Source organism: Hemiscyllium ocellatum, chromosome 5 (genome assembly GCF_020745735.1).
Source record: "Hemiscyllium ocellatum isolate sHemOce1 chromosome 5, sHemOce1.pat.X.cur, whole genome shotgun sequence".
In the NCBI taxonomy this organism is placed as follows: domain Eukaryota; kingdom Metazoa; phylum Chordata; class Chondrichthyes; order Orectolobiformes; family Hemiscylliidae; genus Hemiscyllium; species Hemiscyllium ocellatum.
Genome location: NC_083405.1, coordinates 103,968,058 through 104,256,415, shown reverse-complemented (window position 1 = coordinate 104,256,415; position 288,358 = coordinate 103,968,058). Strand labels below are relative to the sequence as shown.

The following is a 288,358-nucleotide window of genomic DNA, read 5'->3' as shown; positions in this document are numbered from 1 at the left end:
GTTATGGGGAGAACTACCAGCCGATTGCTAGTCGAATAACTCTCTGAAAGGTACCTGTCCGTAAGAAAAGTTGTGCAATAGAAGACAGGTGAAAATCTACAACAGAGAATCGACAAAGCTGGCTGGTTTTGAAATGTAATTATTTTTCAGTAAAGATTAATTTTTTTATTGGACCAGTATTGTAGAGGGGGAGGTAAAAAATAGATTTAAGGGAAAGGAGTTGGAAATAAATGTTGTTTTAATGTTCTCTGTTGGATTTTAAAAATAAAACTATTAATTTTTACTTTAAATAGTGACATCTAGGATAGTTTTCTGCTCTCGAAATTTAACAGCTTACAGCACAAGGTAGCCTCTCTGTGTTGGGTTTACATTAGCAAAGGGGTTTATCTCTGCCATAACAGTATGAGTGCCTCAGGAATAATGCCTCTTCTTCTGATGTGTTTCAACACATTTAGCATGTGGACTTGGGAGTACCTCTCCCGAGTTACCCTTGTGTCCTTAATGTATTTGTAAAAATCCTTTGGATTCTCCTTAACTCTATTTGTCAAAGCTATCTCATGTCCCCTTTTTTGCCCTCCTGATTTCCCTCTTAAGTATACTCCAACTGCCTTTATACTCTTCTAAGGATTCACTCGATCTATCCTGTCTATACCTGACATACGCTTCCTTCTTTTTCTTAACCAAACCTTCAATTTCTCCAGTTAATCAGCATTCCCTCTTCCTACCAGCCTTTCCTTTCACCCTAACAGGAATATACTGTCTCTGGACTCCTGTTACCTCATTTCTGAAGGCTTCCCATTTTTCAGCCGTCCTTTTACCTGCAAACATCTGCCCCAATAAGCTTTTGAGATTTTTTTGCCTGATACCGTCAAAATTACCCTTCCTCCAATTCAGAACTTCAACTTTTAGATCTGGTCTATCCTTTTCCATCACTATTTTAAATTTGGAGATGCCGGTGTTAGACTAGGGTGTACAAAATTAAAAATCACACAACACCAGGTTATAGTCCAACAGGTTTAATTGGAAGCACACTAGCTTTCGGAGCGTTGCTCCTTCATCAGGACAACCACCAGATGAAGGAGCGATGCTCCAAAAGCTAGTGTGCTTCCAATTAAACCTGTTGGATTGTAACCTGGTGTTGTGTGATTTTTATCTTAAATTTAATAGTATTATGGTTTCAGGCAGAATCTTTCATCAGGTTACCTAAGAGTACAATGGGATCTTGATCAACTGGGCCACTGGGCTGAGGAATAGCAGATGGAGTTTAATTTAGATCAATGTTGTCTTTTGGTAAGGCAAACCAGGCCAGGACTTAAACAGTTAATGGTTGGGCCCGGGGGAGTGATGTCGAACAGAGAGGCCGAGGGGGCGCAAGTACATAGTTCCTTGAAAGTGGTGTCGCACACACCATAGGTAGACAGGGTGTGAAGAAGATGTATAGCACCCTTGCCATAATTGGTCAGAACATCCAGTACAGGAGTTGGGACATTATATTGCAGCTGTACAGGACATTAGTGAGGCCACATTTGGAATACTGCATACAATTCTGGTAACTCTGCTAGAGGAAGGATGTTCCTGATCTGGAAAGACTGCAAAGAAGATTTACCAAAAAGTTACCAACACTGGAATGTTTGATTATAAGGAGAGGTTGCATAGGCTGGGGTCTTTTTTCCCTAGAATGTAGGAGGCTGTGAGGTGACCTTATAAAGATTTATAACAATCATGAGTGGCATTGATAAGGTGAATAGCCAAGGTCTTTTTCCAGGGGTGGGGGAGTCCAAAACTAGAGGGCATAGGTTTAAGGTGAGAGGGGAGAGTTTTAAAAGGGACCCGAGGGGCAACTTTTTCACACAGTGGGTGGTGCATGTATGGAATGAGCTGCCAGATGAAATGGTAGAGGCAGATACAATTACAACATTTAACCGACATTTGGACAGGTACATCGATAGGAAAGGTTTAGAGGGATATAGGCCAAACTCAAGCGAATGGGTCTAATTCAGCTTAAAAATACCTGGTTGGCATGGCTGAGTTAGGCTGAAGGGTTTGTTTCCATGCTGTATGATTCTATGACTCCAACTGCACACCAGAATATAACTACTCGCAGTTATATTTTACCAAATTGCTTTTGCAAAGGTTTGTGGTTCTTATTTGCACAGGAATTAGCAAGGCCAGTAGAGGATTACCACAGGGTGACCTTTTACTTTAGCTAGACTGTTTGCCCACAAACTAAATGATAAATTTGTAATTAGGTTTGAGATGTGCAGAATGTTCAGTGTATGAGAAAAATGGAAAGTGACTTTCCATTTAGGCTCCTGAACTGGTGCCCTAACACTGAACCTGAGCACAGCAGGCCCCCAGAGCCCCAAACCCATCTATTGGGATATGGTGGACACCACTATCCCCATGTTATGGACGAGGCCAGACCACTCAAAACATTCTTGAGCAGGCAACCTTGACCATAACTTCGCAATTTGTTTCAGTAACCGTACAGTGAAAATTACCCGGAGCAAGTTAGCTAGATTGACTACTAGTTTTTAAAACAGAAACTTATTCACAAAATTATACAATGAAACACAAAAAACAGAATAAAGAACCCCTACAAATTCAGTCTATCCAAACTAGAGTTAATTATGCTATTCTGAATATACACAACAGTCTCAATAAGCAAGCCCCCTTTAAAGAGCAGTAAAAATGGAGCAATGTTTACAGATTGAAGTTAGAAGGACAGAAGGGGGGGGATCCAAGATGGCGGCAACCCAGCAAGTCTGAGTCTATAGTGCTCTTCCCAAGACTTGGGTAAAGTGGGTCACCCACCTCCACCACACTCACCAAATCATTCATAATAGCTGTTAACTTTAAATAGTTGCTTAGTATTACATTTAAATAGTCTAATATTTAGTAACAATGACCAAAGGGAAGGGAGCCCGCAGCTCTCAACAAGCAGGACCCCCTCCCCCACCGTCTCCCTCTTCAGCTGCAGCAGAGGCGTCCACAGCCGCCCCGGGGGCCTTACCGACGGTAACAAGCCTTGTGGAGATGATCACCAAGCTGGACGCGAAGATTGATGCCTTTACCGAGGAGTCCCGAAATCGCTGGGAATCACTCTCGGCCGCGCTGCAGAAGCACGGCCGAGATATCCAGGAACTCGAGCGCCGAGTCGGAGGGGCGGAGTTAAAGGCCGCGACCTCCGAGACTGCAGTTCAATCGGCCACGGATCAGGTCCGGACTCTCGAACAGCAAGTCTGGACCTTAGAAAATCATATTGACGACCTCGATAATCGAGGTCGTCGAAAAAATATTCGTTTGCTGGGCCTTCCCGAACGGGAAGAGGAAGGCCAGCTTACAGCATTCCTGGAGCAGTGGCTGCCACAGCTTTTAAATCTGCATGCTGGATCAGGCCAGGTAAGGGTGGAATGGGCCTACCGGGTCGCAATACGTGGGCCCGGCTCAAACCAGCGCCCACGCCCAGTCCTGTTCCAGCTGCAGAGCTATAGGGAGAGGCAGATGCTCCTAGAAGCCTCAAGAAATCTTGGAAAAGATCCCCAAGCCATGATCTATAAAGGATCTAAGATCATGCTATTCCAGGACTTTTCCCCAGCTCTGGTCCGAAAGAGGAAGGCATTCGATGAGGTGAAGAAGCGTTTAAGGGACTTAAATACTCAGTACTCCTTACGCTATCCAGCGACGCTACGCTTTAACCACGAAGGATCCATATATAACTTCGGATCACCAGAGAAGGCTAAGGAATTCTTGGACTCTCTTAGATAAACTGTAAGAGATTGTAGATGTTGGTTTGCCTTTCCCCCCACTTTGCCCCCTTTTTTTATCTTTTTTTTACCTTATTGTTTAATATTATCATGGGGTGTGGGGAGAGGGATTTGATTTTCTCGCCCCCCCCGCTTGGGTTTGTTTTCTTTTATTACTTTATGTATATATGTGGGTATGTATGTATGTATATATATGTTGGGGCATTTGGTTAATGTTGGTGGGGGGAGGTGGTTACCTTATTTTATTTTACCTCTGTCTTTAGGAGCGGGGTTGTTTTTTGCCGGTTATTTTGTATTATTATATTTAATTATTACTTGTTGAGATTGTAATTTTATATTTATATATTTATACATGGTATTAACATTCCCAAATATATCCAGGTGTTGGTGTGGGCGGGGGTAAGATGCTCACTGTTAACGCTAGCTTTGTATTATATTCGAATTCTCCTCATTTTATTGAGGAGCACCTGGGTCAAGGGTGGGGCATTGGTTGGGAGAGGATAAGATGGACTTTTGGAGAGGAAGTGACACTCCCTGGGAACAAGAGGGGAAATCTCCATTTAGGTACGTTTTATATTTTTTTAATTTAGAAATAGTTTTTTATTATACTGTTGTGAGTGTATTAGAGAGCCTTTTTTTTTGTAAATTTTATATGCTCCATGCTCGGGATGTTCCAGATAGGGTTTTCCCTCCCGAGGGGTCTCGGATCTGCCCAGATGATTATGGCTGATCAGTCGATTAAGTGGTGCACCTGGAATGTCAAGGGGAGTAATTCGCCAGTCAAAAGGAAGAAAATATTATCAAATCTTAAGAAAGAAAGAGTTGATATAGCTCTCCTACAGGAGACACACCTGTCAGATAAAGAACACTTAAAACTACGACAGGGTGGATTTGATCAGGCCTTTTTTTCTTCTTTTAGCTCAAAAAGCAGGGGAGTTGTTATTCTTGTTCGGAAGAATTTCCCTTTCAAAATCCTAAATCAGATAAAAGACGAATCTGGACAATATATTTTGATTAAAGCCTTCGTAAATGGAGAGGAATATGGGATTTTAAATTTGTACTGCCCCCTGGCACACCTCTTTAAATTTATAACGGAAGCTTTTTCAAAATTGATGGCCTTTGGTGCCCGTCATACAATTATAGGGGGAGACTTTAACTGTATTATGGATCCGGAAATAGATAGGATTCCCAAGAGTGCTGACGGAGTATCTCCCAGATCTTATTCAGATCTGGCGGATCTGAATAAAGAATTAGGATTGGTAGATGTATGGAGATGTCTTCATCCACAGGGTAGAGATTTTTCTTTCTACTCTAATCCACATAAATGTCATACAAGAATTGATATGTTTTTTGCCCCATCGATTTTTTTAAATTCCATATCATCCTGTAAAATAGGTACTATAGCAATTTCCGACCACGCCGCTGTATATATGGAAACTAAGGCGAGGAACAATGGGACATCCGCTCGGCATTGGCGTATGGACCCCTTCCTGATAAAAGATAGTAAATTTGTAAAGTACTTCTCCCAAGAATTTAAAACTTTTTTAGAAATTAATTCAGGTACGGCTAGTAACCCATCAATGATGTGGGAGACCATCAAAGCTTATACACGAGGTTTGATCATCTCCTACTCAGCGAACCAGAAAAAACTGAAGGGAGAACAACAGCGTCTGCTCGAAGCTCGCTTAAAAGCAGCTGAAACAGCATACGCTGATAGACCTTCTATTATAAAATTGCAAAGGATTACGGCTCTTAGGACAGATCTAAACACTACGCTTACTCAAACGGCTAAGAGAGAAATATTATTTGCAAAACAAAGGTTATATGAATATGGTGACAAACCGGGTAGATACTTAGCATTTCTTGCAAAGAAAAAGAAGGCCCCTCAGACTATTACAACTATTAAGGAAAGTACAGGTACTTTGACTCAGGATCATAAAAAGATTAATGCGATCTTTAGAGAATTTTATTCTGAGTTATATAAATCGCAGGATTGTGAAGATAGGACTAGGAGGATGCAGTCATTTTTTAAAAATGCGACCTTTCCAGGCTTGACTCCAGAACAGGTATCGGTCCTAAATGCTCTTCTAACAGTTCAAGAAATACTTGATGCAATTAGGCAACTCCAGAGCGGAAAGGCACCGGGCCCAGATGGTTTTCAAGCTGAATTCTATAAAGAATTTACAGAAATATTGGCTGATCCACTTATGGACATGTATAACTATGCATATAGTCAGGGCTGTCTCCCGCCTTCGCTGAAAGAGGCAAATATCTCTCTTATCCTTAAAAAAGGAAAAGATCCAGAAGACTGTACATCATATAGACCAATATCCTTGCTAAATGTAGATTTTAAAATCCTCTCTAAAATGTTAGCATTGAGACTAGAAAGGGTACTGCCATATATTATAAAGGAGGATCAGACGGGATTTATTAAGGGCCGTAGATCATCCAATAATATTAGAAGGGTTTTGAATATGATCCAAGACTGTCATCAGGAAAAGATACCAGGAGTAGTAGTTTCATTAGACGCGGAAAAGGCATTCGATAGGGTTGAATGGTCATATTTGTTTTATACGTTGGAATTGGACAGGTGTTCACCAAATGGGTCTCAACATTGTATAGTGATCCCAAAGCAGTTGTGGTTACCAATGGATTAGGTTCAGATAGCTTCAGTGTGGGTAGGGGCTGCCGTCAAGGATGTCCTCTCTCGCCATCGTTATTTACGCTAATAATTGAGCCACTAGCAGAAGCTATACGAACTGATCCTAATATAACGGCCCCGAGGATTGGTACAGGTAAACACAAAATTACCCTTTATGCAGATGATGTTCTTTTATTCCTCAGTAATCCTCTGATGTCCGTACCTCGTCTAATTCAAGTTATTAATACATTTAGTGCATTCTCAGGCTATAAAATTAATTTTTTAAAATCGGAGGCTATGCCAAATGGGTGGCCTGGTTATGACATCCCACTTAGTGGACGGATCCCTTTTTCTCTTTCGTTGGTCCCTGGAGGACTTCTTATATTTAGGTGTTTTTATTACTCCAGTATTTGGTCAGTTGTATAAGGCTAATTTTGTGCAATTACTGGAAAGGATAAGGCAGGACCTCCAGCGATGGGGAGACTTCCAATTTCCTAGTTGGGTAGAATAGCACTAATTAAAATGAATGTTCTGCCTCGTCTCCTATATCCTATGAGAATGCTCCCGGTGATGCTGCCAAGGATGGCCCTACGTAAATTATATGGCTGGCTGGGTTCCTTTATCTGGAATCATAGACGGCCCCTCACTAAGCTGAAGAAGCTACAGCTTCCAAGGCAAGGGGAGGACTGGACTTCCCAGACTTAAGGAAATATCAGTTAAGTTCCCTATTAAGTTACATAGCTGAGTGGGTCTTGTCTGACCCACAATCAATCTGGCTGGACATCGAGGCCTCTCAAGTAAAATACCCACTTATTAACCTCTTATTTTCAGACAAGAGGAAAATCATCACAGATCACTGTAAAAACCCCATAATACTAAACACAATTAAGGCCTGGAATATAATGCGGCAAAATGAGGGTAATTTACATAAAACATCCCCCTATGCACCGATAGTAGGGGCATGGGGATTCCAACCGGGGTTTACAGATGCCACTTTTAAACTCTGGAAATCCAGGGGTATCTCATGTTTAGGGGACCTATTTAAAGATGAGGTCCTGATGTCTTTTGAACAGCTGCGTCAGAAATTCGGATTACCTAATGGAGACCTCTTTCGATACTTCCAAATTCGAGATTATATACAGAAGAAGACTACGTGAATAGATAGTCTTTATAAATCAGATAGAGAATGTAATGTCCTACGACCAGTGGGGGTATCCTCTGTCAGTACTATTTATCATTTACTACATGATGAAGTATCGGGAGATATGGACAATCTGCTTAAAACATGGGATCAGGATTTGGGACTAGAAATTTCTATAGAAATGTGGAATGATATTTGGGAAAATGCTAGAAGAATTACTATCTGTAACAGAACCCAGGCTATCCAGCTGAAGATACTTCATAGGGCCCATATAGCACCGGCTCGATTGGCAAAATTTAAGGCAGGAGCATCTCCAATGTGTCCCAAATGCAAAATAGAGGTAGGCACTCTTGTACATTGCCTATGGACTTGTCATAAGATCCGTAGATATTGGACTAAAGCAGCAAGTACCCTGACAGAAATTTTAGGAACGGAAATTAGAGTGGACCCTATATCTCTCCTTTTGGGCTTTTCGAACTTTTCCTCCCTGGAAATGCACGGGAAGAGACTATTTTCTATTCTCTCTTTCTGTGCAAGGAAAAATGTTTTGGTGAACTGGGTGGCTGAGGGCCCCCCTGGACTTTCAAATTGGCATAGATTAATGATGGAATGTATTCCCCTTGACTTCCTCACAAATATGGTGCACCGAAAGACTGAATTATTTTATAAAATATGGCAGCCCTTCTTGAATTACATAAATGCAGATATTTCGGCCATCCTAACAAGGGCTTTTATTTAATGAAGATTACAAACCTGGCTGCTCCGGGGCCCCTTAGGAGAGGAATCCCGCACGAATACGGGTTTTATTACATTTGATGTTAATACATTCCGAGCATGTAAGAGACTTAAGTATACACTCTGGTTAGTTATAGGTTAGATTAGTAGAAAGTTGAGTTTTTTTTTTATTTTTGTATTTTTTTTTCCTTTGTTAAATTTTGACTATTGTATATTTGATTTAATTGTACATCAATGTTTGTATTTGAGAGTTTTGTTTATTTTTGTAAACTTGTAAAGATGTTAAATTTCTAATAAAAATATCTTTAAAAAAAAGGACAGAAGGAGAGACAGTGTTTCGCAACTTGTTTCCACACAGTCGAATTTGTAACTAATTCTAGACTGAACTGCCCAGCTAGAGAGCTGGCCCTTTCATTATATAGGTCACCTCTAAAACATGACCACTTTGGCCTGAAGTCTTATCTTCAGGCCATAAAAACAAAAAGCCTCTCAATACCCTTTAATCTCTAAACCAGTCTAATCAGAACCGGGAGCGTTTACTGCCCCTCTGAAAAAAAACAAGAACACAGTATCTTTGAGAAAAGGAACAACTTTTAGAAAAAAGGGACCAGCTTTGTGACACCTCCCCCTTAAAAAATGAACCATCAATACCAAAAGATGGTTTCATTTATAAAATCCTTCAAAAACAAACTGGTTAGTAGTCTAAAACAGACACATACAACTACTAACTATATACATGCAAACATGCACAATTTACATGCAAATTTAGGCTGTGACACGCCTGCCACCGAACACCTCCATTTCTCATTCAAGTCTCAATAACGCATCCACAATCACGTTCTCGCGGCCTATTACATACACAATTGTCAATTGAACGGCTGTAACAACAAGCTTTGAGCTTTGGCAAATTCACTTTTATTAAGGTTTACTACCAAGCCTGTCTTCTAAAGTTGATTGAACAAGTCCAGTAAATGCTGTAAATTTTCCTTCCATGACTGGTTAAAAACCACCAGGTCATCAATGTAAACAACACAATTGGGTAAGCCGACAATAACCTAATTAGTCAGTCTCTAAAGTGTGGCTGGAGCATTTTTCATACCAAATGGCATGCCTTTGAACTGATATAGTCTATTTGGCATTACGAAAGCCGAAATTGCCTTTGCTCTCTCTGACAGAAGTACTTGCCAGTAGCTTCTGAGCAAGTCCAACTTAGGAATGTAAGTTGCTTTTCTGACTTTTTTCAACACAGTCTTCCAGCTTTGGAATTGGATATGCATCAGTCTTTGTAACAGCGTTAACTTTCCGATAATCACACATAATTGTTGGGGACCATCTGGCTTTGGTACCATGACTATAGGTGAGCTCCAGTTACTGTAACTAACTTCGATTATGCCATCTTGGAGCATGCACTCTACCTCCTTCTGAACCTGTGCCAACTTTAGAGGGTTATGCCTATTAGGATGTTGCTTAGTCAGAACAGCATCTCCTATATCTACATCGTGCACAATTAGGTTGGTACTTCCCAGTTTATTTCTGCATATCTCCCCACGTGATAGTAATAACTCTTTCAGTCCATTTCAATTTTATTGTGTAAGGTAACTCAATAATTTATCCCAATTTTTGACAACTTCCTCATTGTCCAATTTGATTTGAGGAATGTCCAATTCAGAATCCTCTGAGCTTGGTTCTTCCTTCTGTGCTGTAATCGTTAACACCTTCTTCTATTGCTTTCCTTCCCTATCAAAATACCGTTTGAGCAGATCTTGGTAATCCAAAATGGAGGACGGAAAAATTTCTGGCTGTAAGAGCTGCTCCGTTTTTGAAGTATTTTAGGAGCTGGAGGTGATTTCCTCAAATTCCTGGAGCAGCAATTACTGTTTTATATGCTGTTGTATTGTTTTGGAATTTTGGGAAAAAAAATCAAAACAACAGCAGTTTTAAAAGGGAGAAGGACAGACAAAGGAATCACATGGTGAAGACAGTGCAGGAAAGAGAGAGAGAGAGAAACTAACATTGCCTTTGCTGTTCGAAATCATATCACTGGACATCGGAGTGCATATGGGAAAATTAACAAACAGTGAAATTCACAACTGATCTTGGAGGAAACTGAGTGAAGTTCACAGCACAGAATCAGATAAGTAAATTGTTGTGGCCTACAGAAAGTCTGTAGTAGTGAGTAGAGTGGGTTCTTTCGTGATTATATATTTATAGAGATACGTTTCTTCATTAAATTTAAAATATAAGCCATAACAATTAATTTAACCTGGGGCAGGTTAGAGAAATAAGATGGTGTTACTTTCAGGTCCGTAGATTGTGAAGGAGCAAAAATGGCCTTTAGTAGAGTGATATGTGCTTCTTGTCAGATGTGGGAGTTTAAAGAGAGTTTAAGGGTTACTGCGGATTATATCTGCCATAAATGCCGTTGATTGTGAATCTTATCAGATCAAATGGATCGGTTGGAGAGACAGTTAGAAGCAATAAGGAATTCGCAACAGCAACAGTAGGTGATGGATGGCAGTTATAGGAAGAGGGGAAAGGCTCAAATACAGTAACAAAGACAGGTTAACTCCAGGAAAGGTAAGAGAGGCAGGCACCTAGTGCAGGAGCATTCTGTGGCTATACCCATTTCAAACAGGTATGCTGTTTTGGAAAATGTAGGGGGTGATGGATTCTCAGGGGAATGTAGCACGAACAACCAAGTTTCTGGTACTGAGACTGGCTCTAATGCAATGAGGGGTACCTCGGGTTCCAAGAGATCAATTGTATTTGGGGATTCTGTAATCCGAAGTACAAACAGACGTTTCTGTGGCCAGCAGCGAAAAATCAGAATGGTGTGTTGCTTCCCTGGTGCCGGGATCAAGGGTATCTCAGAGAGGATGCAGCAAGAAGGGAGAGGGGCCAGCAAGAGGTCATTGTCCACTTAGGAACCAATGACATAGGAAGGGTAAAGGTTGAGATTCTGAAGGGAGATTACAGAGAGTTAGGCAGGAATTTAAAAAGGAGGTCCTCAAGAGTAGTAATATCTGGATTACTCTCGGTGCTACGAGCTAGTGAGGGTAGGAATAGGAGGATAGAACAGGTGAATGCATGGCTGAGGAGCTGGAGTATGGAAGAAGGATTCACATTTTTGGATCATTGGAATCTCTTTTGAGGTAGAAGTGACCTGTACAAGAAGAATGGATTGCACTTAAATTGGAAGAGCACTAATATACTGGCAGGGAGATTTGCTAGAGCTGCTCGGGATGATTTAAACTATTACGGTGGGGGTGGTGGACCCAGGGAGATAGTGAGGAAAGAGGTCAATCTGAAACTGGTACAGTTGAGAACAGAAGTGAATCAAACAGTCAGGGCAGGCAGGGACAAGGTAGGACTAATAAATTAAACTGCATTTATTTCAATGCAAAAGGTCTAATAGGGAAGGCAGATGAATTCAGGGCATGGTTAGGAACATGGATCTGAGATATCATTGTAATTACAGAAACATGGCTCAGGGATGTGTAGGACTTGCAGCTTAATATTCCAGGATACAAATGCTACAGGAAGGATAGAAAGGGAGGCAAGAGAGGAGGGAGAGTGAATTTTTTGATAAGGGATAGCATTCCAGCTGTCCTGAGGGAGGATATTCCTGGAAATACATCCAGGGAAGTTATTTGGGTGAACTGAGAAATAAGAAAGGGATGTTCACCTTATTGAGATTGTATTACAGACCTCCTAATAGTCAGAGGGAAATTGAGAAACATACTTGTAAGGAGATCTCAGCTATCTGTAAGAATAATAGGGTGGTTATGGTAGGGGATTTTAACTTTCCAAACATAGACTGGGACTGCCATAGTGTTAAGGGTTTAAATGGAGAGGAATTTGTTAAGTGTGTACAAGAACCTTTTCTGATTCAGTATGTGGATGTACCTACTAGAGAAGGTGCAAAACTTGACCTACTCTTGGAAAATAAGGCAGGACAGGTGACTGAGGTGTCAGTGGGGGAACACTTTAGGGCCAGCAACCATAATTCTATTCGTTTTAAAATAGCAATGGAAAAGGATAGACCACATCTAAAAGTTGAAGTTCTAAACTGGAGTAAGGCCAATTTTGATGGTATTAGGCAAGAACTTTCGAAAGCTGATTGGGGCAGATGTTCGCAGGTAAAGGGACGGCTGGAAAATGGGAAGCCTTCAGAAATGAGATAACAAGAATCCAGAGAAAGTATATTCCTGTTAGGGTGAAAGGAAAGGCTGGTAGGTATAGGGAATGCTGGATGACTAAAGAAATTGATGGTTTGGTTAAGAAAAAGAAGGAAGCATATGTAATGTATGGACAGGATAGATCGAGTGAATCCTTAGAAGAGTATAAAGGCAGTAGGAGCATTCTTAAGAGGGAAATTAGGAGGGCAAAAAGGGGACATGAGATTGCTTTGGCAAATAGAATTAAAGAGAATCCGAAGGATTTTTACATATACATTAAGGACACAAGGGTAAATAGGAAGAGAACAGGGCCGCTCAAAGATCAGCAAGATGGCCTTTGTGTGGAGCCGCAGAAAATGGGGGAGATACTAAACAAGAATTTTGCATCAGTATTTACTGTAGAAAAGGATATGGAAGATATAGCCTGTGACTGTAAAGGGAAATAAATGGTGATACCTTGCAAAATGTTCATATTACAGAGGAGGAAGTGCTGGATATCTTGAAATGCATAAAGGTGGATAAATCCCCAGGACCTCTGTGGGAAGCAAGAGAAGTGATTGCTAGGCCTTTTGCTGAGATATTTGTATCATCAATAGTCACAGGTGAGGTGCTGAAAGACTGGACGTTGGCTAACGTGGTGCCACTGTTTAAGAAGGGCGGTAAGGACAGGCCAGGGAACTATAGACCAGTGAGACTGACGTCGGTAGTGGGCAAGTTGTTGGAGGGAATCCTGATGGACTGAATGTACATGTATTTGGAAAAGCAAGGACTGATTAGGGATAGTCAACATGGATTTGTGCATGGGAAATCATGCTTTACAAACTTGATTGAGTTTTTTGAAGAAGTAACAAAGAGGATTGATGAAGGCAGAGCAGTAGATGTGATCTATATGGACTTCAGTAAGGCATTCGACGAGGTCCCATGGGAGACTGATTAGCAAGGTTAGATCTCACAGAATAAAGGGAGAACTAGCCATTTGGATACAGAACTGGCTCAAAGGTAGAAGATAGAGGGTGGTGGTGGAGGGTTGTTTTTCAGACTGGAGGCCTGTGACCAGTGGAGTGCCACAAGGATCGGTGCTGGGTCATCTATTTTTTGACATTTACATAAATGGTTTGGATGTGAGTATAAGAGGTACAGTTACTAAGTTCGCAGATGACACCAAAATTGGAGATGTAGTGGAGGGTTACTTCAGATTACAACAGGATTAGATTAGATTACTGACAGTGTGGAAACAGGCCCTTCGGCCCAACAAGTCCACACCGACCCGACAAAGCATAACCCACCCATACCCCTACATATACCCCTTACCTAACACTACGGGCAATTTAGCATGGCCAATTCACCTGACCCGCACATCTTTGGACTGTGGGAGGAAACCGGAGCACCCGGAGGAAACCCACGCAGACACGGGGAGAACGTGCAAACTCCACACAGTCAGTCGCCTGAGGCAGGAATTGAACCCAGGTCCCTGGCGCTGTGAGGCAGCAGTGGACCAGATCTGGACCAGATTGTCTAATGAGCTGAGAAGTGGCAGATGGAGTTTAATTCAGATAAATGCAAGGTTCTGCGTTTTGGGAAAGCAAATCTTAGCAGGACTTATACAATAAATGGCAAGGTCCTCGGGAGTGTTGCTGAACAAAACGACCTTGGAGTGCGGATTCATAGCTCCTTGAAAGTGGAGTTGAAAGTAGATAGGATAGTAAAGAAGGCATTTGGTATGCTTTCTATTATTGGTCAGAGTATTGAGTGCAGGAGTTGGGAGGTCATGTTGTGGCTGTACAGGATATTGGTTAGGCCACTGTTGGAATATTGCATGCAATTCTGATCTCCTTCCTATTGGAAAGATGTTATGAAACTTGAAAGGGTTCAGAAAAGGTTTACAAGGATGTTGCCAGGGTTGGAGGATTTGAGCTATAGGGAGAGACTGAACAGGCTGGAGCTGTTTTCCCTGGAGTGTCAGAGGCTGAGAGGTGACCTTATAGAGGTTTACAAAATTATGAGGGACATAGATAGGATAAATAGACAAAGACTTTTCCCTGAGATCGGGGAGTCCAGAACGAGAGTGTATAGGTGTAGGGTGAGAGGGGAAAGATATAAAAGAGACCTAAGGGGAACTTTTTCACACAAAGGGTGGTGCGTTTATGGAATGAGCTACCAGAGGAAGTGGTGGAGGCTGGTACAATTGCAACATTTAAAAGGCATTTGGATGGGTGTATGAATAGAAATGGTTTGGAGGGATATGGGCCAGGTGCTGGCAGGTGGGACTAGATTGGGTTGGGATATCTGGTCAGCATGGATGGGTTGGACCGAAGGGTCTGTTTCCATGCTGTACATCTCTGTGACTCTGTGACATACTCTGTGAGATTTCTTCGTGTCTGTAGTTCACCTCACTTAACTTCCTCTCGATTTGATAAGGTCCACTAAACATTGCTTTTAAAGGCTCACCTGTCACTGGAAGTAACACCAATACCTTATTACCAATTGCAAAATTGTGAATTTGTGATTCCTTATCCACTTCCCGTTTCATTGCATGCTGTGATACTTTTAAATGATGTCTAGCCAACTCTCCAGCTCTATTTAATCATTCTCTAAAATTTGACACATAATCAAAATGGGTGATCTCTGAATTCTGACTTATTAATTTCTCCTTAATCGATTTTAATGCTCCTCTTACTTCATGCCCAAAAATTAATTCAAATGGACTGATTTTGGCTGATTCATTCGGCGCATTTCTGATTGCAAAAATTACAAACAGAACTGCCTTATCCCAATCATCTGGATAATCCTGACCATATGCCCTCAACATGGTCTTTAGTGTTTAATATTATCCGTTGTGGTTCTGTTCGCCGAGCTGGGAGTTTTTGTTGCAAACATTTCATCCCCTTTCTAGGTGACATCCTCAGTGCTTGGGAGCCTCCTGTGAAGCGCTTCTGTGCTGATTCCTCCAGCATTTATAGTGGTTTGTCTCTGCCACTCCTTAGTAGCCACACACTCAGATGACTAACAACATGAATTCGATTGGGACAACACCACTATTATAGGGCAACCCAAACAGAGAACAGCCAGGGAATTCCTAGAGGCATGGCACTTATCCACAAATTCTATCAACAAACACATCGACCTAGACCCAATATACCGGCCACTGCAGCGGACAGCAACTGATAACCGGGAGTGGCAGAGACAAACCACTATAAATGCCGGAGAAATCAGCACAGAAGCGCTTCACAGGAGACTCCCAAGCACTGAGGATATCACCTAGAAAGGGGACGAAAAGTTTGCAACAAAAACTTCCAGCTTGGCGAACAGAACCACAACAATGAGCACCCGAGCTACAAATCTTCTCACAAACTTTAATATTATCTCTCTAGCGCTCCCTGTGATTCTGGATGATACGCAACAGATTTGAATTGCTTTATTCCCAAGTTATCCATAACCTCCTTGAATAATTTGGATGTAAAGTTTGATCCCTGCTCTGACTGGATCTCTATTGTTAATCGATATCTAGTTAAAAAAACATTAATTCCTTTACAATCCTTTTAGTTGAGATGTTGCTTAATGGGATTGCCTCTGTTGACTTATCCAATATCGTTAATAAATTCCCACTTTTTGTTTTAGGTAAGGGGGCCTACACAATCAGGCAAAAGTGAGGACTGTAGATGCTGGAGACTAGAGTCAAGATTTGAGTGGTGCTGGAAAAGCACAGCAGGTCAGGCAGCATCTGAGGAGCAGGAAAATCGAAGTTTCAGGCAAAAACTCTTTGTCAGGAATTCCTGACGAAGGGCTTTTGCCTGAAACGTCAATTTTCCTGCTCTTCAGATGCTGCCTGACTTGCTGTGCGTTTCCAGCACCACTTGAATCCTGACTTGCACAATCAATCAAGACTCTTGTGAAAGGTTCCTCAAATGCTAGAATAGGTATTAAAGGTGCAGGTTTTATTACTGCCTGTGGTTTTCCAATTAGCTGACATGGATGACATGTCTGGCAAAAAATCAACTACATCCTTGTGTAGTCCAGACCAGTAAAAATGTCTTTGTGTTTTAGCCTGTGTTTTCGTTACCCCTAAATGACCTCCAAATGGTAGCTTATGTGCCAGTCGCAGCACCTCCTTTCTATACCCTATTGGCAAAACAATTTGATGAATCTCTGCCAATTTCTCATCTGCTTGACTGTGTGATGGTCTCCATTTCCTCATTAAGACATCATTTGTTAAGCAATAAGACACAGGGATGCATTCACTCTCCTCTGTAAATGCCTTTGGTATAACTGTTTTAATTTAACTCTTTCTGCTGTAATTCGATAAGCTTAGTAGGGGTAAAGATACTTGCATGTTTGTCTAATTGCTCCTGCTCTGTCCCATTTATCCGATCAAAAAGGTCCCAATGAAGCCACGTCAGCTTCCTTATCTGTGCTTCTTGATCTCTCCTGGTTCAACTTGTGCATCTGTGATCTGGGAAAATTGCTGGATAAACATCCTTCATTCCTCCAGTTGCTTGTATCTCCACTGGCTTTTCAACTAGAGTAGCAGCATGCCTTCTAGTGAATCAGCTTTGTCATTCACAAAGATAAATTGTACTCTTGGAGCTGAGAGTTTGTCTGGTACTTCTACCACAAATTCTCCACTCTTTTCTGGACTCTCTAACCTCAATTTACATAATTGAGCACTTTTTATCTCACCATGAATTTCTGTTACCAGTATCTTTTCTGACAATAGTCCCTCAGCATTACTTATCTCTTCATCCTTCAGCATTACAGGCTGAGAGGATCCTGTGTGCCTAAATATTGTAACCCCTTTATCTGCTACTCCTGGCCTATATGATTAAACTTTACCCTTATGTGTATATTTTTTAAGCAGATCTGGCACTTCTTCCTTAATCAACCTCTGATCATCTTGAGGCAGTTGTCTAACTTCCCTTACCAAGGACACATTATCCTTGAGAAAAAGAACAGCTTTTAGAAATAAAGGGACCAGCCTGACACCAGGCCCAGGCTACCAGTCAATCAGATGCCAACAGCAACATGTCATCACCAGTGCCAGGTGGGTACTGGTTGTTGGTGACATTACACCAACCAAAAACCCAGGTTCATTGTGGGACCTAAAGTGAAGGTGATTGAGGGCAAGATAGGTGTCATGGGGAGGCTATCAGAGGAGGGGATGTGATAAGGATTTGGAGGGTTTATTTTCAGCAGCCCTTTCTTCCTAATGCTGAGTCTCCACTCCCACTCCCATGACAGGGCCTGTCAGTCCTGCAGGTCAAGGCCAACCAATCTGAGGATTGCCAGTGCGTCAGTCAGGGAGCTGTAGTCATATCAGTCAGGAGGTTGGGCTATTGTCAGTCAGAGCTGTTCTCACAAGTCAATCTAGGGGCTTGGTCATGGTCTGGCCCTGAGGATTGGGCGGTTAACGTCAAGGGGAACCTTCCATGCTGTGTTGGGGGAAGTTGGGAATTGAATTGTGGGATTAAAGCCAGTTGCTGAGACATGGAGGGGTAATGAAGGGGAGGTAACTTCATATATGAATGGGATTTGATGTAGAAAAAAGGGAGCATGGGGTACTGCAGGAGGAGCTTTATTCAAGTGACCACCTCTTCAATGGGTTGGGACAGTGGTTCATGATAGCATGGCAGAATTGTAGGTCAGGGGCTGTGGGGGTGGGGGAGGGGGGGGAGGGGGGTGGGGGGTGGGGAAATAAGGATATTAAGTGTCAAATTAAAGGGTAGGATGGGTATTCCCCATTTGGGATTATGTAGTATTCCCTGTCTAGAATTATATAGTATTCCCATCTGGAATTGTGCAATGATTTTACGAAACCAAGTTGGTCTTTCCTTGGTCAACCACAAACGTATTTACAAGGCTATTATTTAGATTACTTACAGTGTGGAAACAGGCCCTTCGGCCCAACAAGTCCACACTGACCCGCCGAAGCGCAACCCACCCATACCCCTACCCCTACATTTACCCGTTACCTAACACTACAGGCAATTTAACATGGCCAATTCACCTGACCCGCACATCTTTGGACTGTGGGAGGAAACCGGAGCACCTGGAGGAAACCCATGCAGACACGGGGAGAACGTGCAAACTCCACACAGTCAGTCGCCTGAGATTTTATATATATAGTCTGTTCTGATATAACATGATAGTTCCGTTCCTGTGCGATCCGTGCTATTAGAAAATTGCATAATAGCAACATCATTTAAACCAATGGGACTGGAATCCAATGCAGGTAAGGAAAGTTTGCGTTCGACAAATAATGGTCGAAATTCTTCAATCGCTTTATAGCCAATTCGTGTTGAAGAAACACGCAATATAGCAGAACTGCAAATTATTGTCCTCTTCACCTGTTTACAAACTTTAGTATTTCACAAACGTCACAAATGCAGGAAGCACTTCTTCTTCATGGTAAATTCCAAAGCTGTACATTGATTAGCTGCTATTTTAGAAGTAAACTCTGATTTAAACCTAATCATTCCAGCATTCATAACAGCTCATGAAATGGGAACAGTCATAGGCCATTCAGCCCCTCGAGCATATTCCACTTGATAAGATGATCTGTCTCTGTTTCAAATTCCACATTCCCTGCCTAACAAGTATCTAACTCCACCTGAAAATATTCAATAACACCGGCTTCACCACTTTCTAAGACGGCAAATTTCATCATCATACAGCTGTCTGGCAGAAAACAATTCTCCTCATCTTGGTTCTAAAAGGATGGTCCATGATTTTTCAACAGTGGCCCCCAGCTCTAGACTCATCCACAAGAAGAAACATCCTCTCCACATTCACCCTGTCAAGATCGTTCAAGGTCTGACACACCTCAATCAACGTCTGTGCCACCTCTGCTAATGTAGTATTCTCAGTATTTAATGTCAAGGAGAAATAGCGGTTCAAAACAAGTTGTTCAAAGTCTGTCTCCTCATATTTTATATGATAGCCTGACAAATGTGGAAATGAGAAAAAAGCACATTTGAATTCTGAGTCTATCTTTCACAAAAGCCATTTCGGCTCAGTTTTTGTTTCTAAGAAACAATTTGGTGTTGAATGCAGCCACTGACTGACATAGTTACATGGACACAATGAGTTGCAATGGTAACCCAGGTAACACCAACCAATCCACTGTAAATTTAAATGTCTCTAGCTACTCTAAATTATAGCATTTTAATAGCATCACTGACAGTATCTCAGTGTCACTATTTTACAATTCTACACAATGCAGGCTAATATAGTTCAAAGAATTATGGAATTGACCTGACAATATTTGAGGAGCTAAATGTAAATCACTGTCAAGTTAAGATTTCTCCTTTCTCCTTTGATTTTAGACCAAGTGATGATCATGACATCAAGAAGATCCTATGACATCCTGCCCTGTTCCTAGCAGAGTCCATGAAAATCTCATGGAGCTCAGTGTGGAGTGTACAGCCACCATACTTCAAGGCTTCAGATGGAATTCCATTGACTCTGGAAGTTTTGTTGCTCTTCATCTGGTTGAAGGTGGTCACAGTTTTCTTCAGAGTTGAAACCACATCCAGGTCTTCCTTGACAGCTCATTGGTTATTGCCATTGATAGCAGTATTGTGTGCACTTTTAGCTGACACATGTTTCAAAGTTCTCTGAATATCAATCCAGCAGTCCTCAGGGGCTTTTGTGGTTTGATAAGTTGGTCCACTGACAGATTTTGGTGCTTCATAGGAACTTACTATGTTGCTTTGTTGAGTTGTTTTCCACAAGTATGATCCAACAGTTATATTGGATGCTCCCCAATTTGTATTGTAGGTTGCTATGTACTGGACAATAGATTGTCTTTTTCCCTTATCTGGCTTGTTGAGCCAGGAGAGCCTGAGAAGGACTGATCTTTTTATTGCGAACAAGACATGGATTTCTTTGTCATTTTTGTCAAACCAGACTGTATTCTTCTTCTTGGGGGGATGCTGATCTTGTTGGAAGTATCCAGTGCTGCGGCTTTGACGTGTTCCCAGAATTCTTCCATAATGGAATCAACTGTAAGATCAAGGGGTTCGAGTTTGGTTTGTAAGATTCTTAGATTGTTATCTCTGCAAGATTGCTGCCTTGAAATTCCTTTGATGAGTTATCTCTAAGTCTGCTTTTGCGCCTTGGCTTGAAGTGGAAGTTCAGCTTCATCCCACTCATACACACATACTCAACCTTTATTCTTTCACCCATTCACTGACATTCACATTGGCTTTACATAGAACATAGAACATAGAAAGATACAGCGCAGTACAGGCCCTTCGGCCCTCAATGTTGCGCCGACCGAATCCTACCTAACCTACACTAGCCCAATAACTTCCAAATGCCTATCCAATGCCCGCTTAAATGACCATAAAGAAGGAGAGTTCACCACTGCTACTGGCAGGGCATTCCATGAACTCACAACCCGCTGTGTAAAGAATCTACCCCTAACATCTGTCCTATACCTACCACCCCTTAATTTAAAGCTGTGTCCCCTAGTAACACCTGACTCCATTAGCGGTAAAAGGTTCTCAGTGTCGACCCTATCTAAACCCCTAATCATCTTATACACCTCTATCAAATCTCCCCTAAACCTCCTTTTCTCCAATGAGAACAGGCCCAAGTGCCTCAGCCTTTCCTCATAAGATTTTCCTACCATTCCAGGCAACATCCTGGTAAACCTCCTCTGCACTCGTTCCAATGCCTCCACATCCTTCCTATAGTATGGCGACCAAAACTGCACACAATACTCCAGATGAGGCCGCACCAGAGTCTTATACAGTTGCAACATGACCTCAGGACTCCGGAACTCAATTCCTCTACCAATAAAGTCCAGTACACCATATGCCTTCCTCACAGCACTATTTACCTGGGTGGCAACTTTCAGAGATCTGTGTACATGGACACCAAGATCCCTCTGCTCATCCACACTACCAAGTAGCCTACCATTAGCCCAGTAATCCATCATCTTGTTACTCCTACCAAAGTGAATGACTTCACACTTAGCTACATTGAATTCCATTTGCCACCTTTCTGCCCAGCTCTGCAACTTATCTATATCCCGCTGTAACCTACCACTTCCTTCCTCACTATCCACAACTCCACCGACTTTTGTGTCATCCGCAAACTTGCTTACCCAGCTTTCAAGCCCTTCCTCTAGATCATTTATAAAGATAACAAAAAGCAATGGTCCCAAAACAGATCCTTGTGGTACACCGCTAGTAACTGCACTCCAAGATGAACTTAGTCCATCAACTACTACCCTCTGTCTCCTTCCAGCCAGCCAATTCCTAATCCAAACCTCTAATGTATCCTCAATGCCATACCTCCGTAGTTTTAGCATTAGCCTACCATGGGGAACCTTATCGAACGCCTTACTAAAATCCATATACACAACATCTACTGCTTTACCCTCATCCACTTCCTTAGTCACCTTCTCAAAGAACTCAATAAGGTTTGTGAGGCACGACCTGCCCTTCACAAAACCATGCTGGCTATCCTTGATCACGTTATTCCTATCCAGATGTTCATAAATCTTTTCCCTTACCATTCTCTCTAAGACTTTGCCCACCAGTGAAGTCAGACTCACTGGCCTATAGTTACTAGGGCTATCCCTACTCCCTTTCTTGAACAAGGGGACCACATTCGCTATCCTCCAGTCCTCTGGTACTATTCCCGTTGACAATGACGACATAAAAATCCAGGCCAATGGCTCTGCTATCTCCTCCCTAGCTTCCCATAGGATCCTAGGGTAAATGCCATCAGGCCCAGGAGACTTATCTATTTTCATCCTCTCCAATATTCCCAGAACCTCTTCCCTGCATATTTCCAGGCCATCCATTCTAATCATTTGTGACTCCATATTCACGTCAGCAACAGTGTCCTGTTCCTGAGTGAATACTGATGAAAAGTATTGATTTAGTGTCTCTCCAATCTCCTCCGCCTCCACACACAACTTCCCACTACTATCCTTGACTGGACCGATACCTACCCTAGTCATCCTTTTATTCCTGACATACCTATAGAAAGCCTTTGGGTTTTCCCTAATCCTACCAGCTAAAGACTTTTCATGTCCCCTTCTCGCTTCTCTTAGCTCTCTCTTTAGATTCTTCCTGGCTACCTTATAACTCTCTATCGCCCCAACTGAACCTTCACGCCTCATCTTTACATATGCCGCCTTCTTCCCTTTCACAAGGGATTCCAATTCTTTACTAAACCACGGCTGCCTCACAAGGCCCTTTACACCATGCCTGACTGGTACATACTTATCGAGGACACGTAGTAGCTGCTCCTTGAACAATCCCCACATCTCATTAGTGTTCTTCTCTTGAAGCCTGTTTTTCCAATCCACACATCCTAAGTCATGCCTCACTGCATCATAATTTCCCTGCCCCCAGCTATAACTCTTGCCCTGCGGCGCACACTTATCCCTCTCCATCACTAAAGTAAAAGTCACCGAGTTGTGGTCACTGTCCCCGAAGTGCTCACCTACCTCCAAGTCTAACACCTGGCCTGGTTCATTACCTAGAACCAAATCCAGTATAGCCTCACCTCTTGTTGGCCTGTCTACATATTGTGTCAGGAAACCCTCCTGCACACATTGGACAAACACCGACCCATCTAATGAACTCAAGCTATAGCTCTCCCAGTCAATATCTGGGAAGTTAAAGTCCCCCACAACAACCACCCTGCTACCTTCACTCTTTTCCTGAATCATCCTCGCAATATTATCCTCTACTTCTCTAGGACTATTAGGAGGCCTGTAGAAAACACCTAACAGGGTGACCTCACCTTTCCTATTTCTAACCTCAGCCCAAACTACCTCAGATGGCAAGTCCTCTTCCATCGTCCATTCCACTGCTGTAATACTATCTTTGACAAGTAATGCCACACCTCCCCCTTTTTTACCCCCATGTCTGATCCTACTAAAACATTTAAACCCTGGAACCTGCAACAGCCATTCTTGTCCCTGTTCTACCCACGTCTCTGTAATGGCCACAACATCGAAGTCCCAGGTACCAACCCAAATTTAAACTTACTTTGCCCCAGTGAGTGCTGTAAAAACGGAATTGTGCTTATCTTCTCTTAACAGTCCAGCGTTACTAATTAAAGATTTCCTCTGCATTTCTGAAGAGGCCAGGATTAGAGAGTCTGACCAGAAATGCAGAGGGGGATGGGAAAATAGGACCAGAACACATTGAGACAGTGACTGCCACACGGAAGATGTAAACACTTCCTTTCTAACATAGAGTGAGACAAAGGTCAGATTTTGCCATCAGCAGCAAAACAGTGATGCTCAGTGCTCATTCTGCTAAGAGTTGTCCAGACATTTTGTGAGCAGCAAATTATCAAAATTGGACATATTCTCCACACGTTATCCTCTACAAGAGAACCAGGATCTCTGAGAATAGGATCAATAACCCGACAGTCACCCTTAAAGCAAACTCCAGACCAAACTCCAAACTCCACTAACACTAACTCATCTTTAACTCAGATTTATCACTGGTAGGAAAGATTGTAAATGCAGGGCAGGGCTTTATCTCCTTTAAAAAATAATCATGAAGTCAGGATCATTTCTGTGTCCTGACCCCACACTCATTGTCAGCACCAGCACTTACAGAAGGCTGAATTGTCTGCCAAATAAAGAAAGCAGCTAGGTTCCAGCAGCCTTAGTAGATTGTTGTGCTTGATTTCACCTCATATCAGGCAAATCAGCTGCTGAATCAATGCCCTCATGTCCCAATAGGATGCTCTAGGGAGTAGTGATCATAACATAGTAGAATTTCAAATTCAGTTTGAGGGAGAGCAATTCAGGTCCCAAACCAATGTCCTCAATTTAAATAAGTGCAACTATACAGGAATGAAGAAAGATTTTGTCTAAGGCAGACCAGGAAAACAGACTTTCCTCTTAGTCCTGCCTGCAAAGTTGCCTTGGCACACTTGTGCAACTGTGCAGTGAGTATCCCAATCAGCTCTCTAGAGGTCACATATAAACCAAAATCAATTACTACATCTTTGACAAAGGCAGTGCCTGTAGAAATTTAATAACTTAAATTACAAAACTAACAAACGATTATTCCATGAAAATCTTCCTTCAATGTAGTGTGCAACAGAATTGTTCATTTTCACACAAAACACTCATATAAATGCAATATGATTTGATATCTATAACAAAGACATGTTCACAAGGTTTCTAGGACTGAGAACTCAGTATGCAAGGAAATTCAATGCTCAGAGAAATAGGCAAAAAAGCAAAGGAGGTGGGTAGCATTGTTAATAAAGGAAGGTGTGATATAGGTATAATAAATCACAATGTCGAATCAGTTTGTGTGGAAATAAGGAATAACAAGGGAAAAAGTTAAGGGTTGGAGTTGTCTGTAAGCCATTGAAGAATTGCCTCATGATAGGATAAAGTATAAATTGTGAAATAGTGGACGTTTGTAAGAAAGACATTGCAATTATCAACGGTGACTTCAATCTACATGTTGACTGGACAAATCAGATGATCAAGGATAACATGAAAGACAAATTTGTACAAGTCATCAGGGATTATTTCTTAGAACAGTACTGGGAATAGGTTATTTTAGATCTAATATGTCTACTGAGGCACTTGGTTAATAAAAGATCTCATGGCTAAGGATACTCTAGGGTATAGCAAACATAGCAAAGTAGAATTTCAAATTCAGTTTGAGGGAGAGAAACTTAGGTCCCAAACCAGTGTCCACAATTTAAAATAAGGGCAACTATGCAGCAATGAAGAAGGAGATGTGTAAAGGAAGCCTGGGAAAATAGACTAAGAGGAAGATTATTAAATGAGCAAAGATAGACTTTTAAACAAAGATTTCAGAACACTCAACAAAAATTTATCCAGTCAAAAAGAAGGATTTGATGAGAAGGATTAACCATCCATTGTTAACAAAGACCGTCAAGGGGAGTACCCAATCAAAAAATAAAGCCTGCATAGCAACAAAAAATAATGGTAGGCCAGAGTTTTGGGAAACATTCAAGAACCAACTGCAACTGATTAAAGAGACAGTAAAACAGGAGAAAATTGATTATTAAAGTAACTTATAGGAACACATTGATATAGGATGGATGTGTTAGCACTAGAGAGGAGGCTGAGGAGATTTACCAGTATGCTGCCTGGATTGAAATCTTCTCTGTGAGGAAGGATTGGAAAGGCTGGGATTGTTTACCTTAGCGTAGTGATGGTTAAGAGAGGAACTGAAAGAATCATAGAAGATTGTAAGAGGCATTGATAGGTTGGAAATGAAGGTATTTTTTTCATTCGTAAATGGGTCAATAACAAGAGGGCATAGATTTCCGGTAAGAGATAGAAGACTTAGAGGAAGGTTGAGAAGAAGTTTTTTTCGCCCAGAGGATGGTGGGAGTCTGGAATTTACTGCCCAATAAGAAGTGGTTGAGTCAGAAACTCTCATAATATTTAGGCAGAATTTAGCTATTCACTTGCACTGCCATAACCTTTAGGCTATGGGCCAAGAGCTGGAAAATGGGTTTCAAATAGTCAGATCTTTGTGATCACTGTGGATATGATAGGCTCAATGGCCTCTGTCCATGCTGTAAATGTTTATGAGTCCATAATTTTGAGAAAATAAATGGGCAATAATATAGGCAAAAAAGTGCAGAACAATAATATGAATGGTTTAAAATGGCGTCCAGAAGAGTGACGAACAATATATTTACTAAAGGCACATGGATGATAGAAAAATGTAAAGTACGTAGGTAAGTTTGATCTTAGATAGGATAAAAGATTGGCACAACATTGACGACCAAAGGGCCTGTACTGTGCTGCACTGTTCTATGTTCTATGTAAAAGGAGAGGAGCAAATTAAACACAAATGAGTCGCCATGGATAATTAATATCAAAAGGGAACAATTTCTGATTAAGAATGGGGCAATGTATATTAAATATGTAATATCTATCAGAGGATGCATGATAATAGGGAACGCAAAAAGGTAAGGACAACTGCAAAATAAAATTTCAGAAGAGAAAGAGGAACTATGAAATTAAATTATTAAGGAACAGAAAACAAAACAGTTAAATATTTTACAGGTACATCAAAAGGGAGGTTGGGTAAGCATTATGCCATTGAGAAACAAATAGTGTGATACAATGGGTAACAATTTCAGAAATATTAAGTATTTTGCTTCAGTATTTATCAGGGACATGACAGTAGATAGTGGGAACAGTAATGAGATGAGGGCATTTAAAATTAATAAAGGGGATGTATTGAATAAACAAATTAAACTCGGAGATGATAAAACTTTTGGGCCAAATGCAGTGCAACTTTGTATTTTTAAAGAATCTGGGGAAGAGATAACTGAGGCATTAATTCACGTATGTAATAATTAATTAGGAAAAGGTGTAATGTCAGCAGTCTGGTGACTAATGTAACTCCTAGATTTAAGTAGGGGAGGGAATAGGACATGCTCAGGGAAGTAAAAAAAAGTCAACTTAATATCAGGTGAGTAAATCAATGGAATCCTATTTAAAGGAAAGAATAGAATAACATCTGGAACAAAAAAGAATGAATAGTCAGCCTGGATTTCAAAAGGAAATATCTTATTTGGCCAACTACACAATGTTTTGCGGAGCTAACAGACAATGGTAATGTGGTAGATGTAGTTTATCTGGATTTTCAAAAGCCTTTCATAAGGTGCCCCATTATGGCTAAATTCTTCAATAACTAAAATTAGAGAATATGGGATCAGCTGATGAGTAGCAGGATGTAGAATGAGTAGCTGGCTTCAAGACAAAACCATTGTAAAAGGAGTAGAGGGTAGTTACTCAGAGCGACGGACAGTAGGAAGTGGTGAGTCACAAGCATCAGTACTGGGACCACTGCTATTTACAACTTACGTGAATGATTTTGAATTTAAAATTAAAAACACAAATTGAGGGAAGTACAGTTGTAGGCGATTGTTGGTTATTAAGTTTCCCTATCTCTGAATTCATGCATTCTGGTAAGATCAGTGCCTGCGCTCATATCTGAAGAATCCCATTTAGTCAGGGTATCTATAAGACCTTATTCATCAAGACATTAAACCTTCAGGAAAGGCAGAACCTTCTGATAAAATAATTATATTCAAAATAATTGCAAATTATATAATACACTCAATTCAATTTATATTCAATTTATTGTGCCTACTGAACATTGGTTTAGGATTCAGCTGATTCAGTCGAGCTTTTCAAACATGGACTTGGTTTGAAATAAACCAGTTTCATTTTGAAGTAAAATAGCACAGTTTAAGTACATAGCAAAAAGCTATTGTTGAAGTAAAATCAATAATTTTGGTACAAATTAGGTGGAAATCCCAGAAAAGATAAAAGTGCTCAACACTACAGGTAGATGGATAGTAATTACTGCTATGTGCTCAGTCTGAGAGGAAAATGCTGAGCCACTGGTAACTATTATAGCAGTCACTTGACACAGGAGGTCCGTGTATTCATAAAGGGAGATAGAAAAGACAACGGCAATTATAACCCCATTAGTCTCGCTTTCATTCTCTCTAAGATAATGGAATTGATTAACAGGAATACCTGTATAATAATGACCTACTTAAATTTTAAAAATAGCCAATACGAATTCAGAAGAAAATTATTTCAACCTCCCTGACCTTTTTGAGGAAGCAACATCCCAAGGGGACAGTGGAAAGCTTTATGACATGTGTCGAGATTTCCACAAACACATTTCACACAGTCCCACAGGAAAGGCTGTTAGTCCACCTCAAAGCTGTGGAGATTCAGCATGGCAAACTTTCAAGACAGACAAGAAACTGGTTAAAGGATGGGAAAACATGATAAACAGTAAGGACGTGTTAGAGGGGTTATGTCAGGTCATGGAAAACACAGTAATCTGATGTCCCACAACGATGGAGCCATTCACTGTTTGGATAGCATCAACAAAATTGATCTCCAACGTGAGAGTTAAGAGGATAAACTGGAGAAATTCTCATTCTTCAGTCTGGAAAGGAGGTATCTTGGGAGGCAAACTCATGGAAGTATGTAAGACAGTTCAAGATATGAGGGGTCAATACATATATTACTTGAAAATAAATAGAATATATTGTAACAGACCATACTTTTAAATTAAAACAATTTTGACTAGTATCAGACACCCAAATGGAGAACTTTAGAAATAATTAAAGAAATAGGAGAGTGAATGGATGAATTAGAACAATTGCATGTCCCTCCTCATTCGTGAATATCTTGAGATACTGTAAATCAGAAGTCAACCCAAAAAAATGATTTGCACACTATCATATTTTCAGTGACAACATTGCAATAGTCAATTCAATTTGGGTCGGAAGGGCTAGTGCCACAGCGGTGTATGTATATTTTCAAAAACTCATCTCGTTCTCAATCTTATATAAAATTGTATTCATGCCAATGTAAGAAATGTTGACACTTAACCCAAAATCTCAATAGCTGTTTTGTTGCACATCAATGCAATTGTTGAATTTTACAAAGGAGGAGGCCATTCAACACACCATGATAGTGGCAGTTCTCTGAAAGTGTTTCAAGGGAGTCCCATTCCTCTACCCTTTCCCCACAGCCCTGCAAATATTTCATTGTCAAGAATGTATCCTGTTCCTTTTGAAATGTTCTACTTCCAGTACCCTTTAAGAGAGAGTAGAGTGTAGCAACTAGCTGCACATAAATAATTCACCATATCTCTCTTCTGGTTCATTTGCCAATTGACATCCTCTGGTTACAAGCTGACCTGCCAGTGGAATCTATTTCTCCTTATTTCCTCTTTCAAAAACCCTCGTAAAATTGAATGCCTTTATTAAATCTTTGCTCAAGGGAGAACAATTCCAGAGTCTCTGGTGTCTTCACATAATTGAAGTTCCTTAACCCTGATATAATTCTGGTAAACTTCTCTGCATTCTCTCCAAGGCTTTGACACTTTTCCTAAATTGTGGTGCCTACAGAATTTAGGTTCCTGGAAAGTGTATTAGATTATGAAACATGTGTTACCTATTGGTACTGCAATACATTCTCTCCTTTTTTGGTCACAGCAATCACTAGGGGCATGCTCATGAAACATCAGTCCCTACTCCAACTGTATCCTCCTGCAACTGTTTTTTGGCCTAATATACAACTTATTGAAAAAAACTAAAAAAAAGGCATCATTTTTGAAAGAAGTGTTTTAAGTCTGCTTCATACAGCCCTTTCTCCCTTATTAACCAAAAGGTTTTATCTTGTTTCTTTGCACAGACCATTTTAAATTTGGATGAACAAGTTGCTTGAACCTAAATAACAATGTTGATCATGTAGACAGTCTTCAGACATTCTGGAAATGAAAGAATGATGAACGGATATTCTAGGATCATTAGTTTGTAAGTGTCCTTTGTGTTGTGCATAACAGACTAATGGTGTTCAGTCGGGACTATACAGAAACTGTCAGGTAAAATGCCTAAAAGTGCATTGATGTAAAACATGCCTTCTGTTTTGTAGCAAATTAAGAAACATATTCACCATGAAGTTTCATCTTATGTAAAGAAGCAACTTTTCAAAAAACATTAACAAAAATGTATGACAGGATGAAATGAGTTATATATCTTGCTATGTATATAATATTAATTAATGATTGTTCTGTAAGAACAAATTCACTACCTTCACTAAAACACAGAGGCGGACTCTAAATTTTTATCATATCCACTGAGCGTTGAAGTTGTGAAAATATTTTCTGATTCCAGTGGTGAATAACTGGTTAAAAACCTGTCCCATTCCTAGTTTAGAGGGAAAAGTGAAAAATGGTGGGAAATTTGACTCAATATAGATATGGGAAAAGAGGTGGCCAGACATGTAATTTCACTCTTAAAACTACTGTCACTAATAACTCTCTCTTCCTCTCTATTTCTCACACACACACACACTTTGTGCGTGTATATATACATATAATTTGGTTGAGTTAATTAAGAGGCCGGTCAAGACCATTAAGCAGAGGCAGACATTTCCTCTCAGCCCATATCTCTCCTACCCATCATGGCATGGGATGCTCATGACTGCCTGGAAGCACTCCCCAAAGCAACAGACTGGGATCAGAGGGAGGGAGGAACAATACTCCAGGATCCCTTTCTTTCCCTCTCAGTGACAATCAGGGAGCTGCTTCCACAACAATGGCCTATCAACTGTGGCCATTTATCTAGTCAAATCTTTTAAAAGTGCTGAAAGCGTGCCTCAAAATGGAAGTGCTGTCTCTCTCTCTCTCTCTCTGTGTCTCTCTCGCTTCTCTCTCTTCCCCCATCTCTCTTGCTTCCACTCTCCCCCCCACCTCAACGCCCCCCTCCTCTCAAACGCACCCTCTGATCTCCATCTGGCTAATCAGGAACGATCAGTGTCAGAGGGTGCTTCCAACACAGACCATCTCTCAAACTATTTGACTCCAATGTCGGGGTGTCGACCCAAGACACACAATTCTGTCCAAAGTTTAAACTGGACACAAAAAAGTAAATGATGTTAGTCAGTGGATGGTATTCAAAATCTCTGCTTTACAATTTCTTCAGCTGTGTAAAACAATATATACACTTTCTAGCCTGTTTTTTAGGATGGAAAATTTCCTCCCCAGTACAGAACTTGAGCATGACTGAAAAAAGACATTTTATCTGTCTTGGACTAAATAGAATAGATGCAAAAAATGCCAAAGCTCAAAGGAAACTTGTGTTTAATACTAAAATGATGCAACATCCAGACATGATTCTTTTTCCTGCAGAGGACAGTTTGCTGCATTTGAATAAATGCAGCATCTATCAAGCATACATTGCGAGCCCAACAGATAATCTTAAATTGGTTATTATTGTTACTCCTAATACAGAGTCAAAAAGTATGTGTTGGAAAAGCACAGCCAGTCAGGCAGCATCCAAGGAGCAGGAGAGTCGACATTTCGTGCACAAGCTCTTCATCAGGAAGCATATGCTTGAAACATCGACTCTTGCTCCTTGTATGCTCCCTGACCAGCTGTGCTTTTCCAGCACCACATTTTTGTCTCTGATCTCCAGCATCTGCAGTCCTCACTTTCTCCTTATTCCTAATACACTCAGGATTGTTCAACAAATGTTATCCAATCTTGGAATTATGTCTTGCGTTAGACATTATGTTTTAGGTTTTACAAGCACAGGGTGGCTGTGTATGGTCAATACTCTGCTCATTGTGAACAGCCAAAGGAATTTGCTGTTGAGCACATGCACCAGTCATTGGAGCACAAGATCTGTTTGGTACTGCACCAGCACTGAAATTTAATGATCAGATTAATCCATTAGATGGTAGGCAGAACATCTTTTTTTGGCTTGACAGCAGCATCTTGTTAGTGGAAATCATGAAACAGTCAGCTTTACCTATTCTTCCAATGTTTTTGAGCTATCTTGCCTTCCAGGGAACTTTGAAGTAGACTGGTCACTTTCAGTTCCAAGGATTGTGGCATCAGTCCCATTTGTAAGCATGTATAACATGCAGCAAACAATGATCTGCTCAGGATTGCTTTGATATGCCCTATTTTGACATCAGTTTTGCATAGTGAGTAAATGGCATGAGTCATATTGACAAGGTTGTTGATCATAGAGTCATAGAATCTCTATGATTCCAGCATCTGCAGTTTTTGTCTCTTAGAAATATGTTTTTTTTATTCTTCTTACCAAAGTAAGGGATCTCACCCTTCCCCACATTATACTCTGCCTGCAAGATTTTTGCCCACTCGCTCAACCTACCTATACAGGTCTGCAACCTCCTTATGTTCCTTTCACAGCATATTCCCCCACCTATCGTTGTGACACCTGCAAATTTAGCCACCAGGCCTTTACTTCCCTCATTTAAGGCATTGATATAAACTGTACACACCACATCCAGACAATCAAGAAAAGGCCGATATATGCATATCTCTGTTTTCTGGTAAGTAGCCAGTCCAAGATCCATTCAAGTATGACACTCCCTACAACATGTGTTTCTATGTTACACAATAATTTTTTTGGTGGTACCTGGTCAATGTCTTTAGGAAGTTCAAGTACAGGACATCAATTGCTGCCCTTTATCCATAGCACATCTTACTCCTTCAAACAACTCCAATTTTAAGTTAAATATATACTGACTCTTCCTTATTATACTTGAGTTTTTCCAAGTGTAAAGCTGAAACCTGCCTAAAGATCAATTCTAACACCTTTCCCATTACAGACATCAAGTCAACTGGCGTATAGTTTTATTTCTGCCTCCCTGCTTTCTTGAATAGAGGGGTTTTATTTGCTCCTTTCCAGTCTGATCGAACCTTTCCTAGTATAATTAACACCCACACCTCATGAGCCACCTCTTTTAAGACTCTAGCTTGGTGCATCAGGACCTGAAAACCTTTCAGCCTGCTAATGGCTTCAACATATATCACGAAAAGGGGGAATTCCAGCTTTGAATTGAATACATAAGGGCGGCACAGTGATTCAGTTATTAAGACTGCTGCCTCACGACACCAGAGACCTGGGATCAATTCCAGCTTTGGGTAACCCATGTCTACATGGTTTCCCTCTGGGTACCCTGGTTTTCTCCTATAGTCCAAAAATATTCAGGTTAGGTGGATTGCCCATGGGAAATTGCCTATAGTGTCCATAGATGTGCAGGCTAGGTGAATTAGTTATGGTAAATGCAGGCTTACGGGGCTAGGGTAAGAGAGTGGGTCTTTGTGGGATGCTCTTCAGAGGATTGGTATGGACTCAAAGGGCCAAATGGCCTTCCTCCACACTGCAGGGATTCTATGGTTCTATGAGCTGTGGGCAGGAATTTGCCCCATAGTTACATAGTTTCAGAAACTACAAACAGATGTCAACTGCAAACAAGCCAGTAGCTAAAACCAGCAAGGTACACTTTTGGCAGAACCATAGTTAGCTTGTGAGGCCATCAAATGAAGTGTGCAGATTATTTCATCTAACTTCAGCAAAGCTCTGAGTGTGCATTCCCAATACCCTGTCACAGATGGAAGGATGCCAAACAGCAAGGATTAAAGTTCTTGTCATGAAACTCTGGTTGCAAATTCAAGGCAATGTTACATTAGAAAATGTTGCAGTTTATTGCACAATGCAAATGGCAGTGTGATGAACAAGGTGATAACCCATTGGGTTTCCCAATTGCCACAATTTTAAACTGACAATTAGTGTTCAATTAATATGCCAATTTCCTAGTATTTCACAAGAAAAATCATGACACAAGCAAGGTTGGAGGAGTTCACTGTCTTTATCTAGTCCCATTGCTTCATTAGGAGAAAGTGAGGACTGCAGATGCTGGAGATCAGAGCTGAAAAACGTGTTGCTGGAAAAGCACAGCAGGTCAGGCTGCATCCAAGGAGCAGGAGAATCGACATTTCAGGCATAAGCTCTTCCTGAAGAAGGGCTTATGCCTGAAACGTCGATTTTCCTACTCCTTGGATGCTGCCTGACCTGCTGCGCTTTTCCAGCAACACATGTTTCAGCCCGTTTGCTTCATTAGTCACAATACCCAGAAGCTGATACAGTCAGTGACATACTCTATCTATATAAGATTCAGATTTTTTAAAAAATCCATTGAACAGGAATGTTTACGATATATTTATTGATTTATTGTAAAAATAAGGATTATTCAATAAAGATGGAAGGTTTTTTAACACAGTTGAGAATATTTACCCTTCTAAGTAACCCAATACCTGTGCACACACATCGGAAAAAAGAAAAATAAAAGAAACTTTCCAGAGATTAACTTTGAGAAGAAACGATTTTGCCCACATACTTGTTAATTCTTATGGAATAAAAGGATACACGACTAATCTTCCAGGTGGTTTTCAATCTGGCACATGGTACACATAGGCATGTGTTATTAGTCATAGACATTTGCCATGAGGTACATGCTTTGGGATCTTTTCAGCTGTAGGTTGTGCAGGAAGTCAAGGGGAAGTCTCATAAAAGCCTTTCAGGAAGAAAAACTGTTTCGCTTTTTCAGTTGTCACATGAGATTCTTAAGCAGGTTTCTCAGCGAGATAGTAAATGGGGCTGTGTCTCTTCACACCCCAACTCAACTCCAAACTAGATCCACATAGCCACATTCTGGCAGCCATAAACTCAGACATGTGACTTCCAGTAACCCTAGCAGTTAGCTGAAGAGACTGATTTCCAGTGAACAATGTCAAGCTGTTAGCTTAAGCCATATCACTTCCAGTAAGTGACTTTTATTTTAAAAAAGGTGTTCCTTCTGTGAAAAAAAATCTCCATGTATATTTTCAAGACCTCAAGTTAACCAATTTTCACAGTCCTTTAGATTTGAGTCCTCATAAAAATCAAAAATGGAAACACCTTCATAACGATTGCAGGATCAGAAATTGTCACTGTAATCAATCAACTGAGTTTGTTGGAACGAATCAGATGGCACTATAGAAAGTTGGTTCCAGTATTTGGAAGGTTGGGCTTCAGCTGGTCACCACTAATCACCTCAGAGTAAGCTTTAACTCAGTTCAAATACACCTTTTTGCTAATATAGGGGCTGGTTAGCTCAGTTGGTTGGACAGTTGGTTTACACTACAGGGTGATTCCAACATTGTGACTCAATTCCGATGCTGGACGAGAGTTACAGTTGAAGTTCATGCCTTCTCAACCTTGCCCTTTACCTGAGGAACAGTGACTCTGCAATTAAACTACCAATAGCCTTCTCTCTTTAATGAAAGAGTAGTGACTTTTACCTTTATGCTAACATACAAGCATCTGTTTACTCTTGTTAGCAGCAGTTACTTCTTCTAAAGTTTTAAAAACAGAAAATGTTGAAGGTTGAAATTGTAAAGAGGAAATGATTGGGGTCCAAAGATTTTGCACCTGTTCTGCTCTACTCCTGCCTTATATTTAAGGCTGCATCTGTGGCCAGCACTAGGCAGAGTACAGGGTGCACATGCACAAAATAAGAGCATTGCTTTCAGCTCACATGCATGGCAAATGATAAATGACTGTGAATAAGGCCATCACAGCCACAGGTACCTTTGGGAGGAATAGTTCAGGGAGAAAGGGCTTCTGACCCATCTTGCTGCCAAAATCAGTTATGACAAAAATCTCCCTCCATGTATTTGCAACCTAATTGTGCAGAACATTCTGAAAATATACATGCAACTTAACCAAAATTTGGAGTCACAATATATTTTAATTTAAGGTAGTTCAAAATAAACACTGTAGATCTGGAAAACTGCTGCATGTTTGATTTGAATGAGCTTTCAATTACTACAATGATGGTTTCAAATAACAGCAAGTGGATTTACACTCATGGCATGGCATCATGGATGCAACTGTGCAAGTGAACACGGATCACGATGCCCATGATTAACGGTGGTGCCCTATTTCCTGTGTTAGGAACACAAATGTATATTTTATTGGAGTTTGCAAAGTGACCAAGAATTAGACTCGGGCCTGGAGGCGTTGACTCCCGTACATAGAATCTTGCTTCCAACCTTCAATTCCATTCAATTTAACTTTGCCCAAGGAATCCTGTGTCTGTTTCAATTGTGGCAGCTGACAATAAGGGAGGGACATATCCATGCTAGGATTTCCCAAGATCTTGATCCCCAAAGAGACATTTCTGAGAGCAATAATAAGGCCACTCCTGAAAAGGACATTTTTGGCTAGAAAGCAATTTAAGACATTCAGAGATTGTGAAAATTAATAAATACTAGTTCTTCTTTCATTTTGAATGAGAATACTAGATGGAAGCATAGCACAGGAGAGACCAGGAGGTGGGGGCATGAGGGAGGGATATTTTACATCATAAAAGGGAATGCAAGTAGACCAAGGGAGGAGGCTGATGGAAAGCACATTTGAGCCCTTGTGTCATAAAAGTAGCTACTGGTATTTTTTAGGCTCCATCCTCTACAAAACTACCAAAGTCTAACTGCTCCAGTGCTCTGAAGTCTCTTTTCCAGTCCTGTTGAAGTTCAAGAACCCACACTCCCCAACCCAAACAATCATTCCCATTTTCAGAACCTGGGAGTTTTCTCCTAATGCCTTGACCTCTAGATCTTTCTCTTCACTGACACTATTTGATCAGAGCGTTGCTATCAATATTTTAAAAATTTGACACCATCTCACTTAAAACTCCCAAAGTACAGGATCCCTCCTCCATGATCCCAGATGCCAGGAGATGCCTGATTTGTTGAAGGAGTTCACCTACCAATATTGTTGAAAGCATTCTGGATGATTGACCAGCCCAGAACATCCACACTAAAGTCTAAGGTGAAGAATTTGCAACCACCTTCATCTAGAAGAAACAACTGGATGATCCAACTTGATCTTCCAGAAGGCCCCAGCATCAGTCAGCAATTACTTTAATTTATTCCATTCAATATCAAGAAGTGACTGAATGCACCAGATACTGAGAATGCTACACACCTAACAACATTCTTCTAATATTACTGGAGATGTCTGTTCAAGAACTAGCAGCACCCTCTAGCCAAGCTGTTCCAGTTATGCTAGAACACCAATGATATGGAATATTGCCCAGAGGCCCTCAGAATAAATCCAATCCAATGAATTATAGATTCATTGGTCTACTCTCAATCAAATACAAAGTGAAAGAAGGGGTCATCAACACTGCTAAAAGTGGGCAACATAGTGGCTCAGTGGTTAGCACTGCTGTCTCATAGCACCAGAGACCCAGGTTCAATTCCAGCCTTGAGTGACTGTTTGCACATTCTCCCCAATGTCTGCATGGGTTTCCTCCAAGTGCTCTGATTTCCTCCCATAGTCCACAGATGTGCAAATTAGGTGGATTGGCCGTGCTAAATTGCCCAAAATGTCCAGGAACGTTAAGGTTAGGTGGATTAGGTGGGAAATGCAGGGTTACACGGGAGTGGGTCTGGGTGGGATGCTCTTCAGAGGGTTGGTGTGGACTCAATGGGCTGAATGGGCTGAATGGCCTGCTCCCACACTGCAGGGATTCTATAAGCACACTTTGCTCAGCAGTAATCTGTCCACTAACCTGAGTTTGGGATCTGCCAGGGCCATTCAGCTCCTGACCTCATAAAAATCAAGATCCAAACATGAGCAAAAGAGCTGAATGCAACAGTGAGGTGAGAGTGACTGCTCTCCTCAAGGCAGCATTTGACCCAATATGGCATCAAGGCATCCTATTAAAACTGAAAATACAAACAAAATACAGTGGATGCTGTAAATATGAAATGGAGGTTGGTGGAGAAACTCAGCAGGTCTAGCAACATCTATGGGAATCGGGCAAAACCTCTCCATTAATTGGAGTCAAACCTAGCACAAAGATCCTAGCGTTGGTGGATGTTAATCATTTCATTCCCAGAATATCTCCACACAAGTGTCTCAGGTTAGTTTCCTTGGCCCAGCCGCCTCCTCTTTACCACAGATGTGCAATCCCTTTACATGTCTATCCCCCATCAGGAAGATCTCTAGGCTCTCTGCTTCTTCCTGGAAGAAAGGCCTGAACCTCCCCTATCTACCACCAAACCTCTCTGCCTGGCCAAGGTCATCCTCAACTTGAACAACGTTAGTTTAACTCCTCTCATTTTTTTCCAGATCAAAGGTATGGCCATGAGCTCCAGTCATGCTTGTCACTTTGCATGTGGAATATTTCTTGTTCCAGCTCCCACCCACAACTCTTTCTCCAATACATCAATGATATCATCGATGCTGCTTCCCTCTCCCTCTGCTGTGATGATGCTGCTCCATTAACAAGGTTAGGTTGTTCTTTTTTTCAGGAAGTTGTAAAGACACAGGGTCCAAAATGTCTGGGGTTGATCTACTTGAGGAAGCTTTTAAGTTTAAAAAAACACTTGTACAATTAAAGGGAGTGGCCAGTTCTCCCAGCTCAGGTTTGGGCTCAGAGCTGCTAGTCAGTTTTGAGACTGCTGGTCCAAGAAACAGCAACATGGAAGAAGGTGTTTCATGCTCAATCTCTCTGCCATCTCTCTCTCTCTGTCTCTCTCTCTCTCTCTCTCCTGTAAAGCTTTGTGTTTGATTTTACCTTCTTTTGCCAAGGGGTTTTTATGGGGATTGTTGCAGGCATTTGGAACAGCATCACTAAGTTGGGATAGTCTTTTGGGTTTTCGGATAGGGTTTGTTATTCTATATTCTGTTCTCTTTTGTTTGTGTTTCATTCGGTAACCTTGCAAATAAATTCTGTTCGATTTAAAACTAAGTGGTTGGGCCAGCTGCATCTCTCCTGGAATATCCACTTTACACCTGCTCAAAACAACTAGCAAAATTATGGTCCAGGCTACTTTCTTGAAATGTTTTGAGGGGGTCTGACCTGGTCCATAACACGCTCAACTGGAAAGTTTTATCAATTTTGCTTCCAATTTTCACCCTGCTCTCATCCTCACCCAGTTCATCTCTGACTCCTCCATTCCCTTCCTTGACACCTCTATTTCCATTTCTGGGGTAGGCTGGCCACTGATATCCACTACAAACCATAGATACTTTGACTATACATCCTCACACCATGTTTCCTGTAAACTCTCTAATCTATTCTCGGAATTTCTCCATCTCTGTCGCATCTGTTCTGATGATGTCACCTTTCACAGGAGGGCCTCAGAAATGTCCACCTTTTTCCTCAAATAAGGATTCCCCTGCACTGTGGTTGACAGGGCCCTCAGGTGTCTAACCCATCTTCTGCACTATGGCCCTCACCCCATATTTTCTCTCCCACAACAGCAATAGGGGCCCCCTGTTCCTCACCTATCACCCCACCTGCCTCCACATCCAAAGGAACATTAACTGCCATTCTGTCATCTCCAGTGGGATGCCACCACCAGGCACATATTCCACTCCCCACTCCTTGTCAGCATTCCACAGTGACTTATGTCTGGGATACCCCTCTTAAACTTCCACATATCTTACGGTACCATCCCATGCAATTGCAGAAGATGTAACTCCAGCCTGTTTACTTCCTCCTTCCTCACTAGTCAAGACCCCAGACAAACTGTCCAAGTGAAGCAGTGATTTACCTACGCATCACTCAATCTAGTCAACTGTATTTGCTACTCACAAAGTGGTCTTCTCTATATGGAAAGGAAAAACACAGACCAGGTGACCACTTTGCAGAATACACGCTTTGTCGACAAAAATGACCCTGCACTTTCCATTGCCTGCAGCTTCAACACACCAGCATGTTCCAGTGACAACATCCCTGAATAGGGCTTGCTGTAGTGTTTCTGTGAACCTCAGTACAAGCTGGAAGAACAGCATCTCATTTTCAGATTGGGAAGCTTGCAGCCTTTGGGACTTACTATCAAGGTCAACAATTTTAGGGCCTGAGCAGCTCCTTCCATACCCTTTACACAGCCCTAGACCACAGGCCTTGTCATCAGTGCTTTTGTCACAGCCAACCAAATTTCACCCACTAATGGTCCCCAAAAGCAGCTTTCCTTTCTCTTTGGCTCACTATTAGCCATTCCTTTGTCTGCCTAAATAGTGTTCTATCTCTTTGGGCTCCATCTACAAATTGTTTAATCCTTCTACAAATTGTTTACACCTTCCACACGCTTCCCCACCCCCCCCCCCAAAACTATCACCGAACCCGAAGGGTTGACTTCACTTTCTCTCCACAGATGCTGAATTTCTCCAGCAAATTTTGTTTTTATTGCAGATTAATGATATCTTCAGTGCTTTTTATTTTATTTTGCTAGGCTCAAGCATCATCAGCTGCTCCATCAATGACTTCTCTCCATCATAAAGTCAGAAGTAAGGACGTTCACTGACAACTACACAATCCTCAGTACTATTTGTGATTTTTTCAACACTGAAACATTTCATGTTCACATGCAGCAAGATCTGGACAACGTTCAGACTTGGGCTGATACGTGCAAAGTTATACTCACAGCACACAAATGCCAGGTAATGACTATCTCTAACAAGAAACAATGTAACAAACTTCCCTTGACATTTAAAGGTACTACAGTTGCAAAATCCCCACTATCATAGACAAGCAGAAGGCTGGAAGAACACAGCAAGCCAGGCAACATAACGAGGTAGAGAAGTCGTCATTTCGGGTGTAACCCTGCTTCAGGACTGGGCGCGGGTGTAGGAGGAATTGCATATCAAGGTTGTGGATGTGGGGTAGAGTTCTAGATGAGAAGGGGGCGGTATTGTGAGGTAATGATGGATGAACACAGGTAGAGGGTACAGCCTGCATGGTCGATGGTAGATATGAATCCATTTGGTAGCTGGAAGGGAGGGTTGGTCAGATGAAAGGAAGGAAGGGCCTGGGAACGGAAGTTATTTAAATTGGAGAACTCAATGTTGAGTTGTCCAGGCTGTAGGCTGCTCAGGAGGAAGATGAGATGTTGTTCCTCCAATTTACAGTCTGATTTCCTGTGGTAATGGAGGAGGCCGAGGATAACCATGTTGGAGAGGGAACGGGAGGGGGAATTGAAATAGGCAGTGACTGGGAGGTCAGGTTGGCCCCTGCTGGCCTATCTGAAATGCTCGGCAAAACATGCTCTTACTGGTCTATGTTTGGTCTCACTGATGTAGAGAAGACCTCCTCAATTGCCACAGTGAGTCAAACCACAAATTGGAGGAACAACACCTCATCTTCTACGTGGGCAGCCTACATTGAGTTCTCCAATTTCAAATAACCTCCCTTCCCATCTCCCTGACTTCCTTTCCAGCCCCTCATCCTCCCTTCCATGTCTCTGACTGACCCTTCTGTCCAGCTACCAATTGGATTCATTCCTCCCATCGACCAACCAGGCCGTACCCTTTACCTGCGTTCACCTATCACTACGTCAACATTCTGCCCCTCTCCCTACCCAAAACGCTTTCCTACTTCCCCTTTAACTGTAGCTTCCCTTACACCCACCCCAGTCCTGAAGAAGGATTACACCCAAAGTATTCTCTCCCCCACATCCTGATGCTGCCTGGCTTGTTATGTTCTTCCAGCTTCCTGCTTATCTATCTCGGATTCCAGCATCTGCAGTTTTTTTTTGTCTCTAACTAAATCGCCACTAATCGACATCTTGCTTAACATCGATTAGAAACAGAGCTTTTTTCTAATTCATGCATGGCATGTGATTGCACTTGTTGGGCCAGTATTTATTGCCCCTCCCTACTTTGCTTGGGAAGGTGATGTGAGCTGCCTTCTTAAAACACAGCAGCTTATTTGATTAGATACACATACACAGTGCTGGGATGGAGGGAATTGCAGGAGTTTGGCTGAGTGACACTGATGGAAAGGCTATATATTTCCAAGTCAGAATGGTGAAAGACTAGGAGGTGAACTTATTGGTGGTGCTGTTCCCATGTATCTGCTGCCCTTGACCTTCAGGATGGTAACAGTAATGGGTTTGGAAGGTGATGTCCAAGGAGCCTTGGTGCATTTCTCAGTACATGATGCTGCTACTGAGCGACAGTCGGCAGGAAGTGAATGTTTGTGGTGCCAGTCAAGGTCACTTTGTTCTGAATGACTTTAAGCTTCCCGAGTGTTGTTGAAACTGTACCCATTCAGGCAAGTGAGGAATGCACCATTGCACTTACACTTTGTAAATGAGAACATGCTTTGGGTAAACAGGAGGTGTGTTAGTCATAGCAAGATAGCTAGCCTCTGACCTGCTCTTGTAGCTACTCTACTTACATGGCTAGTCTAGTCCAGCCTCTGGTCAATGGTTAAGCTTCAGAATGCTGATATTGGGGATTCAGCGATGGTAATGTGATTGAATGTGAAGGAGCAATGGTTAAATTGTCTGTTGTTGGAGATAGTCATTCCCTGGCATTTGTGTGGCATGAATGTCACCTGCCACTTGTCAACCCAATACTCTCCTCCGCCTCACTGAGCTAGTCCTCACCCTTAATAAGTTTTCCTTTAACTCCCCCCTTTTCTATCAAATCCAGGGGGTGGCCACGGGTACTCGGATAGGCCCCAGCTACACCTGCCTCTTTGTCAGCTACAGTATACAGTCCCTCTTCAATCCTACACAGGCACTGTGCCATAACTCTTCCACTTCAACATCAATGATTACATCAGCGCAGCATCCTGCACCTTGGCTGAACTGGAGCAGTTCACCAACTTTACTCACAAATTCCACCTCACCTTCAAATTCACATGATCTGTCTTGGACACCTCCCTCCCATTTCTTGACCTCCGGCGTCAGTCTGCTGACGAATGTTTACTACAAACCCACAGACTCCCATAACTACCTGGACTACACTTCCTCCCACCCAGTAACCTGCAAGAACTCCATCCCATTCTCCCAATTCCTCCACCTCCGCCGCATTTGCTCGGATGAGGACATATTCCACTCCCAAGTATCCCAGGTGTCCACCTATTTTGAACGACATGTTTCTCCTCCCTCTGTCATCCAATGCACCTCCTCCATTCCCCATTCCACTGCTCGAAGCCCCCACCCACAAACACAATAAATAGAGTCCCCCTTGTCCTGACCAACCACCCCAACAGTGTCCGCATCCAATGCATCAATCTTAAACACATCTGCCAACTCCAACTATATCCCCACTAAGAACATCTTCCCCTCCCCACCCCTCTCTGCCTTCAAAAGGACCGTTCCCTTTGCCAATCCTTGGTTCACGCCATTCTCCCCACCAAACCCCTGAACCCCTAGGTACCTTCCCTTGCAATCGGAAAAGATGCAAAACCTGCTGGCATACCACCCCCCCTCACCTCCATTCAGGTGAGATAAAGGTTCACCTGCCTCTCCTGGTTCACTGCACCTGGTGCTCCTGATGTGGTCTTCTCTACATCAGAGAGACCAAACGTAAACTAAGGGAACATTTCATCAAGCAACTCAGCTGGGCCTGCAGAGGCCAAACTGGCCTCCACATCACTGCCCATTTTAATTTCCCTTCCCACTTCCTCTCCAACATGACCATCCTAGGCCTCCTCCATTGCCACAATGAATCAGGCCGCACATTGGAGGAACAACATCTCATCTTCCACCTGGGCAGTCTACAGCCTGGAGGACTCAACATAGAGTTTTCCAATTAAAAATAACTTCCCTTCCCATCGGCACACCCTTCCCCTTCCAGCCCTTTCCCCTCCCTTCCATTCCTCTCATCAACCCTTCCTTCTCAGCACCAACCAGTATCATTCCTCCCATCCATCATTCAGGTCATACCCTCTACCTGTGTTCACCTATCCCCACCTCAGCACCCTGCCCTTGCCTTCTGCAGCTCTCCTTACACCGATCTGCAGTCCTGAAGAAGAGTTACAGCTGAAACATTGACTTCTCCACCTCCCGATGCTGCCTGGCTTGCTGTGTTCTTCCAGCCTCCTGCTCGCCTTACTTGTCAAAGCGGAAAATGTGTTGCTGGAAAAGCGCAGCAGGTCAGGCAGCATCCAAGGAGCAGGAGAATCGATGTTTCGGGCATGGTCCCTTCTTCAAATGTCGATCCTCCAGCTTCTTGGATGCTGCCTGACCTGCTGCGCTTTTCCAGCAACACATTTTCAGCTCTGATCTCCAGCATCTGCAGTCCTCACTTTCTCCTGCCTTACTTGTCAACCCAAGCCTGGATATTGTCCCCATTTTATTGTATTTTGATATAGAATGCTTCAGTATCTGAGAGGTTGCAACAACAGTCAAGCTGCACAGCAGCATTCAGGTCAAAACACCCTGCTTAACTGGCATCCTACCTAACACCTTCAACATCCTTTCTGTCCACCAATACATTGCAGAATTCATCATGATTTCTTTGATAGCATCTTCTAAACGGGGTAGCACAGTGGCTCAGTGGATAGCAAAGCTGCCTGACAGCACAGTGGCTCAGGTTCGATTCTCAGCCTTGGGTGACTGGCTGCGTGGAGTTTGCACATTCTCCCCGTGTCTGCATGGGTTTTGTCCGGGAGGTCTGGTTTCCTCCCACAGTCCAAAGATGTGCAGGTTAGGTGAATTAGCCATGGTAAATTGCCCATAGTGCTAGCTGCATTAGTGAGAGGGAAATGGGTCAAGGTAGGTTACTCTTCGGAGGGTCGGTGTGGACTTGTTGGGCCGAAGGGCCTGTTCCTGGACTGTAGGGAATCTAATCTAAAACCTATAACTTCTACCACCCAGGGCAACAGTTTGAGAACACCATCATCTGCAAACTTCTGTATAAGCTGCATACCATCCAACATTGAAAAAACTCTGCTCATTCACCTTGCTGGGTCAAAATCTTGGTACTCCTGAACAGCACTGTAACCATTAAAACTGAAAGAACTGTAGATAGTGTAAATCAGAAACAAAAACAAAATTTGTTATAAAAGCTCAGCAGGTCTGGCAGCATGTGGGGTGGCATGGTGACTCAGTGATTAGCACTGCTGCCTCACAGCGCCAGAGACCTGAATTCAATTCCCACCTCAGGCAACTGTGTGTGTGGAATTTGCACATTCTCCCAGTGTCTGCGTGGGTTTCCTCCTCGTGCTCCAGCTTTCTCCCACAGTCCAAAGATGTGCAGGTTAGGTGAACTGGCTATGCTAAATTGCCCGTAGTGTTAGGTGAAGGGGTAAATGTAGGAGTATGGGTCTGGGTGGATTACTCTTCGGAAGGGCGGTGTGGACTTGTTGGGCCGAAGGGGCCTGGTTCCACACTGTAAGTAATCTAATCTTAACATTTTGGGTGCAGTGACCCTTCCTTAGAACTGATGGCAGCTAAGAAAATGTCAGTTTTTATGCAGAAGATAGGGTGGGGGGGGGGAGGGGTAAGGAGTAAACAATAGGTGGGGATACAGCCAAAAGAGACAGAATAGTTGGACAGAAAAAGGAGTGGATAACAATCTGGCTAGGAGGGTGAATAGCTGTTTATGGAGACTGTTAGTGGCTAACAATGGGTTGTGTATAACAGCAGGCAAAAGTGGGTACTGCAGATGCTAGAGATTAGAGTCAAGATTAGAGCAGTGCTTGAAAACCACAGCAGATCAGGCAGCATCCGCGGACCATGAAAATTGACATTCTGGGCAAAAGCCCTTCATCAGGAATGTGTGTAACAGCAGACTGTGTGACAACAAGAGTCTAGATTAGAGTGGCGCCGGAAAAGCACAGCAGGTCAGGCAGCATCTGAGGAGCAGGAAAAATCGACGTTTCGGGCAAAAGCCCTTCATCGGGGGGGCTCCTCAGATGCTGCCTGACCTGCTGTGCTTTTCCAGCACCACTCTAATCTAGACTCTGGTTTCCAGCACCTGCAGTTCTTGTTTTTTACCCTGTGTGGTAACAAGGCCTGGTGTGTGGGGGTGGGGGCTAGGACATAGGAAAGTTCATACCCTAAAGTTATTAAACTCGATCTTGAATCCAGATGGCTGCAGGGCCCCCAAATGGAAAATCAGGTGCTGTTCTTCCAGGTTCCCTGCAGCCTTGTGTACTCAATATCGAGTTCAATAACTTTAGGGCTTGACCTTTCTCCTATGTATTAGCTCCCACACCTACACATCAGGCTTTGTTATCATATAGTCTACTATTATACACAACCCATTGTTAGCCACTAACAATCTCCATAAACAGCTATTCACCCTCCTAGCCAGATTGTTATCCACTCCTTTTTCTGTCCAACTATTTTCTCTCTTTGGGCCCTAGCCCCACCTATCATTTATTCCTTACTTGCTCCACCCACCCTATATTCTGCATAAAAACTGACATTTTCCTAGCTACCATCAGTTCTTAGGAAGTGTCATTGCCCCTGAAACGTTAATGCTCATTTCAAGCAATTTCTGTTTTTATTTGAGCACTGTGACTGTATCTACTCCAGATGGACAGCAACGCTTCAAGAAAGCAGTTTACCACCATCCACTCCCGAGAAATTAGGGATGGGCAATAAATAATGTGTTAGACAGTGATACCATATTGCATAAATGAATTTTATTTTTTAAAAAGGGACTCCAGCCCCTCTCTAGTGCTACTGTGGTCTGAGTCTACCACTCATCCATCTCCATGCTTACATTAGGAGAATATATACCAGTAAACTAGACCATCTTCTCAGTCCAGATAAAGGGCTTTTGCCCAAAATGTCAACTTTCCTGCTCCTTGATGCTGCCTGACCTGCTGTGCTTTTCCAGCACTACACTCTCGTCATCTTCTCGGTAAGTCCAGGTCCAGGATTCCTTTGAATGCAATCCTGAATAAACCACTTGACACAATACCCCTCACCTTTAACAATTGGGTGGATAAGCAGGGTTGAACTTTGATTTATTAACACTGTCTGCATGAAACAATTTGTTTACTGTATACATCTAGTACTTTACTGTTAAATTAAACCTTTCAATTTGTTTTTTAAAAAGAGTTTGCAGGCATTTTAACATTTTATTCATGGTCTCAGTTGGGTGAGGCCTATACAATAGGGGAACCTATATTTATACTGATATAACAGCAGTATGTCATTTTATTTAACAATCTGGGCTCACTTTCAGAACACACTATGTATTAACTATTTGCAAGAACTTGAAAGATCATCTCCAAAAGCCTGGTTTTCAAGCTTAATATCTCATCTCCTGATCGATTTTAACCAAAATAAATAATCTTGAAATGCAGATTTTATTTACATTCTAGAAGGCATTAAAGCACATGACGAGAAAAAAATGCAGCCCAAAGATGGTACTTTTCAATCGCCAACTACTCACAAATATCTATATAATGCTCTCTCACAAAAAAAACATACTCTCTTCATTGCCTGAACATTCATTCCACACAGTCGCCACCCTCTTTGTAACGTAGTTCAATCCAAACTGTTCACCCTGCCGGTTAGCCTTTTTTTTGCCGTAAAGATAAATTAAAAACAAGCTTAAAAGAGCGACACGTGCCTCTTGCAAAACACAACAAAAGAAACGTTACATGATATTTCTAAACTAAAATACTTTAAAAAAAATTCCTGTGAATATTATTGCATCATAAAAATCGACTGATCTGGGGAGGGTGTGGCTAAAGAAATGATTAAGACAAAAGCAGTATCGTACCAGCAGGAGATTTTATAAGAAGATACAGTGCGATCGAAAGGATAGCATTCTCTATGAAAGCTGGATTATTGGCGGATATTTGTTCCAAAAACCTCAACTTCTGCCATTGAAAGTGAGCTCAGCAGCCATGAGCTCTCTACAGGTGATTGGTGACACTCGCCATCCAATCACACTGCGCCTATTAGCCATTGCAAAGTTGTTAACCCCAAGTCTTCTGTGGTTGTGTTTAAATCTTGGTGATAACACACGGCTGATTTCCAACCACCAACTCCCCCCCCCTCCTTACCCTACCACCTCCTCTGATCAGAAAGCTCTGCTGTCAGGTGGGAAGGGCAACGGAACGTTTGCAAACAGCGATCGTCTGGGCTGTTTGATATTATAAAATAGACTGGCTCTGTTGTTTGTAAAACACAAGTAACATCAGATCTTCTGATAATCGCTTCGGACAGGGCTTGTCAACATCGTCCCTAGATTTAGATTGGTGAGTTTTTATTTTAAAAAAAAGAAAAAGAACGCATGTATGAAATTCTCATCTTCGTTAAATTTGAAGAATTCGAGCTATTTAAAATCTTGCTTCACTGCAACTTAATTTAGATTTTATTTTGTCTTATGTGCTGTAAATTAACAGCAGCGTGGGGAAAGATGACGAGTCTATTCCCTTTTGCTTTGGGATGGATTCCGCCCATGCTGTCGCGTCAACCGTAGCTAAAAGATACTGATAATTGCCAGCAATTTTTAAAGAGAATGGTGTGGGGAGAGAACATCCAACATTATTTTTGTTTCAAACCTTTTTCACACAATATAGCCGCACAAGAATAATATCATCGATAGTTTCCAAAATAACTTTATTGGACCGAGTCGGGACTTTTTTTTCTTCACCCCCCCCCTCCCCATTTCCAAATAGGGGTACGAGACAAAATGAGAGATCTGTATCTGCGAAGCGAAATTCCGACGTTGTAAGATACTTTTTGCAACCAGAAGGGACAAAAAGAAACAATGTAACATTGATTAATTTTCTATGTTGAATTCCAAGATGATTAATGTAACTCTTTGGTAATGATGATTGGGGAGGGGGTTTGAAGTGTTAAGGCACTGTTGGCTGCCCTTGGCTTTGAGAGAGGTACTGGGTGACATCTTTAGCTGGCTTTATATTAAGTTATGGCTGGACTAATGGTCGCTGCTTTTCTCTCTCTCTCTCTCTTGCAAATTCATGTTCCGTGTTCCGCGCCATTGGTGCGAGGTCTGAAGAGCTGTCGCTCCCACCACCCCCGCCCCGCAACAAATTTATTTTCTTTTGGCGTGGTATTTTCACTCCGCTTTGATTTGGATGTTGAAGACATTTGTTTTTAAAAAAAAGTTGGGTGCATTTTCGGATGCATTCCTGCTTTGTATTTATTTTCTCTCCCTTTTTTTTGCACACGGTGAAAGATTTACCGACGCTGGGATTGTTTGCATTGACTGACTGTTGTTGGTGGCGCTGTTCAGTGCTTCTGAGGGACTTTGGATTTAATGTCGATTTGACCAAATTGAACGAAAGGTGGTGGGGTGGAGAGAAAGGAAAAAAAGAGGGGGCGGGCATTAAAAATCAATATAACATATTCTTGTTTTTTATGTTTTTGGAGTGTGAATGAGGGATCGGATTGGGGTTACTGACTAAAGAAAGAAAGAGGAGGAAAAAGGCTCCTAACCTTCCATTTTTGCCTTGGGATTATTGATTTTTTTTCTCTCTAAATGATCTTCCGCTCATCCTCGGTGGGGCCCCTGTTTAAAATGTATTGCCCTGCTCCTTTATAGGGGCGGAGATTGGATAAATTGTGTCAAAGCAGAAACACTTTCTTTTTTATTGACAATCCGATGGATCTCCCAATATGTCCCCTGTTTCTACTCTTTGCAAATCTTCAAACGGTTCCATGTAACTTGCTCCAACCTTTCTACTGAGTTTTTTTTAAAAAAAGGAATGTGCATGTAACGTTACTGAATCGGGGAGATGTATTGCTGCAGAAATCAGGTGCCATTTTTTTCTTAAGTTTTTTTTGTATTCTGAAGAGTGACGTTGTTAATAATGGTCAAGATAAAATAAAAGATTGCAGTTTAAAAATATGCCACATGTTAGTGATTTTTCTCTTTTAAAACAAAAAATAAACGCCCACGGGTTGATTTTCTGCTTTTTGTTTAAGATGAGTAGGTAGACATTCCTAAAATTATTACATGAGGTAATGCATCTTGGATTTAAAAGTCCAGGCCTTAAGTTGGAGTTAAAGCTCTGGTGATTTAATTTGCAGTATAGTAGATGACAGAGTTGAAGGTGGATGTGTTTCACGAAATAAAACCCCATATTGTTAAATCCCTTGCGCGCACAAAATTATCACCCAGAGCGCTGTGCTCTGGAACCATCCTACAATGGCATTTGGATAGGATGGTGCAGGATGTGTGTGTAGCCATTGTATTATCACATTTGCAAAAAGCAGTAATTATTTATAGTCACAGTTACCTTTTTATTATTTCTGTACCATCTATCCAGCGAGAGACTAGTTCCAGTAGTTTTGAGTTAGTTATCTAGCACTGTGTCAGGGTAACCCACCATGTCTGAGCAGTTTTTGAATCCCTAGAGAATGCTGGATACTGATCTTTCTCTGCAGAAGAAATAGATTTTTTTCCCTCAAATATTACTGAGAACAGTAGTCTTCATTTTCATCATATAGACTAAATCTTCTAAATCAACTAATTCAGACTAAATCAAGAAATAGCTGAAATATTTCATGATGTCAGTAGAGGCTCAAATCATGGGCCCCTCTGTTACTCAAGTGTTGTGTGATCATACATCTCAGTGAATGTTTATACATGTTGATGTTTGTTAATTTGTGTTCAAAGATAAATTCGGATTTGATTTGGAACCATTCAGAAGAAAACTACTGTTTGTTCGGCTTGCCTTGGCAAATAAGGTTTCCCCCTCTCATATATCATGGCACAATTATAAAAATAATCCACCTGCTTCATTCTTGGTGACCAATGTTGAACATACGCTGCTAGTGATGGATCCCACCATGTAAATAGTGATTGCAGTCAGTGAAGTGAGGAACACCGATTGAAATAGTGAATTCAGATTTACACTCTGGATCAATTTGTACAGCTGCTATGTCTGAGTCAATTGTAAGGGTGTGTCTTTATTCACTGTGTCCAGTTTGCATGAAAACTCCCATTCTGGAATTAAATTTAGTATGCATTAATTGTTGCTTCTACTTTTAAAAGTGAAAGGTGAATATTTTCAATACAAACTACAACCTCAGTGTAATATGATAATTTTAAGGGCTGTATTTTGCACACTCTCCCTTCCAGTGCTTACATTCGTAAGCACAGAACATACATGCTTGAACCAGCTCCATCATTGCAGTGAAATCATTACTGCATCCTACCTCCATCTCACTTATTAGCCTTCCATAACAATGATGTAACAGGCTCAGGATGGAAAGCCTCCATTTTCTTACCATTCGCTGTCTTTTGTGGAGAGAGTTGCAGATTTATTTATTTTGTATGAAAATATTATTCTTAATTTTGTTTGAGTAGCTGGTTCTCATTTAAAGAATGCGTTTTCTTCGTGAAATTATTTCTTAATATTTACCTTCTCAATATTTTGAATACTTTAAACACCTCAAACAACTTATCCTTCAAAATTATGTACCAACAGTGAAGTATATTTGTGTTTGTATGTTAATGAAATCCATTCCAGACTGATTAATTGAAAATCTTCCATCAACCAGTTATATGGATTCTTAACCTGGTATTTAGTTCACAAAAACTTGTACTCTTGCACTTTATCCAATTATGGATGAAACACTGGCAATATCGGTCACACAGGCATAAAAATAGATAGTGTGGAAAATGCCACATTACTGGAGTTGCTGTTCCTCTGAGATTGGAAGTAGAGGCACTTTGGTGTGAAGTAACAACATGTTTGCTCTGAATTTTACAACTGGTGTTTTAGAATTTTAGATGACTGATTCTCAAAAGGAGAACTGTTTAATTTTTTTTAATGCCACCATATCTTCGCTTTTAAGGATTACAGAAAAAGAATGCATGTTAAGTCTGGTATCCACCATTTTGGTTCCCCTATACTGCCTTAGAATTGCTCTGATTGAGGTCACAAGGCTCGACAAAATAGACTGGAAATTGGTACTTAAGACGGAAAAGAAGTGCATGCTGAATTTCAGGATTTTAAATGCATTTTCTTTACTTTAAAAGTCTAATTATGATTGAGTGCTCCTCTGCACTTTAATTTTAAAATCGTTTCAAGCTTCAAGAATGCCATCCAACATGCTATTTTGCTTTTCTGTGCCCTCACTATAAATCTAAACTCCATGCAGTCACATTCATACTCATTCTTTTCCTAGGACTATGGAACAAATGAACCCTTCTGGTTTATCTTTCTGACTCTTCTACTTCTCCCATTTTTAGATTTCTGAGGCTTCATATTGGTATAACTAATTCATCTTGGCGTTTACTCTGTATTTTAGCCCTTTAGCTTTTACTTTCTCAAATTTTGGAAATTAATTAAAATAAGATCTGCATGTCTTTCAGATAAACAGAACCATCAAAGATAGGAAGCGGTTAAATGGAAGCTTTTTATTTCTGTTGCTATAGTTGTTCTCAATGACCTTCAATTAACTTTGTCCAGTGTAACACACAAGGAGACCGCTTAGCTCCTCTACTGTATGGATAATGTGAAGAGCTTGAAGATATGTTGAACTGTTTGGACATTTTGTGGAATGAACAGGACTTCTATCAAGATAGAAAGGAACTCATGGTAGACAAAGAAGTCAGCGGCTTAATGTGGGTTGTGATCCATCAGATAAATAGAAAGTCAAGTGACTTGGATAAACAGCCATGCAAAGCTTTTGGGGAGATGAAGAGTTTTATTACTCCTAATTTTTGTAAAACCTGGCTTTGGAAGAGGCAATGGGGCCTCTGTGTGATGGTTGTCCAGCATTCTTTCTGGACTTTAGTTTCTGTTTTACAACTGTAAAGTTATCCAGATAGAAGTAAATGTCTGAAGTTTGCAGTAAAACTGCAAGATTCTTTGACTTAATGGTAAGATCCTGGGGAGTGTTGCTGAACAAAGAGATCTTGGAGTGCAGGTTTATAGTTCCTTCAAAGTATAGACGTAGGTAGATAGGATAGTGAAGAAGGCATTTGGAATGCTTTCCTTTACTGGTCAGAGCATTGAATATAGGAGTTGGGAGATCATGTTGCGGCTGTACAGGACATTGATTAGGCCACTTTTGGAATATTGTGTGCAATTCTGGACTCCCTCCTACAGGAAGGTTGTTGTGAAACTTGAAAGGGTTCAGAAAATATTTACAAGGATGTTGCCAGGGTTGGAGGGTTTGAGCTATTTGGAGAGGCTGAGTAGGCTGAGACTGCTCTCCCAGGAGAGTCAAAGGCTGAAGGGTGACCTTTATAAGAGGTTTATAAAATCATGAGAGGCATGGATAAGGTAAATAGACAAGGCCTTTTCCCTGGTTTGGGGGACTCGAGAACTAGAGGGCATAGAAGAGACAAAGATCAAGGAACAAAGACCATTTACAGCCCAGGAACAGGCCCTTCTGCCCTCCAAGCCTAAGCCAATCCAAATGTTCTCTAAAAATGTTGGTCAATTCCTAAGCATCTGTATCCATCTGCTCCCCACCTACTCATACATCTGTCCAGACGCATCTTAAGTGAATTTACCGTGCCTGCCTCTACCACCTCTGCTGGCAATGCATTCCAGATGCCCACCATCCTCTGTGTGAAGTACTTGCCATGTGGACCGCCCCCCCCCAAAAAAAACATGCCACCTCTCCATGTGACCCCTCGCTATGGAATCCTTCACCCTGGGAATAAGCTGGTCTCTATCCACTCTGTCTATACCCTTCATGATTTTGTAAACCTCAATTAGGTCCCCCCTCAATCTCCTTTTCTCTAATGAAAATAAACCTAACCTACTCAACTCTCTTCATAGCTAGCACATTCCATACCAGGCAACATTCTAAAATCTTCTCTGCACCCTCTCCAAAGCGTCCACATCCTTTTGGTAATGTGGCGACCTGACCTGTACACAGTATTCCAAATGTGGCCAAACCAACATCCTTTCCAATTTTAACATGACTTGCCAGCTCTTATACTCAACACCCTGTCCAATGAAGGCAAGCATACTATATGCCTTGACCACTCTATCCACCTATGCAGCAACCTTCAGGGTACAATGGACCTGCACTCCCAGATCTTCTGCCCATCAACTTTTCCCAAACCTCTTCCGTTCATTGTATAATTCACTCTAGAATTAGACTTGCCTAAATGCATCATCTCACATTTGTCTGGTTTGAAAACCATCTGCCACTTTTCCACCAACTCTCCAGTCTATCTATATCCTCCTGTATTCTCTGACAGTCCCCTATGATTTCTGCTCCTCCACCAATCTTCGTGTAATCTGCAAACTGCAAACAGTGCCCTCTTCTAGATCATTTATGTATATTATAAACAACAATGGCCCCAATACTGACCCCCTGTGGAACACCACTGGTCACCTTTCTCCATTTCGAGAAACTCTCTTCAACTGCTACTCTGTCTCCTGTTGCTCAACCAGTTCTTTATCCACTTAGCTAGAACACCCTGCACACCATGTGACTTCACTTTCTCCATTAGTCTACCATGGGGAACCTTATCAAACGCCTTAATAAAGTCCATGTATAAGACATCAACAGCCCTTCCTTCATCTATCCTCAAAGAACTCTATTAAGTTGGTAAGGTATGATCTCCCCTGCACAAAACCATGTTGCCTATCACGGATAAGCCCATTCTTTTCTAAATATAAATAGATCCTATCCCTCAGTACCCTCTCCAGCAACTTTCCCACTACCGACATCAGGCTCACTGATCTGTAGTTTCCTGGAATATCCCTACTATCCTTCTTGTACAGGGGGACAACATGAGCAACCTTCCAGTCCTCCAGCACCTCATCTGTATTTAAGGATGCCACAAAGATATCTGTCAGGGCCCCAGCTATTTCCATTCTCGCCTACCTCAGCAACCTGGGATAGATTCCATCCGGTCCTGGGGATTTATCCACCTTAACCTCTAACCCACCCAACACATCTTCCCTAATAATGCCAATGTGATCCAGACTACTCAATAGGCTGAATATGAGGAGAAGGATTTAAAAGGGACCTGAGGGGCAATTGTTTCATGCCGAGGGTGTTGCGTGTATGGAATGAACTGCCAGAGGAAGTGGTGGAGGCTGGTACAAATTACAACATTTTAAAAGGCATCTGGATGAGTATATGAAGAGGAAGGGTTTCGAGGGATATCGGCCAAGTGCTGGCAAATGGGACTAGATTAATTTAGGATATCTGGTCAACATGGATAAGTTGGACCGAAGAGTCTGTTTCTGTACTGTACATGTCAATGACTCTGTGACTTTCCCACCCTCCCTCAATTGAAGTAATTGGGAAGTTGACATTTCCATGTGTCAGTGTTTTGAATGTTTTAGAAACCATGGGAAGCTAAACTGTGATAACTTCTCAAAGATGGGAACGAGTTTGATTTCCATTCATGTTGAAGCTTGTTTCGAAGGTTGATGTATAACTCAGTAATTCTGTTCTGTTTACAAGAAATCTGGTGGACTGTGAGGATTCATCAAATACTATTCTTTGTTTTTCCAGACCATTGACCAGTAAGAGTGTTTACCCTTTGTCCTTTTTAAATATCATCTCTGCAGAGCCTTTGTTGTCTTTATTTCTGTTGGGATTAAAAAGGGGGAATAGTTCTAATTCCAGATTATATTTTAGATGTTAACCAAGTTTTTAGCACTTGTTTTTACAAATGTTATTTTAGAATAAACAGATTATCTTTAAGCCCATTAAAGAAACCTGGTGACAGTCTCATTCAAGACAGCAGTACGAAAGGGAAACAGTTTTCCATTTTGTATTTAAATCGAAGCATTTTTCCTAATGGTGAGACTGGTGGAGTAGTGGGGCTTAATTACCAGCACATTCCTTCTGAACCATTCAAAACACTATATCCTTTGTATCCAATTCATTGTAGAAAGTCATCCCTTCATTTTCTTTGGACATCCTATTTATGCAGTTCCTTGCAGGCCATTACTTGCTGCATGTTTTAAAAAGAAAATCTCCTGTCTGGTTCATTTATCAAATATTTGAAGTTTGTATTCTTTGGATATCAAACTACCTTCTAATAGCAAGTGTCCCCTTATTTACTCCATCAAAGTTGTTACAATTTAGAAATACTTTGTTGGGTATCACCATAACCTCCTTTAGTTCTCAGGGAAAAAAATCCTAGCAGTTCCAAATTCTGCACATAACTGGAATCTCTCACTCGTGGTACCACTGTGGTAGATCTCCTGTGTCTTTGTACATTCCAAGTAATGGAGAGGGGGAGCAGTTAGATTTCATCTATCTTAATATTTTATGACACCTGCTGAAATGTGCAACAGTGTTGATGTCAGGCAAGGACAACGGGCCGCTTACTTGCGGAACGCTTCAGAGCTCCTCTACATTGGGGAGATGGGCCGCTTACTTGCGGAACGCTTCAGAGAACACCTCAGGGACGCCCGGACCAACCAACCCAATCACCCCGTGACTCAACACTTTAACTCTCCCTCCCACTCCACCGAGGACATGCAGGTCCTTGGACTCCTCCACCGGCAAAACATAACAACACGACGGTTGGAGGAAGAACGCCTCATCTTCCGCCTGGGAACCCTCCAACCACAAGGGATGAACTCAGATTTCTCCAGTTTCCTCATTTCCCCCCCCCACCTTGTCTCAGTCGGTTCCCTCAACTCAGCACTGCCCTCCTAACCTTGCAATCTTCTTCCTAACCTCTCCGCCCCCACCCCACCCTGGCCTATCACCCTCACCTTGACCACCTTCCACCTATCACATCTCCATCGCCCCTCCCCCAAGTCCCTCCTCCCTACCTTTTATCTTAGCCTGCCTGGCACCCTCTCCTCATTCCTGATGAAGGGCTTATGCCCGAAACGTCGAATTTCCTATTCCTTGGATGCTGCCTGACCTGCTGTGCTTTAACCAGCAACACATTTTCAACAAGGACAAGTCCAAGCTCAGCTACAATATTCTTTCATTCAGTGACTAGCTAACACGTGTTGCGTAGATTCACACATGAAGGATAATCATTTGGTCAAGATGTCAGAGGTACTATCTGGGTGTGTGTGGAATCGTACTCCCAACATGGAGGCCTTAGCTCTCCAAACCTATGTGGAACCTTTTTGCGTCTAAAGTGCTATCAGAGCTAAAGTGAAGTGAAGTGTGTGTGTGTGTAGGTAGAGCTGGTGTCAGGGTGGAGGGAGGGTGCATAGGGCGGAGGATGTTCATAATTCAGATTAAGTGATTGGAATGTGAAAAGGTCAGAATAATGGTGTATCCAACTGCCAGACTGGAAAGAATATAGTCTCACAGGGGTGGGGGAAGGGGAGAGAAGATGACAAAGAATGTAACCAGCAAAGCCAAAAGAAAGGGAAGGAATGGATTCACAATTTGAAGGTGCTGAACTCTATATTGAGTCAGAAGATTAGAAACGGTTGAGTTTGAAGATGAGATATTGCTCTTCCAGTTTGTGCTGTGATTCACTGGAGTATTGCAGCATGTTGAGGACAGACAAGTGGGTAGAGACACAAAAATTTGCAGATGCTGGAATCCAAAATAAACAGGGAGGAGGCTGGAAGAACACTGCAAGCCATGCATCATGAGGAGGTGGAGAAGTCAACATTTCAGTGTAACCCTCAAGGACAGACAAATGGGTGTGTGAGCAAGATGCTATGTTAAAATTATCAGCTGTGGGAAGGTCGGGGTCATGCTTTGCATTGACTGGAGGTGTTTTGCAAAGTGGTCACCTAGTCTGCATTTAGTTTCTGCAGTGTAGAATAGGCCACGTTGGGTACAATGAAAACAATGCATGAGATTGGAGGAGGTACGGGTGAAATGCTGCTTCACCTGGGAAGCTACCTGAAGAAGGAGTAGAACTCTGAAAACTAGTACTTGCAAATAAACCTGTTGGGCTATAACTTTGGTCTTGTATGATTTCCAACTTTGTTCACCTGGAAACACTGTTTAGGCCGTTGGATGGTGAAGGGGCGGGTGTTGCATCTTCTGAAATTATATGGGAAGGTGCTGTGGGAAATGGGAGATGTCCTGGAACCAGAATAATCCATATGTGGTACAGAGTAGCAATTCATGTGGTGCTGGAGAAACACAGCAGGCCATGCAGCATCCAAGGAGCAGGAGAATCGACGTTTCGGGCATAAGCCCTTCTTCAGGAATTTCTAAGGGCTTATGCGCGAAATGTCGATTCTCCTGTTCCTCAGATGCTGCCCGGCCTGCTGTGTTTTTCCAGCACCACATTTTTCAACTTTGGTACTCCAGCATCTGCAGTCCTCACTTTCTCCAAGTAGCAATTAAGAATGGTTGTAGAAGAGAATTGTTTGGAGGGAATACTATTTGCAAAACTATTTAGTGTTCAATGTTTTTGTGTTTAACATTTTATTCTTTGTGTAAAACCAAAGTTACTTACTTTATTCTTATTCATATGTACATTTTATAGCTCAAATGACTACTAATAATTGACGATAGAAGGCATGTGGGTTTTGTTTGGACTTTTGATTGTCCAATCCAGTAGATATTGTACTCCCAATGTGTTCACAAACAAAGTTTCCAGTCAAACATTGCCCTATTAATAGAATTAATTATTTAGTTTGATCAAAGTTATAATTTGGTAAGTCTTCAAGTCTACATGCAATCTGCCTCTGTAGACATTAATTAGAAATTCTTGAAATTCACCATATCTGTATGACTGTCAACATCTGTTAATTACAAATTAATGTTTATGGTCCAACCCTTCATCAGAACTAAAAAAATTGAGCAAGCGTTCTAGTAAAATTTGGGAAGAGAGAAAAGGGGGAAACTTCGACTATAATTAGTTAGTTGGGTGGAATTGCTGTGTTATTGCTAATGATACAGTAGATGTTGGAGTTGAAAGTATAATTATTGTTCATGCTGGTCAGTGACAGTAGCTTTCCTTTATTGCATTTGAGATGACTGATCATTTTTGATAAAGAAGCCTGTAGCAATTTTCCAAGCTCTGTTTCCTTGTTACTCAATGATCTTAAAGAGCAAAGAAAGTTTACAGCCCAGGAACAGGTCTTTTGGCCCTCCAAGCCTGTGCCAATCATTCCGATCAAAATTCCTTTTGCATAATTAAGTCTATATTATCTGTTCCATAATGCAGATCACTGTTTTGATGTGAAATGATACTCTTTCTGCTGAAACAATTATCAGAAGGAAAAAGAACAAATACATTTCTTCCTTTGCTCTTCCTTACTTTTAAAAGGTTAAGAACTGTTAATAATTTTGCCAAGTTAGTGTAAGTAATGATCTTGGCAAGAAAATCTGCACTAAAGCTGTGTAACATGCAACTAAAGTTTTTCTACCATGTCAGAAGCAAAATTTATGCCAATTTAAAGCTCCTTTGGTATGGAAAATGGCAATATATATTTGACATCCAGTGTGGGGTTACCCATCAATATGGAATCAGGGACGTGCTCTGTTTCATTTAGTGTCAAAATAATAAGCTTGCAAGGATGTGAGATTGTCACTTGGTGTCAACCTACATCATCGAGATATTAATTGGGAGCTGCTTGATTCTGATCAGATTAATTTTACCTGGAATCTGAGCCTGCATTTCTGGGTTATCATTGACTTAACTATTTCCAGCATAATTTTTTTCGTTTTTGTGTTGCAGGAATTTTACAAAATTGTTATCTGACTGAGAGTGCAGCGGTGTATTTTTCTGGGTTTTGCCTGCAGATACAGAGATAAAATTGTAAGGCGAGATATCCAAATTCTGTCTGATTTCTCCACATTAATATTGGAAGCTCACATAGGAACAGCTGTGACTACCATTCCTCCATTTTAATGTTTGTGCTTGAAATATATACAGTCACTGGACTGTTCAAAAAATTCTTTTTGTTCACATCACTGATTTTGTAGTCAGGTTGCTTTGTGAAGGTCATAAGGAAGCTCCTGTGACATCGTTAAAGTTATTGTCCCAAAGGTCTATTGGAGAGTAAAATATGATCTGATTGCTGCATTTTTCTGTAGCTACACCACCACCAAGTACTTTACCTCTTGACTTTGTTGTTCAGAACAGATATTAACTGGAATAGAAGTAAATGGACTGCTCTCAGCCATAACCTTTAGACTTTCATGTACACAGTGCAGAAATGTGAGTTCTCTTCACCAGATGCTTTGACTCAAAAAAAAATTGAAATATTACTGTTGCCCAGTAAAAAGAGCCAGCAAATCTGTAATGGATATGATCGTAAGAGTTGAAAACGATTTGTTTCATAACTTTTGGCTTTTTCTTTTGATGAGTGTAAGACGAGAGACCGTAATTAAAATGAATTTAAGGTGAAGATGAAATTCAGTGACATGTTCCATTCAAAATGGTGATCTGAGAGCTTTGAATACTCAGGCATTTCACTATATGTGTATGAACTGTTTCCCTTTCAGATATGCACAGAAATGGTGGAGTGTTTTGCAAATTGTTGTGAAGACTTTATTTTCTTCAACATAATAAGTAATGATATGGCTGCCTGTTCCCTTTGGTTCAATTTTCTTATCTCTTGTTTATAAAACAGAATTCAGGTTTTTCTTCCCCTGCTCATCTCCTGTGTGCTATAAATCACTTCTTGACTGGGTGCAAACATGTTTCCTGCTCCCAAGCTCTTCAAGCAGCCATAAGGAAGTATGCATCAGTGATTGAGAATTCATTGTTTGAAGATTTGTGTGTGTAAATCCTTATTTAGCCACTTTTAAAGTTGCAGAATTAATATATTATGCCATTGCTTGAATTCCATTCTGCCCGAAATAAAATAATTGTGACTTTAGATCAATTTTAAATTACTTAGATTAGATTACTGACAGTGTGGAAACAGGCCCTTTCGGCCCAACAAGTCCACATTCACCCGCCGAAGCGCAACCCTCCCATACCCCTACATTTACCCCTTACCTAACACTACGGGCAATTTAGCATGGCCAATTCACCTGACCAGCACATCTTTGGACTGTGGGAGGAAACTGGAGCACCCGGAGGAAACCCACGCAGACACGGGGAGAATGTACAAGCTCTACACAGTCAGTCGCCTGAGGCGGGAATTGAACCCGGGTCTCTGGCGCTGTGAGGCAGCAGTGCTAATCTCTGTGCCACCGTGCTGCCCCAAATCTTTTTGATACTTTGATGCATTTGTTTGTTAGTTTTACATATAAAATATTCACTGTCTCCATGATGCATCTGTTAAATAAAATGCTTTCTGTGAAAGTCTTCCCATGCACTTATGATCCATCAGAAAATGGAGGTGGTGGGACAATGTAACTACTAAATTCGTTTCTATATTTTGATTCAATTAATTGACTTAATTCAATCAAAGACTTAATTGATTTTGATTTGAAAAAGACCCGCCATGGATTGAAATCTTTCAATTTCCTTGAACACTAACGAAATCCTTTTAAATAGTTTACTGTAAATAGACTGGCTGTGATGGCTTCTGGAAAGCTTCAGTAAGCATTGTGTGTGTGTGTGTGTTTTATAGATAGTAAGGAATTGTTGTCACTCTAGAAGTTGTTTTATGATCTCATCCATTGTAACCTCATTAGAGGCGACATTTTCATATAGAGGGTGGTGAGTATATGGAACAAGTTGCCAGAAGAAGAGGTAGAGGTGGGTGCAATCACAACATTTAAAAGATATTTGGACAGGAACATGAATGGGAAAGATTTAGAGGGATGTGGACCGAATGCAGGCAAATGGCACTGGTTCAGTGTAGGAAACCTGGTTGGTATGGACAAATTGGGCCAAAGGGTTTGTTTCTGTGCTGTACAATTCTGACTCTGATTTTTAATTCATTTAATTGTTACTGGAAAAGGGCAGGGATTATAACCAATCAGCTAGTCAAGAAGATGGACTGACTCAATAGAAGGAGGCATAAGCAATGCTTCAGGTATACAATACTCTGGTTAGACCACACCTGGAGTAGGCAGCATGTTATAAGAGAAACCTCATGGCTTTGGAGGTAGTGAAATGTTTGTTTGCCAGAATGTAATCTGTACTACAAGGGTTAAATTACAAAGAGATTGCACAAATTAGTATTGTATCCCCTGGAATTAAAATAGTGAGTGACGTGATTGAAGGTTCTGAGATAATAGGGAGAACAGATATGATAGCTTCTCTCAATTTCCACTGTTTGGGGAGTTTAGAAATGGGGGAAAGAATCTAAAAACAATTGGGCTTTTCGGGAGTCAGGAAATGAAACATATCTTCACATGACATCATACAGTCATAGAGATGTACAGCACAGAAACAAACCCTTCAGTCCAATTCATCCATGCCAACCAGATATCCTAAATTAATTTAGTTCCATTTTCCAGCACTTGGCCCATATCCCTCGAAAGCCTTCTTATTTATATACCCATCCAAATGCCTTTATCAATGTTGTTGTTGTTGTACCAGTCTCCTCCACTTCCTCTGGCAGCTCATTCCGTACATGCACTACCCTTTGTGTGAAAACATTGCCCCTTAGGTCCCTTTTTATATCTTTCCCCTCTCACCCTAAACCTATGCCTTCTACTTCTGGACTCCCCACCCAGGGAAAAGACCGTGTCTATTTACCCTATCCATGCCCATTGTGATTTTATAAACCTCTATAAGGTCACCACTCAGCCTCTGATGCTCCAGGGGAAAACAGCCCCTGCCTATTCAGCCTCTCCCTATATTTCAAACCTTCCAATCCTGGCAACATCCTTAAATCTTTTCTGTACCCTTTCAAGAGGAGGGAGAAGTTCCAAACTTTTGCAAATGTGAATTTATGCCAGATCAGTTGTTAATTTTCAAATTAGAGGATAGATTTTAGTTAACCAAATGTTTTAAGGTATAAGGTGCACACACAAATATGTGGAGTTTGGTCATAGATCAGCCATGACCTTATTTAATGGTGGAATTACTTAGTTTTACAGTATGGAAACAGACCCTTCGGACCAGCTAGTCCATGCCGACCAGTTATCCTAAACTGATCTAATTCCATTTGCCAGCATTGAGCATCCCTTTAAAACCCTTACTATTCATGTACTCATCCAAATCCCTTTTAAACTTTGTAATGGTATCCATCTCCACTATTTCCTCTGGTGTTTTTTTAAAAAAGTTACTCCTCAGGTCCTTTATGAACCTTTTCCCTCTCACCTTAACATATGCCTTCTAGTTTTGGACTCACCTGTCCTGGGGGGGGGGCGGGGGAAGAAACCTTAGCTATTCATCCTACCCATGCCGCTCATGATTGTATAAACCTCTATAAGGTCATGTCCCAGAAGCTCTGGGGATCAAAAAGCCCCAGCTTATTCAGCCTCTCCTTATAGCGTCAATCCCAACAATGCTTTCTGAACACTTTCAAGTTTCACAACATTTTTCCAGTAGCAGGAAGATGAGAACTGAATACAGCATTCCAAAAGTGGCACCACCAATGTCCTGGACAGCCACAACATCCCAATCCTATACACACTGTACTGACCAGTGAAGGCAAGTGTGCCAAATATTGTCTTCACAAACCTGTCTATCTGTGACTTCACTTTCAAGGAACTATGCACCTGAACGTTTAGATCACTCTGTTTGACAACATTCCCAGGACCTTATACAATTAATGGTAAGTCCTGCCCTGATTTGCTTTACCAAAATGTAACCCCTCACATTTATCTAACTTAAACTCTATCTGCCACCCCTTGATCCATTGGCCTACATGATCAAGTTCCTTTGTACACTGAGATAACCACTTTCACTGTCCACTACACCTCCAATTTTTGGTGTCATCTGCTAACTTAAGAACCATATCTTCTATGTTCACACCCAAATTATTGATGAAAGGCAGCACACCCAAACACTGATCCTGGTGGCACACAACTGGTCATAGGCTTCTAGACTGAAAAAAACCCTCCCATCACCACCCCCTGTCTCCTACCTTCAAGCCAATTTTGTGTCCAGTTGGTTAGCTTCCCCCTGGATTCCAAGTGATCCAATCTTGGTGACCAGTCTATCACGTGGAACCTTTGTAGAACGACTTGTAATCCATATAGACAGTATTGCTCTGTGTTCATCAATCTTCTTTGTCATGTCTTCAAACAAAAATCAGGTTAGTGGGACACAATTTCCCACACACAACTTGAGGGGATAAATGATTGATTACTGTTCTGATGTCATCTGTTCTTATTTTTATAGTAAATAAATTATCCAAGTAGTCACACTTTTTTTTTAAAAATAACTGATCGATTGCCACCTCATGAAATTAGTTTCATTAAATGTCAGAGCTAGATTTTAACATTCACAGGAGAAATGCATCTTTCCCTTTGGATCAGCAGAGACGAAAACGTGATTTACCCACCTGCCAGTAGGCTTAACATGGGTGCTCCTCCAGAGAAATAAAAAGGAAGGGGAAAGAAGTTGGTTGTAAGTACCTTGTACCTTCAAACAAAAGTGGTGGCAGCCCAAAATACTCAAGTATGGATCCTTGATATAGATGTGCCCATAAGACCAAACTTAGTATTTTAAGAATGTTCAACCAAGGAACACCGGTACAATTCAACCAATGGAGTCATTTGAAAGATCCAACAGTGGCTGAGTCATTTCTAACAGGAAGACTTCATCATTTTCAGAGACTAATTATTGCAATGCCAGGAGGTCGCTCCAGGAGCTCCTTTAGTCGGTGCTTCATCAATGATCTCTCCTTTGTCAAGTGGTCTGTGGTGAGGCATATTGGCATATTTGTTTTAGTGTGCACCTTCATGTTCAACTTCTCCAATAACAAAACCGTCCAGTCAAAACTGTTGCAGGATGTGGACAAAATCATGGTTTGGGCTGACAAGATGATGAGTAATTCTGGATCTGTGTAAATGTCAGGGACTTATGATTGCAAATGAGAGAGAGCCCAGATTTCCCTTCACCTTCAGTGGCACTACTATACCAAAGTGCCTAACAACCAATATTGTATAAATCATCATCAATCAAAAGCGCAACTAGGTCAACCAGTCCATCAGTGTGGCTACAAGCATATTGAAGCTGTATACTCCTATCTCCTGAATATTGAAAGCTTTTCTGAGCCTTGGATCATAGGAAACAAAATAATGTAACTCCCCAATCCCATTCACTATTAATCAATTCACGGCTAACTCAACTCCCATTTGTTTATGTTTGATCCCTAAACAAGATTTCCTTCCCTAATAAGATTCTATCAGTTTTAGTTGTGAAAATTTTAATTGAAAACATCCACAACTTTGAGGGGAGATTTTGAGATTTCCACAAACTTATGTGAGAAGAATTTTGTTTAATTTGATTGAGATCCAAACAGTCCATTATATTTGCACCCAATACAGCTAGACTACTTCAGGCACTGTAGCTGCAGTATGTACTATTTACATTACAGTCATTCACCAAGGTAACTGTCCACATCTCCTAGCTTCATAATCTCTTATTACTGAGAAGGATTAAGGCAGCAATATTGTGAAATTACTCAGTAAGACTGACAGCATCTGTGGAAATAGAAAGAGTTTCAGACCATTGATCCTTTAACAGACCATTGATCCTTTAACAAACTACCTTTGTTTAAATACAATGAATATATTGTTGTTGCAAATTTTAGAATGCACTGTCTATCACCCTATAGACTTCAGGGGATTTAAGAATAGGCAATAAGGATGGATATGTCAGTGTTGCCCATGGCTTTGAAATATTGCTTCAAACGCTTTTAATGGGTATTTTCTCTGAAAACTGATAAAGGCCAATTTTATAAGATGTTTAAATTTTAAATTATCTCTAATTAAAGAAAAACATAAGTGATAAAGAGATTCATGTAAAATAAGACCATAAGACTAATAAGTAGAAGTAGGTCATTTGGTTAATTGGGTTTGCTCCACCTTTCAGTGAGGTCATGGTTTATCTGATAATCCTCAACTACACTTTGCCTTATCCATAACGTTTGATTCCCTTACTGATTAAAAATCTATCTATCTCTCAGCCTTGAATGTACTTAACAACCCAACTTCGACAGCCTTCTGCAGTAAAGAATTCAGATTCTCCACCCTCTTAAGAGAAGAAATTCCTCTTCAACTGTGTCTTAAATGGGTGACCCCTTACTCAGAGGTTATGTTCACTGGTCCTAGACTCTTCCCCAAGTGGAAACAACCCCTCCACATCAATCCTGTCAATAATCTGCTATGTTTCAATAAGGTCACCTCCTTTCTCTAATCTCCACATGAGTGCAGGTCCTATCTCCTTTTAAAAACAATTCCTTCATACCCGAGGTCAACTTGGAAACTCCACTGGACTGTCTCCAATGTAAGACAATTTCTCTTTCTATAAGCGAATCAAACTGTTCACTGTTTCTCAGCTGTGGTCTAATATGTGCCACCTTTAATTTTTTCCTATCTTTGTACTCCATTCCCTTCGAGATAATGGCCAGCATTCCTTTTGTCTGCCCTACTTTTCTGCTAAACTTGTATAAATCACAAAAAGTTAACATGTAAGGACCCCCAAATCCACCTGTACTGCAGTCTTCCTTGTTTTAAATAATATTGTGCTCTTCTGTTCTTCCTGCTAAACTGCATAACCTAACAGTTTGACCACTCATTTAATCTGCTATATCCTCCTGTAGATTCTATTAGTCTCCTCATTTGCCTTTCCAGCTGTTTTTGTATCATCTGTAAACTTGGCGATTGTGCATTCACTTTCCTCATCCAGCTGATTGTTGTACATGTTAAATAATATTGGCTTCTGCAGTGATCCCTGTGCAGTTCAAGTCATTACAGGTTACTAATCTGAAAATGCCCCTTTATCCTAATGCTCTGTCTTCTATTTGTCTCCCAATCCTCTAACCTTGGTATTATATTACCCCAATACAATGGACTCTTATCATGAACAGTACCTTTATTGAATGACTTTTGGAAATTTAAATGTTACATCATCTGGTTCCCCACTATCTATCTATCTTACCACCTCAAAGAATTCTAATAAATTTGTCAGGCATGATTCCCTCGTCATGAAGCCATGCTAACACAGCTTAATTGCATGATATGTTTCTAAATGCTCAACTACTTAGTCTTTATAATAAATTCAAATTTTCTAACATAGGTATATTAATTTGAAAAATTCAGTATGTCAGGCAGCGAGCACACCAATGCCTTTTCAAATTTACTCTTCACAACTAATTTTGGAGAAACTGTTAGGCAAAGTTCACAGCACAGAATCAGTTAAGTTAATTGTAGTTTTAAGTTTGTCCAAGAGAGAGGCTGCAGTAGTGAGTGTAGTGGATTCTTTCTTGATTATGTTTTTGGAGATAAGTCTCTTGATTAAACTTAAAATATAAACCATAGCTATTAATTTAACCTGGGGCAGTGTTTTATAGAGGAATAAGATTGTGTTATTTTCTGGGTCTGTAGATTGTGAAGGAGCAAAAATGGCCTTTGCAGTGATATGTAGTTCTTGTCAGATGTGGGAGTTTAAAGAGAGTTTAAGGGTTACTGCGGATTATATCTGTCATAAATGCTGTTGGATGCGAATCTTATCAGACCGAGTGGATCGGTTGGAGAGACAGATAGAAGCAATGAGGAATTTGCAACAACAACAGTATGTGATGGATGGTAGTTATAGGAAGGGGGGGAGGGGGAGGGAGTCTCAGATTCAGTCACATAGATGGGTTAACTCCAGGAAGGGTAAGAGAGGTAGGCAACTAGTGCAGGAGTCTTTTATGGATATACCCATTTCAAACAGGTATGCTGTCTTGGAAAATGTAGGGGGTGATGGATTGTCAGGGGAACGTAGCATACACAGCTGAGTTTCTAGTATTGAGACTGGCTCTAATGCAACGAGGGGTACGTCAGCTTCCAAGAGATTAATTGTTTTGGGGATTCTGTAGTCGGAGGTACAGACTTTGTTTCTGTGGCCAGAGAAAAAGCAGAATGGTATGTTGTTTCCCTGGTGCCAGGATCAAGGATGTCTCAGAGGGTGCAGAATGTTCTTACGGGGTGGGGGGGGGGGAAAGGGGCCAGCAAGAGGTCATTGTCCACATTGGAACCAATGATCTAGGAAGGGAAAAGGTTAAGACTCTGAAGGGAGATTAGAGAGTTAGGCAGAAGTTTAAAAAGGAGGTCCTCAAGGGTAGTAATATCTGGATTACTCCCAGTGCTGCAAACTGGTGAGGGCAGGAATAGGAGGATAGAGCAGATGAATGCATGACTCAGGAGCTGGTGTATGGGAGAAGGATTCACATTTTTGGATCATTGGAATCTCTTGGGGTAGAAGTGACCTGTACAAGGACGGATTGCACCTAAATTGGAAGGGTACTAATATACTGGCAGGGAAATTTGCTAGAACTGCAAAGGAGGATATAAACTAGTAAGGTGAGGGGTGGGACCCAGGGAAATAGTGAGGAAAGAGATTGATCGGAGTCGGGTACAGCTGAGAACAGAAGTGAGTCAAACAGTCAGGGCAGGCAGGGACAAAGTAGGACTAATAAATTGAACTGCATTTATTTGTATGCAAGGGGCCTAATAGGGAAGGCAGACGAACTCTGGGCATGATTCGGAACATGGGACTGGGATATCGTAGCAATTACGGAAACATGGCTCAGGGATGGGCAGGACTGGCAGCTTAATGTTCCAGGATACAAATGCTACAGGAAGGATAGAAAGGGAGGCAAGAGAGGAGGGAAAGTGACATTATTTGATAAGGGATAGTATTACAGCTGTGCTGAGGGAGGATATTCCTGGAAATACGTCCAGGGAAGTTATTTGGGTGGAACTGAGAAATAAGAAAGGGATAATCACCTTATTGGGATTGTATTATAGACCCCCACAATAGTCAGAGGGAATTTGAGAAACAAACTTGTAAGGAGATCTCCGCTACCTGTAAGAATAATAGGGTAGTTATGGTAGGGGATTTTAACTTTCCAAACATCGACTGGGACTGCCATAGTGTTAAAAGTTTAGATGGAGAGGAATTTAAGTGTGTCTAAGACAATTTTCTGATTCAGTATGTGGATGTACCTACTAGAGAAGGTGCAAAACTTGACCTACTCTTGGGAATAAGGCAGGACAGGTGACTGAGGTGTCAGTGGGGGAGCACTTTGGAGCCAGCGTCCATAATTCTGTTTGTTTTAAAATAGTGATGGAAAAGGATAGACCACATCAAAACGTTGAAGTTCTAAATTGGAGAAAGGCCAATTTTGACGGTATTAGGCAAGAACTTTCGAAAGCTAATTGGAGGCAGAGGTTTGCAGGTAAAGGGATGGCTGGAAAATGGGAAGCCTTTAGAAATAAGATAACAAGAATCCAGAGAAAGTATATTCCTGTCAGGGTGAAAGGGAAGGCTGGTAGGTATAGGGAGTGATGGTTGACTAAAGAAATTGAGGTTTTGGTTAAGAAAAAGAAGGAAGCATATGTCAGGTATAGACAGGATAGATCGAGTGAATCCTTAGAGTATAAAGAAAGTAGGAGTATACTTAAGAGGGAAATCAAGAGGGCAAAACGGGGACATGAGATAGCTTTGGCAAATACAATTAAGGAGAATCCAGAGGGCTTTTACAAATATATTAAGGATAAAAGGTTAACTAAGGAGAGAATAGGGCCCCTCAAAGATCAGCAAGGCGGCCTTTGTGTGGAGCCACAGAAAATGGGGGAGATACAAAGTGAATATTTTGCATCAGTATTTACTGTGGAAAAGGATATGGAAGATATAGACTGTAGGGAAATAGATAGTGACATCTTGCAAAATGTTCAGATTACAGAGGAGGAAGTGCTGGATATCTTGAAACGGTTAAAGGTGAATAAATCCCCAGGACCTGATCAGATGTACCCGAGAACTCTGTGGGAAGCAAGAGAAGTGATTGCTGGGCCTCTTGCTGAGATATTTGTATCATCGATAGTCAGAGGTGAGGTGCTGAAAGACTGGAGGTTGGCAAATGTGGTGCCACTGTTTAAGAAGGGCGGTAAAGACAAGCCAGGGAACTATAGACTGGTGAGCCTGACCTCCGTGGTGGGCAGCTTGTTGGAGGGAATCCTGAGGGACAGGATGTACATGTATTTGGAAAGGCAAGGACTGGTTTGGGATAGTCAACATGGCTTTGTGCGTGGGAAATCATGTCTCACAAACTTGATTGAGTTTTTTGATGAAGTAACAAAGAAGATTGATGAGGGCAGAGCAGTAGATGTTGAATGCCTTACTGAAGTCCATATAGATCACGAGGTTCCCCATGGGAGACTGATTAGCAAGGTTAGATCTCATGGAATACAGGGAGAACTAGCCATTTGGATACAGAACTGGCTCAAAGGTAGAAGACAGAGGGTGGTGGTGGAGGGTTGTTTTTCAGATTGGAAGCCTGTGACCAGTGGAGTGCCACAAGGATCAGTGCTGGGTCCTCTACTTTTTGTCATTTACGTAAATGATTTGGATGCGAGCATAATAGGTTAGTAAGTTTGCAGATGACCCCAAAATTGAAGGTGTAGTGGACAGCGAAGAGGGTTACATCAGATTACAACAGGATCTGGATCAGATGGGCCAATGGGTTGAGAAGTGGCAAATGGAGTTTAATTCAGATAAATGCGAGGTGCTGCATTTTAGGAAAACAAATCTTAGCAGCACTTATACACTTAATGGTAAGGTCCTAGGGAGTGTTGCTGAACAGAGAGACCTTGGAGTGCAGGTTCATAGTTCCTTGAAAGTGGAATCACAGGTAGATAGGCTAGTGAAGAAGGCATTTGGTATGCTTTCTTTTACTGGTCAGAGTATTGAGTACAAGAGTTGGGAGGTCATGTTGCGGCTGTACAGGACATTGTTTCGGCCACTGTTGGATTATTGCGTGCAATTCTGGTCTCCTTCCTATCAGAAAGATGTTGTGAAACTTGAAAGAGTTCAGAAAAGATTTACAAGGAGGTTGCCAGGGTTGGAGGACCTGAGCTACAGGGAGAGGCTGAACAGGCTGGGGCTGTTTTCCCTGGTGCGTCGGAGGCTGAGGGGTGACCTTATAGAGATTTACAAAATTATGAAGGGCATGGATAGGATAAATAGGCAAAGTCTTTTCCCTGGGCTCGGGGAGTCCAGAGCTAGAGGGCATAGGTTTAGGGTGAGAGGGGAAAGATGTAGAAGAGATCTAAGGGGCAACTTTTTCAGGCAGAGGGTGGTACTTGTATGGAATGAGCTGCCAGACGAAGTGGTGGGGGCTAGTACAATTGCAACATTAAAGAGGCATTTGGATGGATATATGAATAGGAAGGGTTTGGAGGGATATGGGCCGGGTGCTGGCAGGTGGGACTAGATTGGGTTGGGATATCTGGTCGGCATGGACGGGTTGGAACGAAGGGTCTGTTTTCATGCTGTACATCTCTATGACTCTGACTCTAAGCAGGAATTTAAGAACTCAAAGATTTGACCTGACATGGCCAGGGAAAGGACTCCTTTGGAGGTGAGTGGTGCTGCTGAATATTGGTATGGGATTTCGCTGATGGCCAAAGGGCTATTTTTGACAGTTCCTGAACATTACAACTCTGAAGTGGGAAGAAGTGATACCTTTGGAAATTTAGACTTTGCTTGCTGTCGAAAATGTGCTGGCAAGTATGTTTGGTGGCTTGAGGCTGTTGGTTGTATTGAGAAATTGGTAAGAACTTTTTTTTTCTGTAGTTTTTAGTGCTTCTTGGTTGCCTTTTTAAGTGAGATGTTGCTTTTTCATGTATAACTGCAAGTCTTTGAAACTTTGAAGTCATATGTTTCCTTTTGAGTTGGTCATTTGGCATTTGAAAAGGTATTGCTTTCTGCAGAGATTTTGGCAACTTATTAATTATCTCGCTTAACTTGAACAACTGCAATTGAAATGTTTACTATTTAGCATTTTGTACATAAAGGAAAAGCCCAGGTCTCTGCACAAGGCCATCATTTAATGACCATTCTTCATCACCCTGAAAGGTAGAGGTGGGCCACCTACCTGCTTGATTATAGTCTGTTATTACACGCAGCAGTTTGACCTGACTGAGTGACTTGCTAGGCTTCAGAGAGCAACTAAGAGACTATGTTGAAAAGGGTATCTCGTTGGACAAACAAGGTCAGAGGCAATGAACTGTTTTGTTTTTACAACGTTCCCATCGGTTTTATAATAAGTTTAACTGAGGCCCGTATTTCCAGATTTTGTTTTAAACGTGAATTCAAATTCTCAAGCTGCCATTGTAAGATTTGACTTTGAATTATCTAGGTTGTTAGTGCAGTACTGTAGGCTATTGGTCAACTAACATAGGCATGAGATTGTATTAATTTTCCAAGTGTTGACAGTAATGAAGTATAATCTGTCTTGCGAAGTTCCTATACAGCTGAGCTTGCCTCTGTGTTGAGAATGCCAGAAATCTTATTTAATTTCCTACAACTAGGTCAAAATGGAAGAAAAAAAAAACCATAAGACAAACTATATTTATTTAACAATGGAACCTTTTTTAGGAGCTGGGTATAAAACTGATTAGAAATGGTCTCTAGCAATGAAAACTATGGTAGATCTAATGATTGGTTGACAGTTAAATTGGTTTTATGCTAGAAGCATTTATTCAGAACCTCTCAGGAGACTGTGTGTGTATGCAATCATGCTGTGAGAATGATTGGCTTCGTATCTGGACTGCAAAGTTTTTAGCTCTGTAACAATATTGGTTTAGGCACGAGAGGAACCTGGCATTCAAAGAAGATGCTGCAGGGATCACCCAGTCAAGTTCTAGCACAACCTCCATGGGTGATAAAATTAAGGAGGGAATAGTGCAAGTCCATGTGGCAGAAGGATGCAGCAAGAGCTGATCGTTACACCAGTCAGCATTAAATGTTAATTTGAAGCCTGGCCTGCCAATCTAGGCATTGCAGATCCTACAGCTCCAGTTTCCTTGGGATAGAGCCATAAAAGTAGCATTGCATACATTTTCACCTGCTCATTACGGATGATCGTCTTGGATAAATTCCTGAACAGTTTCATACTAACTTTTATCTAATGTAATACTTTTAAGGACATATATACTGTACTTAACTACTTAACCTTGTGTTTGTTTTATTTACATTTCTTTTGTGGGTGCATTTTGTGTGGTTTAGTTTTCCTGCAGAAATGGCACTGGAAGGCTGCTGACCTTCATTTAGAGGAGACTGTAATACCTTGCCGGGTGCCACCTCATAGCTCCTGGATGAGTTTCTGGCTTCAGACTGCACCTCTTCAACATGGATGGCAGCAATCAACTTTATTAACATAAACAATAAAAGCTTGTTCTTGCCTGTTGTAGTGGCTGACCTGGTGGGATTTTGTGTATCTGAGGTATAGAAGAGGGAGGCTGATAGGATCAGGTACCTTCTGCTCTCCTATCACCTGCAAGTTGTATCCTATGCAAGGCTGTCATCTTGAGATATCTAGGGAGGGACACCCTTGCATCCTCTCACTTCCACAGTATTTCTCGTCATCACCTCAGTGAAGGCCACTTCAACTATTTCCAGCACTTTCCTCTACATTGGGCTAAAGACAGGAAGTGTCTGCCCGTTCTAGTTTTTGTTTTATTTCAGTTTACCTCTGCTGTGTGCCATCAAAAAGTAACTGTGATGATGTGCATTTAACTGAAGTGGTTGTCATGGTGGAATAATTGGTCGTAAATGGTGGCTGCCAGATATGGGTGAAATAGAGCATGTGAAGGTTAAAGATGAGTCTGACCTGACTGGTAGAGATTGTTTGACCACGGGAGTCTGGTATGTTGAGCAGTGACTGAGGTTGAGCAGAAGGCATTTGAAGATGCATTCACTGACTCGGAAATTAATAAACATTTTTCCAGCAGTGTAGCTGAGTCCTTGGACCAGAATTTACATGTTTAATTTCCATTGCACTGATTCTCAGTCAGATCAAAGTGCACGTCTCGAGGCTTTCCTGGTTCAATGTAGGAAAATTAGCTTGTTTCATTCAGCTTCTGTCATTTGAGATCCCTTGGCTATGTTGGACAATTTCGGAACCCTTTTTTTGGCCTGCATGCCCATTGTACCTCTTTCTTTCTTCTGACAAACACTTACACACACACACACACATTCTGTCCCTGCAGCAGTAAGAATGCACACTCCTTTAATGAGGCTTGAGAAACAAGCTTTTAACTCGTGTTAGTCTTGTACGATTGTGGGTCCCCTCTGTGTGTGTGTGTGTGTGTAACCAGTCAGCAATACATTTAGAGTTGGGTTGTGCTTCAACATGGAGATCAGCAAGCAGTATGAAGATTGCATGCTTCTTATTTCACACCAATCTGGTGTAGGATAATTTACATATCCTATTTTCCCACTCACAAATGGTTATGTTCAGCTTTTAACCCACTGTATCTAATGCACAAATCAGCTTGTTCAGAAGCTATAATCCAGATATGACTCTCAGCTTTTCTTAAATAAATAAAGAACTGATTCACTTTTGATGATCAGGATAAATTTAATGATGTAAAGGTTTTATAATTGAAGTTGTGTACGGTTCTGTTATGAACAATGTCTTATTATTCTCTTGCATAAATTTGCATTTTCCTTAAAGTTGTATTTGCTTACGTAGTCATTCAGTTTAATTATTGCTTGGTCAGTGAACTTTGCAAGTTAGAATATTCCCAGTGGTTTCAGATTGCATTTTACTAATCTCAATATCCTGAGGCTGCTAATGTTGAAATTTAGATATTATGTACTTTTTCAATATGTTGTTTATCTCGATTTCCTTTATATCTGCTCATAAAAGTCAAACTGCTCATGATTAACCAGTGCATACTGCACAGGAGCATTACTCTACTTGAAGCACTAACCTATTAAATAGTAGACCATTTGGGATTAGTTACAGAGTGGTCTAGTAAAGAACAGCACAAACACTATAGACCAAGTGATTGTCTTCTATCTCATAAACATATATAGATTTATCCTTTTTTTTAAGTCTGCAAATGCTAACAGATTATTAAATACTTAGTGAGTTTATATACCAGTTTTTTTTTAGATTAGATTCCCTACAGTGTGAACCAGGCCCTTCGGCCGGCCCAACAAGTTCACACCGATTCCCCCAAAGAGTAACCCGTCCAGACCCATTTCCCTCTGACTAATGCATCTAACACTATGGGCAATTTAGCATGGGCCAATTTACCTAACCTGCACATCTTTGGACTGGGAGGAAACCGGAGCACCCGGAGGAAACCCACGCAGACATAGGGAGAATGTGCAAACTCTACACAGACAGTCGCTCGAGGCAGGAATTGAACCTGGGTCCCTGGCGCTGTGAGACAGTAGCGCTGAGCCACCGTGCTGCCCACCTAAATACTTTGAAAGTATTGAAGAGCTCCTCTTGAAGTGAAGTAGTTCATCTATGCAAACTTGCAGGTGCAACATGTCAGGAAGAAACCAAGTGCTATCAATATAATGCATAGACAGACACCTCAAACTCTTGGTTTTTTCTTTATATTTTTAGGGCATCTGTTTGTCACTGGCAATGCCAGCGTTTATTGCTTGTCCTTAATAACCTGTGAACTGAATTAATTGCTAGGCCATTTCAAATGGCAATTAAAAATCACCCATGTTGCTGCGGTCTAAAATCCCATGTAAGCCAAACCAGGTAATCACGGCAGATTTCCTTCCTAAAGGATATAAGTGAACAAGATGAATTTTATGATAATCAACAGTTTCATGAGAAATAGACTGGTTTTGAATTCCAGATTTATTACATGAATTTAAATTCCACCAGGTGCCAGGGTGGAATTTGAACACATGCCCATTGGCCGAGGCCTCTGGATTACAAGTCCTGTGGATACCAATGTGCCATTCATGTGATACTTGATATTGTTGAAGACAACAGAATGTTGAACTACGTAGTCAAAAGAATAGATAACATTTGAAGGAAAGTGATGTACTTAATTTCTGACATCATCTGTATTTATTTGCAATAGATGTGCACTTGTGATGACCGGCATAAAAGGCTATGGGCCAAGTGCTGGAAAATGTGATTTAGAATAGGTGGGTGATTGTTTTTGACATGCACAGACTCCGTACCCTTTAAAAACAGAGTAGGAATAAACAGCATATGGTTTTTGTAGGCTTAGTGACACTCTGAAACGCATTTTGATTTGGTATGGTGTTTGCTGGCATTTTGTACACTTCCAAGAGGGACTTGCAGAGGTCATTAACTGGGACAGATGTTGGTCCATAAACCAGTTGTGTCTTTTATAGACCATAGCAGTGAAGTAACACAGAATGTGACCATTTGGCCCATGTTATCCATGCTGACTCAAAGACATGTAAAAGTCCTTTCTCATCCCAACTTCTGGCGCACAGTCCATTAGCCTTGCAGGTTATAGAACTTAAATTGCAGATCCAAGAATTTTAAAAAGAGTTTAGGGTCTCTACTTCATCATCAACTCAAATTTTATTGATCATCCATATGATCCCTTGGGCAATTTGCAATTGTGGGTGGGTTGGCTTGTAATTTTCCCTCATTGGCCGTAGAATATCCTCTCTCTTCACTGGTATGTTGTTGTGAGAGATTGGGATATGTCTAATTGAGATGGCTTCAGTTGTTGGTTCTAGGCACACTTGTTAAATCAGTTCGTCTGTTCTTGCCTGTCAGCTTCATCTGGCATGAATTAGAGGAATAATTCCTCTTTGTTTTTTGTGAGGACAGGAAGAGCATTTGTATAATAAAACAAAAACCTGCGGATGCTCTGAGCCTGAAACAAATAGAAATTGCTGGGGAATCTCAGTAAGTCTGGCAGCATTTTTGGGAAGAAAGCAGAGTTAATGTCCAGTGACTTCACCAGAACTGTAAGCACCTAGGCGAAAGTGGTATTCATGTTTGAGGATGAAGTTGAGGAAGAGGGGGAGGGGAGAAGTGAGTACATAAGTGAAAATGGAACTCAGAGAGAAAGAGATCTGAAAAAGGTAGAAAGGAGATCATGGGTAGCAGGCCAAGACAGGAGATGAATAAGCGATCAGAGCTGAGGAATGTAGCAAATGGGTAGTCTGTGCTGAAATCCAACATATAATGTGATATAACAGGCCTGAGAGTGGGTGAAAATGGGTTGGCTGTGCAAAAAGCAACCCATATCATAACAGGACTGATTTGTGAGTTTGGGTTTAAAAACTTGGAAGGATGGAATCAGACTCTAATGTTGAGTCCCAGAGGCTGCAGGGTCCCCAAGAGGGAAATGAGATGCTGTTTATCAAGCTTGCATTGAGGCTCACTGGAACACTGCAGCAGGCTTGTGACAGAAATGTTGCCAGGGAACACAGTGGTGTGTTGAAGAGACAGGCAACTGGAAACTTGGGGTTATTTTTATGGATAGAACGTAGGTGTTCTGCAAAGAAGTCATTCAGTCTACATTTCATCTCTGCAATGTAGTGATCAGACTGAACAGTAAATACAGTAGATTAGGTTGATCGAAGTACAGGGAAGTTGCTGCTTCACCTGGAAGATATGTTATGGACCTTGAATAGGGAGAGGGAGGAGGTAAATGGAAGATTAAAAAGGGTTCCACCTTCTACGATTGCATGGGAAGGTTCTGTGGGGTGCAGGTTGTGTTAGGAATAGAGGTGTGGATGACTGTGTCCCAGAGAGAATGGCCCCTGCGGAAGGCTGATAAAGGAGAGAAGAATGTGTGTCTGGTCTTAACATCCCATTGGAGGTGATGAAAATTGTGGCTTACCATCCTTTTGAATGCAGAGGCTGGTAGGCCAAAGTACAGAGGTGGGTTGGACATAAATAAGGCTCTGTTGACTACATTACTGAGGAATCCATGGTTGACAAAAAAGGTGGACGTTTCTGAGGTCCCCATGTGGAAGTTGACATCTTGCAAAGAGATGAGACAAATACAGGGAAACTGGTAGAATGGGATGGAGTTCTTGATGGAAGCAGAGTGTGAAGATATATAGTCAAAGTAACCGTGGGAGTCATGGGTTTGTTTTGGACATTGGTGGCCAGTCTATCTCCAGAAATGGAAACTGATATTAAGGAAGGGAGGAGTCTGAGATGGACCAGGTGGAAATTTGTAGCAATATTGATGAATTTCGCCAATTCCAAGTGAGAGTAGGGCAGTAGCTCCACTGATGTTATTAATGCACTGGATAGAGTTGTGGGTGGGGCCTAGAGAAGGACTGGAACATAAAGCACAGAAAAGACTGGCATAACTGTGCCCATGTGGGAACCCATGGCCATACCTTTGACCTAATGAAAGAGTGTGGAATTAAAGAAGTTGTTCAAAATGAGGCTGAACTCAGCCAAGTGGAGGAGGCAAGTGGTGGATGGGGATGATTCAGGCTTTTTCGCCAGGAAGAAGCAGCAAGCATTGAGATATTCTGGATGGGGGGGTTGGAACCTATGAAATGGAAACTGAAAGTGATATGTGTTTTGGAAATCATAAGATGATTATACCAGCGAAAGTCTCTTAGAACTTAGGCTGAAATACATCTGACATTATCTTAGGATTTATTTTGGATCAACTCTCTTTGTGCTGACTTTATTTATTTCAATCCTCACAAACTCAAATAGAGTTTTAACTGTATTTTAGATATGGATAAATATAACTATACATTAATATTACACAGTTTAACTTATTAATTCATATTAGTCTTGTCACAATCATTACTTTTGTTATCTCTTCCACAAGGCTGCACATGCGTTATCATTTGTCAGTGGCAGTGGCAGACTGATAACTACATGTGTTTCATCCTAATGGTATGTAACTCGAAATATTTTCTCCCAATATCATGTTTGAAAAGACAGTATTAATACTTGGAGCATTTTTTTTGGTCAAGCAGCAGAGTAAAGTTTCAATCACACACCATATTTATTTAGAGAGCTGATTTGCTAAGGTAGTTAATGCTTGGCTCAGAATAATGCTAACAGCGTGAGTTCACTTCCTGTTCCAGCTGAGGTTGACCTTGGGACCATCCCCCTGCCCCTGCCCCTGAAAGTGGAAGTCATTGACCAGTTACTGCTGATAAAATCATCTGCCAAAAGAAGCAGCTCAAGTTGAAACATCAGACAATAAGCCAAGGGCCAGCCTGTGGGCACAACATTCATGGAATGCAATGGCATATTGTTATTATGGATGATGTGAAATGTGGGAAGTGTGAGGAACATCATGTAGAACTTCAAAAGGGCAAATTTGGTAGAATGGACAAGTAGAAGGCAGATGATGCTCATTGCAGAGATATTTAAAGTGATTGACTTTGATAAAAGAACATGTATGAAACAAAGGGCACAATTTGCAAAAGGTCATAGCTATATATTTACAGGAGTAGTTGAAGGTGGCAAGACAGGTATGATGTTTGTTAATAAAACTTATGTCACCTTAGCTGCATTAATAGGAGGATGGAGTACAAGAGTAAGGAGTTTAGGTTGATAACAGCAAAATACTGCATATGGTGGAGACCTGAAATAAAACAAAATGCTGGAGAAACCCAATTGGCCTGGCAGTATCTGTGGAGAAAGAATCAAAGTGAAGGTTTAAAATCCAATTTGAATATTGAGTACTGAAGGGGGCTGGGTAAAGATGCTTTGATGCTGTTTATAAATGGGGGGGGGGGGGGTTTAGGAATGGGCAAGGAGTGGATGAAACCATTGTAAGGAGTCAGAATACAAGTGGGCAAAGACTGAATGAGGAGAGGGAGAAAGAAGTCGCAACTAGAAAAGAATGGGTTCAGTGGGAAGAGAACAAGTTGAAATGATGGGTCTGCCAGGACAGTCTGTGGATTTTGAATCTCTTCCAGCCTGAACTGGAATATTGCACCACAGTACAGGAATAGTGCGAAAGTCTGGGAGAGAGTGCAGAAAAGATTCATGAGAACTCTTCCAGGAAAGACAAACTAGTGAAGAAGATAATTTTTGAAAAGTTGGGACTATTTCCTTTTTTAAAAAAAATCAAGATTCAAAGCTGGGGAATCTGGACAGTGCAGCGAGGGAGAAATTGTACCTACTTGTGAAGAGATCAAAAGGAGAGGGCACAGATATAAAGTAATTAACAAAAAAAACCCAGAAGTGATATGATAAAATATGATTTCTGGATCTGGGATGCCCTCCCTGAGCTCGTGCTGGAGGCAGGATCAACTGAAGCATTCAAAGAGAATTGGACGACTACCTAAACAGGAAGAATGTACAAGGTTAAGGGGAGAAGGCAGGTGAATGGCATCATGTGAATTGCTCATTTAGAAAGCCAGTGCAGATATGATGGACAAACGGCCACCGTATGCACTAATTTGTGTTTTTTTTAATGATTTAGCAGACTGCTATGAACTAGTGATTTATGCTCTGCATTAAATTTGCTCCTTTTTTTGTAATCATAATCTACAATCACTTTGGTATCTTTAATTTTAGATCCGTGCTGACCAAATATCCTAAACAAATCAAGTCCCATTTGCCAGCATTTGGCCTATACCTCTCTAAACCCTTCCTATTCATGTACCTACCCAGATGCCTTTTCAGTTTTGGAACTGTATCAGCCTCCATCACTTCTGCTAGCAGCTCATTCCATATGTGCACCACTCTCTGCATGGAAAAGGTCACTCCTTAGATCCCTTTTAGATATTTCACCTCCCACCTTTAAACCTATGCCCTCTAATTTTGGATTCCCCCACCCTGAGGAAAGTACCTTGTCTATTTATCCTGACCATGCCCCTCGTGATTTTATAAATCTCGTAAGTTCACCCCTCAGCCTCTGATGCTTAAGGTAAAATAGCCCCAGTCTATTCAGCCTCCCCCTGTAGCTCAAACCCTCCTAACAACATCCTTGTAAATCTTTTCTGAACCCTTTGAAGTTTCACAATATCCTTCCTATAGGAGAGAGACCAGAATTGCACACGATATTCCAAAAGTGGCCTAACTGGTGTCTTGTACAGCTGCAACATGACCTCCCAACTCCTATACTCCATGCTCTGACCAATAAAGGAAAGCATACCAGAAGATTTTTTCATTATCCTATCTACCTGCGACTCCACTTTCAAGGAATTACGATCCTGCATGCCAAGGTCTCTTTGTTCAGTAACAGTCCCCAGGACTTTACCATTAAGTGTGTAAGTCCTGCTGTGATTTGCCTTTCCAAAATGCAGGCCCTTGCATTTATCTAAATTGAACTCCATCTGCCACTCCCTTGAGCCATCTGATAAGGACCCGCCTTTCTCTGAGGTAACTTCCTTCATTGTCCACTACCCCTTCAATTTTGGTGTCATCTGCAAACTTACTAACCATATCTCGTATGTTGACGTCCAAATCATTATATAAATGACTAAAAGCAATGGACCCAGCACCAGTCCTTGTAGCACACCGCTGTTCACAAGTCTCTTCAGTCTGAAAAGCAACCCTCCACCATCACCCTCTGTCTTCTACCTTTTTTTGAGCCAATTCCGTATCCAAATAGCGAGTTCTCCCTCTGTTCTGTGTGATCTCGCCTTGCTAACCTGCTACCATGAGTAACCTTGTCGAACGCCTTATTGAAGTCCATTAGATCGCGTCCACCTCTCTCATCAATCCTCTTCGTTACTTTAGATTAGATTACTTAGTGTGGAAACAGGCCCTTCGGCCCAATTAGTCCACACCAACCCACTGAAGCGCAACCCACCCAGACCCATTCCCCTACATTTTACCCCTTCACCTAACACTACAGGCAATTTAGCTTGGCCAGTTAACCTCACCTGCACATTTTTGGACTGTGGGAGGAAACCCACGCAGACACAGGGAGAATGTGCAACTCCACACAGTCGTCTGAGGTGGGAATTGAACCCGGGTCTCTGGCGCTGTGAGGCAACAGTGCCGCCCACTTACTCAAAAAACTCGACTATCTCAAATCAGTCCTTGCTTATCCAAATACATGTAAATCCTGCCCCTCAGATTCTCTCCAACAATTTGCCCACCACCATTATCAGGCTTACTAGTCTGTAGTTCCCTGGTTTGTCCTTACCATCATTTTTTTAAATGGTGGAACTATGTTAGCCAGCCTTCTGGCACCTCACCTGTGACTTCCAATGATACAAAACCTTAGCAAGGGACCCAGCAATCACTTCCCTAGCTTCCCACATAGCTCTAGGGTCCACCTGATCAGGTCCCAAGGATTTATCCATCTTTCGGCATTTTAGGTCGCCCAGCACCACCACCTCACCTCAGAGGTATAGAGATGTACAGCATGGAAACAGACCCTTCGGTCGCCCAGCACCACCACCTCACCTCAGAGGTATAGAGATGTACAGCATGGAAACAGACCCTTCGGTTCAACTCGTCCATGCTGACCAGATATCCCAACCTGATCTAGTCCCACCTGCCACCACCCGGCCCATATCCCTCCAAACCTTCCTATTTATATACCCATCCAGATGCCTTTTAAATGCTGTAATTGTACCAGCCTCCATTACTTCCTCTAGCAGCCCATTCCATACACTGTCCACCCTCTGTATGAGAAAGTTGCCCCTGAGGTCTCTTTTATATCCTTGTCCTCTCTCCCTAAACCTATGCCTTCTAGTTCTGGACCCCCCACCCGAAACAGACTTTGTCTATTTATCTTATCCATGCCCCTCATGATTTTATAAAGTTCTATAAGGTCACCCCTCAGCCTCTGACGCGCCACGGAAAACGGCCCTGGACTACTCAACTTCTCCCTATAGCTCAAATCCTTCAACCCTGGCATAACATCCTTGTAAATCTTTTCTGAACCCTTTCAAGTTTCACAAAGTCCTTCCAACAGGAAGGAGACCAGAATTGCACGCAATATTCCAAAAATGGTTAACCAATGCCCTGTACAGTCAGAACTTGACCTCCCAACTCCTTACTCAACATCCTGACCAATAAAGGAAAGCATACCAAACACCGCCTTCACTATCCTATCTACCTCCGACTCCATTTTTCAAGGAACTATGAACCTGCACTCCAAGGTCTCTTTGTTCAGCAACACTCCCTAGGACCTTACCATTAAGTGTATAAGTCCTGCTAAGATTTGCTTTCCCAAAATGCAGCACCTTGCATTTATCTAAATTAAACTCGCATCTGTCACTTCTCAGCCCACTGGCCCATCTGGTCAAGATCCTGTTGTAATCTCAGCATCCTTCTATGCTGTCCACTACACGTCCAATTTTGGTGTCATCTGCAAACTTACCAACCAAACCTCTTAAGCTCACATCCAAATCATTTGTATAAATGATGAAAAGTAGTAGACCTAGCAACGTTCCTTATGCCACACCACTGGTCACAGGCCTCGAGTCTGCAAACAAAAACCCTCCACCACCATCTTCTCTCTCCTATATTTGAGCCAGTCCTGTATCCAAATGGCCAGTTCTCCCTCTATTTCATGAGATCTAACCTTGCTAACCCGTCTCCCACGTTCTCTAACTTACATATCCTTCTGTACAGTAAATACTAACGCAAAATACTCATTTAGTATCTCGCCCATCTCCTTGGCCTTGCTGCTCTTTAAGGGGCCCTGTTCTGTCACTAATCATCTTTTTGTGTTTAATATATTTGTAGAATCTTTTTGGATTCTCCTTAACCTAATTTGCCAAAGGTATCTCTTGTCTCCATTTTGCCCTTCTGATTTCCCTTTTAAGTATACTCCTACAGTCTTTACACATTTTTAGGGGATCACTCAATCTCTGCTTCTATAGCTGCTAAATGCTTCCTCCTTATTCTTAACCAAAACTTCAATTTCATCAGTCATCCAGCATTCCCTACACCTAGTCTTCACCCTAACAGGAACATATTGTCTCTAGACTCTCGTTATCTCATTTCTGAAGGCTCCCCATTTTCCAACCATCCCTTTTTACCTGTGAACATACTGTCAAAATTTGCCTTTTTCCAATTTAGAACTTTAACTTTTAGATCTAGTTTATCCTTTTCCATTACTGTTTTAATAACTAATGGAATTATGGTTGTTGTCCCCAAAGTGCTCCCCCACTGACACCTCAGTCACCTGCCCTGCCTTATTTCCCAAGAGTAGGTCAAGTTTTGCACCTTCTCTAGTAGATACATCCACATACTGAATCAGAAAATTTTTTGTATACGCTTAACAAATTCCTCTCTATCCAAGGCTTTAACACAGGCAGTCCCAATCTGTTTAGAAAGTTAAAATCCCCAACCATAACCCTGTTATTCTTAGAGATAACCAAGATCATCTTACAAATTTGTTTCTCAATTTCCTCTGATAATTTGAGGGTCTATAACACCATCCCAATAAGGTGATCGTCATTTTCTTATTTCTCAGTTCCACACAAATAACTTCCCTGGACGTATTCCCAGGAGCATCCTCCTGATCTACAGCCATAATGTTACCCCTAATCAAAAACACCACACACCCTCCTCTTATGCTCCCTGCTTTCAATCCTTTCTATCGCATCTATACCCTGGAACATTAGATTAGATTAGATTACTTTAGATTAGATTATTTACAGTGTGGAAACAGGCCCTTCGGCCCAACAAGTCCACACCGACCAGCCGAAGCGCAACCCACCCATACATATACCCCTTACCTAACACTACGGGCAATTTAGCTTGGCCAATTCACCTGACCCGCACATCTTTGTGACTGTGGGAGGAAACCGGAGCACCCGGAGGAAACCCACGCAGACACGGGGAGAACGTGCAAACTCCACACAGTCAGTCACCTGAGGCGGGAATTGAACCCAGGTCCCTGGCGCTGTGAGGCAGCAGTGCTAACCACTGTGCCACCGTGCCGCCAGTTCTGTTCATCCCTGACCACATCTCTGCAATTACTATGATATCTCAGTTCCATGTTTCCAACCATGACCTGAGTTCATCTATCTTACCTGTTAAGGCTTCTAGCATCGCGATGATAAATGCAGTTGAATTCATCAGTCCTACCTCGTTCTCTGCTTTGTTCATGCCAACCCTGACTGTTTGTTTGACTTATTCCTTTTCCCAACTGTACCAGTCTCTGACTGATCTCTTTCCCCACCAGCTTACCCCCCCCCCCCCCCCCCACCACTTGTTTAAATCCCCCTCCCCAGCAGCTCCAGCAAATCTCCCTGCCAGTATATTAGTCACCTCCCAAGTCCTGTACAATCTGTCCTCCTTATACAGGTCATTTCTATTCCAAAAGAGATTCCAATGATCCAAAAATGTGAATCCTTCTCCCTGGAACCAGCTTCTCAGCCACACATTCATCTGCTGTGGCCTTCTATTCCTACCCTCACTAGCCCGTGGCATCCAGAGTAATCAGATATTACAAATTTGAGGACCTTCTTTTTAAATTCCTGCCTAACTTCCTGTATTCTCTCCTCAGAATCTCATTCTTTTGTTGGTTCCTCCTGCTGGTCCATCTCCCCTTTGAGAATATTCTGAACCATCTCCAAGCGATCCTTGATCCTGGTTCCAGGGAGGCAATACACCATTCTGATGTCTCGTTGTAGATTGTAGAATTGTCTCTTCTGTGCCTCTGACTGGAGAGTCCTCTATCACAATCAATTGCTTGGAACCTGGCATACCCCTCGTTACATTAGAGCCAGTCTCTGTACCAGTGCAACATTCCCCTGAGAGTCCATCACCCCCTTCATTTTCCAAAGCAACATATTTGTTTGAGATGGGGATAGCCACAGGGGATTCCTACACTACAAGCCTCCCTCTCCTTTAGTCCAAAGCTGTGCAGGTCAGGTGAATTGGCCTTGCTAAATTGCCCGCAGTGTTAGGTGAAGGAGTAAATGTAGGGGAATGGGTGGGTTGCGCTTCGGTGGGTTGGTGTGGACTTGTTGGGCCAAAGGGCTTGTTTCCACACTGTAAGTAATCTAATCTCCTCCCTTTCCTGGCAGTCCCCCACCTAACTGACTGGTTATCTTTTGGTTTATCTCCCTCCGTGCAATTGCCATCCATCACACCCCTTGCTTCTGTAAATTTCTCATTACCTCTAACTGCCACTCGAACCAATCCATGCGATCTGATAGGATTCACAACCAAATGGAAACTCTCCCTAATCTCCCATATCCAACAGGAAGAACACATTACTGTACTAAAGGCCTTCTTTGCACCTTAATCTACAGACCCAGAAAATAGAGCATGGTTTTACTGCTCTTAAAAACACTGCTTCAGCTTGCTCAGGACATATGTTTTGATATTTTAATCAGGAGATGGATTGCAACTAAAAACATAGAGTCATCGAGATGTACAGCACGGAAACAGACCCATCAGTCCAACCCGTCCATGCCGACCAGATATCCCAACCTAATCTAGTCCACCTGCCAGCACCTGGCCCATATCCCTCCAAACCCTTCCTATTCATATACCCATCCAAATGCCTCTTAAATGTTGTAATTGTATCAGCTTCCACTACATCCTCTGGAACTCATTCCATACACTTACCACCACCTGCGTGAAAAGGTTGTCCCGTAGGTTTCTTTTATTTCTTTCCACTCTCACCCTAAACCTATGCCCTCTAGTTCTGGACTCCCCGACCCCAGGGAAAAGACGTCGTCTATTTATCCTATCCATGCCCCTCATAATTTTGTAAACCTCTATAAGGTCACCCCTCAGCCTCAGACGCTCCAGGGAAAACAGCACCAGCCTGTTCAGCCTCTCCCTATAGCTCAAATCCTCCAACCCTGGCAATGTCCTTTTAAATCTTTTCTGAACCCTTTCAAGTTTCACAACATCTTTCTGATAGGAAGGAGACCAGAATTGCATGCAATATTCCAACTGTGGCCTAACTAATGTTCTGTACAGCCACAGCATGACCTCCCAACTCCTGTACTCAATACTCTGACCAATAAAGGAAAGCATACAAACGTTATCTTCACTATCCTATCTACCTCCGACTCCACTTCCAAGGAGCTATGAACCTGCACTCCAAGGTCTCTTTGTTTAGCAACACTCCCTAGGACCTTACCATGACATGTATAAGTTCTGCTAAGATTTGCTTTCCCAAAATGCAGCACCTCTCATTTATTAGAATTAAACTCCATCTGCCACTTCTCAGCCCATTGGCCCAGGTGGTCAAGATCCTGTTGTAATCTGAGGTAACCCTCTTCACTGTCCACTACACCTCCAATTTAGCTTATTGTGTGTGCGTGTGTTACAATCAAAAATGAACCCATTCTACTCACTGTTGTAGATTTATAAAAGCAAAACAAGAAGGTTTCACTTTTTAAAACTAGCCACTAGCTGCTCCCATGCTGTGAGCTCTGACACGCTGATTTCTTGAAGATCAGCTGTAAGTTTCGCTGTTTGTTAATTTTTGTTGGAACAAACTCCGATATGAAGAAACACTTGGAACCAAACCGCAAAGGCAGCAGTTGTAGTTAAAAACTGTTTGCAGTAATGCTGACAATGAAATTATCATCAATTGTCCCTAAAACCTGTCTGGTTTTATAATGTTCTTCAGGGAAGGAAATCTGCCATATTTAGCTTATCTGGTTTACATGTGACTCCAGACCACTGGTTGACTCTTAACTTGCTTAAAATGGCCTAATGTTTGCCCTCGAACTGATTAATTTAGGGACGGTTAACAATTGCTAATAATGCCCTCATAATTTTTAAAATAAAATGTACTGTAGCTTTTCTTCCTCCCAAAATGTATAACCTTTTATATTCCAATTTCATAATGTTTGCTTTTCTATCCTGATTCATTTAATCTATGGTTCTCCCTTTGCAGGTTCTTTCCACCCTCCTCACAATTTTCTAGCCTACCTATCTTGTGGCATCAGCAAATTTGGTTACAATACACTCGACCTCTTCTTCCAAATCATTTCCACAGATTGTTATTTGTAGAGATCCTAAATTGATTTCTGTAACACCCTTTTTTTTGTTAGTTTGGCAATCTGAGTGTGACTTGATGATCCTGTGAGTTAGCAAACCCCCTGTCTATGCCAACATGTCACCTACAACACCATGAGCTCTCCTCCTGTGCAGTAGCATTTTTTATTTGGCACCTTAGTCGATCTCATTTTGGAAATCCCAAATTTAATCTACCTATTAATTCACTTTCATCCACTGTGCTTTTAAATGTTCAAAGAACTCTATATTTAATCAAACACAATTTCACTTTTATATCACACAATCAAGTTTGATAATTTAAGAAACTGTATAATTATGTTACGATGAGATGTGAAAGCTCAGTTAGGGCGCTCAGGGTTACAAGGTAGTTAGGAAAGACTTAGAGAGCTCAGAAGAGCCAGGAGGAGACCTGAGAAGTTGTTGGCAGATAGGATCAGGGTAAACCTTAAGGCTTTCTATAGGTATTTAAGGAATAAAAGAATGACTAGTAAGATTAGGGCCAATCAAGGATAATAGTGGGAAGTTGTGTTTGGAATCAGAAGATAGGGGAAGCACTAAATGAATATTTTTTGACAGTATTCACTCTAGAAAACAACAATGTTGTCAAGGAGATTACTGAGATACAGGCTACTAAACTAGGTGTGATTGACGTTCACAAGGAAGAGGTATTAGAAATCCTACAGAGTGTGAAAATAGATAAGTCTCCTGGGCCGGATGGGATTTATCCTAGGATACTCTAGGAAGCCAGGGAGAAGATTGCCGAGCCTTTGGCATTGATCTTTAAATTGTCATTGTCTACAGGAATAGTGCCAGAAGACTGGAGGATAGCAAATGTGATTCTCCTGTTCAAGAAGGGGAGTAGAGACAATCGTAATTATAGACCAGTGAGCCTCACTTCAGTTGTTGGTAAAGTGTTGGAAAAGGTTATAAGAGATAGGATTTATAATCATCTAGCAAAGAATAATTTGATTAGGGATAGTCAGCATGGTTTTGTGAAGGGTAGATTGTGCTTCACAAACTTTATTGAGTTCTTTGAGAAGATGACCAAAGAGGTAGATGAGTGTAACCGGTTGATGTGTTATATATGGATTTCAGCAAGGCATTCGATAAGGTTCCCCACAGTAGGCTATTGTACAAAATGTGGAGGAATGGGATTGTGGGAGATATAGCAGTTTTGGATCAGAAGACAGAGGCTGGTGGTTGATGAGAAATGTTCATCCTGGAGTCCAGTTACTAGTGGTGTACCGCAAGGGTCGGTGTTGGATCCACTGCTGTTTGTCATTTTTATAAACGACCCGGATGAGGGCTTAGAAGGGTGGGTTAGCAAATTTGCAGATGACGCGAAGATCGGTGGAGTTGTGGATAGTTACGAAGGATGTTGTAAGTTACAGAGAGACATAGATAAGCTGCAGAACTGGGCTGAGAGGTGGCAAATGGAGTTTAATGTGGACAAATGTGAGGTGATTCACTTTGGTCGGAGTGGCCGGACTGCAAAGTACTGGGCTAGTGGTAAGATTCTTGGTAGTGTAGATGAACAGAGAGATCTGTGTCCAGGTATACAGATCCTTGAAAGTTGCCACCCAGGTTGACAGGGTTGTTAAGAAGGCATACAGTGTTCTAGCTTTTATTAATAGAGGGATTGAGTTCCAGAACCATGAGGTTATGCTACAGCTGTACAAAAACTCTGGTGCGGCCGCACTTGGAGTATTGTGTACAGTTCTGGTCACTGCATTTAAGTGCATTTAAGTCGTCATTGGACAAGCATATGGACGTACATGGAATAGTGTAGATAAGATGAGCTTCAGATTGGTATGACAGGTCGGCGCAACATGAAGGCCGAAGGGCCTGTACTGTGCTGTAATGTTCTATGTTCTAATTATACAAGAAATTTTGAATAATTCAATAGACTTCATATTAAATATATGATATTAACACTTTGAACAGTTTGTGTTTTTAACCATCTTGTGTATGGGGAAAATAGATTCTCCAATTTCCTCCCACTCCAAAAGTGTTATCGCATTAACTGATGATCATCATATTTCAACTTTAGGCATTGTAAAAAAAATCAGATTATCCAGTCATCGTCACATCGCTGTTTTGTGTGTAAATTGGCTGCCATTTTTCTGGTATAACAGTGACCACACTTCAGAAGTAGGTGTAAAGTACTTAGAGGTTTTGTGGTTCTGCAAATTTCTAAGTCTTTCTTTCTGTTTAGTAAATGCTGACTTTTGTTAATTAACATTTTTCACAACATGCAACTTTTTTGTTTGGTATCTGGGCCAATAATTATCTTTTAAACAACGCTAATAAAACCAGTGAAATGGATTAGCTGGTATCTTTTTAAAAAGAACATTTCCGTTGCTGTTTATGGAGCATTGCTGTTGCTATTTGGCAGCTGCTTTTGTTCAAATTAAAAGATTGACCACACTTCTCATATAGGGCATTGTATTTTCTGTATGACAATTTAAATGACACGAGAGCATATTAATTCCTATGTGAATGTAAGTTCAACCTTTTAGAAATTTTCCGAAAATTTACTTTGGAACACTTATTCAGCTGTTTTGTTTAAAAAAGATATGTAGTTACCAGCTGGTTAATGTACTTTATATGGACTTCCTGGCCTTCCTGAGTCCTTTACCCCAACAATGTCACAATATAAGATGTCTGACACTTCACCTCAACTGAGTTCAAAGGTTTCAAACAAACCTCCCTGTCACAAATGAGGTTTGCTTCATCCATGGGGCGGCTGCTGTTCCATTTTCATTTAAGTTGGGCCATAAACCTCTTGCAACTGAAAAGTCCATGAGGTAAGTTGGTCCAAGATCACCACTTCTCAGCTAGCCACTAAATATTGTACCAAATTGATGTAATAACAGGTGCTTTATTTTCCATGTTGCATCTGGCATCTACACTATTTGGCATCTTGCCAAAGTGGGAGTGAAAAATATCTTACCCCATTGCTTATCTACTTCTGCCAGGTGCAGAGCTCTCTTCGAGCATTCCCAAACCCATGGCAGATCCAAGGGCCTTCAGTTTCCAGTATCCAGATTAACTTATTGCAGATGACAAATATTCACAGGATCCTGTTCATTTCCACAATTGTCCTGTTCCTTATTTTAAGGCTGTTGCTTTCCATCTGTAAAAATGCTATGCTTGGAAAGTTTTTAGGTTTTGTTTATTTGCTCCCCCAAACATTGTGCTTTAGCTATAAATGTGTTGTGGATTGAAATTCTAATGTATCTGTTCTGAAGTTATAGTAGCAGGATGGCTGCCTGAAATCGAGGCTGTTGATGTGTTTTCCAGGTTGTGATGACAAGGTTACTGGGGTGGTAATAGCTGGTGTACTCTGCCTGCCCTAACTGAGACTTGCAGTGAAGCAGCTGCTCCTTTTTTTTTGTTCCAACAGAACTGACACACCCAGGATGGGTCCTCCCAGTAACAGGCAGCCCTAGCGTTGCAGTTTTGTGAAGAGCCATCCTCTGTCCTTGCTGTGTGATTGATTGATTGCATTCAGCATCGATTTTTTTTCCTGTTCCCTCGGGCATTCTGAGGTCCTTTTAATATACCAATGACAGAACCTAATGGGATCTTTGTGAGGGAAACAAAATCAGCCTTGACCTTTTTCAATTGCTGATTTTTATTTTTCCCCAGCTTTATAATTCAGCTCAGAGAATCAAATCCTCAGAAATTGTATTTTTATAGTGAATATTGAAATTTTCAATTAAATGTTTAAGTAAAGCAGAATCTGTTTCTTTAACATTTTGAGATGAGTTTTTTAATCGATGCACAAGTTTTTTTTGCAAAATGAATGCAAGTATTTTAAAGAAATATTTTAAACATCTCAAATCTGTTTTTATATGATAACAAAACGTATGCTAATTTCAGGTATATTTGGTGCTAAGAAGTGTGCAAGAATAAAGAATAGCTTTGCTGGAAGTCTCCACTATTGAAATATGATTATTTTTGTTTTATTTCTATAATGGTACTTTAATATGGCACCAAAATGGGGGAAAAGCTCCCCAAGCATTGACATTTATCTCTTGCTCTGTTACTGTGGTGCTTAATAGTAATTAGATTACTTACAGTGTGGAAACAGGCCCTTCGGCCCAATAAGTCCACACCGACCCTCCGAAGCGCAATCCACCCATACCCCTACATATACCCCTTACCTAACACTACGGGCAATTTAGCATGGCCAATTCACCTAACCTGCACATCTTTGGACTGTGGGAGGAAACCGGAGCACCCGGAGGAAACCCACGCGGACACGGGGAGAACGTGCAAACGTTACACAGTCAGTCGCCTGAGGCGGGAATTGAACCCAGGTCCCTGGCGCTGTGAGACAGCAGTGCTAACCACTGTGCCACTGTGCCGTCTGTGAAGGTTCAGGAGATACCTTTTCTTTTATCAATTTGTAATTAACAGATGAAAAATGTAATCCCTTGTTTTTCTCTTGTACCAATCTTTGGGAGTGTAATGGTTATACAGAGAAGATTCCAAAGCCAGAGGTGATGAAATCTTCCTCACTTTTAATATAGCCAACAAGGAGAAGCTTTGAATGTAAACCCACAACATCCTTGCAAAACTTCTTTTTTCTTTTTTTCCCCACTATCAAGAAATTTATGCTGACAAATCTTATGTATTATTGTATTTACTGTAAATAGCTTAGAAAAATAATATTCTTCTTACATTACTCAGTAATATGGAAGTAAGCTTGAAGAAAGGTAAAATTCAATAAATTATTAAACCTTTCAGTTCATTTGCTGAGTCCCAATGGAAAAATAAAACACAAATTAAAGTCCAAGAACATTCTAGTTCAAAATCAAAAGGGGAGTGTACTCTGTTCCAAGGAGAGCCTCCATGCTGAGGTATTGAATTTCAAGCCTACTGTTTCCCCTAACCTCTTAATAAATTCATTGGTACGTTTTTGATGGTGCAGAGTAAATAGGCAAATCAAAATGAAATATTGACCATTCTTGCAAGAGAGGTAAAGATTCAGGATAGCAAAGCCTTGCTCCATCTGTATAGCATGTTGGTGCAGACTGTACCGAGAGTAATGTGTACAGTTTTGGTCTGCTTGCATACGGAAGGACAAAGTTGCATTGAAAGCCATTCAGAGAAGGTTCATTTTAAGTTGATTTCTGGGATAAAGGATTTACCTTTATGATGATAGGTTGAGCAGGTCATGCCTGTACTCATTCTAATTTGGAAGAATCAGAGATGATTTTAGAAGCATAGAAAATAGGAGCAGGAATAGGCCATTTAGCCATTTCAATTTGTTCTGTCTTTCATGATGGCTCATCTTCCAACTCAATTGCCTGTTCCTGCTTCCCGCCCGTTCCCCCCCCCCCCCCAATCCGTTGATCCTTTTAGTCCTAAAGGCTATAGCCTACTTCTTGAAATCATTCAATGTTTTGGCATTGATTGCTTTCTTTGGCAGAAAATCCCACAGGCTCCTCACTGTCTGGGTGGGGGAAAAAATTCTTATCACAGTCTTAAATGGTTTACACAATATCCATAAACTGTTACCCCTGGTTCTGAACACCCTTAACATCAGGAACATCTTTCTTCATCTACCTTGTCTAATCCTGTTACAATTTTATAGGTTTCTATGAAGTTCCAACTTGATATTCCCTGGAGTTCAGGGGATTATCTTAATAAATAAGATTCTGAGTGGGCTTGACAGTTTGAATGTTTCCTCATATTGTGGAGAAGAATCTGAAATTTGGTAGCACTTCTTCAAAATAAAAAGGAGTTCTTCCATTTGAGAGGGAGTAATTTCCTCTGAGAGTCATGAATCTTTTCTGGAGCAGTCTTGAGGACCACATGGCTTTTGTGTTTCTTATGTTCTTATTGGGTCATACAAGGCCAGAGAGGAATATTTCAACATCTGCGTATTAACTTGAACTGTGATCTCCAATATTTGGATCCCAATTGACCTGATGGATTGCAGAGTGTTTAACCACTGACGTTGCTGTCCACCTGCTTTTCCTCATTATGCACGTATGTTTTCTGCTTTCAGAAGCCACACTGTGACATAAAAATGTATGCTCTTTAGAAACTTTGCCAACTTAGAATCATAGAATCCCTGCAATATGGAAGCAGACCATCTAGTCCATAACAATCCTCTGAAGAACATCCTTGCCTGACCCAATTCCCTACCCCATCCTCATAACCCAGCATTTCCCATGGCCACTCTACCCAGCCTGCCCATCCCTGGATATCATGGGCAATATGCCTAACATTTCCCTTGGTCAGTCTGTCTAACCTGTACATCTTTGGACTGTGGGAGGAGAAAACCAGGACACTTGAGGAAACCCAAGTAGATATGGGAAGAATGTGCAAAGTCACCCAAGGCTGGAATTGAACCTGAGTCCCTGGTGCTGTGAGGCAATAGTACTAACCTCTGTACTTTGCATTGTGTTTAAATTTGATCCAGATGGACCAACATTGCAGGGTAAAGTAATTAGTTGGTGATGGCAATATAAGCAAATGAATAAGGAAAATACTGGAAGAACTGTGGATGCTGGAAATCTGAAAGAAAAACAGTACTTGCTGAAAAATCTCAGCAGGTCTGGCAGTATCTGTGGAGAGAAATTGAGAGCTAACGTTTTAGATCCAGTGACTGTTCCTCAGATCCTTCTCTGACATCTGGAACTGACTGCCGGAAGCGGCAGAGACAAACCACTATAAATGTCGGAGGAAACATCACAGAAGTGCTTCACAGGAGGCTCCTAAGCACTGAGGATGTCACCTAGACAGGTGACAAAAGTGTCTGCAACACAAATTCCCAGCTCGGCGAACAGAACCTCAACAACGAGCACCCGAGCTACAATTCTTCTCTCAAACCTTGAACCTTCTCTGATTTCTCTCCACAGAAGAATATGAAATTAACTAGGAACTGATGTGTGAAGCCAGTGTGTGACAGTAGTAGAAATGTAGGAGTCTATTCAGTCCATGTGGACCCTTTACAGGGACAGCTCAGCTCAGTTAGGCCAGCTTCTCTGCCTGTTTTTTTGGAGACCTGCAGGTTTTCTTTTCTTCAGCTTCTTAACTAATAGGCCCGTGCAGGGTAAAGAAAAATTGCAAGGCCTGCTGTTGTGCCCCCATTCAATATCTGAGCAAACAAACTGATCAGGGGCAGTTGAAATATATCATGAACATAGAAGTGACCACCTATGCCTACGCACTTGAAAGCAGCCAGTGACATTTTGGATCTTCCAGAGGCTGATTTGCAATGTGACCAGCAGCAGAGTGATGTCATGATCTACAGGGATGACCTGATAGAAGTATATAAAATTAAGGGAGACGTGGATAGTCAAGAGTCTCTTTCCCAGTGTGAAAATGTCAAATACAAATGATCATAGGTTTTAGGTGAGAGGGGGAAAGTTTAAAGGAGATGTGCAAGGAAAGTACAACTCTAGTAGCCCTACAATAGGAAGGGTGGTGTTAAACTAGAAAAAATGCAAAAAAGGATTTACAAGGGTGTTAATGTGACAGGAATGTTTGAGTTATAAGGAGAGGCTGGGACTTTCCACTGTGGAGCATAGGAGGCTGAGATGTTACCTTCTTGAGGTTCATAAAATCATGAGGGCATAGATAAAGTGAATAGTCAAGGCCTTTTCCCCCAAAAACTAGAGGGCATAGGTTTAAGGTGAGAGGGGAAAGATTTAAAAAGGACCTGAGGAATAACTCTTTCACACACAGGGTGGTGCAAATATGGAACGAGCTGCCAGAGGAGGTTGTAGAGGTGAGTACAATTTACAACATTTAAAAGATATTTGGATAGAAAAAGTCTAGATTAGATTAGATTCCCTACAGTGTGGAAACAGGCCCTTTGTCCCAACAAGTCCACACTGACCCTCCAAAGAGTAACCCACCCAGTCCCATTTCCCTCTGACTAACGCACCTAACACTGGGCGATTTTAGCTTGGCCAATTCACCTGCACATCTTTGGACTGTGGGAGGAAACCAGAGCATCCAGAGGAAACCAAGCAGACACTGGGAGAATGTGCAAACTCCACACACAGTTGCCCAAGCCTGGAATTGAACCTGGGACCCTGGTGCTGTGAGGCAGCAGTGCTAACCACTGAGCTACCATGCCACCCCTATAGATGGATTTGGCCCAAATGCAGGCAAATGGAACTAGTTCAGTTTAGAAAACCTGGTCAGCATGGCCAAATTAGACCAAAGGGCCTGTTTTCCATGCTGTATGACTCTGACTACATAGAAGGTGTTAGGTGCCTGGAACGTGCTACCAGGTGAAGTGTTGGTAGCAAAGTTTGAGGCATTTAGACTGACATGTGAACAGGCAGAGAGTAGGGAGATATGGACCAGGCAGGTGGGATTAGTTTAGAATAGCATCATGGACAGCATAGACATGGCAGGCCATGACCGTGCCGCTGACTTTGTTCTAACACTTAAGGAACAAGGAAGAATAACAATTAATACAGGCAATGTCACATAAGTACATCCACAGTGGCAAGATGAGTTGAATCATTGTCTGAAGATGTCTTTCAGCAACTACTAGAGGACCTGAGAGACTATGAATACTACTTGCTGTAGTTTATTGAATCCATCAACTTGACCAATGCAGTCCAGCTGATTAGTTTTTACATTCTTAAAAACCATCCACACAAAAACAAAAGAGGATCTACTCACCTTATTGCTCCTTTGAGAGATGAGGGGGTGAGGACATCTACAAGCTCAAATGGTACATGCTTGAGAAAAAAAATCCTAATCAAGAAACTCATTTCCACCACAATTAATTTGTGCACCAGCTATGTGCTGAATGTGATATCCCCTCTTTATTATCAATTTCTGCTGAATAATCTACCAACAAGCATTCGGGAGTAAAGATATGATTTTTTTTTCACGTAATGAATGTTATTAAGATTGCAAACCCCATTTGAGTACGAGCTCTTCAGTGTGGCTTGTTTTGAAATCCTCCTTGACAAAGTAATTGCTGCCCATGGTGGACTATGATGTGACGGTGCCAGTGTTGGACTGGGGTGGACAACAGTTAGAAATCACAACACCAAGTTATAGTGCAACAGGTTTATTTGGAAGCACTAGCTTTCTGAGCTCTGCTCTTTTTATTTCTTGGCTGTGTGGAGTAATCCTCCATGTAAACGTGAGCTGTCTAAGTAAAGGGAAGATCCTGCAGAGAGTTTTAGATCTGATGCTTAAAGTCATCACTTTGCACACTTCATTCCTGGATTTAACGAAATAGCTGTCAGGCTATTCATGGTGGCTTGGCTTCAGGCTCTTCATAGACATAGCATCATAAACTGAATGAACTGAACTATGAACTGCAGGGAACAATCAGAGACTTAGCACATCTGATCAGTGCCGTGAATTTAAATTGTCACCCTCCCAGCTTTCTAAAATAAATGAAATACTGCAACACGAGAAGTCAGCTCATGAAGTCAGAAAAACCAAATGTTTCCTTCAGGGTGGCATAGTGGCTCAGTGGTTAACACTGCTGTCTCACTGCTCCAGAAACTCCAGTTCAATTTCAGCCGTGGGCAATTGTCTGTGTGGAATCTGCACATCTCCCCATGTCTGCATGGTTTCTGCTGGGTGCTCTGGTTTCCTCCCACAGACCAAGGATGTGCAGGCTAGGTGGATTGGCCTCGCTAAATTGACCATTGTGTTCAGGGGTCTGGGTGGAATGCTGTTTAGAGAGTTAGTGTGGACTCAATGGGCCAAATGGGCTGCTTCCACACTGTAAAAAATGAGGTCTGCAGATGCTGGAGATCACAGCTGCAAATGTGTTGCTGGTCAAAGCACAGCAGGTTAGGCAGCATCTCAGGAATAGAGAATTCGACGTTTCGAGCATAAGCCCTTCATCAGAAGGGCTTATGCTCGAAACGTCGAATTCTCTATTCCTGAGATGCTGCCTAACCTGCTGTGCTTTGACCAGCAACACATTTGCAGCTGCTTCCACACTGTTGTGATTCTATGATTCTCAAAAGTTGCACATCTGGGAAGTTTAGAAGAATTCAAACAAATTGTCATGTTTGTCTCAAATCCATTCATTCAAGTAGATATTGTTGACCAGCTACTTAATTCTGTCTGACTTTGGATTAGCAAAGCAGTGAAATTCATATGAATGTAATTTATTATGTAAATTGATATTGAGCTAAAATTCAGAAGGGACAGTGATTTCTGAATGCCCCTCAACTCAATTGACATGAAACATTTTAAGGGCAAGCATTAAGGCAATGGCATGGGGCAAGGATCCAATTTAATTTAAATAAAATATCTTGAGATGGCAAGCTCAGGTAAAGAGAACTTCTAACAGTTAGGAGATGGATTGAAAAGGACCTTTTAAGAAAAGAGTAAGGAACTGGAAGCCTATTTGATCAAGAGTTTATGTCAGACTGCTGTTCGTAGATTTCAGTTCTGTATTTAACACTATCATTTCTCAGCACCTGATTAGAAAGCTGAGTCTGCTGGCCTAAATAGCTCCCTTTTGTAACTGGATCTTGTGCCTCCTGGCTGGGAGACTTCAGTCAGTCCGGATCGGGAACAACCTCCCCAACACCATCACATTGAGCGTGGTGGGTTGGGGGCCACGGCTGTGTGCTCAGTCCCCTGCTGACCCAGGACTGCGCAGCGATGCACAGGTTGAATCACATCAGCAAGTTCACTGATGATACAACTGTAATGGGTCTCGTCAGCACGAGTGACCAGTTAGCAAGCAGTTGTAGGTACAGTGATTAATGGAATTGGTGCAGAGCCAACAACCTGTCTCTGAACAAGACAAAAGAAATGGTGGTTGACTTCAGGAGGGCACAGAGCAACCACTCTCACTGGACATCGGCTCCCCCGTGGAGATCGTGAACAGCACCAAATTTCTTGGTGTACACCTGGTGGAGAGTCTCATTTGGTTCCTCAACACCAGCTCCATTGCCCAGCAACATCTTTACTTTCTGTGTAGACTGAGGATAGTCCATCTCCCACCCTCCATCCTCACCACATCCTACAGAGGGTTCATTGAGAGTATCATGAGCTGCTGCATCACTGCCTGGTTCGGGAATTGCACCGTCTCAGATCATAAGATCCTACAATAGGACAGCTGAGAAGATCATCAGCGTCTCTTGCCCCTCCATTACAGACGTTTACACCAGAAAGGCTGAGAGCACTATGGAAGACCCCACACACCCCTCATTCAAACTCTTCTCCCTCCGGCCATCTGGCAGAAGATACTGGAGCATTCGGTTTCTCATGGCCAGACAGTGCAACAGTTTCTTCCCCCAAGCCATCAGGCTCTTTAACACAGTATGATCGAACTCCTTCCCATCTGAAATTCTTTGCACAACTTAGACACTGTTCTAGCAGCAATTCCATTATATAGCATTCTTCAATTACACTGTAACTGGTGTGTTTTGCACTCCTTACGCACTTTATGCCATGTGCTATCCATGTAGCACCCTCGGTCCTGGAGGAACGCTGTCTTGTTTTTGCTGCATCAGTTGTATATGGTAGAAATGACAAATAAGAAGTTACTCTACTCCCTACCCAAAGCTCAGGAAACTAAGATATTATTGGAAAGACATGGGGTTACAATGGATATTTAGCTAACATTCAATGCTACTGCTATAGATTAGATTCCCTACAGTGTGGAAACAGGCCCTTTGGCCCAACAAGTCCACAACGACTTCCGAAGAGCAATCCACCCAGACTCATTCCCTCTGACTAATTTACCAAACACTACGGGCAATTTAGCATGGCCAATTCACCTAACCTGCACACCTTTGGATTGTGGGAGGAAACTGGAGCACCAGGAGAAAACCCACGCAGACACTGGGAGATTGGGCAACTGTCTGTGTGGAGGTCACACAAAACGGGAATTGAACCCGGGTCCCTGACGCTGTGAGGCAACAGTGCACTGAGCCACCCTGTCACCCGTTCATGGGTTCAAGTGTCGATCCACAGATTTTTCAGATGCGTAACCTCTAGGCAGAAATGAGCAGTAACCTGAACTATCGAGTTACTTTTGCTCAAATGAGAAGTTAAACAGGAAAGTGCATTTTGAAAAAATATCCCCTCGCAGTGTTTCAGTGAACTGTACCAGAATTTTCAAGTTATCCTGGACAAGAATCCAAAATAGAATAGTTTGGTCATTTATAACGAGAGAAAATGCTGGAAACACTTAGCAGGTCAGGCAGCAGTATTAACAAGAGAAATATGGTTCACATTTCTAGCCATGATTTCTTCATCTTTGATCAATAATTCTGTTTGTGGAATACTGCTATGTATCAACTGCCTGCTGTATTTCCCTATATTACAAAAGCTGTACTTCATAAGTACTGATTAGATTCCCTACTGTGTGGAAACAGGCCCTTTGGCCCAACCAGTCCACACCAACCCTCCAAAGAGTAACCCACCCTGACCCATCTCCCTCTGACTAATTTACCAAACACTACGGGCAATTTAGCATGGCCAATTCACCTGACCTGCAGATCCTTTGGACTGTGGGAAGAAACCAGAGTACCTGGAGAAAACCCACGCAGACACAGGGAGAATGTGCAAACCCCACACACAGTCACCCGAAGCTAGAATTGAACCTGGGACTCTGGTACTGTGAGGCAGCAGTGCTAACCACTGAGCCACTGTGCCATACTCTGGCTGCAAAACACATTTGGACATCCTGAGCGTATGAGAGATGCTATATAAATGCAAATTCCCAATATTCTTGACTCAAGATTTTAAGGACACAAATTGGGATGGGGGAGGGGTGGGCGGGAGAGAAAGCACGTGTGGATGAATGTCCTAGCCAGAACTGATTGTGGCTAGGAAAATGAGTGAGGACAGAAGGAAGGAGATGGAGATGGAGGTGGAGCTCAGAGGGAGAAACACAATTGGCTAGACAAAGGAATGCATAGAATTCACCCTGGGAATATGAATAATGGCTAATTAGGACATTAGCTAACAACAAGTTGTTTGTGGGAGCAGCCCCTTGTGATGAGCCTTAGTTTGGAGGATTGTGGTAAGGACATGGGAGAAGGTGCTCAAGCCCTAAAATTATTGAACTCGACATTGAGTTCTGAAGCTGCAGGGTTCCCAAGTGAGACATGAGGTGCTGGCCTTCCAGCTTGCTCTGAGCTTTGCTAAAACACTGCAACAAGCCCGAACAGATGTTGGCCAGGGAACGCAGTGCTCATTGGTGGTGCTCAAACTCTAGAGCAAAGTGAAGTAAGAAGGATGTGTTGCTGGTCAGTTTGAAGATGTTTGGAATGGTTTATGATCAGGAATAGTTCCAATATGGACGAACAGTCTAAGATGATCAGGGATATGGCAGATGAAGGGAGTAGGGATAGCCCTAGTAACTATAGGCCAGTGAGTCTGACTTCAGTGGTGGGCAAAGTCTTAGAGAGAATGGTAAGGGATAAGATTTATGAACATCTGGGTAGGAATAACGTGATCAAGGATAGCCAGCATGGTTTTGTGAAGGGCAGGTCGTGCCTCACAAACCTTATTGAGTTCTTTGAGAAGGTGACTAAGGAAGTGGACGAGGGTAAAGCAGTAGATGTTGTGTATATGGATTTTAGTAAGGCGTTCGATAAGGTTCCCCATGGTAGGCTAATGCTAAAACTTCGGAGGTATGGCATTGAGGATACATTAGAGGTTTGGATTAGGAATTGGCTGGCTGGAAGGAGACAGAGGGTAGTAGTTGATGGATTATGTTCATCTTGGAGCGCACTTACTAGCGGTGTACCACAAGGATCTGTTTTGGGACCATTGCTTTTTGTTATCTTTATAAATGATCTAGAGGAAGGACTTGAAAGCTGGGTAAGCAAGTTTGCGGATGACACAAAAGTCGGTGGAGTTGTGGATAGTGAGGAAGGAAGTGGTAGGTTACAGCGGGATATAGATAAGCTGCAGAGCTGGGCGGAAATGTGGCAAATGGAATTCAATGTAGCTAAGTGCGAAGTCGTTCACTTTGGTAGGAATAACAAGATGATGTAATACTGGGCTAATGGTAGGCTACTTGGTAGTGTGGATGAGCAGAGGGATCTTGGTGTCCATGTACACAGATCTCTGAAAGTTGCCACCCAGGTAAATAGTGCTGTGAGGAAGGCATATGGTGTACTGGGCTTTATTGGCAGAGGAATTGAGTTCCGGAGTCCTGAGGTCATGTTGCAGTTGTATTAGACTCTGGTGAGGCCTCATCTGGAGTATTGTGTGCAGTTTTGGTCGCCATACTATAGGAAGGATGTGGAAGCTTTAGAACGAGTGCAGAGGAGGTTTACCAGGATGTTGCCTGGAATGGTAGGAAAATCTTATGAGGAAAGGCTGAGGCACTTGGGGCTGTTCTCATTGGAGAGGAGAAGGTTTAGGGGAGATCTGATAGAAGTGTATAAGATGATTAGGGGTTTAGATAGGGTAGATACTAAGAACCTTTTACCGCTAATGGAGTCAGGTGTTACTAGGGGACATAGCTTTAAATTAAGGGGTGGTAGGTATAGGACAGATGTTAGGGGTAGATTCTTCACACAGCGGGTTGAGAGTTCATGGAATGCCCTGCCCGTATCAGTGGTGAACTCTCCTTCTTTATGGTCATTTAAGCGGGCATTGGATAGGCATTTGGAAGTTATTGGGCTAGTATAGGTTAGGTAGGATTCGGTCGGCGCAACATCGAGGGCCGAAGGGCCTGTACTGCGCTGTATCCTTCTATGTTCTATGTTCTATGTTTATAATTTGGGTGGGCCTTTTAATTCTAGAACAATATCCTTGTTATTTTGCTATGAAAGTTCTGGATCCACTTGTGAACCATCTAGCAAAATAAAGACCCATAACCTGAAGTGTAAAGAACACTCAAAAAGTATTCTCACAACAATTTAAGAAACATCTGGATGAGCACTTAAAATGCCAGGACAAAGTAGGCTCTGGACCAAGTTCAGGTAAATGGGGTTAGTGTAGTTTTTTTGGCCCTTCGGCCCAACAAGTCTACTCTGACCCTCAGAAGAGCAACCCACCCAGACCCATTCCCCTACATGTACCCCTTTCACCTAAAGCCACAGGCAATTTGGCATAGCCAATTCACTTAACCTGCACATTTTTGGGCAGTAGGAGGAAACCAGAGCACCCGGCGGAAACCCACGCAGACACTGGGAGAATGTGCAAACTCCACACAGTTGTCTGAGGCAGGAATTGAACCCAGGTCTCTGGCACTGTGAGGCAGCAGTGCTAACCACTGTGCCACCCATAATGTTTGTTGGTTGGCATAGACAAATGGGCTGGATTCTGCTGAATGACTGTATGGTTCGAGATACTGACCATAACCTAATTTTAAATCTTCCTGGAAGTAAATGAAGAGAAGAGTCAAAGGTAAAGGTATTGGATTGGAAACCAGCTTGCTTCACTCAGATGAGTGAGGGATTTTGAACAGATTCATTGCTTGGAAAACAAATAAGTCAAATGACAGACAAATGGTGAGAGATTTTAAATACAAGGTGGATAAATTTGGGTGAAAATATATTTTGAGAGCTGAAGTATGTGGTAAGTGCATGATTTATGTAAAAGAAAATTGTTTATATTTTTCATTGTAGAAAGTAAACAGGATTGAAATGGCGGAGTATAAAAAAGGCAAGATGGTAATTAAGAGGAATTTCTACTGTTAGAAGAATGCTAATCTTTAAAATTTATTTTGACATTAAAGCAGTGGAGGCAGGGTCATTGAGTATATCCCAGGGTGAACTCAATAGGTTTTTGATTGGCCAAGGCAACTGAGGAGAGAAAATGTTATTAAGGTTATAATCCAATCATCAAAGACCTTTTTTTGATTTGGTGAAGCAGGCTTGATGGGTCAATGTCTCCTGAAGTTTCTTAAGTTTTTAAGGGAAATACTGTGTATCTCCTGGGAGCTTATAAAAAATACAATGACGGTCAAAATAAGAAAAGACACTTAAAATTCAAGCGTTTACTACTTGGAGTCATAGAGATGTACAGCATGGAAACAGACCCTTCAGTCCAACCCATCCATGCCGACCAAATATCCCAACCCAATCTAGTCCCACCTGCCAGCACCCGGCCCATATCCCTCCCAACCCTTCCGATTCATATACCCATCCAAATGCCTCTTAAATGTTGCAGTTGTACCAGCCTCCAACACATCCTCTGGCAGCTCATTCCATACATGTACCACCCTCTGTGTGAAAAGGTTGTCCCTTAGGTCTCTTTTATATCTTTCTCCTCTCACCTTAAACCTATGCCCTCTAATAGTGGACTCCCTGACCCCAGGGGAGTCTATTTATCCTACCATGCCCCTCATAATTTTGTAAACCTCTATAAAGTCGCCCCTCAGCCTTTGACGCTCCAGGGAAAACAGCCCAAGCCTGTTCAGCTTCTCCCTGTAGCTCAAATCCTCCAACCCTGGCAACATCCTTCTAAATCTTTTCTGAACCCTTTCAAGTTTCACAACCATCTTTCCAATAGGAAAGAGACCAGAATTGCACGCAATATTCCAACAGTGGCCGCACCAATGTCCTATACAGCTGAAACATGATCTCCCAACTCCTGTACTCAATACTCTGACCAATAAAGGAAAGCATACCAAACGCTGCCTTCACTATCCTATCTACCTGCGACTCCACTTTCAAGGAGCTATGAACCTGCACTCCAAGGTCTTTGTTCAGCAAAACTCCTGAGGACCTTACCATTAAGTATATAAGTCCTGCTAAGATTTGCTTTCCCAAAATGTAGCACCTCGCATTTGTCTGAATTAAACTCCATCTGCCACTTCTCAGCCCATTGGCCCATCTGGTCCAGATCCTGTTGTAATATGAGGTAACACTGTTTGCTGTCCACTACACCTCCAATTTTGGTGTCATCTGCAAACTTACTAACTGTACCTCTTATGCTCACATTCAAATCATTTATGTAAATGACAAAAGGTAGAGGGCCCAGCACCGATCCTTGTGACACTCCACTGGTCACAGGCCTCCAGTCTGAAAAACAACCCTCTACGACCACCCTCTGTCTTCTACCTTTGAGCCAGTCCTGTTTCCGAATGGCTAGTTCTCCCTGTATTCTGTAAGATCTAACCTTCCTAATCAGTTTCCCATGGTGAACCTTGCCGAATGCCTTACTGAAGTCCATATAGATCACATCTACTGCTCTGCCCTCATCAATCATCTTTGTTACTTATTCAAAAACTCAATCAAGTTCGTGAGACATGATTTCCCACGCACAAAGCCATATTGACTATCCCGAATCAGTCCTTGCCTTTCCAAATACATGTTTATCCTGTCCCTCAGGATTCCCTCCAACAAGTTGCCCACCACTGAGGTCAGGTTCACCGATCTATCGTTCCCTGGCTTGTCTTTACCGCCCTTAAACAGTGACCCCATGTTTGCCAACCTCCAGTCTTCTGGCACCTCACCTGTGAATATCTCCGCAAGAGGCCCAGCAATCACTTCTCTAGCTTCCCACAGAGCTATCGGGTACACCTGATCAGGTGCTGGGGATTTATCCACTTTTAACCGTTTCAAGACATCTAGCACTTCCTCCTCTGTAATCTGGACATTTTGCAAGATATCACCTGTGAAAGAGTGAAGATGGGATGGTTTTTCTGGAAGGAGAGAAAACTAAGAAGAGATTAGGTTGAAATTTTCCAAATAGTGAGAGATCTGGACAGAGTAAACAAGTCTGAAACTCTTCCTGTATTTTTAGAAATTAATTTCATTTGTGGGATGTGGGCATTGTTAGCCAGCCAGCATTTATCACCACCCGTGCCTAGTTGCCCTTGAGACAGTGCGGAGCTGCCTTGAACCCTTGCAGTCCATCTGGAGTGGTTTGACGCACAGTACCATTAGGAAGGAAATTTCAGGGTTTTGATCCAGTCACTGTGAAGGAACGGCAATATATTGCCAAGTCAAGATGGTGAATGACTTGGAGGGAAACCTGCAGGTGATGGTGTTTCCTTAGATCTGCTGCTATTGTCCTTTTTCGATGGAAGTGGTCATGTGGTCAGAAGGTGATGTTTGGTGAATTTCTGCAGTGCATCTTGTAGATATTACACACTGCTACTCTTGAGCATCTGTGGTGGAGGGCATGGATGATTGTGGATGTAGCACCAGTCAAGCAGCTTGCTTTGTCCTGGATGGTGTCCAGCTTCTTGAGTGTCGTTGGAGCTGCACCCAACCAGGCAAGTGGAGAGTATTCCATCACACTCCTGACTTGTGCCTTTATAGATGGTGTACAGGCTTTGGGAAGTCAGGAGGTGAGTTACGTGTTGAAGTATTCCTAGCCTGTGACTTGCGGTTGTAGCCACCATGTTTATGATGAGTCCAGTTGATTTTCTGTTCAATAATGTGATCAGAATGGGGAGATTCAGTGATGGTCACACCATTTGAATGTCAAGGGGCTGTGTTAGATTATCTCTGGTGATGGTCATTGCCTGACATTTATGTGGTGCGAGTGTTATTTGCCACTTCTCTGCCCAAGCCTGGATATTGTCTAGATCTTGTTACATTTGAAGGTGGACAGCTTCAGTATCCAAGGAGTCACTAATCATGCAGAACATTGTGCAGTCATAAGCAATCATCCCCATTTCTGACCTTATGATGGTGGGAAGGTCATTGAAGTAGCTGAGGATGATTGGGTTTAGGACACTACCCTCAGGAACTGCTGCAGAGATGTCCTGGAGCTGAGATGACTGATCTCCAACAACCACGATCATCTTCCTGTGTGCCAGGTATGACTGCCACCCTGTAGAGTTTGCCTTCAATACCCATTGATTCCAGTTTTCCAAGGGATCCTTCATGCCACACTTGGTTGAATGCAGCCTTGATGTCAAGAACTGTCACTCTCACATCATCTCTGGAATTCAGTTTTTCTGCCCATGTTTGAACCAAAGCTGTAATGAGGTCAGGAGCTGAGTGGCCCTAGCAGAATCCAAACTGGGTGTCAGAGTAGATGCTGTTTGATAGCACTGTTGATGACACCTTCCATCACTTTACTGATGAGCGAGAGTAGACTGATGGGATGGTAATTTGGCCAGGTTGGATTTGTCCTGCTTTTTATATTCAGAACATACCTGGGTAATTTTATACTTTGTTGGGTAGTTGCCAGTGTAACTGTACTGGAACAGCTTGGCCAGGGGAGTGGCAAGGTCTGGAGCACAGACCTTCAGTACTATTGCGGAAATGTTGTCAGGGCCCGTAGCCTTTGCAGTATCCAGTGCCTCAAATGTTTTTTGAAATCATGTGGAGTCAATCAAATTGGCTGCAGACTGGTATCTGTGATGTTGGAGGAGGCCAAGATGTACGTAAATGGATTGTGAACTAGAGGGGACGGGTTGAAAGTGATTTGCAAAATAAGTAAATATGATGTGAGAACAAACACTTTTTTTCATGCAATGAACAGTTTGGGTCTGGAGTCATGCCTAGAATTGTGGTCAAGGCATTCGAGAGGACATTTTTGATCATTTTAAATTGAGATAATATACATTATTATGGAGGAAGTGGCATTCTCCTCCCCTGCCCTATGACAGGATGCTCATTCAGAGAACCTTGCAGACATGACTTGCCAAATTGGTGCCTTCTGCTTTATGATTCCATGAAGATTCTTAAAAGTTTGATCTCTTTTAAGAGTAAGGTGGATATAATGCTACGGAAGTACTGGAGATAAATTTGAGGGGTGGTTTTGGAAAGCAATAGTATTAAAAGAAATACTGTGGCTGAAAGTTAATAGTGGTTGAGGTTGAGAATGAAGACAGTAACCTCCAATCCTTCGTGCATTTTTGGAATAATGTAAAGAAGTTAGAGACATACACAAAATTTGATTTGGTAGCCCCAGTTGAAGATTGAAAGCCAGTATTAGTGATAGGGTGCTGAATGGACTCTGTTAGTGATGTATGGTTCCCGAAATGGACTTTTTAGTATATTTTTGAAAATTGTGTGCTGTAATATGTCTGAAATAAATTTAATTGCTAAAAATAGTCTTCGTTTTAATGTGTTTTTGTTACTTTTGATTTTCTGCAGCTTTATTACAAACAATACCCCAATTTAAATTGGATCTCCACAATCTCGGGCTACGTTTTCAAAGCAAATTAGATGTGCCTATTATAACAATTGATTGCTCATTACCTCAGAGTTTATTGATATATTACCCATGATTAATTGCATGGATATGTTCATCACGCTCAGTAGTCAAGTGATTAATTTGAGTGTTTTCGCTGGAAGTTCCCCCAGAGCATAGTGAGATAATTAGTAAATGAATAAAATTGAGATGAAGTCTTTCTGTTAGCTTCTATTCAGTGATTAAAATGGAAAGTGAATTATTCCGAAATGTCTCGTTTCATTTTGTTGAACCAGTAGTTTGAAGATTTTTTTTGTGTGTAAGACTAACCTCATGTAAATACAGATAAATCATTAAAGCCCAATTTGAAGTCCTGAAATATTCTGTTATCCTTTGAAGAAAATAGCAATGTCCAACAGTGATCTTAATAATGTCAGCACATTTTGAAAAAGCTGCCATCCATAAATAGGCAGAGAGATCTGATGGCCAGAGGATCTCTGCAGGGATCAAGTATTGAGATTTTGGTGATCCAAAGTTTTCCATATTACAAATGTACATATTGTAAATAATTCCCTTTCCCCTGTCTGTTTTATAGTTTTTTAAATTACAGACAACCTCAATATCTAGTTTATTTTTTTAACACCTAATTTCTGTGGAATTTCCCTAATTTGTTGACTGTAGTCTTTGAATGATTGGCAGCATTGGGGACTTCTACGCTCCCTGAACTTGTTATTCTTCTAATTTTGCACACTGGCATTGACATTCCAGTGTTGCACATTCAGTACTAAAAGTAGTTCAAATATTAAAACTTCACAATAATAGATTTAATTATTGTTTCTGGCTCAGTCTAGTTTTTGGCTTTTTAAAATTTTTCTTATTAACTTCTTCGTCCCCTACTCCATTTCTTCCCTTCCCATCCCTTCTTTCCTGAATTTCTCAAATTTTGCCTGGTGTGATGGATGGTGGGCAGAGGAGTCGAGTAGAACTGTAGCTCTCCAGTACCTTTGACAAATGGCTGATCTTCATTTTGTGCCCCCAGTCTGTGGCAAGCTGTGCAATTGTAAATAGCAGTGAGAGCTGAGCCCACACATTTCACCAACCCATACATGAGTAAGCATGTAGCAGGGGTCACTCGGAAGGTGATGAAGAGTAGAAACCTTGCAAACCTTTTAAAAATTCCCTGCTGATTTGAGCTGTCCCCACTGTTTCCTGACTTTAAGATCAGCTGACTTCGCACAGACTAATAATCTTAGTACCCAAATCAATTTTTTTCACAACAGATTGTTACTTTCTTCAGCTTGATCTTTTAGAATAATTCTTTATCCGTTTCCCCTTTTTACAAAATCAAACTCACTATTTGGTTTTTGGCGTCCATTTTAATTCTATTCAACCAAAGTGTAGGAGGGAAAGTGTTGACTTAGTTCTGGCCTCGATGCAAGCAGATAAAACTTATGCTGCAAATTGTGAATCTCAAGCAGAGGCTGTGAGCCACTCATTGCGTGGATTGCTAAATTTGCTGATTTACACAAAGATAGGTAATAAAGTACAAACTTAAAGAACTGCAGATGCTATAAATCAGAAACAAAAGCAGAAGTTATTGGAACAGCTCAGCAGGTCTGGCAGCATCTGTGAAGAGAAATCCAAGTTAACGGTCCGGTGCCCCTACCTCAGAACTAATGGCACCTTGGGAAATGTCAGTTTATATGTAATGGGAGAGGGGGTAAGGAGTAAATGATAGGGATAGAGCCCCAAAGAGAGAGAAGAACAGTTGAACAGAGTCGAAATGATCTGGCTGAGAGAGTGAACATCTCCTTAATGGAGATGGTGTTAGTGGTTAACAGTCGGTTGTATGTAATGGCAGACTATGTGATAACAAGTCCTTTGTGTGTGTGTGGCGGGGGGGGGGTGGTTGTGGTGTGGAGAGGGAGGTAGGGGGCTAGGACATGGGGAAGTTCAGGCCCTAAAATTGTTGAACTCCGATTATTGAGTCCGGAGGGCTACAGGGTTAAACATAGGTATTCTGTGAAGTGGTCACTCAGTCTACACTTTGATTCCCCAATGTAGAGAAGACCACATTGTGAGCAGTGAGTGCAATAGACTAGATTGCATGACGAGCAGGTAAAATGCTTCTTCACTTGGAATGTTTGTTTGGGCCCTAGGATACTGAGGAGGGAGGTGGTAAATATGCAGGTGTTGCACTTTTGGGAGTTGCAAGGGAAGTTGCTGTGGGGCCATGGAGTGGGGGCATGGGGGTTTGTGGGGGGGGGGGGCGTGTTGAGAGTAAACGAGGAGTGGATTAGGATGTCTTGGAGGGAACAGTCCCTGCAGAAGGTGGAAAAAGGGGGGAAAATATGTATCTGGAGGTGGCAGAAATAGCAGCTGATCATATGTGGATGCTGGTATAATAGTAGGCAAGGACAAGGGGAACCCTATCGCTGTTGCAGGAGGGAAGACTGGGTGAGGGTTGGAAGTATGGGAGATGGGTCAGATCCAGCTGATGGCCCTGTTGAAAAAGGTGCTGGGGAATCTTCGGTTGAGGGAGAGGGTGAATGTTTTGGAGCCTCCCTTGTCAAAGTTGGCCGCATTGGAACATAAACCACATTGGGGAAATGAAGCGTAGACTGGATGACCACTACACAGAACACCTACATTCTATCTGCAAAAGAGACAAGCTTCCCATTGCTTGCCACTTTAACACAGCACCCTGTTCCCTGGTCAATATCTCTGTCTCAGATTTGCTGTGATTCTCTAGTGAAACTCAGTGCAAGCTCCTTTTTCACTTGGGGACCCTGCAGTCCTCTGTTCTCCATATAGAGTTCAGTCATTTTAGGACTCCCCCATGATCTATTCCCCCTACCGCACCTACCAGGCCTTGTTATCACATCGTGTGCAATGGCAAACTATCTATTGTTAGTCACTAACAGTCTCCATTTAACAGCTAGTCACCCTCCCGGCCAAATAGTTTTGACTCCTTTGTTCAAATGTTCTTCTGTCTCCTTGGGCTGTATCCCTATCTACTGTTTCCCCCTTACCCCCACCCTATCTTCTGCACGTAAACCAACATTTCCCGAGCTGCCATCAGTTCTGAGGAAGGGTCACTGGACCCAAAATGTTAACTGATTTCTCTTTACAGATGCTGCCAGACCTGCTGAGCTTTACAAGCAACTTCCGTTTTTGTAGGTAGGAAAGTAAGTTGTGAATAAGACATGAGACTAGAAAGGGATATAAGTAGACAGGTTAATTGGGTGGACAAAGATCTGGCAAATGGAGGACAATGTGGGGAAAGTGTGAAATTCTTCATTTGAACAGAGAATCAAAAAAAAAATTTCTGAATGATGAGAGAATGTAGAGAAATCTGGGTGTACTAGTGCATGAATCTCAGAAGATTAGTCTGCAATTACAGCAAATAATCGGGAGAGATTATACAGTCGGCTTTGTTATAACACGTATTTCTTCAATGTGAATTGACTTTACACAATTGAAGAATTGAGACCATTATTTGCAGAACGCAAACGTTCCTTATCTCTATTAGATATAACATGATTCCGGCCCCATTAGTTTAAAAGCCGTGGCTACCACGCAGTTTTCTTATAACACGTGATAATGCGATAGTTCTCGTGCAATGTTTGAACCAACTATAGAACGTTATGGATAATTGCAAGGGGAAATTGAATATAAAAATAGGGAGGTTATGCTTCAGTAATAAAGTGTTGGCATGGCCCCATTTGTAATGCTGTATACAGTATTAGTCACCATATATACGGATGTGAATCCATTGGAAGCAGTTCAGATAATGTTTACTGGACTGATTTCTGGAACGAGCAATTTGTCTTTGGAGCAGACTTGATGGGCCAATTGGCTAAGTTTTTCTTCTACATTTTATGGCACTTATGAGGAAAGACAGGTAGACTTGGAGTTTAGAAGAGTCAGAAGTAATTGAAATATAGAAGATCCTGAGGGGACTCGACCAGGTGGATGTCAAGAGTGTTACCCCTTGTAGGAGAATAAAGAACTAAGGGTCATAGTTTAAAAATAAGACTGTTTATTTAAGATGGAGATAAAGAATTTGTTTTGAGGGCTGAGTGTCTTGGGAATTCCTTTCCTTAAAAAGCAGTGGATGCAGAATCTTTAATATTTTAAGGCACAGATAGATTGATAAGAGCTTGAAAAATTATCGGGAATATGCAGGAATGTGGAGTTGAGGTTAGAATAGCATCAGCAGTGATCATCTTGAGTAGTAAGCAGGCTCGAATCTTTGAGCGGACTATTCTTGTTCCTTGTTCATTTGGTCATAACATTACAGAATCAGATAGTGAAACTGTAGGCCGACCAAGAATCCTTGTATTACCGATTTATGAGATTAAGTTCCTTCCAGGTAATGGTTTGTCTTGTTTCTCACAACTGCTGTGTAGAAGCATGCTTCTGGGTTCCCTTTGAACCTGCAGTCATGTGCATAACAAGAGAGTGCATACAGAATGATTCAGGCAGGTTATGCAGGTCCCATAATACTGTATATGAAATAGTGTATCATCAAATAACTTCAGAACATATACAAACCAAAAGGTGTATGAGGATAATATAAAGATTATATATCTGCTGGTGAGCACTTTGATTTAGTTAGACCATAGGAAGACTTCCTATTTGCCAGTTTAAAAACACCGAGAGACTTTACCTTCACCTGTTAACTAGCAACTGGAGTCAGCAGCTGGAGAACAATAGGAAAGCAAGTGAAACTTTTTACAACCGGTGATGCCACTTTCAAGGAACTGTGTACATGCATCCCTAGGTCTCTTTGTTTGACAACATTCCTCAGGCGAAAATGCGGACTGTAGATGCTGGCAATCAGAGTCGAGTGTGATACTGGAAAAGCACAGCAGGTCAAGTAGCATCCGAGGAGCAGGAGAATCGACGTTTTGGACAAAGGCCCTTCATCAGTACAAAACTTGACCTGCTCTTGGGAAATAAGGCAGGGCAGGTGACTGAGGTGTCAGTGGAGGAGCACTTACAGGTCACTGACCATAAAACTACTAGTTTTAAAATTGTGATGCATCCAAGGAGCAGGAGAATCGACGTTTCGGGCATAAGCCCTTCTTCACGAATTCCTGAAGAAGGGCTTATGCCCGAAACGTCGATTCTCCTGCTCCTTGGATGCTGCCTGACCTGCTGTGCTTTTCCAGCAACACATATTTTTCAGCTCTGATCTCCAGCATCTGCAGTCCTCACTTTCTCCTAGTTAAAATTGTGATGGTAAAAGATAGACCGGATCAAAAAGTTGAAGTTCTAAATTGGAGAGGCACCAATTTTGACAGTATTAGGCAAAAACTTTCAAAAGCTGATTGGGGCAGGTGTTCGCAGGTAAAGAGATGGCTGGAAAATGGGAAGCCTTCAGAAATGAGATAACGAGAGTCCAGAGAAAATATATTCCTGTTTAGGGTGAAAGGAAAGGTTGGTAGGTATAGGGAATGCTGGATGACAAAAGAAATTGAGGGTTCGGTTAAGAAAAAGAAGGAAGCATCTGTCAGGTATAGAAAGGAGAGATCGAGTGCATCCTTAGAGAATAAAGGCAGTAGGAGTATACTTAAGAGGGAAATCAGGAGGGCAAAAAGTGGACATGAGATAACTTTGGCAAATAGAGTTAAGGAGAATCCAAAGGATTTTTACAAATGCATTAAGGACACAAGGGTAACTAGGGAGAGAATCGAGCAAGCCCCTCCAAGATCAGTAGGAGATGGGGGGGGGGGGGGGAGGCTTTCATTGTCCACCCTATTTAATGCTTTGATCATCTTGTATGTGTCTATTAAATCACCTCTTAATCTTTTCTTCTCTCTAACAAAAACAGCCTCGAGTCCCTCAGCCTTTCCTCATAAGACCTTCCCTCCATTCCTGGCAACATCCTGGTTGCACCCTTTCCAAAGCTTCTGTGTCCTTTCTATCATGCGGTGACCAAAACTGTACGCAATATTCCAAATGCGGCCGCACCAGAGTTTTGTACAGCTGCAACATGACCTCATGATACTGAAACTTAATCCCTCCACCAATAAAAGCTAACACGCCGTAAGCCTTCTTAACAACCCTATTAACCTGGATGGCAATTTTCAGGAATCCATGCACATGGACACCAAGATCTCTCTACTCATCCACACTACTAAGAATCTTACTATTATCCCAGTACGCAGTACTCCTGTTACTCCTTCCAAAGTGAATCACCTCTCTCTTTTCTGCATTAAACTTCGTTTGCCACCTTTCAACTCATCTCTGCAGCTTATCTATGTCCCTCTGTAACATGCTTCCATACTGTCCATAATTCCACTGCCTTTAAAATCATCTCCAAATTTACTAATCCATCCTTCTATGCCCTCATCCAGGTCATTTATAAAAATGACAAACAGCAGTAGCCCCAAAGTCGATCCTTATGGTCCACCGCTAGTAATTGAACTCTGGGATGAACATTTCCCATCATCCACCACCCTCTGTCTTCTTTCAGCTAGCCAATTTCGGATCCAAACTGCTAAATCACCTTCAATCCCATGCCTCCGTATTTTGTGCAATGGCCTACCGTGGGCAACCTTATCAAATGCTTTACTGCAATCCACGTACACTACATCAACTGCTTTACCCTCCTCCACCTGTTTGATCACCTTCTCCGAGAACTCAATAAAGTTTGTAAGGCATGACCTACCCATCACAAAACCGTGTTGACGATTCCGAATCAAATTATTCTTTCTAGGCGATTATAATCCTATCTCTTGTAATCCTTTCCAACACTTTAGACCATCTAGCCTTACTTCGGTTGTGGGTATAGTTACCCGGATTGTCTCTACTCCCCTCTTTGAACAAGGGGACAACATTTACTACTCTCCAGTCTTCTGGCGTTATTCCTGTAGACAATGGTGGCATAAAGATCAAAGTCAAAGACTCTGCAATCTCCTCCCTAGCTTCCCAGAGAATCTAGGATAAATCCCACCTGGCCCGGGTGACAACACCACTTCCTTACGAACCTCAATCCCATCTATTCTCATAGCCTGTATCTCAGTACACTCCTTGACAACATATTAGTTTTCCTGTGTGAATTTTACTGACGAAAAATATTCATTTAGCACTTCTCCTCTGATCTCCTCGGACTCCATACACAACTTCCCATTACTATCCTTGACTGGCTCTAATCTTTTGTTTTTTACTCCTGATATACCTATAAGAAAGCTTTAGGGTTTTCCTTGATCCTACCTGCCAAATACTTCTCGTGTCCTTTCCTGGCTCTTAGCTCTCTCTTCTTAGGTCCTTCTTGGCGAACTTGTACCACTTTTGCACCCTAGATGAGCCTTCACGTCTCCATCTTTATGTAAGCCTCCTTCTTCCTCTTGATGAGATTCAACTTCTTTAGGTTAGATTAGATTCCCTACAGTGTGGAAACAGTCCTTTTCAGCCCAACGTGTCCACGCCGACCTCCGAAGAGTAACCCACCCAGACCCAGTCCCCTACCCTATACAGACCCCTGACTAATGCACCTAACACTATATGGACAATTTAGCATGGCCAATTCACCTGACCTAGGTAAAAACGAGGAGTGCAGATGCTGGAAACCAAAGTCTAGATTAGAATGGTGCTGGAAAAGCACAGCAGGTCAGGCTGCATTCATCAGGATTGCCCGAAACATCGATTTTCCTGCTCCTCGGATGCTGCCTGACCTGCTGTGCCTTTTCAGCACCACTCTAATTCACCTGACCTGCATATCTTTGGATTGTGGGAGGAAACCGGAGCACCTGGAGGAAACCCATGAGACATAGGGAGAAGTGCAAACTCCACACAGACAGTGCCCAAGGTGGGAATTGAACTCTGATCCCTGGCGCTGTGAGGCAACAGTGCTAACCACTGAGCCACCATGCCACCCCTTTAGTAACCCGCAGTTCCCTCACTTGACCACTAACTCCTTACCTGACAGGTACACACTTAAAAAGGACACACAATAGCTGTTCCTTGCTGCAAATGTGTTGCTGGTCAAAGCACAGCAGGTTAGGCAGCATCTCAGGAATAGAGAATTCGACGTTTCGAGCATAAGCCCTTCATCAGGAGAACAAGCTCCACATTTCAATTGTGCCCATTCCCTGCAGTTACCTTTCCTGTCCTGTGCATCCTAAATCTTGCCTAATCACATCATAATTGCTTTTCCCCCAGCTATAACTCTGGACCTGTGGTATATACCTATCCTTTTCCATCGCTAAAGTAAACCTCACCAATTATGGTCACTATCCCCAAAGTGCTCACTTACCTCCAAATCTTACATCTAGCCAGGTTCATTACAATGCTGCAAAACACAAGGAATGGGACTTTTTTCTCTCTCTGTTTGCATTTTTGTCTTGTGATGTATAAGTAAAGCAGCATTCCAAGCTTAAAGGAGTTTGGAGTTTATCCTTCACAAAAAAATTAACAATACTAATTATAAAATTAGTATTGACATAAGTTCAGTGAGTTTCTTAATATCCCGGTTTGTTCAGTAGTTTTTCCTCTACTTGGTTTATGCATGCGCAGATCCATTTTTTGAAGAAAAGCTTCCTTTATTTTGTAAAATTTCCATATTTTGAAAATACCTTTTCTCAGTGTTTTGGATAAGCAAGCTAATTTGCACATTTCAGTGCAGAGTAAATAATCTTAATTTTAACGATCTCTTGTAAAGGAATAAGGCACTCAGAATCTATAGTGTAGAAATCTTTTACATGTCACTAAATGCAGACTAGCTGCAATTTAAAAAGTTGTTAATCCATGCAGGGTTTTATAGTGTTGCTCCAAAAGCTGCTAATCCTGGACCTGTATTTGCTTTTGGTAAGCTCACATGACACCACCTCCGCTGTAAATTGCCATTTTGTTCAGTGACCCTTTTGGCATTCAAAAAAAGTCAGCTGAAACATTCAAGATTTCGAATGGTGGCCCTGTGGTGTGTGTATTAATATAGGTGGACACAGAGACCCCAGTGATGCTTTAAATTTGTTTGCTGACATGCATCCTCTTGCTGGATGAGTTATTAATGACCTGTCAACAGGGCAGTAGAAAATGTGGCTCTTCCAGAAATGTATCTCTCTAGCCTCCAGTAGCTCCTCCCAGCTTAATGTAAACATTATAGAATGCTCTTTCATGTTTCTGTTTGGCAATGAACCTTTTTCCAAAAATTTGATACAGACATCCTTTTGGCAAGACGGCAGAAGCAAAGGCGTACCTGTGTAATCATGGAATTTGAGAGGCCATTTGGCCTGTTAAGTACATACAGCTTCTCTACAAAAACAGCTCAGCTAGGCCTATTCACCTGCCCTGTATCCTATAGCTACAACTTTATTGTCCAGGTAATTCTTTAATTCCCTTTTGAACATGATTGAATCTGCCTCCATCACAATCACTAGCGTTGCAGTACACTTAGTATTTGAAAAGCAATTTGAAAGAAGTATTTTTTTTCACATTATTAAAATGTTTCTGAAGGACTTAATGTTCACATTGCATTGGGCTCCACCTAATTCTTTTGATGTCACACACCATCTGAGGTGGAGTCAGTGAATTCTCCACTAGCTTTCAAAGGGAGCAGATGTACCTGGAGTTACTGGAAGTCCTACTAAGTATGCCTGACTAGTAATGTACTAATACTTGTTGACATAATGTAATAAACCATCTTGTTAACAACTAGCTTAGCTTCTTCTGTAAAGATTCCACAGTAGTGTATCACTGATCATGAGACGGTCCTTAGATAGAGACAAAGGAGGATTAATGGCAGTGAACTATCTGAAGTAACCTTTACTGTGAATTGGCAGAGATGGCATATGCCAGGAGTAGCAATCAGGGTAATATCACACATTTTGATTTATTATTTTTCCATTTTCCTTAACTTTGCTTATTATGAAAATTAATGTTTCTGAAAGTGGGAACAGTTTCCTCTTACCTGTTTCATCCAAGTGCTCCATGATTTTGAATAACTCTATTGAATTGAGTATTGTTAGGAACATTGTATAACCTCAGGTTAAATTTATATTTTGTGTTTAAAGGGAGATAAGTTTCATTTTGAGTTGTTTTTGTGGGCTTGGAGATGGGAGTCTGGAGTCCTGTATGTTTACCTGCATTTTTAATTAGAGTTTATACCCCTGTAAGTAAAGAGATGGGGGTTAGAAGTTTAGTGAATTAAATAGAGGTTACAAAACTGTGCTATTGCCCTGTGATGGAGGTCCAGGAACACAGAGGGAGACAGAAACAAGTAGGAGCTGGACATCTATACATGCCAGAAGAAGGCTGCTGAAAACTGAGTTTTGGGAATTACACATTTTCTCCAAAGTCTAAGTATTAGTAAATTTAGTTTGTTTTGGGTGTCTTGGAGAAAGATACCAGCTGAAGAAAAATATCATCTAGTGAATGCACAGAGGAATGCTGAAAGGAAAACCAATTGTGGTTGTGCCAGCTGTGTGGATACAGTCTAACTCGAGGTTTTGGTGTAACTAGAGGTTTTGGTGTTTGTAAAGACTTTGCTGGCAATAAATGAAAGTCTAATTTTGACTCCTTTTTCTGGTATTTGTACTGAAATCTTTCCAACTTTTTTCTTGTCTGCTGTAGTTCATGGTTTTCTTAATCAAATGTTGATGTTCAGAATACACTGATAGACTCTTCTGGATGTGTTTAGAAACTAACCTCATACAGTACTTTTAAAAATAAACAAAGTTAGAGTAAAACCTGGCTTATTAGATCAGAGATCTGATTAGTCCAGTATTAATATCCGCTTGGATCTCAACAATATGTTCAATCCTTGGCACCACACCTTCAGATGGATATGGAAGTGTTGGAGAGGATGCAGAAAATGTTTCCTAAAATAGTTCCAGGAAGGAGAGGTCAAGCATATTGGGGCAGCTGGGGGTGTTCTTCTTGGGGAAGGTTAAGACAGAATAATTTTTTTTGTTTTTTTTTCATTTGTCCATTGTACCAAACCTGACTATGTCCACTTCTATTTCATAGGGACACAAGACACAGGAGTAGGCAGTTGAGCCCTTTGAACCCACCATTTAACATAATCATGGCTGATCTTATCCTGGGCTCAACTCCACTTTCTTCCCTGCTCCCCATAGCCCTTTTATCCTGCTTTACATCAGAAACGTACTATTTCTTTCTTGAGTCTGTTGATTCTGTCTCCATTTCACTCTGGGACATAGAATTCCACAAATTCAGAACTCTGAGAGAAGTAGTTTCTCCTCCTCTCAGTTTTAAACCTACCTCCTCTCACTCTATATCTACCCCTGTTGTTTGAGACTGTGTCCTACAAGGGGGAACATTTGTCAAACATCCACATAATTCATCCCCTGTAGTATTCAATCAGATTTCCCCCGCACCCCTCCACCACCATCCCCCACCCCACCACCACCACTCCCAATACTTCTCAACTTCAGACAGTACAAGCCAAGCTATTCAACCGCTCCTCATACAATAGCCCTTTCATCCCCTGGAATCTATTTGGTGAACCTCCTCTGTCTTCTGAACTGCCTCCAGTGCTCCCACATCCTTCCTCAAGTAAGGAGACCAGAACTGGATGCAATATTCCAGGTGTGGTCACCCCCAGTGCCTTATGTAATTGTAACAACGCTTCATTACTTGTATAATCCAGTCCTTTTGCAACCCAATTTCTATGATTCATGCACAGGCACACCTAGATCACTCTGTAATGACACACTTTTTGAATCTGCTACCTATTTAAATAACAATTTGTTCTCTTTTTCCAGTCGTAATGGACAATAAAATGCACTTATCCACATTAAGCTCCATCTGCTAGATTCAGGAACATTCTCCTAACTTATGTAAACTTTTTATCTCTTCACCTCTGCATGCTTTTCCACTTATAGCAAAATTTGCAGATGATACGACAATATTATACTGTAGCAACTTGCAAAATACAATCCCCTTCAGAGTTCACAATACTTGCCTTGGGAGCTGTCATAGTTTATAAATGTTAGAAATATTTGACATGTAATATACTAAAGCATATTCAAGTTAGGCTTTGACAAAAAGATTTGTACTATCGTGAAGTTTGCAATATTAACCTGATACAAAAGCCTGCTTTATGATCATGCATAAAGGATGACAAATGCTGTCTGCGTTTCCTATATACACAAACACGCACGTGCGCGCACACACAGCCACCATGAGAATTCTGGTCAAGGAAGTTCTGGCCATCAGAACTTGCCAATGCCATAGTGGAGGCCATGGCTGTTACCAGGACAAGGCTTCCAACTCAGGCTCCCAGAATTAAGGATCACACATGGAAAAGGTAGGTGCTGTTTGGGAGAGGGTCTTGTGATGTGAAGGTCATGGGGAGAGGGATGCTATGGAGGCTGGAAGGAAAGTAGTAAATCTCCCTTCCAAAGATTGAGGCACCAGTCTCTCTTCCAAGCTCTCCTCCTTAACCTGCCTAGAGCTGGAACAATCTCTGCTTAGGCAGACCAGACCCTTAGGTGACCATTAGTTGACCACCTTACAGTCTTGTTTGGAAGTGAGGTGGGAAGGTGGAGATTGGTTCTTCCTGCTTACACCTTTAATGGAATTCCTCCCTACTATTACTGTGTAATTAAGTTCACTTTCCAATGTCAGGCCTGGAAGATTAATCTGTAGGAATCATCTCTTGAACCAATATGAACAGTGTACCATGTGCTACTTCAGGCATGTTTTGCAGATCTTCTACAACAGGGCCTACAGGACAAGGAGGACCTGCTTTGAGATTGATCCACAAACCTCTATTGCCCTCCATTTTTATGCCGTTGGCTTCTATCAGTTTATTATGTGGGTCATCAGCTATATTTCTTTACTTTCATTAAGTAGCTGACCAATTCCCTTTTTAAAGACCAGGGCAGAACTGTATGTTGTTTTGCCCTCTGATGTTTACAACCAAATGGACAAAACATAAGGCTTTGCTGCATTGGCGGTTTATCTTGAAATGTTGCCATCAAGACCAGAACAGCAAAATTTATAAATTCTAATGAATGCTACACCAATAATGTGCATCCAGTGATTGATCATAAGAAAATCTTGCAGTTCTGTGCATGATACCCAGACAGCTGCCTCATGCATTCCGATTTGAATGTTCTTTAAATTGGAAAGAAGGAAATGGAAATATCTAACAGTGCATTTCTGCATTATAATCACTATCAGTTCATTGGGCATGGTTATGAATGAGTCAATACTTTTCTTGAGCTGTAAACTGACTTATCACTTTTGTCTGAAGACCATGTGAACTGAGTCAAGCTGTTTATTATTTCCTTACCTGTTATACTTCATCCCCCATTCAAATTTCTTCCTCTTTGTTTAATTGAATATCTTCTTCCACTGAGTGCACCATTTGAGGCTGGCAACACTTCGCCTTGCTAACACATCTCCTAGCCATTACTACCACGACTAGGATCTTGGGGGAGTTATCTGTGATGTGTAAGGTTGGGGGTGGCAATGGCCTGGTGGTATTATTGCTAGACTTTTAATCGGGACCGTAGTAATGGTCTGGGGACCCGGGTTCGAATCCTGCCATGGCAGATGGTGTACTTTTGGATTCAGTTAAAAATCTGGAATTTACAGACTAATGATGACCATGAAATTGGTGTCAATTATCAGAAAACCCCAAATGGTTTAATAATGTCATTTAGGGAAGGAAACTGCATGTGTCTGCCTTCATGTGACTCCAGATCCACAGCAACATCGTTGACTCCTAATTGCCCTCTGGGCAATTTGGGATGGGCAATAAACCTCCCCATGCCATGAATGAATTTTTTTTAAAAAGACTGTCGTTCTAAAAGGGCTAATCTCTAAATTCCAACCAATATATTGTCATACAGTCTTTGAGTGAGGAAAGGAAGAGTGTGTTTTGAGCTGTCAGTGGAGATAATATGCCATCCGTCTTTCCTCATTGGCTGATTAGTCATCATGGCTAAGGCTCTGTAGCTCTCACCTATTACCGGGAGAAAGTGAGGACTGCAGGTGCTGGCGGAGCCCGAGTCGAGAAGTGTGGTGCTGGAAAAGCACAGCAGGTCGGGCAGCATCTGAGGAGCAGGAGAGTCGACGTTATGGGTGTAAGCCATTCATCTGAAGAGCTTAGCCCAAAATATTAACTGTCCTCCAGTGCTTTTCCGGCACCACCCTTCTCAACAATTGTACCTATTACTGTCCTGTTATAAACTGCATTTTAAGAAAAGTTCCTCTTCCTCTTGTTAAGACCTGCTAATGGCCCATCTTCCAGGGAGACGGTGAGGAAAGAGGTCAAACTGAGTCTGACGATTGTGTGTTCTTATGAAACATATAAACCTATGAATTAGGAACAGAGCAAGCTAATCGGCCCCATGACCTGCTCCACCATTCATGAAGATCATGGTTGATCAGAATTCTCATGAAGAGTCACTGGACTAAAATATTAACTCTCTGCTTTTCCCTACAGATATACTGCCAGACCTGCTGAGTTTCGCCAGCAACTTCTGTTTTTGTTTCACATCTCCAGTGTCTGCAGTTCTTTGTTTTAATTTAGCAAAATAGTGAATATCTGGAATGAACTACCTAGGAGAATAGTATAGGCTAGTTCAGCAGAAACAACATTTGAGAGAATTTAAATTATTATCTGAAAAGGAAGGATGTGGAGAGCTACTAAGCTGGAGAAGGTAGGAGAATGATATAAGGTAAATGGTTCAGTCAGCGAGCCAGTGTAGGCACGGAGGATTGAATGGCCTTCTTTGTGCTGTTACAAACCTCTGATTTTTGTGGGCGTTGGGGGATGGATTTTTGGAACTTCTTTATAAGCAAAGGTCCACCATATTTGAAGATCTGGGATGGAATACCACCAGTATCAGAGATCTTGTTGATTTCTCATGCAGCTCTTCTATCGACTGTGCTTCATTCATATATTACAGGGCATTGAAGAATAGCCTAGAAGGTATAAGCTAGCACTCTGAATAACTCAGCCACAGGTGAATCCAAAATGTTATTTCCAGCATTGACCGATTGCATTGCCATCTTTTAAGAGAAACACCATTTATTTACAAAGGAGGTTTTGATCTTGATCTATAATTGGCCTTGCTGGCTTCAAAAGAGCTGTGCTTGCCATGATTCTCTCTTGAGATTTTCTTTCTCATTGCATGTTCTTTATCTCTTGGATTTATTCAAATTTACCAAAAGATAAAGTAGACATGCAAATGTCTACTGAGATTGTACAATTGATGACCAAGTCTAGAATTTACTGTTTATCAAAAATATTATTAACCATCTTTCGCTAATCTGTTGAGTAGCACTACTACAACATCCATCAAGGAACTCTGACAAATTAATGTCAGTAGAAATATGGAAAAGATCCCTACTGGTTGGAGCCACACTTGGATCAAAGGAAGATGTTAGTAGTTGTTGGAAATCGATCTCGGGACATTGCTATGGGAGTTGCTTGATGTAATTTCTTGGCCAAGCCATCTTAACTGCTTTGTCAATGACTCTTCTTGGGTCATACGGTCAGAACAGGGGATGTTTTCTGATTCCACAAAGGTCAGTGCTGTTTGGCGCTCCTCAGATACTGAAACAGTCAGTGTTCATGTGCAGCAAGACCCAGACAATGTTCCAGTTTGGGCTGATAGAAGCAAGCAACATTCACGCCACAAGTGCCAAAGAATAATCAACTCCAACTCCAACAATTCCTTGATATCCACATCCTGGAGGTTCCCATTTATTAGAAACTGAACTGGATCCATCATATCAATAATTGGTTATAAAAGCTGTTCAGATGCTAGGAATCCTGCGCAAATAACTCCTCTCTTGACTCCCCAACATCTGTTCACCATCTATAGGGCACAAGGCAGGAGTGTGTTGGCCTACCTTAAACCTGGATGAATGAAGTTCCAGCAACAACTCAGTACTCCAACTCAATATCATCCAGGATGAAGCAGCCCTTTTGATTTGTCACCCACTTCAGAAGTTCACTTCTCACCCCCACCCCACCACGACCAATACACAATCTCTATCAGCTGGAAAGGTGGTATTTGTTGGGAGGCAGGATTTCCACTACTAGTACTGTTTGATGTTTGAAATGCCTGCTACTGCTACTGCCACTTTGTGCCTGAGTGACATTTAGTACAACCTGTGCTTGCTGGTTCTCCCAGATGGTGAGCTAAATTCCCATTGCCTGCATCAATGTTTCTCTTTAAAGTCACAGGAAAGGCCAGCGCTTGCAGAAAGCAGCTTCGGCCGACTACTTCGGCCACACAGCATCCTGACTTGGAATAATCTCGCTTCCTTCACTGTTACTGGGTCAGAATCCTGGAATTCCCTTCCTTCCAAATTTCCCTGTGGGTGTCCCGACATCCCAAGGACTGCTGTGTGCTGCTCACCATCACCTTCTCAGGAAATGCACGTCTAACCAGTCACTCGCATCCCGCAAAAATATTTTAAAAATCAATAGCCTTGTCAAAGCTTAGTCAATACAATATTGGATTTGACCGAGATGAGGAATCTAGATAGAGTAGATGAGAAGAGTGTGTTCCTATTGGAGAAAAGGTTGAGAAAGAGAGAGCCACAGTTTTAAGTGACTGGCTACAGTTAAAATTTAGAATCTGGTGGTGATAGATTCCAATGGAAATGAGTTAACTTTCTGAATTTAAAACTGACTCTATTTGCAAGACTGAGTAAAAGCAGGTGAGTGGGACTAACTGAGTCCTTCTCACAGAGCTAACACCAACAAGATGAGCTGAATGGCCTCCTGTGCTGTAGCCATTGTATTTTTCTACAGTAAAATCTGTTGAAATAGCTGATGGAGGGGAGTTATCCTCTGTTTAGATCCTACTGTGATTAAAAGTGAATACAGGAGTTTATAAGTATGAGATGAAATAAACAAGCTAAAATATTCTCTATGATGTATGACAGATTGTGTAAAGACATGAAATTATGTGCCGCAGGTCTCATGATTATGGATTTATTTTTAATTCCAGTGGAAGCCTGGATGTCCAGATTTCAATTCCTTCTATCATTCAGATAGGGAAATCTACTTATCAGTATTATAATCCTAATTGGATTCTTTTGAAAACTGCGATTTGTAAGTTTATGTGCACAGGTAAGGTCAGATCTGTTCCCCATCTCTAATGTCATGATGTAGTATCTTAACTAACATCTTTAGTTTAAGCCAACAGCATTATGCAGGAAACAGCTGCATTACTCTTTATTGTACAACATACCCAGCCTTAACACGTGGACATCCGTTGTTTGCAGCACGGCTTACATAATAGGCTACAAAGTGAAGTTGAACAAAATTGCAGGCATCAGTACATCTCTACCCAATGAACAGAAGGGCAATGAAATGCTGTCGCCTATCCTAACGACCTTGAATCACCCATGGTGACTGCTGCAGACATTAGATCAGCCTTATCAAGAGTGAACCCACAGAAAGTGACTGGCCCAGGTGGAGTCCCCGGCTGTGTACTCCGATTCTGTGCAGACCAGCAGGCGAGAGTAATCACCGACATCTTTAACCTTGTCTTACTACGATCTGAAGTCCCCATATGCTTCAAGTAGACCACCATCCTGCTGACAAAGGAAATCATGCAACGTGCCTCAATTATTATCACCCAGTGCCTCTGTCCTCCATAACTGTGAAGAGCTTAGGGAGGTTAGTCATGGCCCACATCAACTCCAGCCTCCCAAATTGCCTTGATCCTGTGCAGTTTGCCTACCCGTGCCAAAGGTCCACAGCAGATGCCATCTCTCTGGCCTTACACTCCACCCTGGAATGTCTGGATAACAAGAGTACCCATTGTCAGGCTTCTGTTTATTGACTGGAGCTCCACCTTCAACACCATAATTCTAAGCAATCTCACATCTAAACTCCAAGATGTATGTCTTAGCTCCCTGCTCTGTAACTGGACCCTCAGCTTGCTTACAGTCCTCAACTTGGACTGTAATCAGTAAGAATAGGCAATAACTCCTCCTTCAAAATAATCATCAGCACTGATGCCCCACAAAGCTGTGTATTCAGCCCGCTACTATACTCCTGAAACATTCACGAAAATAGAGTTCAGGAGAATCCTAAGGGTTTTTACAAATACATTAAGGACAAAAGGGTAACTGGGGAGAGAACACGGCCCCTCAAAGATCAGCAAGGTGGTCTTTGTGTGGAGCCGAGAAAGTTGGGGGAGATACTAAACAAGTAATTTGCATCAGTGTTTACTGCGGAAAAGGACGTGGAAGATATAGACTGTTGGGAAATAGATAGACATTTTTCAAGATGTCACCATATTCTAGAGAATGAAGCTCTGGATGTCTTGAAATGCATAAGAGTAGATAAATCCCCAGGACCTGATCAGGTGTACCCTAGACCTCTGTGGGAAGTTAAGGAAGTGATTGCCTAGCCCCTTGCTGAGATATTTGTATCATTGATAGTCACAGGTGAGGTGCCGGAAGACTGGAGGTTGGCTAACCTGGTGCCACTGTTCAAGAAGGATGGTAAGGACTAGCCAGGGAACTATAGACCAGGTGAGTCTGAAATCAGGGAAAGGTTGAACAGGCTGGGCAAGTTGTTGGAGGGAATCCTGAGGGACAGGATGTACATGTGTTTTGGAAAGGCAAAGAATGATTAGAGGCAGAGATTGATTAGAGATAGCATGGGAAATCACATCTCAAAGTATTTTTGAAGAAGCAACAAAGAAGATTGATGAGGGCAGAGCAGTAGACATGATCTATATGGACTTCAAAACGGCATTTGACAAGGTTCCCATGGGAGACTGATTAGCAAGGTTAGATTCATGGAATACAGGGAGAACTAGCCATTTGGATACAGGTCTGGCTCAAAGGTAGAAGACAGAGGGTGGTTGTGGAGGGTTGTTTTTCAGACTGGAGGCCTGTGACCAGTGGAGTGCCATAAGGTTCGGTGCTGGTCCACTACTTTTCATTTAATATAAATAAATGATTTGGATGTGAGCTTGAGGTTTGGTTGAAAGTTTGCAGATGACACCAAAATTGGAGGTGTAGTGGACAGTGAAGAAGGTTACAATGGGAATTTGATCAGATGGGCCGATGGGCTGAGGAGTGGCAGATGGAGTTTAGTTTCGATTAAATATGAGGTGTTGCATTTTGGGAAAGCAAATCCTTAGCAGGTCTTTATGGTAAGGTCCATGGGAATGTTGTTGAACAAAGAGACCTTGGAGTGCAGGTTCATAGCTCCTTGAAAGTAGAGTCACAGATAGGATAGTGAAGGAGGAGTTTGATATGCTTTATTGGTCTGAGTATTGAGTACAGGAGTTGGGAGGTTGTGTTGTGGCTGTATAGAACATTGGTTAGGCCACTTTTGGAATTTTGCATGCAATTCTGGTCTTCTTCCTATCAGAAGGATTTGTGAAACTTGAAAGGGTTCAGAAAAGATTTACAAGGATATTGTGCCAAAGTTGGAGGATTTGAACTATAGGGAAAGGTTGAATAGGCTGGGGCTGTTTTCCCTGGAGCGTCGGAGGCTGAGGGATGACTTTTTATAGAGATTTATAAAATCATGAGGGGCATGAATAGGGTAAATAGACAAGGTTGGTTCTTTGGGTCAAGAGTCGATTTTTCCTACTCCTCGGATGCTGCCTGACCTGCTGTGCTATTTCAGCACCACACTCTTGATTCTGATATCCAGCATCTGCAGTCCTCACTTTCGCAGAGTACAGTACAAGCTAGGTGACTCCCCGCCCCCGGACCCCTTTGACACTCTTTGCAGGCAAGTGAAGTCAGGTCAAAGTGAGGCACTCAACAGAGAAAGCACATCCCCTTTATACAAGTCAGTTGCGATGCTTACAGATATCCTGGCCACTCCCCCACAGTCGCATAGATCTCAGGACAACCCCCAATTACTCAATCACCTGTTACCCCAGGTACAATGGTAGGATGAGATTATCCTTGGAGATAATGCTAATGCCCTAATCCTGGGGAATCGTTACACAGACGATTTCCTGACTCAGTGCTTTCCTAAGGCATTACAGATGCGACATACCTCTGGCCAGAAAGCATTTCTAAATGGAAGAGATTGAATTGATAGTTTAACTTGACGATAGCAGGGGAGTAATGTCTAAACCAAGTGTAAATTACAATAGATAGTCATCCGCATTCTTTCATGACTGTCGTCCCCACCCAAACTCAGTGCCGTTTTAACCCTTTAGTATTATATTTATGTCTCGAGAGTGTCCCATTTAATCGTTTAGCATTACAAAAGGCAAGGGATGGGAATGTAAATTCCTTACGATCTACCTGCAAGTCAGAGGCATCCCACCCTAGCCTCGTGACATCCTCTTTCATGCAGGTCAGGTGAGCAAGTTAACTCTTTAATATCACAGGCTCAGCCTCTTTGCTATTTCTCAGCTGGCAGTGAAAGGTCCAGTTTTAGTGGAATGAAAGAATGCATGCAAAAGACAAATAATTATATACAATGCTTTGAAGTAACTTATTCACGTGTTTCATGGAGCTCACTCTCTCTCCTTTAGTTTCCTCCTACGAGAAGCCCACTTCCTCTCCTTTTGAGCTGCTCGTATACCCAGATTGATCTTCATCTGCCTTTTTTTTTTAAAGCATGCTTACTCTTTCTAGGTTCTTTCTGCTTCTAAGTGCATAATTTATGGAATCTAATAAGGGAGTCCTGCTAAAGAATTGTCTCAATCTCTCCTGTTGAAACCCCAGATGTGGAATTATAACTTGCACAACACATTCACCTGTTTAATACAAAATACAGTAAGCCTGTTATTTCCCATATAATAGATTTTATTCCTTTCGTTTGCTAAAATCTCCTGAGTTCCTGGTGCACTGCAAAAGAAAGATAGAGCTTGATGTAATAGAGCAGATTGTGATTGTAATTCTAATTTGATGGAAGTATGTTTGTCATGACAGCTGCAGTGTGTAATAATCTCCTGTGTGGATCAATTAGGTGTATGAAAATAATTACAAAGGCAAATTAACATTTTGTTAGAAATCAGATTCTTTTGTGTTTTAAAAAAACATCTGTGCAATATTGTGTATTTTCTGAGCTGCTTCACTGCAGCTTCATTTTACACTTGGGACTATTTGCATTACACAGAATATCTGAAATGCTATAAGGCAAGGCACACAGTGAATGAAATTGAACCCAACGTGTGAGTATACCAGCATTGGGGTTTTATTTTTCTGGTATGCAGTACCAGAGGTTTACATGATCTGTAGGTTGTGCTTTTTGTTGATATTCCTGGATTTGATATCCAGTAGTGACAAACTACCCACCTCATCCCATGTCTAAAATTAGAACTCGAGTCTCTAAACTACGCAGCAATGTTACTTGTCAAAATTTTCTTCCATTTTTAATTCCTGCATGTGCAGAAGATGCATGAGATTATTTTGAAAGCAGAGTTTTGTGACTGATGTGGTTAAAAAGAAATTAATTGTGAAGAAAACAAATCATGGCTCAGTGGTTAGTACTGCTGTCTCACAGCACCAGGGAACCGGGTTCAATTCCAGCCTTGGGCAACTGTGTGGAATTTGCACATTCTCCCAGTGTCTGCGTTGCGTGGGTTTCCTCCCAGGTGCTCCGGTTTACTCCCACAATCCAAAGACGTGCAGGTTAGGTTAATTGGCCATGCTAAATTGCCTGTAGTGTTCAGGGATGTCTGGGTTAGGTGCATTTAGTCAGGGGTAAATGTACGGTAATAGGAAAGGGGAATGGGTTTGGGTGGGGTTACTGTTCACAGGGTTGGTGTGGACTTGTTGGGCCAAATGGTCTGTTTGTACACTGTAGAGATTCTACGGGACATAAGTAAACAACCATTTGGCCCATCAAGCCTGTTCTGCCATTATCATCATGTCTAATCTTTACTTCAAATCTGTTTTCACACTTGAATCTCACTGAGCAACAACAAAGAGGGTATTGGGTCAAATGACCAAAAGCTTGGCCTGTAAGGAAGGTTTTAAACAACCACCTATGTACCTTCATTTCACCAGCCGTTGGAAGAATGCTAGTTTTTCTGATGAGATGCTGGGGAAGGGAATTGTTCACTCCCAGCTGTAGCAGTGGCAATAAGGACTCACTTACCCAATGGAATGGGTGAGTCGTGGGGAACAAAGTCAGGCCAGCAGGGATATGCAGAGCACAAGCAGTCTGACTGCTATTTCCATTGAGTTATTAACAAGGATTCATAGAGTTGAAATGTTAACTTTCCAGCATTAAATAATCACAATCAGCATGTTTGCAATGTTACTGATGCAGTCTCTGCATCTGAATGGTCTTTTTTTAGAAAGAAATATTCAGTTCTGGGACTTGGGCATCACTGGGCCAACATTCTTGAGCTGCCTTGAGATACTACAATCCACGTGTTATAGGTTAACCCATAATGCGGTCAGGGAGGGAATTCCAAGATTTTAACCCAGTGACAGTGAATGAGTAGTGATCTATTTCAAAGTTGGGTTGGTTGGTGGCTTGGAGGGGAACTTGCGGGTGACGGTGTTCCCATGTATCTGCTGCTGTTGTCCTTCTAAGTGGAAGTTAGGTTTGGAAAGTAAATCTCTGCAGTGCATCTTGTAGATATTACAGCAGTGCTTAATGAGTGGTGTTGGAGGGAGTGGATCTTATGTACAAGGAAGCAATCCAGTGGGCTGATTTGACCCCAATTTATGTCCAGTTTCTTGAGTGTTGTTGCAGCTGCATTGATAGAATCATAGCATCCCTAGCGTGTGGAAGAAAGCCATTCAGCCCATTGAACCTGCATCAAACGTCCGAAGAGCATCCTGCTCACAACCGTGTGTGCGTGTGGTGTTTTGGGTGTATTTGAGAGAGCGTGTGTATGATGGACACTCTGCGTGCATGTTTGTCTGTGTGAGAGAGTGTATAGTGCAATGGAGTCACCATAGCGTGACGAGAACCCAAGGTCCCAGTTGAGGCCATCCTCATGGGTACCGAACTTGGCTATCAGCCTCTGCTTGGCCACTTTGCATTGTTGCTTGTCCAGAGGCCCGCTTTGGAGGATGGTCACACGAAGGTCCGAGGCTGAGTGCCTCGGACCACTGAAGTGCTCCCCGACTGGGAGAGAACACCCCTGCCTGGTGATTGTTGCGTGGTGTCCATTCATCCGTTGTCATAATATCTGCCTGGTCTCGCCAATGTACCATGCCTCAGGGCAGCATATGAGATAGACAACGTTGGCCGAGTCACATGAGTACCTGCTGTGTATATTTGGGTGGTGTCCCCATGTGTAATGGTGGTATCCAAGTCTTCACTCTGATATGTCTTGCAATGGTTGCCATGACAGGGTTGTATGGTGTTGTGGACGATGTTGTTCTGAAGACTGGGCAGTTTGCTGTGAACAATGATCTGTTTCAGGTTTGGCAGTTGTTTAAAGATGAGAAGTGGAGGCGTAGGGAACGTCTTGGTGAGGTGCTCATCGTCATAGATAATGTGTTGCAGGCTGTGAAGAACATAGCATAGTTTCTCTGCTTCCAGGATATATTGTTCAATATATCATTTCAGTTGCATCACACTGTAATCTTTTGTTATACATTCAGTGTCTTATGGTCCTGCTCCATAGCTACCTGATGAAGGAGCAGCTCTGCAAGCTAGTGCTTTCAAATAAACCTGTTGGACTATAATTTGGTGTTGTGTGATTTTTAACTTTGTCCACCCCAGTCCAACGCCAGCTCTTCCACATCTTGGTAGAATGGATAGTGGGGAGCATAACGAAGAAAAAATACCAAGGGAAAGAATGAGTAACCGAGAATAGCTCATGCTGAAATCAGTTTTCGCGTGTCATGGGCCTATATTTAGGTCTTGTTTTGTGTTGTCAGCTTTTTTCTAAATTATTGGTCAGCACTTGCTTTATTTTTGAGGTCGCCACGTATGGCTGTGTATAGAACAGAGAATGTGATTCAAGTCTTTGCCTATTAGTATGAGAGTCTGAAAGAAAAGCTGGTGGAAGTAATCCAAGCTGCAATGTTATAAAAAACAACAATGCAACAAATACAGAGGAAGTGAAGGCACAAGCACCACAAAACAAAATTGAGTGTGTGCAGCAAGGTTGGATATGATACAGGGAATGTTGATTGGCACCAGACAAAGCATTGAAAATTTCACAAACTGTACTTTTGTAAATTACAAGGTTTTCTAAAAACAAAGTTTGGAAACATTTTTTTTATTCCAAGGTTTGCTTTTGTGGGTGATTTCATGCTAACTACTGTATCAGTTAGCTGAAGATTGAGAGTTTTAATGCCCAGAAGAGCCTCCAGTAGTTTGGTGGGGAGGGGTGTTGGCATTGGGAGAGAGAAATTCATATAAACATCTGAATAGCTCTGCCAACACGAAAGGCTGAGAAACGATTAAATGCTGTGTCTTGCTGTGAAATGTTGTCTAGCCCCCCCTGGCTGCTGGATATAGCATAGCTTAAATGTAGCTGAGTTTATTCTTTGTAAGGCTCTGTCGTCAGAAAAAAACAAATTCTTGTAGAACATAAACATTGTAGAATTGATTTGATTTTCAGGTAAAGTTTGTAATGCAGAACCCTCTGTTTTGCTTCAAAGGTAATGCAATGTCATAATTTTATATTAAATCAGAGTTTCCCCTGGTAATTAAAAAAAAGACTGATGGCCATTTACCTTTTACACAATTGCTTACAGACCTTTTTTCTTTTTCCTAACCAGTTTTTCAGTGGTAAGCAACAGTGTCAGTTTCAGTGCAGCTTGGTCTATGTTAGAGTTGTGGCATCAGTTGGCAGGGGCAGCAGGAGTGATGCTCTTTCTCAGATTGAGATGTTACATTTTGGGAAGACTGATTTACTTTTTGCTTTTGATTTCAATTCCAGACTGTTGCCCAGCTATTAGCTCATTTACTACTGAAACCCTCATTCATGCCTTTTGATTCCTGTAGACTTGATAATTCTGACACGTTCTGGTTGGTATCCTACATTCCTCCCTTTGTAAACTTGAGGTGATCCAAACCTGTACCGCCCATGGCTTACCTTGCAGCAAGTCTTGTTCTCCTGTCACCTGTGTTCGTTGACTTGCATTGACGCCTGACCATGCAACAGCTTAATTGTAAAATTCTCAGTCATATTTCTATCCTCTTCATGGCCTTGCCTTCCCTGTCCCTGGAATTGTCAACAGTCTGATAAGCCTACGAAGTATCTGTACTCGAATTCTGACTTATTGTACATTTGGTGTTTGGTGTCCTTAAGCTTTAAACTCTGGAATACCCTCCTCTTTCCCTGTTGGTGCTGCTTTTTAAGAAAGTTCTTAAAAAGTTGGTTAACATCTGATTAATATCTCCAATGTGGCTCAGTATCATATTTTGGTTGGTAATGCTTCTTTGGAGTGCCTTGGGGTATTTTATAACAATAAAGGCATGATTTGAATACAGTAACTACAAGGAAGCATAAATTACATTCAAATACTGCCTCAGAAACAAAATAGCATTTGGGGAATGTAAATAAGATTGAGAGAAAGAGATAAGACAAAAATACTGCGACATTAAATATTTTGACGGAATAAAGCTGCACACTTCTAACATTTTTTGTTTTGTCAAGACCAAAAAGATTCTTCAGCATAATTTATTAATCATTATGCTTTTTAAAAACTCCTGAATGTGTTAGCCCTAGGTTTGTCAGCCATCCAATGTGGAACTAGTGGATGGATAGATACATAGCCTACTGTATGGAAACCGGCCCTTCGGCCCAACAAGTCCATACAGACCCTCTGAAGAGCAACCCACCCAGACCCATTTCCCCCACCCTATATTTACCCTGACTAATGCACCTAGCATTACCAATTCACCTGAATTGCACATCTTTGGATGGTGAGAGGAAACCGGAGCACCTGGAGGAAACCCACGCAGACACTGGGAGAATGTGCAAACTCCACAAAGACAGTTGCCTGAGGCAGGAATCGAACTCTGGTGCTGTGAGGATAAATACTCAAGTTCACACCATTATGGTAATTTCAGTGTCCGGTCTATTGACCTGGTTTAAAATAATACACTAAGTAGAAGCAACAAGGGTATTCTCAGCAACATCCAGATATCTTCAATTAACTGAACAAGTGATTGCTGCTGGGACAAAGTGAGGTATGCAGATGCTGGAGATGAGAGTCGAGAGTGTGTTGCTGGACAAGCACAGCAGGTCAGGTAGCATCTGAGGAGCAGGAGAATCGATGTTTCGGGCTAGAGCCCTTCATCAGGAACGTGCTTTTCCAGCAACACACTTTTTGAAAGTGATTGCTGCTGGCCTCATCATTCTCATTGCATAATCCAATCTAGTTCAATAGTCTATTAACACACTTAATACCAATGTAAAGCAGGTACAGAACTTCTGAAGAAGGATCACTGGATTTGAAACGTTAACAATGATTTTTCTCCCAGATACTGACAGACTTGCTGAGTTACTCCAGCGATTCCTTTTTCTGTTACCGTAAGATATAGGAGCTGAATTAGGCCATATACATCCAGGGAAATTATTTGGGTGGAACTGAGAAATAAGAAAGGGAAGATCTCCTTATTGGGATTATATTATAGACCCCCCAATAGTCAGAGGGAAATTGAGAAACAAACTTGTAAGGAGATCTCTACTTTCTGCAAGAATAATACGGTAGTTATGGTAGGGGATTTTAACTTTCCAAACATCGACTGGGACTGCCATAGTGTTAAAGGTTTAGATGGAGAGGAATTTGTTAAGTGTGTACAAGACAATTTTCTGATTCAATATGTGGATGTGCCTACTAGAGAAGGTGCAAAATTTGACCTACTCTTAGGGAATAAGGCAGGGCAGGTGACTGAGGTGTCAGTGGGGGAGCACTTTGGGGCCAGTGACCATAATTCTAATAGTTTTAAAATAGTGATGGAAAAGGGTAGACCAGAGCTAAAAGTTGAAGTTCTAAATTGGAGAAAGGCCAATTTTGATGGTATTAGGCAAGAACTTTCGAAAGCTGATTGGAGGCAGATGTTCACAGGTAAAGGGACGGCTGGAAAGTGGGAAATCTTCAGAAATGAGATTACGAGAATCCAGAGAAAGTATATTCCTGTCAGGGTGAAAGGGAAGGCTGGTAGGTATAGGGAATGCTGGATGACTAAAGAAATTGAGGGTTTGGTGAAGAAAAAGAAGGTATAGACAGGATAGATCGAGTGAATCCTTAAAGTATAAAGGAAGTAGGAGTATACTTAAGAGGGAAATCAGGAGGGCAAAAAGGGGACATGAGATAGCTTTGGCAAGTAGAATTAAGGAGAATCCAAAGGGTTTTTACAAATATATTAAGGACAAAAGGGTAACTAGGGAGAGAATAGGGGCCCCTCAAAGATCAGCAAGGCGGCCTTTGTGTGGAGCCACAGAAAATGGGGGAGATACGAAGTGAATATTTTTCATCAGTATTTACTGTGGAAAAGGATATGGAAGATATAAACTGTAGGGAAATAAATAGTGACATCTTGCAAAATGTTCAGATTACAGAGGAGGAAGTGCTGGATACCTTGAAACAGTTAAAGGTGAATAAATCCCCAGGACCTGATCAGATGTACCCGAGAACTCTGTGGGAAGCTATAGAAGTGATTGCTGGGCCTCTTGCTGAGATATTTGTATCATCGATAGTCAGAGGTGAGGTGCTGAAAGACTGGAGGTTGGCAAATGTGGTGCCACTGTTTAAGAAGGGCAGTAAAGATAAGCCAGGGAAAGAAAATCTTAGCAGGACTTATTCACTTAATGGTAAGGTCCTAGGGAGTGTTGCTGAACAAAGAGACCTTGGAGCACAGTTCATAGCTCCTTGAAAGTGGAGTCTCAGGTAGATAGGATAGTGAAGAAGGCGTTTGGTATGCTTTCCTTTATTGGTCAGAGTATGGAGTACAGGAGTTGGGAGGTCATGTTGCGGCTGTACAGGACATTGGTTAGGCCACTGTTGGAATATTGCGTGCAATTCTGGTCTCCTTCCTATAGGAAAGATGTTGTGAAACTTGAAAGGGTTCAGAAAAGATTTACAAGGATGCTGCCAGAGTTGGGGAATCTGAGCTACAGGGAGAGGCTCAACAGGCTAGGGCTGTTTTCCCTGGAGTGTCTGAGGCTGAGGGGTGACCTTATAGAGGTTTACAAAATTATGAGGGGCTTGGATAGGATAAATAGACCAAGTCTTTTCCCTGGGTTCGGGGAGTGCAGAACTAGAGGGCATAGGTTTAGGGTGAGAGGGGAAACAGACCTAAGGGGTAACTTTTGTACGCAGATGTAGTATGTGTATGGAATGAGCTGCCAGAGGAAGTGGTGGAGGCTGGTACAATTGCAACATTTGAAAGGCATTTGGATGGATATATGAATAGGAAGGGTTTGGAGGGATATGGACTAGGCGCTAGCAGGTGGGACTAGATTGGGTTGGGATATCTGGTTAGCATGGATGGGTTGGACCGAAGGGTCTGTTTCCATGCTGTACATCTCTGACTCTATGACTCTATATTGTCCATTTGAATCTGCTCTGCTATTTGATTATGGCTGATACGTTTCTCAATCCCATTTTTCTGCCTTCTCCCCATAACCTTTGATCCGCTTACTAATCAAGAGCCTATATATCTCTGTCTTAAATACAGTGTGTGTCTTGGCCTTCACAGCCTTCTGAGGTCACAAAAATTATGTTTGCCTTCTTGTGAGAATTCAATGTTAATTTTGTTTTATTGTTAACAATGACTTGCAATATAAATGCTATATAATGTAGTAAATGGTTTATTTTTCACTTAAGTGTGCACTTGAGAACCATTAGTACTTGAGTAATCATTTGAGATATAAAGGATTATATTGCAGTTGGTATATAATGCTGATTTAAGTAATTTCTTGTTTGTTTTGCATTATCCGTATGAATGAATATGACCTGAAATTGTTACATATTTGTCCACCTGAATATTTAAGTTATACATGATATAAGTTTAATAGTTACGAAATGCAGACAAATTTTGCTGTTTACTCATTTGAACCTCCATTTCGTTGAAATTAACTTCGCTGTAGTTATATTGCACAATGACAAAAGAAATGTTGCTGAAATGAGTTTTTATATTTACAGGCTTTTCTTTTCATTACAAAACACAAGTTGGTGTCTTGAGGGAAATAATATCAACTTTCTTTTTCAAAATGGATTGGATATTATGGGTTAATTTTAATGGAATCCTTGATGATCCCACGAAAGGATTCATGCTTGGTAAGTCTTCACAAGTCTTTACGTACATTAAATTTAGTGTGTGCCATGCAAGATTTTACACAAAGTTAACACTGGGTACTCTAATGTGGTGAAATTGAAGCTACCTCAATTTTGCTAATATTAAAGTGACAGGATTTTTAAGATAGTCCACGACTGAATTCTAACATATGCAGATTCTCATGAGCAGTTTTATTTCCACCAATATTCCATTAGTTGTTGCTTGAATTGTTTCACATTGTGCTTTTATAAGCTTTAGGATAATTGCTTATTGTTGCATTGTTGACTACAATAGATTTATTCATTGTCAATGTTATCATTTCATCATAAGATCTAATGTCAGCCTTGTTGGAGGATTTCAGCGTTTTAAACATAAAAGCAAATACAGTTTTCATATATGGATTTAAAACATTTGTATTACATGGTGTAATGGGAATCATTTCATTATGGGCAATTTTTCAGGCAAAGTAATGTTCAGGGATGTGTAGGTTAGGTGCATTAGTTGGGGCAAATGTAGAGTAATGGGGAATGGTTGGATGGGATATTGTTTGGACGGTTCATGTGGACTTGTTGGGCCGAAGGCCCTGTTCCCACACTGTAGGATTCAATAGAAATTCTACTGAGCATTGGTATTTCCATCAACGTGAAACATTATAGAATTTGATCTGAAATAGAAAACCTTGCATACTATGCCTAGAAAGAGAGTTTATAGCCACAAGTAATATGCTGAAAGTACAGACTAATACAAAGTATTTAAACAAAAAGTGTACAATTGGTTTTGTGGTGCTGACCATTAAATGTTGAGTTCTAATCAAACATTCTGTGCAATATTTAACTGTGATTGTGAATTCTAGTGTATTTTTGGGCTTCTCTAGCATTTTGATTACTGTAGCCGGCAGTACATGTTGATTTTGATATTTCATGGGTATGTTTTTATATTGGGCCTCGGTACCAAAATAATTTGTTGACTTCACTAGTTTCTCAATGAAAAATAATGAGATGATGCTGGAGTTGAGCTAAGTTTATACTTGTTGATTTCAATCATCCAGAGGTGAAATGTGATAACAACATCTAAGTCTTAGTAAATGTTAATTGTTTATTCACCAAAGCAATTCTTTCCTATGGTATCTAAGTCACATTTTGCATTATTGTGAAGTCTTGTGAGGAGAGAGTTTTATTGTTGTAAGCTGATTTATATTCCAACCTTGCTTTTCTCTCAAATTATTATGCACAGGGATTTTTGTATACTTAGAAATAGAAACAAAAGCAGTATCAGGAAGATTGATTGATTGATTATGTCAAATTACTTCCTAGCTGTTATTATTAATACAGGATGCTTTGTCTGAAGTGGAATCTTTTTTGATGCATAGAATAGTATGTGTATCCTAAAAAAAACTGCATCATTTAACATGAGAAATCATAACTACTTCACATCATCAATTTCCAATGTAAAAAAATCAAGTATCTACAGTGCTGCATTGCTGTATGCTTGCTCTGCTATTGGCAATGTTCCACCACTGTGCCTCTTTACAAATGAACTGGAGACCTCTACATGCAATGTAAGTGTACTGCAATCTCAGTCAAACAAAACATTGTTATAATTCAGTCATCCTTTCAATAAATGTACTACCTTTTATTGAATATATGATTCAAAATAAATGATAAAGGCAAGGAGTCACTCATGAGAGCGACATATAGGTCCCTAATTGTACTGCATCCAATCATGTGGTTACTAAGGAAGAAATAATGGAAGCTTGTCAGAAAGACATGTCAATAATCATGCGAGATTTTAATCTACATATGTATAGACTGGAAAAATCAGAAATAAGCCATTAGGCTGCTCAAACCCCCTCACACACAGGGTTGTGAAAATTTGGAACTTCCTCAAAAGTTGGTGGAAGGAGAATCGTTGTAGACTTTTAAGACTGAGACATAGATTCTTGATAAAGTCAAGGTCTTTTTCCCAGGGTAGGGGAGTCCAAAACTAGATGGCAACAGTATAAGGTGAGAGGGGAGAGATTTAAAAGGGACCTAAGGGGTAGCATCTTCACATAGAGGTGGAATGGTACGTGTATGGAATGAATTGCCAGAGGAAATGGTGGAGGCTGGTACAATTACGACATTTAAAAGGCATCTGGATGGGTTCATGAATAGGAAGGATTCAGAGGAATATGGGCCAAATGCTGGCAAATAGATTACTTTAGGATATCTGGTTGGCATGGACAAGTTGGACTGAAGGGTCTGTTTCTATGCTGTACATCTCTATGGCTCTCTTAACCTGATTTTTTTTTAAATGAGTTAAAATCTATGTTAAAAAGGCAGGCAGGGAATGTTATATGGATAAACATATTAAGCCTTTGAGAATTTATATCCAAGTAATAACTTCTAATGGCTATATTAGACTTAAAATAGCTTCTTAATCCCAATTTTAACTAGGATTGAAAGATCAATGTTGACCCTACAGGAGCTCAAATCACCAATGTGAGGTTTGGGCCATTTTAGCTCATACAAAATTAGGAGGCTGACGAGGCTATTCAGCCCCACAATCCTGCCCTGCTGTTCAATACAACCATGGCTGAAACTTTACTTCAACTCCACCTTCCAGAATTAGTCCCAAATCCTTACTACCCTTGATACTCCAAAAACTATCAAACTTTGATCTTGAATGTACTCAAACAGTGAGATTCCAAAGTCCTCCAGGGGAGAGAATTCCAAAGATTGACATCTACCCTGTCAACCCTGTTAAGAAACTTATTTGGCTCAAATCAATCACCTCCCATTCTTCTAAACACCAGGGAATACTGGCCTGATCTACTTAATCTCTCTCTTCATAGGATAATCTCCTCAACCCAGGAAGTAATTCAGTCAATCTTTGCTGCACTCCCTCTATGTCCTTCTGTATGGAGACTAAAATTGCACATGGTACTCCAGGTGTGACCTCACTAATGCCACTTATCATTGTTGGAAGTCTCCCATGTTCCCTCTAACTTCTGAAAGCTGTACTCAATTAGTTTGTTGTACTGTACCAAGTTATTGGGAATAGGTGGCAATGTGGAGCATTCAGTCCAGCGTCTACCTTATTGAATAGAGGAGCAGTCCTCAGGGTCTACTCTCTTAATTTGAATGTTTGTAAAAATCCATGCAACTCCACAATTGGGACACTCCGCCTCATTAGGACATACAACTAATGACTCTATGCATGCAAGGAATAGGAGCCTATGATAGTTGAGGGAAAGGGATCATTATAAGGCCTAGGAGAAGAATGCCATTCAGCCCATTGCATTTACTTCGCCGTTCAATGAGATCATGGTTGATTTGATAATCCTCAACTTTGCTTTCCTGCCTTTTCTATATAACCTTTGATTCCATTACTGATTTTTTTTTTAAAAAGACTATCTATCTCGGACTTGAATGTACTTAATAATCTAGCCTCAACAGCCCACTGCAGTAAAGAGCTTCGTAAAAACACTACTCTCTGAGACCAGAAATTCCTCCTCATTTTTGCTTTAAATGTGTGACCCCTTGGTCTGAGATTATCCCCTGTGTTTCTATATTCTCCCACGGGGAAAGCAACCCTGTCAAATCCCCCAAGACCGAGGTCAGAAGCAGGTCATAAACCTTTAGAGTTATAAAAGTAAAATGCTGGAGATGCTGAAAATCTGAAATTGAAAAATTAAACACTCAAAGGTCAGCAGATCTGTCAGCATCTGTAGAGAGAGAGACAAGTAACTAATGGCTCCTTTTAAGTTTCAGGAAGTTTTCATTGGCATAGAATAAGGGTACAGCTAGCCAGCCCCCACACATTACTCCACCTATGTCAGCTCTTTTTGTTTTGGTGGAAGGTTCAAACACGGCTTATAATTTTTAGTGGAGTCATGCAGGTCCTGGGACAGTGGGATGCATCAGGGCCCAGTAACCAGGATCGGCTTGGGATAAAGCTCATTGTGCTCAGGCTGGATGGGTTAATAGCCCAGGCCAGGAGTAGCAGCTCCAGGGTCCATAATTTCTGCCCTTCCCATTGGAGTCAGGTTGCTTCTCAAGAGTCCCGGACAATGGCCTTGCAGAGTCATCGACTAAAACAAAAGTCATCCGACATTGAAGTATATTGGCCGTCTTATTTTCTTGTAAAGCTGTCAATCACTCCCAGCTATTTTTAATGTAAATTATTAGAAGCTTTAGTATACTTCAGATCCTTCAACCATGTGGAAATAGACACACAAACAGTGAAAAAAAACCTCAAAATAAATGGGTTAGAGAAGTGAATCAAACGGAGCTTTCACTCCCTTCTGTAGCTGGATAGATATTACTTATTGAGGTCTATGTGCATTAGCCATTCTTGAAACTTCATTTAAACATTCATGATGAGGTCATCTATTTGGATTGCTACTGTTAAAGCTGTTGCCATTTTGTTTCATTATTGGGTGTCTCAGATTTCAGCAAGTAATATTTGATAAATGGTGGTTGTAGTGGTGTAGGACATGGTATTAATCAGGAGATTCAAGAAGCATGTATCATGGGTATTGCAGTATGTTTGGCTGACTTTAATCTGTATATAGTTTCAGTGACTCCAATGAGCAATAATGTCAGAGGATCTGTTTCCAGATTGTGTTGGGATGGTTTTCTAGTATTCTGAGGAACTGACTAGCATACAAACTATTTAGATCTATTATTTAACAATAAAGGGCTAATCTTGTTGTAGGAATCATTTTAGGCTTGAGTGGCCATAATATTATAGAATTTTATATTATTGAAATTTCAGAGTTTGATCTTAGCAAAGGAACTTATGAAATTGAGGGACAAATTGGTGGGGGTGGAGTTTGGACAATTGAAAGAGTGTGACAATACATCTGCAATGCCTGGTCTTTAAAGATCAAATAGAAAGTTTACAGCAACAATACATTCTTCCATGGTGCAAAAAACCCAAAAGGTCAGTTGACCATGGCTAACAAAGTAAATTAAAGATTGAATAAGACTGAAAGAGAAGGGCTATTGAATAGAAATAGGCCTGAATATTTGGATGATTTTAGAACACATCAGTTTCTTGATTCTCTTTTTCTAAGAGATTAGAATATTAATGTAAGACAGCAGAAATCATGAAAAATGGATCATAAAAGTTTCTATGGCAAAATTAAATGAAAGGTCTGGCTCGGACAAATGTGGATGCGTAACAGGCAGAGTCAAGGAAATTCATAAAGGGGAATAGAGAAACGCTTGCTTTGCTTTGTGTATGTCTTCTCAGAGGAAGATACTAGAAATCTCTCAGAATGATCGAGCCAAGGAACTAGGGAGAGTGAAAAATTGAAGGAAAATAGTATAAATAAGAAGTTGAGTTGAAGAAATTAATGTGACTGTAGTAGAGAAATTGCTAAGACCAGATATTCTACACCCCAGTGAGTTGAAAGATCTGGCAATGGAGAAAGTGATTCACTGATGATCATCCAGAATTCTACAGATTGTAGAATAGTTTCTGTAGATTGGAATGTAGCAAGTGTCATCCCACTCTTTAAGAAGGGAGGGAAAGAGAAATGGGGAATGTTAGAACTCTTAGCCTTCCATCCAAAGTAAGGAAACTTCTAGAATCTATTATAAAAGAACATGGTAAATAGACACTTGGATGGTAATGATTTGATTGGCCATAGTCAGTGTGGATTTGAAAATGAAAAATCATATTTGAATCTGTAGAGGTTTTGTTTTTGAGGATGTTATTAACAGACTTGATAACACCGATGCTGTGGTCAAAGTATACTTGGACTTGTGGAAGACTTTGATAAAGTCCCCCAAAAAGACTTTGGTTGGCAAAAGCAAATGGAATAGGATGTAATGTTTTGGTCTGGAATAAAGATTCGCTAAAAGGCAAAAATAAGGAATAAATGGGCCACTCTTACCTTGGCAAGCTTTGACGAGTAGGTTGCTGCAAGGATCAATACTTGGGAACCCAGCTGTTCACAATAATATCAATGATCGGGACCAAGGGTAATATTTTCCAACCTGTAGGTGACACAAATCTGGGTGGCACTGTGCTATGAACAAGAGACAGTGGCTTCAAGAGGATTTAAATGGATTTAATGAGTGAGGAAGAACAAGGCATGTGGAAAAAATGAGGTTATCCACTTTGATAGGAAGAGCAGATGTGCGCAACATTTCTTCGATGGTAAGAGGTTTGAAAATCTAAGTTCATAAGTCACTGGAGGCTGACCTGCAGGTATGCTGGCAATTAGGAGGGTTAGTAGTGTTTTAGTGTATTGCATGAGTACTGGAATAGCAATGAGTTCTTCAGTAGCATGTAAAATCTTGGTTAGACTGCATCTGGGAACTGTGCACAGTTTTGATCCCTTTATCTTAGAATGACTGTACAGAGATAGGAGAAAGTGAGCACTGTGCAGATGCTGACGATCAAAGCTGAAAAATGTGTTGCTGGAAAAGCGCAGCAGGTCAGGCAGCATCCAAGGAGCAAGAGAATCGATGTTTCGGGCATAAGCCCTGAAGAAGGGCTTATGCCTGAAACGTCGCTCCGAAAGCTAGTGTGCTTCCAATTAAACCTGTTGGACTATAACCTGGTGTTGTCATTTTTAAATTTGTACACCCCAGTCCAACACCGGCATCTCCAAATCATGACTATAATTCAACCTGTTTTGGCTCTACACTTGAAGGAAAGTTGTTCCTATTGGTGTCCTGCTGCCATACAAGGAGAAACAACAGCAGGTTTTCCAGTCCTTCTTTTGCTACTTAGATAAATATTTGAGCATGAACAAGTTCAGGCAGGAAGTTGAAGCTGTACAAAGTAGATATCTTATTTAATTTTATTGAATATCCTTTGTACATAAAACTTTGCATTAGGTGCTTTATATGAACTTCTCTGTTGGTGACTACTTGATTTTTAATGTTCCTTTCAGCAGTCATTGGGGCCATTGTGACACAGACAAAAGCTATGAGGAACAGTAATCAAAATTACAGTTCCTAAAATTACTTGCACAACTAGCTTTCACAGATTTGAATCTAAAACTTGATTTTTCTAGGACATTCATTTATTTTTATTCACGGGATACAGGCATCACCGGATGAGTGCCACAGTATTTATTTCTTATCCATAACTGCCCAAAGGGCAGTTAAGAGCCAACCACATTCCTGGTGGAGCTGTAGTCGCATGTAGGCCAGACCAAGTAAGGACAGCAGTTTCCCTTCCTAAAGGACATTAGTGAACCAAATGGGTTTTATTTACAACAATCAACATTGGTTTCATGGTTGTTAGACACTTCATTCCAGATTTATTATTGAATACTTTGGCACTGAGCCTGGCACTGTTGCTCAGAAGTGAAGCGGGGAAAATAGAAAAGCGCTAGTGGTAGGGGACTCAATAGTTAGACTGATTGAGAGAAGATTTTGCGTTCAGGAATGGGACTCCTGGAAAGTATGTTGCCTCCCCTCTGCCAGGGTCTGGGATGGCACCAATCGGGTTTACAAGATTCTGAAGGGGGAGGGTCAGCAGCCAGAAATCATGGTAGATATAGCCAGGAAAGGGTTGAGAATCTGAAAAGTGACTACAGAGAATTAGGTTGGAAGCTGAAGAGCAGGACAAGTAGAATAGTGTTCTCAGGTTTGCTACTGGTGCCACGAGATAGTGAGATGAGGAACAGTCAACGAATGCAGCTTAACACGTGGCTGCGAGGCTGGTACAGGAGGGAGGGCTTCAGATACCTAGACCATTGGGATACCTTTTGGGGAAGATGGTACCTGTACATGAAGGATGGGTTGCACCTGAACTGGAAGGGCACAAATGTCCTGGGTGGGAGATTTGCTCATGTGATTCAGGAGGGTTTAAATTAGTTTGTCAGGGGACTGGGAATCAGAGCCACGTGTCTGAGAGGGGGTCAGTTGCAGACAGGGCAGTGACAGGTTATATTAAATCCATCAGGAAGGTTTCTCGTGATGAGACCAAGGGATTAGTTAATGTGTGTCTGCTTTAATGCAAGGAGTGTCCAAAATGAGAGTGACGAACTTAGAGCATGGATCAGTACTTGGGGCTACGATGTTGTGGCCATAATGGAGACGTGGGTTTCACAGGGACAGGAATGGTTGCTTGATGTTCCAGGATTTAGAACGTTTTAAAAAGAACAGGGAGGGTGGAAAAAGAGGAAGGGGGCGTAGCATTGCTAATCAGAGAGTGCATCACAGCTACAGAAACAAAGGAAGGTTTGTCTACTGAGTCAGTATGAGTGGAAGTTGGGAACAGCCACTGTATTGGGAGTTTTCTATAGACCACCTAATAGCAGTAGAGAGGTTGAAGATCTCATAGGCAGGCAGATTCTGGAAAAATGCAGAAGTAGCAGGGTTGTTGTTATGGGTGATTTCAACTTTCCCAATATCAACTGGAACCTCCCTCATACAGATGGTTTGGATGGAGCCGTTTTTGTCAGGTGTTCAGGAGGGTTTCCTTACACAGTATGTAGACAGACCGTCGAGGGATGAGGCCATTTTGGATTTGGTGTTCTGCAACGACCAGGACAGGTGTCAGATCTTGCACTTTGGTGAAAGTGATTACAGGAGAAAGTGAGGTCTGCAGATGCTGGAGATCAGAGCTGAAAATGTGTTGCAGGGCATAAGCCCTGATTCCTGATGAAGGGCTTATGCCCGAAACGTCGAATTTCCTGTTCCTTGGATGCTGCCTGACCTGCTGTGCTTTTCCAGCAACACATTTTCAGCTCTGAAAGTGATTACAACTGTCTCGTATTTAGTATAGCCTTGGAGAATAAAAGGAGCAGTTTCCGAGGGAAGATATTTAATTGGGGAAAAGGAAATTATGACGCTATCAGACAGGAGTTGGGAAGTACAGGCCGGGAGCAATTGTTCCACAGAAAGGGCATAACAGACATATTGGGGACTATTTAAGCAGCAGTTGTTGCGAGTGATGCACGAATTTGTTCCTCTGAGACGGGTAAGATTAAGGAACCTTGGATGATGAGAACAGAGGAACTTCTCATCAAAAGAAAGAAGGCACATCTATAGAGGACTACAGGCTTGCTAGGAAGGAACTCAGAAATGGACTGAGGAGAGCAAGGAGGGGGCACGAAAAAGGCTTGGCCAGAAGGATTAGGGAGAACCCATAGACATTTTACTCCTACGTGAGGAATAAGAGAACGATCAGGGAGAAGGTAGGGCTGATCAGGGATAGCGGAGGGAACTTGTGCGTGGAGTCTGAACAATTGGAGGAAGTCCTAAATGAGTTTTTTGCTTCTGTTTTCACCAAGGAAAGGGAACTTGTTGTAAATGAAAACTTAGAGGAGCTGGGATACAGTCTTGACCAGATCAAGATTGATGAAGTTGATGTGCTAGAAATTTTGGAAAACATTAAGATTGAAAAGTCCCCAGGGCCAGACCAGATTTAACCTAGGCTGCTCCGGGAAACAAGAAAGGAGGTTGCTAAGCTGCTGGCGAGGATATTTGCGTCCTCACTCTCCACAGGATTGTACCAGAGGATTGGAAGGAGACAAATGTTGTTCCTCTTTTCAAGAAGGGTAATAGGGAAATCCCTGGCAATTACAAACGGGTCAGTTTTACGTCTATGGTCAGCAAAGTTTTGGAAATAATTCTGATGGATAGAATTTATGACTATTTGGCAAAGCAAAGTGTGATTAAAGACAGTCAGCATGGCTTTGTGAGGGGCAGGTCATGCCTCACAAATCTTATTGGGTTCTTTTGAGGAGGTGTCAAGACAGGTCAACATTGGTCGAGAAGTGGATGTGGTGTATATGTACTTCACCAAGGCATTTCATAGGGTTCCCCATGGTAGGTTCATTCATAAAGTCAGGAAGTATGGGATACAGGGAGATTTGGCTATCTGGATTCAGAATTGGCTGGCTGACAGAAGGCAGAGAGTGGTTGTAGATAGAAAATATTCTGCCTGGAGGTCAGTGTTGAGTGGGGTACCTCAGGGCTCTATTCCTGGGTCTCTGCTCTTTGTAGTTTTTATAAATGACTTGGATGAGGAGGTTGAGGGGTGGGTTAGTAAATTTGCAGATGACACAAAGGTTGGAGGTGTCGAGGGCTATTTAAAGACAGGATTCTTGGCATTGTGGAGGAACAGAGTGATCTGGGTGTGCAAGTACATAGATCCCTCAAAGTTGTCACCCAAGTGGATAGGGTTGTTAAGAAAGCATATGGTGTTTTGGCTTTCATTAACAGGGGGATCGAGTATAAGAGCCGTGAGGTTTTGCTGCAGCTCTACAAGTCCCTGGTGAGACCACACATAGAATATTGTGTCCAGTTCTGGTCAGCCTACTATAGGAAAGATAGGCTTTGGAGAGGGTGCAAAGAAGGTTTACTAGAATGCTGCCTGGACTGGAGGGCTTGCCTTATGAAGAAAGGTTGAATAAGCTTGGACTTTTCTCTCTGGTGAGAAGGAGAAAGAGAGGAGACCTGATCGAGGTACACAAGATAACAAGAGGAACAGAGAGTCAATAGCCAGACACTTTCCCCAGGGCAGGATTGACTGGTACGAGGAGTCACAGTTTGAAGATATTAGGAGGAAGGTATAAAGGAGACGTCGGAGGTAGATCCTTTACGCAGAGAGTTGTGAATGCATTGCCAGCTGTGGTGGTGGAAGCAGAGACATTGGGGACTTTTAAGCGACTGCTGGACATGCACGTGGATAGCAGTGAGTTGAGGGGTGCGTAGGTTAAGGTAATATATTTTACATTAGGATTAAACTTCTGCACAACATCATGGGTCAAAGGGCCTGTTCTGTGCTGTACGTTTCTATGTTCTAATTCAAGGTTCTTTGTCTGCTGTGGTGGGATTCGAGCCCAGGTCCCTAGAACATTATCTGGATTACTAATCTAACGCTAATACCAGTAGGGCATCAAAAAATATGAAACCAAGGTTGCATAAATGTTTCTCAATCACTTTCATCCCATGAAAAAGAAATGTTTACATGAGGAACGTGGCTCTAATAGAGAATTTTACCCAATGATATTTGCCCTTCTCCACAAATGTCCATGTAAGACCATTTTCCCCAAAACATTTTCAGTGTTGATTTGCAAATCTTCAAAAAAAGATACTACAGTGAGACCACTTTCTCATTAAAAGGATGTTGGAGAAAAGTAACAGATGAAAATAACTTTTACTTTTTGCCTCATTGGTACATGGAGGACACTTTTTTTTATACTAATATGTTGTATGTTATTTTGTGTGATCTCATGGAGAAATTGGCATAACACACTAGTATAAATGGATATGGATAGTTTAGTACCTTAACAGGAAAGTTTTGAAAAAATTACTAGTTCCTTGCTGCCATTCAAAAAATGTGGTTGAAAAATACAAGTCACATAATTACGTGGTAGCCTTACTTGGAATTAACACTCCCTTAATACGTAGCTTCCTACTGGAAGAACAAGATCCGTGGATCATCCTAATATTGAAATTGACCTTCTTTATCTGATCTGATCTTGACCTTGAAAATTACCTTTGTACTCTTTGAACAAAGTTGGTAGATGTGCTTAGTTTAATGTTCATTGTTCAGAAACAGTTTAGTAAATTGCCCTAATCTGAGCATGTAGTTTCTGGTTTTGAAAGCCTTATAAGCATTCACTTTACTGCTGCATTTAATGCTTAAGTAGTTCACAAAATATTGTATTGGTGGTTAAAAGATTTATAAAGAAAATCTGAACTGCTGGAATAAAAATGACATTTTTGATTTTTGTTTCATGTATGCTGCAAAATAAACAAGATCAGTGGCAATTCAGTTATGATTGCAAAATCTTTGAGATAAGAAGAATACGTCTTAATCCCAGTTAGAATGTTTCACAGAAAAAGTAATCTTTGATCGACTTCAACAATTTAACTTTTATGCTGTAGATAGAGGCCATTCAGCCCATTAAGAGAAACCATCCACCCATTCTAGTCATGCCTACCAGCCTTGGTTTAAAGCATTGTGCTCCCCTCTTTAGCTCAATCCCTTCTTGTCTTTTACAACTTATGTTCTAAGTAGATGATATGAATGTGTTTTTGTTCTTTTTGTTGGGTTTTTTGGTTAAATTAGTAAAATTAAATCATTTTTTAAAACATAAAATTGAACATAGTTCAAAATACAATGGTGTTAACAGCTAGTGACTTAATCTACAGCTGGTAATGTGTAAAACCAAGATTCTCTTCCTCTGGGAAGCTCCTTCATGGTGATTGGCTGCATAGATTCAACCTCCTTTTGCTGTGTGGCATGCAAGTAGACCTTAATGGAGGTTTATAAAATCATGGTGGGCATGGATTAAGTCAATATCAACGGTCTTTTCCCTAGCATGGGAGAGTTCAAAACTGGGGTCATTTTTTCAGGTGAGAGAGAATGACTTAAAGGGGACAGGAGGGGCAACCTTTTTATGGAGTGGCTTGTGGGTGGAATGAACTGCCAGAGAAAGTGGTGGATAACGCCATTTAAAATACATTCGGTTAAGTTCACGGATAAGAAAGGTTTGGAGGGATATGGGACAGGCTCAGACTGATGGGACTAGTTTAGTTTGGGAACATGGTCGGTGTGGACTGGTTGGACCGAAGGGTCTGTTTCCATGCTGTATGACTGTAGTCATGTGTTTAGGCTGCAGAAGGTTGGTACCACTTGTTCAGGTATTCCTGGTGCTGCTCCCAGTATGCCATCCTATACACTACATTGAACTGGAATTCAGCTCCTGGCTTGGTAGTAACAGTAGAGTGGGTGATATGCCGGGCCATGAGGTTGCTGATTGTGGTTGAATACAGTTCTGCAGCTGCTCATGGCTGCAATACATCCTGGATATCCCTTCTTGAATTGCTCGATCTATTTGAAATCTGCCCTGTTTAATGCTACACTAAATGGTAGTAGTGTTTAACATAACATGGCGAAAGATTTCTTCCAGGTGGTGGGGAGCTGCCTTCTTGAATGCCTACAGTCCATGTGCTGTAGGTAGCCCCTCAATACTGTTAGAGAAGGAATTCCAGGATTTTGATCCAATGACACTGAAGGAACGTGATATATTTCCAAGTGAGGGTAGAGAATAGCTTGGAGGGGAAGTTGCAGGTGGTGTTACCATATATCTGCTGTCATTGTCCTTCTACATGATCAAGGTTCTGGGTTGGAAGATACTTTTTAAGGAGCCTTGGAAAATGTTTGTAATACATCTTGTAGTGTCTCAACTGGACATTGGTGGTGCAGGAAGTGGATATTTATGGATATGGTGCCACTCAAGCTGACTCTTTTTATTCTGACTTCTATCAAGCTGCTTGAGTGTTTTTGGAGCTGCACTCACCCAGACAAGTGGGGAGTTTCTTGTAGATGATTCACATGTTTTGGGGTGTCAGGAAGTAAGTTACTTGCTGTGGTATTCCTAGCCTCTGACCTGCACTCATAGCCACTGTATTCATATGGCTATCACAGTTAATTTTCTTGTCAGTAGTGAGCCCCAGGATGTTGATAGTTGTGGATTTGGTGATGGCGGCATTGAATTTCAGGGGATGATGGTTAGCTTCTCTTGATGGAGCAGATCATTGCCTGCCATTGTGTGGCATGAATGCTAATTGCCATTTTTCAGCCCAAGCTTGGATATTGTGCAATTCTTACTACATTTCAATATAGACTATGGTAGTGTCTGAGGAGTCATGAATGATGGTGTACATTGTGCAGTAATCAGTAAACACCTCACTTCTGACCTTTTCATGGTGGAAAAAAATCACCTGAAGTAGCTGAAAATGATGGCCTGAGGACACTACCCTGAAGAACTCCTGCAGAGATGATTGACCTCCAACAAGCACAACTATCTCCCTAAATCTAACTGGAATTCCTTCTCTAACAGTATTGAGGGGCTACCTACAGCACATGGACTGTAGGCATTCAAGAAGACAGCTCCCTACCACCTGGAAGAAATCTTTCGCCATGTAATGTTAAACACTACCACCATTTAGTGTAGCATTAAACAGGGCAGATTTCAAATAGATTGAGAAATTCAAGAGTTTCCCTCTGATTTCTACTAGTTCCAGTATTGTTAGGACTTCTTCAAGCACTATGGTCAATTGTTGTCAAGGGCTGTCACTCTCCCCTCACTTGGAATTCATTTCTTTTGTCTATGTTTAAACCAAGGCTGTAATGAGGTCAGGAGCTGACTGGCCCTGGTGGAACCCAAACTGGGTGTCACTGAGCAGGTGCTGCCTGCTAGCACTTTCGCTGACCCCTTCCATCACTTCACTGATGATCGAGAGTAGTCTGATGGGTTGGATTTGTTGCATACAGGACATAACTGGGCAATTTTCCATATTTTGGGTAGATGCCAGTGTTATAACTGCACTGGAGCTGCTTGGCTAGAGGAGCAGCCAGTTCTGGTGTACAAGTCTTCAGTACTATTGCTGGAATACCAGGGCCCATAGCCGTTGCAGTATCCAGTGACTCAAACCATCCCTTGATAGCGAGTGGAGGTAATCAAATTGGCCAAAGACTGGTATATTTGATGCTGAGGACCTTTGGCGAAGGCTGAAGTGGATCATCTTAGTAATTCTGGCTGAAGATAATTAGAATTAGAATTCTTATAGTGTGGAAACAAGCAGCCTTCTCTTTTGCACTAATATATTGGGCTCCCCCATTACTGAGGATGAGATTTGTCTAGAGCCTCCTACTCCACTGAGTTGATTGTCATCCACCTTTTATAGCTGTGTGGCAGAACTGTGGGTCTTAGGTCAGATCTGTTGATTGTGAAGTCACTTGGTTCTGTCTATCATTTGTTCCTTTATGCTGTTTAATGTGCAAGTAGTCCTGTCTGGCAGCTGTTTCAGGTTGACATGACATTTTTAGTTATGTCTTCCTGCATGCTGGATTGAACCAGAGTTGATCCCCTGGCTTGATACTGGTAGGGTGGGAGATATGTCAGGCCATGAAGTTGATGGTTGATGGTGCTTTTGACGGCCCACAAAGCCTGATAGATGCCCAGTCTTGAGTTGCTACATCTGTTTAAATGGTGATAGTGCCATACAACACAATAGAGGGTATTCTGGATGTAAGTTTGTTTACTGAGCTGGAAGGTTCGTTTTCAGATGTTTCATCACCATACTAGGTAGCATTATCAGTGAGTCTCTAATGACGCACTGGTGGTATGGCCTGCTTTTTAATTTGTGTCCAGGTTTCCTTGGTTTGGTGATGTCATTTCCTGTTTTTCTTTTCTTGGGGGTGGTAAATGGGATTCAAGTCGGTGTTTGTTGATAGAAGGATGGCCCTCCAACCAGAACACTAGGAATTCTCGTGCTTGTCTCTGTTTAGCTTGTCCTAGGATGGATATGTTGTCCCACTTGAAGTGGTGTCCTTCCTCATCTGTATGTAAAGATATTGTGGGAGTCGGTCATGTCTTTTTGTGGCTAGTTGATGTTCATGTATCCTGGTGGCTAGTTTGCTGCCTGTTTGTCCAATGTAGTGTTTGTTACAGTTCTTGCAAGGTCTTTTGTAAATGACATTACTTTTGCTTGTTGTCTGTATAAGGTCTTTCAAGTTCACTAGCTGCTGTTTTAGTGTGTTGGTGGATTTGTCAGCTATTAAGATGCCAAGGGGTCTCCGTAGTCTGGCAGTCATTTCTGAGATGTCTTTGATGTAGGGGAGAGTGGCTAGGGCTTCTGGATGTGTTTTGTCTGCTTGTTTGGGTTTGTTGCTGAGAAATTGGCGGACTGTGTTCATTGGGTACCCGTTCTTTTTGAATACACTTTATAGGTGATTTTCCTCTGCTCTGCGAGTTCCTCTGTGTTGCTGTGTGGTGGCTTATTGAAATAATGTTCTAATAAAGCTCTGTGTGGGTGTTGGGATGATTGCTTCTGTAGTTCAGTATTTGATCCATATGTGTTGTTTTCCTGTAGTCACTGGTTTGGAGTTGCCCATTGGTTGTTCACTCTACTGCGACATCTAGGAATGGTCGTTTGTTGTTGTTTTCCTCCTCTTCAGCGAATTTTATGCCAGTAAGAGTATTATTGATGGTCTTGAGGATTCCTTGAATTTGTTTTGTTTAGTGATGACAAAGGTGTCACCCACGTAGCAGACCCAAAGTTTGGATTGGATGGTTGGCAGAGCTGTTTGTTCAAGTCTCTGCATTACTGCCTTTGCTAAGAACCCTAATATCGGAGATTCCATGGGTGTTCCGTTGGTTTGTCTGTAGGCTTTGTTGTTGAAGGTGAAGTGGATGATAAGGCATAGATCCACTAGCTTGACGATATTATTCTTGCTGATGAAGTTACTGGTGTTTGGTGCATGTGTCTTTGGTTCTTCTAATAATGTTGTTAGTGTTTCCTTGGCTGGGTTGATGTTGATGGGTGTGAATAGTGCTGTTACATCAAAGGAGACCATTATTTCATCCTCTTCTATTTTGGTATCATTTCGGTCTTCAGGAATTCTTGAATAGAGCGGCGTGAGTCTTCTACTAAGTGTTTTAGTCTTTGGTGTAGCTCCTTGGATAATCTGTAAGTTGGTGTTCCAGGTAGCGAGACTATGGGTCTGAGGGGGACTCCTCCTGGTTTGTGAATTTTGGATAATTCATAGAAGTGTGGTGTGTTGGATCCGTCTAGTTTCATTTTTTTGGAAGTCGGTTTTATTAATATCTCCAGATTTCTGAAGGTTTTTTTGAGTAGGGCTGTGATTCGGTTCTCTAGTTGTGGGATCGGGTCTATTGTTGGTATCTGTAAGCAGTGCATTCGCTTCTCAGTATAGGGGTCTCTGACTTAAAATGGCTGTCAAGCGTCAGCAGGTAGGAGAACAATATTTTGGGTAGAGGGTATTCTCCATGAGAAGGCAATACTTTACCTCCACAAGGACTGTGTGGAGGTCACTCTTGCTGATACTGTCATGGAAAGATGCATTTGTGGCAGGTGGGTTGGTACGGATGAAGTAAATTCTGATGCTTGACTACTCTGAAACAGCCCTCCTTATTTTGGCACAGTCCTGAATTGTTGAAAGGAAGAATTTGACACTGTTGGCAGGAAAAGTGACAGGGTTGTGTTTTCTGTTGTTTCCTGTGCCTAGGTTGATGTCAGGTGGTCTGTGTCCAGCTCACTCCTTTTTTGGAGACTTTCTAGCAATCGTTACAATGGAGGCCATTTCAGAGGGTAGTTAAGAGTGAACCAGATTGCTTTGTGTCTGGAGTTGCCTATATTTGATTTGATTTGAATTTATTGTTCTGTGTATTGAAGTACAGTGAAAGTTTTTGTTTACAAGCATACAGCTAGATCATACTAAGCAGGGATGTATAGATCAAAGGCTGTTTAAAAAAACAATCTGAGGCATACAGGTTATGTTGCACAAGGCATGCACTAGGCGAGATCTGTATCATTTGAGGTTAGACAGTCCATTCATCAGTCTAATAATGGCCAGGAAGAAGCTGTTCCTGAACCTGTTAGTCCATGTGTTCAAGATTCTGTATCTTCTGCCTGATGGAGGAGGTTGTAGGAAGTCATTACTGGGGTATGGTTGGTCTTTGATAATGTTGGCAGCCTTTCTGCAGTAATAAAATGTGTAAATAGAGTCCATGGATGGTAGATTGCCTTCCGTGATGGTCTGGGCTTTGCACACAATCTTCTGTAGTTTCTTATGGTCCTGGGCAGAGCAGTTGCTATACCCAGCTTATGCCTGAAATGTTGATTCTCCTGCTCTTTGGATGTTGCCTGATCTGTGCTTTTCCAGCACCACACTCTTGACATATGCACCCAGACAGTATGCTTTCAATAATGCATCTGTAGAAGTTAGTGATGGTCCTTTATGGACATGCTAAATTTCCTGAGCATGAAGAGGTGTTATTGTGCCACCTTGACTATTGCACCCATGCAGGAAGTCCAGGATAGGTTGTCAGTTATCATCACTCCAAGGAACTTGATGCTGTCTACCCTCTCATAGGCTAGATCAGGTGAGTATGGTGGATTTCCTTTTCTACAGCATATTAGCGAATGCGACGAGTTTTTTCTGATAATTTATACTGGTTTCATGGTCATCATTAGACCTTTTATTTTAGGTCAGTAATGGTGCTACCGAGCCACTCTTGGTAGACTGAAGCTTCCTATTTAGAATACTCTGTGCCCTCCTTGTGTGTCCAAATAATGTTGAACATGTCAGAGAACTGTTTGTCTGTGAGGAGGGATGGTAGGTTGTAATCACTTACTGCTATTTGACCTGATTCAGTGTGGAATCCAGAGTCAATAACAGAGCAACTCCCTCACTGCTATATATCGTTGTGTGATAACCTCTAGTGAATCTGAAATGTTGCCGGGATAAGATCGTCAAGGATGGTGGTTGTAGTGAGCAGTTTTCTTCAACTGGTTGTAGAAAGGTGTTGCAGAAATTTGATGTATTTCCAAATTGTGGTGGTGTGATTTGGAGCTGGTTTCTGTTATTCTTCTCCATGGTTGTGGTTGTTGATTTGGGAACTGCAGTGCACCTTGGGTAGCACATACTGCAATATGACCTATCCCACTCCTTTCTTAGGACAGAGGTAGTCTGCACTCATTGGATGGAACACTTTAAGGATCTCCTCAAGTCCAAATCTGAATTTAATTTTGTTGCCATTAGCATTCTACGCATCAGCACCTCAACACAACCTTAGCCTGACACAAGGTTGAAAAGGCCATCCGATTGCTGAGAACCAACCAGTTCACTGGTGCAGATGGAATCCTCAACTGAAATACTGTAATATATTCAAGAAACATATTTGACATGAATAACTGATTTCATCTTCCTCATCTGGAAGGTGGATTTCAGCAGATCTTCAAAATGCCAAAATTGTGGCAAATTCGACAATGGACTTTGGACTGTTTTATGGTGACTGCAGACAGGCTGCCTTGTTGCAGAAGGATCATTACAAAATTTCTTCACTAGTCACCTTCTGGCAATAGTCTTCATGGTGCAGATTCTAACCTTCAGGAGTGTTAATGTCATCCTGATTTCCCCCCTCAGTTGAAGCAAAATGCTTAGAGACAGTGTAGTTTTACCTCCTTCACTTTTATTCCATGCACTGGAGGGAGAGAGAATGATCGCCCATGTGCACAGAGACATGGGTTCTGTGTCTTGGTTTCTCAATGAATCATATCATCATTTTACAGGGAGGAACATCCAGATTTTATATATATCTATAGATATATAGATATATTATTTTTATTTATATATATATATAAAATAATATATCTATATATCTATAGATATATATAAAATCTGGATGTTCCTCCCTGTAAAATGATGATACCATTACAGTCAGCAAGTGTCAATAGTAAAGACTAAGCCATCTGCTGTATCACAATGAATAACTGGTTTCACATGATGAATACTTAACTGACTACCTACTGAATGTTTCTAATATTGTTAAATAGCTTTACATAATGAATGCTTTTCCACCTTGTTAACCCATTACCTTTGCATCCAGCACTCCACTGTTAACTACAAGTTCTTATCTGATCTGAGTCATGCTCAGGTGAACCTTTTTGTTTCACAAAACCCAGAACGTAACTCTTTCCCTACCTGCTTATACGTTCTCATTAAGGTCGCAGCTGATAGTAATCCTGGATATGTTGGATCCCAGGATGAAACTAGGTTTGATGGATCATATATGTTTTGCCGTTGTTTAATGTTGTGCTTTGTTATTGAACCAGAAGATCTTGAACAATGGAACATAAGCTTGGTTGCTTTCGTGTTGTAGGTTTGTTACAATTAGAAGCATCAAAACATAGTTTTATCAAAATCAAATCATTATTCATTACAAGGACTCCATCCCAGAGAAACATCACTTTCATTTCATCTTCCCGTTACTGACACAATGCAGTTTTTTTTTCTCTTGAATTCCTTTCCTTACCATTCACCTCTCAGTCCAATGTCATAAAACTTTCACAGTTCTGATGGTCTAAATTTTCTGTGTTCTAACAACTTGAAGATTTTTTATCTGAATTCTCTTGTTTCAGAAACTTCACAGAATAGAAACTACTTTTGCTGAAATTTCTGGTTCCCCAGAACTGAACTGGAAAAAACTTAGCTCAGAGAAACCAAACTACCTTCTGAACTGAATACTGGATGCTTCTGAATTAACTTTGAAACCTTTGTTCTGAAATCAAAACTAAACCAATTGCCGCAATAAATTTATTTAGCAGAATAAATAATTTATCTATTAACACCACAGGAATTTGCTAGGCAGTGAACTCAATGTTCTTAGAAATTATGTAGTAAGGTCATCTGTCCAAATGACTTCCTGACCTCTTTAACAAAATCCTTGCAGAGCTGACTACAATCTCACCGCATCCATTTTAAAATTCAGTTTCCAAAAATACAATGCACCTTTTCATCACAAGCACAATAAAAATGATCTTCACAGTGAAAGTTGAAGAACAATTGGCATAGCATAGTTGGGGGCAGTGATGCATAATGAGAGCCAACTGGTAGAAAACCCTTTTCTTGCTGATATTTAGCTTAAGACCCAGTCTCTCATATACCTCTGTAAACATGGCCTATGAATGCACACACATGTAAGCATGGTCTGAACAGAGTAGCAGCAATCATTTATATATGGCCCTCTTGGACCTCACAAAGGTGTTCAGATTTGTCAACTTGGGAAAATGATACTGTTCCCCTCAAATTTGGCTATTCACAGAAAGAACAACATTGTCTACCTGTTGTACAAGAAGTGTTGCAGAGGTGCTGGTGTTGCACTGGGGTGGACAAGGTCAGAAGTCACATGAAACCAGGTTATAGTACAACAGTTTTATTTGAAATCACAAGCTTTGTCATCTGACAAAGAGGAGTAACTCTCCAAGACCTTGTGATATCAAATAAACTGTTGGACTATAACCCAAGTCAGAAGTCACACGACACTTGCACAACAATGTGCCAGCTCTTGATCCACTGCAAATCCAATTGGTGTACAAACTGGGATCAAACAAAGCTATGTTATCATTCCAAAACTCTTCTCCATCTTCAAGACTGCTTCACAAGTCCATATCCATGCAGCTCATGCTGGAGTGAGCTTCTGTCTCAGGTTGAGTGTGAAACTGTTCTCCTGCATCATTCCAGTCACAGTCATTTGAGCTGCAGTAGACAGACTGTGTGCATACATGAGAGCACTTTCATAGGCCATGTTTACAGAGTTATGGGAGACTGGGTCTTAAGCTAAATATCAGGAAGAAAAGGGGCTTCTATAAGCCAGCTCCCACTGTGCAGCACTGTCCCCAAGCTATTTCTCCTTCAGCATGCTGAAGTGTCATTGGGGGAGCACTTTTGGGACCAGTGACCATAATTCTATTTGTTTTAAAATAGTGATGGAAAAGGATAGACTGGATCTGAAAGTTGAAGTTCTAAATGGAGAAAGGCCCATTTTGACAGTATTAGGCAAGAACTTTGCTGGAAAAGCGCAGCAGGTCAGACAGCATCCAAGGAACAGGAAATTCGACGTTTCGGGTATAAGCCCTTCATCAGGAATGAGGAAAGTGTGTCCAGCAGGCTAAGATAAAAGGTAGGGAGGAGGGACTTGGGGGGAGGGGCGATGGAGATGTGATAGGTGGAAGGAAGTCAAGGTGAGGGTGATAGGCCGGAGTGGGGTGGGGGCGGAGAGGTCAGGAAGAAGATTGCAGGTTAGGGAGGCGGTGCTGAGTTCGAGGGATTCGACTGAGACAAGATGGAGGGAGGGGAAATGAGGAAACTGGAGAAATCTGAGTTCATCACTTGTGGTTGGAGGGTTCCCAGGCAGAAGATGAGACGCTCCTCCTCCAACTGTCGTGTTGTTATGGTCTGGCGAGGGAGGAGTCCAAGGACCTGCATGTCCTTGGTGGAGTGGGAGGGGGAGTTAGTGTTGAGCCACGGGGTGGTTGGGTTGGTTGGTCCAGGTGTCCCAGAGGTGTTCTCTGAAACGTTCCGCAACTAGGCGGCCTGTCTCCCCAATGTAGAGGAGGCCACATCGGGTGCAGCGGATGCAATAGATGATGTGTGTGGAGGTGCAGGTGAATTTGTGGCGGATATGGAAGGATCCCTTGGGGCCTTGGAGAGAAGTAAGGGAGGAGGTGTGGGAGCAAGTTTTGCATTTCTTGCGGTTGCAGGGGAAGGTGCCGAGAGTGGAGGTGGGTTGGTGGGGGGTGTGGACCTGACCTGAGGGAATCACGGAGGGAGTGGTCTTTTCGGAACGCTGATAGGGGAGGGGAGGGAAATATATCCCTGTTGGTGGGGTCCGTTTGTAAGTGGCGGAAATGATGGCGGATGATACGCTATATATGGAGGTTGTGGGGTGGTAGGTGAGAACCAGTGGGGTTCTGTCCTGGTGGTGGTTGGAGGGGTGGGGCTCAAGGGCGGAGGAGCAGGAAGTGGAGGAGATGTGGTGGAGGGCATTATCACATCTGGGGGAAATCTGCAGTCCTTGAAGAAGGAGGCCATCTGGACTGTATGGTATTGGAACTGGTCCTCCTGGGAGCAGATGCGGCAGAGACTAAGGAATTGGGAATATGGGATGGCGTTTTTGCAGGGGGCAGGGTGGGAGGAGGTGTAGTCTAGGTAGCTGTGGGAGTCAGTCGGTTTATAGTAGATGTCCGTGTTGATTTGGTCGCCTGAGATAGAAATGGAAAGGTCTAGGAAGGGGAGGGAGGAGTCTGAGACGGTCCAGGTGAATTTGAGGTCGGGGTGGAAGGTGTTGGTAAAGTGGATGAACTGTTCAACCTCCTCGTGGGAGCACGAGGCAGCGCTGATACAGTCATCGATGTAGCGGAGGAAAAGGTGGGGTGTGGTGCCAGTGTAGTTGCGGAAGATGGACTATTCCACATATCCTACGAAGAGGCAACTCCTTTGGTTTGGAGGAAGTGGGAGGATTGGAAAGAGAAGTTGTTCAGAGTGAGGACCAGTTCAGTCAGTCGAAGGAGGGTGTCAGTGGAAGGGTACTGGTTGGTACGGCGGGAAAGGAAGAAGCGGAGGGCTTTGAGTCCTTCGTGATGGGGGACGGAGGTGTACAGGGACTGCATGTCCATTGTGAAGATAAGGCGTTGGGGACCGGGAAAGTGAAAATCATGGAGGAGGTGGAGGGCGTGAGTGGTGCCCTTAAGTATAACTCTTACTGCCTTTATACTCTGAGAGAAATCGGGAGGGCAAAAAGGGGACATGAGATAGCTTCGGCATAGGGTTAAGGAGAATCCAAAGGGCAATAGGGTAACTATGGAGAGAATAAGGCCTCTCGAAGATCAGCAAGGCGACCTTTGTGTGGAGCCAGAGGAGATGGGGCAAATAAATGAGTATTTTGCATCAGTATTTACTGTGGAAAAGGACATGGAAGATATAGAATGTAGGGAAATAGATGGTGACATCTTGAAAAATGTCCATATTACAGAGGAGGAAGTGCTGGATATCTTGAAACGCATAAAAGTGGATAAATCCCTAGGGCCTGATCAGGTGTACCCTCGAACTCTGGGAATCTAGGGAAGTAATTGCTGGCCTCTTACTGAGATATCTGTATCATTGCTAGTCACAGGTGAGGTGCCAGAAGACTGGAGGCTGGCTTAGTGGTGCCACTGTTTAAGAAGGGTGGTAAGGACAGGCCAGGGAACTATAGATCAGTGAGTCTAACGTCAGTTGTTGGAGGGAATTCTGAGGGACGGGATTTATGTGTATTTGGAAAGGCAAGGACTGATTAGGGATAGTCAACATGGCTTTGCATGTGGAAAACCATGTCTCACAAACTTGATTGAGTATTTTGAAAAAGTAACAAAGAAGATTGATGAGGGCAGAGCAGCAAATATGATTTCTATGGACTTCAATAAGGCATTCGACAAGGTTCCCCATGGGAGACTGGTGAGCAAGGTAGATTTCATGGAAGAAAGGGAGAACTCTCCATTTGGATACAGAACTGGCTCAAAGGTAGAAGACAGAGGGTGGTGGTGGAGGGTTGTTTTTCAGACTGGAGGCCTGTGACCAGTGGAGTGCCACAAGGATCGCTGCTGGGTTCTGCTACTTTTTGTCATTTTATATAAATTATTTGGATGTGAGCATAAGAAGTATAGTTAGTAAGTTTGCAGATGACACTAAAATTGGAGGTGTCATGGACAGCGAAAAAGGTTACCTCCGATTACAACAGGATCTTGATCAGATGGGCCAGTGGGCTGAGAAGTGACAGATGGAGTTTAATTTAGATAAATGCGAGTTGCTGCATTTTGGGAAAGCAAATCTTAGCAGGACTTATACACTTAATGGTAAGGTCCTAGGGAGTGTTACTGAACAAAGAGCTCTTGGAGTGCAGGTTCTTAGCTCCTTGAAAATGGAGTTGCAGGTAGATAGGACAGTGAAGAAAAAGTTTGGTATGCTTTCCTTTATTGGTCAGCGTATTGGGAGGTAATGTTGCGGCCGTACAGGACATTGGTTAGGCCACTGTTGGAATATTGCTTGCAATTCTGGTCTCCTTCCTATCGGAAAGATGTTGTGAAACTTGAAAGGGTTCAGAAAAGGGTTCAGGGGCGACATGGTGGCACAGTGCCTCACAGCGCCTGGGACCCAGGTTCAATTCCCGGCTCGGTCAACTGTCTGTGTGGAGTTTGCACATTCTCCCCGTGTCTGCATGGGTGCTCTGGTTTCCTCACACAGTCCAAAAATGTGCAGGTTAGGTGAATTGGCCATGCTAAATTGCCCGTGGCGTTGGGGTAAATGTAGGGCAAGGTGTCTGGGTGGGTTGCTCTTCGGAGGGTCAATGTGGACTTGTTGGACCGAAGGGCCTGTTTCCACACTTAGGGAACCTAATCTAATCTAATCTACTCTAATCTTAAAAAAAAGAGCTACAAGGCTCTTGCCAGGGTTGGAGGATTTGAACTCTAGGGAGAGGTTGAATGGGTTAAGGCTGCTTTCCCTGAAGCATCGGAGGCTGAGTGGGTGACCTTTTATAGAAGTTTATACAATCATGTGGGGAATGGATAGGCTAAATAGACAAAGTCTTTTCCCTGAGGTGGGGGAGTCCAGAACTAGAGGGCATAGGATTAGTGTGAGAGAGGAAAGATATAAAAGAGACCTAAGAGGCAACTTTTTCATTCAAAGGGTGGTACGTGTATGGAATGAGCTGCCAGAGGAAGTGGTGGAGGTTGGTACAATTGCAATGTTTAAGAGGCATTTGGATGGGTATATGAATAGGAAGGGTTTGAAGGGATATGGGCCGGGTGCTGGCAGGTGGGACTAGATTGGGTTGTGATATCTAGTCAGCATGGACGGGTTGGCCCGAAGGGTCTGTTTCCATCTCTGTACATCTCCTGACTCTAAACCTGAACATTCCACACACCGCTACCTACAGCAGCTGGGTGGATTCAGGATTGGCCTGTTTAATCATGTATGGATCTATAACCCTATAATGGGGAAAAAGTCCTCTTTGTTCTCAAGGTACAGTCTAAGAAAGGAAAATAAATTTTATGCCACTCACGGAGGTTGCTTTGTCCTAATTGGTGTCCTGTTGCCTCGGTGTTTTTGAGCTTCGTTTGTCCAGAAATTGGTGCACTTTGCATAACTCTCTTAACATCTGGCTTGTAAGTAATAGAAAATCTTCAGTGAGTCATTGCAGAATGCTGGTGTCTGACCTACATTTGTATTTATATAAAATAAAAGCAAAATACTGCAAATACTAGAATCTATACATGTTCATAAAATGTTGAGAAAATCTGGTCAGGCAAAATCTGTAGAAAGAAAGAACATTAATATTTTGAGTTTGTGACAATTCAAAACTGCAATCAGCTGGGAGATAGTAATTTAAATGCAGTTGACAGAGGGCAGAAGGAGGAGTAAGTAGGACAGATGGTGAGGATGGCCAGAGCAAAAGAGAAAGGGAGTGCTAATGGTGTTAAAAGTGAGATTGAAGTGTAAAATATATGCAAATGATAGTTGTGAAAAGGAGAAAATAAGTGCTTTGCTGACAGCAGAAACATCCTGACACAGTGTTCGGGGTGGGGGATGAAGAGTACAAAAGAAGAGAATACTCATGTATTAATGTAAAGTATATGGCTGGTCCAGTTAGATTTTTGTTCAGCGATGCTTTTCTCTTACTTACTGTCTTTCCTCCTTTTGTGCTTGCTCTTCTTCTCTTTCTTTCCTCTTTTCTCTTACTCTTTCTTTCTCGCACTTCTTTCTGTCTCACTCCTTTCTGCTTTTGTCCATAACCTGGTATTTGTGAAACATGAATATTCGTTACCTGGCACCAATCAGCCCAAACTCATGAGTTTCTGAGGAATGGTGTGTGGGACCGAAGACCGCAATCATTGTTGAATTTCCCCACTTATTACCTTATGGTTGGAAAGCCATTGATGCAATTGAAGATGGTTGGGTCTAAGAGACTGCCTTGAGCTTTTGAATGTGTGAAGAGACAGCCAACTGATGTAAATAAATCCTGCAATCTTCCATTGGTATATAAATATTAATAGTGAAAGTGTGGTATAAGAAGGATGGGGCCAATTAGAGACCAAAAAAGGGATTTATTCATGGAAACATTGCATCAACCTTTAGCAAAAGAAGAAATATTGCCAAGGTTGTGGTGAAAGGAAATAATTCAAATACATGAAGAGGAGCCGTTGGAGTTACTGCCTTTTATTTACAGTTGAATCAGGTCTCAGGATTGAATAAAAGATATCCAAAGACACCAAGGGAAGTGAGAGTAGAAATTGGAGGTATTGGCCATAATTTTCCAGTCTATCTTAGACCTAGGTGATGCCAGAGGACAAACTAATTGCAACTTGTTTTTAAAAAAAACCGTAAAGGTGAGTTCAGAAACTGTGTATATCTATTAGTATAATCATGTTGGTGGCACAACTTCTAGAAAACAATAATTCAAGACAAAAATCTCTTGGGGAATCTGGATTAATTAAGAAATGCCAGCATGGATTTGGTAAGGGATAGCTTTGCTTAACTAATTAGATTGGATTAGATTACATTCCGACCCGCCAAAGCGCAACCTACCCAGACCCCTAACACTACGGGCAATTTAGAATGGCCAATTCACCTGACCCGCACATCTTTGGACTGTGGGAGGAAACCGGAGTACCCGGAGGAAACCCACGCAGACACGGGGAGAACTTGCAAACTCCACACAGTCAATCGCCTGAGGCGGGAATTGAACCCGGGTCTCTGGCGCTGTGAGGCAGCAGTGCTAGCCACTGTGCCGCCCACTAAGACTTTGTTTTCTGAAGAGGTAGTTGAGTAGGTCAGTGAGGATAATGCTGTTGATGTGGCACAAGTGGATGTCTAGAGACATTTGAGACAGTGCCACAATTATGAACAAAGTTTCAGCTTCGATTACTAACAGTGTGGAAACAGGCCCTTCAGGCCAACAAGTCCACACCAACCCTCCGAAGAGCAAACCACCCAGACCCATTCCCCTGCACCTAACACTACGGGCAATTTAGCATGGCCAATTTACCTAACCTGCACATTTTTGCACTGTGGGAGGAAACAGGAGCACCCGGAGGAAATCCATGCAGACAGTTGCCTGAGGCAGGAATTGAACCCAGGTCTCTGGCGCTGTGAGGCAGTAGTGCTAACCACAGTGCCGCCCACTCTTAGAGTAAAAGGAATAGTAACACATAGATCTGAAAATAGCTGAGCAATGGGAAATATTAGTATTCAATGGATGTTTTTCTGACTGCAGGAAGATTTATGGCTGGACTCTCAAGGAATCTGTGTTATACCATAAGATACAGGAGCAGAATTAGGCCATTTAGTTCATTTGAGTCAGCTCTGCCATTCAAACGTAGCTGATATGTTTCTCAACCTCATTCTCCTACCGCCTTCCTTTGATCTGCTTACTAATCTAGAATCTATGTCAAAAAGTATGGTGCTGGCAAAGCACAGCCAGTCAGGCAGCATCCGAGGAGCAGGAGAGTCAATGTTTCAAGCATAAGCTCTTCATCAGGAATCTATTTATCTCTATCATAAATACACTCAATGACGTGGCCAATGTTGCATAAGGTTGTGATGAATTCCACAGATGTACCACCCTCTGGCTGAGAAATTCCTCCTCATCCCTGTTCTAAAGGGTTTCCTCTTCACTCTGATGCTGTGCCCTAGAGCCCGAGTAGAAGAGGAGTGTGGGTCTGGTTGGGATGCTTTTCAGGGGATTGGTGGGAACTCAATGGGACAAATGGCTTCGTTCTAAATTGTGGGAATTCTATGATTATAGAAACATCCTCTCCACAACCACTCTTTCTGGACCTCTCAATATTCTTTTAAGTTTAATTGTGATTTCCCCCCACACATCCTACTACCCTCCTCAGAGTACAGACCCAGAATCCTCAACTGCTCCTCACGTGACAAGCCCTTCATTCCCAGTATCATTCCTGTGAACCTCCTATGGAGACCCTCCGAGGCCAGCATATTTTTCCTTTGATACCTGGCCCAAAACTATTCTCCATATTCCAAATGTTGTCGAACCTGAACCTTAGCAGGTTATTCCTGCTCTTTGTATTCTCGCCCTCTTGAAATGAATGCTATCATTGCATTTAGCATCCTAACTACCAACTGAACTTGCATGTTAATCTTAAGAGAAATAGTGTATGCCTCTTAATAAAGAGCAAAACCTCACACTTTCTCACATTGTATTCTATCTACCACTTCTTTGCCCACTCTGCAAACCTGTCCAAGTCCTTCTGCAGACTTCCTGCTTCCTCAACACTACCTTTCCTCCACCTATCATTATTGCTAAGTTTGCAGTTGACACAATGCCCTTAGTTCCTTCATCTTAATCATTAATGTTAATTGGAAGTATTCTGAACAGTAAGGATAATACTGTAGAACTTCAAAAAGACAAAGAGTTTGATGGAATGGCTAGAAAACTGGCAGATGAAATTTAATGCAGTGAAGTCCGACCTGATTCGTATTGGTAGCATGTTGGCTCAGTGGTTAGCAATGCTGTCTCACAGCACCAGAGACCCAAGTTCAATTCCACAGTTCGGTAACTGTGCAAGCGTAGATATTCTGTGTCTGCATGGGTTTCCTCCAGGCACTCCGGTTTCCTCCCACAGTTCAAAAATGTGCGGATTAGGTGGATTGGCAATGCTAAATTGCCCATTATGTCCAGGGATGTGTAGGATGGCCATAGGGGTTGCAGGGATTGTGGAGAGAGGGGAATGGGTCTGGGTCTGGGTGGGATGTTCTTTTATTAGTCTGTGTGTACTTGTTGGGCCGAAGGGCCTGTTTCCAGACATAGTACGATTTCTACTCTATTATCTTCCTTTCTGCAAAATTTAGCTCCAGTTATTGGATAGTTTTCTCCCTAATTCCTGTGACTTCATCAGTTTTACTGAAACCCTGGTATCATGTTGGTCAACTCTTGCCTTGATATCAAGGGCAGTCATTTTCATCTCACCTGGAATTCAGCTCTTGATCCATGTTTGGCAAAGACTATTAAATCTAGAGTTCAGTTCCTGGCAGGACACAAGCTCTTATCAGTGAGTAGATTATTGGAAAGTGAGTGCTGTTGGATAGTATTGTTGATGATCCCTTCCATCAATTTGTTGCTGACTGAATGTAAACTGATGGTGCATTAAACAATGAATCACTTGAGGTATTACAACCAATTCAATGTCAGTAAAATGCTGCTTTCTATATTTATATGTTAAGCACATTGGAGCTATTTTTGCAATGAATTTATGCTGCCAATGTTGTACAAACTATTGTGAAAGAGTTACTAGATAACAAACTGCAAAATAAGATTAGCTTGTATACGAAACATTGGAGCAAATTGAAATTAAATATTCAGTATACTTCTGTATCAGTCCAATCTGATAAAACCTTACTGTTCATTAGTGATTTCCAGAACAGACTTTGGATTTTTTTATTATTAGTTGTAGGTAGTTTAAATTGTCTGCATATTTTTATGTAGAAATACCATACTTTGTAGTTTTTCCATTTGGAACTGAGTTTTTCCATTTTTCACCAGCAAATCGTAACTTTTGACATGCCTTTTAATTATTTTGTATGTAAACATTTAATTGGTGTAATACCAAAAATGTTGTTAGTACCCTAAATTCTACACTTCACAAAATGATAATATTTGAACTTTTAAAAATAAAGTTGCATATTGGTGTGGAATCATACAAACTAGAAGTAGGACATTCAGCCCCTCTAACCTGCACCACCATTTAATAAAATCATCGATTTCATTGTGATCCCAAATCTGCCATCTACCTGACAGCAATGCAACCCTTTTGCTTAACAAGAATCTACCTACCTTTGCCTTAAATAAAGAATTGTAGTAAATTACTGAGCGGCATTGTTTTTGGATTTTGTTAAAATGTCAATTTGTCTAATTGCGCAAGGTGAAATATTTCAGAATAATTTTTAAAATGGTCAAACTTTTGTGCTAGGATGAATTCGAAAACCAAAATCTAGTTTTGTGGGCATTGACTTATTTAACTTGGTTATTCAGGTTATCATATACTTTACCAGATTTGCCTTGTACAGAACATTTTTTGATTTGAGAAGTAACCTTACTGTCTTTCGGCAGTACAAATAAACAAACCTTGCAATTGTTTACTCCGAGTTGCGCAATACCCTGTGACAGATTACAACCTGCCCATTGAGTTTTGAACTGTAGTTATTATTGTATGAGACATGTGACATTTCCCCTTTTCCCAACAGACCATTTTACAAAAAAAAACCCAAGCGCTGGCACTTTGAGTGTTGTTGTAGAGGGCGCCGTTTCCAACTGCTTCTTGCAAAGTTGTTGTGACTGAGGGTATCCATGTTGTGGCGTAGTTGAATTAGGAAGCGAACGGGGGGGGGGGGAAGAAGAAGTGAAAAGAAAACGGTCAGTCGTCGTGATAAGGATCTCGCATGTTGGGGGGAAAAAACGGGTCAAAAACACAGACTCCGATCGAAAAGAGAGTTTTCGTTTTCCGTGGAGCCGATGGTTAAAAACGAGAGGGGGGGAGGGTGGGGAAGGAGAATTCGGAAAGATTTGGCAAAGGTAGGAGGAGAATCGGAGATGAGAGGGTTTTATACAGAATATCCTACAAAGGCGAAGGGTGGGCTGATTTGACTTGCAGCCAGGCGAGGAGAGAAAATAATAATCCTTCATAAATCCAGCCAGCAGCAGCAGCAACATCCTCCTGCCGTACCAACCGACCGCCGGCCGGTTGATGGGAGGGGGTGGGGACTGCGCGCGCAGCTCGGCCGAGCCTCGTCCCTGTTGCTGTGCATTGTGGGATGGCTGGACTTTAATGACCGCCATGTTGGCCATGGCGTATTGAAGTCGACAAAAGGAACCTAAACGGACCGGGGGAAAAACCGCCTTTCTTCCGCTTCCAACCCCCGTTTTTTCTTCATGGAATGGAACTAGGAGCTCCAATCTCTCATCCATGATAGGTTCCGGGCGGCTCCGTGTAGGTTTTACCGGGTGTAGGCGTCAACATTTCATCAGCGACTAAAAAAAAACGCATTATATATATATTTATATATTTCCTTCCAACTACAACCTCCCTCCCTCTCTCCTTCCCCTCCTCTCTCTCTCTCGCTCTCTCCCGCGGTGGTATTTGGGTTTCTAATCCGCCGCGAACACGCACATACAAACCGAGGGAGAGCCGAGAATAATGAGCAAACTGTCGTTTCGGGCAAGGGCGCTCGATGCATCGAAACCCCTACCCGTGTATCGGTGCGAGGATTTGCCGGATCTGCACGAATATGCCTCCATCAACCGAGCGGTGCCCCAGATGCCCACGGGGATGGAGAAGGAGGAGGAATCGGTAGGTGTACACGGGGCGGGTTTGGACGGTCGTGTTTTTTTTTTAACATGCCCGTTCATTTTTGGACAAAGTGTTTTAAAAATTTAATTTTTATTCGGACGTGTTTGTTGGCCGCGGGCGGTTTTGGGGGAGGGAGGGGGGTGGTGGATAGTGTTGGGTTGCTGGGAGGTGTTGCCTGTGTGCGCAGGTTGCGCGGCCGCCATTACACGGCTCTCGCTCGCTTCCTCCCAAACATGGGGCCGGGCCGCGGAAACGGAGAGACGGGGCCCCCGGAACCACCCACACTTTATCCCTCCGCTCTGGAGGAAGGCTGTCCTTTATTGTTTCTTTTTATTATTCGAAAAACAGTCGATGGTCCCGTCACGTCGGTTTTGTTCCACCTCCCGCCCCGGTCGCCGAGCGGGTGGAGGAAACAAGTATTTTGTTCCTTGGATGTGGAAGATATTATTTTTACCCCCTCGGTGTACAAAAGATCACGTGACTGCCGAGGCAGCCATTTTGTTGTGTTTCTCTCTGGGTTGGGCCCGAGCTTAGCAGCTGCTAACTCCAGTAGGAGGGTGGCGCTAGAGAGCCCGAATTTGTTTGGTTTTGGGGGGTGGTGTTGTACCGTAGACGAGTCTGTACTTCACTCAGTTCCAGGTCTCTGCAATATATGGACATTGTTTTTCTTCGCTTTGCTTTTCTTTTGTACGTTCAGTGCATAAGTTGATTTGCAACACTTCACTACGTGTCACTGAACAGAGACCATTATGGAAGTATCACTGCTTTTTAGTCTCAGCACGTGCGCGAGTTATGACCTGTTGTGCAGTGCCATAGCGTGGACCAGCAGGGAGACTCTTCCTTGCATTGCAAATTGCTACTATAACTGAGTCCGTGCAGAGACCATTAGTCGTATAGCCGTATGTAGTCGTATGTTTTGTGCCGTGTCCGTCGCATCTACAGCCAGTTTGAATGGTAGTCTTTTGGATGACATACAAAATTTAAGTTTATTCTTAATTTACACTTGATACTATTGCTTATAAGAATTCTAGAGGTTGAATATCGCCGTGTTTTGCTGATGTTTTTGGAAAATCTCCAGAATCGTGATCTGTAAAAGCAAAATGTTACACTAATGGTTAGAGTGGCGAGGCTGTCAGTGACCAAGATTCAGTATTGTAGTTATGGTTTGATTATTATTAGGTATACTGAAATTGTCAGGCAAGATGTTAGATTAAAGTCAGGGATGGTTTATTATGTGAATATGTAATGCCGCAGGATTCTGTTAATGTAAAGTTGCTGGAACTTGCCATTAATCTAACCTAATCTAAATAGAGGAGAAATGTATCCCTTAATTGCTGTCATCTAACTTTGCTGATTTGGTAGCGATGTACCTACCGTAAGCCAAATCAGTTATAACCAATTAAGTGTACTTGTGTGAATTTCTGAAGATGCTGTTATCATCAGTATGCAGCTTGTTGGGGGTTTGAAATATTTTCAATGCATGGGCAAAAATTGCACTGTTCCCAGTTTGAATGAACTACTTGATGACAAAGAAATAAAAAGCATTTAGGCTATACTTAAGATGACAGTCTGGATGTTCATCAATGTAACAAAAGTATGGATTGCAGACAAAACAACACTCAGGAAATCATTTCAACTCTGCCCAACTAGAGTACTGGTTTTGGATTATTTGTGGATATCTAGTGCTACTTCATTTCACCTGTAGTTTTTCACTTTTTTCTTTTTCAGTAGCTATTTATTTCATTTTATAGTAATGGTGATGTCTTCCTCAGTTTATTTTTCATTCATTCATAGAATCTCTAGTGTGGAAACAGGTCATTTGGCCCAACAAGTCTACACCGACTCTCTGGAGAATAACCCACCCAGACCCATTCCCCTTTTGTAGGAAACTAGGTTTTTTCATATATATTTATAGTTTAAAAAAATTGAGTGCAGAAAAGTAGAAATAATCATATTACAGTAACATTAACAATAAACGCCTTACGATACAATCGCAAACTAAGTTTGGTTATCAGGTTAGGATTTTAGTTTTCCAAATAATTCTAACACTTGACTTCATGAATCTGATACTGAAAAATGGTAAATATGATTAATCTACATGGCACTGGTGTTTTCCATTTCAGCCCTTGAAAAGTAATGCATTACAAAGGTTTTCAAATGTAGAGGAACACTAGCAACAGTCTCATACAAGGGGCAACACTGACCTTAATGTTTCAATGATTTTTGAGAATAATTATTCATAAGCAAGGGAAAATGTTTTTATTTTGGATCTTGGGCATGCATTAGTTGCACCACTTTTTATCTAAGTCAATAGGCTTTGGTGAAGTTCTACATAAGAATATTTATTGTGACTTATTACCTTTCATTGCACTATTAAGAGTGCAACACTGTTTTGGGTGGATGTGCCAGATTTTTCATGTGAAACCTAAAATCAGACTTGCACTTGAATTCTAAGTTACATGTAAAGAATTATTTGGCATTATAAGACCATAAGACATAGGAGTGGAAGTATGGCCATTTGGCCCATCGAGTCCACTCCGCCATTCAATCATGGCTGATGGGCATTTCAACTCCACTTACCAGCATTCTCCCCGTAGCCCTTAATTCCTCGAGACGACAAGAATCTATCAATCTCGGCCTTGAAGACATTTAGTGTCCCGGCCTCCACTGCACTCTGTGGCAATGAATTCCACAGGCCCACCACTCTCTGGCTGAAGAAATGTCTCCGCATTTCTGTTCTGAATTTACCCCCTCTAATTCAAAGGCTGTGTCCACGGGTCCTAGTCTCATTGCCTAACGGAAACAATTTCCTAGCGTCCACCCTTTCAAGCCATGTATTATCTTGTACGTCTCTATTAAGTCTCCCCTCAATCTTCTAAACTCCAACGAATACAATCCCAGGATCCTCAGCCGTTCCTCATATGTTAGACCTGCCATTCCAGGGATCATCCGTGTGAATCTCCGCTGGACACGTTCCAGTGCCAGTATGTCCTTCCTGAGGTGTGGGTACCAAAACTGGACACAGTACTCCAAATGGGGCCTAACCAGAGCTTTATAAAGTCTCAATAGCACATCTGTTTTTATATTCCAACCCTCTTGAGATAAGAGACAACATTGCATTCGCTTTCTTAATCACGGACTCAACCTGCATGTTTACCTTTAGAGAATCCTCGAGCACTCCCAGATCCCTTTGTACGTTGGAGGATGAGATAGGAGGATCTCGCTTCCTGCATTGTGGCAAATGTTTGTGTCAACCAACATCCTCATAGTTTAATTGGCTTTCTAGAATCCAGAATCCTTGAGAGACCATGTAATTTATTGTACCTGAGAGGGCAGTTATTTCTGCACTAGTGTGTCAGCTGAGCTTCTCAACACTCATTTCTGCAGTGGCACTTTGTGGTACTGTTTATGGAGTCATAGAGATGCTGGATATGATGAATAGCCAAAGTCTTTTTATCCCGGGGCAGGGGAGTCAAAAACTAGAGAGCATAGTTTTGAGGTGAGGCAAAAGCTATAAAAGGTCAACTTTTTCAGAGGGTTATGCAACAAGCCACAGTTAATGTGCTACCACTTGAGCTGGGACTAACACTTAGAAATGTGGTCCTCATGTTTGCCTAACTAGGTACAAATAATCTTATTTTAATATTGTTTCAGTGCTCGATAGCAATTTGACTTGGTTCAGTTTTCAATGTCAGTGGCTTGAAATGGGGCTTGTTTAAAAATTGATACCAAAATGTTTCCGTTGCTTGTCAAATTTTTTTGAATTGCAGGCAAATCCATAATTAGATGACCTCATTTAAGATATGATATAAACCAAATAAACATTTTGGTATGCTGAACTGACTGGTTTAAATTGTTATGGTCCCAGTATGCAGCTGCTTGGGATTTGTGAATATGTCGCGATTCTTCTTAAAGTTTGTTTCTTCTGTTGCATAGTACTCCACTGTCTTAACTGCTGTGCTGTTTAAAAACTGACAAGTTGCATCACAATTAGGTTATAATTGCAATGGGCAACACTTAAGTAAGGTCCAGGTGAGGTTTTTTTAACAAGTATATGAAGTGTCATTCCATTATGTAGTATTTTTGAAACTTTATTTGGCGAGATCAAAAATTCAGGAATTTGGTTGCTGGAGGGCCTATGGAGGGGCATCATCCTCGTCCTTGTCCTCGTCCTCCTTTGCCATCCTCTCCTCTTCCTCCCTTCCACCCCCCAATTTTTAATAATTGTTTGAATTAACAGTCTAAAGTAGAGAGAACTTTAGAAATGTTTGACCATTGCAAATTAGATTCTGAATTATATAGTCCATTTTGAATTTGTCTTTAGCAATTTGTTGGAGATTTAAAGGTTCACTAGATTAACAATTAGAAATATTCTTTCTAATCCTTAGTCTTGTCATATAATTTTATGGCCACTTCCTTTCAGAAAGCTGGTTGTATTGGGATAGCTAACTTGTGTCTGAAGTGTTAAAAATAACTGAACTCCAAGAACGTATAAATTCAACTCGTGTATTTAAAAGTTAGTACAATCAATTCATTTTGCACCAAAACCTGTTCCTGTTTTACTTCTGGATTTTTCATTTAATGCTTGCATGTCTCTGATTTTAATTTTTCTTTTAATCCACTTGTAGGATGTGGGTGTAAGTGACTGGTCCATCCCTAGTTGCTTTTGAAGGAGGTGATGAGCTGCCACCTTGAATTACTGCAGACAATGTGTTCTTGTTAGATTCAAATGCTGGGTCACAATCCTGGAATTCCCTATCCACCAGCAACAATGAAAGAATGACAATATATTTTCATGTCAAGATGGTGATTTGACTTGGAGGGGAACTTGCATGTGGTTGTGTTCCCATTATCTGCTGCCTTTATCCTTTCAGATGGTAGTGGTCATGGTTTAGAAGGTGCTGACTATCCATTCTTAGCGAATTTCTGCAGTGCATCTTTTAGGTGATGTACATTTCTGTTCTGAGTAGTGGTGAAGTGACAGCTTGTGGATGTGGTACCAATCAAGCAGGTTGCTTTGCCCTGATTACTGTCAGGTTTCTTGAGTGTTGTCAGAGAGGATAGAAGTGTCCCATGTATTTTTACCTACTATTGGCAAATTGATTGGTTGCTGACTCCTTCTACATTTTAGCTCTTTAGGCAGCTTAGTGATTTATAATTTAAAGATTGTATAGTGCCAGGGACTTGCCTGTTACATTCTGAAAATATGCAACGACTGCGGAGGGAATTTTAAAGCCACATGGGAGAAGATATTCCATAACTAATTGCCATTTGAATTTTTCCAGTCACCACTTTTAACCTTTGCAATTACATAAAACTAAGGGGTTTATAATTTTGGAGTTGATTTCAGAACCTTTGCACAATTTTAAAAACTTAGTGCACTAATAGATGATCAACAAAATTGTAGTTGGTTATGCATCACGATGAATGTTAAATAACCATATAGTTGTCGGACATCTAGAATTAGACTTACCAGGGATGATATATATTTGCAAAGTTCTCAATTATAAGTATACTTGGTATAGCGATGAAAGCAGAATTGTGCATTGTTAGATGTATTGACAAGTCAGTTATTTAACAGACTGAGAACCTTTTCTTCTGCACAGAAACACCAACTGGAGCTGAAAATGGTTTGGAGTAAGCATTTTTTTGGGGAATTGGGAAAATTTGAGAGAAGTCTCCACTATTCATCTTGTCCATTCTCCTTGAATTCGCCTACCCACATAAAGTTTGTTATGCATGTACTTGCGCACTGCATGTGTGATCTTCAGCTAATTGCAATTCTGAAGAAAACAGTGTGACAAATCTACTACTTGGAGTAGAAAGTGAACACTGTGCATGTGCAGCTAGAAAATATACAGTCAGCCCTGTTTGTCATTTGCACATATTGGAGTTTGAGAATTCCTGGGATGGATCACAACATAGTATTTGTCAAAGTAAGTTTCGACAACACTATATAATGGGATGACACTGAATGCACTTGTAACAGAAATCTCACCTGGACTTTATGTAACTGTTGCCCATTGCAATTATAGCCTAATTGTGATGCAACTGCTTGTTTTTAAACAGCTCAGCAGTTATTATAACACTATATTTCTTGACGGGGGAGACCAACTTATAAAGAAACTGTAGTACTTTACTGAACTTATTCTCCATTAGAATACATTTTATCCACTGCATCAGTTTTGTTTCCTCTCCATATCACTTTTCATTTAATCCAAATGGTTCTTCGCGATATGGTAGGTTGGAATCTTGGTGCACATGTTCATTTTGCAAGTAGGTATGACCTTGTGTAGTTGGGAGAAAGAATGGGGGTGCTGTGGAGAAGTAGATGTTTATATTTTAAAACACACTTGTGCACTGGGGAATTTTGAAGACTTGTGTGCTTTTTTTTCTTAGACTTTGGTACAATGAAAAACTGTTTGTTGCATTTCTTTATAGAATTTCGCCCAGTTAATTTTGCATAATAGCATAGATAGATAGGTACTAAAGAAGATTTGCTACCCAGAAACAGAAATATACTCCTGTGCGTATTGGGCTAATATGGCAATAAATTTATTAGCTCCATTTCCCCGTGTTCTATACAAATGACTGTCCCAGTACTATTGTAAGCGTCAGCCAGTAATCTACAATTCTGTGCATTTAACTTACAAATTTCATAATAATGTGATGGAGCATGTAACTCTGTAAACATTTTCAGAGTGTATGACTTTCTTGGTCTCACATTTGTCCCTTTTCAACTTTTTTTCAGGTACTTGGTTTTACTGTGATGCTTAATGTATTTACAAACTGAATATCTTCCTAAGCTTTCTGTGATAAGGGAGAAAGTTAACTTTGCATTGTGGTGGTGGGGAGGGGAAGAGAGGCAACCCATTTTTTTTTGCTCCACAAAGATTTGGTGATTCAAAGTACACGTCTAAAACCTATTTCCCCATTGTTGTATTCAACAAAGCATAAAGCTTTACATGACATACTGCTCAATTAAAAATGAATAAAACATGAATGAAAAGTACATTTTTAGTGAATAAAATTTGGCGCTACCTTTTTAGTTTGGAGAGAGTCAAAATTTTGCGTAAAGTGTATATTTTGGAAGCGTATATTTGCATAAAGTCAATATTTCTCTCAAATAGCTGAAACAACTTATAATGGAATTGAAATTTGGTTTTATTATGAAGTACTTAGTCACTTAGCATATTTTCTGAGCATTGGTGTCAACAAACAATAGAACTAATATTTGTTGCACCTGGTTAGGAATGTTACTTGCATGAGGTTGGGGCTGGAAAAGAATTTACAAAACGTCATAAAGATTAAGGAAATCTGAAGAAATAGAGGACTCTTATCTCTGTAGCTCCTTTGCAATAATGAGACATTTCAGTGATTTTGAAGTGTTGTCACTGTTTGCAATAAAAAGAAAATTACCGTAATTTAATGATCTTATTGCATCTCAGGGTCCCACATCACAACAATGATGACAGTATCTCAAAATAATTAACATTACAGTGCTTTGGGATTTCCAGAGGTTGAGGAAGAGTGCTATGCAAATGGGAACTATTTTATACCATTATCAATGATCAACCGATCAATGCTGATTTCTTATTTATTATTATATAAATATTATCACTACACAATAAGAAATTCCTAGTCCCCATGTCCAACTGTGAGTGAGAGGAGAACTTTATTTAGTATATCATTTAGAAGTCGTGCATTGTTCCCTCAGTACTGTTGCTGAATCCTAGTTTGTTTTGAAATCGGAAATAAGAGTGCTAATACTAAGCCAAGGTTGGCACCTTGGACATTAACAGATTTTCTTTCTTTTCTAGGAGGTTTGAAGTGCAGTTAGAGTCCTACAATATGGAAACCGATTTTCATAAACCCGTACAAAACTAGTCCCACCTGCATGTACTTGGCCCGTAGCCCTCTAAACATTTCTTATTGATGTACTTAACCAGATGTTTAAACGCTGTAAATGTCAGCCTTGAGGAATCTTTTCAGCTTTATTAAATTACAAGTAAATTGTGGGCGGCACGGTGGCACAGTGGTTAGCACTGCTGCCTCACAGCGCCTGAGACCCGGGTTCAATTCCCGACTCAGGCGACAGACTGTGTGGAGTTTGCACATTCTCCCCGTGTCTGCGTGGGTTTCCTCCGGGTGCTCCGGTTTCCTCCCACAGTCACAAAGATGTGCGGGTCAGGTGAATTGGCCATGCTAAGTTGCCCGTAGTGTTAGGTAAGGGGTAAATGTAGGGGTATGGGTGGGTTGCGCTTCGGCGGGTGAATGTGGACTTGTTGGGCCGAAGGGCCTGTTTCCACACTAAGTAATCTAATCTAATCTAATCTAATCTAAATAATGTCTATTACTGTGCCCTCATCAATCATCGTTACTTCCTCAAAAAAACTCAGGTTTGAGAGACATGATTTTTCTTGCACAAAACCGTATTGACTGTCCCTAATTCATTGCCTCTCCAAATGCGCATAAATCCTACTTTTAAGAATCACTTCCAACAACTTGTCCACCACCAAAGTCAGGCTCAATTTGATATTTTTATTTATGCATTGTGTATGATTGGATTTTATATCTAAATTATCTATCATTTATGACGTGCAAAATAGTGTCACCGTGCTGTTTGTTATTTTTTGCAGTGATCCTTGACTTCTATTTTCTTAACTCCTTACAACAGAAGGAGTTCTCACCACAATGAAATAAGGGTTGGCAAAGTCTGTAACTGATTTTTTTGTGTCCAGGTGCACTGAATTTCAAAAGACAATGTACGTTGTAGTGTCCCCACCCATAGCACTTTCAACTGCTGAGTTTAATGTTGGAATTGAGATAAGCAGGACTGCAGTTAATTCTTGGATTCAGAATCTTGCATATGTTTGAGAAAGTACTTGCATGTTAGAAAATTCTATACTTTGCTTTACGCATTGAGCACATCGTAGATAAATAACAGCCAACTGAGATAATTGATAGAGTTACAACTTTTGGAGCATGTAAAATGATGAGTATGTTGCATTTTGGTGTTAGGGTTGAGACAAAAAGGAATAGATGATGGAATGGGTGCACATGAGAATTTTGATTTTTGGATAGGTTCTACTTGCAGCTTAAGTTGTGGCGTCTGTTGCAATTATCTTTTTGAAACAAATCCTACTAGGAACTTTAACTGCATGATGTTACACTTAAGAATCATCGAAATATATTGCATGGAATCAGTCTCTTTGGTCTAACCCGTCCATGCCTACCAGATATCCCAACCCAATCTAGTGCCACCTGCCAGCACCCGGCCCATATCCCTCCAAACCCTTCCTATTCGCATACCCATAAAAATGCCTCTTAAATGTTGCAATTGTACTAATCTCTACCACTTCCTCTGGCAGATCATTCCATACACGTACCACCCTCTGCATGAAAAAGTTGCCCCTTAGGTCTCTATTATATCTTTTCCACTCTCATCCTAAACCTATGCCCTCTAGTTCTGGACTCACCGACCCCAGGGAAAAGACTTTGTCTATTTAACTTATCCATGCCCCTCATGATTTTATAAATCTCTATAAGGTCACTCCTCGGCCTCCGACGTTCCAGGGAAAACAGCCCAGCCTCTTCAACCTCTCCCTATAGCACAAATCCTCCAACCCTGGCAACATCCTTGTAAATCTTTTCTGAACCCTTTCAAGTTTCATAACATCTTTCCGATAGGAAAGAGGCCAGAATTGCACGCAATAGAGTATTTCCAACATTGAGCAATATAGCACTCTAAGCTTATAGGCAGCAAAGTCTTGATTTAGTGTTTTTGTGCCAGTGAGGTAGAAGGGGCAAAGTAGTTAACACATTTAATTTGTAGCCAGGTCCACTAGTAATTGGAGCCTGACAGTTGTGGATAAACTTTAGGGCCGATAGTTAGCTGTTGGCATTCCAACATTAAAAGTGGGCTTCAGCTTGAATCGTGGAACATAGTTGACATCTAAGTGGGGGAAAAAAACACCTTTGATTACATATTGACGTGGGTAACTGTTTTAGAATAACTGAGATCTGTATGACTAGCGTGACCTGAAATGTGTGTGCGCAGGAAATGGTTACAGTTAGGTTTTGTCCAAATTAAATTTTGTGGAAAATGAACTTTTAATTTTTGACATTGTGAATTAGACATACAGGTATCTGGCACTGAAGAAGTTGCAATAGCTGGGGGCTTGACCCTTTTCAAAGGCTGACTGCAACTGTTGTTCAAGACATTTGGGACTTGTTTTGTACATTGTTGAATTGGATGAGATTATGTATTCAATCGCAAGTGCATTTGTGTTAGTGTGGCACAAGTCTTATTGAGTTTGGGGTGCTTTGATCTGTGCACAAAATATTTTAAAGACTCAATCCAGGAAGTTCAGTGCATAATCTATACTTTGACATTGAAATTCATTGCTGAGGACCTGCTGTTTTTTTTTTGAGATATTTGAATTGAGAAGTTAGTTATCATTTTTAATAGACATAAAATATTTCATAACACTAACATTTGCAGAGGAGCAGGAAGACTTCATTTTTCTCATCAAACTACAGCATTTGGAGGGGCTGTCACTGGGTAACTAGCCTGCTGATTATGGGGAAAATATGAAGATTGGACTGATTTCCTACCCCTCAAGTGACTATTCCTTTTGGAAATCTAAACTTTAGCTGAACAGTCAAGTACTTGTGATTGAACTGAGCATAAAACATTCTAAAATAAGGCCATTAAGCTTAACAGTTGTGTCAAATATCTGTGCCATTCAGCCAGTTATGCTTATGCTATTTAAAAGCGCTGTCCAATTAGAGTCCACACTCGGCCACTTCCCTGGTCTGCCATAGCAGAATAGCTGTATAAGAGCAAGTATATAAACATTTCCAAATTAAAAGCAGGAATAGGCCACTCAGCCCCTGCAGCCTGCCCTGCTATTCAAATCAGTCATGACTGACCTGATTGCAGCCTCAACTCCACATCCCAGCCTATCCCGATTAATGTTTCGTTCCCTTGCTCATCAAGAATCTATCCACCCCATCTTTAAAAAAAGGATGGCCGCTGTCTTAGTTCTAGGTTCTCCCATAACAACAGGACTCATTCTCCACATCTATCCTGTCAGATGTCTACAGATTTTGTTTCGTTCAAGTGGCCTTTTATGCTTCTAATTTGAAGTTTATTGTGCATAACCCTAACCCCTTTCTTTTTAACCTCTGCTGCGCATGCAGATTGCTTTCATTAATGTCCCCAAATATGCATTTTACCAATGCCATTTAAAATTTACATTATCCTCCTTTCTGCTTGTAAATAGGAATGCCTTTATGAAGTGTATTTGGAGTCCAGGTCAGCCAACTAACTATTTGGAATCTGCTTATATATTCACAGTCCTATGGTGAAGGTCATTCCTCCCATTTCTACACTCTCTAATTTTATTGGAAATTTATAATTTTGCCCTCAAACTTGATTTGAACGATATGTATATTTTAAATAGCTGGCTTACTATTGGAGATCAGTTTACTTTTTATAGTATGAACCTGTTTAGCTATTTATTTTCTAGAGTCTGTTTTCCAATTGTTCTTTTGACTGAAACTCATTCATTTAAACCATGTAGAATATTCTTTGGCAGTTCCACAGGGTCGGACTTGCTTTCACTCTGGGTGGGGTGGGTTCTGTGGTTTAACAGTCTGATCCCAGAGTTGTAGACTGCTGCAGGTGGCATTAAGAGGAGGCTGCTGAGGTTGTCCAGGGGCTCACTATGGATCTTGATACTCAGAAGATAATGTTGTAAACAGGAATGGTCATTCTTTGATGTGTCAGGAATGACTCATCACTCGGTCTCTGTAAAATGCCACCATTGTCTACATACTGCAGCTCAACGCGTCCTGTAGTTTATAGGTTAGCTTCCTGGAGATGAAGATAGATGAGGTCAATACTCCACTTTCAAGGAACTATGAATCGCACCTTTCTTGAATTGCTCAGGAAGTCAGTGAACCTGTAGATCTGCATTGGCTGAGGCAATGCTATTTAGAATGAAATCACTTTACTTGGAAACAATCAGAAGCATATTTTCCCTACAGCTTGCTTTATCGTTTGAAATTAGATTCCTGATGAATGCCAGACAAGTCTCTTGCAGCAATTTTTTTTCTCCTTTCAGCAGTGTTCATGTTTTGTGCTACCGTGTAACTGTTGACATGAAAAATATTGTGGGAATACAACTCTCCTCTGCTTTCCATGAGCCTACGATAAATTAGTATTACATTGTATTGGAAGTTTGAAGAGTAAGCCTGACTTATTTTGACTAAATACTTTTATCCCTTGCAATTCTTTCTTCATTCTTTACATGTTTATTTAGTGTCTCTTGCCCTGATTCTGTGAATGTTGTAAATAGTATCTGCTTAAAAGTACTGGTAGTGTTTACTTGTATTTTGAAAGAGAGCTGAAAAACATTAGCTGACTTTTTATTGAAGTGCTGGTCTTCAGTTATATCACCCGTTTCAGTTCTTAATAGAACCAGCAAGTAAAATTGGTCTTGTGTCTGAACAAGTTATATCAGCCTTAGAGGCAGCACATTGGCTCAGTGGTTAGCACTGCTGCCTCAGCACCAAGCACCCAGGTTCAATTCCAGCCTTGGGAGACGCAGACACTGGGAGAACATGCAAACACCACACAGTCAGAGAGTTACCCAATGTCCAAAGATGTGCATGTCAGGTGAATTGGCCGTGCTAAACTGTCCAATAGCGTTAGGTGCGTCATTCAGAGGGAAATAGGTCTGGGTGGGTTGTTCTTCGGAGGGTCGGTGTGGACTTGTTGGGCCGAAGGGCCATGTTTCCACACTGCAGGGAATCTAATCTAATCAAGGACAGTCATTCTTTAGCTGTCATTCCTCCCACGATACAAAAGATGGGCACATCCGGTGAATTAGTCATGCTAAATTGCCCATAATGTTAAGTGCATTAGTCAAGGGTAAATATAGGGTAGAGGAATGGGTCTGGGTGGGTTCCTCTTTAGAGGGTCGGTGTGCACTTGTTGGGCCAAGTGGCCTGTTTCCATATTGTAGGGAATCTAATCTACTTCTGCACGATCAGTTATATTGTAGGGGCCATGTTGCATATGTACTGACTGGGTGGTTTGTTAATGTAAGAATAAAATATCAATAAAAAAATTGAATAATCTGTTATTCCACATTTAATATTACTCATGCAGGGCCTATATTCTGGCAGTGCAGATACAATAGAAGGAAAAAAACATTATTGTAACCTTTCTTGGTTTGGAATAAGTGAGATGAATCCAGAGATGTTAATGTACAGCAAAGGCAATTAGCTAAGTCGAGAGAAATGTAATGCTGAAAAGGTTTTACCCAATGTTATATAATTTCATTTAAATTATCCTGAAGAAAAGTGACAATGTAAACTGTACTCTGATAAAACTTCAAAATATGTTATACAGCTTTTAGTATGCAGAATGTCGTAGTTGATTGCCGTAGAAGACATTGGCAGATGCTGGTCATTAGTCAGCTAACATTTTGATTGAAACATCTAACAATGAGAACATGGTAATATGTCTGATCCAGAAATCTGTAAGATCTTTACTAACTGACAAATACATAAATGGACTCTTCACCCAATATAGTGAGTATAGTATGGTGGAATAATAAGACATCCAGCATAAATCTAGGAACCAAAATCTCTGCCAATATTGTCTGTTTAGGGCTACAAAGATGATGATGCTCCCCGGAGTTTTGTATTAAGCAAAACCTAATTGGAGTTGAGAATATGGAGCTGGATAAACTGGCGACTTAAAGGCAAATCCATGTGAACGTTCTTAATGTTAGATAGGTATGGAAATTATGCAGGTGTTTGTCAGTTTTGATGAGTGTATTGTTGTGGAGTAAGAACAATAATTTGGATTCATTAATGACAATTTCTTGGGTATTGCAAGTGCCTTTTAGAGAACCAAAATGGCATTCATGGTGCATGCACACTAGTGGGCTGCATAATTCACTTCTCATATTGGTGTACGTTCAGTGACTGTGTTGTGGAAGTATACATAGCAGGTAGATTGCAGCATCAGTAATGTACAGTTCTCATTTGATGCCAGCATTGTTATTTTGGGGCTAAATCATCTTTATCCCCTACAGCTGAATGAGTTTGGCAACAGGAAGATTGCCCTTTTCTCTTCCTGCCTCTCAATAATTTTAAATACCTTTGAACCGGGTGATCAGAAATATTATACATCTCCTAGAGCAAGTGGGACTTGGAATCCAGGTCTCCTTGCTCAAAGGTAGGGACGTTGCCATTGCATCACGCAAACTCCTGACTCCTCCCAGCAGTTTTGGCCATGAATGCCATTTTGAATCTCTAAGGGCACTTGCAATACCCAAGAAATTGTCATGAATGAATTCACAATAGAAGGAAAAAAACTTCTTACTCCACAACAATACACTCATCAATTATTGTCTGTTAGCTGCTGATTGCTTTTTTTTATTGAATTGTAACTTGGAGGGTGTCACCAGCCACATGGCAAACAATTTAGTAATTGGAGCATGGGGCGGGAGGACTTTTTTTTGTCTAAGTGCTTCATGAATTCTACAGAGAGCAGCAACAAAATAAGCTCCCAATTCTCCAGTCATCAACATTCCCATATGTTATCTTCCTGCTCACTGACCATGGCACCATTTTGCCATATTGTTCTGGGAAATAATTTATATTCAGAATGCATTTGGTAAGGGTACCAAACGTAATACTCCTAAAGCTAAGAGCCCATGGTGTTTGAGGCAATATATTAGATGGAGGATTGGCTAAGTAACATAAGAGATAGTTGGGATAGAGTCATAGAGATGTACAGCATGGAAACAGACCCTTTGATCCAACCAGTTCGTGCCGAACAGATACCCAATCCAATGTAGTCCCACCTGCCAGCACCCGCCCCATATCCCTCTAAATCCTTCCTATTCATATACCCATCCAAATGCTTCTTTAAATGTTGCAAATGCCTTTTAAATGTTGCTAAAGGGCACATTTTCAAAATGACAACCTGCACCTAGTGAAATGCCACTCTGATTAGTGCTGGGGCCAAGATGATTACAATAGATGTTAAGTGTCTATAGGGCCAGAGGGCATAATCACGGAATAAGGGGTCACACATTTAAGACAGAGGTGGGAGAGAAATTTCTTGAGGGTGGTGGATGCTGGTCAAGATGTTCAGTAAAGGTACGAAAAGTTATAGAGAAAAGGCAGGAAAGTGAAGTTGAGGGTCATCAGGTTGCACATGATCTTATTGAATGGTTTACTTCTGCTCCTATGTTTCACTGTCTTTATTCATTCCACTTCCTGAACTTACTGCAAGTGGAAACATAGATGCTGATTCCTGGGGTACTGAGATTGGCATGTAGTGTGATATTAAATCAGTTAGGACTATTTTCACTAGAATTTAGAGGCATATGGTGTGCCTGGGAGGAGAATGTTAGAAAACTATAAAATTCTAACAGGAATAGGTAGCACAGATGCAGGAAGAATGTTCAAAGCCAGGGGTCATAGTCTAACTTTTAGCACAGGTCTTTTAGCACAGAGATGAAGAGAGTGGTGAGGCAGGAAAATTGTCACAAAATAGTTGAGGCCAAAATATTGTTTTCATGAAGGAGACAGCTATAGAGATGTACAGCATGGAAACAGATTCTTCGGTCCAACTCGTCCATGCCAACCAGATATCCCAATCCAATCTAGTTCCACCTGCCAGCACCTGGCCCGTATCCTTCTGATCCCCACCTGTTTATATACCCACCCATCCAGGTGCCTTTTAAATGTTGTAATTGTACCAGCCTCCACCACTTCCTCTGGCAGCTCATTCCATACACATACCACCCTCTGAGTGAAAATGTTGCTCCTTGGGTCTTTTTTTATATCTTTCCCCTCTCACTCTTAAACCTATGCTCTCTAGGTCTGGGCTCCTTCACACCAGGGGTAAGGCTTTGACTATTTATCCTATCCATGCCCCTCATAATTTTGTAAACCTCTTTAAGGTCACCCCTCAGCCACCTGCACTCCAAGGTCTCCTTGTTCAGCCATACTCCCCAGGACTTTATAGTAAAGTGTATGAGTCCTACTAAGATTTGCTTTTCCGAAATGCAACACCTCACATTTATCTAAATTAAACTGCATCTGCCATTTCTCAACCCATTGGCCCATCTGATCAAGATCCCGTTGTAAATACTTGGGACTGAATGGATCAAAGGGTATGCGGAGAACGTAGGAATAGGTTACTGAGTTGGATGATTAGCCATAATTATTATTGAGTAGCAGAATAGGTTCAAAGGACTGAGGAGTCTACTTCTACTCCTGTACTTTTGATAGTTTGCTGAACCTCTGTGATGTGCCCTGCAAGCCACTTTGAACACTGACTTCACAGCTATCTGAGCTTTCATGGCAACAAACTGACCTTACATTAAAAACTGCAGCACTGAAATCCTTTGCTGCTTGTGCTTCCCTGGAATCCGCCTCAGAGGCCATCAGATGCTGTAATATTTGCATTCACAAGTGTACAAATGGAATTAGCCACCTTTCCATTTGCAAAAGATGATCTCCTGACTTCATACAAAGTCCTGAATCATGTTACTCTTTCTTGCTGTTGATTGTTGCAAAACCTTTGGCACGCCTTATAGTACTTCAAGCATTTTTGTATGCCACATCAATTTTATTTTCTGTTGGCTTCCATTTCAAAATTCTCATCCAATTTCTCTGTTCAAGCTGTGTACAAAGTTGCCTCCTGATGAGCTGCTCCTGCCTAGTTTTTCTCCATGTGCAGATGTTACTTGTGTGTTTTGTAAGTTGTGAGAAAAATCCTGATCTTTGCAAGTTTTAATTTGAAATTGTAATTGTGCTTTTATCTTGTGATGGAGAAGGGAGGGAGATGAAAGGCAAGTATTATCTTACACTTTGCAGCTTATGGAACTGAAAACAAAGTGGGATATAAGGAGTAGGATTCATAAGAGGACATGAGTGGTTTCAGTGTACTAGTACACATGGTCGCAATAGTGGATGTTCACATAATGGCTGGCCCTCTCTCACTGTTGGGTTTATGTTATATAGTTTTACTTATTCTCCTGTGGGTAACCTGTGTTGCCTCTGTTTGTAATCCATCTTATGTAAAAGAGAAAATATATTGCTGAGTATTGTGCAATATGAATAGCTGATGTGGCTGTTGATGTAGACTAGCTTACCGCGCAAGCTTTGAGATGTTGACATGAGACTTGCAACGACCTAATATGTGAGAAGATGAAGCATGTGCACATTGGTTGCTATCTGATGCTGGTGTAACTGAGGCCATTGAACTTGTTGCCAGGTTCACTGGCTTGATACGTGGCATTGACCTGTGACTTTCAGCTCCCACTTCTTTTAGCATTTGTTTGGAATCCTATGGTTCCCTGCAAGTGCAGACCATCTCTCTGATTCAGAACCTCCTTCAGGACCTTTTCTGCTTGTTTGGAATTCATAAGATTTGTTACTGTTTTCTGTGTCTGATTCAGTTGCTGCATGACTGCTTGTTTGCACCGGTGTCAGTTGCAATGCATCTCTCGTCAATAGTTTAGTGCTAGCAAGTTAAAATTTTGTATTCTGTATTGAAGCATAAAACCAGTTGCACTTAGTTTGGATTATTCAGATGAGCAGGCAGCACAAATTGCTGTCCTGTCTTCATTGCAAACAACAGGCACAGAATGAAACTTGAGCCCTTTTTGGGAGGAGGGTGGTCTTTTCAATTTAGCCCCATGGGGATTTAATTTGAAATTGCATTAGTTTGTATTTAACTTTTTAACTGAAATAACACATTCCAAAATCAGATTCTGACAGGAGGACTTGTCTTTATGCACAAGTTACTATTTGAGAAGTGAGAAGAATTGTTAAAAATATTATGTCCAAATAATAAACAATTTAATACAATTACTTCAAAATGAACTCCTATGCTCACTTGTTAGATTATGAAATGATGATTTGTTTAAAGGAAAACTCCCAAGTTGATTCTAGATTTGCATTTGGGCTTGATAGAAATAGAATTAAATTGAATACTGATCGACATTTTTATGCGTTGAGCATACAATGCGTTGCGTAGTTAAAGGAGCAGTAAATTTACTTTAATACATAAAGATGAATATGTCCAGTCAAGCAGTAGATTCCTGAGGGCGTCATGGTGGCTCAGTGGTTACTACTGCAGTCTCACAGTACCAGAGACCCAGGTTCGATTCCAACCTCTGGCGACTGTGTCTGGAGTTTGCACGTTTTCCCCGTGTCTGTGGGTTTCCTTCAGGTGCTCTGGTTTCCTTCCACAGTCCAAAGGTGTGCAGGTCCGGTGAATTGGCCATGCTACATTGCCCATAGTGGTAGATGCATCAGTCAAAGGGAAATGAGTCTAGGTGGGTTACTCTCCGTAGGGTCAATGTGCACTTAGAGCCTGTTTCCACACAGTCGGGGAATCTAATCTAATCTAAAAATAGCCTGTTTTCACACTACAGAATCTAATCTAATCTAAATTCTGACTCTACATGTGATTTGCCCTAAGGCTTTGCAACCCCTTATCAAAACTGCAGCCCCTACCTGTAACATTTGTGAACAGAAATGCCTGTGATTCTCCTTTTGATGTGAATATAATATAATACAAAATTTTTAAAAAGAATCCTTCCATCTACAGGTTGGGTGAGGTTGGAGAACATTTCAATAACCCTGTCCAATCTGCAAGTGGACACACAGATCCCCAGTCCAGGTCAAGTGTGCAGGCTAATATCAGCAAGTGAGAGGTGGTTAGTGTTGATGTAGATAAAACAGTTAAAATATTTTTGTGCTGATAGATGTTGCACTTTGGAGAAACAGATACTCCATGCATTTAGCCAAATTATAAACCCTACCACCCCTCTCAAAAATTACACAAAACAGATACACAGGTGCAAAAGATAATAGGCTATTGGAGTACTGATCTTCATCCCTAGGAAGTTGAAATTTGCAAAAAAAAAAAGCAACACTTCAGATGTCTGGAGCCTTGGTCAGATGCAATATGTATTGCATTCGGGTTTGGGTATTTAAACTAAGGGGGAAATATACAGGTGTGAAATGTGCACTAGGTATATTCACTAGAATAATATCAGGATTGAAGACATTAAGTTATCAGTGAAGGATTTTTGACTATGACTGTGCCCTTGACTTTGAATGTGTACTACTTGTGCTGCTATAATAATTCTTTCGCAGAAGGACTTGCTTTCTATTTTTCGAATGTTTTGATAGCTCAAATGTAAGATATCTGAAATAAATAGATTTTATTTATTACAAATAAATTCTGGAAACAGGACCTAATTGGCAGAAAATGTCTTGTAATATTTTACAGTTTAAACAACAGTAGCAATACTAAATTTTTCTGTTCGTTTCTAACGTCTAAAGATTTTACAGAATCTTTCTGGTTGATTAGCACTCAGTCATGGGCATTCTTTCAACCATTGTAATGTGGTTAAGCATATTACCACCACCATCTAGTGTATGAGAGCATCCTAATTTGGAAGTGCATCGTTCTTTGTAAGGTCGCGATTTTATACTTTTCTCTCATTTCATGATATAACTGTACTGCACAATTACAGGATTGTGGTAGGATTCAGATGCCCAAAAAAGCTTCGTCCATAGATTTTTAATCAATGGTTATTTGGATCCTAATGAAGTATAAATTATGTCACCCAATTTCCCCTTCAGAAATTTAAATGACAAGGTCATGCTAGATTAGGAAGCTTGGAGTTTTAATAGTGTGTGAAGTCAGCATTGTGTTGTGATGTTCGTCATGTCAGTATATTATTCAGTGAGATTTACTCTGCAGTTTCGCATTCAATCATTGAAAACATTGGTTTCATTTACCCACCAGGTTGGGAATTAAAGAATTGTACACCACAGGAAAAGATAATTTGGGCTGACAACTCGACTGTTTTTAGGCAGCAATATAGTTCACCACATTTACTCATCTTCATAGTCTTGGAATTGTTTTGTACTTATCCAGTTACCTTGTGAAAGCAAGTATTGTATCTTTAGTGTCTGTATTTCACACGAACATGAAAATTTACATTCTTGGTAATGTGAATTTCTTTAGTAATGCTTTTATTCCAGTGTTGGTGTAGTAATTCAAATATTTGTGATCCAATGTGCGCAAGTGTTAATGTTCCTCATTAACCTATTTTCCCAATAGATTTGTGTATGGCAGCTTTTCAAATTGTCTTTCACAATTTATCGGTAGGGTTGGAAGCTAATTTTTAATGTAGATTTTCAATTTACATTTGAATAGTGTTGCGTCTTATTGCATGCATTACCAGTGATACTTGTATTTGATGTGTGAGCACTGTTTAATCTGTTGAACCCATTTGCTGTGGCTGAATTTTAAAAGCATTAAAGTGATCACTATAACTTGTGCTTTTTGCCACTGCAACCCCAACCACCGGTGGTCAAGATCTGAAACTTTTTTGAAAATGATGCAAAATACAAATTTAACCATACACATTTTACTATAGCAAGTATAAGGACTGTGTTGACTTAAATGAAATAAAATCAGTGAAATAATACTCCCCATTAGCTTGTACATATCCTGGTTAGTTGTAGATGGTAAGTTACGAATTAGGGTGGTTTACAGGTAGAAGGTTGGGGAGGGCCAATGGGGAAAGATGGTGGGAGGTGAATCTTCAATATAAAAAATTGTTCAATAATTCATGAACAAAATCATGTTCATTTGGGTGCCACATAGCAATTTCTTTTACAGAGGGGAGAGAAGTTCCTAATCTGAGGTACTAGAGTTGTGCCATTGTGGAATATTGTAATTGGGCTCAGTGGTTAGCACTGCTGCCTCACAGTGCAAGGATCCAAGTTTGATTCCAGCCTCTGGTAACTGCACACTCCAGACATTCTCCCTGTGAATGCGTGGGTTTCTGCTGGGTGCTCTGGTTTCCTCCTGTAGTCCAGAGAGGTGCAGGTTGGGTAGATTGGCTATGCTATATTGCATTCGTGTTCAGGGATATGCAAGCTAGATGGATTAACCATGGGGGAAATGGGGGCTTAGAGGGGTGGGTGTGGGCAGGATGCTCTTGGCAGGGTTGATGTGGATTCGATTGCCTGCTTCTACACTGCAGGGATTCTATTTGTGTTAAGAGATCTGTTACAACCATTTCCTCAGCAGCATGTCGGAAGAGCCATCCAGGTAATCCAACTCCCTGCTGTTTCTCCATTGCCCTAAAATGTTCTCTCTCCAATGTTAAATCCTGATTTCTTTAGATATTGAAGCTGCGTTAGACACTTTAAAATGGCTGTAATTCCAAATCCTTGCTCATTGCATAATTTTTCACTCAAGCCTCTGGTTATTTTGCCAATTACGTTCATGAAAAAAACTTTCTTCTTTATCTATATTATCAACCCTGTATAATGTTTGAGCGTCAGTATGAAATCTCCCCTTAACCATCTCTGCTGAAGGCCAGATTTATTATATAGTGTGTCCGGAGAAACTAAAGTTCTTCGTTCCCTGCACCGTACTTTCAAATTTCCTCTGCAACTTTTCCATGATTATATTTATGTGCCAGAAGGAAGATGGCCACAGTTTTCCAGATGGAGCCTAACTTGTAACTATGATTTTGTATAGCCTTGCTTCCTCCTCCCAATGCCAGAAATATCAATTACATGAATTATTTATTTTTAAAAAGAAACACTTCTGTGGAAAGAAGGAACAGGCAGAAGCAAGATGTTGATATCTTTTCCGATTTCCAGCAATTATGTACAAGTGATGCCTTTGCAGCACTTTGTAGACTTGAACGTTGATTGAGAGGACGAAAATAGTTGGTAAAGTTACTTTGAGAGGACTTGAATGCCTTCTATGCATTAGTTAGACTCAGCCTCTAAATCTAATTTAAAATATTTATTTTTAGTAAGTCGCTTGCTGACATGATTTCAAACTTGTCTCACACCTTGAGTTGCAGGAGTATTTGAGAGGAACTGTTTGTAGTGGTTCCAAACAAAGTCTTGTCTTTGGACATTCTTTGTTTCAACTTTTAAACATGTCATTTAACTACAACTTTCTTCTGCTGTGGAGTGATACAGCAATTGTAGAAGTCCTTTATTGGGGAAATCTGAAGACTTTTCATTTATAGTAATGCATGCTGTCAAGATAGTAAACTTTCACCTGTGTATCCGAGAAGAAAGAAGCCTATTTTTAAACAAATTAATTTCAATTAATGCTGTGGTTATGTTGGGAAGAACAACAAACAAATTCAGTGAGCAGCAGCATTACCAACACGTAAATCCCCCAAATACTAACCAGTTATCAGGAAGCAAACAATAGATGCTACCCAGCCAGCAAAATACCAAATTGCTGACAATGGTCAGGCAGCATCAATGGAGAGAAAAAAAACGTGAGTCAATCCTTGTAACTGTTTCAGGACTGTAACTTTGAATTCACATATTTCTGATTTACTGGATATTTTCATGTTTTTCCATCTTTAACTTATGTTCGGCAGTGATATTCATTTCATTGTGATTGCCTTCATTAAAAAGAACATGGATTGAAAAATGCATAGAAATAGTTTGCAAAAAATATTAAGCACCCCATGCAATTATTCTTGATATGTTTGAAATCCCTAAAGCAGCCTTGCCTTAGCAGCCTTGCCTTCACAGACTTGCCATGATCGAATGGCTTCCAAACTGTAATTTCTGTAATTCACAATGCTCTCCTTTTGTCCTTTTAGCTTCTCTGAAAATGGACAGTTGGTAATGGTTTAGAGCTGCCAGAATGTAAAACTTCATATGGGCATCCCAGTGCGTGGCAGCATGCTTGGGTGCAGTAAGGTGTCTCCATCAGTAAAAAGATGATAGTCGGTGAATCTTGTGTTTGCTAATGTTGTTTGAGAATTCTCCTTTCCTACAAAAACATGCCATGTGATTTCTATGCTCATTTAAAAGGAAAGAATAGTTTCTGTTTACCATCCTATCTGAAAGATGGCACAATCCATAGTGCAGCATTCCTCACTGCTGGAGCAACAGCTGCACTTTTGCTCTCCAAATAGAGTTCCACAGACAGCAGTGTGATCATGACAAGATAATTTGGAACTCGCTATGTTTTATTGTATTAATGGCAGTGCAAAGACAACATTTTCTTGTAAAGTTTATTGTTGCTTGACATGATTGGTCTACTGGCTGTGTCCCACTTTGTCTTTCCCATTTAGAAGTGAGCACTCTTAAAATCTGAAACAGCAGGCAGAGTGTCCCTAAATCACCTTTTAAGTGCCGCTGTGAAGTTGACTAGCAAAGTGTGCTTTGATACTGCCTGAAAAATAGTTTATTTTGTTTAACAATATTTTTGCCTTAGTTATGTTGTTTCTGAATTATGATATGGAATGTATTCAGTTTAGTGTGGTTCGGGGTGTGTTAATATCAGCAGTGCCGGTTCCTAGGCCACAGATACGAGATGATTTAAAAACACTTATGCCAGTCATGGAGTTTTGATCAATGGACAGACAAAATATTAGTAGGATAGTGTCATCAAGCAATTAAAACACCCTAAAATGTCCAAGGCTTGTACTGGTATTGTCACCACAACTTTCAATGCATTTTGGACAGCTTGCTGGACTAGATGGAACTGCACTCATCCACTTAAACAACACTCGAAGCCTCAACATCCAGAACAAAGTGCAGATACGTGGGATTAATTGTTTTGTGTTCATTGGTTGGCATAGATGTGTTGGGTTCAACAGCCTGTTCAGATGCTGTATGGCTGTGACTCTGAGCTCCAGTACCATTTATAGTATGTGAAGAGAGAAGCAGTTGAATTTTCAGGTCTGTGACCTTTCCAAATATACTGCTGAATGCAGCTTGATCTGGTTGCATTTCTAGCATTTCCTCTTTATTTCCAGTTTCCAGGATCTGCAGTTCTTGCTTTTCTAGAAGACTGGCAGCTACTTTTGCCATTTGTGCTCTGATTTATAACTTGGAATTTTTTCTAGTGTTCCTGTGGATAAACAGAAAAACTGGGTACTTGTTCCTTCGACATAAAAAATAATCACCTTAAGAGTTACTTGGAGATTTCTGCACAAACATGGCATTTGTGCTGTTTTCTGTGATTTGATGGACCGAAGGCATGTATGTGAAATTATTTTATTAAAACCACGTCAAATATATTATTGTCTTTCTCCTTATAACTCAACTCTCAAGTCTCAGTAAATCTTTGTAAATAAAGTTTTCACTTCGTTCCTGTTATTAATTATGTACATATGCTTAATTTCATAATAGTACAGATATCACTCTAATTTTACAACCTTACATTAAGATTTTAAAACTTATGAATCGGAAAAGGGAATGCCATAGAAATATGCACTGTTATAGAAATTTGAGTGTGCTAAAGTGCATATGAATGTGATGGATATCAAACCAATTACTGTAAATGGGTGCATGGAGTAAAGCTTATTGGCAGTTTGTATTCAAATGGGGTAATGAATGCCCCTAAATTTAAAGCTGTTGCAGGTTATTGCTTTAGAGCAATGTTTATTTATAATGCTTGAGGATTTCAGTTGTCTGACCAACAGGTGGTTGATTTTGAATTCTCAAGTTGTTTCTCTAGCTTTCATACAGAACAAAAATGCTAAAAACCCCTTCACAGGAAAATAAGTCAACAGATCTTGAACCTTTTGCAGGAAGCTTCAGTCATAGCTAGAAGCTTGATAGAAGGTGGAGAGGGATGCTGAAAAGGGTGGTGGTGAGTAAAGATATTAGTTGCATAAGTAGTGCAGATGTTGGAAATGTGCACAAGCATGTAGCACATGGACAGGTTAACATCAACACTGGAGTGAGTTAGTTGAATTATTGTTGAGAATTTTAAGTTTACTCTGCCTTGCTGCTGAGCTGGTATTGATTAGTGTAGAACTGGTTTTGGTTAACTATTTTTGAATGATTTTGGGAATAGTAGAGTCAGGTAAGAGGACCAGAGGAAGGTTTTGGCTGTAATGTCAAATACCAAAATATAAGGGGATCCCCAACTTATAAGCACACTCCTGTATGGGATTATAATTTTAATGACCTGACATACAAACATGTCATGTACTTGTAATATAATGCATGACAATAAAAAGCAATTTGCAAACAAACTCCAGAACCAGCATGTTCGTAACCAGAGGACTGCCTATAAGCGTTTATTGGTGGGAAAGAAAGAATTGAGTAGGAGGTTTGGCTTTGGGTTAAACTGAACATGGTAATTGAGAGTTTGCAAGTATTTTTGATTCTTCTTAACCTGGGATTCTTGGCTATTTCTGTTCCTTTAATTTAAATAAACATAATGTCAGTCACCTTACTTTCCTCCTTTCTACCTCCTTTCCCTGCCAATATCCAGACATAATAAAATAAAACAGTAGGGGAAATAAACAAAATAAACTCCTAAAGGTAAAGAACAGGAGATGACAGAAAATTAACCAATTGGAAGCTGTGGGGGAAGCAATGAACAAAAGATAGGTGGTCTCAGGAAGGAGTTGGGGCTCTCAACAATGCTGTGTGAGGCAAACTAAACATGGCTCCAGAGCACCCAGATGTACATCTATCTACAAATTTGATTACGTAACTTGCAAAGAATTTAATTACACACTAGGTTTTGATGTTCTTCCCAGTCTTTTTTGTTCTGGAGATAGTTGTTTGCTTGTCAGCATGGTTTCGTAGTTAATAGTTGATCGCTAGGCTTAGTCTGATTCCTTTCTAATTGCTGCCTGACCACTGCTTACCTGAATAACCTTGAGATAACTTGTTGATCAGCCACAGCATATCTGTCAGAGACCTGACTTGTAATTGTTTTCAAATGAATTGGACTGAAAGGATAGGAAATAATTCAATTTTGGGGAGAGTTAGTGATCTGTAATCTTGATGCTCTTATTTGCATTTAATGCAGTTATGCATTAAGTTCAGAAGTCTTGATCTTGTCAACGTTTTGCATTTGAAATTCCTATATCCACTAAACTGGAGATTTAGATATGTTTGCACATGTGAATATTTTGCATGTTAGTGTTTACAGTACATTTGGAAATTATTCTAGCTATTTACACTCTGAAACACATGAAATTTGTGTGTTCCTTGAGCTGCACAATTTTAATTATTAGACCAATCAACTTTGCTCTTTTCTCTCTGCTCCGGAAGTTCTGCTTATTCTGTAATTAAATGGCTACTTGATATATAAATGTTGCATTTATGTCCCAAAGCATTTTGGCTCTGAATTTGTAGTGTTATGTTAAACCTGCTTTATTGCTAACACATCTCCAGAATCTCTTGGGATTTTCACATCTTTATTTAGTAAATTATGTCTATAAACTTGCGTGCCATGCTTAATGTAGATATTGGATGAACTAAAACCAGTTTGGAATTTTGCTTATTTTAGTGAGCATGCAACTTAAAAAATAAATTTCCACATGGCTGCTAAATAGCTTTCACTATGATAGAGCTTTGCTTTCCTTTCGAGCTATATTTCATTTACCAATCTCACAAATAGAAGTGGGGAACACTGACTGGAACAAATAATGTCAGTCCCAACAGTCCTTAGGCTGCATTTGCACTTGCCATTCCCCATAGTTTGGAACAAAGGAAAGTGACCACAGTAAGCCTGTACAAATTGAAATTTGTTGCTGAATGCGCAAGTTATTTTGTGCTGCTTTAAGCACTGCACCTATGCACTGTTTTGAGATCAGCAATAGTACACTCGGTCCATTTTCCTACGAAACCAACTTTTTGAATTTCAACCAGCTTGAACATAAAATCTCAGGATTTTCATTTGGCAAATTAACAATTTTTAAATTTTATTTGTGTAGCCAGCTGCAAGAGGTCCAGCTATAAGTTGACCACACTATCCTAATCTAAAAGTGATTTAGATGTAGTCATAGTCATACAGCATAGAAACAGGAAGGTTCATTTCCAGACATTTCGTCATCCTACTAGGTAAACATCTTCAGTGCGCCTCCAGGCGAAGCAGGAATTATCAGCAGTGCTTTCTATTTATATGTTTGGGTTTCTTTGGTGATGTCATCTCCATTGGTGGAGGACAGAAAATGACATCAACCCAAACATATAAATAAAAAGCAGGAATCCTGTACAGTGCTTTGGCTGGAGGCCCACTGAAGATGATACATAGTAGGGTGATGAAACGTCTGGAATTGAACCTTCCAGCTTAGTGAGCAAACCTATATCCAGAACCTCAACCTGAGCTACAAATCTTCCCAAAACTTTCTAAGCATAGAAACAGGCCTGATGAACCACAATGTCTATGCCAGCCACAAACAGCAAAGTATACTAATTCCACTTGTGTGCATTTGATCTAGTCTACAGAGCCGTGGCATTTTAGCTATTTGTCCAGATAATTAGGAAATGTCACCCCCCTCAAGATCAACAGCACTGAATTTTCATGTCATCTGCTGACTTACCAATTATACCTTCTACATTCACATCTAACTTAATGTGCCTAACAAACAGTAAGGGTCCCAGCTCTTTTCCTTGTTTCATACTACTAGTGTCAGGTTTCAAAACACAACCGGCTACCATCACTCTTTGCCCCCCACATGCAAGCCAATTTGAGCTCGTGCCTTTTGGAACAGCCTTCCATATGAACCTGGTCAAAGGCCTCACTGAATTCTATGTAAACTATATCAACTACACTACCTCATCAATATAGTGAGTCACCTTTTTCAAAAATAAACTCAATTAGTCAAACAGGATCTCCCGAAAACAAATCCCATGCTGACTATCCGTGATCAATTCCAGCCTTTCGAAGTATAGATTAATCCTTTCCCTCAAGTTTTTCAATAATTTCTCTAACAATGGCATCAGACTAGCTGGTCTTTAATTACCTGGCCCATCCCTGTTTTCCTTGTTGAACAAAGGATCCTAGTTAGCTAGCCTCCAGTCACCTGGCACGTCACTGACCACGGATGAAGTATTAAACATCAATGCCAGATCCCCAGCATCTTCTCCCTTGCCTCCTGAAGAAGCCTGGGATGTATCGCATCAGGCCCTTGGGATTTATGCACCTTTATGCATGCTAAAACATCGAATATTACCTCTTTATGAATTTTAACATGCTCTTGAAACTTACCATCCCATCTACGATGTCTGTCTTCTCTGAATGCTCATGAGAAATATTCACTCAAGACTTCACACACTTGCTGTATTAGATTACGCTTTTGCCTTGGTTTATCCTTCATCCTGTCTGCCAAAGATATTTCATGGACCCTCTTTGCACTCCTAATTTAATGGTCTGCCTAATATGCTTCGTTTTATTTCTTTATCAGACTCTCTGGATATGCCTTGACTTCAGGGTTCTCTGGACTTGCTGCCCTTGCCCATCACTCTTAAGAGGAACAGGCTGCCCTGAACACACACTCTGTACTACTTTTAAAACACTCTCTGACTTTGCAAATACAAGACGGACCTGCAAGTAGCTGCCCTCAGCCTGTTTACCAAATCCTCTCTAATGTTATTGAAAATGGCTTTTTTCCCCATTTTCGATGCTTCTAAATTATCATTAGACCTTTCCATAGGTCTTTGAAGCTTCAGTGGTAATGTCCCAAAATGTTCTTTTTTATTGGCTTCACTTTTTTTTAGATTAGACTTACAGTGTGGAAACAGGCCCTTCGGCCCAACAAGTCCACACCGACCCGCCGAAGCGCAACCCACCCATGCCCCTACATTTACCCCTTACCTAACACTATGGGCAATTTAGCTTGGCCAATTCACCTGACCCGCACATCTTTGTGACTGTGGGAGGAAACCGGAGCACCCGGAGGAAACCCACGCAGACACGGGGAGAACGTGCAAACTCCACACAGTCAGTCGCCTGAGTCGGGAATCGAACCCGGGTCTACAGGCGCTGTGAGGCAGCAGTGCTAACCACTGTGCCACCGTGCCGCCCTAAACTTCTTAGGGTTAGATCTAGTACTGTCCCATCTCGAATAGGAGTGACTGCATACTGGCACAAAAAAGCTCTCCTGGACGCACTTCAAAACTTCCTATCTAATTGTTCACAAAGTGATCCCAGTTAATATTGGCAAAGTTTAAATCTCCTTATACCATAAACCTTTTCCCCTCTCACCTCTGATTTACTTGCATGTATCCTATTTTTTCCCTCTGACTGTTGGGATGCCTGTAATGTAATCCTAGCAAAGTGATCTCCCTTTTTTATTTCTTAGCTCTACTCAAACTGCCTTATTTTGCAGTGCTTTCTAAGCACTCTTCCCTCATTACTTTGCCTTTACTTTGAGAACTTCTCCCAAACATGATAGAGCTAGGATGTCTGACCTAGTTGTAGAATCTGGTATCTTGTGCATATAGATCAGCAAAATTAAATTGAGTAGCAATTTTAAATCTATCTTGCTTTTGTATGTGTAGTTTGAGACTGGCTGTTGAGATTTGGGAAAGTGGGCGTAGGATTTAGGTCCGTTCAGGGTCGATTTTGTTTTCTAGTTATCAGTTGGTGTGTTGTCAGTCTTTAAATATTGGTAGCAAGTAATATTCTAGTATGTGACTCATAAGTACTGTTTGTATCTGACCTTAAACCGACCTGACTATTTGGAGAAATCACCCTGAAATGTTATTTTTGATGAGGTTTTTCAACTTTTATACAGGCAAAAAACACTTCCAATAATATCACTTTTTGCATGTGTAAGTACTTAAACATTTAACATTTCCTGTAGTAAAAGTGTAAAGTTTTCAAAAGTTCAGTTTGTATCTGATTTGAAAACATTTAATTCAGCAGTCTGGTGTGAGAAGGTCATAATTGAGGTAAACCGCGTGATGGTATACTCACCCATGAAATGCCAACATTGTAGGTACAAGAGATACAGAAATCTTGGCACATAATAGATTGCGTGAATAAAACAAAATTGGCAGCGAGGTGAAAAGAAACAAAGCCATCCACTTTGACAGGAATGAAAGAAGAACTGTATATTGTTTAATAAATCAAGTAGCATGTAATGATCTGTGAGTCCCTTTAAATGAATCTCAAAGTCAGTATGCAGGTAAGGAAATGAATTTAAAAAGCAATGCAATGTTGACTCTTTTTGCAAGTATGTAGAATTTAAACATGGAAGCCTTGCAGCTATATGCACATCAGTGAGATCATACATCTAATACTGTGTACAGTTTGGTCTCTAATTTTTTTTAAAAAAAGGATATACCTGCTTTAGAAGCAATTCACAGAAGCTTCACTCAGCTGCTCCATGGCATTGAGAGCTCTCTTGTGAGGAATAATTGCAGAGGTTGTACCAATTTGGGAAGTTTTTTTTAAACAAGATTTTGAAGTTTGACAGTGTGGATGTTATAGGTTTGTTTCCTCATGGCAAAATCCACACAACCACAGGGCGTAGTTTAAGAATATCCTACTTAAAACAGATAAAGATTTCTGCTTCTGAGTTAAAGTTTAGAAATTTCTTGCTTAGCAAACAAACGAGAAGGGTCATTGAATGTATTCAAGGCAGGTTTGACAGATTTTTAATTTACCCAGGGAGTCTTAGGTGAAGAGTCCATTATCAGTCCTAGTGCTGATGTCACTTCTGAAATTTGAATTCTGTGATAAAAGGGAGAGTCAGTTCCATCTTTTAACTGGTGCCAGTATAAAACATTTAGCGAGTTTGCAGTTGGCATGAATTGGCTCCACATTCTTTTGTTACATTGTTGTTTTACATTTATTATGCAAGTGGCACTGGTGCACTTCAATCATATTTGCTATTTCTCAAAGTTAACATTCTCCTTCATTACAACTGAGGGCAATTTGATCTTTACTAAAGATTTCCTCAAAAAAGGCAAAAAGATAAAATCTGAGGTATTTGATCACTTATCAGCTGCTACTTTCGTTGGACAATGCTTGATGCTCTCTGAACCTGAACACAATTGTGCAATTCTCTTGAGAGTTATCTGATTCGCAATGTGGAAAAGGTGTTGATACTAAGTTTTTCATTAACTTAGTCACCGTTCTTGTTGTATTTGAGGATCAGGGAGAAACAAATGCTTTAACATGTTGATTTGTAAATGAGCAGCTGATTTCTCTTCCTTTTTCAGTCACACCTGGGTTGTAGTTTTGATTTTTAAATTGAATAATTTGAGTTGGGCAGTCCATTTACAGTATGAAATATTTTATAAAGCTTTTATTAGAATGAAAATCCAAAATCAGTTGAAGCTAGGTCCAGCACCATAATTGAAGGCAAACACAGGTCACTTTTCATTAGACTGAGAAGAAAGAAATGTGTACGGGATTTTTAGCCAATGGAGGAGTGTGTGGAAAGGTTCATGGAGAACTAAGTTGATATGGGGCAGGCTAGGGAAGATTGATTCATGCTCAAATGCAGGTGCTGAAAATCTAAAATAAAAACACATACTGAGAGTCTGGTCGATCAGCATTAGTGGAGAGAAAAACAATTAATGTTCAAGATGATTGAGAGTCTTGTCAGAACAAAGATTAAATACAATTGTGTGATGCTAAAGCCAGTAAGACTTATAATGTTTATAGGGAAGAAAGAGAGGTTGTATCCAAACAAAGAACTGATTGCAATGTAAAGATCTACCTGCAACATGAAGGGATAACCAAAAAGCAACTTTTTTTCATTAATTTAGTTTTGTTCCAGTTTGTCAAAAATGTTTCTTACCAATATTCTCATCTAAAACAATGCTTCCTTAATATATAGTGAAACGGGTTTTTAAAAAAGACACCTGTATCAAGCTCTACTGCAGAAACTGGATAATATGTTAGCTGCATATATACAGTTTAGCAAAAATAGGTCCAACTTAAATTGGTGGATCAACTGGGCATGAAATTTGAGACTAGAGACAAAAACAACTGCAGATGTTGGAATCCAAAGTGGACAAGCAGGAGGCTGGAAGAGTATAGCAAGCCAGGTGGCAACGGGAGGCGGAGAAGTCGACGTTTCTGGTGCAGTCCTCCTTCAGGAGTGGAGATGGGAGTAGGGAGAGCTGCAGGTAGAGGAGGGGGCAAAGTGGTGAGGTGGTGATGGGTACAACCCGGTAAGTCGATAGGAGGAATGAATCGGGTGGCAGCTGTCAGGAGGGGTCAGTCGGAGGATGGGAGAGAGGAGACAGAGGTGAAAAGGAGGTCTGGGAATGGGTGGGAAGGTTATTTTGAAATTGGAAAGCTCTTATGTTGAGCCCTCCAGGCCAGGGCTGCCCAGGCGGAAAATGAGCTGTTATTATTCCATTTATGATCTGATTCACTGTGGCAGTGGAGGAGTCTGAGGATGGATTCTTTGGAGAAAGAGTGGGAAGGGAAATTGAAATGGACAGTGACTGGACGATCAGGCTTGCCTTTTACATGCCCGGCTGAGATGCTTAACGAAATGTGCTCTTTTGTTTATGTTTGGTCTCACAAATGTAGAGAGGACCACATCAGGAGCACCGGCTATAGTAAACTAGGTTGGAGAGGCAGGTGAACCTCTCTCTCTCACCTAGAAGGACTGTTTGGGGTCCTGGATGGAGATGAGGGAGGTGGTGTGCCAACAGATTTTGCATCTTTCACAGTTGCAGGGGAAGTACCGGTTGGTAGGGAGTGTGCCCTGAGCCAAGGAATAGTGAAGTGAAATTTGAGGCTGGCAGCCTAAACATTTTCTCCACTAACAGTGAAGTCACACATTATCATTTATATGATTAATGTACCCGGATTATCTAACCATAAGTGAACTTCCTATACATGGTAGCAAAATCTGCATTGTATCAATAATACAACCACAATCTTGTCATACAACATGGAAACAAACACTTAGGTCCAACAAGTCTGTGCCAGACATAATTCCAAACTGAGCTAGTCCCAGCTGCCTGCTCCTGGCTCATATCCCTCTAAATCTTTCATATTCACATTTATCCAAATATATTTCAAATTTTGTAACTGTACCCGCGTTCACCACTTCTGGCAGTTCATTCCACACACAAACCACCTTTTTGTTTTTAAAAAACTATTTACACCTCGTGTCTGTTAAATCTTTCTCCTCTTACATTAAAAATGTATTCCCTAGTCTTGAAATTCCCCCATGCTCTTGAAAAGACAACCATTAACTCTATCTATATCCCTCATTATTTTATAAACTTCTGTAAAGTTGCCTGTCTTTGCTCCAGTGAAAGAAGTTCCAGCCTTCCTTCATTAGTCAAACCTTCCATACCTGGCAATGTCTTGGTAGATCTGAAAATGTGTTGCTGGAAAAGCCCAGCATCCAAGGAGCAGGAGAATCGACGTTTTGGGCATAAGCCCTTCTTCAGGATTCCTGCTGCGCTTTTCCAGCAACACATTTTTCAGCTCTGATCTCCAGCATCTGCAGACCTCACTTTCTCCTAATGTCTTGGTAGATCTCTTCTGAACCTTCTCCAACTTAATATCCTTCCTATAACTAACCGGCCAGAATTGGAAACTGTATTCCTGATGAAGCATCACCGATGTCTTGTACAACCTCAATATGTTCCCAACTCCTGTACTTAAAGATCTGAGCAATGAAGAGAAGTATGCCAAACGCCTTTTTTTTAACCACCCTATGACACAAACTTCAAAGAATTATGTACCTAAACCCCAGGTCAATCTGTTCTACAACTCTGTCCAAGGCCTTAACATTAATTGTATAAACTTTTTACCCCTGTTTATTGTACCACCAGATCATTCTTCATATTGGGAGTCCAGTAATTTGCAAGGTAGCAAGAAGAATTCTGAGATTGTTCTGTCAGTACAGATGTTTTGTTTGATTTTTGCAGTTGTGAAGTACTCAACAAAAGAAGTTAGGTTGTTTTAAGTTAAGAGACTCTGGGTGAACCTTTACATTGTTGTTAAATAGAAAGTGAGATGCCCAGCTTGCTATGATAGTATACAGAACATAATCTTGTAACTTTGCTAGCTGTATGGATGTTGGGGGTTGCAGTGTAATTGTTTTCTTTTAGTGTGTTTATAGCTGTTGCAGCTGCCACCTGTGGTTCTAGAAATTTGTTTCACATTGGCACTGCTTTTTGATGTTAGCTGAAGCTTTTTTTGGACATGTTAAGGAAAATGTCAATTTTGAAGGGCTTTCTGAAGACTGTAGTTGAATATTAAAAATATGTATCCGTACAGAATAAGAACAGGCCCTTGGCCTGCCATGCCTGTGTCGATCTGAGATATTAAACAGTTAATTTGCTCTGCTAACCTTCAGGAAATTAGATGTCCTGATGCAAAGGTGGTATGCTGCTGTCTTAGTGATGTCTCTGCCTTACAGGTAGAATGTAAGGAATTTATGTTCTCATCTTTTGCCATTCAGAGTCATTTGCATAGTCATTTCCTCGTTTTTCAGTGTAAAAGAAGTACATTATCATCCCCTGAGAGTGTGTGTGTGTGTGTGTGTGTGTGTGTGTGTGTGTGTGTGTGTATGTATGTATAGGGTATAAGCACGCAAGGAGAAAGTTAAGTACTGAGCCCCTATTCCGAAATCAATAAGAACATTCGATTAAAATTTTGACTATTCCCTAAAAAATATTCAAAACAGATCTGGCCATTAAGGGATGATTTACGTGATATTGTTTCTGAAAATGTGATCACTAGTGTCTTGAGTGGCATGTGACTGGGGGAATGGCTGGAGCTCATTTTGTAGGCATTACGAGCTATAATGTGAAATTCTTGTACTGTATAAAGGAAGGACTGTTTGCTTTTGTTCAGAGGGATCCCTTGACGTGACTTCACAAAAATTGCAAAGAGTTAACCGTTCCTCCACAGCTTGCACTTAATAAATTTTGGCTGTTCACAGAAGTTGGTGTGTTGCAGTTGCATCAAATGTGTAAGAATCTCAAGAGAAAGAACCCAACAGACCATGATGCCATTCTAAACTAATCCCATTTGCATGCATGCCTCTTAAGCTTTTGCTAACGTATCTGCTTCTCGTATGTTCCAGGCCTTGACCACCTCCCATGTTCTTTAAAAAAAAAACTTGCTTTGCTCATCCCATCTCATCTTAAACTTGCCTCCTCTCACCTTTTAACCTATGCTCCCTACTATTTGACATTTTCTGCCCTGGGAATGAGACTCCCAACTATCCACCCTATCCATGCCCCTCATAATATCTATTTGTATTAGATCCCTTCTCAGCCTCTGACGCACTAGTGGAAATAATCCATGTTTGTCCATCCTCTCCTTGCAGCTAGTACATTCCAATACAGGCAATATCCTGGTAAACCTGTTTTGTAACCTCTCCAAAGCCTTCCTATCCTTCCTATAGTGTGGGGGCCAGATTGCACGCAATCAATTTCTATCCACTGTCATGCAAACGTTTTGTCCTAAGCTCAGCTTGACAATCATGATCTGAACTCCCTTTAACCTTAAGTTAAGCGTTCTGTATAAATACAACTTTTTAAAAAGTCATGGTTATGCAGGGGTGTGATTAGTTTCTTGCTTTACTCTTTCCCTCTCAAATTAGAAATACATAAAAGATTCCTAAGGGACAACTTTTTCACGCAGAGGGTGGTACGTGTATGGAATGTGCTGCCAGAGGAAGTGGTGGAGGCTGGTACAATTGCGACATTTAAAAGGCATCTGGAAGAGTATATGAATAGGAAGGATTTGGAGGGATATGGGTCAGGTGCTGGCAAGTGGGACTAGATTAGGTTGGTATATTTGGTTGGCATGGACAAGTTGAACCAAAGGGTCTGTTTCAGTGTTGTATGACTGTATGACATGCATTTTACGAGCAGTGATTCTAAAATACTCCTAATTGGTACATCAACAATGGCTTGCCTTACTGATCCTGTTTGTAAATGTTTTTTGAATGAGAGTTTTTTAACTTGATTTTCATTACAAGAAAATTCCTTCATTCTCAGAGATACCTGTAAATACATTTGCTTTAAAAAGTGTGATAATTATTGGATTTGTACTACTTCTGCAGACTCCACAATACCATTATCCTGCCAAGTCTGGATAGTTGACTTTTGTAGTGATTTGCCAGTGTTTAATCTACTAGTCAATTCATTCTAGTATGAAATGCTTTGGCCTTCATCTCTTCATCCTGATGGCCTGGTTGAGAGAGTGAAAGTTTTTCTTACCTTACCATCCTATATTAGTGCATAGGTAAATAAACCACACAAATGATCAATATTCAATTGCTTGAATTTTCTGCATTAAATCTCCACTTTCTTGTATTTGAGTTTTATATGAAGTATGCAATATCAAGTGTTGTAGGGAATGTTGTGAAATATTTAATTGAAATGTTTGTTTTCTTTGTGGCTTTATCACAAGTGTTACCTCTACTCTTCCACGTGTCCATCACCCTGGGTTCGTTCTTAAAATAGCTCCCAATTCCTGAATGTGTCATTTAAAGGTATTTGTGTGCCTGCCAGTTTCTTGGTGGCTTTCTCCTCTCTGGGTAAAACCCCCACCCCACTCCACCTCCCTCCCATTAAACTCAACTTCCGTTCATGACTCTGGTTTTAATTCTAGCTAATCACTGGTAGCCTTGTTTTCAACTAATTAAGTACTTCATTCTGAAATTCTTACATCATCTCCCCTCTCATTTTGAATGTCCCTTCAAACTGTAACTTTGAACAAAATAAAATCAGAAGATGTTGTAAATAGTTGATGTTTGAAAAGAGAAACAGCTAACATTATAAATTAATGCTCTGTTTGTGAGAATTCTAGCATTTGTTCATCCTACTTAATATCGCCCCCTTTTGCTTAGTATTTTGTTATGTCTTTGTGCAGGCTAACATGTTTGGTCATGTTTCTAGGCTAAACTTTCAATGAAAAAGAAAGAAACACTGCTGTTAGCAGGTCTCTGACTAGGCTCTGATGTCTACTTTCCTGCTCCTCCAATGATGCTGCCTGACCTTTTCCAGCACCACACCCCTAGCCTACTTCTGCTCTTACTTCACTTTTATGTCATAAGAGACTAAGTTTTTGGGGGTTTATACAATGCTGAAAAATTTGCCTAGCTTTAGAGTAGCAAAAAGCATCTCCATATAACCATCAATATGAAAGTCGTTGAGACCATTAGAAGTTATCTATTTGGAAACTGAAGCAAACCGTTGGAAGCAAGCATATCTTTGGACTAATTCTTGGAGAATGAAAAGCCCTGTAAAGTGTGGGATAAATGTGCAATTGTGGAGGTCAATTTTCTTGCATGTTAGCTCTGGAATAGTGCTTAGATGCTCTTTGTTTATTACAGTATTATTCATAATTTGAAATTTTGTGTGACCCTTTCAGTCAGTCACTGGAAATACCTTTCTTGCAAGTTTAGTTATTTCTGCAGGGATCATAATGATATCTAGAATTCTGTAAGAGGCTGATTCTTTGCTCACTTTGAGAGTGACTGAGTAGACAAATAAAGTTGCTGGTTGTGGATCACCAAGTAGGCTTCAAACTGTATTTTTAAATATTTAGCCATAAATGGCAATAGCTGTCAGTGAGGATAATTTGATTTGAATTATATAGAATTTCATAGCAGCTGCTCTATCTCAAGCTAACAATTTGGTTGCATCTTCCATTTCTTTTTGACTTCTTAATTCAAACACTACTTTTTCTTCCTTTTATAAGATATTTGGGTTCATTGCTAGTTTCTGATGTACTACATATTCAAAAAAAAACCTGACCTCCCATTTTACTCCTGTTTCCTAACTCTTAAACTTTTCTATCCTAATGGATCATTTTATTTTAAACTAAAAGCCTCCTTTACCTTCCTAAAGTAATATGGCTAAAAGAACCACTGTGTTCTAACTCCTAAGTGATTTTGTTTAGTTTTAGTGTTACAATGAATTGGATATTATACAAGGGAACAAGAAAATGTAGTTTTTACTCTTGCAGCTTTATCATTTTTTCAATATTTATGAACTCTGCTCTTCTTGAAAGGTTTCACAGTTCTTTATGTATTTTCTTCTACCTGCAGTGTATCTCCTCGCTGTATATTGATATTTGCTCCAATCCACCGACCTGTCTTTCCTTCGTCTCGGTTAATAATGCAGTCACCTCAGTTACAACTTTCTGGGTTAAGTCCTATTCTAGTGTTAAGTTCTTTTACTCCTGAGATTCTTACACACTTGATGCAACCGCAATGCACCAACTTCTGTGAACAAGCAACAGTATGGTATAAGCTAAGTGGCCCCCTTTGACCCTCTTTAGGCAGGTCAAAGTGAGGCACTCAACAAAGAAAACACATCCCCTTTTATACAGGTCAGTTGCAATGCTTACAGATATTTTGGCCACTCCCAAGTACATGCCACTCAAGACAACCCCCAGTTACTCAGTCACATGTTACCCCAGGTACAATGACAGGATGAGATCATCCTTGGAGATAATGCTAATGCTCTAATCCTGGGGAATCATTATGCAGACTATTTTCTGACTGTGCTTTCCTAAGGCATTACTGTGCGCCATACCTCTGACCAGAAAGCATTTCTAAATGGAAGAGATTGAACTGATAGTTTAGACACATTATTCCCCTGCTATCGTCAAGTTAAACTAAATGTAAATTACAATGGATAGTCATCCGCATTCTTTCATCCCCATGCAAAGACAGTGCAGTTTAACACTTTAATGTTACATGAATATCCAGAGAGTGTCCCATTTAATCTTTTAACATTACACCAGGGTTTGAGTTTTTAAAAAAAAGGACTGCTGTACTGATAAAGGCACTATCCTCCTGATGAGGCCTTATTGCTTGTGCAATCAATGACGATTCAGTGGTATTCGAAGAAGAGCAGGGGAGATACCACAGATCAAAAGTTATACTTTGATCAACATCTCAAAGAGCAGTTAGTGTAAACATTGTCACAACTATCACATCTTTTCTACACCACCCTCCAAAGAAAGTAGCATAAATGTTGCCACCCCAACACCTCTTCAGCTCTCATGAAGAGTCGTCTAGGCTCAACACTAGCATGCTCTCTGTCCATGGCTGCTGTCTGACCTGCTGTGATCTTCACCCTTTGTTGTATTCAGTAACTGGCCAAGTTAGATTTGTCATCAGTCTATTCTCAATCTTCAGCAGTGATGAAAAGGTTAGTTGAATGCTATTGAGCAGCATTTGCCAAGGAGTGGCAAATTTGCTGACCCTTAGTTCAGATTCTGTTACAGGTACTCTATTCTTGACCTTATTTCAGTCAGTTCTGAGCATGGATAAGCTATGAGAATGACTGACTGTCCTTGATTAGATTAGATGACCTACGGTACACCGATCCTCCAAAACATAACCCTCCCAGACCCATTTCCCTCTGACTAATGCACCTAACACTATGGGCAATTTAGCATGGCCAGTTCACCTAACCTGCACATCTCTGGACACTGGGAGAATGTGCAAACTTCACACACAGTCGCCTGAGGCTGGAATTGAACCTATGTCTCTGGTGCTGAGGCAGCAGTGCTAACCACTGAGTCACCATGCCATCACTTGATGTCAAGATAAAATCTGACCAAACACCCCAATAAACACTTATGTCTAGATCATTAGCATGGCTGAGTGCAATACTAGACCAGTGAGATTGATGCCACCATGCTCATGGAGGTTTCTGGAGTTGGAGTAGACCACAAATAGAAGGGAGAAGCTGTGGCAAGATTTGAACAGTGGATGCTCTTTACATTAAGACACTGCTTAACTTGGGGGCAGGAGGGGAGGAGTGGGAATTGAAGGTCAGTGTGTTATGTTGATGGTTGAATGGAACTCGATGCAAGTTTTACAATATCAAGTCTGGAAGTGAATATGGAAGATCCTCTACAAACTATTAAAATAGTTGAATCAAGAGGCAACAAAGGATAAGGAGGCAGGCTTCATTCTAAATGTAACTGAAGTTATAATTGCCTGGGGTAAAAACCTACTGCGAATCCTCTTACAAGGATGCCTTCCTTGAAGAAGCTCTCTTCCTCCCTCTACAAGGATTTCAGTGAGTCCCTCTCTCACTGCACCCCCCAGGTCATCTCCTCTGCACAGCCGGCCTATCACCCTCACCTTGACCTCCTTCCACCTATCCCACCTCCATCGCCCCTCCCCCTAGTCCCTCCTCCTTACCTTTTATCTTAGCCTGCTTGGCTCTCTCTCTTATTCCTGATGAAGGGCTTATGCTTGAAACGTCGAATTCTCTATTCCTGAGATGCTGCCTGGCCTGCTGTGCTTTGACCAGCAACACATTTGCAGTTATAATTGCCTGGGGAAGAGTCAGATAAAGGGGCTTAAATCTTATGAAAAATTTTAATTTTAGTTATGGAATGTTAATTTTTTTACAATTTTACTAAAGTTTATTTCATTACCATAATCCTGCATGTATATCCCAATTGTTTGTCCCTTGTAAGATATTACTAAAAGTACAGAGAAATGGATATTTAACTTCCCAGATTTGTTGTCTGAGTAAATAATTCAGTGAAATTCATTGTTTAGCCCATATAAAATTAGTTTCAACATATGAGACATTATCTTTGTGGTAGCTCTCTGTCAGAGCATCTCAGCTAATTCCATTCTCTTGTCCTTCCATCTTTAAGTTTTTCTCTTTTTGGGTTTTTTTTCTAATTTTTGAAGTCCCAATTGAATCCGTCTCTGTCAGGCATTGCATTCCAAATCCTTAGTCCTTGCCACAAAAAAATTGTCCATGTTGAAACTGTTAAATTTCATGAAATTCAAGTTTTGAATACCACCAGTTGTGTTCTTAAATCATGACTTATGTCTGTAAATTATAAATGCTGAAGCTTCAAACCTATCACGTGCAATATTTTCTGCAAAAGTCTTAACCAATTTAGCAAGATTGCTACCTTTTGAGTGCAGTGACCTATTGATTTCAAGTTACAGCTTCACTGTCTTTATATCTTTAGCAAATAATTCTGTCCATTTAAATTTAATTTTATAACTGTCTATTTAAAACTGTTTTTACATCCAGTTGACTGCTGTGCAGGTAGTTAGTGCACTTGTTTCTTGCATTTTTTGGCAACAACTTGACTTAAAGGCACTCCAGAATATAATAGCCTAATGCATTCTGCTGTAAAGACATGGGCTGATGTTCATGCTTATCCAATTACTTTAGAATTGCAGTGTAACGTGTGGAGCATTTTCTGCTTGGTCATTTCAGTTATTGTTGAATCCTCTCTATAATATAATGCAAGACATTTTTGGCAACCAATATTTTCAACCGCTTGTATCTACTCTAATAGCTTAATACTGTTTTCAGGAATATTTCTTTTAACCATACAGAATTCTGTCTCAAAGCAGTTGATTATAATTGCTTCTGACAGGGTTTCTGAATGAATGTGTTTAAAGTCTGGAATCAGGAATGCATGCATAAGAATTAGTAGCAGGACTAGACTATCCAGCTTCTCTTGTCTGCCATGCTGTTCAGTAAATTCACATAATTTGATAATGGCCTGAACTCTACATTCTTCCTTACCTCTAAGAATGTTTGACTCCCTTAATCAAGAATCTGGTTTTAAAAAAAAATACAAATTACTTTCTCTGTTTGGGGAGATTCTAAATGTGCAACCTTTTTAACTGGGGGGAAAAAAACTCAAGTAAACTGTCCTTGTATTTAAAAATGTATCATCTCGTTCAATGCTCCTACAAACAGAAACATCCTTTCAGAATCCACCAATAAACCCCCCCAGTATTGTCTTAATTCAGATCACATAAATTCCAATACGCACCCAGCCTGTCCAATCTTTCCAGATAATTCTTATTTTGGGTGTCAGTTGTGTGAAAAAAGGAGGAAGTGAGGACTGCAGATGCTGGAGACCAGAATTGAAAAATGTGGTGCTGGAAAACACAGCAGGCCAGGCAGCATCCGAGGAGCAGGAGAATCGACGTTTCGGGCATAAGCCCTTCAGGAATGAGACTGGTGCCAAGTGAGCTGAGATAAAAGGTAAGGGGGAGGGAATTTGGGGGAGGGGTGGAAGGAGGTGAGGGTGATAGGCCGGAGAGGGGGTGGGGGCGGAGAGGTCGGGAAGATGATTGCAGGTCAAGAGGGGGGTGCTGAATCCGGGGGTTGGGGCTGAGATAAGGTGGGGGTGAAGGGGAAATGAGGAAGCTGGAGAAATCTACATTCATCCTGTGTGGTTGGAGGGCTCGTAGGTGGAAGATGAGGCGCACTTCCTCCAGGCGTCGTGTGGTCAGGGTCTGGCGATGGAGGCAGCCAAGGACCTGCATGCCCTTGGTGGAGTGGGAGAGGGGAGTTAAATGGCTAATACCCACACCAACAAACCCAACCGCCCCGTGGCTGAATACGACTCAACACAGACATTTACTACAAACCGACCGACTCCCATAGCTACCTACATTACACCACCTCCACTCTGCCCCCTGTAAAAACGCCATCCCATATTCCCAATTCCTTCGCCTCTGCCGCATCTGCTCCCAGGAGGACCAATTCCACTACCGAACAACCCAAATGGCCTCCTTCAAAGACTGCAATTTCTGACATGGTCGATGGTGCTCTCCACCTCATCACCTCCGCCCTTGAAGCCCGCCCCTCCAATCGCCGCAAGGACAGAACCTCACTGGTCCTCACCTTCCACCCACCAACCTCCGGATACATCTTATCATCCTCCGTCGTTGCTGCCAGCTCCAGACAGACCCCGCCACTAGGGATATATTTCCCTCCCCATCCCTATTAGCATTCCGGAGAGACCACTCCCTCCGCAACTCCCTCGTCAGGTCCACACCCCCACCAATCCAACCTTCACTCCTGGCACCTTCCCATGCAACTGCAAGCACAAAACTTGCACCCACACCTCCCCCCTCTCCTCCGTCTAAGGCCCCAGTGGATCCTTCCATATCTGTCGCAAGTTCACCTGCACCTCCACACACCTCATTTACTGTATCCGCTGCACCTGATGTGGTCTCCTATACATTGGGGAGACAGGCCGCCTACTTGTGGAACGTTTCAGGGAACACTTCTGGGACGCCCGCACCAACCAACCCAATCGCCCCGTGGCTGAACACTAATTCCCCCCCCCCCCCCCCCCCCCCCCCCCCCCCACTCCGCCAAGAACATGCAGGTCCCTCACCAGACCCTGACCCCACAATGCCTGGAGGAAGAGCGCCTTATCTTCCACCTAGGAACCCTCCAACCACATGGGATTAATGTAGATTTCTCCAGCTTCCTCTTCCCCTCCCCCCACCCTTTTATCTCAGTCCTAAGCCCCAGATTCAGCACCGTCCTCTTGACCTGCAATCATCTTTCCGGCCTCTCCGCGCCCCCCACCCCTCCCCAGCCTATCGCCTTCGCCTCCTCCCGCCTTTCATATTCCCAGCGTCCCCCCCCCCCCCCCCACCTTTTTATCTCAGCCCGCTTGGCACACCAGCCTCATTCCTGAAGAAGGGCTTATGCCCGAAACGTCGATTCTCCTGCTCCTCTGATGCTGCCTGGTCTGCTGTGTTTTCCAGCACCATATTTTTCAACTGTCAGTTGTGTGAGTGAACCTTCTCTGAACTGCTTCTAACGTTAGTTACATCCTTTCTTAAATGAGGTCAGAGCTATCCATAAGTATTCCGTATGTGGCTAGAAGATGAATGTTTGACAGAAGAATTGCACCACAAGTACTTGGCGAAGTAATTAAATGAGGTCCAAGTATAGTAATGTACATCTATTTGGTAGTTAAAACTGTAATTACACCACTTGTAGTCTTTTACTTAGTGTAGACTCTCACCACTCAGGTGAATGTCTGTGAGATGGTATCGTCTGATAACATTTGTCTTCATACTTCAAGCCTTGATGCTTCAAAGGTACATTAGTTACAATGTGATCTACCAAAAACCTTTTTGCTTCAACAAAATGTGGCACGACTGCAGCTGTGATTACATGGTCTATAAGAGCTGCTGCTGCTACCCACGTTTTAGGTCTTACTTTATTGCCATCAGAATGATTGCAACCACAAGTTCAGACCCTACCATTATTTTGTAATTCAGTGTAATCCTTGGCACATAAAACTGACTAGAATTACTATGGATCTGAATTAAGGTGGAGAATAAAACTTCAGGAAAAATGTCATGTATGCCTAAAAAATGGTGCCAACATGTGGAGCTGCGACATAGCACTACCTGTACTAGATAGCAAAATTGGCCTACAGTGAACAGATTTACGGCAGTTGGCAAAGCAGTACTCCAGCCACTGAATCTGATCAAAGCTGTGTAAACCTGCGACATGTGCAGTTGACTCCTTTAGTGGACAGTTTAATCATGGGATCAGGTGGCTCCATAAACTACTTTCTGCTCAATTGTGCACAGTATAAAGCTGAAACATTTGGCACTCTTCAGTTAAAGGTGGTTCTTGGCCACCGTCTGAGGTCTCCGCATCTCTCATGCCTGTCTTCAGTTTGATTCACTACGTGCAATGTCATGAAATGGCTGAAAGTCATTAAATGTGATGGTCCAGACTTTGCTTGCCTTTGTGACTATGTATGGCTGTAAGTTATCTTGGGCATTGAAATCAATTTCAGAGCCCAGTCTATTTCTACCCGCAATTTGAAATAACTTTAGGCTGTAAAACAGGATTGGAAATCTAACTTGGCGGATGTGTGTTTAATATTTGATTTACTTGAAAGTATGTTATCTTTTGCATCATAACTTGGACTTTGTACATGTGTGAGATGTGGTTTTTAAACTTATGTAGATTAACATTTTCTAAACCACCTGCAAGTTACATTCTGAGGCTTTTTTCTGGCAGGAATCTAGAAAAGGGTCTTGAACTGTTTTTAAAATATTTTAGCTTGTTTGTGAGTATCCACAATTCTTCCATGCTCCGGCAGCCTCTACTGCTTAACAGGGCTGAAATTTGTTAATGCCACAATGTAAATGTATGTGTGGGTCTGTTTCGACCTTACTTGATTCAAAGGAAAGCTGTTCATTGAATAAGAAAACACAGTTGCAAATACTGTAAAGTGGGAGAATTTAGCTGTGAAATTACACAACATTTCTGAAACTTGTGATGAGCAGTAGGTTTAGTTATATTTTAAATTTAAATTCTGTTAGTACGGAATAATATATTTTTACCCTGATTTATTTTAGGTGAAATGTTGTACACTGTTATTTTGCCTATATTCTGCAAGTGGATAGTTAGTAGTTGCCTTACTTTGGAGCACTCTGCATAGGTGGCCGTTTCTAGGACACACAGCATTATTCTGTCTAACTATCATCTTTACTGTCTGTGTTGTGTTCTTGTCCTGATGGATATTTGGTCCTTTTTTAGTGTCCTCAAAATAGCAATTGTATTACATCTCATCCTTTTTTCAATGAGAACATGTCCAATTTAAGTAGCTGTTCAACATAGTTCGAACTCTCATTTATCCTAGTTGTACTCTTGAGTTCTTTCAATACCTATCATCAACCAGCAATCCGCACTGTTCAAAATGTGGTTGCATTGATCTATATCATAGTAAGAATGTATTGTTCTTTTAGATAGGTATTGATGTTTTAACATATCCTGAAATCGATTTGATTTACTCACTCTCACCAAGACTTGTGGTAGAGCTTCAGTTAATTTTCAGTTGGGCTTCCAAGTCGTCTTGTTCCATTAATTGTATTTTCTTTTCTTTCAAGTATATAATCTTGTCCTCTTCTTTTTATCATGAAGCACTTTTATATTTTGTGCATTAAATGTTATGTGCTGCCTCTGTGCAGATACCAAAAATGTTAATGTCCTCCTGTAGATTTTCCTGTTCAACATTGGAGTTCATCATCTTTATTATCTGGAAATCTAGTAAAAGTGCAAATGTGCTTATCACTACTGATTCCAGGTCATTTATGAAGATAGGTAGAATGAACAGACCCTGTTAAACTCTACTGGCAATACTTCCTTAAACTATGGGCAATGCCTCGAACACCACCATCTGAGTTCTGTTAATGGAGGTGTGTCTTCAGCGTACACGTGGAAGCTAATACCATAATATATCTGTAGATGATGTCAATCAACGTCTTGAATCATGCTCTTATTCAAGATTGTCCTTCTAGTATAATGCTGCATTTGGGTTTTCTGTTTGAATTCATCCTGCATAGGACACTAGCATTGCACATAAATTACTTCATGGTAACTGTTTTATTGCTTTCATATTTTGATATTTGGATGTCCTAACTCATCTGTTAGATCTGCATGATTTATTATCCTTATTAGCAGATGGTATGGGAAACTATTAAACTGGGGGAAGGTGGAATTACAGTGCTTTTAAGCAGGAACTATGGAGCATAAATTGGGAGCACGACTGAAATGTGGAGGTTGTTTAAGGAGCACTTGCTACGAGTGCTGGATAGGTTTGTCCCACTGAGGCAAGGATGAAGAGATGTGGATTAAACCAATTTTTCCTGAGCTCTTTACACACTTGATGCGACGAGGAGCAGCCACCTACGCACAGGTGGCCGGAGGTGGCAACACGAGCCGTGGACCGACAAAGACCAGCAAGGCACCACAAAATAGCACGGAAACGGTGCCTGGAGGCACCCAGAAGGAAGAGCAGGCGGTAGTGGAGCAGACGGCAGACAGCAAGGAGGTGCAGCAGCCGCTCCAAGCTCCTTCAAGGCAAACGGAGGAAATGGAAGAGGAGGAATCAAAGGAGGCAGAGGATTGGATCACAGTCAAAAACAGGAAGAGGAAGCCTCTCTGGGGGGGGCCCAAAACCACCCAACAAAGGGGGAAGTGACACCTACAAGTCGAAGATGCAGGCAGCTCTTCCGATGGTGAGGATGGGCGCAAGAAGGGTCGTCATCAGAGAAAGAGACAGAGCGCTGTGGGGAGAAAGGAGGGCAGTACCGCCCAGGAAGGAAAGGACGATCTCTCTGAGGGGACGAGTAAAGACCTCCCCCTACCCGGTGAGAACCAAGAGTTACCGACCGGCCCACAGCTCCAGGTAACTGGGAGCAGCGGTCCTGTGACAGCCCCACTGTCAGATGGAGAACTGGACGGTGCGGACCCTGGGCTCGACACAAAGACACCAGAGCGGGAAATGGCTCCAGCGTGGAGCCGGACAGCTACCTCAGCCCTGGGATGGTCCAGCAGTTTGCTGTCACCACGGGGATGCACACAGCTACCCCAGAGGAGCAAGACCAGCAGCAAATGGACGCAGTTAACCTTGTAAACTGTTAAAATGGGGTTTAAAATTGCCAGCATCAAATCGGCTACGCGGTGTGTTTCAACGATGGCCTTCCTGGCCAGCGTTAAAGCCGACCTCCTGTTTCTGCAGGAGTGTAGGATACCGCACCTCAGCAGCTACAGGAGTTGGTCGAGCTTGTGGGCCCATGGGCAGTCAATTTGGTCGGGGGGGGCAACGATAGCCACGCCTCCAGCCTGGGTATCCTGTTGCGAGGAAGCAACTTCACCATCTCAGAGGTTAAGGAGGTGGTGGGCGGGCGCCTCCTCATCGCCAACGTTATGTACAAGAATGCTCCCCCGAGACTGATTAATGTGTACACCCCAGTGGGTAAGAGTGAACGGTTGGCCATCCTGCAGCAGCTTCTACTGTTGCTGGCTACGTCCAGGCCGGTCATTCTGGCCGGAGACTTCAACTGTATCATTGATGCAGATGGACGATCCGGCGGGGGGGACAGTAAACTGGACGCCACGTCCAGAGCTCTGATGGACACAGTAAAAGATGCCAAGCTGCACGACGCCTTCAGCACCCCTGCAAACGGAGCGCAGCGTAGATACACCTGGTCACAGGCAGACGGGTCTATCCACACAAGGATAGATTACCTGTTTGTGTCCCAAACCCCCTCAGTCAGATTCACCGACGTCAAAGCGGTGTTCTTCTCTGACCACTGCCTCCTGCTGGCCAACTGTCACCTACAGGATGAGCAGTGGGTGGGTAAGGGAACGTGGAAGCTGAACACTAAGCTGTTGACCCTGGGAAACATTGAGGAGCTCAAGAGAGACTACGCAGGTTGGAGAACCGTGAAGGCCCTCTTTGAGTCCCCAGCGGACTGGTGGGAAACAGTAAAAGGGAACATCAAGAGGTTCTTCATCCTCAAACGTGTTCAGGAGGCAAGAGAGAGGCGGGGAAAACTGTCCCAGCTCCAGGAAAGTATGCAGAACCTGCTCCTACTGCAGACGATGGGGGTCGATGTCACTGAGGACCTCAAGGAGGTGAAGGGCCAGCAAGCCTCGCTCTTTGCCTCGGAGGCTTCCAAGATAATCTTCTGGTCCAGGGTCAGCTTGGTGGAGCAGGACGAGACGTGCTCACGTTTCTTCTTCCAGAAGGTGCACAAAGAGAGCTCTGTGCTCAGCAGCCTGAAGGAAAAAGACGGCTCGATAACGTCATCTCAGGCAGACGTCATGAGGATCAGTAAATCCTTCCATGCCAGTCTGTATGGCGTGAAGCCGACCGACAGCGCGGCCTCCCAGTCGTTCCTGTCATCTATCACGGAGGTCTTAGAACACGCCAGAGGCTGGACCAGCCGCTGTCTCTGGATGAGCTGACCAAGGCCTTCGAGTCCTTCGAAAAGAATAAAACTCCCGGAAGCAACGGCTTACCGGTCGAGCTCTGTTCCGCTCTGTGGGACTTGATTGGCCAGGACCTGCTGGGAGGTGTATGTCAGTATGCTTCAAGCCGTTACCATGAGCGAATCCATGAGGAAAGGCATCATCGCCCTCATCTACAAGCGGAAGGGGGAGAGGGAGGAACTCGGAAATTGGAGACCGATCACACTGTTGAATGCGGATTACAAAATCCTGTCAAAGGTAATCGCCAACCGGGTCAGGTCTGCTCTGGGGTCGGTGATTCACCCTGACCAAACCTGTGCTGTGCCGGGCAGGAAGATCGCTGAGAGTCTCGCACTCCTCAGGGATACGATCGCCTACGTGCAGGACAGAGGGTTGGATGCCTGCCTGATCAGCCTGGACCAGGAGAAAGCCTTTGACAGGATATCACACAGGTATATGAGAGATGTTCTCTCCAAAATGGGCTTTGGGGAGGGAATCTGCAATTGGATCAGACTGCTATACACCAACATCGTCAGTGCAGTCTCAATCAATGGGTGGGAATCCGATAGCTTCCCAATCAGATCTGGAGTTAGGTAGGGCTGCCCCCTCTCTCCTGCCTTGTTTGTATGCTGCATAGAGCCATTTGCCGAGTCCATCAGGAAAGATGCGAGCCTGAGAGGGGTGACTATTCCTGGCAGCGGGGGCCTGCAGGTTAAGGCCTCCCTGCACAAGGATGACGTCGCCGTTTTCTACTCTGATCCGCTGTCCGTGCGCAGACTTGTGCATTTGTGACCAGTTCGAACGGGCCTCGGGGGCCAAGGTAAACCGAGGCAAGAGCGCGGTCATGCTCTTCGGGAACTGGGCCGACCAATCCTCGATCCCCTTCACCGTCAGGACCGACCACCTGAAGGTGCTGGGTATTTGGTTCGGGAGGGCTGGAGCGTGCGCCAAGTCTTGGGAGGAGCGTATCAGTAAAGTGAGGCAGAAACTGAGCAGATGGAAGCTGCGGTCGCTCTCCATCACATGGAAGAAACCTGGTCATAAGGTGTGAGGCACTGTCATTGTTGTACGTGGCACAGGTCTGGCCTATTCCCAGAACCTGCGCTGCTGCAGTCACCCAGGCCATCTTCCAGTTTATATGGAGTTCAAAGATGGACCGGGTCCAAAGGGACTCGCTATACAAAGATCTGGGCAACGGGGGAAAAAAATACACCCAATGCCACCCTCACCCTGATGGCCACCTTTGTGTGTGGCTGCATCAAGCTGTGCGTGGATCCCTGGTACGCAAACACCAAGTGTCACTACGTACTGAGGTTCTACCTGTCCCCAGTGTTGCGAAGGATGGGCCTGGCCTTGCTGCCGCGGAACGCTCCGAGTAGTTGGACCGTTCCGTATCATCTGTCCTTCATGGGGAAGTTTATGAAGAAAAACACCTTTGGCCACAAGTCCATCAGGAAGTGGTCAGCACGTAGTGTCCTCGAGACCCTTCGGGAAAAGGAGAGGGCGGATCCTATCGTGCGGTTCCCTGAGCAGACTGTCAAAGCCATTCGGCAGAATGTCTCATCGCCAGAACTGTCCAACAAGCACCAAGACATGGCTTGGCTGGTGGTGAGAAGAGCTCTGCCTGTGAGATCCTTTATTCAAGCCCGGACTCTCAGCCGCACCGCACGCTGCCCTCGAAGCGGCTGCGGGGGGGAAAGAGACTGTCACACACCTCCTTCTGGAATGTGCCTATGCAGAGGAAGTCTGGAGAGGAATGCAGTGGTGTTTGTTGAGGTTCGTCCCGAGCAGCACCGTGACACAGGACTCCGTGCTCTATGGCCTGTTCCCTGGGACGCACACCGAGACGAACATCAACTGTGCCTGGAGGATCATCAACTCGGTGAAGGACGCTCTCTGGGTGGTGCGAAACCTGTTGATCTTCCAGCTGAAGGAGTTGACCCCGACTGAGTGTTGCAGACTGGCACATTCCAAGGTCCAGGACTACGTGTTGAGGGACGCGCTGAAGCTTGGGGCAGCTGCCGCCAAGGTGCGGTGGGGAAAGACCACCGTTTAACATCTGCCTGCCTAAAGGAGAACAGGGGGCCCATGCAGTCGCTTGGGCTCTGCTGACACCTCAGCTAAATATATGGGCATATGAGTGAGAAGTGCACAGACCTGTATATACCAATGATAATTTCTGATCTGTGTATGTAAATGTTGACATATGTATGGCATGACCAAATGTACAGACCATCAAATTATTTTTTGATTATTTTATGAATAAAGTATATTTTTGAAATTTTAAAAAAATATTTTCCTGAGATCTTTACACACTTGATGCGAGTATGAACAAGCAATCAAATTTTATTAAGCATTACAAGCTGTGGAGAAAATCTTAACATGCTTTGCCATGCTTGCAAAGCATGTCGAGAGGTCTATCTGAACAAGAAGGAAGCTTACTTAAGATTGAGGAAGCAAGAATCAGATAGGGCTCTTGAGTGTTAGGTTCTTTTACTCTTGAGAATTGCATGCATTGGAAGCAACTGCACACACCAAACTCTGAACAAGCAATCAAGTTTGATTAAGCACAGTACAGTACAAGCTTCAGAGAAACCCTGAACACTGCCATGCTTGCGAGTCGTGTCCAGGGGTGTCTCAGGAGAGACTTAATACACACCTTGCACGGCTTGTGGGGTCGTGGCAAAAGCTCCCTCTGAACAAAGGAAACAATCTGTCCTTTATACAAAACACTCAACATCACAGTACTGCCCTCAAGACAACCCTCAGCCATCCCCTCAGTCATATGCCACTCAAGATGCAATGTAGTGATCACCCCACCTCCAGAAACAATGTAATGCAAATCATCCCTTAATGGTCAAATCTGTTGCAAATTGTTTTTATAACTATAGAAGAGTAGTCAAATTTCAACTGTAATGTTCTTATTGATTTTTGGATGAAAATCCTTTCCTGAATGGAAAGGAAATGGCCATGTAAACTCCCCACATTCCACCTATAAGACAAAGACATACTACCTTACCCCCAGGGCATTCAATTTCTTGCAGGTCAGCCAAGCAAATTAACTCAAGCGAGTTACAAGGTAGTCAGGAAGGAACTGAGGAATGGATTCAGTGCTATAAGGGGGCATGAAAAAGCATTGACTAGTAGGCTTAAGGAAAACCCCAAGGCATCCTACACTTGGGTGAGGAGCAAGAGGATGGCCAGAGTGAGGATCGGGCCGATCAGGGATAGTGAAGGGAACTTGTGCCTGGAGTTGGAGGTGATAGGGGAGGTCCTTTATGAATACTTTGCTTCAGTATTCACTAGTGAGCAGGACCTTGCCTTTTGTGAGGACAGCATGAAATGAGCTGATATGCTGAAACAGTTTGATGTTAAGAAAGAGGGTGTATTAGAAACTTTGAAAAACATAAGGATAGATATGCTCCCTGGGCCAGATGAGAGATGCCTATGGTTATTATGGGATATGAGCTAAGAGATTAACCGCCAAATGCGCATCAATTTTGCGTCTTCTTCCAGTGGAATAGTACCAGATTGGGGGTTGGCAAATGTTATTCCCTTGTTCAAGAAAGGGAATAGGGATAATCCTAGGAATTACAGACCAATCATTCTTATGTCGGTGGTGGGCAAATTATTGGAGAGGATTGAAACAAGATTTATGATAATCAGCATAGCTTTGTGAAGGGCAGGTAATGTCTCTCGGGCCTTACTGAGTTCTTTGAGGATATGCCAAAACACATTGAAGGTACAGCAGTAGATGTGGTGTATATGGATTTTAGCAAGGTGTTTGATAAGGTTCCCCACGGTAGGCTCATTCAGAAACTAAGGAGGCATGGGATACAGGGAAGTTTCTGGATACAGAATTAGCTAGCCCATAGAGAAAGATAGTAGATGGAAAGTATTCAGCCTGGAGCTTGGTGACCAGTGGTGTTCTGCGGGGATCTGTACTGGGACCTCCTGTTCTGCTGACATGTAATAAAATTGAATGAATCCAGAATGTTATGACCCTCTTGAGGATGCAACAAAGTGAGCCATATAAATGTTGATCGATGTATCATGCTGATGTTCTTTCCTTTGTTTTCCATTTATGATTAAAATTGCTCATTCAAATGGGAAATATTGGAATTATAGTTAATTAATTCAAATATTTTTACTTTGACCAGTGAGCGAAATAACAAATGGGCATTCATGATTCTAAAGTTGAATTTCTGGGATTTAACAGAGCAGCTTTGCATCCCTCTTAATGAGAGCATATTACTTAGTCAAACATTGACTTAGATTCTACCAAGTAAATTGCAAAGATGGCAAATAAAAGAACCATCCTTTCTACCAATGAAGGTAGTCTCCAAAGTGTTGAACAGGTCATGCATTTGCTGAACTATTTTACAACAGATTGAAAAATAAATTTCGGTATGTATTTATTTTGCTGTTTCTGCATGAGTTGAAGCAGTATATTATTATCTAATTTTACTTAATTTTGCTCAAAAGTTAAGTTTGTACAAAGAATGCAAGTGGAAAGTGTATGAAAGTAATATCTGTTCCACTTTTAGTTTTCCCCAGTTTGCACAATGTAGACCTCGAGCATCTTCCCTGGTCTGAACTATGCTTAAGAGGTCATTGCTGCTGTGAGAGTAGTGTTTTGGAGCACTTCAAATTTGAATTATTCATATTCATTTCCCCCATCTTCTGTTTCTCTATATTTGGTTTTATTATCCCCTTAATCCATCCAGTCCCCAAATTATGTTCCTATCTGCTCTGGTAATCTTTAGGATTACTACCTGAGCTACGAGCTAATTGGTATAGAGTCAACAAGATTAGAGGTAAAGATTGGTGTGGAAGAATTGGTTTGAATTCATGGGACATTTGGCACTATTACTGGGAAAAGTGAGCTGTTCCAATGAGATGGGCTCCATCTGAATCCGGATGATTCTTGCACCTTGGGCTACAGATGGGACTTTACACTACATAGTAGAGGTGTGAGTTCAATTGCATGGAAAATTGTGGAAATGTTAAAGGGGAGGAGGGCTTGAGAAAAGTTATTAAAGCTTCCAGAGGGAGGAAGTAATAGGGCAAACAATGGGAAAGGGGCACAAATCTTAACTTCACGTGGTGCAGATGCGAGGACAGATATGAGGGTGTTATATTTAAATGCAGAGCGTATACAAAACAAGATTAATGAGCCTTAGCACAGATTTGAAATTGGCATGTTTTGGGCTTCGCACAGACTTGGCTGCAAGGGGATCAGGGCTCAAAATTAAACGTCCAAGGAAAGCGTCTAATCAAAAAGACAGAGGGAGTGGGATTGCCACCTTTTAATAAGAAATTAAATGGCAAAAATCAATATAGGGTCTGAAGTTGCAGAATCTATGTGGATAGAGTTGAGGAACTGCAAAGGTAAAATGGACTCGTGGGAATTGCGTATAGGCCTCTGAGTAGTAATGAGGGTATGGGGCTCTAAATAGAAAAGGCATGGAAGTAAGGTACTAGTACATTAATCATGGTGGACTTCAATATGCAGGTAGGCTGGGAAAATCAGGTTAGGGGATTCCAGAAATTCCTTTTCCTGGAATGTCTCTGAAAGGCTTTTTGAAGCAGGTCATGGTAGAGCCCACTAGGGAACAGGCAATTGCAGATTTGGTAATATTGCAATTGTTAGGGGTTTCTCCTGAGATTCTTGCATACTTGACACAACTGCAGATGCCAACTTCTGTGAACAACCAAAATTTTATTAAGCACAGTACATTAACGAGCTTTCTGGAGAAATGCTTTAACACACTTAGTAATGCTTGCGAAGCCATGTCAAGGGGTCTGTCTGAACAAAGGAAAGTCCTTTTATACAAAATCTTTATGCAAGTTTTTAAAAAGTTAGTAACTTTTTTTTTCCTGAGATTCTTAGAGACATGATGCAACTACAATATGCCAACTTCTGTGAACAACAACCAAACTTTATTAGATAAATAAGGTACAAGCTGTGGAAAAACTCTTAACACTCTTCACCACGCTTGTAAAGTGTGTCGCGAGGTCTTTCTGAACAAAGGAACAGTTCTCCCTTTATACAAAATCTTTACATCACAGTCAGTTATGCCCACAAGACAACCCCCAGCCGTTAACCCACAATCACATGCCATTCAAGACACCATACCGTGACACGTTTCCAGAAACAAACAATGTAAATCATCCCATAATGGTCAAACTTGTTGTGAATCTTTTATTTTAAACTATAGGGAGTAGTCAAAATTCCAGCTGCAATGTTCTTACTTATTTTGAATAGGGGGATGATGCATTCTTTTACTCTAAATAACTAGGCGATGTAAGTAGCTCTGAATGGCAAGGGATGGAAATGTAAATTCCTAACAATCTACATGTAAGTCAAGGGCATCCCATCTAGCCTCTGAACATCCCCTTTCCTGCAGGTTAGTAGAGCAAATTAACCCTTTTATATGTCATTCCTTCCTTTTTTTTTAATCATTCCATGATTAACCACCTAGATGGCACTACCAGCTTATTCATAAGACTCTGACAGCCAGCAAGCTTGAGGCAAATTTGATTAGGGAGCTATTACAATTGACTGTAACTACAACGATACGAGAGACGGGCTAGCAAGCATTGATTGGATGGGAGCTTAGAGTCATAGAGGCATGATTTGATTTGATTAGATTACTTAGTGTGGAAAAAGGCCCATCGGCCCAACAAGCCCACACCGATCTGCCGAAGCACAACCCACCCAGACCCATTCCCCTACATTTACCCCTTCACCGAACAGTACGGGCATTCTGCAAATTTTTGGACTGTGGGAGGAAACCTACGCAGACACTGGGAGAATGTGCAAACTCCACACAGTCAATCGCCTGAGGTGGGAATTGAACCCCCGGGTCTCTGGCGCTGTGAGGCAGCAGTGCTAACCACTGTGCCACCGTGCTGCCCACAGAAATAGTCCCTTCATAATGGGAGTTTCGGGAATAATTTGGGAAGCACAGAAGATCATCCCAAGGATGAAACATATTAAGAGGAAAATGAGGCAACAGTGGCTGACTAGGGAAGTTGGGGACAGCATAATATGGTGACGTTTAGTGTGAAGTCAGAGGATTGGGATGCCTTTCAAAACGTGCGGAGGATGACAAAAACAATAGCTGAAGGTAATATTACTGGTTATAAGCTAGTTAGTGATACAAAAGAAGGTTGCAAGATTATAGTGGTTGTCACTGAAGTGAAGGTACTGAGGAGCTGAAGTGTCTGAAGTTGCATATATCACCTGGATTAGATGGACTACACTCCAAGGTTCTAAAGATAACAGATTGTGGAGGCATTGGTAGTCATTCAAGAATCAGTGGAGTGAGGAGGCTTGAAAATGGCTAACTTAACACCCTTGTTTAGGAAGGAAAGGAGGCAAAAGACTGGAAACTATAGGTCAGCTAGCCTGACCCCACTCGGTAAGATTTTAGACTCTGTTATTAAGGATGGGACTGCAGAATATCTTGAAGTGCATAGCAAAATAAGTTTGATTAAGCACAGCTCATCAAGGGGAGGTTAGACCTGACAAATCTGTTGGAATTCTTTTTGAGGTAATGAGCAAGTTAGACAATGGAGAGCCAGTGAGTGAGATTTATTTTAATTCTGAAAGCCCTTTGAGGAGACACCTATTCAGCACCTTGTCAATCAGTTAAGAGCCCATGGTGTTAGGGGGCAAAGTGATGTCATGGATAGAGGATAGACAGGCTGAAGGTAGAGAATGGGGATAAAAGGATCTCTTTCAGGATGACTCAGTAATTTGTGGAGTTCAATAGGGGTTAGTATTGGGACCACAACTCTTCCAGTTACACATTAATGATCTGGTCAAAGGAGCTGACTACATTGTTGCTAAGTTTGCAGAGGATACTAAATATGGGTGATGGTGTCGGCCTTATGAAGCTAGGGCACTGTATTATTTCATAAATGTTCTCTGACCTGCTCCTGCCACGTTCATTGACTTGTATCTCTCAGCTCCTATGTGCCATTTGGAATTTTATCCTTTATCTTATTCTGTCTAGTGTCCTTCCTGTCAAAATGAATCAGATCATCACTGCATTACATTTCATCTGCCAATTGTCTGGTCATTGCATCAATCTATTTATGCCATTCTGAGGTTCTGCACTATTCTCCTCAAAAGTGCATAATATTTCCAAGTTGTGCGTTAACGATCAGGAAGAAGGAACTCAGGGCCTTGTTGCTGAGTGTGCAGGTGACTGATTCCTGATGAAGGGCTTTTGCCCGAAACGTCCAATTCCCTGTTCCTTGGATGCTGCCTGACCTGCTGCGCTTTAACCAGCAAACACATTTTCAGCACTGCAAGATAGGTGCCTTGTTGAGGAAGTGGGTAGGCTGCGGAGGAATTGGACATGTTTCCAGAAAATAAATGGAGCTGCAGGACAAAAACGCTAATCAGTCCAATAATCATGGACACTGGTCACTTTTCCAGGTGAAATAAGTAACTGTTTCTTAACACAATTTGCAATAGCTGTCCAATTTGATATGTTAAATTATTCAGTGGAACCAAAAGTGACTGGTGAGAATAAACAGCTCCATTGTCAACACCTTCAAGGTTAATATTAACTAAAAGAGAAGCAAAGTGGCAGCAGATGGCATACAATGTGAGAGAGCATGTGGTTGTGCACTCTTGAAGGAAGAATTGAGGAGAGGACTGTTTTCTAAATTGGCTTCGGAAATCTAAATCACAGAGGGACTTGGGAGTCACAATTCTGGATTCTCTTAAGGCTAATATGCAGGTACGCTTGGCAGTTAGGAAGGCAAATGCAATCTTAGCATTCATTTTGTGAGGGCTAGAATACAGAAGCATGGATATACTGCTGAGGCTATATAACACTTGGAATATTGAAAGCAGTTTTGGGACTTATCTCAGGTAAAGTGTGCTGGCATTGGAGGGGTGTCCAGAAGTGATTTACAAGACTGATTCTAGGGATCTGGGTTAATTTACAAGACTGATTCTAGGGATCTGGGTTCTGTCTTTTGAGCAAAGGATTCTGTTTCTCTACTCTTAGTTTACAAGAATGGGGGTAGTGGGAGTGGAGAAATGAAACTTGGAGAATACCAAGAGGCCTGGCTAGAAACAACATGGAGAAGCTATTTCCACTTCTAGAAGAAACTAGGACCCGAGGGCGCAACGCTTTCAGAACGGAGCTGAGGAATTTCTTCAGCCAGAGGATGGTGAATCTTTTGGAGCACGTTGCCACAGAAGGCTGTGGAAGCTAAGTTGTTGAATGTATTTAAGACAGATGGATAAGTTCTTGATTTAAGGGGATCAAAAGTTACAAGGAGAAGCCAGAAGAATGGTGTCAGAGGTGGGGGTGGTGATGGGTGCAGTAAGAGCAAAAATGGTCTGATTGGATGAAAATCAGAAAAGGTCAAATGATGAGAATTGGTGCTTAATCAAAGGAAGCAATAACGATGTTTGGAGGAGCTCAGAATAATTAATACTGTCTGGAAACAGAAAAGATTGAATAAAATTGGTCTTTTCAAAATTCTTTCATAGCATTGCTTGCAGTCCAGTATTTTGTTGCCCATCCCTAGTTGCACTTCAACTGAGAACTGAATGATTTGTGACACCATTTTAGGAGCCAATTAAGAGGTAACCACATTATTGTGGGTCTAGAATCAAATATAAATAAGACCAAGTCAGGATGACAGATTCCACTCCCTAAAAGGTACGAGTGAACCAGGTGGATTTTCACAGTGGTTGATGGCCATTGTGTACTCCATTACTGAAATGAGTTTTGTATGCCAGATTACATTCATTGAATTTAAAATCTACCCATTGCATTTTAAACCTTTATTCCAAAGCAATGGCCTCGGCTCCTGGATTAATGGTGCTGGCACAGTACCACTATACCACTATCTCTCATTTAACTAAGTTGGCTAAATGGCTATCAGGCAATCATTGCAAAAGGTTATGGTATTCCTGACTCCTTTTAGTTCTTCTGAGTGACATTGTACTGATTTTTTTTTTACAGCTCTTGTTGCCTTCTATAAGGGTGCAAAGGCACTGCTGCTATTCACTGAGCGGCTCAGGAATGTACAGTAGCCAGAATTTTGCTTATACTGTGAAACCACCTTGTGCACTGCAAGTGGGTGACTGACTTTCCTCAAACCCCAAGTTGAAAAAAGTCCTGAATCACCTTGTGTTTACCTAGAAGAGAGTAAATATAAATCGAATGGTTAGGTTCCACTTTGTAATGTTATTAACCAACTCTTTGTTTCAGTTTGACATGTCACAGAAACCGAGCACTGTTTTGCAAATATATTCTGCAAAATGACTGTTTGTAAATGCTGTTTCTGTCCTGATTTGAAGTGTTTAAAACTGACAAGCAAAATGACTGGCAGCAGTAGTGATGCATATTTATTTCTCTTGAATTAAGACCCTCAGTACATCTTTTAAATTTGTTTTGTACACCTTGTAGATGTTGTTGCCAGGTGCTTGAGTTTGTTGTTTGAGCAAAGTGAAGGCAAGTTGAAACAATATTAACTTTTCAATGTAGTAATGCACCAATTTAGTAATCAGAGTTTTCTTCTGCAGAAGAAAATCGTATATAAATATACAATTAATACTCAGTTCCCACTTTGCATGAAAATGTAAACCTTCCAAAAATAATTGCATTGCAAACAAACAACCGTGTAGGATGTCTAAGAACCAACGCTTGCTAAACATTTAGTATATGTTAAAAGTATATTGTCTAAGTATATAATTATCTGAAGTATTTTCTGTAATATTTTGAATTTTTGAGAATGTTAAATATCAAAAGTATTTGGCTTAGTTACTGTTCAAGATTGTTAGCCTTTTGCTTGCCAGGTAGTGGCTCAGCTGAAAAATGTTCAAATGTGTCTTTGGTCTAATATTACTTCTGGGTGTCCAGAAATTGGAAGGATTCAACAATTGAATTTAACAGTATCTATTATGGCAGAGAATATTGATCATTCCCATTCAAGATTATTGTTTGGTCATCTCCAACATGTGGGATACTTCATTTGCAAATGCAATCACTGGGGGATTCTGGTGCTTCCAACTGAATATTGTCACTTGGACAGAGTGTAAAGTTTTCCATGATATTGTATCTCTGAAGGACCCAATTCCTTGCTTTGAAAAAGATTTGGAAAATCTTTTTGCACTGCTGGTGGGGGGGATCAAATTTGACTGATATTGGATGCACTTTCCTTGTCACTTTGACAAATTGCTGTCCTGTTCACTTATGTAGTGAGAGATTAAGGAAATGTTCAGGATTTTGACAGTTTTTTTCCCCCCCTTGATCCCCATTTAATAGCCTTCACGCCCATAGTGGTTTGGAGATTTGGTTTTATTGATTTACTGTATCGGATCTGATTTATAGTTAAACAGATTCCGCAGATGTGAGGTGTTATAGGATAAATTGCATAATTGCCAATAAAAGCCCGACTTTACGAGCCAATACAAGTTTTGGTTTGAAAGGTGCTATTGTCCCAGAAGTGATATCTCATTAACAAGTATTGCTATGCATTAATAAATTTTTCTTCACCCTTTTTCAGGAGCACCATCTCCAGCGGGCAATTTCAGCACAACAGGTTTATGGAGAGAAGCGGGATAACATGGTTATTCCTGTCCCAGAGGCAGAAAGCAATATTGCCTACTATGAATCTGTCTACAGTGGGGAGTTCAAGATGCCAAAGCAGCTTATTCACATACAGCGTGAGTATTAAAACTTAAATTTTTAAGCAAGGGTATGCAGTATTTCCAAGTTCAAATGGGTCATAAAAATGTACAGCATGGAAACAGACCCTTCAGTCCAACTTATCCATGCTGACTAGATATCCCAACCTAATCTAGTCCCGTTTGCCAACACTTGGCCCATATCCCGCTTAAACCCTTCCTCTGGCAGCTCTTTTATATCTTTCCCTTCTCACCGAAGCATATGTCCTCTGTTCTGGGCTCCCTCAGCCCAGGGCAAAGGCCTTCTCTATTTACCCTATCTATGCCCCTCATGATTTTATAAATCTCTATAAGGTCACCCCTCCGCCTCCAATGCTCCAAGGAAAACACTCCCAGCCTATTCAGCCTTTCCCTATAGCTCAAATCCTCCAACCCTGGTGGTGGTGCCAGTGTAGCTGCGGAAGATGGACTGTTCCACATATCCAACAAAGAGGCAGGCATAGCTGGGGCCCATGCAGGTGCCCATGGCTACTCCTTTGGTTTGGAGGAAGTGGGAGGATTGGAAAGAGGTTGCTCAGAGTGAGGACCAGTTCTGTTAGTCGAAGGAGGGTATTAGTGGAAGGGTACTGGTTGGTTCGGCGGGAAAGGAAGAAGCGGAGGGCTTTGAGCCCTTCGTGATGGGGGATGGAGGTGTATTGGGACTGGATGTCCATGGTGAAGATAAGGCATTGGGAGCCGAGGAAGTGAAAATCATGGAGGAGGTGGAGGGCGTGGGTGGTGTCCCAAACGTAGATAGGGAGTTCTTGGACTAAGGGGGGCAGGACCGTGTCAAGGTATGCAGAAATGAGTTTGGTGGGGCAGGAGCAAGCTGAGACAGTGGGTCAGCTGGGGCAGTCAGGTTTGTGGATTTTGGGCAGGAGGTAGAAACGGGCGGTGCGGAGTTGTGGGACTGAGAGGTTGGAGGCAGTGGGTGGAAGATCCCCTGAGGTGATGAGGTTATGGATGGTCTGGGAGATGATGGTTTGGTGGTGGGAGGTGGGGTCATGGTCAAGGGGACAGTAGAAGGAGGTGTCCGGGAGCTGCCGTTTAGCCTCAGCAATATAAAGATCGGTGCACCAAACTACCACCGCGCCTCCCTTGTCTGCCGGTTTGATGGTGAGGTTGGGGTTGGAGTGGAGGGCTGCATGTTGCGAGGGTGAGAGGTTGGAGTGGGTGAGAGGCGTGGACAGGTTGAGGCGGTCAATGTCACGGCGGCAGTTGGCTATGAAGAGATCGAGGGCGGATAAGAGGCCAGCACAGGTGTCCAGGTGGATACTTCCCTCCAAGGCCCCAAGGGATCCTTCCATATCTGTCAGAAATTCACCTGCACTTCCACACACCATTTACTGCATCCGCTGCACCCGATGTAGCCTCCTCTACATTGGGGAGACAGGCCGCCTACTTGCGGAACGTTTCAGAGAACACCTCTGGGACACCCGCACCAACCAACCCAACCGCCCCAGGACCGAACACTAATTCCCCCTCCCACTCCACCAAGGACATGCAGGTCCTTGGTCGCCTCCATCGCCAGACCATGGCAACATGGCGCCTGGAGGAAGAGCACCTCATCTTCCGCCTAGGAACCCTCCAACCCCAAGGGATGAGAATGCAGATTTGTACAGCTCTCTCATTTCCTTCCAGGAACACATTTTTAAGCTCTGATCTCCAGCATCTGCAGTCCTCATTTTTTCCCTTAGAAATTGACCCCTCTCCACCCTGGGGAAAAAGTCTCCTACTTTTCACGCTATCCATGCCATTTCCAGTCTTCTCAGCTTGTATCAGGTTGCCCATCAATTTCTTGCATTCCAGTGAAAAGAAAGCCAGTCTGTCCAACCTTTTTTCATAGCTAAAATCCCCCACACCAGGCAACATCCCACTACAAGTTGATGGTTCCAGGAAAGGTTTGTTATTCATAGCAAGTTATTCATGCGCTTTTTTAAATGTTTTGCACTACCTAACATTACAGCAAGATTTGCTCAGTATCACCGTGGCTATTGTATGTCCATACTCTTGTTTCTGTGGTCATTCTTGGCACTTCAACCAAGCATCCAGTTTTGTAATAAATATCCTTTTTAAAGCCTTCATAATTTTGAAAACTACTTCCCTTACAGCTTTCTCTTTCCACTAAAAACAGATCCAGTTCCCCAAACTGACCATCCTTATTTCTGATAGAATTTTAGCAAATGTTCATTATAATTTCCAGAGGTCTTTTCAGTGTGTGAGAAGAAATTGCATGCAACTCCCCCAAAATGTTCGATGTTGTTTCCCTCTGCAGTTTTCCTTTTCTCCTCTTTAACTGGTTTTCTTTGATTAGTTTGTCTTTCTGCTTTTTTTTTCCTTCTATCATTTTGTCTTTTCCTCTGACTTCACTCATCCATTGCTTCCTCAGTGTTATTTTCACTCTCACTGCAAGTGAAGAGTTGTGTTAGCTTTGTCCTGTTAGTTCATGTTCTGGGCTATATCTGATGAGTTTGTCAATGATTTGGATATTAAATAGTGAATGCGGTAGTACTGTGGAGTAAATTGTGAAACTGGCATTTTTAGCCTCCGCATCAAGATCTGTACACTGTACCAATTCTGTTGACCGTCAAGTCTTTGTGTTGGGTTGTTTGACATTTTGCAACCAACTATCTATTCACCCTTTCAACTGAACTTTTAACACATTGCATACTCTATTGCCATGAAAGTCTACTCTAACTTTTTAGGGTAAACTAATTTGCCCTTATCCCTATTCTTTTGTTGCTGAATTCATGGTTGAATTGCTTCCTGTTTCCTGATGTGTTTTCAATAATTTTGCTTTAGCTTATGGAATATAAATGTTGCTGGCACAGTTGTCATTTTATTTTGCTTGCCTAGTTTTCTTTGAAGGTCTTGGGCTGCCTTTTTGAACTGTTGCAATGTATGTGGTGATGGTACTCTTAACAGTACTGATGTTAAGTTCTTTTCTCAAGGTTTTTACACATGAGATGCAATTTGCGCACACAACTTCTGCAAGCAGTTAATTAAAACCTGTACAAGCTAGGTGATCCCTATGACACTCTTCACAGGCATGCAACTCGAGTCAAAGAGGCCCTGAACAAAGAAAATGCATCCCCTATATAGGTCAGTTGGTAATGCCTACAGGTGCATTGGCTACTCCCCTGTTCCCAAATAACCACATGTTACCCCAGGTGCAATGTTCAGGTGAAGTCGTCCTCTGAGAGAAATGTAAATGCCCTAATCCTGAGGAATCATTGTATAAATGATTTCCTGACTCGGTGATTCCCTAAGACAATGTAGGTGTGATATGTCCTGGCTTTGAGGAATGGCCATGAAAGCATTTCTGAATGGAAGGGACTGAATGAGAGTGTGGGCAGTATTGATGAAGTGACTATAGAGCTTTGCTGAAAAACATGTTCCTATAGATAGTATGCACTGCAGCCATATATTTTTATGTCCAGGGCCTCTTCTCTAGAATTCCTTTCCTAAACTATTTACGACATTTCCTTTTGTTCTAAGATTCTGCTTAAACCTAACTTCTCTGCCCAACACATCCCACACCTTTTCTCCACTTCAGCCAAGCATGCACATTTTGTTTGAGTTGGGGACACATTGTTTAATGGTGTACTCTAGACAGAATCCAGTCATCCAGATTCACATCTTGCAGAACCTTAACTGCCATCTTGTCAAGTTGTCTGAGTGCCAGTTTTGACAAATATAGCCCTTGCCTTGTTGAAGCCTGGTGAATCATCCTTTTCTAGGAGTATGGATTCAAAGTCCCACTTCTGACACTGACCTTTTAGGGTTGTTGATGGAACAGTCCTAACTCCTTTCCATTGGATCAGGGTTCAATCCCCATCTGTCCAAAACACATGTAGCGAGCATGTTGATTCAAAATGCCTAATTTGTCTGATTATATCTCCAAGCATGTATTAATTGAAAACAGTTGTACTGGGCACTAACGTGATTTAATTTTTAAAAATCATTCACTGGATGAGGGTGTCACTGGCTAGGCTAGCATTTTTTTCTGACATTGAACAACAGATTTGTGGACTCTTGATGCCAGATTTTCATCGAACTCAGATTCCTGTGGTGGGACTTGAATCTGGATCCCCCAGAATGTTAACTGACTCTGGATTAACAGGCCCTAAATGAGGACGAAAGAGTGGGAACTAAGGGTCAGATTGCAGTAAAGGCTTTATGGTTTTAAGTTTTAAATTAGGTCAAAGAAGTAGTAATAAATACATTTCTGATGCATGCTGCATAGGTTTTCTTTCAGTATCTGAATGCAGACTAAACCTGCCAGCATTCTAGTTGATTTATTATCTGAATCGTATGCATTCAGTTCATTAGTGTTTTGAAGTTATGTCCAATTAATTTAAGTAAAATGTTTCATAGATTTGTTTTAAATGTGAGACTTTCATGCTCGCTAGTTGGTTGCTTTTAACTGCAAGCAATATTGTGAAACCTAGTTTGTCTGAACGAGATGGGCGGGCACTATTTCATTCAGATAATTTATTATTCAGTTAATTGATTCAATGCCTCTCCTCTGGGACTCTGAGTGTTTGGACATTTCCTTTTTCCTCGCTCTGCCTGCCTTGCTCCCTCTCTCTGTCTCAGGGTTTGTTTCTGAGCAGAGGTTGTTAAGAAAGCATATGGTGTTTTGGCTTTCATTAACAGGGGGATTGAGTTTAAGAGTCGTGAGATCTTGTTGCAGCTCGATAAAACTTTGGTTAGACCACAATTGGAATACTGCATCCAGTTCCGATTGCCCTATTATCGGAAAGATGTGGATGCTTTGGAGAGGGTTCAGAGGATGCTGCCTGGACTAGAGGGCTTATCTCATAAAGAGAGGTTGACTGAGCTCGGACTTTTTTCATTGGAGAAAAGGAGGAGGAGAGGGGACCTAATTGAGGTATACAAGATAATGAGAGGCATAGATAGAGTCCATAGCCAGAGATTGTTTCCCAGGGCAGAAATGACTAACATGAGGGTTCATAGTTTTAAGCTGGTTGGAGGAAAGTATAGAGGAGATGTCAGAAGCGGGTTCTTTACACAGTTGTGAGAGCATGGAATGCGTTGCCAGCAGTAGTTGTGGAAGCAAGGTCATTGGGGCAATTTAAGAGACTACTGGATATGCATATGGTCACAGAAATTTGAGCATACATGAGGTTCAGTGGTCGGCACAACATCGTGGGCTGCAGGGTCTGTTCTGTGCTGTATTGTTCTATGTTCTCGACACACTTGTGTAAGGGTCCTACAGCATTGCTGAAGCCTCCCACACCCCCACCCCATCAGTTCAATGGGATTGACACAGGAGGCATTTGCTCAGTCTGTTCCCCGTTTAGGAGAGTAGATGGCAGCACACAGTGTGCAAGCCCTCTTCCCCCTGTCCAAACCCTGCCCTGTCTGACATCTTCACACACGCATGCAATCAGTGTTGAAATGGCTCTTTGGTATAGTGTTTCTATCGGGACCTCTATCTCCTTCGGATAATCCGATATTCAGACAATCGAGGTTCCTCTGTACTTATATTCCTTTTCCTACGCAGTGAAGTGTGAGTTTTATTCTTGGAGTTTTTGCCATACTATTTATAGAATAACTCCTTGTAAAAGAAAGTGAATATGTTTAGTAAATACACTGACCTGTCTTGATCATCTTGGTACAAAATTACTTCAGCAGTACCTCTTCCTTTTGCCCCCAGTGCTGTGAAATCTGCTTGGGATTGGGTCTAACACATTTTAAAGAAAAGAGGAGAGACTGTTGGACACTCAGAATAATCTTCCAAAGTTCTCTCTTTATTTGTGAACAGTTTGTTTAAATTGGAAAATTGTTTCACGTGGTGTTAACTCATGCCAGTATTTAAGAAGGGTGAGGGAGACAAACCAAGAAACTATGTAATTAAATATTATAAGCCAATTAAATTAATCTGTTATCGGGATGTTTACTTAAGTCTAAAATTAGCGATAGTGATTAAACACTTAAGTTTCACCTGATCAGAGAGAAGAACACAATTTTGCAAAAGTTAGATCATACCAAAGAAAAATCCCTTTTGGGGCTTTTGCTGGGCGTAATGTCTTCTCAAACTAATCACTTTATTCTTGATATTTGCTTACATGTTGTTTTGATCTTTCTTCATAACTGTGCATCTTTGGACTCTAGGAATATTGATCAAGGAAGCTCTCTTGTACACGTGAGAAATTCCTTTCCATTCCTAATGTGGGCTCTTCTTGCTTAGTCTGTATTAGGCAATTTGAAGTCCCTAAATGTTGCTGCTATTCTTTTGCATACCTTTGTGTTCCACAAATTTTATATATCTCCTTATTGTCTGGAGCTGTGTAATAAAAATGAAACCCTAGAAAAGTGACTCCGCACCCTGTCTTTTTCTGTTTTTTAAATATTTGGGATGTGGAATTCACTGGCTGGGACAGCACATATTGCTCATCCCTCATTGTCCTTGAAGGTGGTGGTGGTGGGCTGCCCTCTTGAATCACCGCAGTCTGTTTTGGTATTAGTACAGCATAGCACTGTTAGGGAAGGACATCCAGAATGTTGACTCAACAATGCTGAAGGAACAGCAAAATATTTCCAAATCAGGTGGTGTAGGTCTTGGTGTTCCCATCTATTTGTTCCATTGTCCTGCTAGATAACTTTGGTTTTGATAGGTGCATCTAAGAATCCTTAGTGAATTTCTACATTGAATTTTGTTGTTACACTGCTGGAACTGTATGTAGGTTTTGAAGGAAGTGGAATGTTTGTAGATATGATGCCAGTCCACCAGGTTGCTTTGCCCTGGGTAATGTTGAGCTGCATTCATCCTGGCAAGTGGGAAGTATCCATTCACATTCCTGACCTGCTTTGGGGTGTGATGGACAGGAGTTTAGGGGTAAGTTATTTAATACTGGATTCCCAGCCTCTGATATGCCAGATATTTTGTTGCTCGTTCAGTTTCTGATCAGTGATTAGCACCCAGGATATTGATATTGCAATTAGCCATTGTGGCACAATGGTTGGTTAATCTATAACAAAAACAGAAGTTGCTGTTTGCAGACAGCAGGTCTTGCAGCATCTGTGAAGAGAAGTCAAAAGTTCATGTTTCGGGTCTGGTGACCCTGCTGAGCTTTTCCAGCAACTTTTGTTTTTGTTTCTGATTTACAGCATCTGCAGTTCCTTTCAGTTTTGGTTAATCTGTAATTGGAGATGGTCACTGCCTGGGACTTGGGTGGCATGAATGTTACTTTCCACTTGTCGGTCCAAACCTGAATATTGTTTAGGTCATGCTCTATAGATGTAAACTGCTTCCAGATCTGATTAGTTGCATGTTATGTTCAACACTGGCTATCCTCAGAAAATATCCTCACTTCGCAGTGAGTCTAGTTTTACAAGGGCTCCTTAATGCCATGTTCTAGTCAAATTCTGACTTCATATTTCTTAAGCACAATAGATTTAGTTCCAGAGCCCTCTAGTGTATCCTCCTGATTTATAACTATTAATGTTTAATGTCCTTCTTAAACCTTCCTGCCACAGCCCTATGATGATTATCCTCGTCTGTCAGCCGTCTTGTGAATACTGAAATTTTGCTGATGGCAAATTTGTGCCCAGTTCAAGTTTCTAAAACATTGGCGATTTTGTTCCACATATCATTCAGTTTCACCAGTAATTAATCTAAGGACAGCTAGAGCATGATGTCCTAATAGTTCTGTTGATTTAACTAAGTCAACCGTTTTATGCCTTGTCTGTGTTTTAAATTGGGTTGCAAATATAGCAGTGTACAAATGTTGAGTTTACTACTTTTGAAGTTGGTGAAAGTTGGGAACTAAGCACAACATGTTACCACTTTTCACATCCAAGAACTGTCTTCATATTTCATAATGCAGAAGGCACTTTTGAAAGCACTTGGGTGTTTCTATGTTTTGTATCGATATTGTAACTTGGAAATATATTTCTGAAGTAGATAGCCATTTGTATAATGTCCAGATTTAATGCTGGTAATTCAATTTTTCATAATTGATTTGATAACACAAGTTTTAGGAGTTGGCTCTGAAAAGCTGAACTTCTGTGATCCTGAATTAAAATAAAGGTTCTTTGATATTAAAAATGAACTCCCTGTATGGTTTTGGAACCTTGGAAGTTTCATGTCAAGTATATGGGATTGCTTCATAATTCGATATTTCTTGTAAAACGTTTGCATTGCAATTAATGTTTGTCAAAAATGTAGCTTGTGCAACTTTACATTCATTTATTGAAGCTGACAATTACCAGAGTAATTTAAGATCAAATTCATTTTGTGTTTTGTGATCATTCACTAGCATCATTAAGATATAGAGCAGCTTTCAGACAACTATAGGTGGTGTTGAGCTCTCCCAGGCCAGGTGCTACATAAGCACCCGCATGATAAGGCTCCCTCTGGTGCACCGATGAGATATTTTCATAACCAGTAATTGTCATTTCTGTAACCTCTGAATGCTGCAGACAAAAGAGGGTGATGTTGTGCTAAGGCTAATAGTGTGGTTATGGTAGGGGATTTTAACTTTGCAAACATAGACTGGGACTGCCATGATGTTAAGGGTTTGGATGAAAAGGAATTTAAGTACGTACAAGAAAATTTTCTAAATCAGTATGTGGATGTACCTACTAGAGAGAATGCAAGCCTTGACCTACTCGGGCAGGGCTGAGGCGTCAGTGGAAGTCCACTTTGTGGCCGTGACCATAATTTCATCACTTTTAAAGCAGTGGTGGAAAAGGATAGACTGGATCTAAAATATCAAAGTTGGCCTTCCTCCAGTTTAGAAGGTATTAGATAAGAACTTTTTCAAAAGTTGTTTGAGTGGATGTCTGCAGGTAAAAGAATGGCTGTAAAATGGGAACTCTTCAAAAATGAGATAATGTGAAGAGATAGTATGTTCCTTTTAGGGTGAATGGTAAAGCTGGTAGTCATAGTCCTACAGATGTACAGCATGGAAACAGACCCTTTGGTCCAACCAGTCCATGCCTTCTAACCCATCCATACCGACCAGATATCCCAACCCAATCTAGTCCCACCTGCCAGCATCTGGCCCACATCCCTCCAAACCCTTCCTGTTCATATACCCATCCAAATGCCTCTTTAATGTTACAATTGTACCAGCCTCCACCACATCCTCTGGCAGCTCATTCCATAAACGTACCACCCTCTGTGTGAAAAAGTTGCCCCTTAGGTCTCTTTTATAACTTTTCCCCCCTCACCCTAAACTATGCCCTCTAGTTCTGAACTCCCCAACCCCAGGGAAAAGACTTTGCCTATTTATCCTATCCACGCTCCTCATAATTTTGTAAACCTCTATAAGGTCACCCCTCAGCCTCCGACGCTGCAGGGAAAACAGCCCCAGCCTGTTCAGCCTCTCCCTGTAGCTCAGATCCTCCAACCCTGGCAATATCCTTCTAAATCTTTTCTGAACCCTTTCAAGTTTCACAACATCTTTCCGATAGGAAGGAGACCAGAGTTGCACGCAATATTCTAACAGTGGCCTAACCTATGTCCTGTACAGCCACAACATGACCTCCCAACTCCTGTACTCGATACTCTGACCAATAAAGGAAAGCATACCAAATGTCGTCTTTACTATCTGATCTACCTGCAACTCCACTTTCAAGGAGCTATGAACCTGCACTCCAAGGTCCCTTTGTTTAGCAACACTCCCTAGGACCTTACCATTAAGTGCATAAGTCATGCTAAGATTTGCTTTCCCGAAATGCAACACCTCACATTTATCTGAATTAAACCCCATCTGCCACTTCTCAGCCCATTGGCCCAGATCCTGTTGTAATCTGAGGTAGCCCTCTTCGCTGTCAACTACACCTTCAATTTTGGTGTCATCTGCAAACTTAGTAACTGTACCTCTTATGCTCACATCCAATTCATTTATGTAAATGACAAAAAGTAGAGGACCCAGCACCGATCCTTGTGGCACTCCACTGGTCACAGACCTCCAGTCTGAAAAACCACCCTCTGTCTTCTACCTTTTGAGCCAGTTCTGTATCTAAATGGCTAGTTCTCCCTGTATTCCATGAGATCTAACCTTGCTAATCAGTGTCCCATAGGGAACCTTGTCGAACACTTGACTGAAGATCATGTCGATCACATCTACTGCTCTGCCCTCATCAATCCTCTTTGTTACTTCATCAAAAAACTCAATCAAGTTTGTGAGACATGATTTCCCACGCACAAAGCCATGTTGACTATCACAAAGCAGACCTTGCCTTTCCAAATACATGTACATCCTGTCCCTCAGGATTCCCTCCAACAAGCTGCCCACCACTGAGGTCAGGCTCATTGGTCTGTAGTTCCCTGGCTTGTCCTTACGACCCTTCTTAAACAATGGCACCACGTTTGCCAACCTCCAGTCTTCCGGCACCTCACGTGACTATCGATGACAAATATCTCAGCAAGAGGCCCAGCAATCCCTTCTCTAGCTTCCCACAGAGTTTTCGGGTACACCTGATCAGGTCCTGGGGATTTATCCACCTTTTTAACCATTTCAAGACATCCAGCACTTCCTCCCCTGTAATCTGGACATTTTGCAAGATATCACCATCTATTTCCTTACAGTCTATATCTTCCATATCCTTTTCCACAGTAAATACTGCTGCAAAATATTCATTTAGTATCTCTGCCATTTTCTGTGGCTCCACACAAAGGCTGCCTTGCTGATCTTTGAGGGGCCCTATTCTCTCCCTAGTTACCCTTTTTATCCTTAATATATATGAAAAAACTCTTTGGATTCTCCTTAATTCTATTTGCCAAAGCTATCTCATGTTCCCGTTTTGCCCTCCAATTTAGAACTTCAGCTTTTAGATCTGGTCTATCCTTTTCCATCACTATTTTAAAATGAATAGAATTATGGTCGCTGGCCCCAAAGTGCTCCCCCATTGACACCTCAATCACCTTCCCTGCCTTATTTCCCAAGAGTAGGTCAAGTTTTGCACCTTCTCTAGTAGGTACATCCACATACTGAATCAGAAAATTGTCTTGTACACACTTAATTCCTCTCCATCTAAACCTTTAACACTATGGCAGTCCCAGTCTGTTTGGAAAGTTAAAATCCCCTACCATAACCACCATATTACTCTTACAGATAGCTGAGATCTCCTTACAAGTTTGTTTCTCAATTTCCCTCTGACTATTGGGGGGATCTATAATACAATCCCAATAAGGTGATCATCCCTTTTTATTTCTCAGTTTAACTAAGGTAGTAAGGAAAAGCTGTTTAGTTGTTTTTCCCGAGATCCTTACATGCTGAATGCAACTGCCAACTTCTGCAAACAACAACCAAATTTTATTAAATAAGTACAATATAAACTTTGGAGAAACACTGGACGCTCTTCGCCATGCTTGCGAAGCATGTCCAGGGAAGCGCTCTGAACAAAGGAAGCAGTCCTTCCTTTATGCGAAATCTTTACATCAGTCAGTAATGCTCACAAGACAACCCCCAGTCACTCCCTCTGTAACATGACACTCAAGACACAATGCAGTGACAACGTCATCTCCAGAATCAGTGTAATGCAAGTCATGCCTTAATGGCCAGATCTGGTGTGAATTGTATTTTTTTATAACTATAGGAGTAGTCAAATTCCAACTGTAACGTTCTTATTGATTTCTGAGAAGGGGATGAAAATGTGTATATATAGGAGGTAACAATGTAAATTGCTCTGAATGACAAGGAAATGGCCATGTAAATGGCTCTGAATAATAGGTGATAATGTAAATTTCTTACAATCTTGCTGTAAGTGAGAGGCATCCCATCTTAGCCTCAAGATATCCAGTTTCCTGCAGGTCAGCAGAGCAAGTTAACTCTTCAATATCACAAAGCTAGGGGATTTTAGACCGATGAGTCTGACATTGATGGTGGGCAAGTTGTTGGAGGGACTTCTGAGGGACAGGATGTACATGTATTTGGAAAGGCAAGGACTGATTCGGGATAGTCAACATGGCATTGTGCATGTGAAATAGTGTCTGACTAACTAGTTTTTTGAATAAGGAACAAAGGATTGATGAGGGCGGAGCAGTGGACATGATCTATCTGGACTTCATTAAGTCTTTAACAAGGTTTCTAATAGACTGGTTAGTGAAGTTAGATTACATGGAATACTGGGAGAATTGGCTCGAAGATATAAAAAAAGTGCGTGATGGTGGAGGGTTGCTTGCTGCCCAGCACTGGCGGGCCTCCATTCTGTCTCAAGGCCCGTTACTCAGTGAGTCTGCTGTTCAGTTAGGTATTTTTAAAATTTCACCGTTGAACTATCACTTATTCAGAAAGTCTAAAAATTCCAAAAACCACTTGGTACCGACTGTTTTGGGTAAAGAATTGTGTACCTGTACAAGGATATTGCCAGCATCGGAAGGTGTGAGCTGTGGGGAAAGGCTGGGGCTATTTTCCCTGGAGCTCCAGAGCCTGAGGGATTACATTGTAGAAGTTTATAAAATCATGAAGATCATGAGTAGGGTGAATAGACAAGATCTCTTCCCCAGGGAAGGGGTGTCCAAAATTGGAAGGCCCAAGTTTAAGATCAGAGGGTAAAAATTTAAGAGACCTAAGGGGAAATTCTTTCATGCAGAGAGTGGTGTGTATGGAATAAGCTGTCAGAGGAGATGGTGGAGGTTGGTACAAATACAACATTTTAAAAGCATTAGGACAGGCATATGAATAGGAAGGTTTTAGAGGGATATGGGCCAAATGCTGGCAAGTGGGACTAGATTTACTTACGATATTTGATCAGTATGGATCAGTTGGACTGATTTCCGTGTTGTATGTCCCTGAGACTATGACCCTGTACCTACTGACAATTGGATTCCAATTACCTATGCACAGTTCGAGCTCCTAGTATTTATTCACTAACCGGTTCCATCATGCAGTGTCTTTGCATCAGAAAGCTGATACTTTTTTTTTGGCATGATGTTTTATCTTAGAGTCATAGAGATGTACAGCATGGAAACAGACCCTTTGGTCCAACTCGTCCATGCCGACCAGATATCCCACCCTAATCTAGTCCCATTTGCCAGCTCTTGACCATATCCCTCAACCCTTTCTATTCATATATCCATCCAAATGAGTCCTAAATGTTGCAATTGTACTAGCCTTCTCCACTTTCTCTGGCAGCTCATTCCATACATGTACCACCCTCGGTGAAAAAGTTACCCCGTAGTTCCCTTTTTTTATATTTTTTTTATATATCTTCTGCTCTTACTGTATACCTTTTACCTCTAGTTCTGGACTCCCTGACCCCAGGTAAAAAAAACAGGTGGTCTATTTATCCTATCCGTGATTTTATAAACCTGAGATGACCCCTCAGCCTCCAATGCTCCAGGGAAAACAGCCCTAGCCTGTTCAACTTCTTCCTATAGCTCAAATCCTCCAACCCTGGCAACATCCTTAAATCTTTTCTTAACCCTTTCAAGTTTCACAAAATTGTCCTATTTGGAAGGAGGCAAGAATTTTAAGCAATATTACAAAAGTGGATGTGAGCATAAGAGTATAGTCAGTAAGTTTGCTAATGACACCAAAATTGGAGGTGTAGTGGACAGCGAAAAAAAGTTACCTCCGATTACAACGGGATCTTGATCAGATGGGCCAATGGACTGAGAAGTGGTGGAAGGAATTTAATTTAGATAAATATGATGTGCTGCATTTTGGGAAAGCAAATCTTAGCAGGACTAATGGTAAGGTCCTAGGGAATGTTGCTGAACAAAGATTTTGGAGTCCAGGTTATTCACTCCTTGAAAGTGGAGTCGCAGGTAGATAGGATAGTGAAGAAGACTTTTTGTATGCTTTCCTTTGGTCAGAGTATTGAGTACAGGAGTTGGGAGATCATGTTGCAGCTGTACAGGACATTGGTTAGGCCACTGTTGAAATATTGCATGCAGTTCTGGTCTTCCTATCGGAAAGACATTGTGAAACTTGAAAGGGTTCAGAAAAGATTTACAAGGATGTTGCCAGGGTTGGAGGATTTGAGCTATAGGGAAAGGCTGAACAGGCAAGGGCTGTTTTTCCTGGAGTGTCGGAGGCTGAGGAGTGACCTTATCGAGGATTATAAAATGATGAGTGGCTTGGATAGGATAAATAGACAAAGGGATAAGTCTTTTCCGTGGGGTCGGGGAGTCCAGAACTAGAGGGCATAGGTTTAGGGTGAGAGGGGAAAGATATAAAAGGGGCAACTTTTTCCCGCAGAGGATGATATGTGTATGGAATGAGCTGCCAGAGGAAGTGGTGGGAGGCTAGTACAATTGCAACAGTTAAAAGGCTTCTGAATGGGTAAATGAATAGGAAGGGTTTGGCACAGGATATGGGCCAGGTGCTGACAGATGGGCCTAGATTGGGTTGGGATAGCTGGTTGGCATGGACGCGTTGGACCGAAGGTTCTGTTTCCGTGCTGTCAGGCCAGGGTCCCTGGTATAGTGAGGCAACAGTGCTAACCACTGAGCCACTGTGGTGCCATTTCTCCTTGTTTTCCATGAGATCTAACCTTGCTAACCAGTCTCCAATGAGGAACCTTGTTGAATATCTTATTGAAGTCCATTTAGCTTACATCTACTGTTCTGCCCTCATCAGTCCTCTTTGTTACTCCTTCAAAAAACTCAATCAAGTTTGACACATGATTTCCCACACACAAAGCCATGTTATCTATCCCTAATCAGTCCTTGCCTTTCCAAATACATGTAAATCCTGCTGTTCCAACTCTGCTGTCCAATGTAACAAGGATAACTCTTTTTCTGAACACTGCATTTTAAAAAAGCAGCAATTTTAATACAATACTCTCATCTGGCTAAAGCATGACTGCAGAGTTGTTTTTTGAAGCTGGCATTATAGAATTTTAAACAACTCAGGGGTTCAAGATCCTTGATCCGTTTGTTTTAAGGTTACATGTTTGATCATTTTAAAAATGACCTAATGTTGTGTAATATTAATGTAAAAACAAAATCTGCCCTATTACGTAGCCCACAAAATACATTGAATTGAGATCCTAATTCAAATAAGGCAAAATAGTTACTTAATTTTGGGGTTTTCCCCACACTGTGAAACAAAACCAGTTCCCTGTAATTACAAATATTCTGCCAATTCACTCCTTTTATCCTGAATAAAGACAATGCTGTTGTATCAGGTCTTCATTCTTTGGTTTTAAAAAATGCTGGAAGTCTGTAACATGGCTTTCCCATACAGTTTCAATCCTTGCTGTTTTGACTGGTGTGAAAAACATCTTCAAATTTTCACCATACACAGTGAACACAGACAGACAGCTAAAACTTAAACCAGCAAAGAGGCATTTTAATATTTCTTTAACAAATCTGTGCCTTGATTGGCATATTGTCAGAATTGTCACAAAGCTAGTCCCTTTTTTCTCAAAGCTGTTCCTTGGCTCAAGGAGACTCTGTCCTTTTTTTTGAGGGGCAATAACTGGGCCGGGCTCTGATCAGTCTGTTTGATCCAGAAGTGAAAAGGATTATATGTAAATAGCTAAGACTTCAGGCCAAAGTGGTCATGCTTTAGATGTGACCTGTATAAAGAGAGGGGAGTAGTCAGCTCTAGCTGAGCTGAGCAGTTTTAGTTCCGTATTGAACTGGCAGGTTCAGCAAGGAGCTGTGTGGAAACCCTCCTTTTTTCTGCCCTTTAATTTCTCCATCATCCAACCTCTCTTTGCTTGACCTCAAGTAAATGTGGACTTAAAGTAATCTTTTCAAGACTTTAGGGATGGCAGAATGGTGAGTCTTCCTCCTGTTTCCTCTTTCACCCCCACCCCCCATCGAATCAAAACGCTCAGTGTAGTTTTACCTCCTTCATCTTTATTTCAGGTTCAGGAGGGAGAGCGAACAGTTACCTGTGTGCAGAGATATAAGTTGGTCTACTCTGGAATGGCAGTTTCTTAACGTATTTTATAGTCTTTTTAAAGGGAGGAGCATCTAGACAAAGCAACTTACATATTGTTTGGGTGCTCATTACAAGCAGCGAGTGTCAACAGTAGAGCTTAAGCCATCTGCTCTATGGATGAACAATGAACGTTTTTAACCTTAACTGGCTTCACATAATGAAGGGCTTTTACCCGAAATGTCGAATTTCCTGTTCCTTGGATGCTGCCTGACCTGCTGCGCTTTAACCAGCAACACATTTTCAGTTCACATAATGAATACTTTCCGCCTTGTTAGCTGGCTTTCATTATGAATGCTTCTAATATTGTTAAATGGCTTTACGTATTCATTGCTTTTCCACCTTGTGAACCCATTACCCTTGTCTCCAGCACCCCATTAGATTAGATTAGATTAGATTTACAGTGTGGAAACAGGCCCTTCGGCCCAACAAGTCCACACCGACCCGCCGAAGCGAAACCCACCCATACCCCTACATTTACCCCTTACCTAACACTACGGGCAATTTAGCATGGCCAATTCACCTGACCCGCACATCTTTGGACTGTGGGAGGAAACCGGAGCACCCGGAGGAAACCCACGCTGACACGGGGAGAACATGCAAACTCCACACAGTCAGTCGCCTGAGTCGGGAATTGAACCCGGGTCTTCAGGCGCTGTGAGGCAGCAGTGCTAACCACTGTGCCACCGTGCTTGTTCTTATCTGATCTGAATCATGCTTAGCTGAACCTCTTTGTTTCACAAAACTTCACTCTTTCCCTACCTGCTTATACCCTATGTACATTCTCGGTACACCACTACAGGCTTAAATTTTAAGTCTCCGCTAGCATTGGCCCCCAACAATACAGTTTTACGATCCTTTGCTACCTTAAAACCTGGTACGTGTTCTTCATTCATAGAAATCTAGGTTCTGAATGCTTCCTGTCAACATTCTTGCAACTTTGTTTTCCATGCATATGGAAGTACAATGAGATTTACAAAAAAAAAAGACTGAAAATTACTTTGTACAACACTGTACCTTTCAAGAATCACGTCACCACAAAGCACGGGAGCTGGCTAACCATGTGATGTCAACATGAGTCTCAGCACACGTGGCACCTAGTGCCAGGGATGGAATTGTGTAACAGCCAATGGGAGTTTGCATTTTGTAAAAATTGTTTTTTAATTCACCAGTTGCTTTAGAGCCAAATCACATTGTGCATTATAAGAGAACAACTGGTATAGAGTCATAGAGGTGTACAGCATGGGAAACAGACCCTTCGGTCCAACCCGTCCACGCCGACCAGATATCCCAACCCTTGTTGTCAACATGAGTGGGCTGTGATGCAAATGCCTCCTCCTTCATTACATCAGTTCATTTTCCCCAACCCCTTGCCAAATCTCTCTGTATCGATACAAAACCTTTTTGTTCTCCAAAACGAACAAGATTTTTAGTTTCAGTATTTCTACTGCAACTGTATTTTTGCACTAACTTGTTAGATTTCTAGAATTTGGGAGGTCAGCAATGTTTGCAGCTAACTTACAGAATTAATATCAACAAAAAGTATTGTCTCTTGGGCAGCTCAGAATTCAAATGTTTTAATTTTGTTCCATTTAGTACTGCTGTACTACTTCTGTAAGCTTAAGTAAAACTGTGAAGTTGATAGCTTTTTCTAGATAGCCTCATTGCAAACACACCAAATTTAAAATCTGCTGTTCGGTAATGCAATACATCAGTTAGATTTGTTTAACGTATGTACCTGACACTGCAGTTGTGTAGTATGCTATCCACAAAGAAGAAAAATGTCTACTGTTAAAACAAAATACTTCTTTGTTACTCTAATGCTAATTACAAACAAACTCCCAAATTCCACTAATTATGGATAGGGAGAGCAGTTTTTTTATTTGACAGTTTAAAGGCAGTTCTCATTTGAATAGGTTACAGAAACATGGTATGTATTATGCATATTGTTTTTTGGAATGCTTTCACTTAAGTCTGTTAAAGGAAATGCTTGCATTTGAGAGGGGTTGAAAATGATGATTTTTCAGGTATGTGTAAAGTCTTGAATTTGCTAACGACACAGGCTTAACAAATATCCAAGAAGGGCTGTGATAAAAGACTTTGAAGAAGGTACAGAATAGCCTTTGCAATTTGATTTGGCTTGTTTGTGGTAATGCATTTTGAAAGAAAGAGTAAAGAATGGCGCTTTATACAGCTTAGTATTGGCAGATCGCAAGTGGATATAGCTGTGAAAATATTCAATTTTGGATCTTAAAAGGTGCATAGAGTTAATTCGTGTAACCAATTAGTGTGGAACATTGGATATGTTACCATTGGGTGGGCAATTGGTGGTAATTTTTATGATTCCCAGAAGAGGTAGAAACCTAACTTGATAGATCATAGTTTTATTTCAAAAAAAGATAGTTGAGTTTCAGAGACAATGCTGTGGATTTTGATTTAACAAAAATGGGCTTTATTTTGTAATAAGCCATGATCAAATAGAATAAACCACACCAGCAAGTTATAATACAGCTAAGATTTTTAATCTCTCAGTAAAAGTTTAAAATGAAAAGAAATGGCTTTTCGTAAATACCCAAAACCTATCCCTAGTACAGTACTGAAAACATGACTCATGCAGTACTGTTACTAGTGTGTCTGTCTTAACATTTTGGAAATTTAAGTCAAGCAATTTCAACGTTTAGACCGGAACTGCAGCTTCATCCTGGAGCTGTCGTACAGCTGAACTTCAATGTACTGTGCTTGCCACTGCAAGGATTTGTCCTAACCCTTCTCATCTGGGACTAACCCTAAGACTTGGCTGTAAGGTAACCTTGTTCTCTTTGTATTCTTCCCTTCTCAGGAGTTCTGCTCTATACAGTCATCCTATACTGAGGACTTCACAGGATTGCTCCAAATTCAGAAAAGGCTTTTTGTTTTGAACCCCTTTTGCTCTTGCTCTCCCTCTACGCAATAGGTGTTACCCTAAAGCTTTCTAAAAATAACAACCCTCTTCTAACTTACTTTAGCTGGAACTTGTTGCTGTTTTTGTTCATGAAATTCTATCAATTTAATCAAAAAAATACAGCAAAAGCTTCAAAAATAATGTTGCAAAGGAAATCGCCATGACTGCAGAAATAGTTGCAAGTTAATAATTAATTTCAGACGTACACAACTCAACAATTACTAACTCAAACTAGAAATTTAAACTCTGAATAAATATTGAATGTGTATGTATTAAATATATACTTTTAAAAATTACAATTTACACTGCATCTTATATAGAAAATAATTGGGAAGTGATAAATGAGAGAAGGGCACAATCCATCCAGTTAATCTACTGTACTACCATCCTGACATGATACAAAAGATGTTAAACCTAAAAGTGTGTGGATTTATTAAGTGGGCTGTGACTGGAATTGGGGCAAAACATGATAGGGTAATTTCTACTGAAGCAAAAAAGATGCAATTTTGAATTTATCAAAGGTTTTGAAAATGAAAACTCTTGTCTGATTTGGAAATTTATGACCTGAGCATCAACTTAAAATTCTCCTTAAAAAAGCTAGGAGAAACTTGCACAATTATAGCTGGTGGATAACTGTTTGAAGCAGGTGAACCTAAACGTTCTCAGGAGCCATATATACACCATTGTGTGGAAACATTGCCCATCAATCCCTATAAATCTTTCCCCTCTTGGCTTAAATCTATGCCTTCCAGTTTCAGACTCCCCTATCCTGGCTATTCCCCTTATCTTTTGACTTAGAGGTTTATGAAATCATAAGGTCACTCTTCAACCCCATTCACTCCAGAGGGAAAAAGTCTCAAAACTATTCAGCCTCTCCTTTAGAATTCATGCCTTCAAGGTATGTTGGACTGAAGGGTCTATTTCTGTGCAGTGTGACTTTGAGGTGTAGTTCACTGGGATTAGTTTTGTGTTGCACATTCAGAACTGCTGCAGGCAATGGAATACTTTCTCTTCTATAATATAACTTTCTAGCTTAACTTAAGTACTTTCTTAATGCATAACGTAGCATTTAAACGTAGCCCCATTATCAGTAAGAGTTCTCTTTCCTGTTGAGCAAATTTTGGTAGAACTCTCCAGGTTTTCTGCCTACCTGTGTTTTCTTTGTCTGTAGCCCTGCAAAGTTCTTGATGTTTAATTCCTTTTTGACAATTACTGTTGAATCTGCTGGCACCATTTGGGCAGTGTACTGTAGCACATGTGATGGCCATAATGTATTTGGACTGGGAAATGAAGTGACAAGTGTTCAGTAAGCAAAACAAAAACTACTAAGGTGTGAAATATTTTAAGTGCATTGTAAGAAGGAAAGAGCGTACCTAGTTTGGAACAATAAGTGGTATAGGAACTTTGTAAAAATAATTGATGTATGGAAGGTTGAGCAGTTATCTAGTGATTTAAAAATTAAAGAATAAGTACTGAGATGTAAGATTTTAGATTTAAGTTGTCAATCATTGGAGTTATGGGTCTGCATGCAGTGCTCTGCTGAAAATTGGGCTTTTTATAGCTAATAGAAGCTTCTACTGTGAAATTACTAATATAGGAAAATAATTTTTAACTGGCCTCTTGCATTAAAATTTTATTAATTTTATTGTTTTAGGATTCAGCAAAAAAATTGATTGTCAAGTCTTTCTACTTGAGACAAGATACAAAAACAGTAGTAACTACCAACACTTTTTTACTTGAGTAATTTCAATTCATCAAATTGTTAAATTTGTCCATAAATGATTTCTCAAATAAAAGCTTTGAGGCTCTTTGAATTCCCAAACTTAATTATTTTCTTGATTGAACTCTGAATGCAATCTTTTATCCAGCTTTTAGCTTGGATGCCGAGCAACCAGACTATGATATGGACTCGGATGATGAAGTGTTTGTGAATAAACTAAGAAAGAAGATGGACATTACCCCTCTACAATTTGAGGAGATGATTGATCGTCTAGAAAAAGGCAGTGGCCAGCAGGTAGGAAAAGTAATTAAATTATTACATGTCTTAAGTTAGTGATGTAGATCTAATGTGATTTCTTTTCGTGGGGAGGAGGTTTGATATGCATATCTGAATAATCTTGTCCAGCGAGACAGGATAGCAACAGTCAGCACCTTTTTATAAGGTGCTTTTTCGGAAAATCGATGGAGAAATTGGACTGTTGAATTTTGTTTTTGAATGAAGTTATACAGAGTGTGATATTTAATTTTAGTCAGCATTTTTACCGGGAATTTTGATTTGTCTTGTTAGCTGGTAACTCTCCAGGAGGCAAAGTTACTATTGAAGGAGGATGATGACCTCATCCGGGAAGTATATGAATATTGGATTCGGAAAAGGAAAACCTGCCGAGGATGTTCACTTATTCCAACCGTTAAACAGGAAAAACGGGATGGTTCCAGTACCAATGATCCTTATGTTGCCTTCAGGAGAAGAACTGAAAAGATGCAGACCAGAAAGGTTTGTTTGCTACTATCTATGATTGACAGTTGAAATGTCGTCTATTTGAAATTTGAATTTCTCTCGTTAAAGATCATCTTTAATATGAGATGTTGATGTTGGAAATACCTTGATGAGTTAATGTTTCAGCTGTCTTGGGCATTTACAAAGTTGCTTTTATTAAATGGTCCAAATTTTTAGACTTCAAGATTCTCCTTGACTGCGTAAATTAACTTTTTGTTTTAGTTATAAATTTGAGCATATTAATGAAATGCACCATTATCTTACAAAAGATTTATTATACCAATATTTTGATGTTTGAACTTTTGAGCATCGGTTATTAGTTATCTAAAATATTGTCTTAAAATGCACTAAATGAGCTATAGAAAATCAAAGTTCATGTTTTTTTTTAGTTATCTTGTTTACGTTTACCTTTGTTTAAACTAGTAAAGTCCTGACATGCTGCACACAGTTGTTTTCATTCAAATCCATCAGAGTAAATTTAAACTTTATTTACAGGCAGTTTTAATTGTTGTAATACTCAATAACAACCTGTTGGTTAAGTCACTTTTGGAATATTGCATGCAATTCTGGTCTCCCTGCTCTAGTAGAGAAACCTGAATGGGTTCAGAAATGACTTACAAGGATGTTTTCAGGGTTTGAGCTATAGGGAAAGGCTGAATAGGCTGGGGCTACTTTCCCTGGAGTGTCAGGTTGAGGTGTGACCTTCTAGAAGTTTTATAAAATCATGAGGGGCATGGATAGGCTAAATAGACAAGACTTTGCCCCAGGGTGGGGGGGATTCCAAGACTAGAGGCCATAGGTTTAGGGTGAGAAGGGAAACATTGAAAAAGGACATAAGGGGCATCTTGTTTTACACAGGATAGTGTGTGAATGGAATGAGCTGCCAGAGGAAGTGGTGGAGGATGGTACAATTACAACATTGAAAAGGCATCTGGGTGGGGATATGAACAGGTAAGGTTTGGAGGATATGGGCCTAATGCTGGCAAATGGGGCTAGATTAATTTAGGATATCATGGACGAGTTAGACTGAAGGGTCTTTTCCTGTGCTGTATACCTCTATGACTCTAACTTATGTATACTAGTGTCAGAAATTCAATTATTTAATCCGTTATGTTGCAGTATTCCTTTTAGAAATACCATCTATAATCTGGTTGCAATTCATCTGGTCTATATTTGCGATTTTCTTGAGGCAGAAGCACCTATATACATAGCATGCATTTTATGCAAAATGATTTACCTTTGCATTGATCGACGTGCAATCATTGGATTGGCATGTCTGCTTCGCTTTTGTCAAATGCTTTCTTGGTCATAACTTTAAATGCCATTAAGTCAATATTAACTAGTATTTTTTAGTTTCAAAAGATAAATAGATAAATTCAATAGATTTCGGACTCCCAAAAATATCAAGGGAAATGTAAAGTAAAGTCAAGTAGAGTTGAGGTTGAAAATGGCCTTGAAGATCACATTGAATATAGGAATGGACGTACAGGAAGTTAAGGAGTATAATCTGCATTTTGGTGCTGTACAGTGTGAGTTTTCTGTTTACATACATATGCAGAGTGTGCTGCAAAGTGTGGGAGAATGACTGCAAGGCCAATATGTTTTGAGGCCTCTAGCATTTTGCCAGTTTTTAAAAGAGAAGCTCTGGAACTAACAAGGAAACAGTATTGAATGACAATAAATTAGGGAAGGAGGAGGTATAATGAGGCCTGAATGGTGTGCAGGTGCAACAGGCAGTATAGAAGGTAAATGGTATGTTGCTCTTCATAAATAGAGGGTTTGATGTCTTGCTGCATTTGTATGGCCTTGATACGACCATACCTGGGGTATTGTGTAATTCTCGTCTCCTTATCTGAAGAAGGGCATTCTGGCTATGGAGGGAGTGCAGCGAAGGTTTGCCACGCTGATTCATGAGGTGTGCAGGACTGGCCTATGAAGAAAATCTGGATCACTTTATTCAGTGGAGTTTTGAAAGACTGGGAACCTCGCAGAAACCTATAAAATTCTAATAGGACTGGGCAGAGTAACTGCAGAAGGGATTTTCTTGGTGACCAGGAAGTCCAGTACCAGGATTCACAGTCTAAGGATATGGGATAGTCCGTTGAGGCAAGGAGAAATTTCTTCAGCGAGACTAGTGAACCTGTGAGATTCTTTATTACATAAAGCAGTTGATATCAAAATCTTTTCAAGAAGAAGTTAGATATCGTTCTTAGGCTTAAAGTGATTAAAGATTATGAGCAGTAAGTGGGGACAGAGTACTGAGTTCAATGATTCGCCAGGATCAGAGTGGTTAGGAAAGCAAGCCAAATGCCATACTGCTATTTTCTGTTTACTGAGTTCCAAAGAGAAGGCAATTGATTTGGATGATAGAGCAAATGTGTTTATTTCTGTTAAATAATTGGCTAGCATTGCCAGTAAATAGAGTCATAGAGATGTACAGCATGCCGACCAGACATCCTAACCCAACCAATCCCACCCGCCAGCACCCGGCCCATATACCTCCAAATCCTTCCTATTCGTATACCCATCCAAATGCCTCTTAAATGTTGCAATTGTACCAGCCTCATCATGGGGAATTTTTCAAAGCAATTTTCACCTGCCTTTCTGTGCATTAATATATTCTGCATTGCATTGCCTTGCTGTTAAGTGCCATATGCCATGAAAAAACTCCATGACAAAATGCACAGGATGCTTGTAGAACTGGAATCTGTTATATGTAGATTGCAATGAACAAAAACATTTTGGATTGAAGGAATTATCTGAGAACTGTCTGTTTTGGTCTTCCTGAAAGAATGGTCATGGGGGCTATAAAGTATTTTTGCGTTGTAACAGGGAGGAAGCGTGCCAGAGACCCGGGTTCAATTCCCGTCTCAGGTGACTCTGTGGAGTTTGCACATTCTCCCTGTGTTTCCTCCGTGTGCTCCAGTTTCCTCCCACAATCCAAAAATGTGCAGGTTAGGTGAATTGGCCATGCTAAATTGCCCATTGTGTTAGGTGAAGGGGTAAATGTAGGGGAATGGGCCTGGGTGGTTGCGCTTTGGTGGGTTGGTGTGGACTTGTTGGACCGAAGGGCCTGTTTCCACATTGTAAGTAAGTAATCTAAAGCTTTTAAAAAAAAATACATAAGTTTGAACCACTTTTTCATGCCCCACTCTCTGATGCCTTTGTCTGATTCCAAGAAATACAAAGGCATTCAATGTTGACGCTTAAAGATGCATTTTTTTCTTCCTTCGTTTGAAGATTGTCGCATCTTTATTTTAATTCTCATTGAATGCAAAAGATCATAATCACTCAACTTGAATATGTAATTGCATGCACAACTGGCTTAGATCGTTTTTATGCTGACAAATTAGTCAGTTAATAAAGACCCAACTAATGATTTTAAGAATGGATTGATCATATTAGTCCATTATTTTTGCTGCTTTATAGAGATGATTCTGAATTTAATTATATATGTATGTTCCATTTCATATTGGCAAATTGACATTGCCAGAATTTATATTTGTTCGCCATTTCTTTAATGTAACAATGAATGAATGGTCTTGTCTTTTCCACAGAATCGTAAAAATGATGAAGCTTCATATGAAAAAATGCTGAAGTTAAGAAGGGACCTGAGTCGAGCAGTAACTATTTTGGAGATGATAAAGCGAAGGGAGAAAAGCAAAAGAGAGCTGCTCCATCTAACGTTGGAAATTGTAGAGAAAAGGTTAGTATATAAACAGTGTTCTAGAGTAAAGCTTCCTTTTCTTTAGTAATGGCATAGTGCCAAGATTTTTCAAACTAATTGTAGAGTTTGCATGTTGCCTGCTAAATTGATGAGATGGCTCTTAAATATACGGCACATAGTCAACCACAAACATATACATCTAAGGGACACTGCATTTATATTACTATGTACATCTTATAGAAAAAAAGGATCCTAGTGCGGAATGTTTATCGTGTTGCACTGCTTCTGTTGGATCATTCAGACCCTTTGTACATTTCTCTTTTCACTATTAACCAAGGTTTTTGTAACTGATCTCTTCTGGTGTTGCTCAAAAGCAATATTAATTGTTAAATTTTTTGTAAACTGAATATGCTAAACGTCTACCTTTCTGCTCAATTTTTTTTACATCTAATGTCCATTTCCATATTTTTCTTCTTGCCTCTGCCTTTCTGTCTCCGATCTTTTCCCCTGCCTCCAATTAGATTGAATCTACTATTCCAGAAATTTTTAGAATATGGGTTGGTTTTCTGGCTTCCAAGCAGGATAATGGGAATCCCAACTGCATGGCTGCAAACTGTCACTACCACAGACCAAAATGCTCATCAGATGGAACTGAGTGTTTACCTCCTCTATAGATGGTGTGTTTTGCTGACCAAATACCCTTGTACTGTCTCTGACTGGAAAATGTTACAATTCTGATTGTTATAAAAATTATCGTAAACTAATTATGATACTTTTGAGTATTCAAGTGCCAGTGTTTAGAAGACTGGTAACCTGAGTATAACAAAGAGCTGCGTATTTTGTCTTCGCTGTTTTTTATCTTTTTTCCACATGACCCTTATTGAGTCTACTTGCCAGTACTACACGATAAAATAAGCATTTATTGTAATCTGTAAGAATAATTTGATTGAAATTGTGCTTTACGTTCATAGGCACAGCCTGGGTGACTTCAGTGGCGAGATTTTATCTGAGGTTATGGCACAACGGCAGCATGTAAAACCTACCTATACTGTGCCCATCATTCCAATATCTAATAGCAATCAGTATAAACATCAAGAGTTTATGGAGTTCAAAGAATTTAAAGTTAATAAGGTGAGAACTTAGTCACTTTGTCGTAACGGTCAGTTGAGCAGTTTGAAATGGCGTTTATAAAGGACAAACGGCACTCCTTAGTTAAGAGTTACACAAGAACTTGGAACCGGACTAGTCAATTCAGCCCCTCTAACCTGCTCTGCCACGATCATGGCTGATCTTGTCTAGGCCTCAACTCTGCATTCCTGGCTGCTCTTCGTAACCCTTCGAACCAATGTTAATTAAAAATCAATCTATCTCCTCAAATTTGCACGTCCCAGCATCCATCACATTCTTGGATAGTGAATTCCACAGATTCATGGCCGTTTGAGAATCGGGGAAGCAGTTTTAAAATAGTGGCCTCTCATTCTACATTGCCCCACGTGAGAAAAGCATCTAGTAAACCTCAATTAGATCTCCTCTGATCCTGTGAACTTGAGGCAATCGCTTTAAACTGCTCAATCTGTGTTCAAAAGGCAAAACTCTTCATCTCTGTAATCAGTCTAGTGAACCTCCAGAATTACATCAAATACAACTATATCTCTCCTCCAGTAAGGGAATGTATGCAATACTCCCCATTATGGGTCTCACTAAAGCTATTGTTGCATCAACACTTCCCTATTTTTATTACCAAAGGAATAAAGTATAAATGCCAAAATTCCATTTGTCTTCCTTTATTTCCTGCTGTATTTGCATAGTGTTTTCTGCAATTCATGCACGAGGGTCGTGAAATCCCACCGCACTAAAGCACTCTGAAGTTTCTCTCCATTTAGGTAATTCGCCTCTTTCTATTCTTCTGACCAAAATGGATAACCTCACACTTAGTCAAACTAAACTTCTGCCAAATTTGGTGTGTTCACCTAACCTATCCATATTCACTCAAATTTCTCATTTCTCCACCACAATTTATTTTCCCACCTATTTAAATGCCATCTGAAAAATTGGCTGTAGTGCTTTCTGCTGCCACCCCCACACCCAAGTTATTAATATAGATCATAGATAGTTGAGGCTTGAGGACAAATCCTGTGGCACCCCACTAGTAAAAATCTTGCTAATCAGCAGAAGACCCATTTATCCCAACTCTCTGCCTTCTGTTGTTTAGCCAATCCTCTGTCTAAGTTAATCATCCATAATTCCCTGTGATCTTACCTTGTATATTAACCTTCAGTGCAGCACCATTATCAAATGTCTTCAGGATATCCAGATTATACTACATCTGTGAGGTCCCTATTATCCACATTGCTTGTTACGTCTTCAAAAAAAAGTCTAGCAAATTAATCAAACATGATTTTACCCTTGGTAAAATGCTAACTCTACTAGATTGTACTTTGACTTTCCAAATATGCTATTACTTCCTTATTGAATTCTGACAAGTACCCGTTAAACCTAACTGGTCTGTAGTTTGCTACTTTTCTGCAACCCTCCCTTTGTGAGTAAGGGTGTTATGTTAATATTCTTCCAATCCCCTGGAATCCATCCCACATCCAGTGAGCTTTGGGATATTCTCATCTATGGATCCACTATCATGGTTGCCACTTCTGTTCAGGCCCTAGGCTGTAGGCCATGAGGACCGGAGGACTTGTCTGTCTTTAGTTCCAGTAATTTGTCAAGTACTCTTGCCTGAGTGGTGGTTTTAAATTCTTCCCTTTCAATAGACTCTATTATCTGTTACTATTGGGGTGGTTCTCGTGAAAACTGAAGGAAAATATTGTTTTAGTGACTAGTGTCATACTCCAAAGGACCAGCATTCACCTTAGCTTCTCTCTTCCCATTTATATATTTAAAGAAACTGTTACAATGTTAAATATTAATGTCTAAAATAATCTCTTTCTAATCCCATCTTAATGTGGTCTAGCTGAGATCATTGAGGATGTTCAGTTGCGACGTGACTAATTTGGCACTGAAAAGTAATTGATTTAATTTAACAAGGCTTGGTTTCTTTGTCTGTCAGAAATGCGAGGTTTCAAAACACATTTGAATTATTGCGGTCTCAAATGGCCTACTACCATTCCTATTTCTTAAATTATTTGCTAGTTTTCAAGAAATCCTGCTTTTGTATATATACACTTTGAATTATAATTGCAAAACAAGATCTTTGGTACTGTATTTGTGACTGTAATTACTATTAATAATGATCTTCGCCTGGCCATTGCTTTTTGTTACATCAATGTTTCTTGTACACCAATTGCATTGTAGCAAGAGAATGTGGAGATTATACGACCCAAGAGAAAGTATGAGAAGAAAAAACACAAAGTCTTACAACCAACTGCTGCTGCACCTCAGCAAACAAGCCCTGCTGCACTGCCAGCCTTTAATGCAAAGGACATAAACCAGTATGACTTTCCCAGCTCTGATGAGGAACCGTTTTCGCAGGTATGTATCGGGATTGATGAAATTAAATTAAGAGGGTAATTTCAGTAACAGCTATTGCTTATGATCTAACATGATGTTGGAGTGTCCTTGTTTTATAAATTACTTCAATTTTGTCCAGGGAAGGTTTCTTAAATAAGAACCGTATTCATTTCGTAGTTTGGGCAGATGAGATATAACTCCAGTTGGAGAACTGCAGCATAGAGTTGCTGATTATAGAGTAGTGGAAGGTTTCTGTTTAGAGTAGAAAGTGGGATAGGTCATAAACCTTGGGGGCTGGATGATGTTGAATGCTAGTTATGTGAAAAGCAGAAAAGTAGATGAGAGTAAAAGACGTAGAACAAGAGGTAGCATAGAAGTTACAGTTAGAGGCTGGGAGAGGTGGTATAACTGTCAGACTGCAGAGGGGATGGTAAAGTGACATTGAAGATTGAGAAGGAAGATGTTGAGTAAAATGGACCAATGAGAAGAATATGGGCAAGATGAAGAGAAATGATGCAATATAGGTCAGCAGAGTCAGGTCTCTGGGGGGTGTGAAGCGGGTAAAAGAATTTGATGCAAGAGTGGAATTGATTTAGCTGGCCATACTAAAGCTGGCAATACTAAAGTAGTGTCAATTGAAATAGGAATAGAAATAAGAGACCAGGGAAGAGAGAGTGTACAAGATAAAGAATGTGAAGAGGCTTCAGTGGTACTGTGCATGAAGAGGAAAGACAAAAATATCTGAAAATATTGATAAATCTATCACCATTCATTTGAAATATTGAGCCTTGTTGTAAACAGGGAAGTCGGAAAGAGTGATGGTCAGTGGCAGTACACAGTACTCAATTGGTAGATTATGTTCATTAGGTCCCTGTATGATCTATTTCCAAATTGGAATTTTATAGCCTGGGCCTATTACTCCAACTGATACTTTGGGAAACAGTAGAAAGCATATGAAATTTATGCAGTTGCATGGTTGAGAGAAGTAAATCCAGAAGTTTACAGAAAAACAGTTCACCACATGTATGTATGCCTTTTTGAAGTTGAATTACAATCTAAGAGTCTTGTTTTTGTTTTGGTGAAGGTCCATTCTGCATCCTCAGAAGCAGAGGAAGAGAATGATCCAGATGGTCCTTTTGCTTTCCGGAGGAAAGCAGGTTGTCAGTACTATTCTGTAAGTGCCTAAAATCAAATGCTGTCAAGGATACATTATGTTTAAAGGTGGTTCCATGTAATCAATGTTTTAATGATCATGTTTGTGGCTATGTTTTTCACAGCATGTAGTTTAACTTTGCTTGACTTTTTCTATGAACATGTTATGACTTGTGTAGTCTTAAAGTTGTTTTCAATATCTCAGTGTATTATCATCTGTTTATTTTAGAATAAATTAGTTGTTATCTGTTAATTCTAGGCTGTGTTGTTGAACTGAATCAATTGGGCATGCATCAAGAAAATCTCCAAAAATAAGACCATAGGACATAGGAGTGGAAGTAAGGCCATTCAGCCCATCGAATCCACTCCACCATTCAAAAATGTCTCTATCAAACCGAATACACAAATAATTCAATAATATGCTTGATTGAATTGACATTAAATGATAATTCTGTTACTAACTTTTTACAATCAAGCAATAGATGTGTCCTGATGTAGATATTCATAAAATTGCAAATTTCACAAATACTCTTCTCTTTTGTAGCTGTCACAACCTAAAAATGAATGATGCGCAATCTTAATCTTAATCTATTTAGCATTCATACTGTGAGATGTGCCTTAGTTACTGTACTTAGTGGAAGCTACCTGATCTCAATTGATCTCATGTCTTTTCGGAACAGAGAAACTGAGCAAAATGGTTAACGCATATCGATTGGATTTAAGTAATCCAAGTTGTATGTTAAATCTTTCAAATGCAAACAAAACATTTTTAGTAGTTCAGTAAAAGTTTACTTAATTGGTTTATTCAGATACTATAGTAATCCTCCTCAAATCTACCAAATTTTGCATTGTCAAATGTTAATAGATTTTGATTGATAAAGGGAAATCTTAAAATGTGTGACATCGCAATATGATTTGTTGATGTTGGAAGTTTTTAAATGTCTAACCTAAAGGGTTAAAGAATGATGCGGAAAAATACACTTTCATTTAAATAGTGCATGACGAATCCTAGTGTTTCTGAGCCAATTAGGTGCATGTGTCTGTCAATTTAGAGTTTACTAAACTGCACTAGTTCACTAAATGAAGGGTTAGTCTGTTTTACTGTTGTTAATTGAAGAATAAGTATTGGCCTGGACACTGAAAACAACCACCTCCTTACCACCAGCGAGCTCGCGCTCTCTTGCTCTCTGTTTCTTGCATGCTGTCTCTCTGTTCCACACCTCAAAAAAGACATCTACATTCCACCTAATATGATGTCCTGAACAAAGAATAGGTACTGCAAAACTCTGCAGTGAAGTGAAAACAAATCAGCAGGCAGTAAGTTGAGCACACAGTTTCAGCGTATATCTGTTGTATTTGGAAATTACTAAGAACAACTCATGGTATGATTAACAAATGAAATTTTAATATTGCTTCATAATCTGTATGAATTGCTTCTCTAAAATAAAGGAAGCCCCTATATTAACTAAACATGATATTGACCTGTAAAAAGAAGTGTTAGGTTCGATGCCGGATATATTAGATGTTGCATTAATGGGAAAGGAAGTATTTCTAAGCTGCAGATATTTTTGATTCGTTCAGGTGATTTACTGTTTTTCTTTTTTTCAGCCTCGATTGGACCAAACAGGGAACTGGCCGTGGTGTAGTCCGGAAGAAGGAGGATTAGGAGATGTTCGCTACAGATACTGCCTCACTACACTGACAGTACCCAGGAGGTGCATTGGTTTTGCACGAAGGCGTGTTGGACGAGGCGGAAGGTCAGTAAAGATAGTTGATTATTTTAAGCTGCTTATATGAGGGCACTTTGTTGCAGTTGTTGGTTAATATTCACTTCCTTAATCATAAAACAGTGACGTCCTTGCTAAGAAATAGCCTTCCATTTACAGATATCTAAATCATGGTTTTGAATAAAGTTGCTCCTTTTCTAAAGGTTATATGGTAAAATTGGCAACCATTCAAAATTCTACTGAAATCTTAACTATGTTTTAGATAAATGATTAAGGTAACAACAGGATTTCCTGTAATCTTAGACCGCCAAGTTGTAACCAACAAATTAGAGTGCAGTAAGATTATAAACTGATCATTGGTTATAGGGGAACAATGCAGGCTTTTGAGGTTCAGCGTTTTGTTGCAGACAGTATCACAATGTAACCTGTCTGACAAGTTCAGCAGTTAATTGCCTATTTTGAGTAGTGGAGAACATCATGTCATTAGTGCTCTCTAATGGAGAGAACCAGTACAACTATTAACGTAATATTACTTGTAACTATATTAGTCTTACTGTCAGATTACTTGACAGAGCATGTAATTTGCAAAGCAATTAGATTTAAGCAATTGAAGTGAAATTAAATTGGTTAAATTAGTAACTTTTGTGTTGATATCTCACTTTTAAGAATCATTTCATATTTGAAATATAGTTTAACAACTTTGCTCATTCTAAATGAATCACTGTCATCATTTGGTTTACATTTGACTTTCGGCAATCCTTGCAATGTGTCATAGTGCATTCAGATTCACTAATATCTGAATTCATAAGATTCTTTTATTTTTTGGTCATAGGATTTTGTTGGACCGAGCGCACACGGAAAATGATGCTGTTCTTCATCAGTTGGATCCTGAGATACTCTCTTCCCCACCCCATTCTCCATTTAACGAATTTGCCAATACCTCACAAATAAATACCTCGGATCACCCCTCTAGAGACCTCACTCAGATTCTAGCAAACATAAAAGCATGCCGGTGGCGGCATTTCAGACCCCGGTCACCATCCCTTCAGGACAATGATGGTGATGAACTCTTCTCCCGAAAGCTGTATCGGGGTGTAAATCGAATCGTAACAGCACAACCTGGGACCCAGCCATGTAGTACCTCTGTCTCCAGCAAAAGCAGTGGCATTGGTTCAACACAGAATAGTGGTATGTGCTGTAATTATTCAAACAGTAATTTATCCAATAAAAGTATGATTGCATTTCAATTCAGGCATGTAATATTTCATTATTTTGAGAAAACCACTGACTGTGCTAAATGTAGCTCTGTTCAAAGTCATATTAGAGTATTTCAGAATATGTTAATAAACTTTATAAGTTGACTATCATTGTGTGGCAACTTGAACATAACCCTTTGTGAAAGCACATTTAAAAAGAGGTATATGTGAAAACATTTGCTTTTTCTGAAGCAGAATTTTTTTATTTTTGGCTACAGTATTTTTTGCGGGGGGTTGTAAGCACTACACATTAGAATGCAGATCTCTCGAGCTCTCTCGATCTCGCGCTCTCTCTCGCGCGATCTCTCTCTATCTATACATTTTCATTACTACAAATGGGTCCATTTAATTAAAATGCTGTGAATTCTTATAAGAATACCTAACTTGTTTGTAGAGATAAATGTAAGGTGATAACAAATATTACTTGACAATGCAGCTTTGACTTGGAAACATTAGTATAAACGCTTACTGGAAGTTTTTCTGATACTCTTAAAAACGGTCACCATTGAGCAGTTTTTTTTATTCGTATGTGGGACTTGGGCATCACTGGCTGGCCAAAATTAATAGCCGTTCCCTATTTGCCCTTGAGAAAGTGGTGGTGAGCTGCCTCCTTGAATTGCTGCAGTCCACTTGCTGTGCGTTGACCCACAATGCCGATAGGGAAGGAATTCAGGATTTTGACCCAATGACTGAAGGAACGGCGGTATGTTTCCGAGTCAGGGTGGTGAGTGGCTTGGTGGGGAACTTGCTGGTGTTCCCAAGTACGTGCTGCCTTTGTCCTTCTCGGTGAAAGTGGTCATGGGTTTGGAAGATGCTGTCTAAGAATTTCTGCAATGCATCTTGTAGACAGTACACACTGCTGCTACTGTAGTGGAGGGATTGAATGTGGATCTGGTGTCAATCATGCGGTTTGCTTTGCTTTGTCCTGGGATGGTGTCAAGCTGCCAAAGTTTCACCCATCCAAGCAAGTGGGGAGTATCCCATCACAGTTCTGACTTCAGTCTTGTAGATGATGGATAGACTTTGGGATGTCAGGTGGTAAGTTACTTATTGGAATATCCCTAGTCTCTGACCTGCTCTTGTAGCCACTGCTTGTGTGGTGAGTCCAGTTGATCTTCTGGTCAATGGTAACCCCAAAGATGGTGACAATGGGAGATTCAGTGATGGTAATACAGTTGAATATCAAGGGGTAGTGATTAGAGTGGCTGTTATTGGTGATGGTCATTGTCTGATGAAGGGCTTATGCTCGAAACGTCGAATTCTCTATTCCTGAGATGCTGCCTGGCCTGCTGTGCTTTGACCAGCAACACATTTGCAGCTGTGATCTCCAGCATCTGCAGACCTCATTTTTTACCCAAATATTACTTGCCATTTGTCGGCCCAAGCTTGGATATTGTTCAGATCTTGTTACATTTGAGCATGGACTGTTTCAGTATCTGAGGAGTCACAAATGGTGCTGAACAGTGCACACATCAATGAACATCCTCACTTCTGACCTTATGACAGAGAGAAGGTCATTGATGAAGCAGCTGAAGATTGGGCCTAGGACACTACCCTGAGGGACTGCAGAGATGTTCTGGAGCTGAGATGATTGAAGCTTCACAACCACAACCACCTTCCTTTGTGCTAGGTATGACTGTAACCAGTGGAGAGTTTGCCCCTGATCCCCAGCAAAACTGGAATCAATGGGTCACCTTGATGCCATACTAGGTCAAATGCTGCTTTGATGTCAAGAGTTGTTGCTCTCACCTCCCCTCTGGAATATGGCTCTTTTGACCATATTTGAAACAAGGCTGTGATGAGATCAGGAGCTGAGTGACTCTGGCGAAACCCAAACTGGACATAACTGAGCAGGTTGTTGCTGAGCAGATGCTGCTTGATAGCACTGTTGATAAACCCTTCCATCACTTTACCGATGATGGAGAGTAGACTGGGCAATAATTGGCTGCATTGGATTTGTTCTGCTTATGTTCAGAACATATTCTGGCAGTCTTCTACCTTGTCAGATAGATGCCAGTGTTGTAACTACTGGAAGAGCTTGGCTAGGGGACCGGCAAGTTCTGGAGCGCACGTCTTAAGTACTATTGCTGAAGGGTCCATTGCTTTTACAGTATCCAGTGCCTCCAGCAATTTCTTGATATCACGTGGAGTGAATCGAATTGGCTGGAAACTGGTATTGACTGGAGATGGATCATCAACTTGGCACTTCTGACTGAAGATTGTTGTGAATGCATCAGCTTTATCCTTTGCATTAATGTGCTGGGCTCCTCCATCATTGAGGATGGGGATATTTTGGAGCATTCTCTGCAAGTGCGTTGTTTATTTGTCCACTACCATTCATGATTGGGTTGGAAGGACTGCAGAGCTTAGATCTTATCCATTGGTTGCAGAGTCGCTTAGCTCTATCATTTGCTGCTTATGCCCTTTGGCATGCAAGTCATCCTGTTTGATAGCTTCACCAGGTTGACACCTCATTTTTAGGTATGCTGATCATGGCATGCCCTCCTGCACTCCATTGAACCAGTGTTGATTCTCTGGCTTGATGGTAGCGGTTGAGTGGGGGATATGCCAGGCCATGATGTTTTAGATTGTACTGGAGTACATTGCTGCTGTTGATGGCCCACAGCACGTCATGGAGTTGCTAGATTGGTTAAAAGTCTATCCCATTTAACACAGTGCTACAAAACACGATGGAGGTTATTCTCAATGTGAAGGCAGGACTTCATCTCCACAAGGACAGTGCGGTGGTCACTTTTACCTATTCTGTCATGGACAGATACTTCTGCAGCCGACAGATTAGCATGGATGAGGTAAGTATGTTTTCTCCTTTAGATTCCTTCACCACCTGCTGCAGACCCAGTCTAGCAGTTACATCCTTGACGACCCAACCAGCACAATCAGTAATGCTGCTGCCAATCCACTCTTTGTGCTGGACATTGAAATCCCCCACCCAGAGTACATTTTGCCCCTTTGCCACCCTCCATGTTTCCTCCAAGTGTTGCTCACCGTGGAGGAATAATGATTCATTAGCCGAAGGAGGACTGTACGTGGTAACCAGGAAAGGTTTCTTTGCCTATGTTTAACCTGAAGCGATGAGACTTCATGGGGTCCACAGTTGATGTCAAGGGCAACTCCCTTTTGACTGTGTACCATTGTACTGCCACCTCTACTGGGTATGTTCTGCCAGTGGGACAGGGCGTATCCAGGGATGGTGATGGTTATCTGCAACGTAGTCATTCTTACAGAATCATATGTTAGGCTATTGCATGACTAATCTGTGAGACAGCTCCCCTAATTTTGGCACTAGCCCCAGATGTTGTTGAGGTCTTTGCATGATCAACAGGGTGGTTTGTGTTTTTGCTGTTGTCTTTTTCCAGTTCCAAGATTGATGCCAGGTGGTCTGTCCTGTTTCATTTCTTTTGTTGTGACTTTCTAGTGATTAATACAATTGAGTGGCTTGCTAGGCTGTTTCAGAGGACCTTGATGTAGCTCTGGAATCACATATAGGCCAGACCAGGTAAGGATGGCAGATTTCCTTGCCTGAAGGATATAAGTGAACCAAATGGGTTTTTCCAACAATTTAGCAGTGGTTTCATGGTCATCGGTCGAATCTTAATTTCCAGACTTTTTTAAGTTCAGATTCCACTATCTGTCGTGGCAGGCTTTGAACCTAGGTCCCCAAACGTTATTTGGGTTTCTGGATGAACAGTCAAGCCATAATATCACTAGGCCAATGCATTATTGAGATGGTAAAAATGCCACTGATCACATTGGAAAAATAACAGATTCTGAATGGTGGATTTTTGGGATGATGTTTCATGGTCATAGAACCATAGCACTAAAGAAGTCCTTCCGCCCATTGGATCTGCACTGACCTATCTACACTAATCTCTCTTTCCAGCACTTAGTCTTGAACATTATCTAGTTTCAAGTACTTGAGTTGAGATTTTCTTAGTCAGTGTATTCCAGATTCACACCACCTCTGTGAAAGTCTTTTTCCTCAACCCCCTTCTAAATCTCTTGCCCTTCACCTTAAAATTATGTCCCTTTATTATTAGCCCTTCAGATCAGGGAACCTGCTTCCTATCCACCCTGTGCTCCTTGTAATCTTAGACCTCAATCAGCACCCCCTCCGCTTTCTGTTCTAAAGAAAACAACCTGAACCTATCCAGCCTCTCTCCATGACTAAAACATTCCAACCCAGGCAACATTCTAATGAATCTCCTCTGCACACCTCCAGTACAGTCACATCCATCCTTACAATGTGGCAACCAGAGCAGCGCACACCACTCCAACTATGGCCTAACTAAAAATTCTGTACTGCTCTAACATGACCTCACTGCCGTTATAATCTTTGCCAAGACTGACAAAGGCAAGTGTTGTGTATGCCTCCTTAACCACCTTGTAAAATTTTCCTGCCATTCATTGAGTACTGCCTTGTCTTGTTGGTTCCAAAATGCAATGCTGCACACTTATCAGAGTTAAATTACATCTGACCAACCCATCTGTATCTTCCAGTAACTCCAGACCAGCTTCACTATTGTCAGGAAGTTCAAGGAACACAGTGCTGATTCTTGTGGTACGCGACTGGACATTGGCCTCAATCAACCTTCTGTCTACCCTCTGTTTCCTCTCTGTCAATTTTGAATCAATTTGCCACATTACCCTGGATGCCAGTGCTCTTCTCATCATGATCAGTCTCCCATGTGGGACTTCGTCAGAAACTTGGCTGAAATCCATAAAACCTACATCAGCTGCATTACCATCACCTATACACCTGGTCATCACCTTGGAAAAATCCTAATAAATTTATTAGGCATGAGTGTGCTCTGAAGAAGCCATGCTGACTATCCCATATCATACCTTCAAGTAGAGATTCATTTTCTCCTTCAGAATTGTCTCCAGTAGTTTCCCTACTACTGATTTTGAGACTCAGCTGTCTGTAATTCCCTGGTTTATCTCTCCACCCCTTTTTGAAAAATGACATCACGTCAGCTGTCCTTCAGTCCTCTAGCACCTCCCCTGTAACGAGAGGGGATTGAAAACTTTGGGTCGGACAGAGCCACTGTCATTTCCTCCCACAACTGAATGCTTGTTTGTGTTTTCTCTTGAGACAATTTAGAACTAAGGTTCACAGTTTGAGAATGTGGGTCTTTCTTTGAGACTTAGTTCAAATCCAGCCCAAAGCAGTGAGACGTTTTCTTTCTGGGTGGAGATGTCTGCATGGTGTCTGTCCAGTTCTTGGTTCAAACTTGATCTGGTTTAGTACAGGTAGGTAATGTCATTTGGATAATTGTTGTTATACATAATTTATTTTTATGCAATCGAATGTTTGAAGGTTAGTTTTAAGGTTTACTTTTGGGCATGGTGCATGGAGGTTTGCTGTGCTTCTGTCTGCTGTATTCTGGTACTGGTACCTAAATCACCAATTGCATTATGCATTACAATTACCTGTCGTTTTAACACCAGTTGCCAGACTGGAAGTAGCAGTGGTGTGTTATTGGTTGGGAAGAAGAGTGTCATTTAGTACTTTCAACCTGTTCTTTCCATTAAGATCATGACTGATCTGGTTGTGGTCTTAATTCCATTTTCTGCCTACACCCTTTCACACTGGACTCTCTTGCCTGTCAAAAAAAGTCTGGTATCTAGCATGAGTCATTTGTAAATGCAGTGATCTAGCCTCCATTACTTTGAGGGAAGAGAATTATTCCATGACCCTCAGAAATCTCATCCTAGACCAACTGAAACGGTGTCCCTAGTTACCATTTTCTGCAAGCGGAAATATCTTAACAGTATCCACTATACCAAGTTCCCTTAGGCTCCTAGATCTTGAAATCACATCTCATTCTTCAATCTAATGTCTAAAGTCTCAACTTGGATTCATGCTTTCTTCAAAAAGTACGCCTTTCATCTCAGGAATGATTCCAGTGAGTCTTCTCTGAACTACTAATACAATTCTGTTTTTGTTTCAAATGCAGGGAACAAAGCTATGCCCTCTTATAGATGTTGTCTCATCTGTGCCTTATACAACTGCAAAGCCTGCCTAATTTTACATTCCATTGCTTTTGACTTAATACCATTTCCATTAATCTTAATTGCTTGCTCAACCTGCGTATTAAAATTTGTGATGCAAACACCAGGGCGCCCAGACTTAGTTTCAGTACGTTTGAGTTTCATACAATAAACTGCATTGAGTAAGATGTTAACCACCCCACCCTCACCCACCAAATTCTTGAGCTAAAAAGGTAGACAAGATTTCCAGGATGAACAGCAAATTGAAGAATTTGGGCTGACAACTTTGGAAGGAAATGGCGCTAAATTATTGCCAGGAATGTGTGTGCACACATTTCAGTGGGAATCTGACTAGACTAGGTGATACTTACTGCACAGATTATATTCATTACAATGTGTGCTGGGAGACTTGAGGCCAGTTTTGATGGGCCTTTACCGTAATTGACCATAGTTGATTGTTTAATGTCAAGCCCAAAATCAGAAAAATATCTAAATGTATGTGAGCAACTATCGATTCATTAACCCATTTTCAATTTTGTGTAAATAATAACATTCATTGTTAGTACTTTGAGAAACAAAGGAGAAACCTGTTATAGTATTTTTCTCAGTTATGATGTACTTGGAATGTAATCACTTTGACAATAATAGGTAATACAAACTTAACAATCAGCTGCTACACAGCAAACGGTCACAAATTGCAATATGACTTTTTTTAGTCTGGGTTTTTTGTGATGTTTATCTTAATCAGCGATCAGTTTTCCAATAAGCTCTGTAGTTCAAATAGTGGAATCTTCGGAATCCGCCAGTGAGAGGGCAGACAGTCCTATGTTCATCTGGAAGTCTGCGTTTCTGATCATGTGATACTTCCTCTGTACGTGTTGGAATATCAGCTTCTTTTGTGTCCAGGGGTGATGTTTACCACACTTATTCAGTGTAGAGCAATCAGCGAGCACTCAGAAGATCAAGCCTAGCCACCCAGCCTTTTGTTTTAAATGATCCAACTGAATTGTGGAAGACCTAATGATACAGTCCTGAAAAATCTGTATAAATGCTAAGCTTGCTGAAAATGAAAGAGAACTGATTGGTATGGCTCAGGTTTAACTTTAAGACCCTGACTGTTACCAATTTGCAATTGGATATTTGATTTGGAAACAGGATATTTCTAGATCTTGCAAAATTAGTAAGGGTAGTGATAGTTTTACTGCCTCCAGTCGATATATTGAAATTTCTTAAATGCACCTGAGTAACCTTTCGTAACGTGCATTGTAATGGATTGTAAGTTAGTTGATTAGGGTGAGAGTTTTGGTAGGGCATGTGCTTGTGAGGGCAAGGAGAACTGGTAAAGGATCGGCATGGCAATAGTGCAGTTTAGGAATACATGAAATGTATTCACGTGTTGTGAGATAGGACAGAATACAATGCTCAGAGTATGAGTAAATAAGAAATGCATGAGTAAATAAGAACATTAGGACATAATTAAAAGCTCGCTCTCTCTGATTTCATGCACCAGTTGTAACAAGATGCATGAATAGTGCGCAAAGAGTAACTTCGCATTCTTTTATTTCTATGGAACTACTCACCACAGAATGGTAGTTGAAGTGACCAAGTACGGGAATTGCTTATTCAAGGGTATTTGACATTTTTTTGGAAGGAAGGAAGGAAAGTAGTGGTGGGTTATCTTGTGTTAATAGAGAATTAGACCTGTACAATTGTGAGAAATGATATTTGCTTACATGATCAGCTTGTTGAATCTGTTTGAGTGGAAATAAAAGTTAGCGGAAATTTAAGATTCAGTTAAATTTTTATGGTTAAAATTTTAAATTAGATGGGGAATCGTGTTATTGAGAAATAGCAGGGAAATGAAGTTGAGGATTGTCAGATCAGCCCATGATCTCATTGATGGAGCAGATTTGGTAGACTGAATGGCCTACCTCATGTTTCATGATTCATTTTCAGATGTAAAATAGCCCTCTTCCTGGTTAATTCCAGACAGTTTGTTCTAAAAATCTCTATGCTCCCCATGGTTCTGTTTTCAAAGTCCACACATTTTTAAACAATCTGAAAACATGGAAATTTTGCTGAATCATTCGATGCACTCAAGATCAATTCGCTCAATATGGTTTCTTCAACCATTATGAAATATAATCTTGCTATAAAAATTTGTATTCCAGTTTGTGGTTATAGGCTTGCACCTGAAATTAACTGTGAATAAGAATTGCTGCCAAATGAACAGAAAATAATCAAAGTAGAGCTGTTTTAACTAAACCTGTTCTTGCAAATTCATTCTTTGTTAACATTGCGAATGACTGCATTATATTACTTAAAAACAAAAGCTTTATTACTTTTTATAAATAGTGGAGCGGTTAATTTTTGTAGCGACAGTACAGCATGCCAGCTTTTGACTGCATTTCACGTTTAGTTTACTATTGCCTTCTACTCAGAAGTTCCCCTAAGTCGAAATAAATATATATTTTTAAAAATGCTATCTTTTCTCAAATAATGAGTTAAAGTATTACACATTTATTCCATCCATTAAACATTAGGCCCATGATGAATATTATGAGACACAGACTAAAGAAACTACTATCGGTAGAAGACCTGATATTGCCAGGCCAATGATAACAATTCTGAGGTACAAAGCTAAAAATCCCACTCTATCAGGTTAGAATCCAACAGTGCCACAGCCACCTGATGAAGGAGCAGCACTCCAAAAGCTAGTGCTTCCAAATAAGCCTGCCGGACTATAACCTGGTGTTGTGTGATTTGTAACTTTGTACATCCCAGTCCAACACTGGTGTCTACAAATCAATGCTGAGATACAAGATCCAAGCACTAAAGGATTTACCAATGACTCTTGCCTATTCGGATTCATGTGGGCAAAAATATGACATTGGATTCCCTCAAGATCTTCTAATCCCGTCAACTCCAACCCTGGGACTTTCTGGCTTTGTCTTCTATTTTGGGTTCTTCGGACTGAGCTTACCAAGAAGACAGGATGTGTTTCTCTGTACTCAATTATTGTGGCTCTGTATTGGAATGATAAGTAAATGGACATTAACAAACAGAATTATTCCTTAAATGACTAAAATATCTAGCCTGCTTTAAGTTTTGTATTTGTAATTAATGCCAGAGTAATACTTTGCACCATTGCATACCAACTGGATAAGTTGGAATGGTGCGAGAGTTGGGTGACTGTTACTTTTTAAAATAATAAGTGGATCGTGATTTAAGATTGCATGACATTTTACTGCGGCTTTGACCTAATTGTTCCCCTTGCTGTTGAGGTGCAGTTTAACCCAAATTGCTACTTACTATACAGGGCTATTAGTTTCTACATTTCTCTCTCCTTTCTACTGCCTGTTCTCTACTTGGTCTGTCTCACCCTGACCCCCTCACTCCCATGCACATGTACCCTGCACACAACGCCAGGGTCCCAGGTTCGATTTCCACCTCGGGCAACTGTCTGTGTGGACTTTGCACATTCTCCCTGTGTCTGCGTGGGTTTCCTCCCGGGTGCTCCGGTTTCCTCTCAGTCCAAAGATGTGCAGGTCAGGTGAATTGGCCATGCTAAATTGCCCATAGGTTAGGTGTGTTAGTCAGAGGGAAATGGGTTTGGTGAGTTACTCTTTGGAGGGTCGGTGTGGACTTGTTGAGCCAAAGGGCCTGTTTTCACACTGTAGGTAATCTAATAGATGATTGTATTTATTTTACAATAGAGTGTAACTTCAACATTCTACTTAATTTTTACCTCTGAAAAGCTCTAGACTGACTAAGATCTTGTTAAAGAGTGCAGATTTTGACTCTTGCTTTCTTCAGATTTGAAAGGCAGTTAGAATTATAACGTTTATTCACCAATATTATGTGCTTTAATTTGATCATGCTGAAGTATTTTTAAGACAATATTTGGAAAAGTCATTACTCTCTACGTGCACTTGTTTCACCTTAATGTCAGAATACTTAATCAGTTCCAAAATATTTTGGAAACATTTACAATCTAGTAGTTTAGATTTTCTTTAAGATTTACAGCATGGCAAAAACCTTTGAGCACAAATTATTCACTAAATTCTGCTATTGGTACTTTAATATTAGAGAGATGTGTACTGAGGCTGCCAATCTAAGATCTGACCAGAAGTTGTGTTTTCCTGTAACTGAAGGCAGCTTCCATCACACTAATAACATTAGAATTTGACTCTACCTATTTTAGCACCTAACCAATATTGTATTTTTAAGTGCTCAAAGTTAAAGGGGCCTTTTTTCACATTTCGTAAGTACTTTGTTACGACATTGGATCTATTTCCTAATGTAGTGGTGAGAAATAGGGCAGTTTTGCTAAAGTTATACATGGTACTGTTCAGAGCACAGCTGGAATACTGTGAACCATTTTAGACCCTTTATCTAATGAAAGATATAGGTATTAGAAAAAGTCCAGAGAAGCTACCAGTCCAGTGGACTAGATGTGGAGGGACCCTCTTAGGAGGACAGGTTGAGTAGACTATACTGCCTCATTGGAATAAAGAAGAATGAGAGGTGACCTCAAGTTTGGAGAACTTGATAGGTTAGATGTGGAGAATTTGTTTCCTCTTGGAGACAATAGGACAACTGGGCATTATTTCAGAATAAGGGGTCACACATTTAAGAATTCTTTGCCACAGAGGGCAGTTGAGACTGGGTCATTAAATATATTCACAAGTGCCATAGACCTTTTTAATGATGGAATTGTGGGTTGTGGGGGGAAAAAGTAGGAAACTGGAATTAATGGTTATCAAATCAGCCATTATCTCATTGTTGGAGTGGACTCTGACTTGAATGGCCTACCCCTACTCATGTTTTATAGTATTAAAGTAAGCCCTTCCAGGCATAAAGTTTCAAAAACTACTTCGGAAATTTAACTGCAAATGAAACATTTATGAGGGAAGATGGCACTGCTTTTATTGATATGTAGTATTATTCCATTATGTCGCAAAAATTTGTCTTGACCCTGAGTGACTCTTTGATAAATAAGTCAGTGTTGTGAAACTCTTATTTTCAAAAAAAAAATGGTTTTTGGGGAGAAAAGTTCTATAGTGGCTATCACCTCATGTTTTGGCGGTTTCATCAGGTCATTGTCCAAGATTGCTGCTGCGATGTTTGTAGTCTTTTCCAGCAAGTTTACCTACTCTTTTTTTTAAAAAAAAGTGAGCGATGCTGAGTGCCTAGGCTACACTACTTAGCTTTTTAAAAGGAACTGCTATGTATATGCACAAGCTGCATGCAAAATGGTAGAGTTTTTAAAAATTGTGATGCAGAAAATATTCTATTCAAAATTTTTCTCTTGACAGCCAAGTATATGGTTAATGTAAACAGTAGCTGTGGTTAAGATGTTAAATATTTATTTGGTGTGGAGCCAAAGCTAGCTAGTTTTCTAAGTGATATAGACACGTTCAAATTATTCTGCTTCCTATAAATGATTATCTTCAATTTCTGGTGAAAAAGAGTTGAAGTAACTGTATGTGATTATAATAAAACAGGAATTGTATTTTTAAAAACTTTTTTATATCATGTGCTTTAGTGCAAATTAAATGATATGCTGCTTGCTTATAACACTTGTGTTCCATGATGATCTTAGCTAAAATGGAAGATTTTTTTAAAACAGTCATATCCTCGAAGGACAGTAATTCCAGTTTCATTCTGTTAGCATTGTGAAATTACTCAAAACAAAAGGACAATCCTGCAATAAATAATGGAAATTTAGCACCTATTATGTGGCTGATAGAACTTCTACTAATTATATACATTAACCAACAACTTGACCTACAGATATTATTTTGAGAATTTCTGTGGATAATGATCCCATATGCGCTTGTACCAGGGGCTTCGGGGTTTTTGTGGATGATTAAAAGTTGGTTCTAATGTCCCTCAATGCAATAATCCATGCTACTATTGACTGTAAGGCTTCCAATTGTAACATCTAAGGACTGTTACTTGACATGGAGAATTCCAATCAAATCTGACTCTTTTTTTTTTGATGGAAATGCACTTTTTTCTTTGATCAGTTTTGTTCTTCTCATCACCTTGACTATAGGCTGGTGTTTACTTGCTAGAAATCCAAAAGGGGAACAGGGAATTTTTCTGCTCCTTTCTGTACCTTGCCTTCTGTCCATTTACTCCCCACTCCCGCTCCAAGCATCCTAACTGATCTACAAATGGTGAGACAAAATTCAACATTGCAGCTATTTCCTTGGTGGTTGTGTCTTAATATGTCTAGCACTTCAGACTTGAATCTTGTATGAACAGGTATAAAATGTTTATAGATTATCATATGATGAGTGCAGATGGGACTTTGCTCTGTTGTCAAAAGTTTTAATGCAATATCTCCTCCTCTTGTTTTTATCTTCAGTTGCTTGTAGTGCAGTAAATATTGTATAAACTGAATCCTACTCAGTAATTGTTGAGGTGGCTAGTCTTGCTTCGGGAAGAAAATTGACCTGTCAAATCAATTGCATCTTTCTTGCTTGGAACTGGTATTACCAATGCACTTGGAAAGGTTGTGGGAAGTAGAAGTAGGGAGGTTTGTTGAATCAAGATTTCTGGTGTGAACATAGTGATTGTTTGATATTTAAGTTGTATGTAGAATCTAAGACTGTAATTGAATGTCTGTTTTCATTATTCTCTCCTTTGCATCAAATTTGCCTTAATAAATTAATTTGTGTTCAGCATTTACAGCAGAACAATACCAGCAACATCAACAGCAGCTAGTACTGATGCAGAAACAACAACTTGCACAGATTCAGCAGCAGCTAGCACATAGTAATTCAGGCTCCAATGCTTCACAGGTAAGAATGAGCAGAGCTCTCTTCAGAAGCAAACTCTAAAAGTAATAGTGTAATCCACATCAAAAATGACAATTGGAAATGAATATCTAGAGCATTTACAAGATCAGAGTACTTATAATGCAGAGCATCATTATCAGAATTGTTTGTAAGTTTCATATGTTTGCATATGATTAGTCATTTTGCTTCCATTGGTTTTTAATATTGTTTAAATAATGTCATAATTGAATGGTGGCTGATGCAAAAAAAAACTGTAGGGAGTAATGTTTCAGTTCAGTTCAGTTTTGCTTGTTCAACAACTCACTTGGATTGAGGGTTGAAAGCATCATCTCTGTCAGAAATGAATAATTTGTTTGACTTTTGCTAGAGCAACTTATGTTTTCTCAACTGAACCTAACTGCAATTGTATTTAAAAATTGTGGTACAATTGTTCGAATTTAAAAGTTTGTAATTCAAATCCTGTCTTATGAAGCTGATCAAAGTTGTATAAATTATTCATAATTTTGTAAAATATTTCTCTATATATTTTTCAGTGCATATATCCAAAGCTGGTTAAATGATCAGTACTTTTTGGCTTGTTATAAACCCTACGGGTCAATTCAATAGAGCTATATGGCATTGGTGCTTTCATGAAAGATGTTTTGTCTAATTCAGTGCTTTCATGCAGTTCACTGGCTTCAATCAGTCTTGCTGTTGTTGGATTCTGCAGTGTGCGTGTATTTGAAATATTACAGTGCCTATCATAATGTGAATGAAATCGAGGTAATTGATTTTAGGTTGTTTGCAAAAGTTTCCAAGGTTATGATATGCGTATATATTTTTGTGACAGGGTTCTGTTTCAAAAACATTGGATTCAGTTAGTGCACAATTTGCTGCTTCAGCTTTGATGACATCAGAACAGTTGATGGCTTTCAAGGCAAAGGACGAAGTAGTGCTTGGAATCAATGGTGTCCTACAAGCCTCAGGTGAGTAGATTTTTGTCTCATGTGGTTAGGGGAATAAATTTAGAATGTGGATTACAGGTGTTTACTGAAGTGAAAGTCAAATTCATGATTGATCAGCCATGATCATATTGAATGGCAGGGCAGGCTCGAGAGCCTGAACAGCCTATGCCTGTTCCTATGAAGTAAAATGTTGAAAATGTAAACTGTAAAGAATAATCATTCACTTTTGTCTTAGCCTTTCTGTTGTGCTACATATGTCAGTTCTTGAAAAATCTTGGTAATATTGTTAGTGATTTTTCTGTTCATATTTGCAGTCTTAGGAAATATGAGTAAACATGTTGGGCCAACAATTATTTGCATCAAAATAATGGTGAGGCTGATAGCACTGCTCATTGTTCACACATGGCACAGTAGTTTCAGGCAAGGACAGAAGCAGAGTTAGATACTAGTATCTACAGATCCTGTCCCAACTTCTACCACTCTGGTGTCAGATTCACAAAAGTTACATCTTGCCAGCTGACTGATTAATTGAACAGCACAAAAAGACAAACTGAACCTAGCATAAAGTTGTGCATTTTGATGAAATGCATCCTCTGACAAAAGCATTAATTGCTACCATTCAATACCTGGCCCAAAAAAAACTTCTAATAATAAAATGAGAAGTCTCATTCCCATAGGCTTTAATTGTAAGGGAGTTTTTTAAAGTATCAAAAGTTTTGTTTAGCTTTTCTATGTCTCTGAATTAAATTGTTCTTTTAGTGTATGTCATGTGTTTGATTGGCTAGGCCAGTATTAGTTGCCATTGAAAAGATGGTGATTGCCTACCTTCTCGAGCTGGTGTACATTTCTGATTGAGGAGAGCTACAGGATTCTAACCCAGTCACACTGAAGGGGAAGTGATATATTTCCAAGTCAAGGATGAGTGGCTTGGAGGGGACCTTGCATGGTGTTGTCATCAATCTGCCACCTTTTTAAATGGTGCTGGTCACAGTTTTCGAAAGTTCTAAGGAGCCTTAATGAGGTGTTGCACTGCCACTTACAGATATACACTATGTTGGTGGTGAATATTTGTAGCTGTGATATCAATCGAGCAGGCTGCTTTTTCCTTGATGGTGTGAAGCTTCTTGAGTGATTTGATCTGTGCTCACCCAGGCATTCCACCACGCTTTCTCAACGTGCTGTAGAGATCATCGGAAAACTTTAGGGGGTCAGGAAGGGGAGTTATTTGCTACAGGATTCCGAGCTTCATATAATCCACTTGCAGTCACAATATTTATAAAAGCTAGTCCAATTGAGTTGCTGCTCATACCCAGGATGCTATTGAGAATCAAAAGGTGATAGTTAGATTCTGTATGGTTGGAGATGGTCATTAAATCTTGTCTGGTGCAAACTTGTCACTTGTCAACACAAACCTGAATGTTGTCCTAAGTTTGCTGCATTTTGGGCTCTGTCTAGCTTCAGTATGTGAGTTGCTAAGAATAGTGCCCAATATCGTGCATTGTGGAAGGAAGGTCATTGAAACAATGAAAAAGAGTTGGGCCTAATTTGTAATGTCTTGAAGTTGAGATGACTGGTCTATGTCAACCGCAGTTTGTGATAAACCTTGTGCTAGGGCTTGTTGATGCTGCAGTCAGTCAAATGCACCTTGATGTCAACAGCAGTCACTTTCCCCTCATCTCTTGAATTCACTTCTTTTGCCTATATTTGAACTAAGGATGTTATGAATGTCAGTGAGCAGGTTATTGCTAAGCAAATGCTGCTTGATAGCACTGTTGATCATCTCTCTCTTTTTTCCCCCCCCCCACCCATCATTTTTACTGATTGAGTAGGTTGATGAAATGGCATTTGGCCAGGCTGGATATGTCCTCACTTTTGTGTAGGACATATCTGAGCAAATTGTCAGGTAGGTAATGTTGTAATTGTGCCAGAACAGCTTGGCCAGGAGAGCAGCAAGTTGTAGAATACAAGATTTCTGTACTATTTCCAGAGTGTTGCTGTGTCCTTTACGGTCTGTAGTGCCTTCAGCCACTCCTTAATATCACATGAAGTGAATGAAATTGATTGAAGACTGGGGAATAGGAGATATTTTTAATGTGAAGATGGAACTTTGTTTCCAAGTGAATTGTGCACTGATCACTCCAGCCAGTACTGTCATAAACCAGTGCATCTGTGACAGGCAAATTGGTGAGGGCAGGGTCAAGTATGTTTCCCCTCTTGTTCACCCAACTGACAGACCCAGACTAGCAGCTATTCCTCTTGGGACTGGACCAGCTTGGTCAGTAGTACTGCTGCCAAGCTACTTTTGGTGATGGATAACAAAGGTCCTGTGGATTTGTCTTGCCAGTGGAAGAGGTCATACACCGGGTCAGTAGTGATGTTATCTCGGATGTGGTCTGCACAGGATTACCGAGTATGACCATTCAGGCTGTTGATTGGGTGAGAGACATGTCTCCCAATTTCCTCACCAGCCCTCAGAGGGGTGACTTTTTCAGTGTATGCGAGATGCATGGAGCAAGTTGCCACCGGACATGTGGAGATGGATCTAATTGCAACATTTAAAAGGCATCCGATTGGATACATGAATACGATGGGTTTAGATATGGGCTAAATGCTGTCAAATGGGACTAAGTCAGATTGGAATGTCTGGTCGGTGTGGACGAATCAGTCTGTAGAGTCTGTTTCTGTGCTATATAACTCTTAAGGAGACCTTGGGGGTGACAGGGCTGACTTTGCTGTTGTGCCTGCTAGGTGATTGCCCTGTTTTGCTCCTTATTCACTTTACGTCTGTTTTGAAATTGACTTGGCCTACTGTAGATTACACCACTTCTTGATCCAAGATTGTTTATTTCCATTATACTTCAATCTATTGGCTGAGGAGATAAACCATTGCTCGTCTTACTCGCGAGTTCCAGATACTATTCACCACCTATAGTATTATCATTATTTTGAACAATGTTACTGCAAAAAATGTAAAACCTAAGTATGCATGGATATACACTGCAGCTAATGTCCTTTTGTAGTAGGAAAAATCTGATTTATGCTGATCAATTGAATTTTTAAATGATTTTGAAGTTAAATTACAGTTCTTAACAGAGCAATAGGTTTTTTTGTCAGTATAGCATGCATAATGTAAGTATTGTACATAAATTTTGTCAGGTAAAACATGAGCATCCTATTCCCGCAGCCCATTGAATGGGTTACTGTCCTAGTAAGACAGCATTTCCAAAGACTGGAATTCATGCGAATCAGCATATTGTTACATTTATCAGTCATGTTCATGCTACATTCCATTTTACACTCCTGTAATATTTGAAATAATTTTCCTATTGATTTTAACTATTCATGCTGAACAGTTCATGCTGATTTTTAAAAAGAAGCATTTGAATAAGATAGTTTAAATTTTGTGCAAGTTTCAGTTGAAGTTTCCATTTAAATATTGGTGGAAAAGAATAGTCTGTTTGGAACAGGTTGGTTGAAGTAAGGGAGCTAACATTAAGGTGAAGGTTTTATGAAAAAGATGTCTTATAGTTGAAACAATTATGAATGAAGATCATATTAAACTACTTTGCTTTATGATTAGACTTCCTTGTCCTAGCCCAAATCGGGTCAGTGTTCTAGTGATGTTATCACTTTTCCTTTTTCTTCAGGATCGTACAAGGGCTTACACCTCACTAGTACCACGCCTACAGCACTTGTACAAACCAGTCAATCATCAGCAGGTTCAGCCTTACTGCCGCCCTGCAGCAACACACAGACAGCAACTTCCCTCAGTGCACTGAGTCACCATGGAAATCCTGCAAACTCAAGTCCTCAGGTTCTGCTTGGCAACAGCCTTCGTCTAGGTGTACCTAGTTCAGTAGCTGCTGTTAATTCTGTCACCAGTCTGAATGCACGTCATATACCTAGAACTTTAAATACTGTTCCAACATCTGCCTTAAAACTGGCTACAGGAGCAAATTGTCAGGTACCCAAGGTTCCAGGCTCCACCTCCATGGATGGAGTACCAAGGTAAGCTTCATTATCTGTAAACTTGTATATACTTTAGATTTATTTACTTCATTTGAGCCCTGATATTTACCAGTAAATTCATAGTTAATAGATCACATTGGTCCTGATTTGATTGAACGTGGGCTCTGTCAAGTAAGAAGAGTATTACATAAACAACCTATTCCCTTGAGTGCTGTAGTAAAGATAAATTTCATTCTGTACTTTGTCTGGATGGTGACATTTTTCATTCATGCAGTCTCTATGACCAATGAATGGATTATTACCCAATCCTGAAAGGAGAGAGTAGAACAAATGAGATTTAATGAAGTTGTGAACTTCCAGAAGTCTTCATTTATATAGTCTTTACTCTTCTAGTTTCATGACCCATTTTGAGATTTTCTACAGCAACCATCTAAAAGATATCACCTATTAGTGGCAAGAAATTCAATTGAAAAGCACCTTGTAATATCTAAATTCATGACAGGTCAAATCCTTTATAATTTATATTTTTCAATTTTAATCTCTATGTAATTTGGGCTAGTTGTTTTGAATTTGTGCTTTTGTGTGGTCTTCACTTTTTAGTTCAGTTTTATACTGGTGTGCATGCTGGTTTCACTTGGGGCAACTAAAGTGGTATTGCAGTTGACCTTGGATCAGAAAAGGGCAAGGAAGGAAGTAGCCAAGATTTCACCTACACATTGCTATTAATTGTCTTATTCTCCAAGTTTTTTATTCATTCATGAGATAGGAACATCACTGGCCATGCCAGTATGTATTGTCCATCCTAAATTGCTTAGAGGGCTGTTAAGCGTCAACCACATTGCTGTGGTTCTGAAATTGCATGTAGGTCATACGAAGGAACGGTGGCTGTTGCGTCTCCTAAAAGACGTTAGTTAACAAGATGGGTTTTTCCCAACAATCAATAATGGCTGCATGTTCATTTTCAGATTCTTAATTCCAGATTTTTGTTGAATTCAAATTCCACATTATGCCGTAGCAGGAATTGAACTGGCTCCTCAGAACACTACTTCGATCTCTAGATTAATAGTCCTGTGATAATACCACAACGCTTCTCCAGGTTAGAAGTATGTAAGTGAGAGCATAAAGTTAGATTCAGGGTTGATGGTCAATCACGTATGTATCATGATGACTTGGAGAAGATATTATAGATGGTGTAAATAAATGATGTGCAGTCTTCCTGTGCAATTTTCAACAGGTTTACCAATACAATACCTTTATTTGAAATGGCAAGGAGACCCAAAAAAAAATCTGCAAACTAGTTAGCTTGACGTGTTATTGTGAAAATGGAGTTCATCATAATGATTATAATAGCAAAGCATTTGAAATACATATTATGATAAAGCAGACTCAGCTTGGTTTCACAAAGGAGGAAAGGATAAATGTTTTGAAGAAAGAAGAATGTTTTGAGGTGTTAATAAACAGCAAGATAAAGAAGAAGCAGGGGCTGTAATGTATTTGAATTTTGAAGGTGTTTATTGAGGTTCCATACATGAGACCACTAAAGCCAATGGTGTTGGGGTCATTTATTAGCTTGGATAGAGGGTTAGCTAACTAACAGAAGCGAGAGAGTTGAGCAAAGGGAGGTATTTTCAGGGTGGCAGCCTGTAATTAGTATAGTGGCATTGGGGTCAGTACTGATTTATGGTCATGACTTGGATGAGGAAATTGCAAATGTGGCCACAGTACATTCAGATGATGCAAAAATAAGTGGAAAGGCAAGTGGTGAAGAAGGCAAAGTCTGCAGAGGGATACAGATAGGTTAAGCAAATGGGCAAAACCTGGTAGATGGAATATGGCAGGAAGAGGAGCTGAATATTATTGAAATGGTGGAGGCAAACTGCAGAAAGCTACAGCACAGAGGGTTTTGGGAGTCATGATGCATAGATCACAAAATTGGTAAATTCAGCAGGTATTGGGGAATAAAGATTTAATGTTGACCTTCATTGAAATAAAGGCCAACATAAAGTATAAAAATAGGGATGTCTTGCTGGAACACTGATCAGTTTTGGACCTTACATCTAAGGAAGGATAAACTAGCATTGGAGGCAGTCCAAAGAATGTTCACTTGTCTGATTCTTATAGATAAACTGTCTTGTGGGGAGAGGTGGCTGTTTTGGGCCTGTACTCCTTAGGTATGTTGTTGGGAAAGCACAGCAGGTCAGGCAGCATCCAAGGAGCCGGAGAATCGACGTTTCAGGCTTAAGTTCTTCATCAGGAGTGAGGCTTGTGGGCTGGGGCTGAGAGAAAAATGTAAGTGGGGTGGGGTGGGCTGGGTAACTTGAGAAAGCGAGAGGTGGATGAAGGTGAGAGAAGGTGATAGGTCTGAGGGGGGAGCGATGTACAGGTCCAGAGGGGAGTGCTGACTTGGAGGCTTGGGACTCTCTCTGGGACACCCACAATCCATCGACCCCACCATCCTGTGGCTGAACACTTCAACTTGCCCTCCCACTCCGTCAAGGACATGCAGCACCTGGGCTGGCCCCTCCGCCAAATCGTTACCACCTGAGCCCTGGAGGAAGAATGCATCAAACTTGGCACCACCCTCCTGACCTGTCCATCAACCCCCCTGACTTATCACCCTCTCCCTCACTTTCATCCACCTATTGCTTTCTCAGCTACCTGCCCCACCCCACTGCCCTCCCACTTCTATCTCAGCCCTGGCCCACAAGCCTCATTCCTGATGAAGGACTTATCCCCAAAACATTGATTCCTGCTGTTCAGATGCTGTCTGACCTATTTGTGCTTTCCTAGCAACACACTCTCGACTGACCTCCAGTCCTCACTTTCTCCCTGTGCTTCTTGGAGTTTAATAGAATGAGAGGTGATCTTATTGAAACATAACCTTTCTGCATCTTACCAACTCCCAAAGACTATTTTCCCTTGCAGAGCATTCAGGACTGGAGCATAATTTAAGAAAGTATTGTCCTTTTAAGAAAAAAAAATTTCTTCTGAGTAATGACTTTGAGGAATTCTTCCCCATAAGGCCTCATGGGTGGTTATTAAGTATATTCAGGATTGACATTGACAGATTTTTAATCAGTAAGGAAATCGAGCATTATGGGGAAAAGGCTGGAAAATGGAGTTTGAGTATCAGATCACCTGTGGAGACACTCGATGGGCTGATTAGCTTGCTTCTGCTCCTATGTATGAAGAAAGTTGATAATGTCAAAATTACACCAATCTGGTCCATTTGTTTTGTCCATAACAAGACCATTGGATAAACTGTGCATAAATAGGCAGTGGAATGTTTCATTTGGTAGAAATGTTTTCAAGCCACCAGCAAAGTCAGAAAAGTTTAATTCAGAGGGCAGTGCTTCAACACTTTTGTACTTCAGGTAGGCTTTGAATCAACTAAAATCTCTGTCTTTGTTTTCTACTATTTGAGAGTGTTCAATTGAATGTAGTGATTGGTGGAGAAAAGACTGTTTAGTTGTTTTGACATGAATGTATTATTTTGCATGTAGCACCTATATGCGGTGCTGTGGAGTGGTTACTTCTGTTTTGCCTTATGTCAACCCTCTTTTTAGCCTTCAAAAGCATTATAGGTAGCAGGCATCATAAAAAGATGGTGCATTTTTGTAGCTTTTTTTATGATGGCTGAATCTTAATGAGCTGTATCTCCAATGATTCTTTCTCGACTCTACCTTCCCTAAGATTGTTTCGATCATTTGTGTGGCGATTGAAGCGCAGTTAAAGAAAAAGCCTTCAAATTATAAATGATATCTCTTGATCAGTACCCTTTTTCACAAAGGTGAGTGAATATTTGAGGAGCTGGCTTGAAGGAGTTATCAAGCCCAATGGTGTGATGTCACAAAACTTGCTGTTAAAGTGGAAAACATCTCTGCCCTGCCACACATTCTGAAAATTTAAGTTAATCATAATTTGATGGTTTGATTTTTTTTATATATGTAAAAGGGTACTGATGATGACTCACTCTTTAAACATCACACCTGCAGGAAGTGTCTCTCCATAAACACGTCATTGGCCCTGCAATTCATTGCGCCATAGAGACGTGATGTTGCCACCCAGATGGTGAAATAGGAGTCATAAAAGGAGACTTTACTACAGCACATCGGGAAACTTTAAGGGTAGGAGCAGGAGGTTGGGAGGCAAGTAAAGTGCTTTTGTTTTTTTATATTTTTTTAAGTGAGCAGTCGGATCATGTCCCTTTTTGGGGGAAAACCCCTTTATTTTCATTTTTAAATCAATGGCTAAAATAGCCTCGAATAAACGAATATATTTTGATATGAAAACCTGCTTAAGTTATTGTGGCTGATATGGAATTTTGAAGACCATCATTCAGTAAGTTCAGACAGTTGATCTTTAATATTTTTAAATTGTACGTAACACAGCGAAGAAATGGCCTTTATCCATGTAGTTTGAACTCCCATTGTATGTCTTCATAGAATATTGATATTAAAGCTGTTTATATTCCTTATATATTCTTTTAATGTAATGTAAGTATTAACCAAAACACTCTTCTTAAGAATCATATTAGCAAGAAGTTTATTAGTGGACCAGTCATTCTTTTTGACTCCGTATCTGTTCAGTGCTAAACCAAAAAAGTAGTGTAACTTTCTCCAGATTGTACTAAATGTTTGCTGACCCTGGATCTCTCTCTTGATCCCTCTCATTCGTAAAGAATGGAACGGATGTGCAGTATAGCTATGTGATGTAATAAATATGTACACATGAATAGAAATTATCCTAAGTGGAATAGTAGGAAGAATGTACAGAAAACTTGCTTGGCAATAATTGTTAATCTCTACAGGGGCATCAGTTGATCATTGCTTAACAATCCTAGGGGACGGTGTATTCAGTGGAGTGTTCTGGAACTCATCTGGTCATCTTTTGAGGATGGGTAGGGAGAAATTTTCTAGAGCTTTCCCAAACTCGCCCTAGATTTGTTTTCTTTGGCAGTACATAAACTGGTGTATGGTTGAGTGAATAGAATGGGGTGATGTCAAGAAGTTGCACTGAGTGAAAATAGAACACATCCAACAACCCAGCTATAGTTCTCACCTGTCTCTTATCTCATTTTGCACTTTTGTGGTTATCAGACAAAGACTATTGTCATGCTTCATTTTAATGCTAAATGTTAAGGTTTCACTCTTATTACAATGAAATTATTTTTCACCGCTCAGTTATTGAGAAGTCATTGCGACATTTACTGGTCAATTCTTGACCAGTCTATTTAATTTTACAAGTTTTGGCATAAATTGTTTCCTCAAATCTTCCAAATCAATGTGCACCACTTTTAATGCACATAATACCTTGTTTGGTATTTATTGTTTCTCTTCACATTGTGTAGTTTGTATACTGCATAACTTAGTAGTTTCTGCCATCGCATTTTGAAAATGCTTGGCAGTAATTCAAAAGGAAGGATGACTTGGATGGTTCCCTTCCAGTAAGACTGCCAGGTTCTGTTTACATTCAAAAATCCAAGGCCCAAATTTTGTTGCCTGTTACTCTACTATAGTTAATGAAAATTAGTCTTTCACCTGTGCAGCAGTATGCATATGACATTCTCCATTTTGGGTAGAACAGTTGCTGTCACTCAAAATTACCACTCTTAAGGTGTGTTCATTATGATGACCCTCTTGAAAATATTGAATTGCAATGGTGAATACTCCAAAACACTTTGCTGTTAACAGTTAAAAATCATTTCAACTATTGAAGTAGGTATTTCTTCCTAATGTGTATAAATATTGCTGTCTTTTCCACTTCTGCACCGTTTCTCATTGAAGCAAGTACAGTGAGAAAGTAAATTATGATAATCTATCTGGGTAAAACTGTTCACTGAAAGAAGCTTGTTTGCCAGACATTGTAAGTAAGGGTCATGTTCATTAAACAAAGTATGTAACATCTTGTAAGTCAGCGCTCAATTTGTATTCTTAAGTAAACTGAATTCCTTTAAATATTAATTTGTCTACCTTGATTAAAAACAAGAGGTTTTGCTTCAAGTTGCACTCCATTTTGGAGGTCACCAAGTCTAGTTCTTGTCTATTTTTTAGTGACAATGTAATTTGACTGAAGACTTTGACTTGGTTACATGTGTGCAGTGTGGCAGTTTACTGAAGTCCTTGCTAATGTTTGACTTAACTGTCTAATAGGAGAAATGTGTTTATTGCATAAACTGACAACAGGGGTAAAAGGAATAAATTGTGGATCTTACCGTTCACCTACATAGAGGAAGCAAAATTTCGGACTAGGTTGAAGTTAGTGGATGAACTTGAATGAAAATGGAATGCTTGTATCAAAATATTCAACCAGATATGCGAGTCACAGAGCAGGGACCATAGAGTCAGTCATAGTTCTTTTTGAAAAGTTGCTAGATTTCTCAAATTTTATTTCATAAAATCTACTTTAAATGGGGGTTACTGCAAAGCTCATAATAATGCATTGCTGCCATTATGTATTTTTAAATGTTAAAGCTAAGAAAATAATCAGTGGCTAACAATCTATTTCTTTTTATTTCTCCAGGGAAAACCACGACACAGAAAAGCCAGCACTAAACAGTATAGCAGACAATACAGTGGCAATGGAAGTAACGTAGTGTCCACAAAGATAGCTGCAGCCTTGGGAACTCATTTAGGTGCTATGCATCAATAGCGTTTGTGAATGCAAGGGATGGCGGAATGCAGCACATTGCGTTTCCATGGCAGCTCTGGGGACTTGATGGCAATGCACATCTCATGCTTTTTTGTTACTGTTAATAGGAATTGACATCTGTAAATTATGATACAGCAATTATCTGTACAGTACTGCATATTTGTAATACACTTGTATATATGTTACTTGAATACTGAACTGTTCATTTGTGATGCTTTGCACTTGAAAAAAAAACAAAATTGCAACCAGTAAGAGTGAGATGTGAGAGATCTATAGAGATGAAGTGTCATCACATCATGTGCATGGTGCGGAACCTGCTGTTTTATCTATTTATTGTGCTGTGTTTACAGTTTTGTACACTGTACCTTCATTGGTTCCTGTGCTGTAGTAAATGTGTTAGGTAGCTGTGGACTCCTCGGTATTTTGTATATGGTGAACATACTTGGTTCCCCTCTGGGTCCCTGAGTTTCTGTGTATCATGTAAAAATGGTGACATACATACAGATTTGAAAATTAAGGCATCAGTTTGTAAATGGGGATGGAACTACTTCATGGAGACATAGGGATCTTCCACTTATTTGTTCTACCGCAAGTAACAAGCTGGAAATGAAGTCACACTTTTTCAGAAGCAAGGATGCTTCTGCAAAATTATTTTAGCACTAATTATTTTCTATGCTGCTTAGTTTTTTGCTCAATTGAGTTTAAACAAATTGGACCTCCTTCAAAACAAATCTGAGCTGTATCAGAGTTTCCCAAGCTTTTTTCATTGTTCATTCATCATTCAGTTATTTTTGTATCTGTTAAAGTTGTAATTTTCTTGTTGATTTTTGTGCTCCTGTACACACAGACTTCATTCTTCACTTGTTCACATGAAAAAGAGAAGAAACAACAAGGAGATAAGGGAGATGAATGCAGTAGTTGCTGTACGTGTATCATCATTCCAGTTTCTGAAACAGCCAGCTTTTACTTTCAGATTCTTGTGAAGGCTATAAGGCCAGAACCACGATATCGGGTGCCTTCCTTTGGAAATAATAGACCTCTCTTCTGTGAAGAGATTGGTACTTAACAGACTACTACTAGTGCTTTGTCAGTACCTGAGTCTGAATGCCCAGTCCAATGGCATATATATCCTCAAGGTTTTTAATCCCACCTGGAATTGTGACAGAACTCTCACAAAATAAACCCAGGGCATTATATGTTGACCAACAGCTGTGTTTTTTTTTTAAATTTTGTATCGTGTTGGAGTTATTTTTCTTGCTACATTAGAAAGAAAAGTAATTTGTGTATTTACAGTATTTTGTAATTGAAGCATTATGAAATGTGAGCTCTCACCATTTTACCATGCTGGTAAGTTAGATATTAAAAAAAAATCTGGGGGGTAATTATGTGGCTGGTAATGCTTTGAGGAGGTAACTTATTGGACCACTTCATAAATAACTTAAGTTTATAACACATCTTTTTCAAGACCTAATGCTTATATTGAAGAAAGTAAATTGATCCTTGTTTGAATTTCAGTAATTACTTTGTTCTGATTATTTTCATTTTACTACTTTATTGGATTGCACAATTAGATCATTGGGAAATAATTGCCTCTTGGTCAAACAAAAGTAATGACCGTTGTGACAGTCACACCATTCTTTCTCATTTGTGAATCTTCCCCATTTAAAGAGGATATTGCTTTCTTTTTGAGAGGATCAAACACTTTGGGTCAGCAGCCTTGTAAGAATTTTGTGCCACCTTGCATCCATCTTGACCCAGTAATCTGCATTTACAAATATTTATACTTATCAGGACATGTTCTGCCCTCAAGCATGTTTCTTTTGTACATAGTCTTTGATAGAAGTATTAAAATTGACGCCTTATTAATATGCTCCATTTCCAAAATTCCTCAGCAATCATTTGTATCTCACTACTGGCTCATTAGATTAGCTTTACTCCAGTTGACTTCACCCCACTCAGTTACTTGCCATCAGCCTGCTGCAGCTTTTTCTTGATTATCGATTGTGCTATGATCCATTTCCATGTTTTCTTTATTGTTGAGTTTAAGAAATGTCAGACCTGCTCAATCCTGCCAATGAACTCCACATATAGAGTTTGCTTCTCATGGCCACCTGTTTTCTTCTTCTTCTTTGGAAATCTGAACCTTTTGTTCTCGTTAAATCAGTATCAAAGTTGATGTATAGCAAGAAATGTATCTTTTAACATTAAAATCGGCATTGAAGTTCCGATAAGTAAAGCAAGCCTCATCCAAATTCACAAGTAAACTTCCAAATAGTTTTCTAAATTGTATGTCAGATGTTCTCCTTTTATGCAATTAGTGTACATATCAGTTTTTTGAAGGAGCTGTCCAATTAGTTGCATCATCTTCAGTGTTTTGTTTTCAAATATGTATCCAATTCCTTTTGAAAGCAATTAATCAAAAGACATGCTCATTGTTTTAAAAAATTTTCCCACTTATCCTTTGGTTCTATGATAGATCTTTCCTTTAGTGGATATGTACGGATTTGGAAGAAAATGAACTTATCAGTGATAGGCAGCATAGTTTTGTATAGGGAAGGTCATATCTTACAAACCTAATAGAATTCTTTGAAGAGCTGACAAAGTTGTTTGATGGAAGGGATGTAGATGTCATATGCATGGACTTCAGTAAGGCTTTTGGTAAGGTTTCTCATGGTACGCTGATTAAGAAGGTGAAGTTGCATCGGGTCCAGGGTGTTCTGGCTAGATGGATAGAGAACTGGTTGGGCAACAGGAAACAGTAATAAATGGAAGGGAGCTTCTCAAAATGGAGACCTTTGACCAGTGGTGTCCCATAGGGATCTGTGCTGGGACTCTATTGTTTGCGATATACATAAATGATTTGGAGGAAGGTGTAAATTGCCTCATTAGCAAGTTTGCCGATGACACTAAGATTGGTGAAGTAGCAGATAGTGAAGGGGACAGAGAATACAGCAGAATATGGATAGATTGGAGAGTTGGGCAGAGAAATAGCAGATGGAGTTCAATCTGGGCAAATGCTATATGATGGATTTTGGAAGTTACAATTCAAGAGCGAACTATACAGTAAATAAGAAAAGCCCTGGGGAAAAGTGGTGTATAGAAAGATCTGGGTGTTAGGTCCATTGTTCCCTGAAGGTGGCAGCGTGGGTCAGTAGAGTGGTCAAGAAGGCATACGGCTTGCTTTCCTTCATAGGACAGGGGATTGAGTGCAGGAGTTAGCAGGTCATCTTATAATTGTATAAGACTATAGTTTGGCCACATTTGGAATACTGCATACAGGTTTGGTCACCACATTACCAAAAGG

At 41.1% G+C, this 288,358-nt stretch overlaps 1 protein-coding gene across 3 annotated transcripts; it reads left to right on the top strand.

The window, feature by feature from the left end:
* Positions 1-47,607: 47,607 nt before the first annotated feature.
* On the top strand, positions 47,608-286,566 carry LOC132815811 (enhancer of polycomb homolog 1-like). Of its 3 annotated transcripts, XM_060825074.1 has the most exons (15): positions 47,608-47,812; positions 136,217-136,351; positions 227,933-228,092; positions 248,777-248,922; positions 249,196-249,402; positions 252,963-253,111; positions 254,044-254,203; positions 256,379-256,555; positions 257,619-257,708; positions 259,295-259,443; positions 260,246-260,601; positions 273,375-273,493; positions 274,320-274,455; positions 278,082-278,442; positions 284,926-286,566. In XM_060825074.1, exons 2-15 carry the CDS (start codon positions 136,313-136,315, stop codon positions 284,996-284,998), a joined length of 2,322 nt encoding a protein of 773 aa, XP_060681057.1. In that variant the 5' UTR covers positions 47,608-47,812; positions 136,217-136,312; the 3' UTR covers positions 284,999-286,566. The 3 variants fall into 3 exon arrangements, with proteins under 3 accessions (XP_060681057.1, XP_060681055.1, XP_060681056.1); XM_060825072.1 differs by lacking the exons at positions 47,608-47,812; positions 136,217-136,351 and adding an exon at positions 167,500-168,028; XM_060825073.1 differs by lacking the exons at positions 47,608-47,812; positions 136,217-136,351; positions 284,926-286,566 and adding exons at positions 167,500-168,028; positions 282,399-282,549.
* The last annotated feature ends 1,792 nt before the right edge of the window (positions 286,567-288,358 follow it).

Bases quoted from the DNA above. Each gene is read 5' to 3' on its own strand.
- LOC132815811 (XM_060825072.1), top strand. From the start codon at position 167,876: ATGAGCAAACTGTCGTTTCGGGCAAGGGCGCTCGATGCATCGAAACCC. The intron at 260,602-273,374 runs GTATGTGCTGTA...ATTTGTGTTCAG, and splicing joins TGGTTCAACACAGAATAGTG to CATTTACAGCAGAACAATAC. The intron at 274,456-278,081 runs GTGAGTAGATTT...CTTTTTCTTCAG, and splicing joins TGGTGTCCTACAAGCCTCAG to GATCGTACAAGGGCTTACAC.